A 285,737-nucleotide genomic window follows, 5' to 3' on the forward strand; every position below is an offset into this window, starting at 1 on the left:
GAAAGGTCCTGTCTGGGTAGCCAGTGGCCAGGTTCTGTGTCTTTTCTGCCGTCCATGTAGGGTGATACTGAGCCAGAGGGTGTTTTTTCTTTTTTTTTGGTGCATTGCTTTCTTAGTCTCTAAAACGAGGATAGTGAGACTATTACCCCCCCCATCCAGGATGAAGTGAAAGGCTGCATCTGTGCAGTGTAAACAAAGCCCTAATTTACATGTAAATGTGTGTGATATCGCTGTAGCAGCAGAGTTGTACCAGTGGAGCCCTCCTTATGTGCAGGCAGCTTATGTCAGCAGAATAGGGCTCTTTTTTCTCTCTTTTTTTTGAACAGAACTTTTCCGAGCACTGTCAGCTACATCAGCAAAAAACATTCAATACCAATATAACTGCATTCTCATCAGAGCACAGATCCCCATGACGGTTTAATTCCTAACTTCTTTTTAAGCACTTCTAAGGGCGTGCGCCTAAGACTTTTGGCTATATGGAAGAGACCCCAAACACTCCTCCCATTAGTACCCTGGCAAACGAGCTCAGAGCAGATGTGGCCTCATTTTATCAGTAGCTGCAGGGCGCTTTGAGAGATGGTTAAAGGCACTGAGCCTGGCAGAAGCTAGACTGGACTGTTATGGCTGACTTCAAGGAGGACCACAGCGGTTTCTGCTTCTTCTGACAATATTGTTGGTACCGCAGGAGTCTGCTCAGGATCCCCCCCTATTCACCTTTTCCCCTGTGAAGAACAGAACGAAAAGGCCCTGTAGGCCCCTGGCACTATTGATGGGGGAGCGGAAGAGACTGTTCCATACAGCGTCACTTTGGTGGCAGTGCTTGTTCCCCGTGTGAAGAGCCCCTGACTGCTGCAGCCCCTTGGTTGCAGCACATTTGAGAACCACAGGATGCTTGTCCTGTGCTGTGGCCTCCTCCCATGTAGCTGCTACCCTGGCTTCCTTGGCTCAGCTTCAACCCTCTTTGTCCCTTTAGCCCCCAGTTTCTGACTGTGAAGATATCGGCATTAATAATTCTGGTCAGCTGGGAACACCCTGAGCACTCGGTACAAGTCTGTAGGAAGTCTCTCTGCATGCAAAGAGTCACCGACCTTTGGCCATGAGTTGGCTGAAGGGAAATAAGCCGCAGCTCCTCACCCAGGCAGTTCGCACTGAAGAGCTGCCATAGGGGTTGTAGAGCAGCAGGGTGGGTGGCTGAGGCTGACAAGAACAGCGTGGTGGTCAGCTAGGTCAGTCGGCCTAGCAGAGAGCTTCATCAGCCGTGGAATTAGTGGCAGCAAGCATTGTGTGTTTATTGTGAGCTGGGATGAGGTATTTTGTCCTCTGAACAGAGAAAGAGGGTATATAAGGCTATAGTGTCCCCTTGAAAACACGTCTTTGTTGATGGTTTTCATTTTGTCCCTTTCTGATGCTGTTAAAAAGGTGGCACATGAGAAGAGAGCATCCTAAAGAGAAGGAGAGAGATAGCAAGTACACCTGCACGTGAGCAGTGACCAAACCTTAGCGTGGAGAAGGAATGAAGGAAGGAGCAGTTTGTCCCCCTTCAGGTACCAAGCACAGTTTTGCAGGTTTCTGTTCTCCTCCCTTCCCTATTTAGAAAAATCTGGATGAAGGGAGATAGACGAGCTGACAAAAGACATAGCTAAAGCCCAGAGAAGTTGCTGCGGGCCTGAGCGGTTGCTGTATCAGGCACGGCCGTAAGAGGGAAGTGTGTGCTCAGGCATTAGGCGCCTTTGCTGCGTGCTGGAGCAATCCCAGCTCGGCTGCAGGCAGGCAGCAGGGACCCTGCCCGGGTCCCACCTCCTGTGCAGGGCTCACAGCAAGGCCTGCGCTTCTGGAGGCCGCGGAGGCCAGCCACAGCCAGGTGTGCAGGTAGCCATGGTGGCGATGGACAGAGGGGAGCTGGGGTGGGGACGTGAATTGCTGTGTGCAGGTCCCTGTCACCTCTTGGAAACAGGGGAGGATGGGCTGTGCAACTCTGACCACGACCGGGAGAACTGGGGCCACCTTGTCCAGAGGAGCTGGGCAGCCAGGTGGGGAAATCTCACTCCAGCTGTGTCCTCACACACATGCATCAGAGCACTGGCTCTAACAGCTGGATCACTCAGGATTAGGGCATTCAGGCTTGAGGATGTTGATGCTGGGATGCTTTTAGGAGGGGTAGGGAAAGAGAAAGAGAGCCAAGTAAGCGGGGTGAGCTTGAGGGCTTTACGAAGAGGTGGATAGGTCCAAAAGGATATGGGCAGGACGTGGTTTTAGCAATCCCTTGGACCCTGGTGGCTGTCACCCTCACAAGACAGGCCACTCGTGACCATTTGCTAAGTGCTAGTTAAAGCTCACGGCTGCACAAGGCAGAAAAGGACACCGGTACTGTGTGAGACGGGAACTTCAGGCTCCGACAAGTCTGTGCCTGCTGGCTCTGGTGGGCCCTTTTAGCTGGAGCTGTCACGTATGTATGGCTGAGGGGTTTCTGCTCGCCACCTGGCCTGGGTGAGGGCTGGTCTGTGCACAGTAATCGTGCCCAACCTCTAACCATGCCGGCACCTTCTGGAAGAACTGGGGAACCCGCTGTGACAGTGGGAGCTCTGGAGAGGTCTCCAGGCTGTGTCTGGTGGTGTAAATGAGATCTGAGTTTGAGCCGTTTGATACGGAGTGATACCTGGCTGTTGCACGGCAGAGGGGTTAGGGACGCAGCTCCTACTATGCTCCTGCTGTGCTCCTGCTATGCTGCGAAATCAGTCGCTGCTGTTCTGTGCTTTTGCTATTTTTGATAGCCCTGCTATCAGCAAGGAGCTGAGCCACAGGGACCCACAGGGTGCTTTGAGGAGAAACAGAATTGAGATTGATTTCCTATAGTCGTCTGCCAAGAAATGTGAGCAGCAGGGCCCAGTGAGGAGCACCAACTGACCTGACCACCAGCTTCCCACGAGTTTGTACTGCAGAGGGGCACACAGTCCTGTTATAGATTTGTTTCTCAGGGACATTTTTTTCTTTAGAAGCAGAAACAGAGGAAACTGAATGAGACGAATCTCAATTTATTCCTTGTTCATGCCACAGAATCAAAGCAAAACACATCCAAGAATAAACTGCACGAGAGCTGTGGGCAGGTGCTGTGGCAAGGCTGGGGGAGACAAGGAGTGTGCATCTTTTGGCAGCTGGCTGGGCACGTGTTGACTCTTGCGCTTTTAAAGCCTCGTATTCCTGCACAGCAGCAGGGCCTGTAGCTCCTGTAGCAGGAGCAGGGGCTGCGAGTCTGGCTGGTATCTAAAGGCACAGGGGATACGAGGGAGAGAGAGCTGAAGGAATGCTTATTGCTCAGCACGTGCCTGTTGTGTGCGTCCTATGGGGGGAATGCTGCCCAGCAGGGGATGCGGTACGTCCGTGCCCCGTGTGTGGGGCGGCTGCGGGCCGGGGGCTGCTCTGCGTGTGGCTGCCCGTGCTGTGCAGCTGTGTGGGAACGGCTGCATGTAAGGACACAAGAGGTTACTTGGCAGTTCAGTGAGGCGAAGCATTGCCATGGTGACCACACTCTGCTCTCCTCTCCCTGCCAGATGCCAGGCTCCCAAGCACTGATGTCTGTGGGTTGTTCTGGGAGGCCCAGAGCACTCTCCCTCTATTGAGAATGAATGAGGACTGTGCTGCCCGCTCTCCAGACTGGGAGAGTGGTAAACACAGGGATGTCTCTTTTTTTCCTTTACATTTCATCAGGGGGCACTGTCTGGGTATGCCCTACTGGTTGGTGCAGTGCGGTGCAGTGCAAAGACCACCTACTGGTGGCTGGTGCAGTGCAAAGACAGGAGGGCTGGGGTTTGAATCGCTGTGATACTTCATTGTCCACGCAGTGTCCTTGCGAGCAGTGAGGCGAGCCAGCTGGCACTTCTTAGGCACTTGGTGTGCGTTTGCAGAGAGCTGGCTGTTGGAGGACCTTGCACCCACACTGCGAGAGGAGGTGCTCTAGGGAGCTCCACAGTGAACCACTTCAACCCTAGCACCACCAGGAGCTTGGAGCTCACCAGCGATAGGCACTGCAAGACTCTAAGGACAAGGCAACTGTGCACCAGAGCATACTGCCTCCGTGCACCGAGTGTATTCACATTTGCTATTAGTGCCCACACAGGTTGTGTTTGCTGTTCCTACTGAGTTGGATCAGATCGCGTTCTGTGCTGCAGCCCCTGGCAGAGAAAGTACAGCTGCATTTTCCAGGGACCAGAGGAGCTAAAATGCATTCCTCAGAGACCTTATTCCTTTCATCTTCAGAGACCTTACTCCTTTCATCTTCAGAAGGCTTAATTTTTTCATCAGCTCTCTAGGTTTAGTACTTGGTGGGCTGTGAGGCCATGTTAATCATCTCCCTCCTGTGCTCTCAGTTAAAGGTTTGGAGAGCTGGCTGCTTTGTGGTCTGTGGAGAAAAAAATGAGAAAGAAAGGCTTTGTAGCCTAAAACGTTTGGACATGCGTGGGCTGAGGAAGAACACTGATGCTTCTTGCACAGACCCATATGCAAAAGCTAGAAAGAACAAACCAAGTAGATGGTCACCCCAGTCCTGTAGGCCGAAGTGCCACAGGAGACCAGAGAGGTGCTGTAGACCAAAAGGTAAGGTCATCACGTCCCTTCTGCTGCACTGGAACATGGCAGACGTGCAGAACACAGCTAGAAGCTCCTCACTGGTGTGCCTGTTGTAGCATATTCCACTGGGTACCTGCCTTTTGCCTTTAAGGGTTTTTGTTTAAAGCACAGAAAAGCATGCTAGACACAGACAAACAGGTATTGTCATCTTGTCTCTTCTGGCAAAGGAAGAGAGAGCTACATTTCAGTGAAAGTAAAGCAATCTCTCTACTCAGCTGAGATTTGCTAATTTGCGCTGTCATGAGGTCTCATTGGAAACATATTTTTAAATGAAAAAGCAAGGAAATGATGCAAAATAGATTTGAGCATATTCCAGGAGATAGCTAAATTTTTCATAGTGAAAACCAATAATAGATCAGTCTGTGTGCTGTGAACATCTCATCACAAAAATACACTATGGGAGGCTTCTGCTATCTATTCTTGGCTGAGCACTGACCTTGGCTATTAGATCTTAATTAAGCAACTCTATGACTAATGTTTCTCTCCCTCTCTCCTGCTTTTCTGCTGCAGAAAATAATTTGCAATGATGTTGAATGCTGAGTACCTGCACACTTGCTCTCCAGATGGGACCCATGGTTTCTTCGTAGGCTCTAAGTCACCTGAAAAAAAAACAGCATTTCTTGTGTGATTTCCAGGGAAAGGAGGTATTAAAGATCTGTGGAGACAGGGATTGCAGCCTTCAGCATCGAGCAGCCTCTGCTGTTCCCTCAAAAGCACGCAGTGATCATTGCAGCTAAAGGGAAGGGGTGAGTAGGCCACAGGGATCAGAAAGAGCGTGCCATATCTTTGCTTCTGTATGCTTGCTCACCTGGGATCTTATTTTCCTTTAATTTCTCTCCTATCATTTAGTCCTAGGAGAAGGGAAGAACAGACAGTGGAGTAGACAATGGAAGTGATAAGACTGCAAGACTCGCCTTGCTGCATAAACCTGTGATGAGGAGGGAGATGCCTGCGGACTGATTCCCCTTTCAGCCCAGGTAAATGCTGAAGCATCAAAGCACTGTGCCAAACCCAGATCTCTCCTAAAGCACACGGACAGCACTGCGCCAGGAAGGGCTTAGAGGTCCTATCTCTACCCTTCTGTTTGACCTCCAGCAGCAGCCATCAAAAGCAGGAGCAGTCCCAGAAACCGTTGCAGGAGAGGTTCTGCTGTTCTCAAGTGTGGATAGGGTGTCAGGAGTGAAGAGTTCTCACTGCCAGCTAGTTGTGTGCTACCTATGGTTGGGATTCAGGCAGGGAACAGGTGACATGGTAGCATCTTGGCTACAGTGATGGAGGAAGTAGTGGGAAAATGACAGATCTTGTTGCCCTTGTAGCACTGCTTGGAGGGAAGAGCAAGGGGAAAAAATGGGTTGCGAGCAAGCATGTAGTAGCTCCTACAAACTGCCATCCCAGTGTGAGGAGCAAGAGATGCCAGTTTTTCACCAGCATTGGGATGAGGATTTGATAGAGCAATCAATATCAGCGCAAAGAGTAGAAGACAGGTCTCCTACATGGTGGAACAAAACCCTTGCTTTGCAAGGACCTGCAACATATTTTCAGCTCTCTGGACTGAAAAAATGGGTTATTTGCATGCAGCATTCAGCTGGATTTAGAATGGCTACAGCCTGTTTGCAGCAGTGGGGCTAAAATCTTCCTGACTACGTGTCACAGACATCTGATAATCAGCACTTTTGCAAAGTCAGGTTTCATCATAGCAATGAGAACAATCAGACAAACCACTTATTACAAGATTAGCGCTATTTGCTCGGAGTCTTTCCAGGTGCTGGATATATTTGACAAAGGTCAGATTAACATCTGACGTCATTCTTAGAGGAATGCTGCCTGAAAAGCCACAGGGAAAAAGTGTATATGAAAGTGTGCTGACTGCAGTGGCAAAAAGCTGTACCTAGGCTTGATCTCAGTCACTGCAACAAGGCAAAACAATGCCAGATCAGTTCTCTCTGTTCTAGAAAAGATGGGACATGCTATGCAACAACTGGGAGTGAGAAGGGTGTTAGATCTTGGTGCTTGTCCCATATTCAGCATATAATTGCTGCCTTTTCTTTGCCTACTTGGCTGTGAGCAATGGCATTTTTTTTCTTCTTTGGAAGAAACTATTTACAAATAATTTGTTGTTACCACCACTGCTCAGAGTTTCTTGACACTCAGGTTTACTTATGTTCAGCTCCATCCCGTGATTCCTAGCTCCACAATCTCAAGATGTGTCTAAGGAGCCATCCCCTTACAAACCAGCAAGTCTCTCCAAAATTTAAATTCTGTTTGAAAACAAAGCTAACTTCAAAGTTTCAGCAACAACCAACACCTTTGCCCGGACTGATTGTTTTTAAGCAAGAACAGTGCTTTGAAAGATGAGTCTTCTTTCCAGTCTGTGTGTTCTCCTCTGGCCTCCTCCATCATTTCAAAATCAATAGCTGTCTCTGATTGCCCCCCTCCCCTCCAGACCATGCTCTTTGCTACCTCATTTTGGTTTTAATTTGCCACAGCAAAATTGCAGTAATTTTTCCCCCATATTAATTAAGAAACCTATCCATTAAGGAGAAAGAAAACAAAAACAAAACCTTCTTATCTAAGCCCTTTGTGCGGAACAGAGACGGAAATGATTGGTGAGAAGATCAGCTCTAGAAAGCCAAGCCCTTTATTGATTCTTCTGGCCTTCCTCAGTAAATACAGAATGAGTTTTAAATTCACCTAGAAGGAAGCTAAAAGCTAGTGTAAAGCGCTGAATTCCCAACATCAAAGAAAAGTGAAGCAGTGTGTCTTCTGGTCTGACTCACTTTTTACTCTCTCTATAGTTTCAACAAAAATATTTGGAGAATGTTTCATTGTATCTTGCCTCACTTCTGTTTCTTTTTCATCACATTTTGTTGTAAATTAGCCTTGCTCTTAACTTTCCAGAGTGTAATGGTTCTGACCTATCTTTTGGAAGAGCTTTGAGATGTGTACGTGAAAGAGACAGGAAAAATCTGTATTGTGAGCAAATGTCCTCCTCCTTAGCTCACCCACCAGCACTGAGTACTTGAGTTAAGGAAAGAAACACCGGGTGATGGTGAAGGAGGGCTCAGCCTTTGGGCCATTCAGTTCATCGCACACTACTGCTAAGCTGTGTTCTTACAGGCAGAAAAAGGGAAAGAGAGTACCCAAAGAAATTCCCAGGTATTAGACAGGAGACGGTGCACTACACACGGGGATTTTGTGGGAGAGGGTGCTCAGCAGCAACATAAGAAAAGGCCAGAGGTGGAATAGAAATAAGATGGGAAATGCCTACCCAGGGTTAGAACTTTGACTATCCAGAGGACTTATCGTAAGCCTTTATTCTGAAGAGAGGGAAAGATACTGCACTTCTACAGACTTCATCCCCTCTCCCCTTCTCCCTGGAGCAGTGGAAGTGGTTGATGCTCTCCGTGATGCCTATCTGAGCACAAGCCCTGGCTGTGAACGAAAATCAGATCTGACTCCCTGCCATACTCCAGACACTTACCGTCCTGGGGAGATGGACGTTTAACTGATTAACCTGTTCAGTTTCTGTGCATAGGCAGGTCCTCCTAAGATGGGTCATACGCTTAAAATAGCAGGAACAGGATGGGGGTGATGCTATCGGGACTAAAATTATACCAATATTCCAGACTGTTCCTCTCCCCGCTGCGACCCCAAAAGCAAAACACCCTAGGATCCAGTGGATTTAAGTGGATCTGGTGGATCTTGTGGGTTACGATTCAGTGGTCCACTTGTTGTTGGCATCCTGTCTGTAACAGAAAAGCAGTGGAACCAAACTCTTGATAGTAATAGATGGTTATAAAAAGGCAGAGGGAATGTGTATAAGTTGTGATTGGAAACTCGAGCAGGACATAAAAATTCTTCATGTGAGCAGGGCAGCACTGGCACAGGCTACTGAAAGGAATGGCAGGCTCTGTCATGGGAGCTTTCGAAGTGTAGCACGGTTAGCCTGTCGGCAACAGCACTATTGCTAGCGGGAGGTTGGGCTCGACACCTGCAGAGGTGCCTCCAACCACTGCTCCTGTGGTCCCTTGGGTACAGGTATCGGAAGGTGATGCAAGGGAGCAGCCTGCATGAGCTAAGCTCTGACTTGCATGTGGCAGCTCTCATCTCACCTGGACTCTGTTAGAGTAAACGTGAACGTATTAGTACTCAGTGTTCAATTCTTTGTATGGGAAAATGGTTTTGTTCAGCTATTAGTGATTATCATCTGCTAAATATAAATAGCTGAGTTTTGTACCACGCTAAACTTGGGTCAACAGCACCTTGTGTCTCTTGTACCAGATCTGTAGCATCATGCTACAGATTGCTTTCAACTAAATTTGGTTATTAGGATGTGCAGAGGCATTGTCAGACATTTTCTACTAAAACCTGTCTTTGCACAGAGATGATACGAAGAAGACTTTTTACATAGGGGTCTTTTGAGGCCTCCAGTAACTTATTTTTCTGGATCATTAATTTCTGCGGTCTACATATACCTGTTAACCTTTTGAGGTAACACGTTCAGATGTGGGCAATTTTTACAATTTCATCAGAACTGAAGTATGCTTAAAGCACATGGAGTTATAGCTCAATTTTGCATCTTAATTAAGTGGGAATATGTCTTGTCACCAATGAGTTTGTTCTTTGCGTTTTATCTGTCCTGGCTGAGCTGTGATGCAGAGAATGGGAATGGGTTATGTGGGCAGATGGAGACAAATCCAAGCTTTTGTCTGAATTTTGGAAGACGCAAACCAGTTCCTACCCGGACCTGCAGGCATGGCAGTAAGAACAGCGAGGAAAAAAACGACGAGCTCTCAAAAAAAGCTGGGATCAGAATCTTCCAGGCAGCAGGCACAGCTCTAGGGACTGCTTTGCCAGTAAGTTACTGCCTGCTGGGCATGCAGAGGGCATGCAGTAAATCTGTCTTGGGCACTACTGCGCAGCCCAGTTTGTAACACTGAATTTCCCTAGCACAGTACTCTCGGGAGGACTGAAATGGTAAGTTTGTACAAGCAGTTTCCTCTTCTGCTTCCAGCATTCATCTCCCTGTCCATTAATTCTGATTTAACTCTGAATTTTATTTTTCCTTTACTCTACAGTACTAAAAAAAATAAATTAGCAACTGTTTAAATTCTGTCAGACAGTTTATCTATAGATCACACAACAGAGTACACAGGGTAAACAACATGTTTCATTTCCAGGTGGCCTTTGATTAAACACATCATTATCTTCTGGTAATCAGCTCATTACATAAATTTTCTTGCAGAGCTGGCCCAGATGACCTCTTCTTTCTCTCCCCTCTGCTGCACACAGCAGGGCATCCTAGAAGCCTGCTGCCAATGGCACCGATGCCATTTTGTGCGTGTGGCCCTTGGGCAGCACATCTCCTTTACAAGAATTAAGGGCTACAGAGAGTATCTCAGCATGTACCTATATGAAGAGAAGTAAATATTTGTAGTATCTATAGATACAAAAACTTGTGCTACGATAAGTGCTGCTGTATAATCACAAATACGAACAGATGAGGTGCAAATGCCACAAACTGATAACTGTGTAGACTAGGTCAGTGGTTTCCAGTCAGTCTGCCCTGAAAAATTTAAGAGCATCACTGGGTACAGCCTTATTACTCCCTTTCTTCCCAGGGCTGTTGTTACCTCTTGAAAACCGTGTTCTGGAGCACAGTTTACAGAGCTCACAGAAACGCTGTGGTTTGCTCATTTGTACTCCAGTCTTTGCTGCTAATATAGTTGCAGTATCAATGTTGTTGTTAGACTGGCAATTCAGGAAATTCTCCCTTCTTACACTTGTTACTCTTCATTCATGGGTGACTATTTTTTCGGGAGGGGGATAATTTCTGATAGGCCCCTCTCTGGGTCATGGATTCTTCATTTTCTGGGTGCCTGGTACAGAATTAGAGCAGGGTATGTCTCACTCCCAGTAGCATTAGATAACACGTTTGAGTGTAAATCAGTAATTCAGTAGATTCTCAGCTCAGCCACATTTAAACACAAGGGTTCAATGAACCGGATCCCTCCCATGAACAATTGCTATCACTGTTTTGCAGCGTTTACTTCTATTTCAAAATGCGGAGAATAAACAGTATGATTGCTTGTCCTTGAACCACAGAAACAACTGAATGCTGAAATAAATAAATGCTTGGCATTTGTCGTGTTTGTAGGGAACTGAAGACATGAAGAAATGGAAATAGGAATATACTTAAACCTCAGCCTGCAATGTGAAGCAACCAGTGCCACTTGGTTAATAACCGTTTGGTTCCATGAATCCTGTCTTCTCTAGTCTTTAGTGCTGAGGGAATAGGTAGATTTTAGCTTCGCTCTGAGTTAACAAGAGAAAGCCTGTCTTCTCATTGGTATTGAGACAAGTGTTCCTCTCCCTGTCCTCTTCTTCAGGTGCCACTAAAGGAGTTCTGCTGTTTCCTGAGACTTACCCAGACAGTCAACATTCCCTTCTGGTCATATTGTAACCTCTTCTCTGTACCAGTATGCACTTTCCCAGGGCTCAGCTGTCAATACAAGGCCTAAGATATAGAAAGGACACACTTCTGGCATAGAAAATGGAGGTGAGATACTAAACCCCACATCTAATTATATTTTAGTCATTAAATTACTGTAACTCATTGCAGTATTGCATGTAGAGGAATTAATTGCACAGATGCACAAATATTCACCTGCAATGAAATAAACAGATCAAGCACACACCAGGAGGCAAAGATACCATATACATATTAAATTGGACTTGGATACCACAGGCAACACCCCTCTGAAACTACCCAACAAGCCCCGAACAGCCCATAAGCAGAGTGGCCCTGCAGACAGAGATGCAGGGCTTCTCCACCAGAGCTGGCAGATGGCTGAGGCAATAAATAGATCCAAAAGAAGCCTGAAGGGGAACCGCACAAGGGATGCAGCAGCATTAACAATACATTGAAATAAGTAACAGGAAGGAAAGTAAAAGGAAAAAAAAAAGACAAACTGATAGAGATCTTTAATTTAAAAATTGAGTAAGTTTATTCATTGGGAAAGTGCAACAAAATACCCTGGGGATAGAGCATTCCACACCAACAATTAAAATTGCATTAAAAAGCAGATAGGAAGGTCTGAGTCTTAAAGAGAATGGGCACAAAAGCCAGTTCTTTCCTTTGTTTCAGTGTATTTATCTTTGGGTGACAGAGATAGCCAGTGATTAATTTCTTTTTTAGGTACTCAATTTACAACTTCATTGCTTCAGCTTGCAAGTCATTGTTCCTTAAAGATACTAGCTTGGGACTGCAGGACCATAGACCATAGACTGCAGGCACTTAGAGGGGGCACTTTTGTAAGAATGGGGATGTAGGGCTCAGTCACATATTAACTGTTGGGAGGAGACCTAACTGGAATTACCAGGTATTCTGAGTAAATATTGCCCCCAAGCATTTCCCTTTAAAATCTGAAATATGCAAGAAGTCCAGATTTACTCAAAACCAGTTTCTGCTGCAGCTGAGGGGTGCAAGCAGGCAAAAGGACAGCACAGAGCTACAGCAAGCTTACAGTATGTGTTGCTCAGGGGAGCTGCTAGTTTCTGATCACTGAACCAGTTTTTGCTGTATAGATAATTCTTTTGGAAGTGCTGCAGGTAGGTTTTACAGCAACCTACTCTCCCTCACCCTCATTAACGCACTTCAGTTGAGCTTTACTAGGCCAATGGGCTTCTTTAATGCATACCAATTGTACCTTTTGCTGGCACTTTCTGCCCAACGATTTCAAAATATTTTATGAGCATCACTGAACCGAACTTGAAATTCTGACATACACGTCAGAAAATTATAGAGAATACATGAAGGGAACGAAGTACAATGAACATCTGCAACAGAACTTCAGAGTTCATCTCCGGTGTCCCAGTCCTAAATGTATCCCTCTTTTCTGATTACGTTCTCTCCCTCCCTCCCCCGACCTATTTCTTACAGCAAGAAGGACAGCATTGATTCTGCAGATGTTCCTTAATGCCCATACAGATGGGTGACTACGATCATACTAGTTCCCAACTCCAGACAGAGGTTGCCCATTCAGTCCATGTCAACACGATCTCCTGGTCTCAGCTGTCAGTATTTGGTTTACGTCTCTTGGCTCTGCCATTCTCCTGATGGTGACCGTCTTCAGAGGGTGCTTGACCCTTTATGTCTGTTCCAGACTCCTCTGGAAATTTCTGACCCTCAGCCAGCACCTGCCGAATAGTCATGTTAATGCGGGAAGACTGCAAGTACTTGGCACAGACCTGCCAGTCCTCATCAGAGCTGTGCTCAATGACCGAGCCAGCAGGAAGGTCTGAAGAAAGCGCTTGGTCCAGGCACGAAGGCAAAGCTGTCCCTTCGGGGTTGGGAAGGACGCGGGGGACAGCATGGTGCAGCAGGCGGCTGAAGCCAGACATCACCATAATATCGCCACTGTGCATGAACATAGCTGTTGGGGCCTCCTCCCGCTTCAGGCCCCCAAGCAAAAATATGGAGGACTGCCCAAAACTGAAGACGGTACGATGATGGAGAGAGAAGAGAAAACAAATTGAGCTATAGAAAATTATATGGACAATAGGAAAATATTAGCACCACTTACATTTCTTCAGAAAACAAACAAAAACAAAACCCCAGATGGACTCCTCATCTTGACTTTGTATCGAGAACATGGAAAGCAAACCAAGAGGCCTCGTTAAAGTTATGCAAAGTGTGAACCTTAGTTCACAAACTGTGTGGCCTTGCCCAGTTTGAAGCTCTGCTGAGGTATTTCATGCTTGTTGATCAGTACCGAAATTGCTAGTCTGCCACTTCAAAACAGAACTGTCCCCTGTGAAAAGAGCTCTTCCACAGAGATGCCACGTGCATGCTATTCAAGCAGTCTTCAAGAAACCTATGCCATTGCGCTACAGCTTCCTAATATTCATGTCTTCAGAGAGTGAAGGTTATAAACCCAATTAGCAAACTACATCACACCAACTTCCTGTACCTACGTACAACCAGAGGGGGAAAAAAAAAAGCCACCAATCCTCCCACAACAGTCACAGTGCACTCACCTGAATGATAAAAGGGGCCGAGAATGGTCTAGTTCAGACTCATCCACATGAATTCCCAGTGAAGAATCAAAGTGATAGTAGTTCAAGATCCCCGCTTGGGCTTGGAAACCCTGGAACCCGCAGGCTGCAGCCACTTGTTCTGACAAGAATGCGAGGTCTGAGGGGAAAGGAGTGTGGTGATTTGCTGTGTACTTCTGGAAGAAGGAGAATGGGAAAAAACAAACAAACCCAAAACATCAGGACAGCACATGCAATTGAAAACAGACAGTGAATGCGATCTCCGAAGTCTGGCTGACAGTCATAGAGAAGAACATCATATCTGCCTAGAGAATGACTGCAATGTAAATAGAACTCCACAGCAAGTTTTCCTCTTATTGTTTAATTCTGGGCCTATGCTGAAATTGGCAGAGTTAATAGTCTTGGATTTTAATTGTGGAGTTAATCATTATTATTAAACAGGAAGTCAGTAAGAGTAGTACCAACATCCTGAGGAGCTATCACGGGTCACTTAGTCACCACCTAAAGCTTCTGATGGAGATTTCTTTATCTTGTCAAGAGAGCTCTGAAACAAACATCTTTTTTCCTTCTTTGAAGGATAAGACAAACAGGCATCAACTGCAAACCTACATTTTCCTCTCTCGAGTGATTTTGACTGAGAAGAATGGAAGAGAGTAACCAAGTTTTACTGAGGCCACACAGTAACTGGCTGCTCTAGAAAAAAAAAAAAGCTGCAATCTGCTTTGGTTAAGTATCTGCAATATACTGATAAACTGCATATATTCACTCTGCCATCTTTTCTCAGCCTTCATCTGACTCCATCTGCTGAGAAAGTTTATTTAGGTCTCCAAAATGTTGAGGAGCTCCAAAATAGCTGTTAGTTGGTGAGACTGTGCTATACTGCTTCAGATTATAGGTTGAAAGTCACATCTTAAGTAGTCTCTTCTGGCTCTCTCTTGCTCCTCCATCAAGGAGCAGCATTTCACAGAAGCACTCAAGGACACTCATACTCTAAGTAGTTAACAATGCTTCTGAGACTATTCCTTTTAGCAAGGTAAAAATGCTCACTTACCCTGAAATGGAGTCAGGGGTCTAAAGCAAAGTATACGCTACCATATTACCTTTGAAAGCAAAGATGGCAGCAATGGGCTTTTGCTGTTAAATCCTCCTTAGTGAACTCGTACGTATTAAAATGTTCTTAAAAGCATGGTTTGTTACAGCCTTTCCTCAAGCCTGTCTTGCAGGATCATGTGCATCTTACTAAATACTAAATTTTATTCCATAATAGCCTCTTCTGTCTGCCTGAGTACTTACATTGAAGAAGAGAAATGGAGAATTTAATTTTGATACCTTGGTATCCCAATTATAATGGTAACCGAGGGTCACCCAGCGCAACTTCTCCAGTAAGCTTCTGGGCTCACATTTACTGGAACCTTTCCTTCTGCAACGACAAAATAGAAAGAAATAGGATAAATGTTAATTTCTGAGGGGTTTTATGGCAGTTAAGCACACAGTAATGAGATTCATTCATCCACATGACAGCCTATTAGAACGATCATTGCTAAACTTTTATTTTCAGTGACACTGTTGTTTCTTTCTAAGACCCTGAAAATTCAGTTCATGCAATTAGTGCAAGCTGTAGGGCCTACTGCCAATTGCTGTCAGTTTGAAAACCTGTATTTACTCTGTGGTACCTAACAGGGGTTATCAGATGGAGACAACATAGTGAACTGGAGCAGATTAAGACGTCAGAATTAAACATGTATTATTTACGCACCTGCAAGTGAAAGAACAGAATCTGTAAAGATCTAAAGATGTAAACACAAGGAAAAAATATTCTGGTTACTAAATGGAAAACTACAAGAAAGGAAACTGCTTCATCTGACAGTGAAGTATATCAAGCTGTATAACATTCCCCTAAGCAGAGGTCCATTAGTTCTACTGCTTGGTACTTTTACAAGAAGTGCTTAGGATGAACTGACTCGGTAAGACTGCTTTCGCTATGACCATACACATCTTTGAATGTCAAGAAATCTAGATTACAGGTGTCTCCTATCCAGGCTGCCATGCAGGACAAAAAGCACAGTAGATGTTTTAGGAAGGAGCAGCATAATGCATGTCGAAACTGTTCTCAAGTGACAACCCTAATTCAGTGGTCCAGCAGTCTGAAACCTCACACAGGGACGGGCTTTTATTATGGCCTATGGAAAAGTCCTCAAAAAGTTACCCCAAAAGGTGTTACTCTAGTATATCAGGCAGACATAAAAGTATATCAGGCAGAAGCATGCTAGTGACAAATATGAAAAGGAAGGTACACATATATCTTCTAGTCCAGTTATGCCAGCAATTTCAGCTTCTTTTCTCATGCTAAGTCATATGTTATGGTAAAGAAAGGAAAGGGAATGTACTCAAAACATGATGATAAACAGTAGCACCAGATGGTTGGCTCTCATTTATAGCCTCATTAGTTCAGTAAGACATGCTCTCCTTTACAAAGCAGGATTCATAATATTTGTGCTGCCATGGTCAAGTCTTAGCCAAGTATCTGCATTTCATGTGCATTCCTACCTGGATACACAGCTTGTTTCTGCCCTTCACCTATACTGATCTTCAGTATTAATAGCTTAAAAGCTAAACCACGCAGGGCAGTTAAAGGCTAGTTTCTTTACTTGCAGTGATTTTTTCATAGCTCACTGAATACTGAAAGAAAGTAATCTTTCCAGTTTCCTTCTTTGTCATAAGGTAAGAGCAACTGCGATTACCATAATGCAGCAACGCAGTAACTGTCAAATACATGCTGCTTGGAACAATTTAGGGAGCTACTAACAGGTAACACAGCATTTAGAAAAGGGAGAGCCCACAACTCGTTCCTCTACATCTTTCAACCAACAAAGTTAATGTTCATAATTAAACATTTTTAGCACCTGCCTTTTGAAAGTGCCCTTCATCCTTTCGCTGCTGTGTTAGTGTTTGCACAACAGCAGGAACTCCAGCTCAATATGTCCTTATTCCCAGAATTTAGTGTTTTGCACGTGATTTCAGATGCGATTGCTAAGAAGGGGAAAGTCTGAGTGTTATGTATTTGGAAACGGTAAATTCCTAGAGCTGTAGCAGCAGGTGCTCCTACAAGAAGACACTGAGAGATTCTGGTGTAACTACTTCAGAAAGTGAGCAAGACTGAATAGCAGGGGGGGTTGTTCTGAAGCACCCTTTTTTCTTTATTCACTGGTAAATGATTGCATCTATAAAATCTCCCCCAGCCTTTTTCTTATACAGAGGAATATATATATATATATTTTATATATATTATAATATATAATATATATTATAATATATATATATTATATATATATTATATATATATTATATATATATTATATATATATTATATATAATATATATATATGTATCTCCTCTGTAGGGATGCTCTACCCATTTGATACTGCTAATCATCTTGAACGCTTCAAGAAAATACCTGAACTCCACTTTGTGGAGAGAGCATGGCATACATTTCTAGGAACTATGTGGACTCTCCCTACCCTGTGATTCCTGCATCCTGCAAACAGCAGATATGCTATGACCCAAGCAAGACACGCAAGGTATCTTCCTGATGGAAGATGAAAAAGTATTAAGAAGATGGAAAGATAAAAAGCATTAAAGCTGTGTCCAGGCTTGGAATTAGACCTCCTTTTAGTTAAGCACTCTGTTTCTCCCCTCTCTGAAAAGCTCTCACTCTTAATAACAGACAAGTTGGCTAGTTTGATCCGCTTTCCCCTAGGGTAAAGCAGAAATACAGCAGTTTGCACACTTGAAGACTAAGGCAAGTGCTTAATAAAACTGCCAGTGTTGCTGCCAGCCATCACTCTTCCAAACACTGTTTTCAACTGAATTAGATTCAGCTGCAAATTAACCTCTATTCTGATCATTCTCTGTGTTTGCAGGAGGTACTGCTGGGAAAGGCCTGTCAAGCTGCAACAGTACTCAACTTTTTTCAGCTGTAGGGCACAATTCATAATGTTTTCAAAGAACAATTTTTCATCCTTGATGGAACACAAATGTAAAAGTCAATATTTTAAAAACAAAAAAAAAAGGCATCTGAATTTTTGTAACTAATTCTGACTGAGCCTGGAAGAAACAAGTATGGTCATAACTTCTCTCCTAGGTGAAAATATTCACAAGTCCAAACCTCACTTGTGCAAATCCGTATCTTGTGGATGTTAAGAATGTATTTTAAAAAAATCTCAGCAGGTCAATTTCCCTAACAGGCTATAGTGGAAGATGAGAGCTGCAGGGGAAATCTGGCCACTCCATCACATGACACAACCTTCTTGAAAAATGAGCAATGAAATCAACAAGGTAATGATAAATAACCAATAACTAAAAGATCATGTACTGTAAGCAGCATCTAACTTGTTTTTATTTTTATAGATGATTAATTAAAAAAAAAAAGCTTTAAAACTTGGATTTTACTTTTCTACTTGACTTTAAAACTTCGACAAATTCTCTATTAGCCTCCAAATTGGGTAGAGGAAAGGCAGCTGCGTCTTCCACAGAACTCTGATAGCGCAGAAATCTTTGAGAGTAAACTAGATTGCCATTAAAGTGTTATGTTTCATCTCCATCTCAGATCGCATGAAAGAAAAATATCTGAAAGAACACCGTGGAAAATAAAACATGGAAACTAGCAGATTTGAGGAGTTCAAAAAGTACAAATACGGCCTTTCAGTTGCAGCACACTAGATCCAGCATCTGACTGGAAAGAGCTAGCATAGGCAGCATGTTTGGAAAAGATCTGTTTTGCCTCAGGAAAACTGAGGCCTAGAGGGACCTCGTGGTTCCACTCGTTGCTGAGCTTAGCAAGCTACTGAGCACCATGCCATCAGCCAGGGTCGCTATTTTCCCCTAGACATTTAACTGATAGATTTGGAATAATTTACTACTGGAAAATCCCACTATGAACATGAAAGAAGAGACTCAACAAGGATGGACATCAAGCCATGCAATAATCCATCTTTAGATTGGCATGTCTGACACAACCTGTATACTGCCAGCACGTACACAATTTTTTTGAGCCTCCCTTCCCTGGTCATTTTTCTTCAGCCTTCTCAGAGCTGAGCACTTCTGGCTCTGTTAGTTTTGAGCCAAGGTTATTCTGGACTCACCTCAGCTGCTCCTTGCTCTGCCCCCACAGATCAACGGTCTTCTCAGGAGCCATGTGCAGGTCCAGGTTGCAGACATTGGGTTTCTGGGTGTATAGCTTGAGACACTGTTTCACCCAGTGACGCTGGCAGCCGGGAAGGAAAGGGTTTCGTATGAAAATAAACCCTGACCATAAAGAAAGAGGGAGAGGGTAGGGAGAAAGTACAATTAGGCATATCCCTATTTTTTCTAAAACCATGGGAAGAAGAAGAGTGGGAGGTACTGAAAGAACACTTTAGATGTACAGCTCCTGAATTTGTAAGCTGATGAAATCTATTAACAGGTCTGAATAGTTAAGACCTGCTGTTTCTTCATTCCAAACAATTGGTGGCTATAAGGTAGAAGGCAGAGGGGCAGCCACAGCTGGTCTGAGTCAAAAATGGCAATAAAGGACATATCTGCATAAGGCATATTGACTACAGGTAGATAAAGGGTTGAGAACTTGGAAAGCCAGTTGCTTTGGAGTAAATTTGATATTGAATTGCTCCAGCAAAATTCTTCTCTTCAACTCTACAAAGTTAAAATAATTCTAGTTGAGTTTTTACAGACTTCAGACGAACCTTGTTGCTACCTCAGAACTCACTGTGTCTTCTTACTGCTCCTTCAGTGTCAGGAACTGCAGAGAGCAGTCTATGGACTGAACAAGTGCTTAGTAATGTAAACTGTTTCTTTCATTGGTTCATGCTTGCTTCCTAGCAAGTCTGGTTATATCAATCTTTACATTTTCATATGGTAATACTTAAATGGGATGAAAATCAAATTATAACCCAAACTGCCTGTTGCTGTAGTCTTTGTTGATACATTTTGCAGTCATTGTGAATTAACAAAATGAAGTAAACAGGTAGCTAGAGTGCACATTCGTTTAGCCAAGCATCTCAGGCAGACTTTAAGCAGCAGCCCAAATAAAAGTGTTAGCAGAGATGTAATGGATCGATTTGGTCCATATCTTAACAGACAATAGTCCTTGACATAAGATATACCATTGTGAGAAGAGGTAACAGGATTCTTCACCGGAATTTTCTCCCCAGCACCCCAGGGGTGTTTCCTTCCAGGCCAGGACTGACAGTATCGATGAGCGAGCGTGCTGAGGGGAAGATGCTATTAATCTGTATCGTACCTACTCTGAGAATCAAGGCACTCTTTCAAGACTGCCAATTCAGTAAGACTCACCAACACAAAATTCACATATAAAGAGAGAGAAGGGTTTAGGGGGAACAAAGGAAAAGGAGGTTTCAAGGTTTTGCCCTACTGTGTCTCTTTGAACTTCTCAGTCATATCAAGTTAAACAGACAAAAATAGATGAAAAAGGAAGAAGCAAATCTAGGAGTCTCAGTAGGCTGCAAACTTGCCTTGTGGCCTTTACGAAAGCAGTAATAAAAGCATGGAAAAAGCTTCCTGCCAGCGTATCTCACAGACCTCACAAGATTAAATTAACTGGTTAGAAAAGAACCTGCAGTGTATTAATAATACACTGTCATTCATTTCACTCCATTCCCTGCACCTTCAGTCTATGGGTAGCTTTCTTACAGGTCTGATTACAAGAATTTTCTTTGCCAGAAGCATTAAATTTACTTTCTGTTGGCCTCTGTGCAGAACAGAGTAATAACATTGCCCTTCCTGTCTACAGCTTTTGATGTGTGTTTCTCAGAGTACTTCACTACATACATGAATTACGCTGTGCTATGTATGTATTGTCTCCAGGTATTAATGAAGGAACTGAAGCCTGAAGGGCAACTACTTACACACGGAGCTGAGAACAAGAATCCAAGTTTTATGACTCTTGTATCAGAAAGTCCAAACATGTTCGTGTCTCTCCAAACCTTTCATTGCTTGTAAGAAATCAGATTAATCCAGATTTACAAAAGGGAGAGCAACTACAAAGCAGGAAACTACTACGCTTCTGATTTCAAAAAAGGCAAAGAAGCCTGAATTTCTAACAGTTGCTGACTTCTACTATAAAATTTTACACTTGTATTCAAGACTAAATAGTTCCTCAGAGGGCTAATTATGCTAGAAAGCAGAGTAAGCCACACATGGGAGGGAGATGAGTATGAACTACAGTTCTGTAGCAATCTTTCTGAGCTGACTAAAGAACAATTCAAGCTTTAAATGCAACATAAATGAACCTTTTGGCCTTGAAAGAGTTGGGCTGAGTAGAATAAGCAAAGGAGGAATTATTTGGCAATCTGTATACTAAAACAATCTGCCTTGGGAAAGCAGATACAATTCTCTTACTGCATCAAAACCTTGCAGCACACTAGGTATTATCATACACCTAGTGAACATGATCTCCAACCTCCATCTGGGTAAGACATGCAAGTGTCTAGCAACAAGAACAACCCCTCATAAAACCAATTTGTCTCGGAGGACAAATTGAGCATGAGTCAGTAGTGCACCCTTGCGGCAATTAAGGCTGATTGCACACTGGCCCGTATGACTAAAAGCTACCTGGAGCCAGATCCTTCTCCAAAGCACATAGCAAAATTATAAGAAGCAATAGTCACAAACCACAGCAAGGCAAATTCTGATTATATATACGGTGAAAAAAAACATCACAATGAGAATTGCTGAGCATCGGAACAGGTGCCCAGAAAGCCTAAGTACTCTCTGTCCTTGGAGATTTCCAAAACTCACCCAGAGCTCTCAGCAACCTGATCTAACTTTCAAACTGGTACTTCTTTTAAGCAGAGAAGTTGAACTAGAGACCTCTGGAGGTTCAGTCCAACCTAACATCTTTCTGTGACTACCAGGTGTCCTGAAAACCTAATATCCATTTCAGTTTTTGAAATAACCCGCCTAATTAAATTATTCTGTACCTTGAATAGGACAAGAGGTTCATATTCACTTATTGTACACCAGCTGAGACCACACTTCAGACCTGAAGTGACTGTATTTCAGTCGCTTATCTAATGTTCATGATATACATGGAAGAAAAATGGATGCTGCAGAAATACAAAATCTCTTTTGAAGGCTACAGGAAGCGGAATCCATTCATACAAGGGATGGCCTGGTTGGTAAGAGACCATGGAACAACTGGTCCTTCTGTTCTAAGCTCCGTATGTCACTACATCCCACCCTTTAACTGAGTCGTTTGTTCTCCTGCATTTAAAAAACCCACCACCACTGTTAAATTATGCTGAGGCAAACCAAAATATATTTTTTAGGCAGGGCAAGGAAAATAAGATGGAAGGTGCCTGAATGAGAAGCAATCAAGTTGCATTAGATTTTTCTTGAAATCAAGAGGTACCTACCTGGATAGCCACTGAGGCCGTAGGCTTTCCACCGGCTAACCGGCTGTAATCCTGCTCTGGAAGCATCTTGGTCACTGACTGAAGAAATACTGAGATGTGATCTGAACACCTGGCAAAAAGAAATGCATCTGTTAAAGGGAGGGGAAAAGAGAAAGGAAGAGAGACAAAACTCATCCAAAATAGGACCTGTATGAAAGGAAGAGTACTACCCTATTCCAGAACATCATACTCAGGGAATCTTGTGAAAATTCCATCTGTACCACAAAAGTATTGTCTGAATAATCATGACCACAACAAGGCAAACAGCTGCTAACAGGGCTGGTAAGCACTCAACGAAAGACTTAAAAGTTACCCACAGTTTTTACAAGACCTAGGAATTAAGAGAGATGTCCGTCATTCATAAGGAACAATTTATGAATAGGAACAAGTAAAACAATAGGAACAAGTAAAAAAAAATCTGCACTATTTGTCCATTTCCACAGTACAGCCTCAAGGCTGTAAAAAAAACATTCTGCCAATTATCAATCTCCATGAGAGAGTGCAATATTTACTACTCGTAACACTTCATACCTTCAGAGCATTTTCCAAGTACTGTTTTTTGTTCATAATTCCGTAGGGTGGATAGCTATCCTCATTGGTAATTTACAGGAGAAAAGATACAGTGATAAAATACGCAAAGTTGTCTGATGTGAAGGACTGCAGAAACCCTTTAAATGCTGAATACCACATTGTCACTTTTGTTTCCTACACAAGGGTCAGCAAGATGTATTTTCTCAATGTACTCTACTGGGTCACAATAATGTGTTTTAAGCTGCAGTAAGCCTGCACTGCTGCTGAAAGAAAGAAACTTATCCACCAACTTCTCATTGCCTTCTTCCCTTAGGACTGCAAAGTTTCTTAGGGAGGACAGGGTTGAGGCAGGCTGGTTTTGTTCCAGCTCAGTTCCCCAGTCCAGCTCTCAACACAGCTGTGCAGAAGTACAGGCTGGTGTAAGGAAAGAGCTGGGCAGGCATTGTAGGAATAAGCAGGCAGAGGCAGGCAAGATTTGGCTGACACCAATTTGAAGTGTATATGAAATTAAGGCAAGCACTCAGATTCTGCAGAGGTGAGCAAGGCATAAATTAGTCTCTCTGCAGGCTGACCGGTCTGTTTACAATCTTCTGAGCAATGGGTCAAAACTGCATACATAACATTTGTGAAAAGATGCAAAACTAGTGCTGGAGAGCAGTTTCTGGCAACGTGCTCAGTTTTTCCAATTTTTCAGCTATCTGCCAAAAGCAGCTCTGTGACTGCCAGCCTTGAAGAGCTTAATTCTGAGTCCTGTCTGTAGAACACCCCCAGGAGGGCAATTCCTTTGACTGCGCCTTTGCCACCTCCGTCTCCTCAAACTCTTTATACACTGGCTGCTGCCAGGGCTTCCCGAGAACAGGACCTGTTTCTGCGATGAGGAATTACATGTGCTGAATCAGTTAAATAGGCTTTGTAGCAGGGCAGCTGGGGTATGTCACACTTCACTGAAGAGCTCAATCACTTGAAGCACTTTTCTGAGAGAAAAGGAACAATAGTATCTGGGTCAATCTGGCTGGCCTGTAGCTCTTTTTTAAGGGAAAAGCCACATGTTTTTAACCTGGGGGAAAAGAGGAATAAAAGATGCTTTCACCAGTAAGCTATCAACTGATCTCAGAAGGTAGCCTGCACAAAAGAAAGACATGGAGAAGGGACAGATGCTTGTGGTGCTTTCAAGGACTATGAATTTCCCAGAAGGGTTGTAAGGCTGGAATCCTTTATTTGATAAAGGATTGCTGCAAGCTCAAGAAAGGCTGAAATGTTAACAACTCCCTTGTTTAATGCTAACGCCTTGAACAATTTCAAATAGGTCAGGTTTTGTGTCCAGTTAACAATATCAGAATTATTGTCTGAAAAGATAGAAAAATATATATTTTAAAAGAATGGTAAAAAGAAAAGACTAAGCATTTGAAATATGAAAATTAGGTCGAGTTTCGTTTTAACTATATTCTCTGTGCCCTGTAGTTGTATAGGTTCATAGAGAATCCATGTTTAACAGTACTTTAGAAAATATCCATTATCCTTCTGTGACGTGACAAAATGGAAGATGAGTTTAAAGGATCACTTCTTAGTAACTCAAGACATTTCAAAACTACTAACTATGATGAACACTACTTTCAGATGCACTCCTGACTGCTGCCCGAATTGACAGCTAAGCCAGATGTTTATGATGTGACAGGAAGAACGGAGAAGAAACTTTATTAGGGGAAGACAGCCAGAACTCTGGCCAACAGTTCCTCAGGTGGGAGAACCAAAGCCTGGCTTCCTATCCATCTCACCCAGCTATTTCAGGACCAAAACATCAACTGGCAGGCCCAGGAAATAGCATTAGCTCTAACATAAAAGCTTGCCTTTTTTCAGTCTGCATGATGCTTTGATTCCCTTAAATAACATGTGGTTCTATTACAGACTTTAGAGATGACTTATTGGGGCATAAAAAGTTAACAATAGCAGTAAATAAATATAAGCAAAACCAGAAAACCAGCAAATAGGATTTTTGTTACTGTGGCAGCTTTAGATATATGCCCATATACAAGAGCACCTGTCACGATCACCCATTCTTTGAAAAGGAATACCTGCTCAGGCACAGTCGTGTGATCACAGACTGACTTCGGTACCATCCCTACTCAGGGGATTCACTTCTCGCGAAGACCCATGATGCACACAGAAGTGAGGCAGCAGAGCCCGATGCCTGAAAGCAACGTGCTAAGGCTGGGCGAGGTGTCAGGTCTCCCACCTTCTGGCAAGTGCTGCTCTGTCACAGGTTGGGTCGTTCAGCTCACTGAAACGTTGGGGGCTACTCGGGTCCCCAACAGACACAGCGCTACCCACGGGCTCTGGGGGCTCCTCTGACGCCTCTACATCGTGTGGGCCCAGCTCCCTCACAAGGCGCTCGCCTCAGTTTGTGTAACACCTTTTAACATTATAGCAACCCGAAAGGAACTCAGTACTGGAGACCACGGTCTGCTGGCAAATAGCGGTACGGAATCTGAGATCTGATGCCCTACACAAAGGGAATAAGCTACAGCAGCGCTGACAAAGCCCCTCGCTACAACGCTAAGCGGGCCCAGCCGGCGGGATGAGCGCTGCCCGTGCGGGGGAGGCCAGCGGGGCCGTGCCGTGCCGTGCCGTGCCGTACCATCCGGTAGCCTCCCCTCCAGCAGAACACAGCTGAGAGGATCTCGGCGTTACCTGCCCTCCCGGCGCGGAGAAATCCACCACGCCGCGCAGGTCGGAGGCGTCGCGCTGCCGGTAGAAGCGAAAGAGCCGTCGGAAGGCGTCCTCCCCGCCCTCCCGGCCCAGCGCCGCCGCGGCCGCCCCGGCCGCCATTTTGGGCTCGGGGCCGCGGGCGGGCGGGGCGCGCTGCCGGGGCGGGCCGGGCCGGGCCCGGGGGCGGCCGCAGCACCACAAGATGGCGGCGGCCAGGGCGGTGCGGGCGGCGCGGCGCGCCCGGTGGGTCTTCGACATCTTCGTGGCCGATGTGCCCTGGACGGTGTCGAGCAGTGAGTGCGCCCCGCTGCCCCTTCCCTCCCCGCCCGTACCCGCGGTGGGGCAGGGTGGGGACTCTCTAGGGGTCGCGGGGGGATCGGGGCCCGTGTAACCGCGCTGCTTTCCCCCCGCAGAGGAGCTGAAGGAGTACTTCTCGCAGTTCGGGGCCGTGCAGAGGTGCCAGCTGCCCTTCGTGAGTAGCCGCGGCTGGGCCGGGACGGGCCCTCGGGCCGGGAGCGCTTTCGGGAGACCCCCGGGAGCCTCGCTGGGCTCCCAGCCCTCGAATTCCCTTCCTCCATGGCCGCTGGCTTTACTCTGTGGGCTGTAGGCTTCGTTCGAGTCTGATGTTTTTCATCCAAGTCTTAGAAAACGTATCCCTCGGAGTCTGCTGTTATTGCTGTTTCTCAATAATTAACATAAAAATGCCTCTTATTAATTGACCCAAAGAGGTTCTCTACTGCAGTTTCGCTTTATTTCTGTCAATAAACCCACGTGTTTCCTCTCTTGAGCCTAGCAGAGAGGTTTTTGCTTGTCCGTGGTGCTCACACACTGTCCGGAGAGAGGAACTAACCTGAAATCCTCCGGCACTCACACGTGCTCCTGAGCTGTTAGCTGTGCCTGCCTCTCTGCTGTTTGGGTTATCCAAATTAGAGCATGTAGATCATGGATTCCAGTGTCTGGTGCAGTTTCTTGGAGAGAGCAATAATAATAATAATAAAGGTATCCATAACAGCAGAAGAGGAATGCCTACAGATAATTTCTGAAGGAGCAGAGGTTCTTCTGCCTGTCTGTGAAGTAATCTGTTAAATGAAGCTAAGTGTGTAGTGAGCTTCTGTTAAATTAGATTTATTATCAGTTGAAGAATGGTTCGGAAGTGGAGAAAGCCAACAGTCCAGTTATTTCTGAAAACTGAGGTTCAGGGCACATGCAGGTGGTGTCTGCCATGCACATTTTCTCAGGTTTGGAACAGAATGTGTTGCTTCATTGCTGAGGTAGGTAAGGTAGCTTACCATAAACCTTCCTTCATTGTTGATTAAAGCCAGAAGTGCTGCACACCTGTATGTTTTGACATGGTGATTACTTTAAGAGCATTCATTAATCTGTAAAACTGCCAGTTACAGAAGTCTGCTTGTAGACACCCTGGTAAAGACTTCACTGAGATAATGAAACAGGGCAACGTGACCATAATACCCTGTGGGTAGAAGCTTCGCTGCTATTTGGAAGTGCTGGCAATCATGCCTGATGTTCAGTGAATTCAGTAGCTTGGGATAATAGGCACTTCAGTAGACCTGACCCTCCTGCACCGATCGCTGCTTTATTGACAACTGTCTCCTCAGACTGGCAAATTTTTCTTAAAAAAGAAAAAAAAACAAAACAAAACTTTTTTCTGTGCAGTTAGTGCTTGTCATCTGGAATTGCAGCCTGCTTTTCCAGTATTGAAAGCAGCTGCTTTATCTTGCTGAATAGCTTTCAAGTAGTTGAGCAGGCTTATTTTCAAATCAGGCAGCCATTCATATGTCAGTTCTGTTGTGACTGGCTTAATAGCAGGTAATGACAATTTGAAACAACCAGCTATGCATTATTCCAGTCTTCAACTATAACTTAAAATCTTAAATTTTTTTGATTGCTGGACTCAAATTGAGAAAAAGGGATGCAGAACAGCCTCTGCTAGGCCCCCGACATACTGTCTATGGAAATAAATGTCTTAAAGTATGAAACAAGCTTCTGAAACAGGTACACTAAATTTTCTGATAACTTCTGAATCCTTAAATCGAACATTAATAGAAAGTTTTTAACTGCCTATGTGAACACTTCCTATATTAACTTTTTTTCTTTAATTGGTAACTAGGACAAAGATACAGGCTTTCACAAACGTTATTGCTTGATTAAATTCTCATCTCCAGAAGATGTTCAGAATATACTTCAAAAGGACTCTCACGTACTTGAAGGTTCCAAGGTAATAGATGTCAATTCCTTTAATGAAATAACATAATGAGCTGGGTCTTGAATTCTTTTTTTGGATACAGTAATGTCAAAAAATTGCCATACAAATTCAAGTGAGATTAAATGTTTTGCCACTTAAGTATGCTTTTGGTGTGTTTTAAATAATTAATAGTTGTTTATTCCACCATCTCAGCTTGACTAATTAAGGTCATATATCCATAGACACCGTAGAGATCCCATATCCAGAGATCAAAGCTTTTTCCTATGCTAAGGTAAAGGAACATGAACGTGGTAAAACTGTTCAGAAACCGCTGTGCAACTTATTTGTAATAAAGCTTTCTGTAGGCAGACTCCAACATCTAATTCTTATGTTGGGGAACAGAAGGAAGATGACAGAATAAAGCTCAGCTTTAAACTTCAGTGAAAACAAATGACGGAGTGACAGCTAGAAATTCGCCTTTGGTATGGTCACTAAATAGGGGGGAATTACTGAAGGGATTTCCTTGTAGACTTGAATGTGCTTCATCTGACCTAGCTTCACTATATAGCACAACAAGCAGTCTGATCAGTTAATGTCTTTGAACACTCAATAAGAATCCAGCCACATTGTTCTGACAGCTAGTCTCCGGAAACTTTCAATGCAGAGACGTCAAGAGTAGAATAAACTTGCAGGATGCTGCAAGGCTGCCAGCAGTATGTTGACTGTGGTTATTTCAGGACATACTCCTAAGAGCTGACCTCTGAGTTAAACTGTGGTGCAGAAGGGAAGTAGAAATCAAGCAGTGGTTTGCTGAATTCAGTCTTGAAATGTGGCAAGCCAGACCCTAAGCTACTGTCTTAAATTGAGTTGAAAGTAACATAGTTGCATACAGCTAACATCCTATTAAATTAAGTACTATGACTAGCTGAGAGGAATAGTTAGTGTCATTTTCTCCATTTCTGGAAACCTGGAAACATTGCCACATTTTATTCTTGAAGTTGTAAAATAACCACCTTCATTTACCTGCCAGGGGCGTGCGTGTTGTAGAGTGTAATCTAAAAAAGAGCTAAGATGCTTCTTTACAGTGAAATGAAAACGAGAAGGCAATTAGGCTTCTTCATTTTCTAAGAAGGGCAAGCTTCCCCAGAAGGAAAATATATGATCACGTCTCCCATTTTCTGTGTTAGCTTCTGTTCCACTTCAAATTCCAAGCTTAGAAGAGGTTTTGCTGAGAAAAGTCACTGTTGTCTTGTGAATCTTTTTAACTTTCATGTCAGGAACTTAGTATTTGTGATTATAGCTCACACAAGAGGAGAGGTGTCTTCCATACAAATGTTTTAGAATATCAGAAACTTAAAAAAAATAATTAAATCTTCTTGCCTAATGTGAATAATTTCCATTGTTTTCAGCTCTCTGTCAAACTGCAGCAAGGTAGAAGATACAATCAGCAGAAGGAAGAAAAAGACTAAATGAGTGGTGGAAGGAGGCTTTATTTCACTAAACGTAAAGAAACTAAAATAAAGATTATGGAGAAACTATGAATGAGTATTTGATTTAAAACAGAATCCAGCTGTTTCCCCTCCTTGTTCAAATAAACTATAGAACCACACTAAAGAAACACTGAACCATAAGCTCTCTGGCATCCATTATAGCATGAGACAGTAATTATATACAGCAGGAGAGCTTTTTAACAGATGAAATAAAAGCTTCAGCTACATACAAAACCTAAAGCTGGAGGAAGGGGCTACGTTCTTACCCTGAGATGCTGGGCAACAGGGAATTGGTAAAGTCAGATCACTGGCTAGAGCACAGTTCCCCTGTGAAATGTTTCAAAGGGGTCTCCCTTCTTCTGCTCTCCATGGGTAGCTGTCCTATGTCAAAGAGCTAACGTGTACATGTATCTCCACCTGACACAAGAGTTCTGAAATGCTTTATATAACGCCATCCCCCTACACACCTCTGTGATATTAAAAATGCCTTTTGAAGGAAGTCCAAGCAAGTAGTCCATTTCTTTGCTACTCAAGGAACGGAGGCATTTATTCCTTCCTCCGCTTTTTGCTCTCGTGCTCATGTTCTTTAGGGCGGCTGCTATCAGAGGGCCGTTTAGAACCACCATGTTGTTTGGCTTCTTCCAGAAATTTGTCCAAACCAAATGGATCCTCCTCAAATTGAACTGGTCCATCTCTGCCTCTCCCTCTGGTGTTACGATCTGAGTTAGAGAACTCTTTGTCGGGAACAAACCTGGGGGGGGGAAAGAGATGATACTCAGTTGCTTTTAACTTCAGAACCCTAATTAAGAATATTTTGTATTGTTTTTCCCCTTACCTATTTGTCTTTATTCGAGCCTCTAGATCATCACCATACATATCCTTATCCACATTTTTACTTGGTCTGTAGATGTTTTGGGCCATATCTTTTCCACTTCTCCAAGGCTGGTCATAAACATTATAAATTTCATCCTCCCCTCCAGCAAAGCCACTGTCCATACCCTGTGAAGAAGAAAGATGTGCAGCTGTATAATACAAATAAGTACAAAACCAGCTAAATTAATTTTAACATGAAGATACAGGCATGCTGTCAGACAGATACAAAAAGATGCCTTTGTGTGATTTACTACTGATTTCCAGCGAGTTCAAGCACTTCATTAGGGTATGAGTAGTTTTGGCTCTGGGATTAAGATAAGACAACATGACACAATGATTACCAGCCTCAGTTAGGGCCACTTCTACTCTGTCAGAAAGCAACAGGAAGGATTGCAGGTCATTCATATTTCAGAATAATGGATCATGTCACTCTGCCCCGCAAGTACAGCTGTCTACAATGGCCAAGTACAACCACACAGAAATGCACGTTATTCAGAATTTCTGGAAAACACGATTTAAGCTGACTGATCCAAATCACACGAGTTTATGTAAACCATGAAAGTAGAAGAAATGCCTGCTTGTTCAATTTTGATTCGTCAGCTTCCCATTCTGCCTGCAAGTCTTTCATTGGAGACGTGAAAAAGAATGATTGACACACTGCAGGACTATTGAGGGACTTTTTAAAGCCTAATCTACTTTTTCATCTCTCAATAGTACAAAGTTCAGGGACAACAAATGTTGCTGTTCACTATTTATATCTTCAGAAGGGTTTTTTTTCACAGAAGCAGTAATGGGAATGGCAAGTATTTACTTGCTTCTCTTTCAGAGCACATTTCCCCTATTCAATCAGTGCATTTATACAAAAGAAAATGAAGTCGCTGCAACTTGAAGGCAAAACACATACACTTTCTCCCCACAAACCCAATCCACTTCAATCCAGTTATACATTTTGAATATCCCATTTTTGTGGCATCAGCTATGGATAAGGAAGATCAGTAGTTTGCTACCAGTTATGTAGAGGTGTCTTTCAGAGCTCATCCACACCATCCATAAAAACAAGGTCCCTTTAGGGCTCTAGCCATGCTCACTAGGGCAGGATGAACTGTTGGTGTGTTCTCACAGAAAAATATACAGCTGTGAAAAGGTATTTTTACCTTGGTCTGGTTGAACAGCCTCTGGTCATACTGGACCTCATTGGATGGCCTAGGGTTGGGTACGCCTAGGGCAATAACTTCACTGATATCTCTGTTTTCATTTCTCTGCAGCTTCGACCTGAATTTGAAATTTTAATCTTTATTAAATCAGATAAACCGTATTTGCTGATATAGTCAACTGCAAGCCAATTTTGTATTAGCTGCTAACAATTTGCCCCAGATACCATATGTTAGCCATTACTGTTCTTTACTAGGTAACATTTAAAATTTGTCTCCTAGAAAAGGAAGCATTTGCAAAGTTATGTTCAGCTGGGATTAACATTTAAATTTACTTTCCACTATCTGCAATTTATATCCAGCTGACTTGGTCTAAAATGTCGTATTTATTTTTTTCACAAAATGGTGTTCATTATATTCTAGAAAGGCTGTGCAATCTACTTTTAATATATTAGAGATTTTAAGCATACAGAAGCCATTTGTACTCAGAAATCTTACTGGCTGAGAGAAACAAGATACTTGAGCTTACATTCATAAATCTAAGCTCACTTCCCATTAACAGCTTCAAGGAACAAAGCCACTGATACTGTTTAGATCTCATAGAAAATACAGGATGTATCACTGTGACTCACCTTTTGTCAGGGGCTGCCCTGGAGAGATTTCTGTCATGCTGTCTCTCTTTGCGCCGGTCATGTCTTATTTCATCCCTTTCTCTAGCTTCTCCATCCTCTGAACAAATGCAAGATTGTTCATTATAGACAACTACTGAAGTCTGAATTAACTATGGCACAAGTATTGGCACAGTGATGAATTCAGTATTCATTTCCAAAAGAGAATTGACCCTTAGCACTGTTTAAAATGTTACATTTTAAATAAACACCACATGGAAAACTTTCTCATGCCACAAGCAGTTAACTGTCCTTGACAAGAGACCCAAAGTATAAAAAGATATATATATATATATATATAAATATTTAGTATAGTATAAAGTATAAAATGTATAAAAAAGTATAAAAATATTGTTCAAACACAAGCATCTAAGTGCCTGGAAGAACCTTCTGTGACTCGGTATCATTAGATCACTTGGATTGGAAGGAGTGTCTATTTCAACCTCCTGCCCAAAGTAGGATCAATGCTGAGATCAAACCAGGCTGCCATTAGGCACCCCCAAGCCATCTCTTCCCCAGGTAGAACAACAAAGCTTCATTCCTCTCAGCATCTTACTATGCAGATGCTCCAGCCACCTGACCATTTTGGCGACCCTCCACTGAACTCACTCCAGTTTATCAATGTCCATCTTGTACCATATTCCAGGTGCAGTCTAACCGACGATCAGTAAAGGGAAACTGTTCCTTTCCTTAACCTCATGGCTACATTCCTGCTGACGCAGCTTAGTATGCCCCTTGCAATATTGCTACTGCCAGGGCACGCTGCTGGCTTATGTTCAGCACTCCCGGGCGTTTTTCAGCAGAGCTGCTCTCCAGCCTGCCAGTCCCCCTGCCTGCACTGTTGGAAAGAGGTGAGTCCACCCCAGCTGCAGTATTTGGTACTGTATGACCATATCCTCCACCTTTTAGCAAAGTAAGAGAACTGTTCTGTAAATTCAACAGCTTGATCTTTGAAATGTAATTTAAATCAAGACATAAGATTTACCACAATGGTTATGATTTAGTTAGGTTATTAGATTTTGTGCCTAGTGGCCAACAAAACTATAGCTTTATAAGACCAATTATAATATGAGACAAAATATTATTTATCATCTTTGAAAACTTAAAGATGGTTTAGTTCTCATAGATGAAGTCAGAACAATTGTTTTCTGAAAAAAATATCAATTATAACAGTCCATGAAAGCCATTACGTGTACTGATCCAGTTGCAATTATGAATTTCTCAAAAGTCCTAAACCTGTACACACTCAACCTCACAGCAGTGTATTAAACTCAGATCCCACCAAAACAGACCCCCACTAAGTAACCAAATACACTGACTGTTGAAGGGAAGACATAAGAAGAGATGTCATGCTTATAGTTGACATGTAAGTATTATAAATTCTCAGGTTATTTCTGCAAACTCGCACTTCAGAAAGCGTTAAAAAAAACAACACCGCAGCATCTTCGTAACAAAGAAACGTACCTTTTTCAACATGGGTTTTGATCCCTGCTCTTCTCTCCCTTGCTTTCTGGGCCATTTCTCGGAGCTTTTCCTCATGTTTCTCCTTTTCTTTCTGAGCCATTTTCCTCTCCACCTGGGCACGCATCTCTACAGCCTCACGAGCCTGTACACATAAGACCCCTAGTTAAAATGACAGAAAGCTAGCAGCTGGGACGCAAGCAGATCATCTGTCCTAGAACTACACAGTAAACAGGGAAGGAACTGAGCTGCATAGTTAAAGTTCAAAGCCAGATAACCACAGCCCTTCAGGCTCAGAAACAACAGACACCACATCCAATAATTTAACCCACACTGAGCCACTGACTCTAAGATACTGGGGATAAAACCTTATGGAAGCCCAGAAGCAGGACAGACCAAAACGCTATAGCCTATTCCCAGTTGATCTTCTCAAGGAAATAAACATATAATGAAGGTTAAAACCACATGAAACAGAGCAGTTTCAACAACCACCTGACCTTTCTGTCAGCTATATAGAGAGCCTCAGCGAGCTTGGCAAAGTTTTCATTAATATGAACAGTCTGCAATCCTCTGCCATCTGCAGCCAGACGCTTGTCTAATGGAATTGTGTAACCCTAAAGTGGAAACAGATAGGCAGTTAATCACAGACATTGACATTTTTAATAGCAAACTATTAGATTCATTGTGTAAGAAAAAAAACAAAACACACAACACAGAACTTGGCCATTCATAAATAGGCTGCAATAAACCTCTTTTATACGTACTCCAGATTCATACCAGGCAACATTAAGCTTCCCTCCAATTCCACCCCATCTCAAATCTAGATCACATTTTCCATTCAAGGTGCATCTTCATAGAAATGAGAACGAGCTCTTGATTAATAAGCTCCACTTTTTCTTTTTGTTTAGAACTACAGATATTAGCTTTCTTAGTCTCTATACGGTTTTACTGTTTGTGCTTAAAACTTTCCCCAAACTGTTTTCATACCTATGAAGAGGTCAGCTGATTCAAAAATGAGAAAGTAAGGGGCAAGGCTGCTAGCAAAAGCAAAAGACACTAAATGCCAGCTTTGCCTTTAGAAGCTGAAAACTGGAAGTATTTATAGAAGATATTTTAAGATTCTTTAGAGAGCTCTACACATTTTTTGCTTTGGTATTAGCATCTGTAACCTAAAATTCGATCTACTAATTAGTGTCAGTCCCAGTTATACAGCTGTGTTTGGGTAGAAAAATAACATCAAAACATGCAGCCTTTCCTTCCTCCATTCAGAGAGGCCTCCTCACAACAACAGCTTGTTATGTTTGAGAACAATTAGACTGGTCATTGCAGGATATTATATAAATTCTCCTTTCTCTCTGAACAGAAACTTAGCTACTGAAAAAAAAAACGAAGGTATAGGACATACCTACTCAACAAGAAATAAAAATAGCTAAGCTAACCACTAATAAGGATAAATGAGTGCAAAAACACTAAAAGGGTAACTTTCCAGAGACTGACTATAGCACAAAAAAGAAACATGCTTGGTTCTCTAAGAATTACCTTTCCCTTTTTCAGTGTAGATCGCTTTAGTTTGTGAGCTCCAGAGACTTTGGTTTCAAGCTCCACATAGTGCACTATTATAGGGATTTTAACTAATGTCATTTTTTTCCTCTCAAAATGTATAATCTCAGCCATGAAGTAATATATTCCCTCTGCTCTGTACTGTTGTCAATTTAACAACTCTAATATGCCAGAGAGAGAAAAACTGAGCTGTACAACCGTATGTTCTCCACGCTGGAAGAAGCCACTTTATGTCACTCTAGGGATTTAAAACCAGTATTATTCAGGCTGTACATCATTCAGAGACGTCCCCCAGTAAGGTGCAGTATTAGAAAGGTGAGTTTATGACAACTTAATTACCTTTGCATTTTTCCAGTTTGAAATGCATGGAGGAATTTTCCACTCTTGTTGCTCTTTCACAGTCATCTGATAGAGGAGAGAAAGCAAAGTCATCTTTAGATTTATAGCAAAAGGACATACTGTTTTCTTTCTCAAAGGCAGCTATAAAACTATTGATGTGAGTTAGAGTACAAGCTTCAGGACACCGCTACAAGAAAACAACCCTTCTTAGCAGCAAGGAGATGTTCATTTCTGCACTGTACCTTTGATAACACTGAAGGAAGTTACAACATAGCTATTCAGCCACCCTCTTAAGCTGTCATCACACAGACCAGAACTTACAGCCAGCTTGTTAACGCTTGAAAATTTAATGGCAGTTCAACTTGTAAAAAACTGATGAACCACTACGCTCATCTCTCAGAGAGAAGATAATCCTTCGCAATACAAGAAAAGCCCTATTGTGTTGTTTATGAGTAGCATGAGTACACCAAGGCTAAAGTTTGTGTACTCATTCACACCACAGACAACCCCAGCAATAAAGACCTGCATAAAATCCGTGAGAAACCTACTCAAACTTTGACAAGTTACATAGGAAAAGAGGTACTTTCAGAACTGTCCAAATGAAAAAATAATCTTCGCTGGGCACCAACCTACCACTTAACATCATGTTAAAAGGACAAGGAAGAGAAGGTGCACAGAAATGAACTGGATCAAAGTAGAATTTGGGAATCCACCTAGAAGTTAAAAATTAGAACAGCTATGGTATTTCATACCTTTCTACTGGGAGAGTGCATTACAGGCGCTGGAGGAGAAGGTGGTCCACGTGGAATCTTCTTGTTAATTCTGAACAATTAACAAAAAAACTACTATCAGCATGTTGTATGGGAATATACTTCAGAATCTTGTATTTTTTATGAAGAAGTTTTGAATACTTACTTGAATCTTGGAGGCTCCATAGGATCCTTCTGCATTTCCACCATCCGAATAACTCTCTGTTTTGCTCCAGAGTTGAAGGCAACGCCTTGCTGTGACGGTGTGTACCTGGATAAAACAAAGCGCTTCAACTCTCTGCGGGCAGCCAGCCGGGTATTCCCTTCCCACCTCAGATTTTATTCAATTTACTGCTCTAGCTGCATTTTACTTTTATCCACACCAGTTAAAGACTCTTCCACTGTAAATGCCAGGAGCAGGTAACTGCACGGAGGATGTTGGACTATATGCAGGTAATCAACTACACTAGACAGAATGCATCTTCCCAGGGCCACATTCTCCTGTTTCAACCTAGATTCAGAAAGCCATTATAAGCAAGGACCAGCTTCCTAATAAATCCAAATTTATTTTTTTTTTTAAATACACAGGAAGAATCTTGTTATATCTTGTTTTAGCTTGTAATTCCCAGTAAGGAGTCTGTTTCCAGGGCAGCGTCATCCATAGTCCTCCCTGACAAATCTGTATTTTGTTGCTACAGCAATAAGCCTCCTTAAGTGCCACAACTCATGACATGTTGACATACTTTAGCACACTTCAAACTCTGTTATCATCAGCGGGCTAATTCAAAGTACACAAACTAGTTTTATCCTACTTACAGGAGAAAGGAATTTAAGAGGAATTTCTGTTCTCATAAATTATAGGAATATTCTGATTCTATATGTAACATCTTACACATGCACCAGCAATACATACCGGATGTACTGCGCAGGAGCTAATTTGTCAGCTGCTCGAACTGGCATGGCTGCTGCAATTTTCTGTGAGACTGATTTCTCCAAGGCTGCTCTTGTCTTCTCTGTTATCTGAAGGCAAAAATACCACAGTACGCATCTCATCAAATATGCAAGACATACAATGTACCTCCGATAACCAGGCACATCAGTGCCTACAATACCTCTCTAATTGTCTCCTCATCTGGTCTTTGCAGTTCAGGATCATCCACATTCATGACCTCTTTTGGGACAAGATCCGTGTATTTGCTGTAAATAATCTGAAAGACAACATATTTTATTAGTGCTGGAGAACACAAATAAATAGAAGTATTGCAAATGAATATTTCAGGCCTTGATTAAGTTTTAGGTATTAATTAAACTGTATACAACAATTAATTGTAATGCATTTATTGTATACAATTACACATTGCTCAATGACTTCCACGGAATAAGAATGTATTCTTCAGTCCAATTCACAGATGGGATATTGGCAAAAAAACCAACAGCAATCTGATGAAATACAATTACATAAATCACTTTCAGAACTGGAACTAGGCACAGTTTCCTGCTTCCCTTTCCTATGCTTCTCCTTCTTCAGGCTTCAAAACAAACAGAAAAGTCAAGTTTATATTTCTGTTCTCAAGGATTCCTTAAGATTTTCATACACATCTTTTTCAGTATCTAGAATTTTTCATTTCATTACATTTCCTATGTTCTTGGAAAAAAACGCTCAAGTAATCTTTTCTCAACACTTTCCCTTATACAGGCACTTCAGTCTTCATAGAACATGCAACTAGCTGTCACCAGGTTTTAAGTCCCAATTTAAAATGTACGGAAAGTATGTTATTAGATAATTACAGGGGGAAAAACTCTACTATACTGCACTGATGTTTCACATTTATCCAACAAATAACATCAGAAAGTCTTAATTCAAAAAGTTAAAAGTTATTATAGCTATTATTTCAAGTTTATTATAAAGTACATGTCCAACTATGAAATAGGCCTTTAGCCTCAGTATTAATTTGACACATGAGCCATTTACTGCTTCTCATCTTTCACTCCTAAAACTTTAATCCTTTACATTAGCAAAAACAATATCTCAGCATCTTAAGAGCTGAATGAAAGATAACTGCAGAGCAGCGGTCCTCTATTTAATTCTAAATCCAGATGTCTTGCTGAACAAAGAACCAGGTATGCTGAAATCATTCGGATTATCCCAAAAGACAAAATAGGAAAAAAAAAAATTTAAGAGGTTCCCTCAAAACTACAGCATACTGAGGTACAAATGAGTTACATGAACTAGTTAAACCCTAAAATAATGCATGCAAACGGAAAGCTGCAGTAATGTGGAAGAAATCAATAACATGCATGAAATTTGGCTGAAACCACCACATTTTTTGTCTTCATCAAAACCTGACACACTTGCACATCCTAACTGGAGTCCTTTTTCTGAGGTGATACAGACAGGCAAATGAAAGATGTTGTTGCACTGTGTTGTTTTTCTACACATTTACACCATTTTAACATTGAAATTCAGATGTTTTATTGATCCAGGATCAAGAGGAAACTGGGTCCGTTTGATATTGTAATATGCTCATTCCCTACCATTTTTCATGTAGGGAATTTAAAATGAAGCATTGGCCTGAAAAGCAGAATCTCCTAGCCGCAAGTGAAACACTCAATTTTTGGTACAGACAGACAATTCTTTTTCTGGATGAGGCAGCCTTAACAGGCGGCAATTAGAAATCTACATGCCATTGTACCATCAGAAAAAGAACAATCTTACCTAACTAGCTCATGGTAGGATTTAGTCATCAATCGCATTCAGAGTTCCCACAAGACACCTGACAGAGGCAAGTGTCTTGACAGAACGTTCTTCATTTAACACTGAAATCCTTCCTCTCAATACATTTTATTCTATATATCCAGAAGAGCTCTGTACAGTGCTCATCAATCTTACATATAAGTCAAGAAGCTACTATTAAGCTTTGCAGAATGAGTCCCTTCCTCTGATTCCTCCATATGAGGCACGTAACACCTCAGAAGTTGTTACAACTCTGTTTCAAAGCCTGACAAGCACACCACAGGAAAAAAACAGGCAACGAGCTCTCAAATCAAACTCTGTGAGGAAGGCGAATATGTTATGAGTAACGAGTACTTTTGAAATTATTTTAGTTCTATTCATGTTCTCTTAACCTGTCCCATTGCTGTGACAGGAGTTCCTTCAGCGGTGGAACTATTCCCTTATGAATGTTTCAACTGAATTCACTATCTTGAAAGAAAACCGTAGACAAGATTTGTGGTCCTTTTTTCTCTATTCATGTCTAAGCCACAGCCTTGGACCAAAAAGAAGAAATCTATCTCCTGCACAGAAAAATCACTCTTGCCAGGAAACAAGTAACGGACCTAATAATTCCATTCTTTAATTTCACTCTTTTTTCTGCCCTAATAAAAACGCAGTAAGCAATTACATGTCCTTTTTTTTTCCTATTAAGGAGACAGAGCATTAGTTTCACCATTGTATGTCAATTATTGATGCCCCAAGCCTTATTTTAGCCTGTCTTCCAGCCACATGAGTACAGGAAGTATTGGCAGAATTCACAGCAGCACAAGAGCTAGCCGTACAGCTAGTGCTGGAAGTCTTTCCTCTGGATAACCACATGGAACTGCATCCCTCGATCCATAAGGTCGTGCATCCAGATCTATCAACATTATGCCGTCTTTCACATCTAGCAGACTTTCTGCCAGCCCCAAACAGAAGGCTTGTCAGACTATCTCCATTATGTCAGCATTTTTCAAGGAAAACTCTCTGAAGCAACTATTTTTTAAATATCTAAGGGAACAGATGCAAGAGAGATGAACCAGTACTACAGCAGAAATTGCTGACAAGCCACCTAGATACAGGGCCTGATGATGGAACTGCTGCCTCTACAAGCAGGCAGAACACTAAATTCAACTTCAAAAAAATCCATAAACTGTAGCAAAAGCAAAGTCTGCTTCTTAACTCAGACCAAACAAGTAGCTCACAGAACAGTGTCACAAACTCCATCTCATTTCTCACAGGCTACTAAGTATCTGTTTCTCTTAACTCTAAGATTGAAGAAATGTTTAAATTATGACTGCTGCTCTCAGGATAGTAAAACTTTTCTATGTAATCCTACTGACACTGTGCTATCAAAACCTCTATCTTACAGAAAACATTTCACAGTATTCAACTCACTACTCACTGAAGAACTGCTCCCTATGGCATATTTACTAGTATCAGGTCTTCCAGTGAAATTGTTTCAAATACCTAATCTTCCTGCAGTTTTACTCTCCCTTAAGTCACAATATTTTGTCTTTAATCTCAGCATTTACATTCTGCTGGATGCAATTGGAATTAAACTGATCCAGAAGAAAGAGCTGAGAGAAGGAAGTCAGGAAACCCTAATTCCAGCCCAGCTGCTACCAGAGTTCAGTTTTGGAAGAGCTACTCATCTCTGCCATACTGCTCAGTATGGCCACAAAATGAGAAAATGCCTGCTTTTTATAGATTCCGTACAGATAACTTAATAAACGCTGATGCAGATCTTCATGAATCAAATAATGACAAACATTAATAGCTTAAATTTAACTTTGCTAGAACTTAGTTTCTTAACTGCTTTCCAAGCTCTTGCTTGAGATTCTTTAGCAGCAGAGAGCAATGCTGGAGCACACTACTGTGAAGAAATCTTATTCTTTAGAGCATTTTCCTAATTCTGAGCGAAATGAGGCACAGCCGAAGATCAGTCATTCTGTTCCGAAGTTTATCATCATTTCTAGTTCTTTTTCAAATATACTTAGATGCTGATGTTCAAATCCAAACAGGTTTACTATGTGAAAACTGAATCTGATCCTATAGGTGAAGATGTATTTTGACAAAGTCGTAAGAATTGGGGTTTAACAACACTTTTTTCTTTTTTTCCCTTCTTATTTGTCCTAAAGCTTCTCCCCAAAAAACCAGCATGGTTGTTACTTCTTGCGTACTCTTCTGCTCCAATTTTTTTCCATTTTGGGATAAGTCAAATGTCTATTTATTCTCAAGTATTTAGCATCACAGAATTCTATAAATGTATTTTAGTATTTTAGCATCCTCCTCTTGACAAATAATTCCAGACGCTAAGGTCTGATCAAAATACAATGAAAGTCCCCGCAATAACAACGTTACCACTGTATTGTTTACATTTTGTCAGACTACTTTCTATCCATATGACAGCATGGAGTCTAAATGATTTGAACTCATTTCTTTTTGAAAGGTGTTGCAGTCTTTTAAGATAAACAGGACTAGAATATACAAGATGTAACACTTTTGTTACTCAACTGAGATACAGTTAAAATACAAAATCCTACAGACATTAACTTCCTGCAATTTTGGCAACTGTACAGGTAACTCCTCCAGGTATACATCCCAATCTAGGCATTTGAAAAAAATATTACCTTGTCCTTTGATTGTCCTTGTCGAGCAATTGCATCGTATTTTATTTTTCCTTCCGCATCCACCTGAACAGCCAAAGCATTGGACATTTTCTTCTTTCGGCCCATATCCAACGGATATTGGGCCACATGAATTTCTGGGAAAGCACCGCCATCTCCAAAATCCTACACAAAAGAAAAAGTTGTGAACGACTGAAAGACAAAAACATAGCGTAACATTTGTACTGGCGGGAAAGGAACAAAGCAATGGATTGATTTTAACAAAATGAAACTGATAAATGCTCTAGCAGATTTACAATATTAGAGCAAAATTGCTCTTGTAAGAGAGCAATTGACTACAGAACTTACACTTGTTAAAAGAAAAGACATTAAAATGCATAGACATCTTGCAGAGAAGTATCTTGAATTATTTCTTGCACAGAGAAATAGCCTATATCACTGGCTGGAACATGCAGGCACTACAGTATGACAGACAGTACGTGATCAATTCACATGCAAGTTATTAATTAGAACTTCAGGAACTTATCTGCTGTAATAAAGCAACGGTGGAAGTAAGAAAAAAATAACCAGTAGAGATTTTCATCATAAAATTACTACTATTGTAATTTTACCTATCACACCATAATGAAGTGAAGAAATTAAAAAAGCTTTCCGTTCCTTTCAAGCCTGCAGCTCATGGCTGTACAATGGTACCGATGCCAGCTATCTCCTTATTTTCACATGCGAGTACATTGAAAACTGGGCAAGCACCCAAAAGCCCAGTATTCTTAACAGTTTATTTCTCCTCTTGTTCAACCTGTTGCTCTAAAAGCCTCTAAGGAACACAAGTAAAATAAAGACCTCTTCGAACAGACCACGCTGACTCAGTAACACTGAAGACACACATGGAATTGGTACTGTTGCTAGACCAACTTCAGGCTATGGCTTCAAAAGCAGTTCTTCAAAGGAAGCACTTGCTTAAAGCAGCACCAGTATCTCCCCACCCTCCGTTGTGATGGCATTGCCTTTTTTTTTTTCCAAGGGAAAGGAATAGTTGTCTTAGGTAGACTGATCCCCCTCCATATTCACCAGGGGACCAAATAATTAACACCACTGCAACAGACAGCGTGGACTGAGGCTGGAGCAAGCGGGCAGAAGGCTTCCTTCCAAAGCAGCACATGCTTGTGCTGGCTTCAAGTGCTCCCTGAAATACAGCTTCAGTTATTTAAAGCCTTCCGCTGGATGTCCCACATTCAACACGTAGTTACAGAATCAATGCTCGAGCACCAGCCAGAACAAAAGCCAGTCCTTCCTCAGATTTTTTTTTACATAACTGAATCTACTAAAAACGGATATTGTTTTTCAGTGGTGGCATTCTAGGATCACTGGATAAAGGCTGTATTTCATAAGCAACTACTACTGAAGAATTTGCATTTGTTTATGAGGCAGAAAGGGAAGTCCCTGACCCTCTTTTGAGATGTCTATCATTTTGTGGCCTGGTGATGCTGGAAACTGTTTGACCCGACTTCTTAAGAAGTTGTTTTTGCTAACACTTGAAAGAATAAGCATGAAAATTTTAACTTTAGTAATGAAAAGTGTAGGTGGGAACTGAAGTGAAAGGATAAATTTTAATACCCCACGCTTTATTAAACGCGGAAACCCCATAACAATATTTTAGTTCAGACAACCGCAGGAATTAGCGTTTGAAATCACCTTATCTACCACTAATGGATCCCCAAGGTGCTGCATTAATCTTTAAGACAATGGGACTAACTCAGAAATATGAGAGTAAGGCTGTTAAAAACTCATGCAATGACAGCATTTGGGAACAACGCAGGATCACACAAGAAATAGCAGGATCATACAAGAAATACTGTATCAAAACCTGGAGAGCGTGCCTTGTCCCAAGAGCAGTGGTTTCTGACTCATCACAGTAGGTCTCAGATGTTACGTCAAATACCATTTCAAAATCTGCAAGGTTTTGTGGCTCACAGTGGAAAAACTGCACCAAAACACTTTGGAATTGGAACTACACATCTGTATTTGCCGTTCTACCTTTTAACAATTCTGGTTGAGATCACATTGAACTGACAAGGATTATAGCTAAATACACCTAACACCATCCAAAAGCATTTTGCCAGTAACATACACAAACAATGCATATCTGTCAAATTTAGAAGTTTTCTCCCAGCTCTAACATGAATTTCTCCCTCCCTATCCCCCAGTAGCAGCTACCTTTTTTTTACCCTAAGAACACAATACACACAGAACCACACGGCATTCTGTTCTTGGCTACCTACCTGTTCACTTATTCCAGCTATAATCTGGGTGTGTATTAAACAAATAATGACGGAGGGATGATATGGATATCCTTTACAGAGCATCATTACATTCACAGGCCATAAACCAGAAGTACCACAGACCTATTTCCATAAAACAACCTCTGAAGAGAAGAAACCTTATAACATGCTGTTTGGCATCAAACTTTTAAAGTAGCTCGGTTAATTACAGCAACTTCCCCCAACCCAAGAATACATCCCTCAGGCTGGACGGGAATTCTGCATGTAGTAAGGCTGCGCACAGTTCTCTGCATTATGTTTGTGATGCTCAGAGTTTACTTCTCCTCTAGAAAAGATATTTCTTTTCTCATTAACACATACATACTGCTACAGTGCCTGTTTAAATATCTACCTCTAGTACGCGTGGTATCCATCCTTTCCGGTAACCATACGGGGGAGGTTCCCTTCGTGATGAGACTAGAGCAGTCTGCCTAGATCTCTGAGCTCTTGCTCTTTCTTCTAGTTCTAGCTGGTCTTGAGACAGCTGGGTTGGAGCTGGTAAAAAACTGCACACCCATAGACAGCCACCGGAAAAAAAAAAAGACACAAAGTTAATTCTCAGAATTTCCCACAGTCAAACTCAACCTACACTTGAGTCTACTACTAATTTAAATCTATTTAAATTATTAAATCTTCTCTACCATAGGTCTATGCAGACTTATTTAGAAACAATTTACGAAACTTATGCATCGCTCTCATAAACAAGAGAGGTTTTCTGAAATGGGGAAAAAGCAGCTTGTGCTTTCTCAGCATTCTGGAGGACTCCTATAAAATCCGATGTTAAATCCACCTGTATTCCACCTTGCTTCAACTGGTGTGTGACAACGGCCATTCTCTAACAAGAGTGTCACACACCTCTGCGTACTCTTTCCACCAGCATCGAACGAGAAAACAAAACAATCTAACCGACTCTCCCTCCCCTTCTCTCAAGGCAAATGCCCACAAACAGACCTGTCGACAGCCTCCCCCCAACCTTAGATACCTCCCGGCCAAAGTCGAGAAGCCAAAACCCTATTTCCCGACTTCCTATTTTCCAGCTCACGCAGACCCCGCAGCCCTTGTACGCGCTTTGTCAGGCAGCGCTCAGCTCCCCGCAGGTCGGCCTTTCAGCCCAGCGGAGCGGCGCTCCTGAGGCCTGTAGGCGAGGCAACAGCTTGCAACAAAGCCCCCAGCCCTCGGTAAGGAGAGCCGCGGGAGAGCCCCAGGGCTCCCGTCACCGCAGCCCCGGCGGCGGAGCTCCCCCTTCCCGCGGAGGAGACGAGCGGGGGCGAGACCCCAGCACCCCCCTCCCCAAATCCCCCCCCCCCCCCCTCCCCAGGCCCGCCTCAGCCCTCAGCGCCCCGCGGCCCGGCCCCTCAGCGGGCCCGGGGCCTGGGGGGGGGGGGGGGGGGGGCCGCGGCCCGGCAGAACACCCCCGGAGCGCGGCCCCTATCGCCGGCTGGAGCCTCCCACAGCGGCCGGGGAGCCGCGGGGAGGCCGGGGGGCGTCAGCCGGCGGCAGGGGCCCGGGGGAGGCCCGTGGGGGGCCCGCGGGACACACCTGGTGAGCGCCATCTTGCCGCCGCCGTCTTCTCCAGAGCCAGGCCGCGGTGAGCTGGGGGAGGGCGCCCGCCGCTGCGGCGCATGCGTCGGGAGCGCGAGGCTTCATGGGAGATGTAGTCCGGCCGCCCTGCCGGCGCCTGGCCGAGCCTCCAGGCCGGCGGGGCCCCCTGCAGCCCCCCGGGAGAGGCGGTGCCCGGAGAGTCCCCCGGGGGTCCCCGTGGGTCCCGGTGTGCGCCCGCCGCCTGCGTCCGGCAGCCTGGGCCCTCCCGCTGGGCTCCCTCAGGGGGAGGAGGTCTGGAGGAAGGTAAGGACGGTCCTGCCGGGGTCCTGTGCACGAGCTCTCCTCGTCCCCGCCGGGAATGGGTTGTGGTGACACGAACGCGACCGGCCTCTCGTGAGAGCTCTAGGCAAAGCTTCAGATACAAAGCTTTGAAGTAAATCGTTTATCAACAGTTGCCACGAGCGAAACTCCTCTGTCACCCCTCCTACCCTTTTCTGTCAGCTATTCCGCACTGGAATTGTCGTCGTACCTGGCCGTGTTGCCTCCTGGTTCAGGAGCTTGTTCTCGCCGTTGGAAGTTGGCACTGTCTCTGTCTGCAGCTGTTACACTAGCTGCAGTTGAAGAGCTATCTTTTTTCCCTCCTGCTTTTGCATTCCTGCTTCCTCCTTTGCTGTGAGCCGTTACTTAATGCTGTGTGGTAAATACACAACTCTGTGATCTAGTTTCCAACGTGCTCTGTAAGACAGATGCAATATAAAACTGTTGTTTAAAAGGTACAGCTGTCTGCGAGCAAGTTGCTCCCGCACCAGGGAGGTGCTCCATCCCTTTCCTCAGTCTCACTGCTTGTCCTTTCTCCATGCAGACAGCAGGCTGTTGGGGTTTGCGGATGTTTATACGTGTCTTGGCTATGAGCAACACCAGTTCTTTTTAATACTTAATTTTCTTCCCCTTGAACCTGTTTCTGTGATTTAATTTTGATGTGCAAATGGGCTAACTTAGAGTTTGTGAATACGTAAGGCTCTTAGCACTCTAGGTAGAGTGGACCATATGGTACGAAGGAGCTGTACAAGCTTATTCAAAACCATATGGCTTGGTAAACACATCTACATCTACATTTTAGGCACGTGCTGCTAATCCAGCTGTGAATAACTTCTTTTCCCTACCCTGCATTACCTATCATGTATCAAAACTAGCAAGTGCTTACATAAGTGGTTTAACTGGTCAAAAGTGTTTACTGAGATTTTTTTTGGAAAGTTCTGAACTCAAAAAATGTGGAGAGTTTACAAAGTGTGAATATTTTTCAACATTTTCAAAACGAAACATTCAGACTTTGCTTTAAAGCAATGTTCGTTGGCCAAGATTTGTCTGAATGTGCTTAATTTTTTTGCAAGTGGGTAAATTCTTAAAACCATAATGTTTAATGTTTAATTTCAGATCTAATACCTTTTATTCCATTTAAAACAGTGTGTGTTTGTTTCCCTTTTTCTTCTTGAAATGAGAAAACAATTTTTTTTTTATGTTAGGTTAGCCACCAAACCAAGAAAATGAATTATTCACATGGTTTGTCCCTGAACCTGACCTGGTACACCTTCCATTACTTCTTTCTTCTGCTTCTCTTGACACTTTGATTAAGGAAGTAGCACTGTGCAGCACACAAAGACGTGTGCTAAATGGGTGCTGAATTGGCTGGCGTATCAACAAGTGAGGGAATCATCAATGGGGGTCAACACTGAGTAAGGGTATTTCTGAGGAAGTTCAGACAAAGGGACACTGGGACTTCTGCTAGTCACCATTTTCATCAGCTGGCAATCAATATGAAATCATTATCCAGAAAATGTACAGCTCTCAGAAAGAACGGCAGAATGTTCAGTAATGCTGAGAAGAGAGTCAGACAGATTACTAGATTACTTGGTAAGTGGAATCCGTTTAAACAAAATGTGTTTTAATACCACATCATGCAAGCTTTTACATATGGAAGTATGAAATGGGGGGCTAAGTACAGACCGTGCTGTCCTGGAAAAAGTTAATCTGACAAGGATCTGGGAGGGTGAAGACAGAGCAGCAGCTTAACATGAATTTGTTGTGCTATAAAGTAACAAAAAGCCTAATGCAGTCCATGGATGTAAGTAGGGACATGGTGAACTCTAGAGGGGCTCTGTTATCCTGGTGTTCCAATTTTTAAAACAATATTGGAAGATTGAAGAGGGTTAGGAGACTACAAAGATAGGTAAGGCTAATGTTAACTGAAAGTGTATAAAAACGTAGACTTGTTCTGTGGTGAACTTTTAAGAGGTAAGTGTTAATTATTAAATTCAAATGGGGTGAACGCCATTTATCTGTCCTTATTTTCAGTTACTTTACAAGGAGAAATAACCTGAGTGAGCAAATTGAAACATTTAGTGTGTTTTACTCATTACAAAAAGATAGAGAGGAGATTTGGTCATCATATGTGTACACCTTTACAAGTTAGGGAAGCAAGATCTGAAAGTGTTCTCCAATCTCCTAGCGGAAAGTATAATAAGGACCGGTGACTGGAAGTTGAAAATAGAGAAATTCAAATGGGAAATTAGGCGGAAATATTTAATGACGAGAATGATTAACCGTTGGAAAACTGTGGAAAGTGCTTACTTCTCCATTCCTTGTTATTGCAGAGTCAAAGCTGAAAGTCTCTCGGGAGGAGATGCTGTCGTTATTACAAGATCTCCTTTAGGCAAGCCTGGGCTCTTGGGGCCCGTACATGAGTAGCCAGGTGAAACATAATACCCCACAACATATACAGCATCAGGCAAGAAAAGTTCATATTCTCTTCCAGTTTTGTGAACTGATCATCTCCATGCATCTTCTTGTGTCTGGGAGTTGTGGACCTTTCCTGAACCAGACTTGGTTCAAAGATGCCAGCTCTGGCAGTTTACGCTTTGATAAGACGAAACATTAGGCAGGGAATGGTTCTGAGATCCTTAACCCCATTTTTCCTAAGTGTATATCTGCCTTTAAGAAAGAAAGATGAGTTCGTTTCTGTTTTTAAAATGATCTTTTTTGCTTAATATGTCTGGACAGTCATGCTACCAGGTGTCTGTACACATTACTTTTCACACATACACCAAAATGATCTTCTGTATGGTGAGTAAGGAGTTCAGGCCCTGCGAGTACTTCATCCTTAGCGTGGCTGCCAGTGGGGACATCTTTAATTTGATTTGAATACCACAGCTGGTTTTGAGAACACTTCTTATAATGCATACTTCTGAGGAGTCTTTTGGGGTGGATTTAGGCTGTTAAATCCTCTGCACCTTTTTTTATCTACTTCAGCACTTTTCACATTTGCAAATGCAGAACTAAATGGCTCATGAAATATCTTGTAACAAATGAAGATGACAATACAAAGTAATGGAATAAGCTATGGCTAATATCAGATATCTGTATGCCTAACAGTCACTGCACATTGTGGGATAAAAATGATCAAAACAGACGACACTTCTTAACTCAAGGGATAAATTATGCCACAGGTAAGATGCTAAACAGTGGAAAAAGAAGAGATTTACCTAGATGGAAAGGTTCAGCCACATCAGCAACCCCTGCACTTCACGTTCCCTTAGGGGTTACAGGCAGCATTCAGAAGGAATAATTATAGCTAGGGGAAAAAGATCAGAAGGTCTATTAGATTAGTGCTTTTGTAAGAATTTTTAAGTTCTTCAAGCCACATCTGCGTTATCTGGAATGACTTAAAGGGAGAATGGCTTAAATTCTGTTATTCTTTCTAGTTAGTAGAGAAGTAAAATTTTGCAGATATGCAAAAATCATCTCGTACACTTCTGTAACACCTTGCTGTTTCCAAGGTGCTTTGTGAACTTTGTTTTGGAAGCATTCCCCTCCCAGCTGATGAACATCCTCTGTTGACAGAGGTTGTGGTGGCCCACTGAAAGTTCCCAACAGCTTGCGAGAGGAAGCGCAATATCCTTTAGCCACCAACTACTTTAGAAAACAAAGTGAAGGGAATATTTATTTATTTTTTTGCTAGCAGAAATTATGAGAGATGGAGGTAGAGTACAATTGTCTAAAGTGATACTGAACAACAGTGCCGAGCAAAGGCCGTGACTCTTGCAGGAAGGAACAAAACAACTAGTGGAAGTGGATTTTGAGGCTCACATAAAGTGCGGCTCTCTGAGCAGCACATCACTTTGTGTTATCCCATTCAGGCAATTTTCCTTAGTGATTGCATGTACTGACTGACCTGGGGCAACGGGCATTTTTTTCTCCAGAGATGTCTTATCCAAATATTGGCCGTGTACAGTATGATCTGTAAGAAGACCCTAATCTAAAGTTGGATGGCTCCTAGAGTCAGCTCTGGGCTTTCCATTGCTGATACAAAGGCAAAATCTGTCAATGTCTGTATAAAATTGGACCAAGAATGTGGGAATGTTTGGCCCAGTGGGAGAGCTGTGGGAGTACGCTGTGTTATGTTTTGCAGTCAGCCCTAGGTAAGTTTTCCATGTTGATTTGTGCAACTATCAAGCCTTATACAGAGGTGTTTGGAGTATTTCTTCTGGTGGCCTGAACCAATCAGAAAAGAATCGGAAAATATTTCAGAATTAGAGATGTCTAGCAGCAGAGATTCCGCTAGCCAGATCTTCAGCACGTATGAATTGGCACTGGTGCACCGACTCTTAGAGCTGAGCTAGTTTATAGGTGCAGAAGATGCATCTGCCTCAATATTTGTACTGGTACCCATCCACAGAAGGGCAGGACAGATCAGAAAAGTGAAGAAGGGCCTGCCAGGTCATGCTCTTCTCACTCTGCTGGTAGCAATTTCTCCCTATACCTTTTCACATCTTCTGGTTAAACTTGTTCTTTGGATACACAAAATCATAGGGTCCCCTGTTTTCTGGGGCTGCTTTGGTCTCTTCCTCTCAACCATACATTAGGAATGTCTGGTGTCAGTGAGACCTCCCAGATATCGTTCCATATTTTTCATCAAAGGAAATCTAAAAAAGAGGTGGTTTCTCAGTAGCGAAGGCTGGTTCTCTGTTCAAGTAGTTTGACTGCTTGGGACAGGGAGGCCTGAGGCTTTGGGTTTGTTTTAGTGCTTCATGAGATACGCACCTGGGATGCAAATGCCTTAAAAACGAAAAGGAAACGCTTCTCGTGTTTCGTCTTTCACAGCAAATTGGGGTAATCTGAGATTTAATTTATTCACCAGTTGAAAGAGAAGTGGAAATCAAGCCAGCATCTTTCTTTTGAGCCAAGCTCTTTCTTGTGCACCCCCGTGGAGGCTCACACAAAAGAGCTCTGATCACTCTAACTAGGTGCTTGTTCTAATTATAGAAAGATTTAGCTTTGCTTTCATAATTGCCCACTGCACTTGGGCACATGGCATTGTTATACTACAAAAGCCTCTTTTTTTTTTTTTTTTTTTTTTTTTTTTTTTTTTTTGTCCCCAGCAGGCCCAGCATCAGCCTGTTTAATGGAGCTGCAAGGAGCAGTATTACTCTGAAGCAACCTCACACAGTTTTTCCAGGAGAGGCCAACAAAGTCAGCTGCTGACCCGCTCCCTTGGCTGGGAACGTTGCCAGTGCCTGTGACCTAGCATTTAAAGCAGGGGGTTCAAAGGCTGGGCAGCCTGGGTTGAACCAGCAAGCTGTGATCAGGAATCAGGGATAGTGCTGGGCACACGGCCTCTGATTCAGATTTTTCTATGCAGTAGCATGGTAGCTTTAGATGGGTACTCCACTCTTAGGCCCAGTTTCAGCCTCAGCCATGGAGGTCGTGAATTTACGAACACCAAAATCTATAGCAGAACTTCCACAGGTTCAAGAAGACAGGAAGAGATCTTCCCGTATGTCTAAGCTTGTTTTATCCTCAGTGTGTTGGCGGGGTAATCACCCTGAGCTCTGCCCTTGGTGAGTTGTAGATGCTTTGTATCTTAAGAGAGAATGTTTACCAGTAAACATGTGTCAATAAACTGAGACCATTTGTTTCATAATCTGAGTATTCCTAAATCCCCTTTTTTCCCTGTCTCTGCCTTTTTGTGTGCAACTGTATCCATGCAAATATGAGTGGAAACACAGCATGGAGATTGTTTCCTGACGCTGTTTCAGTGTTTGCAGAATGCTGTTAGAAACAGTAACTCTCCAAGAATTATTGATTACCTGTTTGGTCTCCTTGCAGTTTTGGTTGCTGGCATGCTTTTAAAGTATTTTTGCTTGGATTAATTGTGGTAGCAGTATCCTTCTCAAACCCCATCCGAAATATTTCCAATTTGCCACCAGGGATTCCCAGGCATTACTGAATTGCAGGTTTTCTTAGCAGAAAGACACTGACTGGGAAACAACATAGTTTCCTTCTTCTTGCAATGGGAGAAAAGTTCTATCAGGGTGATGGAGCACTGGCACAGGTTGCCCAGGGTGGTTGTGGAGTCTCCTTCTCTGGAGATACTCAAACCTCACCTGGATGCCGTCCTGCACAACGTGCTCCAGGTGATCCTGCTCGGCAGGAGGGTGACTAGGTGATCTTCAGAGGTCTTCGGGTCTTCCAACCTTGGCCGTTCTGCGATTCAGAAATGCTGAGTTTCGCAGGGGTGACTACCAAGCTAGGTGTTGGTTTCAGGGAATACGAATGCTTTATCAGAAATAATGTGTATTTATGACAATTCAGCAACGTTTTGCGTTCTCTGCTCTGTGCCTCCTCTCCCAGGCACGGCAGAAGTGGCCGTGGTTTTGTTCACCTGTCTCTCAGGCCTTTTATCCCCACCTTTATTGCAGGAAGGCTGTGGTGGAGAGGCTTAAAAGACGTTTAGATGTAGCGCTTAGTGACGTGGGTTAGTGGAGGACTTGTTAGTGTTAGGTCAGAGGTTGGACTCGGTGATCTTGGAGGTCCCTTCCAACCTGGGTGATTCTGTGATTGTTGGTTTTGCATAGCGCCTCGAAAATAACGTTTATTATCAGTTCCATTTCTTCCAGCAAGGACCTAAAAGGGAAAGCTTCCTATTATCATTATTTCTCGGCTCCGCGACCACTCCCCTTGTCGCCCCCAGCCCTTCCATCCCCTATGCCCACAGCCCGCGCACGGGGCCGGGCCGCGGGCACTGTGATGGCGGCCCCGCCCGCAGACTACATTTCCCAGCGTGCCTCGCGGGGCAGGGCCGTACCACGCGCGGGGGCTGCTGCGGGGCTGCGGCGGGACGGTGAGTGCGGGTACCCCGCGGGGGGGGGCGGGGGCACAGCAGAGCGGGGTGTGGTTAATTAGTGCGGCTGTTAATGAGGGGGGGGCGGCCGCTGGGGTGCTCCCGGGTGTCACCGCGGGCTGCCCGCGTGCAGGGGGCTCCTTCGAGGTGCAGCTGGTTCCTGGCAGCTCTGCGTCTCTGTGGTGGTTGGAAGGGTTTCGTTTATTTTACCGTGCTTTTTGGCGCCGCAGCACGGGAGCGTGAACCTTGCGACGTGGGAGCTCTGCTGGTGGCGAGCTCGGGTGCTGTCCCCGTGCATTTGTCGCCCCAAGCGCTCCTCGTGCTCGTTGATGAGCACATATTTTATATATTAATATAATATATCTGATATATTAAAAAAAAAAAAAAGGCTCTGTTTGGGCCTTTCACCGTCCAGTGAATGAGATTTTACACAATCCTGCAAGGAGCAGAAATGCTTTAATTAAAACCCATGGGGGAAAATGTCTTTTGAAGGTGCTGAGGGATGCAAGAGATCCCCCAGGAAGGAGCCCCCAGCTTCCTAGCACGCCGTGAAGCAGGGGAGGAGGATGTTTAATTGGCCGCAGCTGGAGGTCCAGGTGTATTTTCTCTGCGTTTCCTCATAGTTCAGAGGAGTGCTGCTCAGCCAGCTTCCCCTTCCCACGTGAGAAAGAGCTGGGGTGCTGCAGGCAGCTTTGACCGGCGCTGACAGGCTGTGTTGTGGCTTTTCTGTCCGAGAGCTTGTAAGGAAATAAACAGAAATAATGAAGTTTAGGTAAGGTTCATGTACAGGGTGTCTTGTGTTATATTAGCCTGTTTTGCTGATTGTGTTCTTGTGAACTGTTTCTGAAAGGCTTGACCTATGTCACTGTATGTGTTTTTTTGGTTACAAGGCTTCCAAGAGAGAAGGCACAAGCCAAACTGACCCCACTACGGGGTCACAGTAAGAAGTAGGAAACTTTCTTGATCAAGTCTAGCTGTAGGAGAATGAGTGGACTCCATCTCGATGGGGTAAAAAGTCCACAGTCATGGATGCTCTGGAGAGCTTGCAGAGCAGTTGACCTGTGTTGCTTGATCCGTGGTGTAAACAGAAAGACTGGTTGATCATGTTTTCTGTCTAATACCTGCCTAAGGGAAAATCAAGAGAAATACAGCTAGCTGGTCATCTTTTTCAGGTTTGAATCCTCTAAAGTGACATAAAGAGTCACTAAATCTATGTCATATGTTTAATGAATTAGATGTTCACTCCAAGGAATGAGTACAAGTGCTCTAAAGTTGTTAGTGTGGTTAACACGTTTTTTTTTCACACCCTCATCTTCCAGGGAAGGGGTGAGCGAGGAGAGGAGTGACGCACCTCGGGCTTACGCCAGGCCTGCGAAACAGCCAGGACTGGGTGGTTGATATCCGCAGGCGTCTGTCCTGGCAGAGCAGTCCCTGCCTGGCGCCTGGATGGGATGGTGATGATGAGAAAGTGAGTCTTGTTCAGCCACCCCCATCAGGTCCCCTCCTCTGCCCTGTGTGTGGCTGTCTGCCACTGACCCCTGGAGCCCGTGGAGGGCTTCCAGGGATGCATCGTGTGTTCTCCCCAGTGCTCGGCAGTGCTGAGGAGCTTTTGCAACCAGTCTGACGGAGTTTCTCATCAGTTTTGGGCTCTCTGAGTGTTGAAAGAGCTTTCTTTAAACCCCGCTTTTTAAAAAAAAGTCTTCTAGTATCCCCTTATAATCTGCCTATACCTTCAAAACACGTGCAGTGAAGGGGCAGCCTGTTCCTGTGATCTGAATTGACTTCTGGTGAGCGCATGCTCCCTTCTCTCCGACCGCCTGTTGTTTCTCCTTGTAAAACCGTTGGTACCAAGAACAAATGTTGAGTTGGTGGTTATGCAAGGTCTAGTGCAGTGAGTTACTTCTGGATTTGCGGCCTATAGACACTGTTGATTTAGAAATAACGATGGAGTCAGAGCAGAATAGCTTGTGTTTGGTTGCTGCATGACCTCTTGGTTGGGAGCACTGCTAGCAATGCATAATTAGAAAAGGAGAGATTAAAACTTGAGCTGTAAGGTCCCTGTAGGGGGCTTTTCTACGTCATTCTCAGATGTTGCTTTTTTGTTTCTTGGCAGGGTTCATCAGTCATGGCACGAAGGGCCTTGAAACTTGCCTCACTGGCAGCAGCCACTTCTGGCATCTATCTGTATGGCAACAAGTTCCTGGATCCCAATGATTTTGGAGTGGTTCGTGTGGGCCGAGCCATTGCCACAGTAAGTGTCATACAAGTAAAGTACAGGAAGATTGCTAGGTGGGTAAGGGAATTGGAGTTCACAAAAACTTGGGATTCCATGCGGTCCCTCTCTCCTTGTCCATTTAGCAGTCGTCTCCAGGAGTCAGAAGGTCAGTAGGGAGCTCCTCAGGTTGTTGACACAGTGAGGAGAAAAGAGGTGAAAGCATAGAAGGAATAAAGCTGTCATTTGCTCATTTTGGGAAGAACCAAATAGAGATACTGGGCCGCAGAGAACTGTCTCTGTCTCTCTGGATTGGGTGGGGCCTTCAGAAGAAGGGCTCACTTTGGGCCCACATCTCCATCAGCCACTCTTCAAGGTCAGTTATGAGGGTGGGGTCTCCTGCTGCCTTTAAGAGTGATGTAGTTCAAACTGCCTTGTCTTGATTTGTAATTTGCATATGCAGTTCTTTACAATGGAGCATTTTGTTTAAAGGATGGAGGTGGTTGTATTGGTGTGCTACGGCAGCCATTGCCCTGAGGCCCTCGTTATAAGAAACTTGGGTAGAGAGGGGCAGGTGCTTTGAAGATCATTCTCGAAGTAAATGTAAGGTGAGGGTGGGAGATGATATGCTCCTGAGATTGCATTGGCTTCCAGATCCAGAAAATAAATCCTTGTGTCCTTAATAAAGGCGTCCTAATAAACCTTCCTAGCGTCACTGCTATTTCACCCTTGCATCACTGCTATTTCGTCCTTGTGTTGATCACAGCCTCAGAAAACCTGAGGACGGAGACTGCCAGCCAGGCTGTTGCCTTCTCCTGGGGGGCATTCACTGATGAACCCATGAGCAGCCAGGAACAAGGAGAGCAGAGGCTCAGGAGGGGATATCAGTCTACCTGCACCTCACTTGCATTATGCACCTGTCACTTCAGGCCACGATCTCCATCATTTACAGACCCCCAGTGCTAAGCCTCTGTCTGTCTGCATGTTCTATGACTTTTAAGCACTTAATTAATGAGTTTTACAGGCGGTTAGCTCCTGAGGGCAGATGCAATATGAAACAAGCTCTGCTGGTTGGCTCGCATGCCATGCCATTTATATGCGAAGGCTGCGCAATGAACTGTTGTGAAAAAAGAATGATTATTTTGAAAAGAGCGAGGGCAGAAATATGAACTTTAGTCTTTCCTTCTTAAAACAAGTGTTAAATTTTGTGCTCTGTCACTAACTCTAAGGCAGCACTGCGTGGTGGCAGGGAGCAGCCATCGCTCTTTTACTGCACGTGAACCTGGGCACAGAGAGGGAACAGATTATCGCAGCTTGAGACGAGTCTGTTATCCAGGGTGTTTGGGCTGCCCAGTCTGCCCATGAGTTCTGCCTGCTTGATCAGTGCTTCTTGATCTTACTTGAAATCGGTGTTCTTTGTGTCTGTTTCCTGTTTAAGGCAAAAAAGAGTGAGAAATGTGCAGCGATGAGGCTGTGCAGTTGGTCTGTGTTTTGAGTGATGGCGAGAGAGCATTTTCCCAATGAACAGGAAGTAGGGGAAAGAAGATTTTTGTCACAGAATGGCTGAGTACCTCTGGAGGTCACCTGGTCCAACCCCCTGCTCCAGCAGGACCACCCAGAGCAGGTTGTCCAGGCCCATCTCCAGCTGGCTTTTGAGGATCTCCAAGGAGGGAGACCCCGCAGCCTCTCTGGGCAGTCTGTGCCAGTGCTCTGTCACCCACACAGTACAGAAGTCCTTCCTCACGTTTAGACAGTGTTCCTGATATTCCTTTGCTTTAGATGCCAGCGAATCTAAAGATGTGCTTGACTTTTATGTCCCCTGCCTTCAGGGAAGTCATAAGTCATGGGCTGAAAAGCACTTTGCTGGCCCTGCTCTCGAATGCCTTCGAGGGTTCTGCACCCATGGCTACGAGCCAGAAGTGCTGCCAGTGCTCTGATGGCAGCATGTGCTTGTATCTCTGTGTCTGTGTATTTTTCAAACAAGAATTTTCCGTCTCTTTTTGAAATTTCTGTAGCTTTAATACATATGATTTCATATGGTCAGGTTGGTCCTGAGAGATCCTTTAGTCCTGCTGCACCGGTGATCTCTGCCTTCCCACCTTGAGGTCTGCTCCTAGCTGGAAAGGCAGGGGTCAGCCCTCATCTGAGCACTGGCAGCCCAAGCTGGTCTTATTCCTGGGCCATACACAGGCTGAAGCCAGTAGAGCAATTAGACATCTTCATTTCTAAGAAGCGTTCAGATTCTTGGGATTGCTTGTTCTGTAAATGAAAGCTGAGGTTCTGTAGCAAACTTCAGATACTGGTGGTGTCTACATGGACCTAACGTGTCTGTCCTTCAGTCTAGCCTTGGCCAGGCTTCTTAACTGGATGCTTGACTCTATCATGGGACCATATTCCGACAGAAGCAGGCTGTAATTGAAGGGCTGTAATTCTTAAGAACTGAGTTCAGCAGCATCAGGTGCAAAAATGTAAGATAAGTTACGGTGTGGAGGAAAAAAACAACAGCAAAACTTGAAAAAAGAACATATGGAGGTCAAGAAACCTGGGTTAGAACTTCAAGACTCCAGACAGTTTTCGCCTGAGTTAGATTAGAAAGATTTGAGTGCGCTTGTATTTTGAGCGTGTTGGTTCAGTTGTCCTTTGCAGACTTCCGAAGAAACTTGAAGTTCCCTAGCAGAAAATTTCTTTCCCGAGTCTCAGTTCAGGGAACTGGCTTTTGCTTACATATGGATAAATAACTATTCAGAGAGAACATTTTGCCACAGTCTGGTGAGATCTGAGGATAGCTTTAGGGGTGGTGGGGAGTGTGTAAGGAGTTGAGAGTTAATGGAATCAAAGTGGAAGCCCAAGTCGTTGGGACGCTTATCGCTGGATTGGGTACAGGATCTGTTAAAGAAGTAATCTGGCATTTGTAGGGGGAGGGACTGGTTGATCTCACAGGTGTTCTTATGTCTCTGAGATCCAGCCTCACGCTGTAACATAAATTATGGTGCTAGTCTTGTATAAGAACCAAGTCAGTAGACTGGATGGCATCACATTTCAGACACTGTGCGCGCTCTGGTAAAGAAACCTGGCGGAGCAGTTGTGTGTTTGCCATGTTTCCTTGAGGGGCTCCTGGTTGTTTTGGGTGCGTGGAAGGAATGTTCTGTGCTGTAGCTGGAATATATCTCAGACACTAGCAGGGATTTGGCAATGTCAGGGTTGCCTATCAGGATCATCATAATACTAATTTAGTGTTTAAGATTATGATGTAATTAGCAAATGCTAAATTAATTCCCTCTTCCTCTGTAATACAGGCCAATCTGTTAGCTGCTTCTCTTCAAGTTGGAGGTGATAATTACCCTCGTGGGCCAGAGATAAAATAAGAACCAACTCAAGCATTCATGCCAGGCTGATTTGAACGTCCCTCCGCTTCAAAGTTATTCTTTGAGGTTGGAAAGATGCTTTGAAAATTTTTTTCTTCCAAATGTGTGTCTGCATAGCGGTGTAGCTCCTGAGTTCATCATTAAGGGCAAGAGAGCCTGAAAAGCCAGAAGAAAAAAAATAACATTGTACTCAGTTTCCAATCTGGAAAACAGGAAATGTGAGAAACCTAAGCTCCAGATGCAACAAGTGTGTCTATTTTTAACTGATTCCTCGTTGATTTCCTTGTGGAAGCATCTCTGGTCTTGTGACTGTTTCCCTTGTGTCTGTTCCAGTAACTTTGTTTCAAACCAGACTCAATCCTATCTTCTCCCTGGCTCTCCTGATCCCTTGTCTATGCTTTGTGCTTCATCTGTGCCCTTCCTAGGCATGTTTGCAGTGAAAGGGGGGCTATTATCCCATCCTGTTGTTCCATTTGCTGGCTTTCTAACTGTGGAGAGAAACTTTAGGCAGAGGATGGAATTGTGAAATACCCAAGATCCATTTTCAGAAATCATTAGGACTCTTAGGAATCTAATTCCATTGTCTGTGGCTATATTTAGCTAATAAGCTTTAGATGGATCCCCATACTGTCCTTTTGTAATTGGGTATCTGACCCTTTTGCCCTCTCGTCCTTCATGAAGTTGAAGATCCCAAGTACTGCTGCTTGTGCCAATCAGTGAGCTTCTCTTCAGCCACCCTGTTCCCTGCTGAGCCGTATAACCAGACTGAATTCCGTGTGCACCGGTGTGGTTAGGCAGGCAGGAGGTGTAAAGATGAAGTGTGGGGTAACTGGTAGGGCACAAACAGGACTTCATGATCTGCCTTACTGGCAGCAGACCTTATTGTGGAAATGCCAGATGGCTGGCTGAGCACAGGAGCCACAGTTCAAGGTGCCCTACAGAGATTACAAAAATTCTTTGAGCTTCTCATATGGAAGATAGTATAGGAGTGCCAAGCACTGATTTTTTTTTTTTTTTTAGGAGGTGCATATCAATGAGATCAATGCATTGCTTTCTATAAATGGTCATTGAAATGTATTTTTTTGTTTAAATTCTTATGAGTCTGTTAGTGTAAACTCCACTGTAGAGTCTAGTCTTTGGAGCCTAAGCTACATACACTTCTCCATAACAGAATTTATTGTTTTGATCCAAGATATCTGCAGAGCATGCTCAACTTCTCTGGTTTAATTTGCAGACGGCAGTTATCACCTATGACTACCTCACCTCCCTTCGGAGCGTCCCATATGGATCACAGGAGTATGACTTCCTTAAATCACAGGTAGGTGATACCACTGAACTGTGTTCCTCGGAAACTCCACAAGGCAAAGATGTGTTGCTAAAGCCATTGCTGTAAAGCAAACTATCAAGCTGTCAGCTTAATAATTCAATATGCCTTCTAAATTGTTCATAAAAGCAGAGCCAAACTGCAGCATATTGAATAAAATCTGGCAAGACCTACACTGCCTGATGGAGAAGTTGCTTTGTCAAGAACAGGCATGTGCAACCAGTGCTCACTTATGCCCTTTAGAAATTCAAGTTCTTAGTGTATAAGGTAAGATGCATTCAGACCCTGTTACCAGATCCCTGCTGCCCAGACTGGTAGTGTGGAGGTCAGCTGCTGAGAGGGGTCTGGCAGTGGTTTCTTATCTTGCTTATCCAAGTAGGATAATGGCCATAACATGAAGGCTGAGAGATTGAAGTAAAAGGAGTGTGTTGGATGGAAAATCACAGGGGTGTGAATCAGGCTTGCAAATCGTTAAAGAAATTAGAAGTAATTGGGCAAACAAAGGTAGATCTCACTATAAGACCGTGTTCTGTTGTGTTTTCATGTGACTAATTAACATGAATAGAAAAAGCATTTCTAGTGAGAAGTAAGACAAGCACCTCTGCTGCTCCTCTCAGTCCTGTGCTGCACCTTTTGCTCTGTCCTGCAGCCCTACGATACCCTGAGCTGTGAGTGACACTGAGTTTTACTTGAGTGTACGTGGTGTAGCCAGTGTCCCTGCTAGTGCAGCTCAGGGGCTCTTTGGATTGGGAAATATAGGTTGTGCCGAATTAGACAAGTCTGTGTATATTTCTGAAATAAGACCTTTAGCCTTATTTTTCTTCTTAGTACTTGTTGCATTTGGGCAACTGGTGTGGCCGCAATGCATTGGGTAATGCTCTCCAGGGGCTCTCAGACTGGAGGGACTCTAAAGCTGGAAGCAGCGATGGGCCTGGCTTACGGTTGAGCAATAAGCTCCTTTTCATGCATTGTACCAAGCCTGTGTCAGCTGTGCTGATTCAGACCTTGTCCAGAGGTAGAAATCAATAGCGCTTGACTTTAGTATTCCTCTGGCAGAAAACCAACACCACCAGTGTGGTCTTAAAGTGTTTGGGACAGTTTGTAGAGGATGTTTCCTGGGCTTTTTCTTATCCTCTGCTTCTGTGTAAAGACACTGAACTGTTCTGCTGTAGCTCCTCATCCCAGGTGAGTGGTGCTGATGCCCTGGCATAAATAGGGATAAACACGTTGGGAGTCCAGAGCTCTGCTTTCCATGTCTCTGCCACTTGCTTTTGAAACCTGGTTTGCAGAAGCTTTGTGGCTTTCTTGAGCGACACCCAAGTTATGGAGTTACCAGTGCTGTGGACAGCTTGTTACTTGGCAGCAGCTCGTAGCAGCCCTTGCAAACTCCTGACCCTTCGCCATGTGCCTCCGTGGCTTCAATAACCTCTGTCATGCAGGCTTTGATGGTTTGTCAATTCGTGCCCCAGGCAGCCAGGACAGGCCCTGTTTGCTGGCACTGCACGGCGCTGTGCTCTCCCTGCTTGGCAGACAGGACCAGCTGAGTCAGCCTCTGCGTGTGGCACGGCCCCTGGCTCTGTGGCATGGCCAGCACTAGCCTCTGGCTGCATCAAGGAGAAAGAGCTTGGAGATAGAAAGAAGAAAGTAAGTTCAGGCATAGCATGATTTGACAAAGCTCTTCGGCTTTTGGAGACCTGTCCTGCTGTTGGTAGGTATTTTGGAAGGCCGCCACTGAGCCTGAAACTAGCAGTAGTCGTGGGTCCCTCAGCAACAGCGCTGCAGTGCTTGTGCTAGCACAGCATCAGCTTGGCAGCAGAGGATTTTTTGGGCCTAGAGCACTGCACGCCAAACCCTTTATCTCATCTCCAAGTGGATGGCAACCAAGTTTTTACCATCTTGCAGCTCTTTGAACAGCTTGTGGGAGCTGAGTTTGTTGGCGTTGGACCAGCTCAGAAGCGGGTGACTTTTAAGTTCTGTTGGAGTTGGTACTGAAGGTTAATCACTGGATGGGACCAAGAGGATGTGAATGACCCTCCCAAGTATGTGTTGTGTGTAAAGGATACTTATTCAGATGTTACTTGTACTTGCCTCTCTCCTGGATAGATCTTTGGTGCTTTCAGACATTCATTGTATTCGTTTGGCTTGCTGTTCCTTCAGTGAAGCCAGCTGCACCTCCTCTTCATATGCTGAGTTTGGACTTTGCTTTGAAATGTGTGTGTGAATTGTTTACTGATTTCCAGCTTCATTTTTGGTGCTGTTTGGAATGGGGATTCTGTGAGGCAGGACCTTGGTGTCCCTGGGGCTGTGGGTAGTGCCAGCAGGTCTGGGTGCAGCTGCTGGGCCTCTTCTTCTGGTGAGGGGGTCAGCGCAGCTGCATGCGTGTCTGAGACGGGCTTGCTTCTGGGAGTGAAGAAGGGCTCCCTTCTGTGTAGTTCCTCCTGGTACTCAGCATACTGATGGGTGCTACTCGAGTGCAAATGATAATGTTTAACTCTCTGTGGATTCCCAGCCAGCTTCCAAACCAGGGCTTCTAAATGAACCCACAGGCTCAGATGGGAGACGGGAAGCCTCAGAGGCAGCACCAGTCCCTGAGTCTGCTGGGGTGAAACAGGGACATAGTCATTAGGAAGCAATTAAATGCAAAGCAGATTAAAAAGGAAATGGGTTCCCTGGGGGCTTTTAGCCAGGTTCCCACATAGCTGCAAGGAAAACTCTTCAATCTTACTCTATTTTTCTGTTCCTCACACGCCACTTTGATGCTAATGTCCTCAGCTAGTCAGATCTCAGCACCTTTTATGGTCAGTAGATCAGGGAAGTATTTGCTGCTTTCCACAGGGCAGGAAGCAGTAGCTGGAACGTCACTGTGTGTCCCTGGGGCTGGTTTAATCACTTACGCATCTCTGTTTTTTCCATCAGCCAGGAGACATGAGGAACCACCTTCCTGAAGGCACTCGTAGCTCTTATTAAACAGCAATGAAGAGGAAAGAAGTCTTACCTTTTCCATTGCTGCCACCGCCTTAGCAGGGATAAACCAGTGCTTGCTTCAGCTCACCACTGGTGGCTGGACCTTACGTGTAACTTGGTTGTTCTCCTGAGACCTTTCCTGGGCTAGCTGCCCTTGTCCTGCTTGTGGTGGTATTGCCAACGTACTGATGCCAAGGCCAAGTGGTAGCCATGGTTAGCCCCAAGGCTCTGGACGTCTGTAGGTCTAGTGTCAGAAACATTTGGGGAGCTTTGAGCTTTCTTCAGTACTTGTCTCTTCCATGAAGTGGTTCTGACCATCTTTGTACACGTAAACTTGGTCATTTCTTCCTGTTCCTGCCTCTGCTTGTACTGAGGATCAGAGGAGGGCACAGAGCCATTTCCCAAGTGGGGCATTTCTTACCTATTGCTTTCTCAGCAGTGTTATTCTGTAGAGGGCTGCATTTCTCTGATATTCTTCTGCCTCCTTGAGTATTTGTCTCCCCAGTCTCGAGTCAGCCTACTCTGTGACATTTCCAGCGTGGCTCTCATCATAGCACCTGCATGTCTTGGTTGACACTGCCTATGTTTCTGGCATCAATTTCTGTTGATCCTGCTGTCAGTCAGGAGGTGTCTCACAACAAGCTGTTTGTTTCAGGGCTGGCATCAGTGGGTTCCGACGTTGTTGTCATTGTAGTAAGAGGAACGCAGTGGGTCAGTCATCTTGCAGATTTCTGCACTAGTGGCCACAGTTGAAAATCTTGTCATCTTCCTATGTACGACAGAAGGTACTGCTGCAAATGTTGATGTAGGTATTTTTTTTAACTGAGTGGAGATAGCAAGGAGAGAAAGGATCTCTGGTCCAGGTGTCTCTGGAGACAGTAAGAATCCATTCTTGAATTAACTTTGCCGGCAACAGAATTGCTTTGTCAGGGAAAAGCCATTTGGGGAGGTTAATTAACTTTCCTCCTTATGAGAGCAGAATGTGGATGTTCTCATTCAAACTCTTGGTTATTGGGCTGTCAGTAGCTGGGCAAATATTTGGAAGGTGTAATCTTGTGCCATCATTATACAGAATAGGATTTCTTGCTCCTTAAGAGTTGTTCCTGGCATATGTTGTGTTTATTTCTCAAAGTGAGGTGGGTATTATCAAAAAAGAGATGTTTCACAGTGAAGTTGCCTGACTGAAGGATCCTACTGCCCTGGAAAGAAAGAGTGAGCATATATGTGCATTTTCTTTGTTTTTTTTTTTTTCAAAAATAGCCTACAATTCCTGGATAGCTCAAACCAGTAAAACAGCCAGTGTCTGCAGCCCTCCCCCATGGTTCAGTAATGCTGTGTGCCTTAGTAGGAAGGGATATCTTAAAATAGTTTCTTCATGATGGAGCTGGAATGTGTCTGCAGAGAGAAATGCCTGGGCGGTCTCCATGGCGTTCCTTCAGCCCTCTCTGAGCAGGGACTGGGGGCTGTTCTGCACCACAGCCAGTGTGTGCAGTGGCGGTTCTCTTCGACTTGAATTTGTGGTGAACTGGGATAAGGAGCAAAAGAGCTTCCTTATGAGACATGGAATAGCCATTAGGTGGCAGTGACTTTCTGTCACCAAGCTAAATGGGAACCAGTAAGAGGTGAAGAGCTTCACAGCCCATCTACTGTCCCTGAGCTGATCACGTGAGGTTGCCGTATTATGTCCTCCCCAGGATATCTCTTCATCTAAAAGGCATGGTCGGTGCTAATGCAGTCTAAAAAAGCTACTAGCAGGGCCAGCTGTTGGCTTGATGACTCTCCATTTGAGCGCTGCTGTCTAGCAAACTTCCTGCCAACACACAAAGCATGAAAGCTTTGCACTGAAAACACATAACAAGCTGTAAAATAAATCTTACAATTATAAGACGCTTCCTTTTCCTCCTTCTGCTTTCTAGAGTGCTGTCAGCTGAATGTTATGGCCACAACATCTCTAGGTTTTAATTTAGTAGCATTGCAGGAAGGTCCATTTTTTGGGATGTGTGCCTACAAAGCAGGATGTTCTTCAGTCCTCTGCAGAGATTTATTCAGAGAAATAGGCCATTGTGACATTTTATAGGAGGAGGAAGGAGAGAGGTGAGGGGAAAATAGGCAGTGCCTCATCTACTGCACTTTTCTTGCTGGCTCTGCACCCTCATTCCTGAAATGCTTCTCTCCAGGAGCATGTGTGAGGTGTCAGGCATGCCACTGGTCTGCACAGAGGCTTGCCTTGAGGGGTCCTGCACGTTGCTGGCAGCTCCCCAGCAGAATGGAGCTGTGGGCCTTGGGAGCATTTTGCCTTCTCTCCTGCAGGTGGGGCTATCCCTTTGCATTTGAATCCCTGCATCCTTACAGCTTCTGAAGAGGTACGTAATAGCCAGAGGAACATCTGAAGAACATTTCAGCTGGTGCAGTGAGCAACCAACCCATCAGGGAGCTCTTGAAGGATGTAGGCTGCAAGGAGCTTGCACCATGAGGAGCACTATAAAAGGAGCAACTGGAAAGTGAAGAAATAATTTCATTTGATTTACTGTTTGGACTACACCTTAAGTCCTAATGTGAAGTGAACACTTAATGCAAAGTCAGAGACTTGGAAAGAGAGGCTCTGAAGAGCTCGTGGCTGAGGATTATTTATTTGCCTGGATTTTCACCCCAGATGTGAGTGTTGCAAATAGATAGACACATAAGATTTCTCAGAAAGTTGAAGAGGGAAGGAAGCAAAAAGAAAGCAGGATTGCATAGGTTGCTACTTTAAGGAACTTAAGACTGCTCCCATTGACTTTGGATCAGACCCTATGTAAGGATGTTTCCTTAACGAGGGACTGTGTAGCCTTGAACACAAGGTTGGTTTATATAACCTCAAAGAATCATAGAACAGCCCAGGTTGGAAGGGACCTCGGAAGAACATGGCCCAGCCCTTCATGGGAATTGACAGAAGCTGAAACAACTTGGTTGTTGGAAGCTGCCTGCTAAATCAATAGAGATGACCGGTAACCAGTGCTTGACCTATTTTAAAAATAAGAAGGCAGCCGTCTTGAGAATAGAAATAATATCATATGAGATTAGGAAAAGTAGATATCTAAACATTCAGTTGGGGATAGAGTACAGCAAAGTCAAAACAGGTAGAAAGACCCATGTTGCGTGCAGAGGATATCTCCTATATCAGGCCAGGTTGGGATTGCAGAGAAGAGCTGAAAACTGTAGATTTGCTCTGCTAAACCAGTGACCTTATCACGTTCTCCCCAAAGTGTATCTGATAAAAGAATGTGCTGGAGGGTAGCACACAATTATCTTACCTGTCAAGCCGGTGGCTTCATTTAGTCTGGTAAGTGCATGCGGAGAGAATTGCTGTGCTGGGTGGTGTCTTGCAAACACTTCCCTGAAGTTCTTGCAATGTTGAAGGCATCTTGGTGGGTTTCAGGCAAACCCTTTCACCTACATGAGGGCTACCCAGGTTGCATGCTTGAGGTCAAGGTATCCCTGAAGGCAACTCTCCTGTCTTCCTCCGTCTAGTGCTGTGGGGCCAGGCCAGACTCTGTCAGGCTGAGGAAGCCCTGTGGGCCTGGAAAAAGGGAGCTGTTTCTCTGAGTTGATCTAGAGACAAAACAAAATGTAGAATTCAATGCCAGGCTTGGAAGCTAATGCTTAATTTATTGACTATGGTGTTCAGGTGCCCTGCCTAGAAACCCACTGACGTGAACACGTCTGCATTTTAGTAGATCTGGACGGAGGTGTGTCCACATGTGGATGTGTGCCTGTGCGTTCAGCGTGTGAGCATTTCTGTTCAAGTAGCCACTTCCAAGACAGAGTCAAAGATGGCTTTGGAGGAGTGAATCCAAGATGGTAATCACATTCCCTGCTACCATAGTGAAGTGTACTTTTGGTCCCCATAGAATTGGTTTTGGGTTTTGCCCCTTCCTCCCTTTTTTTTTGTGTGTGTGTGTGAGAGAGAGAGCCCTGTCTGAGTGACTGCAAATTCTGCTGATGGTGCACCATCAGAACAGCTTGCTCTTCCCTCCTCTGCAGCAGCAGCATCTTGGCAGGTCTGACACCAGTAACAACTTGTTTTTGTCAGTGTACTGAGCTGATGTGACTTGGAAGGGGCCCACAGGGAGCAGATAAACATAGTGGCAAGGGTCATCTTCATACAGCCTCTGCTCTGTTCCTAGCTCCACTTCAACAATGAATCTGCGTGTGAGCCTGCACATACACACACATGCACGGTGCTTTATGAAATGCCTCCTGCCAAGCCTGGAGCCATTTACTGCCTTGCCAGCTTTGCTGAATTTAGAGGTAAATTCACTGAAAAGGTCACTAGCAGAATTGCTTTTCAAAAAAACCAGCTCCTAAAATGCCTTTACTGCCCCTGCAGTTTCTGTTGGAAAATATATTGGTTTTGAGTTGCCTGTGAACTCTGTATCTGTGCAGCCTGTTTGTTATCGTAGGGTTGCTCTGAACACAAGTTGTTTTTTTTCAGCATTGCTGAAGGGCAGCAGGCTTTGCACTCCTATTTGTTTATTGTAGGATTGTTGTGTGAAAAGAAGTAGGGGAGATAGGCTTTCTTCCCCGGAGCCCTTTCCTTTGTGTTCACAGTCAGGCATCACAGCTGGGCATTTCCAGAGCCCAGCAGGAGCTTTCTCATCTCTGCAGTGCCCTGGTAGTGCCTGTTCTCTATCTCTTCTTCTTTTACAGGACAGCTTCCCTACTTGTATTTCCTTCAGTAAGCTGAGGTTTTGCTGTGGTAATCTGAATGGGGAGTCATCCATTGCCAATACACAGAGCGGTGGTCCTTGACTGAGCAATGTCGTCGTAATGAAATGGTTGCTCCTGAGCGATGGGGAGTGAGCAGCAACAAGGCTGTTAGCTGGGGCCATATTTTCCTCACCCTGAGCTGGTGCTTGTGCTGGGCTGTTCACTTGAAGATGAGATATCTGCAACCTGCTGCGTGTGGAGGGCTCCCAGGAGCTGTACCAGCTCCCAGGAGCTGTACCAGCTCCTGCCTCCTGACTGGCAGGGCTTAGAACCACTGCAGCTTCCCTCCACCTTCACTGGCCCCAGAGGCCACGGGTTAGGGACTCTGTGTACCAGGAATGAGGGTGATGTTTGATTCTTTTAAACCTGTATTTTGATTTTGGGGTAGCAAGAGCTTGGTGGTGTGGCTCAGGACTGGGCAAAATGCAAGCAGCAGTAGCTTTACACCGGCACGTCTCCTGGTGTATTCCTATCTGAACACGTGCAGCTTCCTATGCTGTCCCTGCACAGACATACTCCACCCTCCCCCAGGGCTCTTACCAGCTGGGGCACAGACTTATTCCACCAAGCGTTGCGCTTACTGGTGACTCACATGGCAAAGGTTCACCACAAAATTGATTTTCAGAGAAAATCAAGAGCCAGGTCCTGGGTGGATTTATTGCCAACCCCAGGCAGGTCTTCCACGCTGCAGCTTTGCGCACTTGTGTCAATAGCAGCTGAGCCAGGAGATTTTCCCTTCCCAGTCCATTTCTGGAGTAAGGTTCCCAGCAATGGCTGAGCTTGATCTTCACCTGGAGAGATGAGCGCCTACGCATGTCTTAACTTCTTTCCTAGAAATCTCACTCCCAAAATAGTCAGACATCAGGTTCCGTAACGTGCTGAAATTTAATGAGCTTCCAGTCCAAGAAACTCCTTCATTTATGAGCAGCCTACAAAGGCTGTTAAATTTCATATTAGTATCGAAAGACTAATGCAAGCGTTTGGCTTTTATTTGAAGGATAGTAAACGTAAATAAAGTAACAACAAAAAGACGGTATGTCCTTTTGCAGAATCTTTGAATTGGTCGGACATATGCGCAGCTAATGAAGGAAGGTGGCTTAAAATATCTCAAAAAACATTTACTGCTTATAATTATTGGACATATGTGTAACTAATTAAAGAAATAATGTACAGATAAGACACAACCACCATCCCAGTAGCAGATGCCCCTCCTACCACCTGCATTGCTCAACAAATTTCATCTCAAGAAGGGAAATGAATTCTCAATTGCAACGTGCCTAGTAATTAACTGCACTGTAATTCCGACATGCAGTGCTGTCACCCACCATCGGGTGGGAGTGGAAAAAGGCACTGCATTTTGTTGATGGTTGAACATTTGTTTTCCTCATCATTTTGACACCGGAGGTAATTGCCATTCCTGAAATATTCTCTCGCTATCATTACAAAGCAACTGTTAGGGACAAATTAATTATGAAGAGTCTTGTTATGACAGATTAATAGGCCAACAGAGGAGATTTCTTTTCCTCCTTTCAGGCAATTGAATAGTAAAATCTAACAGCTCCCATATAACTGTTAGAAATATGTGCTTTTCTATAAACCAACACGTATTTTGCTGGAGATGCAAACCTAGGAATAGAGTGTAGAATGTGTTTCCAAACTTGCTTTTATTGAGCTTTTGCTTTCGCAGTATCACGTGCCAAAACAAGCATGAGACAAGGCCTTGCCGTATGGAGGGGAAGTCTTCATGGTTGCTTCATGGGTGAGCAGTGTCATGAAGGCTTGGAAGTGAGGAATGCTGGACGTGTGGGTTTAATGGATTTTAGTACAAGACATAAAACAGTCTAAGTAATGACTTTATGGCCACTAAGGGTTCCTGGTGTGAAGAACGTCAGATCTGATGTGCTTGTTGAGTTCCAAGTGGCTGATGATGTTCTGCCTGCCCGTGTCCCTCTGGAAGTTGCAGACTACCTGTCCCAAATTATTCTGAGGACTGTTGTGAGGTGTTCCCAAGGCAGCTGCCTTCCTGTGGTGGGAGTGACTGAGGCACTCTGCATCCCTGTGACTGAAGTGTTGTCCAAGCCCAAGAGAGCAGGAGTTAGAAATACCTGAATCGCTCATAAGTGCGTTTAGAAGCTCACTCAGCTATGTGTAGTCAGGACAACAATTTATGTAAACTTGGTTTTTGGGCTTTCAAAGAGGCAGTGAGATCTGTATCTCATCATTGGCCGACTACTGTGAGATGCCAGTGAATCCCAGGTACTGATGAGCACACGATTAAAAAGGAGCTTATTTTAGGATCTAGAACAGGCTTAATATGGACTTACAGCAGCCTCCTGGAGGAGGCCTGTTCATGTTCCCAGCTTTGCCTCGTCTCAAGTCTCACTCGAGTCATGAGGCAGCAGTGACCTGCCAAAGGATCTCTCTAGTCGGGACCAGCAACCCCTCTCTTGAGTTTATCAACTCCAGCCAAGTGTTTGTACGTCAGCACTTTCTCCCATCCCTGGAAAGGATCGAGTCCTCAGTGGCACAGCTCTCCTTCATGCCGTGATCTCCTTAATGAGGGAACACTGAGTTCCACTCTTTCTAGAGACAGAACCAAGACCGTATTTATCACATTTTCCATCCTTCCCTGCTTCCTGAAGTCAGCTTCGTGTTTCACTGTGACTTCATCCTCCTTCATGAGATCTCTGCATCTCAGTGAAGTATGTGAATATTTTAATCTTAAAGGTACTGGAAGTCATAGGTGGCAATGCTTGTGGGTTGCTAGCATCTGATTTCTTCTCATTGTTTTGCTTCACGTCCATCTTGTGCAGTGCTAATTCTCTGAGGTCTTTTTTGGCATGCAAATTTTGTCTTTGGGACTATCCACAGTGATTGTATTTTGCCAGCAAGGTCTAATTCTTCAGAAAGTCCGTGTAAGTATTATTTTTGTCAGGTTTTGTACTGATTACCTTTGTGATATATCTTTTGTCTTGAGTTTACCATTTACGTTCTAGGCAACATTAGAAATTGCCTATTTTTGACTGGTCTGTTGATGCCAATTTTCTCTTGCCTATTGTCTCCACTGCAGTGTCACTTTTTTTTTTTTTTTGGTCTGGTGTTAGTCTCTTATACCAGGTTCTTGTCCTTTTGACAAAGGAACATCAGCTTTTGCTATGTGAGATTCAGGCTGAAACCTCCTAGATGGTGTTTTGTTGGTGGTTTGTTTCTCAAATTGTGGCAGGCACTGCCAGATTTGTAGTTTTGTCCACAGAAGAGTTGTAATTGAGTAATGGTGGAATAGGCTTTTCTTACGCTGCCCCTTGGGGTACTTGCAGAGGTGATCTGTAGTAATCAGCACCTCATATTAAGAAAAGAACCATCCTAGATTTCCACTGGATAAAACCCATTTCTTGCTATTTGTAGGTGCGTCTCTGGGAGCGTGGGGGATAAGGGTATGGATATTCTTTCACAGGCAATTGGGCAGAAATCTATTTCAGAATGTCCTAGGCTGAACCACTCTTCCAGACTATGGACCAGTCACTGTAGCCTTGGATGGGTTAGGTAACCTGAAGTCTTTCTGCTCTTTTTCTTGTTGGCTGTGTGCCCATCTCCCCATGCACTGACAATATTTCTTGTTGTACCCAGTTCCTCGTAAGTAAAATAGTGGCTTACAGCGAGTCTGCAGGTGGGGGGATACTCTGTTTTCTTAAAATTAGAATGAAAGAAGACATTCAACAGCTTTACTGACTATTTTCCTCTTGTTTCTTTTAATATATTTGACATTTACAAATGCAGCATCCCTACCTTGTGGATGCTCATTCATCTCTTGGATGAGAGAGAAAACTCAACAGCTGGCAATGGAAAGGGCAAAATGTTGAATATGTAAGTGTATATAAAGATCTCAATTTTATTCCCTTCACATCCTAGGTGAGCCCCAGCCAAGTGCAGGGGAAACACATGCAGTGTGTTGTTCATTGTGATACCAACTGCAATAAAGGCAATTGTCTCTGGTACTGCTGGGGGTAATTCCTTCTGCCTATCGCGGGAGCAAAAGTATCTGCTCTGGATAATGACTTACCAGCATACAGGTTCACCTGGGCTGTTGTTTTGTTCATCTCAACATGATGCCATGTCAAATATTTGTTTCTTTTCTTATTCAAACTGCTATCTCATGCCATTTCTTTTAAGTGGTACCCTCAAAGCCAGTATGGGTTCTCGCTGTTGCTTGTGTTCCTAGCAGTCAGAAAGATTCAGTAGACCAAGTGCCACCTTCAGTGGCATCCACATAAGCCCATTTTTTTCCAAATCCTGCTCCCATTGGCACCTATGCAAACCTAGTGTTTCCAGTATGAAAGCAGAGGAGTGGCTGTGAGGAGGGGTCTGACCTTCTAATTGCAGTTTAGCAAGTCTATTGATTGTACAGGAATCAGAAGAGACATCAGCTCAGTCTCCCATAGTGGGGTCATTGCTGGGGTGCTAATAGGTACCAGCAGCCTTGCTGGGTGTGTAGCTCTGTGCTCTCAACTGGAGGAAAAAGCTGGAGTAATTTATGTATTTTTCGCTGAAGTCAGCAGCTCTGGCTGATACCCAGAGGGGAACAGATCTGCTGAGTAACAAAGGGACTTTTCTTTTTTTTTTTTCCTCTTCATCATAGGCCTTTTTAAATTAGGACCGCACTATACCACTGATAATGACTTAGTGCCACCACAGCCACTCTCCTCCTGTTGGACGTAGTACTATGACAGTCACTGTAGGTTTTTGGAATTGACAGCATAATCCCATGGTTGTTATCTTTCCTGACTTCCTAGTCAATCTAATTTAATCACTTCTAGGTATTTCATGTGTTGCTGTCTCTCTGCTCTTCAGGCACCCTGTTCCTCTGGGAAGAGGGCTGTTCTTTAAAGGTCAGAGCTTCTCAGATTAAAGAAGGGGAAAATAATCTGCCTCTGTCAATTTGGTAAGGCAATGTCTTATTGAGGTCTCTAGAGTGGCTGCAATGGAAATTCTTCTTTCTGTGCTCTGTGACCAAACTGCGAGTGCTGGTGCTCATCTGTGTGGCTGTGACTGAGGGAGCCTGTTTGCTGTGCTGTCCTGGCCGTTGGAGTGACCTGCCAGGAGAGAAGTTGCATATGTACAAGGGGGAGAAGCTGCTGTCGCGGGGCCTAATCGCCTGACGTTGACTGAGATACGTCCTGACTGGAGGTCAGCTGTGACGTGCAGCTGGTAGGGTGGGATTCGACTGTTGGGAAGAGAAAAATGTCAGCCCGGATTCTTTGGTGTTGACAAAGTGGATGTGACGATTTCTCCCCTCCAGCTGCAACGGCTGCCTGTGCGCTTCCTTCTTCCCTGCACACCCACACTGGGGAGAGCAGCCTGTGTGACGCTACCCTGTGTTGGCCCACTGCTGCCGAGCTAGGTGAGACTTTGCTGAGCTTTCTCCATCTTTCCTTCTGTGTTTGGAACATCCATCCTGACATACCTCGCCTGTCAGTGTGGTTCCTTTGGACTACGTGGCTTTTACAACTCCATTTTATTGCAAAATACGTTGTCGGGAATAAGGGAAGAAGCTGCCAGGTGCTCATCTTCATCTCTGCAGCTAGGCTCCTTCACTTTCCTTTGGAGGCTAGGAATATTCAGCTTGAACAGATTCCCTTGATACTGATTTTATCTCATCTTCCACCTCTTTGCTATACCTGGTAACACTCTGTATGCTTCCTTTCCCATTTACAGTGTCTGACCTCTTGAGTAGTTGGAAAATGTTACCAAGTTAATCTTCTTGGTATGATCTAGTTTTATTATTGAGGGCAAATCATGAAACTCTTTCTGATACCATTCTGGTTCAGCTATCTTGTAGGGGCTCCTGACGTACCCTGCCTTGTTTGTTTTGCTTGCTCTACTTGATCTGGGACTTCGGACTTATTTTAAGTGAAGAGACCACCTCTATACCCCTCTCCCCAGTGTGCAGACTCCCTGTGCGTGGCCATAACTGATTCAGTGGCAGCTAATCCCTACTTGTGGCCTTGATTGAGCTCTTTTTCCGACCCTCCCCATGGCCCAGGACCAGCACTCACTTTCCATGCTACTGTCTACCCAGTGTTTCCTTGCATGCCTATAGCTGTCTGGGGAGCGTTCTCCCTTTAGGTAATTTTTGCTGCACAAAATCATCTCTTGCTGTTAGGTTGTTAGTCTCTGGATTCTGTAGGGTGTGTTGTCAGCAGTTTCTGTTTAGGGAACACTTGTGAATATAACATAGCTCAGTTGATCTTGTTCCTTACAGCAACTGAAAATAGCAAATAAAGCAGGGCTTAATAGGACTGATGGCTGGGAGCCCCCTCACCATAGCTAAACACACAGACGTTTAAGATGGTGTCTTTACAACCCTCAGCTTGTTTTTACTGCCAACCCACATGATTTGATCCAAGCTGAGCTGAATTAATTTTGTTAGCAAGATTCTGAAAGATGCTGTGTCACATTTATTATCGTTTCACCTGCCTCTGTAACAGGAGCTGCAGGCACTGTGATCAATGGATTAAGACACGTGCAGCTTCTGCATATGTCTCTGTGCAGCCGTGGTGCTGAGCGAGTTCCTCTCCTCCATGGGTGCTTTGTAGTGAAGCACAGGGCAGGTCTCTGTATCCCAACCTGAACAGGACACTGAGAGCACTTCTGGGAACCTGCTGACTTTGTAGGTAGCTGAAACATCAGTCCAGGCTTCTAGATTTTTGTGTACGTAGGTCTGGGCTTTCCTTCTCATGTAGACCTGATCTTATCTTCATGTGTAGGTACCATTCATGTAAGCGTACCTACCGCAAAAGGGAGCCTGCGTGAAGGATCTGCTGCGTCACAGGTATTGTCTTCTGGAGAGGGCTTCTCTCAGGGTTGAAAACAGCTTCAAGAAAGAATGGACTTCATGTTGTGTCCTGGACGCAACTCAGCACTTTTCCTTTCCAACAGAGAAAGTGTACGCAACAAGACATTTCCATACCAGTGTGTGAGATCATCTGGGGGATGGGTGTAGGGGCAAGCCTGCATATGGCCTGTCAGCAAAGTCCTGGCGTGTGGCACAGTGCATGCACAGCCCCTGGAGTCCTCTGCCAGTCCAGGAGCCCAGACATGTGTCACGCATCCCTGATGGATGGATTGCAGATCTGGCAGAACCCTATGCTCAGCAAAAAGGGTTCATGAACATCAGTGGCATTGTCTTACCATTGTAAATAAGAGATACAGGCATTACGGTGTTAAGAGGGAGCTATGGGAGAGCTTCACTCGTACATGTGAGATACAAAAAGTCTGATTTAGCACATGGAACAGAAACTAGCCTTCATTTTGCATTGTTGCCCTCCAAGCTTCCTGGGAAATAGTTCAGGCTTTGGGGTATAAGTTTCCCATACTGCTCAGAGGCTTTAGAAATATTACTGTTGTAAATTTCTATTCCCTTCTTACCTTCCGAAGTTTAACTTTCATATCTGTAGTGAGGCGATACCTGCCCTGGTGTTACTTCAGTGTGTATTTACAGTAAATCATCAGCTTCTCTAACTGTGAAGGAGAGACCATCTGAAACAGACAGCCATAGATGCTAGAAGCAAAAAATGTCTCTAAGATAAACCTGACTGGTAAGAGAGAGTCTTTTGCACAGTTCTGCCTGTCTTTTTGTGTTGGGTGTGTCATGTAGGTAATCTAGCACTAAGAACAGAATTGGGAACTTGGATTTTTATTCCCAGTCCTGCCAGTGGTGTTCCTTGCGGGACCCAGTTGAATTATTTCATTCCTATGAGTTCATTTTTTTGGATCAAAGGAGAAGAAAGAGGGTTTGCCTTTGTGAAATGCTTTCAGAGGTGTATAAGAAGCTGGCAATTAAATGAGTTTTAAATAATATTACAGTAAAAAGTCCTAGACTATGAGCCTGTGTAGGGACTGCTGCCATGAGTGAGTGTTTGTTCACAGACAGTATCCTCTAGGAAGGAAAATGAGCCCTTTGTTTTCCCCTTTACTATAATTTTAGCAGACAAAAGATGGCATTGAATCTGCCCAGAATGAATGGTCACTTAAAGATTGCTCTGAAACTCGAGTGTCTTTTGGCCAAGGGTGCATATCAGTTCATGCTTCTGTTCAGTCTTTGAATGTATCTGAATCAGATCTGCTGAGTTTAATTTTAGCAGGTTTTCCTCCTGCTAACCTTTCTGAAGCCAGTGTGTCTCTGGACTGGTGAGCTGGATTTTGCTCACACACCACCTGTGTGCTGACAGCTGCTTTTACAGCTTGTGTCCAGTACAGCAATGGTCTCAGTTCCTTTACCTACCACAGGAAATATGCCAGCATCTCACATTATAATATGTGCTTTTATTTCCTCCTAGTGGGTAAGTTAGTGAGATTACCGGGGACCCTACTTCTGGTCTGTGCTGAAGAAAATCTTACCTACTTCTTGCAGCAGAGATCTAGTTTTCTGAATATTTTCTACTTGCAGGTCGCTAAGATTGTGTGTGAGGTATGGGCTTGCTGTCTGCAGCACCAAATTCATGTCCTTTTTGGCCCAGCCTTCGCAAACCAGAACCTTGTTCACTGGAGGTGATGTCTGGAGGCAGAAGGGGGTCAACTTGACTCTCAGTTTCCTGTATTCAGCAGTTGGATCTGGAACCATTAGTTGGTGAGCTTCGGCAGGTAATGCCATAGCCGTAGAAGTGCTACATCCCAGTTACTTCAGCTGTTATTTTTCCCTTGTCTCTGACCATCCCTTCTGTGTGCTCCTTGTTCTCCCTGCTAAGGAGACTTAGAAAGAATAGTTGCCTTGTATCACAGAGGTGTTTAGACGGAAACAGCTGCTCCCTTCTGATTTTTCTGCTGAACTGCCCCACAGATAACTAATTGCAGCTCAGTTGCTTCTATTAGCTATTTACCTAAAATTGAGCTGGCTAATGAAAATGTTTCTAATTAATACGAGGCAGATTAAAACTCATTACAGCAAGGTCGTCAGTAATGAGAGATAATCAGAGCACAAATGACCGAGCTTGGAGCAAAATGAAGATGGAGCTCAAGCAGCCGATCGGCGCTGGTTGCGCCTGCACCAGCCGGCGGAGTTCAGCAAGGTGACTGCTGGTGCTTGGCGCTGGGGTCGAGCAATGCTGCTTCCTCCTCCCAGCGCAGCCTGGCATGAGACTGGTGGAAGAGAAGGACCTCAGCTGAGTGTAAATGGTTCCCTAATCACGGGGTATCTCTAACTAGGGCTTTGTACTAGGCCTCCCTTAGTCACCAATACTTGAAATGGTTAAGAACCACCTTGAGATACTAGTGTGGGAGTAGGTGCAGTGTAGGTGGGAGGTCAGTGTCTCTGTGTGCTCGTGCATGGAAATTCAGAGTCCTGATGGTTCAAAAGGTGGGAGCTTGCATATCTGCTCAGTGGGAAGCACGCTGGCTTGGAAGGTTTGGAAAAGTCTTTCCTGATTTCCAGAGAGGATTCCCTTGAATCACGAAATGTGTCCATTTGCTTTAATTTCAGTTGCATTAGCGCTAGTGATGCAAGGCCCCAGCACCAACACCAGCTTTCAGCTGACACAGGTTCACTGTGTATATCCTTCCATTTGTGCAGAGTTCAGTGGCCATCCTGCTGGTTGTGTGACGGCCTGTTCTTGTATTCATGGCACCGAGAGGCTAGGAAATGGTCAATTAAGCCTAAGGGGTCATCTCTGTCCTTTATCCTTTGCAAGCTGTAACTCTCTTTTCTACTTCCTGGCTGTCCCACTGGCTACCTGCTGTCGTGCTAGAATTTCTGAAGGATTTGGATCTCTGCTAGGACTCTTTTGAGCTATGGTAGTCAAACTGAGAATTGGTGGATGCCTTTTTACCCAGGGTTTGCCCTAAGTGAAGCTAACTAAAAAGTACAGGACTAAAAGGGTGACAACATACCTGCTTAAGTGAGGACTTACGAAATGCCCCGGTATCCTGGGGTTAGACAGACACCCATAGGTTAACCATTATGAATGTTATATGCATCTTACACAAATAAAGAATTATTAGATTGTGGGGTACACTGCACCAGGAGTTACTCCGATTCCAAAGATGCGTGCTCGGCCTGCGATCAGCAGTGTGATCAGTCAGTAATACTGTAGGGAAGCGTTTGAATGGGAAATATCTGGTGTGCAGAAGAACAAGCTTTTGTAAAAAGTAGGCGGAAGAGGTAGTATATAAAGGAGGTAATGAGAATTCCATTCAGAGTTGTGTCTCAGTGCAGCATCCCTGCTGTCCGTCAGTTTGATTACCAGGCTGATAGTGTTAGTGAAGGCTATAGTAGTTTATATGAACTGTATGCTTATTCACATTTGTTGGAAGAGAAGGTAACAGCCCCTTGGACACAAGCATGCCTTTGCTGCAATGGGTTCTAGGTTTCCTATTGCGGTTTTTAAAGGACCCAAGTACCCTATTTGCTTCGCAAATAGCTGTATGCTCCCTAACCGTTTCCACAGACACTTGGCATGGCACTTGCTTTAAGTCTCTGAGTGTGTTAAGTGGGAGGGGACTTCTTTTTGATCTTCTCCAGTTTGCGCTGCCCTGGGTCGTTTAAAGCCATTCTATAGTTCTACCAGTCATGTGCACGTGGCCCTGTCACCGTCAGGTGTGGAAGAGAAAAGGATGCAGCTAGATTCCTTGCCTGTCTCCCGTGACATGTTTTCTCCATCCCCTGCTTAAGGAGTTTTGGGGATGCCCACTGGTGGTGATGCCATCTTCCCTTCCACTGTGTGAGACAGTGGAGTCCAAGGGACAGCCCGGCTCTTCCAGTGCAGTCTCCTGCTGCTGTAGACATCCCTGGGAGAGCTGTCTCATGCAGGAGAGCTCACAGGATACGTACCTGGGATGCTCCCACACACCCTGCACCACGAGATACCTCCCAGCATCCAAAAGGCTTAGTATAAAAGACCATAAGTGGTGCTTCTGCTGTGCCATGGGAAGAAAGCAAGGAGTCACAGACATAACCAGTGTCCTAAGTCCTTGCAGTGGCAGAGAATTTAGCAAATGCAGAAGATCCTTGGAAACCAGTTGAACCCCCAGCAGAAGAGGTGACCGATATAATTGGAATGTGGGAGATGAATGCACCAAATAGGTTCTTTAGAGATTTTAATGATGCTGGGAGCATCAGTGCACCCTGTTTGCATTCTGTCTCTCACTGTGGCCGATCAATAGGGTAATTTTTGTCTTGATGCCTTGAGCAAGAGTGTTTAAAGCCCTTTAGACATTTTATTACGTGTAATGTTCTTATGAGTCTGTAAAATGGGGGATAGCGATCCTGAGTTTTGTAAAGAGCTTTGTAAAAGCACTTTTAGAGATGAAAAGCTCCATATTAAATCAGGTATGGTTGTTTTTATCATAAATGTCTGAAGCCTTTCTGAATTCCATTAAGCTCTTGGCTTCTCTATCCTCTGACAGTGAGTGCCATTGGTTAATGCTGTACTGTGCAAAATGGGATGTAAAAAAAATAACTAAAAGGGTTGTTGCTTTGTGGAATGCCCTATTTGCTGGTTTTTGAGAGCTGGAAATAGGAATGGGAGATTTGATTTTTATTATTTCATGTAACTCCTTTCTTTCTTACGCATCAACTCTCTAATCAAAACAGCCCCCTAACATTTCAAATCTCTATGGGCTCTTTTCAGGGCCATGGTAATTTTTTCTTCTCCTTCTCTGTCCTCTTTGTTTTTTCTTCAATACCTCTTTTTGCAAGGGTATGTCCAGCATCCAAGGTGAGGTTTGCACTTTCAGTTTATACAATGGCATTTTGATATTTTAAACATTTTTCTCTTTCTCTTTCCTAATGCAGTTAAGCAGCTTGTTTGTTTTTTTTCCTGACCCCCACTGTGCGTTGAGCAGGTGCCTTCACTGAGCTGTCCACAGCAACATGATGCAAGTGTTCAGTGGTTACAGTAAATTTAGAGCCCATCAGTGTGTGCAGGCAGGATAAATTGCTCTTTCCAATATGTGTAACCTTGCAGCCATCTATGCTGAGGGTGATCTGCCAGTCTATTGATTGTTCACCAGTCTTTGGTAGGGATGTGGCAGGGCTTATTTTCCCATAGTGGTGAATAACTTCTGTTGCATCTCCTGGAAGTTTTGTCACTGCACTGTTTTCTCCTTCCTACCACTAGCAGGGAGATTAAACTTTGGTGCAGGAGGGGGTGGAACAGGATGCTCTGATGTTAGTTTTTAAGTAATGCAGGGCAACTCGTTTGTAGCAGAGAGCCCCTTCTGGGTACTACCTGTACCTGCTTCTTTTTCATCACGTTTCTTGGTGTTTCTCCTGCTAGTTCAGCCTCCCTGGAAGTAACAACATTGCAGGTGCTGATGTGGACAGGGCTTCTGCAGTATCACCTTGTCTAAAACTGCTCAGAGCAGGCTGGAATGAAGCTGTGGTAAAAACACCACTAAATGTTGCACCTTTGTCCTAACTAGAAAGTCTCCCACTGCTGCTTTCTGTAGTGCTGGGCTTGGTGTGGCAAGGAGGGAATTTTGAGCAGGGAATGGGATGAAATGAGCAAGTAGAAGAGTGTTCTTGCATCTTGTCCAATAATTACTTGATTTTCTTTTTTTTTTTTTGTGGAGGAATTTATTGAAAGCCACTTGAAAGTGCTGATAAATATCTTCCCTTTTACTTTCATTGACTGTTGCATTAACATGTTCAGAGTATTTTAGTGGACTGGTGAAAAATGATTTTTTCCTTCTAACCTCCCTGTTTTTTTTCTTTTTCCATTCATATCACATTTAGCTAGATGATTTTTGGTACTCTTTGTAATTATTGTCTCAACTAATTTAGTTGAGACAGAATAAAAGCTAATGGGGCTATAATTTCCCAGATTACTCTGGACTTTTCTTAAAAACAGGGCAACATTTGTTCCCCTTCCTAACACTTTTAATGTGCAATCCCCTTTTTGTTATGATTATTAACATTTCAGCTACCTTTTAAATTCATCTGTAATTTTTATATGATTGAAGTGTTCAAAGTATTTCCTGGAGGCATCTTATATGAAATACTGTCTTGGAATCATCGGTGGCGTGAGCGGGCATCTCCTGCCTTGTTCAGGTAGGGAACGGGTAGCATGTGAGTGGGCAGCCAGGTGGTGTGGAGCTGGTCCTGCTCACCTGTCCCAGGGTGCTGTCTGGTACAGAGGTAAGTGGAAGGAGCAGCTTTTCTAGACCTGTCTTCCACAAAACCCAGCCTGATGTCCTTTGTGAGGCATCTGTGTTTGTAGGGTTCCCGGAGGCAGCAGTCGTCATCAGGAATTTCTGGTGACTTGTTTGTTATGTCTTTGACTAATTGCATTTCAAATTTTCACTCTGCATTCCTAATCCTCATTTCACGTTTTGCCAGCTGTGAAGATGCCCCTCAGGGTTGGAATGACTTTTCTGAAGGATTTTTCATAGGAAGAATGGCTTCCGCCACTTACCTTACTGTCTTCAGTGGCCTTTCTGAGCCCTTTTATCACCAGATCTGTCAACAAGTAAGATACACTGGTGCAAACCTGAGTATTTTAACTGTGGTATTTCTTTTCTTCTAAATTAGTTCCTTTATTTTTTAAGGCCAGGTAAACGTCTGCCCATTTGTGACACCTGTGCATCTGATGCTCTGAAGAACAGCTCTTTGCCCAGGTCTCTGTGAGTAAAGACTTCTTCAAAAGCATCAAAATGACTTGAACAGAACAGATCTGTTTGTACATCAAGGGTAAATAAAAAAAAGTCCCTTTGCATGTCTGCTTGCAGAGTATGTGCTTCATCCCAGAGGTGCCTCCTCTCCACACCTGAGAATTATTGCTTTCATTATGGCCCACATGGAACCATTTTAATAATCAGTGTTAATTCCAGTCTACCCAGGGTTTAGGCAGACCCTATAGGTCAGATAGCCATGCTGTGAGGCAATGGGTAAACTTGTCCTGCTGAAATTTGAGGAAGGGGGAGAGAGAGAGAGGGATGCCCATGTGGACTGGGGAAAGAGCCATATACACACTCAGGCAGCATTTGTGATCTGAAGTGCTTCCTGAGGGAGGCTTATTCTTGGTAATCCTCTGTATGTGCAATGCTTCCTTTCTCTACAGGGTGCTCCTAGGCATGATGCGTAGAAGCAGGTCCATGTCTAACTAGCTGCTGTTCCCAGCTCTTTTCCCTGATAAGAAGAATCTTCAAAGTATTGCTTGTGTAACAAAGAGCAATATCTTAAGAGATTTCTTGGAGAAAAGCTCTGAGCCTTTCTGGGGGATTTCCATTTACCCAGTGTCTTAAAGGTAGGACAGTAACGTGAGTCAAGAGCATCAGACACTGTGGAAGGAATGTGATACTCTTACTTATGATTAGGAAAAGGTCATGTATCAGAGAAACAAGTGCCATGTCTGGACCATGACCTGGCTTGCAGAGATCCAGGCAATTAATAGATAATGTTAGGAACATTTTTCTGCTAAACATCCTGACCTGGTTGATAAGAGAAGACTTCGGAAGCTGGATTCACAGTCCCACTTCATTCTCAATTCTGCCTTTAATGCAGACTGCAGTTTTGTTAAATTCAGGGCTACAGGTAGACTTCCTTCTTCACAAACATGTCTGGCCATCTCTTTCTCTGACACTGGCAGGAGCTGGCATTCCCTGGTCCTGACAGCCATCCAGGGTGGCTGTCTCTCATCTCTCAGGAGTATTAGTCGGACCAATCATGAAAGCACTGTGGAGGATGCTATGCATAGGGTTTTTGATTTGTTTTGTTTCTAGAGCCCTCAGTAAGGATGCCCTCATCTCTGTTGTTGAGCACTGCTGTGTTCATAAGGCAAACCAAGTTCTCTGTAAGATGGATAAGTTCGGGAGGGCTGAAATTTCCTCTTCCGCTGCAGGCATGAAGTGACAGGCATGACCTTGTTTGTATCTGTGTGTATACAATGTACATTCAGCTACTTGACTTCTCCATCCTCTTGGCTGCTTTTGGTCATTTGCCAGCCCTTGGTGATCTGGATGGGGCAGGTGGGCACACTGGAGCCAGTGCCTCTAGCCCGAGCTGGCTGCCCTGGGGTCGCTGGTGCTCTGCCCTGAGCCACGCAGCAGCCTGGGGTCTCTTGATGGGCTCCTGCTGCATCTGGGGGGATCGCAAGCCCTGGCTGGCCCTCGCTCAGTGCTGGGGCTTTCTGAGTGTTATCTGCGAGGAGCTGGGCCTGGCTCCTGCCTGTGCCCTGGGCTGCAGCTGGCCCCACACCCTGGGGGGAGCTAGGCACTGCTCTGCTGTCGGCAGGGGGGTTCCTCCCCTGCTGGAGGCAGTGTGCAGAGGGCAATTATTGGAGCTGCATTAAAGCTGTTTCCCTGTAATGGGCTGAACTCCCTGTGCTGTGACAAACTACCCAGCTGCTCTGGCTCCCTCCCTCCCACTGCCTTTCTCTTTCATCCCATTACTCCCTCCCTGCTCTTCTTGCTTTCTCGTCTGCTTTCGCAGCTCCTTTTCCTTATTCCCTTTTGGCCTGCTTTTGCCTCTTTGCACACAGAGGAAAGCAGAAAAACAGCCAGGGCAGAGCCCTGCTTGTTACAGCAGGAGCTTTAAAGCAGGTATGTAAAATGCAGCACAATAATAGGGGAGGCTTCAGGGATGCTTGTGGAGGTTGTTTTCTACCTGTGCATCTGAGTATTTTGAGCAGGCCATGTGCTGGGATAAGCACGCTCTCCGAGTGCCAGTTCTGCCTGCCTGTGTGTGCCCACGTAGGAAAGTGCGGGGGGGCGTGTGTGTGTGCGTGCATCAAGCTGTCAAGTCTCTCAAACCGAGTGTGAGACTTTCACATTAGGCTTTCTCCTCACGCTCCCCCAGGCCTGTATTTTATGCGCTTGCAGCTCAGCACCCAGCCTGTCCCCTGACACGTTCCCACAAGCGAGACGTTCACCCTGTCCCGTGATGTGACACAGCACTGCTTGGCGTGGAGGGCAAAGGTAGCCACTAAATGGGGAACAGTTGTGTGTGTCTGTGTAAGGCTTTCGTTGGAGTCCTTCGCCACAGGATCTTGGTGTCTCCTGGGCAGATGAGGTCTGCAGACACAGGATTTGACCTTCAATGACACGTGACGTGGAACCCAGAGGAATGAGGAGCCTCCATTCAGATAGGTGCCAGGCATTGCCAGGAGATGGGTGCAGAGTAGTTGTTTTTTTTTGTCATTGATTTGCTTAGATTTTATTAATGTATCGGGCTTATCTGAAGTTTATTAAAGAATATTGAGTGTAGCTGTGTCCTTGGCAGGAGGCATTCCTAGTGAGAGCAATAAAGGCAGAATAAATCATTGTCACTAAAAGATGTGGTGGCTGGTCTGCTCTTGAGAGGCAGAATGAACTTCAGGAGCTGAAATCCAGACTGGGCAAGCGGTGGGTGGTAAGTTTTGTCATTTGGGTGGTTTTTGGCCAAAGTGAGCAAAACTGGCAAGTCTCCTAATTCTAAGTTTCTAAAACTACTGTCTCAGTGGACTTTAGCAATGTGAGCAGTAAGACTAAGATGTGGCTTGACTGGAGGGATGTAATTTCCCCTTGTGGTGTTTTGAAGTGAGCAGAGGAGGATGAAGGACTGCCCACATACTGCCCTTGCTCACTGCCAAAGAGACATCTGTAGCACTGGTGATTTAAATGATATTTTCAACACTCTTCTTCCAATTTTCTAGAAGTTCTTGGGATGGTATCTGGTTTTCTTCTCACTTTATTTTACTGCGCTCTCACTGAGAGTCTACTAAACATGGTTATGGTCCTGACAATCGCGTTTTGACAAGGGTTTGTAGCAGTGGATCACAGTGATGAACCAGTGCTGTCTATGGGTGGACATCTTGTTGTGCTCAAGGATGTAGCCCAAGGCAGAGCCAGAAACTAATTTTCTGTCACGGATCATGGTGCCTGTGCACCATGTGCGTGGTGCAGATACATGTGGAAGTCCCTTCTGCTCTGTAACAGGCAGCAAGGGGGCTTGGCTGATGTTCTGATCTCTCTCCGCAGGTGCACCTGCGTTCTGCTGAGCGCCTCCGGGAGCTGTGCTGCGCCAACCGAGGCACCTTCATCAAGGTGGGACAGCACCTGGGAGCGCTTGACTACCTGCTGCCCGAGGAGTACACCCGCACCCTAAAGGTGCTGCACAGCCAGGCCCCGCAGAGCACCAGGCAGGAGATCGAGCAAGTCATCCGCGAGGATCTGGGCAAAGAGGTAGGGGCTGTTCAGGACAAAGATGCATTAGCAGGGCTCTGGGAGGAAAGACTGCTCTCCCCTGGCTGCAGTAGACCAATTCCAGCTGGCACTGACAGCCCTTTACTTTCTCGAGCCCCTAATTAACCCCTGAAGAAAATAATAACATAAATCACTTTTGGTGCTTGCAGTCAGGTGGCACACTATCCAAGGAGTCTGTGTCACCGTTAACCCTCAGCAAGCTGCAGCACTGAGGTCAGAGGTGGGTGCCTGTGTTAGCTAGGTATAAAGGAAGTAGCCATGGCATTTAGAGAGGGCATTCTGCTGCTTGGAGTCTTGCTCCGTATGAAGGGAGGTCTCCTCACAACTCCCAGATTGAGGAGAGGAGTTTCAAGGAGCACAACTGACATGGTGAGAGGGAGGGAGGAGGCAACAGTGTGCAAAGGTGAGAGTGGAGAAGATGGGGGCGTGGTGGGGGGAGACAGGTGGCTGAAGAATGGAAGCAGCATGTACATGTGTAGCTGCTCATATACAGATGTTTGAGGCTGTTTTGGGCAGTCTGACTGTGTGTTGAGGAAGTATGGGGAGAACGTGAAGGGGTAAGTGAAGTATTTGCACCTAGTGGATATGTCATGGATGGATTTGGGTGGGGTGTGTCTGCCTATGTGTAGTTTTAAGGCCTAAGTATTGTGTACAGTTCATATTTCCCTGCAGTTTAATGGCAGGATTAATGTCAGCCCCTGACCTGCCTTCCCTTCGCCTGCATGTGAGCCAGCTCCTTCCTCTCTCAGCGCTGCATCCTTGTAGCATGGCCGGTACCAGCTGTGTTTCATAGCTCACTGGGTAGATGGAGCAGGGCAGGCTGTCTGCTCCCTGCAAACCCCTGCTGCTCCGTGGGGCTCCATCCGGCAATCTCACTTCTGCAGGAGCTGTGGAAAGCCACCCCGAGGTTAGCCCCTGTTAAATTACCAAGGCAGGCACCTCTGCCTGTCTGCGTGGTGTGTCTCAGAGGCTGAGCCTGGCGCTCAGAGGTGGGCCCCCTTCTTTCCTCTCAAGTGCATATTCAGCTGCCACTGATACGCCCTGGTTTCTTTCAGCATTTCGGGAGCTAGACGAGCCCTCCATGCCTCATTGATTCCCAGCGAGGCAGCTCGAATCCAGTCTCCACAGCAGCCTTCCCTCTTAGCATTCACATCACCCACATGGGCAGTGCTGGGCAATATTTAATTTTAAAGAGACAGAGGAAAAAAGATAGAAATGGGAAGAAGGAGAGAGGAAATGCTAATGAGGATGAGAGCAATGGTTACATAAAGACAGAAATTAAGAGAATGAAATGTATATGAGTAAAGTAGCAGGTAAAACTCAGCAGTATTAAAATCACAGGTAAATGCCCATGCCTATTAGTATGAAGGTAACAAATCAAAGTATTCAAAAACAGAAATGATTTGGGGAACCTAATGCACCAGTTTTCTTTCCTGAAGCCCGGAGGATTAATAGGGCTACATCAGGAACAAATTTAACTCCAGTGTAGCTACATCCTCCATACATTTTAAATACAGTATCCTTAGCTGAAATATAGATGGCAGAAGGGCAAGGTGGAGTGTCAGAGCAGTGGAGAGTGCAAGGAGGGATACTGAAACCTTTCCCCTTGGGGCCTATGTCAAACCTAGGAACTTGCAGATGAATCCAGAAAGAAGAGAAAATAACAATGAGGGAATCTTCCCATGGGGCCTAGGCCTAGCTAGCCCTGCTGCTCTCAAATTCAGTGGGAAGACCTGCAGTTCTCCCTAACAAGTACAAGAGTAGGCTCCTCAGATAAATCTCATGTGTATGCAAGAAGTAATTACATACAGTTCGGATCAGTGCAGAATAAATGGGGGAAATAACAATTGGAAAGGCAGATACACCTAGGGAGGAATGTGGCAAGCTGACAAATTAGGCAAGAGCTTGGAAAAAGGGTGTAAAAATTAAAAAAAAAAAAAAAAAAAAAAAAGGCAACAGACCAAACATTATCACATGTAGAAGGATTGCATCTCCAGTCAATTAGAAATAGCCTGTCTTCTGTTGTGACCTACTCCTGAGAATCTTATCAGAGGCTTGGATGATTGGAAAAAATGGGGTGGTTTTGTGGAAAAAGTGGTCTAAGTGCAGAGCACAGTGATGGGACTGATCTTTGAGCAAAGGCAGAGGGCTTGTGAGGTAGGCTGCAGCCATTCCACGTGTGTTGTCGCCGTGCAGACTTGCACAGCACCCTGCTGATAGCAGAGCTCCCACTCTGGGCCAGCAACGTGGGTGGAGACTGGGAGCTGCAGCAGGTAGCTCTGTTGGGTGAGCTAATGGACTGATTTTAAGTTGAGTTGCATGTGTGTGCAGATCTGAAACAGAAAGGGAAACATAATATATGATGGCTTGTGGGTTGCCCTGTCAATCCCCGTTTTAAGTCTAGGGGGGTTATGTGTACCTATCAGGGATTATTGGGATAAAAATAATTAGTAGCGACCAGATGCTGTCTCTCTCATCTCAGCCACAGTGGTTTGGCTAAGTGATGGTGTGAGGTGATCATTCCCTAGGGTATTGTTTAAAAAGAAGAGTGTCAGTGAGAGAGCAGGCTGCTCAGGACAACACAAGTAGTAACATTAGAAGAAACTGCACAAATAAATCTTTACAATGACTTTTGGAAATGCTTACCAGAAAGATCACAGAGTAAGAGTCTTTTGAGGAGACAGTGGAGATACCACAGGTTGAGCTTGCTCTGGATGGATTTCCTGGATGAGTTGGGAAAAGCTGTGTGTGTAAAAATAGGCAATGGGATATGAATGAAAGAATCTCTTTTACCTCTGCTTTCATCTTCCCTGCTTGAGGAGGATCCTGAAAGTAAAAATGTGTCATGTTGAAAACGAATGAGAAATGAGTATGTTCCCTGCCCCACAACTATAATTTTCTCTGCAGGGCTACTGATGACACATGGGAAGATAGCTGGTTCAGCTAAATTCTCTGATTCAGCAAGGTGCATGCAAGAGCAGAGCCAGGCAACTTCTGGTGAAATGTGGACACCAGACGTTTAAGGAGAGAGAGCGATAAGGGAGTGAAGGTGAATCTTTCAGAGTGGCAGCACCTTAAAAGTGCAAAATCCTTGAGCTTTAGAAACTGAGAAATGATGGAAGAACTGTTTGGCCAGCACTGGGATTAGAAGCACTTCCTCCCTCTGGCAGATATGCTGGAAGAGATGGACTTGTGGCTGTGGAATACAGGGATATTGGGGAGGTGATGACAGTTTGGTCCCAGAGCAAAAGTACAGGACCCAGGGCATCTCTGAGCTTGGCTAAGCCAGACAGCCCTTTTGTGTCTGTGAGAAAGGCTTCCTGTAGGTCTTTTACTGTGTGATTTCCATGGACATGGTGCTCAGAGGAGCTAACTGCTCATTGCTAAGACTGATCAAACTGTTGTGAGACTCTTCCATTCAAAAGTACACTTGTTGCTCTCTGCTCTGATCAAGGCCACCCCAGAGCATCCCTCCTCACAGGCCTCTGTGGCCGCAGAGTGTCTTCAGCGTTTTTACAACTCTGGTCTTCCAAATATCCATGGTGTCTTTCTTTTGTCTGGCTTTAGTACTGTCTTGTGCAGTCCCTACTGTGGCTCTGTGGAACTCATTTCTCTTCTGCTGTGCAATGAACAGTGAGTCTAGCTACTGTCACTGGTGTCACTGCATAATCCTTCTTACCCCAGCATACTCTTTTACCTCTTTATAGGCCCAACATACCTCCTGGTTTGCTGTCATCCATCTGGTCATAGCACATGTCCCAGTAGTAGCAAATCTCTTCCCACTCAGCACCGATGTAATGCCTATCCAATGTACAGCAAAATGGCTCTTTCCAGAGCCTATTGCTCGCCAGCTTCCAGACCATCTTCACACATCAGCATTTCGTAATCAGCTTTCTGACCTTTCCCCAAGACTCCTCATTCTTGCACTTCATGTGTTTATGTACTCTGTATTCCACCCAGGTTTTTAGTCATGTTGGAGGTGCTTTTTCTTGGTGGGAGCCATTTCTTCCCCTCCTTCCCCAACGTTATTCATACAGAAATCTCCCAGATCCTTTGGTTTTGCTCTTCTCTGACAGCTTCCCCTTGGGCTGGTCTTCTGCTCCCTGTTCCTATGTTTGGTCTGGGATTAAGCAGTTGGGAGTTAGGGCAAGGATAAAGTTAGCACCCCTCTGAGGCTAGTGTGATGCCACGTAGGGGCTTTCCCATGTTGGCAGGGTGCTGGTACTGTATGGCTGCCCAGGTGCTTTGGGCCCAGGCTGTGTCCTGGCCTGTGGGGTAAGGGTCTGGCCTTACCTGGCTGTGAGAATGAGGGTTTCTCCTTCCTCCTATCCCCTTGACTTATCCTCACATCTTCGGCCCCTCACTCACAGCTGCTGAAACTTTTTCAGAGCTGAGTGGAAACTGCTGAAGCTGGAGCAGTCTCATTTGCTATTAAGTCAGGGGTCTCAAGAAGTTTTGACCAGCTTTGTGTTTTTTTTTTTTTTTTTTTGACCCCAGGTATCCACATCTGCACACACACTTATACAACTTCTGGAGGGTTTGCTGTGCTCCAGGAAGACCAAGAGGCAAAACAGGCTCCCTGCAGAGAATATGCCAGTGATTGAATTTGTTGCTTCCAGTGCTCACTTAGTTCAAAGCTGGGAGAAAGCGCTGGGGAGAGCCCAGGGGTCAAGGCTTCACTGTGATGAAGCCAAATCATATAAGGGGTTTGAATAGATGGAAAGCCAGACGTTTAGAAGGATGTCAGTCCAGCCCTGCTTTGTGGGAGCACAGGTAATGGGAAGTAGTTTCTAATTGCTTGATTAGCCAGCACCTCCAAGGAGACCATCCTTTTCATCCACAGTTAGTTAATTGTGGCTTTTACCTGTTCAAGGACTATTTTGCCATTTGTAAGAAGCCTCCTGCAGCCGTGCAGTAATGGAGCTTGCTGGTCGAGCAGGGCAGGATACGCCAGCGGTTTGACTGTGATTTGTAACCAAAGCACGTGTGCTAGAGAAACCTCCTGTGCTGTAGTTGTTGAATCAGAATTTATTTTTACAGACAGTGGTGTATGGGGGACCCAGCCTTCAGTTAAAGGGCTTTGCTCTCCTTGGTTTCCTACCCTTGTACCTGGCAAGGCACCGCTGCTGTGCAGTAAGAAACAGATGTGTACTCTGAGAAGCCGTTGTACCTGCAGCAAAACCATGGCTAAGAGGGAGACTAACCTTTGTTCCTCTACCTTAAATTGCTCACAAGGTTCCCAAAGTGTTTTATAGGCTGGGTACGTAAGGTTTATTCACCCCCTGTTGAAATATACCCATATACACCTGGGAGCATGGTCACTACAATGATGCCCAGCAATGCTACACAGTCATTTGACAAGGAGGGGCAAAAATCCTATGCCTGTGTGAACCTACCAGGGAAAGGAGCTGGAATAAAACTGTAGCAAGGTACTAATGTCCTGGCTTTTGCCATGACAGCCTTAACCACTGCAAGAAACTTCCCTGCCCTTGAGCTGTTGCAGTCTGAGAAAGGACAGAGGGAATAGGAGAGACTTCTTATTTCACTCCTATTTCTGTAGGCACTCTTGGTACAACACGGCAGCCTTTGCTGTGCCAGCAAGAGGGGGGAGGACAGACTGATTCCTTTCTTTCTGGAACTGTTTATCAGCACTTTAAGCTCTGGCAAGACATATGCTTACTTCTGATTTGCAGAACTGTTGAAGCAGTGTGCAGCCCTGTGGAAGAGTAGCTCAGGCTTCAGTAGGCTGTTGGGTATTACACTGCATGTCCTACAGCATCCAAGTTGTTCCCAGGGGAACGTGAAACACTTTTTGTAGCTGGCTCCATATGCTGTCCTAGAGAAGATTCACTTACCCTACTGGAGGACAAGGTCTTCAGGTAATGATGCTGCAGATCCTGTCGTGACCCCAGGAAGCCTTGTTGCAGGCTGGCGGTGTTGTTGAACTGATGTAGGATGCCAGGAGATGTGCCTCCTTCCTCCAGAGTTGCAAAGGTGGGGTGTACTGCCTGAAAGTGCTGCTGCGTGGCCCAGTCAGTGCGCACACAGTCACTCTCATGGTTTCTCACAGAAGCATCTAGGTTGGAGGAGACCTCTAAGATCACCGAGTCCAACCTCTGACCTAACACTAACAAGTCCTCCACTAAACCATATCACTAAGCTCTAAATCTAAATGTCTTTTAAAGACCGCCAGGGTTGGTGACCCAACCACTTCCCTGGGCAGCCCCTTCCAATGCCTAACAACCCTTTCAGTAAAGAAGTTCTTCCTAATATCCAACCTAAACCTCCCCTGGCACAATTTTAGCCCATTCCCCCTCGTCCTGTCACCAGGCACGTGGGAGAACAGACCAACCCCCACCTCGCTACAGCCTCCTTTAAGGTACATGTAGAGTGCGATAAGTTCGCCCCTAAGCCTCCTCTTTTCCAGACTGAACAATCCCAGCTCCCTCAGCAGCTCCTCAGCGCTGAGTGTCTGATGCCAAATGACTCTGTTGAACAGGCTGTATGTCCCATGGTAAAACCTCGAAGTCTGGGCCTCCTGTAGCTTGTGACCCTGGTTCTTTCCCCATGTACCCCACTCCAGCAATGCTGTGCCTTGGGCCTGCTTTGAAGTTGGCCCTCCTGTACATCACCAACAGGCATGGGGAAACTAGGGTTAGGTCACCAAGAGCCTCTTCCGCCTGCTGTGGGCTTTAAGTCTAGCACAGGCAATCTTCTTTTCTCTGACGTTACCCACCCTCATTGCCCACCAGAGTGGAGACCAGGCTGTGATGGTCATGACTGTGAGGGTGCAAGCTGCTGTTGTAAGCACGGGGCTGGGGATTTGGCCCTTTTCCCACCCCTCTGCTGGTCTCTCTCAGTAGGCCCATCAGGGCTTCCAAGCAGTTGTCAATAAAAAACACATTTGTATTAAAATTATAATGAGGAATAAAAAGACTTTACTTTTTTTTCAATAACTCAGGATATAAAAAAGAGATTTTTATCAATTATGAAAAGGATTTTGGCCATAAAAAGGTAATTTAAAGAGTCTGAGATGGATGGCGAATAGCATTAATGTCATCCAGAACAAATGGGCCCACATTACTCAACTGGAAGGCAGGAGCTGCCGCTGCACTGCTCCTGCTGCTGCGACTGCCTCCACCGGGCCCCGTCTCCGGGTAAGAGGAGTCCCTTGTTTCTGTAGGGGCTCAGTGCAGCTGCCCCCACACCGGGCCTGTGCAGGTGGTAGCTGCCCAGAAGCAGTGCTCCAGTGCTAAGAGTGGACAGGGAAAGCAAACAGACGACTTGGTGTGGCTCAGGTGGGCTGCCTTGCTTTGTCCCTCGTGCCTCTGCTCGCTCTGTTTGCAGGCTCCAGAGTTATTGATCCTTAATGTCACACCAAGGGCAAGCTGGTGTCCTTATTCCCAGGGGAGCTTTGGGACAGAGTACTCCCTCCTACCACGTGTGAGATGGCTGTTTACTTCTCCCAGATGCTCTAAGCCCCATTGCCCATGAGGAGGAAGGTTGTGGTGGATAGATTAGAAGATAATCTTCTTTTCCTTCCTTTAAGCTAATGGTTTACAATACAAGAGGTTGGGCAGTGGTTTTTCTGAAGGAATTTTTTTTAATCTTCTGTGAGAAGTTGAAACATCCGAGACCAGAAGATGGAACGGGGAATGGCCTGGTAAGGAGTAATTCTGATTGGCATGCTTAGTGACGTTTTTTTCTTTAATTCACAGATTGTTTAGGTGCATGGGGATTAGTATATGATATACCTGCATGGAATTTGTTGGCTCACAGCGTCTTGTGTGCAGATGGTAGGCTCTCTTCAGTATAGTTTTGAGAGATTTGATGACACCTGAAGTGTTTCTCTGATGCAAGTCTTGTCTGCCAGCGCGCAGCACAGCTGTGTCGGGCTGTGTTCAGGGTCCATGCGTGTGGAGGTGGTGGATATGGTGCTCAGCAGTGCTCCTTCCACAGGCAGAAACCGTATCTCAACACATGGGTCACCCTTCCAGTAACAAACAGTCACTGGAAACCTCTATCTCTAACTGGGATTAGTAGCCCTTGGGTGGCCTTCTTGCATGTGAGGACTTTCTTTTTTTGAACTCAGAGTGTATCTCATTTGCTCAAAAACGTCTGTATGCTTTTAAGACCCGGCAGGATCTGGGCAGGGGCAGCAACCCTGAGCTGCCATGTGGGGGGACTGGCTTCTGTTTCAAAGCCTGCTGCTGGTACACTCAAAAATATTCCCACTTGGTGCTCAGATCTAGGCAGAGGCAGATCTAGGGTTTAGTATGCCTGATTTTTCTCTTAGGGAGCAGGGAATCTTGTTATCTGCCCGCCCACTGATCGTCTCATTTCCTACTTGATTCTGCCTCATTTGCATCTCCTGTTTTCTTTCAGAGTTTTATGTCTGCACAGTTATTTGGCTCTTGACCTATCAGGAACATCAAAACCTGGCACAGTGAGTCTGATGTCTTTTGGCAAAAGGTCATTTGAAGATAAAACAAAAGAGAGAAGATGAAGTAAGGAGTTACAGGGCCTCAACTTGGCCTATCTGCATTTTCCTAACACACAGAATAGACATAGCATTTTTTTTTTTTACACATTTTTGAGGTGTACATGCAATCTAATAAGTTCTGTTGTCTGGCACTTCTGGGATCAGTCTGAGTTCCTTATTTTTGGAAGGACACTGAGTTATAGAAAGGACTTCAAGCCTGCCTGCAGGTTTTCCTCCCTCTGAAAAAGCTGCTGTGAGTGAGAACGTGGGAAATCCTCTTCACTGGAAGCCTCACACAACATGTTTTGTGTTTTGAAAATTGAAGCAAGAATTGGGATCTCAGGGGTCTCAAAGGCCTTTCCACCATTAGCAAGCTAAGTGTTTCAGTTCCTAGTAAGCAGGCTAGCCTGAGAGAGAGGAAGTTGTCGAATGTTCTCTGTGGAAATCAAGTTATGTTTGTGACCATTATGCACATTTTGCACTTATTTTCTGTAAGCTTTGGTTTTACAGGACGCACGGTTCAGAGCCAAACCTGTGAAGCTGTCTGTGACAATTGAAGCAATAATCTCATGTGACCTACTGCTGGTGCCAAGAGAGCTTAGCTGAAGCAAACCGATGAGTTTTTCCCTTACACAGCTCACATAACCAATCCGTTTCAAATGGGCAAATTCTTGGAAGAGGCTTTTCAGCACCAACCCTTCCAAATTTCAAATGATTAGTAGAAAATATACATTAGCTGGCTCATTTCAGAAAATGGATGAAACTGAGGTAGTATCGGTTGTGAATGGAGAACAAAGCTAATTTTGCCAATCATCTTATTGGATGTAACTGATTGGTTCAGGTCTATTAGGCATTATTCCAATTTATCAAGAAAGGGTAGGAAGAGACTAGAGCAATTAAAATTACCAGGGCTTGTTAAGCGGGGTTATACTAAAGAAGTCTTTCTACAAAACTTATACTGCCCTGTCTTTTGTTGAACTGCTAGTATCTTTGCCCCTGCTGGCAAGGAAACATCTAAGCCCCTGAGGGGCTCCTGTGTACCATGCCACCTATCCCAGGCTGTGTTTGTCCCTTGGACCATAACCTAACCTCTTCCTCTTCTTTATTTTTTTTCTTTATATTTATTTATTTTGTTTGAAAAAGCTATGAGAATGGTTCTTAATAGCATATCCTGTCACTTATGCCCTTGCAATCACCAGGACCAGCTCAGGAATTACAGGTTGGCAGCACCAAGCTAACCATTTGAGATATGGGGTGGTTCTCAGTGGGTGAGCAGGGTGGAAGTGAAGGGTAGTGACCGTACTGGCTCTGTGAGTCTTCTCTCTCTGTTTGCTACACAGCCATAGCACACTGCTGATAGTGTGCTGGGCTGAGCGTCTCCAGTGACTTAGTGTCCTTTACCCGATGAAGAAAGAGGTGCAGCCCGATCAGTGGCTGGTTCTGGGCCACTCTCCCCTGGCACTGCTGACAGGGGGGCACATCTGGAGTGGATCTCAGTCCTCAGCCCTCCCTGGTGAGGTGCCTCCCTGGCTTATGATGAGGGGTTTTTTTGAGATGGGTAATGTAATTAGACCGAATCCACCAACTGCTTCACTTCAGCCACAGGAGCCCAATGATTGTGAGCTAGAAAACAGAGCTAGATAGCAGGAACTGTTTAGAGGCTCCCTGTCCTGTTCCTGTTCTAGGGGCTGGCTCTGTTGCTCTATCTGTTTTTGAGCTGCAACAGCTCTAGGGAGGGACGAAGGGCAATTGGATTCTGGCCTTAGAATAGTGGGTTGCTGAATTTCTCGGAAATGCTTATGAATTAATCAAAATTAACCCCCTACCTTTGTTTTCTTAGCCCACTTTTATCCTTGTAACAAGCTCTAGCAGTACACCCTGGGGGTGCCAGGCAAGAACTTTACTTTCAAGGTGGAAGACAAATGAGCTGTTTACCACTGCACCCCGGACTGGCAGCCTTTCCCTTTGCAACGCCTGTCACCCTGCAGTGGCAGCAGCAATGCTAGGCCTGTAAGTGCAGTTGATTTATGTTAACTGTTGAAACGATAATGTTTAATCTGTAAAGTGCTAATCTATTTTTTATGTTGATTATGAATAGGCCAGCTGTGCCTACTTTCCTATTCATAGAGTTTAGTGAACAAGCCCATTTCACAGGCTGGGTTTGGAGGGTGATTTACGTGAGAGCAGACATTGCTTTAAGAAGGGTAAATCAGCTGAGTTATGTCACTGAACCAGAGACCTGGCAGCCCAACAGGAAGATTTGGGGGCAAGGGAAGAAACATGGAAGGAAGTGAAGGAAGGCGGAGAGAATAAGCAAACTGTAGAAGGAGCAGGTAGATCAGAGTAGAGGCATGAGAAGTAGAGGAAATACAGTCAGGAGAGGAAAGGAGAGGTTGATATTCAGAAGGAAGTTTGACAAGGAGGAAGCAGGAAATATGTGGCTAGCTTAGCATAGGACTTTCCTCTCTCAATCAGTGCAGGGAGCTCTGGGCTGCTGTGATCATATGACTGATCATTAGGGGATGTATGGATGCCTTTCCCCAGCACAGTGCCAGTAATGCTGTTGGCAGAGAGTCTGTTGTGGATTTCATTTGGTGTGCAGTTGTTTCTCTTGATTGACTTCTCTGTGTCTCCATACGTTTTGTCTGAGAATAGCAAAGGATACAAACTCCTGGGTACCATCCAGATCTCCTTGTAAGTTATTCTACCTCTACTTCTTTTCAGTCCCAGCACCCTGTTCTCTGTGGTGTGGGCTGTACAGCTGGGTCTCTTTTTTCCATTGAGTGGTCTGCTGGGTGTGCAGATGTTTCTGTATCCTGTCAAGGCACAGTCGGTAGCAATAACTAGCTCACTAAAAGAGGGGAGATTTAGATTAGACATTGGGAAGATAGACATTAGGAAGAAATTCTTTGCTCTGAGGGTGGTGAGGCACTGGCACAGGCTGCCCAGAGCAGCTGTGGCTGCCCCATCCCTGGAGGAGCTCAAGGCCAGGCTGGATGGGGCTTTGGGCAACCTGCTCTGGTGGGAGGTGTCCCTGCCCATGGCAGGGGGGTTGGGACTGGGTGGTCTTTAAGGTCCCTCCCAACCCAAACTGTTCAATGATTCAATGATTCTGTGATTTATGAATTTTACATCTTCTGCAGGGATTTACTACCTTCTTAGCATCTTCCTTGTAATGTAGTGACCTCATTACATCCACTTCTTGATATGTGTTCCATTCAGGCAGAGATACCCATATCTGCTAGGCTATATGTACTTCCATGTCTACCTCACATCTATGCTCCTGCATCTGTTACCTGTATTACTCTGGGGTAATGCTGTGCTTCAATAAAACTTTATCACATTTGGATAAATTTCTGATAAATTTTGGCATCGATGTAATTATGGCCAAAGCCAGAGGAAAGGACATATCTAGGCAGAATCTGGCTGAGACTGGGCTTTGTGCTCTCCCTGCTTTCATTGTGCCATGCCTCTGTTCACCCTGGTGACAGGCTGCTGGGCAGTGCAATGCAGCTTCTGCTATTCCTGCCCTTTGTCCCAGGCCTAGAAACATTTTACCTCATCCCTTTCTGAAGAAACACACCTAAGTATTCCTTGTAGTACTCACAGGAGCACCCATCTCTCCTCCCTCTGCCTCTCTGTCTTTCAGGAGGTAAATAGGCCCGCCAGTGTAGCATGTACTCATGTGTAAGCAGTGCTGTCCTGGCAGGTATGTGTCCTGCAAAACAGCGCTCCGCTACCCATGCACACCCTACCCATGCACACACTGAAACACCCATCCTGGCCCTCTTCTTCACTTACCTCTCTATGGGAGGAGGATTTTGCCTACCATTCCCCACACGAGCTGTGCACACAAATGCACTGCCCCGTGCCACCTCCTTACTTCTTTAGGTACAGCTTTGCTTGCCAGTAAGGTGCTTGTAGCCCACCTCTCCTAACTGTATATCCCCAGAAATCCCCTTACCACTCTGCATGGTCACATAAACCTGGTCATAGACATTCCTCCTCCCCACCCCTTCTCTCTTGCACTTCTCAAAGCCCTGAGGCTTCAAAAACTGAATCAGAGGCATTTAAGATGAGGTACAGGTGATGTCTGTTCCCGAAGGTCCCTACGTATCCTCAGGCTCTGGCAGCTGGTTATTTCTCACAGGACTGCTGCTGTTGCTCAGGTTTACAGCTGACAGGGCCCTCGGGGCATCTCTGCAGTCCGCGGCAGAGCATCCCTCTGCCTGGCTGTGACTAAGCTGAGCCTGTTGTTGTGGGTCCGTTGACCCTTTCCTACTCTGGTTTCAGCCAGTGTGTGGCAGGGACGTGTTTATGCCAGGAGTCAAAATTCTCTTGGAAATTCATTTGCTTCTCGGTGCTTTCTTAAATCTCATTTCCTTGCTTAACGTGCCAACTAGCCCCATCTCTGTGGCGTTTCCTTCCAAATGTGCTGCTGGCATCTGTAGGGGTGACGTGTCATTTGGGAACGTCTGCAGGAGTTTGAGATGCTCTGTGTGCATTGGAGACCCGCATGTGTCTCGCTATGTGCGTGGCTCAGGCGGAAGGGGAACTTTGGGGTAGAAAGGAGGAGAACAGTGGAATTGTTGTCGCCTGTCATTTGTGAGCACTTGTACTTGGTGCTCCAGTCATGGGTGAGGAGTTCACTATGCCAGGCTCTATACAGGTGTGAGTAAAAATCAGTTTCTGCCCTAGAAAGCTTCCAGCTTTGTTAGAAAATAGAAGACAACAGATCAACGCACAGCATCAAAGTCAGGGACCATACGGGACTACTAGATAGGTTGAAAATAAGCCCTGAAGACATGAAGGTGAAGGAAAACAGGCAAGTTTGGTCAACAGAGCAGAGGAGTTAGTGGAAGGCTATAAACAGACTGTGGTGAGGCCAAAGGGGTGAGACAGAGCAGCAGTCTTTACCCTGCCTTGGAATAGGTGTGATCCTTGGAATAGGTACGGTCCAGGCCAGACTAGTGTGCATGTGTCAAATCCAGGGGCAAAAAGGTGTTTCAGTATCAAGGTGTGACAGGATGGGAACTGGGCTCATAGAACAAAACATTTTGGGGGCGTCGGAACATGCTTAAGGAACATGCAGGATTTAGACCCGGCTTGGAAATGAGATCGAGAGGAAGGTCAGTGTTGGTGAAAAGGCGAAGGGTGCAGGCGTGCTTGACAGGTTGGTTACACTGCCTGTTGTAGTGAGAAAGGAAACAGGAGGGTGGTTTGAGGCAGAACTTGGTGGAATGTTTCCAGAAAGCTGGGAGGGAGATAAGGAAGCTGCTCAGACGTGCTAACAGAGCTGTTAGGAAAGCAGAAGGCTGTTGCTGCTGTCTTCCTTAGGAGCTAGAGGGATGTTCCTGCTGCGTTAGCACTTTCAGCTCTATTGCTGGGGAGCTGAAGAAGAACTTAAAGGGAATGAAGTAAGCCTCAAAGCCTAGGGTTTTGGTAGAAAGGGGCCACCACTCCCTCTCCTGCACCATGGAGTAGGAGAATCCATTTGGGCAGACAGGATGCAGAAGGAGGTTTATTGGCAGTTCTCACTGCTCACTAGTGTAACAAGGATGGGGAGCTCCTTTATTATCAGGAGAAAAGAGAGTGAGGTCTTTCAATTAAAACAAAAAAAAAAAAAAAAGGAAGGTGGTGTGGAGAAGTGGTGTGCTCTTGAAGAGTTGTGATTCCAATCTGTCTCAAAAATTGACAGGTATGGCTCCATCCTCACAGACAGGAGAGGTGCAGGAGAAGTAATATTTCTCCAAAAAGACAGAGATAAAACAGTGGTTTTAATGAACACTGTTCAACTCAAGTGGAAGACAGCTCAAGATGAAAGAGCAGATTAAGAGAAAGGGAAGCGCTTGTATGTGCAAGGGGAGGGCGTGGAACGTGGGGCAGATTGGAGCATCTGCGTGCCCCATGGCTTGCACCGTTGGAGGGAGTAAGTGGCTCACACGTCACTGCTTGCTTTTTCGGCATGATGAAATGGAAGGAAGTGAACAGGAATTTATATTTGTATACGTGCCTCAGCTTTACTCTGTGTGTTTTGTGTAGACTAAGTTGCTTATATCATGCAAAACAGTGTGCAATGACACTATTTAGTGTGCGTTTTGAGAGACAGTTGTCTTCTACCTTCTGTTCCACAGAAGCACAGTTGCTGGTGGACTGTGGCTTGACTTTTGATCAGAAAGCACTGGCTGCTGTTGGAGGCAAGTCATAAAGTGGGTTTGGGAAATTGTTTAAGATAGCAGGAAGGCAACCAGCTGCACAAGAAGCTTATTCTGAGGTGGAAACAAGGGGGCTGCTGAAGAGGCCAGGTCATTGTGCTGATTAAATGCATCTGCCAAGAGGAAGTGGGCATTGTCCCAATAGTGACATCAGGGCGTTAGAGGGACCAGTAGTTTGTTATCATTCAGGGGGATCCTGAGGAAATGATTCGTTTCAGTGATGCAAAGTTCTTCCTAGCTTCTCTATAGGGAAGTGAAGTGGATTTGCAACTTAAAATTGTGATGCAGCTTCTTATATCAAAATCTGTACCTTTAGTAATGGACATCTTGGAACGAAAGAATTCATGGAACCTAATTCTGAGCATAGGATTACAGGTGTGGAGGAAAACTGTCTGCTGAAATGGAGTGGTTTGACCAGAAGTAATGTTCACACTCATGGATGGTTTAGAGGCTGGGTCAGAGGCATCCCAGTTTGACCATTTCTTCTCTCTGGTTTGCCGTATGTGCTTGTGATGCCAAAGGATGTTGTACGAAGACCTGTGGTAATGTCTGGATTCTTTGTTTTCTCACTATCCAGCAGGATATCCATCTTATGTCAGAAGTGTAATGTGCAGTCTCTCTGCTTTAAGAGTGTTTTGTAAAACCGGCACCTGGACGATGAACAGCACTGGCAACTGAGTGGAAACTCAGCATGGAAGAGGCTGTAGTGATGCTAATAGAAAACCTATACCCCTCCAACTGTTGATAGCATTTACCAGGATGCTGAGCTGAGTTAATCTTGGTATTCTGTCTCTCTGGAAGGTAGCAGGACACCCAAGAGCTTCATTGATGAAAAACATTTATCTCCTTGTGACAGTCAGAAGGATGTTCTTGAGACAGTGAGATTGTAGTCTGGCCATGACAATCCTTACAGTTTATGGGAATGAATTTTGTGATTTCCTTTGTTTAGAACTAAAGCAACTTTTGTTTTATATTTAATCTTACCCCCTCAGCAGCATAGGTTGTAAGGAATCCAACCAAGAACCAGGTGGCTTGATTTGTCACAGTCTGATCATACTGCTCATTGAATGTTTGAGGCTTCTGTCCTGCTTGTTCAACCTGGTGTGGGACATCTTTGTTTTCTGAATCCTCCAAGGGCAGCTAGCTGCATCTTACCAGTACTGAAGGATTGTTGGCTGACGTGGGAGGCGCAAGGCTGGGAAGGGCAGGGCCCACTGGAACCTGGGCCTGAACTGTGGGATGCTACCTGATGCTGACATGGGCTGCTGACAAAAACACTCTTCGGATAACTTTCTTGCAAGAGTGCATTTTCTCACCATCACATTCATGCTCTGGAATTCAGTCCAGGGGAAAAATAAAACTTGGAGAAGAATGAGGTTGCCATTTGATCTGGATTATCATGATGAGCAGTATTTAAAGGTATTCTGGCTAGTCTTCCAGGGCTTTGGATTATTTTTAGGAGCAATGGGTAAGTGGCTCCCCTTTCAGAGAGACAGGAGATGACGTTCACCTCTCAGGCTCTCAGGTGGGATCTCAGGAGATGTGTATCAGCTCTGTTTTCTCATTGCTGTTACTGCCTGTGGAGCTGTCACCACTGGGATTGGTTTCGATCCAGCATGAGTGATATTCGCAGACAGATCTAACTTGTCTTAAGGATCTGACTTAACTCGGGAAAATGAATGAAGGTACTGTGTGTGAGCCTGAGCACAGACTATTAAGCAGGAGTAATCAGGGATGGAATAAAAGGTGCTTTTCCTCAAAGTATGGCTCTCTAACAATTGAAGTTACTATGGCAAGTAGACTGGTACTGTTGCTGTACAGCTCAGTGGATGGATGAGATGAAAGCAAGGGTGTCTTAACATAGGCTTTCCTGCTGCTTTTCTAGTCACAAGAAACTACAGAACTAGGATGGTAGGTGAGCAGAACAGGGTACAGGCAAGATCCTAGGTATGGGGCAGTGGAAGAGTAGACATACTTTGGTTTCCAGATGAGGGTATAAAGGACTCTTCCTTTAGCAGAGTTCTTCTGTAGCATTGGTGGTTTTGTGACTGGGAAGCACTGTTGATAGGATCCCAGAGAAGATTCTCAGTGGTATATCTGCCAGTAGGCTGTAGAGTACCGAAGTGGTACAAGGTACAGAGAACAGGAAAAGATGAACTTCATATTCCAGCTTCATCTCAGCCCTTTCCCAGAAGACTGGTCGATGGACAGCCCTCAGTGGTTTTGTGATATTGCTGTGCAGTGTTAGCAGTAATTAACCAAGTTAGCAGTGGTTCGCATGCCAGGAGCAAACTCATACCATTGGCAGATGAAGTTACATGTCAGTGGCTCTTTGTGTGACAACTGTTGTATATGTATTAGGCAGACAGGTTTAAAAAAGATATTAAAGCTACAACTTTGGTCCTGAGAAATTGGTAAGAGCAGATTTATAGCCGAATGGACAGCCCTAATTCTGGTCATCTGGGCATGAGCTCTGCAACGGCGTGTGGCCCAGCATCACACAGGAGGATACCGGGGGAGCCAATGTTAGAGCTCAGCTCTTCTGAGCTTAATGTGCATCATGTCTCCCCTGGAGAAGGACCATGTTGCTTTCCCTCCTGTGCACTGAAAGTTGTAGGGATTTTCTGTAATAAGCCGTATGTTGTTTCAGTGCGTCAGAATACACGTCTCTGTTACCTGGATTCATTTGAATGCAGCGTATACCTCTATATACTTGGACACTTACATGTATATGTAATATGAACACCATGGAATCCACTCAGAAGAAACCAGTATTCTGCATATATCTACAATATCATTAAAAATACTGAGTTAATAAATACATATTCTTGACAGATGCATTTAGGAACCATCAATTAGGCTTGGCATTCATTAGGTGGGGAGAAGTCCAATCAGATTTCACTGACTCAACAAAGCCTCCTATAAATTCTGGGCTGTTTGTTCTGACGTTTGATAAATTATTCTTCATAATCCACTGTCTGCTGCGATAAATCTAATCTTTCTGTTTTTGCTGTCTTAATAATTCTTGGAGCAACACTGTGACATTTTGTTTTCATAGAGGGGATAGAGAGGCTGGAGCAATAGGAATAAAATGTCGTTTGCTGTCTGAGAAGTAGCTTGCTGTACTCCAAGGTAACATTTTCTCATACCTAGAGAATGGTCTTGCAGTCTTGCAGAGATCAGTGATTCCATGGTGCTATGGACAGTTACCTGTATGTTCTTGAAAAGGTGACCAGTCCACAGTGAGGTTCACATCCCTTGGATCTACATCCAGGGAAGGCGTTTTGAGAGCAATAGAGTCCTTGTGTCAATAAAAAGAATTCCAAAAGTTCTGGGAGCCATGAGTCTTAGAAATGTTATATCAGGCTTACAGCTGAGTAACTCTTCAGCTATTCTGCCACATGAATTAGAAGGGACCCTATCCTAGGCAGTGTTAAGATGGCAGCTACAGCCTCCAGAGCTTCCCTGGGAAACCTGCTCTGTTCCCAGAGTGGTATGTGTGGTTCTGTCTTCCAGCAAACTCACAGATCCCATTATCACAGTGCTCAATGATGTTTCATCTGGGAGGCTATGAGACGGCACGATCCTTGTGTAAATCTGAGAAGGTTCTTGCAGACTGGGCTCACTTATCTTAGCAAGTTGCCATCTGTAGAGCCATGATCAAGAGGGGAATGTTCAGTGTCATCTCTATCAGGAATGGAAAAAACAGATGAATCAATTCACCTTGTCAAAGGAAATCCAGCTTGGAGAATCACAGCACAAGGAGATGTGCAAAATTTGCCTACCGTAAGCCCTCTCTTGCTGTCATCTTCCTCCGTGGACCACTCTCCCAACTGTATGATCCCCTTTGTCTTGAAATGATTTATAGCCACTCCCCCACGTGCATCTTCCTGTGCTGCTGTCTGGCATCCAAATGCTAGGAGGCTGAAAGCTGCTCCTGGCCATCAAAACCCAATCCTGTTTGTTAAAGGAGCCCTGTTGTATCATGGCCTCTGAGGTAAGAAGTTCAAGTTAATCGTGTATCGCCTAGTCACCCCTTCAGAAATAGCAGGACTTCTCATAGATTGCTATCTCCAAATATAAAAAAATTGCAGGGCTCAGGAGCAATTACAACATGCTGTGATCATAAGAGGACATCTGCTGTGAAATTGTGGAGATTTTGAATGTTTCAGTTTGCATTGATTTTTGAGGATAAGAGAATAGCATCATCACCCTCGGGTCCCAGTTTGTCGATGGATTTGAGTGGATTTGATTGGGGAAGCTGAGGAGCACAGGGAAGTATCTACAGATGGCCTCTGGCTGAGATGGTTTCAGCTTCTGCTGCAGTTTTCTCCAGATGTGCTAGGCTCTGGCACAGTTCCCTGATATGGGCATATTTATGCTTAATACTGGCATATTTACAGTACTTTTGGTTCCAACAGCAACTTTATTATCCGAATGTTGCATGACAGGCATTTCATGAAGCTGCAGTGTTATCAGAGCTAGAGCTTACCCTGGCGAGCGAGCCACCTCCAGCTGTTGTTCCCCCGCACCCTTTGCGCTCCTAGAAACTCCACAGTCTGTCAGTAACTTTCCAGGCTGTCAAACAGCAGCTGAGCCCCGGGCTAGCAGCAGGTGAAACACCTCCTGCGTTTTCCATCCTGCTGTCATCGAGACTGGTCAGTGTGGTGGGAAGAGCTTCTGAAGAACATAACGATGGAGGTACTCGTACCAGGAGATGAAGCCACTGCTCTGTCTCTAAGCATAGCCAGTGCTGGCCAAGAGTCTGAGGCTGTAAAAGCATGGCAGGCATACAATTAAACTTTACGTGGTATGATCTCCCAGCTTCCTAATCTGATGGTTAGAGATTTCCTGGGCAAGGGACTGTATCTTGGTGTTTAATAATTTGTGCTGGATTTTCTACCCACCTGGACTTCTGGAATACTTCTGGAATTCATAACACCCTTGGCAATGAGTTCCATGGCTTACTTAAACAGTAGAGGGGAAAAATACTTATTTTTGCTGGTTTTAATCCTACTGTCAGCTTATCTTGCGTGCTAATTGACAATTTGCTGCTCCTGAGTTCTTCTACAAAGCAAATGAACATTCCCAATCCTGTTCTCTATGACTGAAGTGATTTTATAGAGCCCTGTGACATTCCCTCCCCATTGTCTCTCTTTCCACACTAAACAGTCCTTTAAAATCCTTGAAAAAAAGAAGTTGTTGAAGGCAGTTTTCAAATGCTTTGGTGAAGGACTCTCCCAGGGAAGTGCTGAGCATTTGAAAGTCTCCTGTACAGTGCTGTCACCCACCTGTACTGTACTGGCTCAGTACAAAAACACCCTGGACTCTGCTGGAAACCTCCTGGGTAGGATACATAAGTGCAAAAGATTTTTATTTAGATTTATTCTGGCTGCACCACATACAGGAGTCTGGAGCAGCATGCTGGAAGGGTTCAGCCTGCCAGCTGACCAGGGCTGAGCATTGAGGCACCTCCAATTAGAGAATCACAGAATCATTAACGCTGGAAAAGACCTCCAAGATCATCTGGTCCAACCGTCCCCCTACCATCACTATCACCCACTGAACCATGTCCCAAAGTACCACATCCAACCTTTTCTTAAACACCTCCCTGGGCACCCTGTTCCAATGATTAGAAAGTCTCAGCTTTTAGTTAAAAATAAAAAAGGGCATGAGTGATCCTGCATCTCACTGCATCCTGAATTTGTCCCGAGCAGACAGCTGACAGGTGACATCCATCTGCTGATACGTAGTGTTGGGCCAGGAAGAGGCTCCATGACTTAGGCTTCTGCTCCAGGGTACGTTGTTAGCAGCCTTTCTGGGGAGCGAAGGAAACACACCTCTCTGTGGAGCAGGCAGGTTGAAACCAAGCTGTAATATTAGATCATTTGCTACAGCACATGGATATAAAAAGGTTGGGATTCAGAGGCAATATATTTCAAAAGAAATTAGCTAGCAAGACATGCACATTTAATGTTTATGGTTTGAAGATTAAGACACCGAGCTGTAACTCAGGATATCTGGGTTAAATCCTAGCTCTGCCAAAGACTTCTCAGAACATGCTGGGCAGGTCCTGTAAGGCAATGCTTTCAGAAAGGACTTAGGAGCTTAAATCCAATTGACTTCCAGTAACTTCCTAAGTGTTTAAGGACGGGATGCACAAAAAATTCTGAGGCGTCCTGGTGCTCAGCATTGCAGCATCAGCTAGCGTGTGCCACAAAACTTGGGCAGAGCCGTGTGTGCGTTGGGAAGGCACTTCAGTACGCGAGGAGGCCTGTAGGTGACAACCTGGGACACCTGGAGTCTATGAGCTTGTACGGGGCCCTCAGTGGCTCTGTACCTCCTATAATGGCACTCTGGGCCTAATGACAGTCTCTAGGTGCAACCTCAGCACAAATACATACTAATAAGTGTCTAAGTATATAGATCCTGTAAGAGCTTTTATATCGGCTTCCTAAGGTATGAATACTAATACCAACAATCATGAAAAGATTTTGCATATTTTAAATTAAACAAGCTTCGTTCTTTAGAATTAAACAGTCAGGGCTGTGTTTCCAACCAGTAAAGTACAATGACACGTTCATTTGCTGGTTGAGCACGTGCCCGCTGGGCAGCTGGATGTACAGCAAGCTAATGAGGGAAAGCACCTGTGTGCAGGGGTGCTGCTCACCTCTGCAGCTGTAAGCCTGCAGCTGGCTGTCCCGCTCATTTCAAAGAGCAACCCTAAAGTTCCTTCTCTCTCTTTTAAACCTTTATTAAACCTGTCTGGAAACTGTGCTTGTTTAATCTCCTGCCAGGATTACAGATGGTAACAGCCAATTTGATAAGGCCCTTTGAGACCAGCTGTGGCCTGAAAGAAGCTTGAGAGTTCCTCAAGTACCCTGTCAGGTGGGCTCCAAGGCCGTCCCAGACCTTTGCTTGCTAATTATCCACCCTGGAAATGATGGATAGAGTTTTTGTTAAGGGTCCTTATTAACTGGGTACTTGTGAGTATCAAGAGCCTGCAGCCTGCTCCAGCAAGTCCATCACCTGCATGAAATGGGTGCAGTGCCTTTCCTAGGGAAGGAGCCCCATGCTCCGGCACGCAGTGTGGGAGCCTGGCTTGAGCCTGGCTCACCCCCTCTCTGCTTCCATGTCATGCAGCCTCTTACTCGCTTTTGCCTCTTTGGGACATGCAGCCTGCTTCAGAGGCGCTAGCTGCCTCCAGTGTGCTGCAAAAGGACAATTTCATAATGAATGAGGGCAATTTGCTAAGTGGGGTCCTGGAGCTCAGCCGTAATTGTGCTGCTGCTTTATCTCAGCCTCACACCTGCTCGTGTAATGGCCTGGCTGTGATCTGCTCCCTCCCCCATATGCACGCTCTACCCTTCTGCTCCTGGAGGAGCCATCAATTCTCTGACCCTGGTGCAGTCCTTCCCCTTGCTGCCCTGGCCTGGAGCCCACGGGGGCGCACAGATTTCCCCTTGAGCTGCAGCAGGGCCACTGGGCTGGCTCTAATGGACGTGACTGCTAACCTGGCTTTCCTCTTCTTGATAACAGGATTTTAAATGAAATCCTTCTGCCCAAAAAATTCCTCAAGACAGCTTTCTTCAAATGGTATTCTTCAGAAAACTTAGTCGCGTAATAATATTGTATATATTATTCCTGCCAGAGGGAATAAGTGCAGCTTCTTTTTTCCTGCATGCATTCAGTAGTAGTGAAAATGGTTGGATTGACAGCGTAGGCAATTAAAAGCTTTTGAAATCCAGAGCAGGTGGAATTCTATCTAATTTATATGCAGTCTTACAATAAACGTACCTTACGCGGGATTCAGGCCGATGAACTCCCAGTTCTGAGCTTTAACCTCTAGAGGATGTTACCATCTTAATGACAGGTGGACTAGTGATCTTGGCTGGTATTCTGTAAAGGGTACATCCCTTTAATATGAGGATGTAGGGTAGTGGAAGAGGGAAAGAAAACCCCAGCTTGACCTTATGTAGCAAATTCTCTGTTTGGATTTTTTTCTTTCCTTAGGGATCTCATAGCCCAGCATGCTTCTCCTGGCCGCCTTGAGTCTCTTCCCCTTAACAGTCTCTCTGTCTGATAGACAAACTTCACAGAAGGGTAGAAATCCCTCTGTCTTGAACACAAATCCCCTGAGCCATCTGTCGTCCTGTAGGTGCTTCTTTATACTAGTCTGAAACAAGAATCCCTAAATGTAGTGAAGTGAGAGAGAAAAGAAAGAAAGGGATGGGGAGGAGAGAAAAACCCTTTCTCTCTTGAGATGGGAATATCAATAGGTTTGAATTATGGACCTGCTGTAATTAAAAAACACGTAACTAGTTGGTTTTAAATGCAGTTGTTTTGCTTAATTGATTTTGCTGCTGGGACCAAATGGAATTAAATAAATAAATGAAGGCACCTTCCTAGTGAATTATTGGAGGCAGCTGAGTCTCTGTTGGAATCTAATTGCTGCAAACGCTCCAGTTTGTTGCTACCAATAGGGTTCTGTGGAAGGGGCTGGGAGAGAAGGGGTACGGTGGTGTGGGAGGGGGCTCATTCCCCGGCAGCTGCAGGAGGGAACAGGCTGCTCCTTGTGTAGTGTTTTTCCTCCTTGTCAGCAAAAAGAATATTCGTTTAACACTTTGCATCAAGACTTTGCTTAGAAAGTCTTTATTCATATTTAATTACTAGCTCGCTGCAGCTCCCATCTTTAATTACCTTTTAAAAAGCAGGTTATAAAAATGCACTGGCATTCTTTCTTTTTTGGTGCTGCATAAATTACAGGCTTCTCAGCTGCTCACCCGAGATCAGTCCAGCCCAAGGAGATGGTGGGGAAGGTTCCCTTTGCTGAGTCTTCTGGAAATCTTAGTGCTTGTCTGCACCTTGCTATACAGAGCAGGACAGAAACCCTCGACCAGCATTACATGAACTGGCTCTGTGCCAGAAGCAGCAACATAACCATGTTGACACCCCCTCTGGGCTTAAATGTGCTGAGGGGCCTGGCTAGTCAGCCAGAGTGATAGCACACTACGGTGGTGATAGTGTCCTCAGGGTGGCACTGAGGGGCTCTAGCAGAAGGCTGCATTATGCAGGGCAGACTGGCCTTCGCCTGTCTTCCTTTGCCTCAGCCACATCTGTCTAGGTTTTTGCTTCCTGAACATCCCCCTGGTGAATCTACTTCCTAATCTGCAGTTTTCTTTATAGTCTAGTCCTGACTTACACGCCCAGAGCTGCTGAAACTTTCCTCTCTGGCCCACAAAGTGCTTTGCTGGCCCCATCTGGTGCTTTTTCTGAGCTGAGAGTACTGATCAATTTCATTTGAGGCATGAGAAAGTCAGTCACATAAAACGTATTTTCAGGCCAAGTGACGGGTGTAAACTGCAATAGGTGTAAACTGCATTTTTTGAATCCAACAAGTCCAGCTCCTGGTTGTGTGCTGGCTTCACCATGTAAGCTGGCTGATGTTGCTGTAATCGATGGGAGCGTGCACTGTGATGTTTCAGGAGGGTGATGGTGGGCGGTATTAAATAGCTGCAAAAGAATGACACAAAAGGGACAACTGTAGGCCACTGCACCCAGTAATAGCCAAGGTTGCTGACCATAATCGCTCCAACCTGTTTTCAGGATAGCATGGAGGGGTACCTCAGATGCTGCCTGGCCACTCCATGTCCTAGGTGAAATGTGCTGCTGGGGCTCTGACACAAGTTTCCATAAACAGAGCATCTTCAAGGCACTTCCTTGGCGAGCTTCGCTGGGAAGCCAAGCAATGACAGGGATCAGGCAGGGGACACAGGCAGGATGAAAGGGCTGAGTCTGTCCAGCTTTGGTGCATACTTGTTACTGGCCTGTGGTCAGGGCTTTACGAAGGGATAGTTTCTGGCGCCCCAAGCTAATGCCTTTTTCTCTTCTCTTGGCAGATAAAAGAGCTCTTCATGAGTTTTGAGGACACACCCTTGGGAGCAGCATCACTAGCCCAGGTGCACAAGGCAGTGCTGCAAGATGGGAGAACGGTGGCAGTGAAAATCCAACACCCAAAGGTCCAAGCTCAGAGCTCCAAGGATATTTTGCTCATGGAGGTAAAGTTACCCCTTGACTTTGACTTAGAGAGCAGTTGCCATGCAAATGTTTGGGGTACATGTTCACCCAAAGCGTGAGCAGCTGTACCAACACCATCCTGTAGCTCTGAAACCTCCACAGAGGTAAGTGCTGTCTTACAGGAATAATACAGAAAGTTGGTGAAGATTGCTGTAAGGGCAATTGTGTGAATGGAGAGACTGAACAAGAGCTTAAGAGTGAAGGAGGGCAGAAGGAGAGACCGGTGAGCATGAATGACATCTGAATAAGTCCTTCTGAGATTTAAAAATCAGTCAGCCCCAGATGTCTCTCTACTGCCTGTGTGCCAATTAGCTGGTGGATTAAACTGGTCTCAGTTTCCCTAGCAGTCAGGTCTGTGTAACCAAGGAAAAGTGACCAGCATGTTTTTCAGTTACATTTCAGTATGGTCTCAACAGCGGCTGAGGTTGCTGGGATCAGTTCTGTTTCTTGATCAGCCCCTAAAGCTGACCTGATTCGTGCTGGAAACAAAAACATTGAAATATGGAGAGGGTCACGTAACAGGGGCAGACAAACAAATGAGGGATTCAGCTAGGAAATAGTTCCTCTCCTGAATGGTGGGTATCACTCATGTTCCCAGTGCGATGCTGTAGCTTCTCCCAAACTTCTGAAGTCCAGCCCATTGGAGGGAGGAACTGGGGAAAAGCTGTGGCATTGCACTGCATCCGAATAGTCAAAGATGCCAGTGGTATGGTAGGGAACAGGAAATGGAGATGGAGCTGAGGTGGAGGACAGGGGAAGGATTAGGTCTGTAAGTGATAATGCTAATGCTTTTAGCTCTCCTACTAAGCACACATACGCTGTATGTATAGCACCGCTATTCAGTAATATGCACACCTATTGGCAGACATTATGTCTGCCAGTCCTGCTTGGGGTGGGATAGCAGACACTGAGCAGTCAAGGATGAGCAAAGTATTGAAAGACTGTAAGATCAGGGCAATAAGAGGATCGTGCATGAATGAAACAGGACCCAGGTTCACCTTGAGATGTTTGTGCTTGTAACAGGGGATATCAGAGGAAAAATCTCCCCTCATTCTGTGATGCTCTGATTGGTGGTTATACCGTTAAGAGATATTCAGACAAATAATTTTACAATGATTCCTGCTTTTTGTGGTTTTAGACTAATCGTCCTGGGAAACTTTAAACTAAAAGTGTATTTCCTTTTGGCAATTCATCGTTGTCCTTGCTTTATAGACATCCTGTTTTGTCATACTGGAGATTTGTTGTGTGCACACAGTTATGCAAAAGTAGCTCACAACATGACACATACAGCCTTGTTTTTAAAGGGTCTCCTATGGACTCTTGGTTTACATGCATCATCATATCCTTGTATGGAACTATGTTTGTGTAGGCTTCACTTAAGGACAGATTATGTCCCCTGAGGTTCTGGTCCTTTAAGAATCAGACAGCCATTGCAGCTAGGTAGGAGGTTAATTGAAATACTTGTGGAGATAGTCTCCTTTAGAGATTGATGGGAAGGAATCTGAATGGGAAAACCTAGATGGAAAATTCCTAAATTCACTTGAGGTTTCATAATGTCAGTGCTGACTCTTTAAAAATCAGGACAACATCTGATAAATCCAGAGAGAGATCCCTCACTGCTCTTACATCAATACTTGTTTCAGAACAATATGTTAGACAGATGTCAGGAAAGTGACAGGCCAAATACTTTTTAAGTATGTCACTGCTGATGATCAAGTTGGCAAATTGATTTGAAAGAGCATTTAAAGAAAGCGAAAAACAATGTATGAATTTTCTCACATCAAGCACCAATAAAATAATCCTGCAGCCCCTATGAAGTTTATGTACATCTTCATGAAGATCGCTGGTTACATTTCGTTTGGGTGACATAAATTTGAAAGGATTTATGCTTCTAGATATAACAGTAGAAAAATCATTCAATAGTGTCTGGAACCTGGTGATTACATTTTAAAGGAACATTGAGCTTGGTACTGACATTTAGATAAGAGAAGTAGAGACAGAGGTGGAGAATAAATGTTTTTGCACAGCTGAACAGGGGCAGTGACAGTTCATGAATTTATTTTTTGTCATACATTTCAATGACAAGAGCTTTCTGTAGATGTGTTTTAATGTTCCTCCTGCAGTCCAGGAGTTCTCACCTCAGTGGTGGAGATCTAGAAAGGGAAACTGTCCAGGAACACACACCGATAAGTTGATTTTCATTTCCAGATGGGCATACAAGTAAGATAAGGACAGAAAAGTAGATTGTGCTTTAAGATTTATTCTTGTTTCATGACTCAAATAGTTAAAAAACCCAACAGATTATTTTTCTTAATATATGGTCCAAATTGTCAACTTCTGTAAATTTGTGACACTGGCAGAGAAACTTGCCCTTCATTTGAATAGAAAGCATGCTTGGCTGCTGTGCAGCCTTGTTTATGCCATCCAGTTGTATAATCTTGATTTACTTCGGGAAGAACTGCCTGTCACTTGCCCCTTTATTAAATGTTGCTGCAAACAAACATTTCCAGAAACTTTTTGGCTGGTCTTTTCAAAGCCACGTGCAACTGAATGCTTAATCTCCTTAAGAAGAAGAGAAAGCCAGTTGGTGGAGATACGGTACTTAGAAAACACCACCTTCAGTGTTGCTGAGGACGTCTGTTGCTGACACTGAGGGGCAAATGCCTCTCTGACCTCTGAGCAGAACTGCCCTTTAGAGATCTGTAGCCTACCACCTGTATCTGAACTCCACTGTCTTTTCTGAACTGCCTGGTGGGTTTTCTGTGTCATCAAAATTCTTGCTCAGAAGTGGAAGAAGTGGCATAGAGGTGAGAAGCATTAGTTTTAGATATTCCTCTTTTGCATTATCTGAGGGCTGTTCAAATGAAATCAAACAGTGTCTTGTAGAGTTAGAGGAGTTAGAGACTCAGGAAAGAGTCACTTTAGGGGTATTCCCTAGGCAAGATCTGGCCTTGTCCTCTCTTCTTCAGGGCTTTGCTCACTTATTTCTAGGTAGAGGGCAGATGGGCTCCTAGCACTGCCCTTTTGTGTCTGTTCCATCAGGCAATTTATGGGTGTGCCTGTGTGGAGGGGCAAGCCAAAATCTGTGTTGCAGAATCAAGGCATGACACCATATGTTGTACTATGTTGCTGCAGGAACCCTACAAGCACTTAGGGTGCAGGAAGGTGTTTTTTGGGGGGGGGTGGGGGAGGGGGGGGGTGTCTGTAAGTTACATGGAATGAATCTGTCAAAACAGCATCTGCTTTTTGTAGCTACCAGGGCAGCACTGTGTATAGCTGTGTGGCTTTGGAGCTGGCATGTGGCTGATTTTCTGTTTCATTGTTCTCAGGTTCTCCTCTTGGTTGTGAAGCAGATCTTTCCAGATTTTGAGTTCATGTGGCTGGTGGAAGAAGCAAAGAAGAATCTACCTTTGGAGCTGGATTTTCTCAATGAAGGCAGAAATGCTGAGAAGGTTGCTCATATGCTGAAGAACTTTGACTTCCTGAAGGTGAGGGAGTACATATTCTCATGCATGTACGTGCATTAATAGTCTCGCTTTATGCCTCTCATTCACCTCATTCATCACCTGGAAAAACTACAGATGGAGAGTGGAGTTCAGTCTCTTTGTGTTGTTCGTCCTAGGCTGTTCTGCTGATATGGACAGCAAAAACTAGAATGACGCTGATGATGTCAAGTAGTGTTGGGTGTACTGTGTGCATATCTCACGAGGAAGGTTTGCATGAATCTTTTCTCCTGCAGAAAAGCATGTTTTCACTCTGGAAGTGAGGATACATCCTGCATACACATCTATGGCTAATGCATTCATGTTACCTTGATACACAAACTCAGCTGCTCCCATACTGCGCTCTTCCTTGGTGATACACATATCCCACATCTCCAGCCCTGCACTGGCAGAGGTCACTGACAAATGTCTCAAGTACAACCAGATAAGCACTCATCCCCATCTCTGTAGACATATGCTCCCATCTTCAAACTTGCACATGAACATCTTCTGCTGACATACACGGGGCACAAGCTTCCGCTGTGTGTATTCTGTAACTACACAAGTACGATCAAGCCCATGTAATGCTGTGGCTGCAGTCACTGACATAACTGCATTTGCACATATATAAAGGCAGCGAAAGATGCACACTCTTTTGGACGCTCCCCTATACGCACGTTAGAATGAGGTTTTAACCTCCTGTTTGTTCAGAAGTCCCAAGTTGGAAGTGATGGATGCCTGAAATGAGGTGAGTTTTTGCTAGACTTTACAGGCCAATGCACCCATTTTCTCCTCATTTCCTTCATGCAAAGACTATAATTCCTTGTCACCTGACTCCAGGTTTGGGGCAGCCCTGTTGGAGCCCAGGGGCAGGAAGCGGCCTTTCCATTGGCACAGATAGCTGAAAGCCACCGAGGCTGCAGAGGGCCAAAGGCCAATGATTTTGCTGAGTGGGCGCTTATCAGAAGTGATGCACCTTGGTGAGCTGCAGCTCTGTTGCAGCTGTAACTAGGATACTGGGAAGTAAATCCCCATGGAGACGGCCAGTCGCCTTCTTGCTGGGTTAAGGAGCTATCATGATATCAATATGTGTAACAATAACAAATGGCTTGAGATGGCTAAATAATGGATCCTCCCGTCTGACCTGCCAATTCAGAGATGTGTTCATCACCCAAAGGCAACGGAAGAATTGGGCTCTGGTATCATTAATTTTCCTAAACACGAAGGAAAGCTGAGAAGTGGATTTTGTGCTGTGAACCTGGTTGAGCTTTTAAAGCCAGAGATAAATTGTTTCCATGCACTAACATTACAGCCAAACATCTGTGAGTAATTAAAAAAATCACTGAAGAATTCATCTGTGAGTGAGAGAGGCATTTCCAAGAGCATAGATGGTGCTTTGTAAGCCCTGTGACTTGCCCCTGTAAATCCTGAGACAAGAATGAGTGTCAACTGAAATGATCTAAGGCAGCAAGGATATGTGAGTCTGGGAAGCACACCACGGAAGCTAGAAGGGCTAGGGGACTGTTAGTTTTGGAGTTGGTTTGTTCCCTTACTAAACTCTGCAAAGAGTGGACTTCCAGATAAGCTGGGAAGGCTGCTGTATTGGGCTTATGTGGCAATGTTTTGGTAGCAGGGGAGCTGCTGGGGTGGCCTGGCCTCTGTGAGAAGAGCCCAGAAACTGCCCCGTGTTAGATAAGAGACAGTTCCAGCTGGCTCCAGGCACGCAGCAGCAGTTCCCCTGCGGCCTGTGGAGAGGCCCCTGGTGGAGCAGGCTGTCCCCCTGCAGCCCATGGGTCCCACATGGAGCAGATCTCCATGCTGCAGCCCGTGGAGGAGCCCCCGGTGGAGCAGGTGGATGTGGCCTGGAGGAGGCTGCGGCCCATGGAGAGGCTGGAAAAGGGGGAGCCAGCCTGAGTGAAGGCTTCTCTTATGCTGCGTCACTGCCTCCCTGTGTGACACAGGGCCTCTTACTTAGACCTCACTCAGCTTGGTTTACTGCAGATTGAATGAAAAGTGCTTTGACATTTTATGCTCGTTACTGTGTCACGTTGGCAATAAGATAGTTAAGGGTCTCCCAGGGTTTCTATGACAAGCTCCTTATTTGTGACACTTGATTTTTCTCCCAGTTTGATTGCAGATGGCCTAAGTACACAGGGTTTGTCAGCTCAAATGCGTCTGTGTTCCAAGGGGCACTGCTGAGATACAATTTATGACGATGGCTTATCATTTTTAGAGCTGCATAAGTGAGCTCTGTACATAGCAAACGAGATGCAGTTCCTGCCTAAAGGAGCCAAGTGGATGATTCAGGAAGTTGCAATAGGTGCTATACAGGCCACTTGTAGGAGCTGCAGAGCAGATAAGAAAGCTATCAAACAGTAATGGGAGAGGGAAGTGGTGAAAATTTTGTAAAGTGGGGCCCGGAGTGTTGCACAAGCAATTTTTCTGCTGCCATTGTATTGGTGTGTTGTCCTTGCACATACTGCTGCTGGCCTGGGGAAGAGGCCTGCAGTGACAATAGTTGCATTTACCTCCCTTGTGTACAGGAAAGAAACAAGGCCTCCCTTCAATCTCTTCCTTTTTCACTCCTTTCCTGGGTTGTGTGTGATATGTTCTCCTTCCTTCCCCAGCCTGTTGTTTGACTTAACCCATCTTCTCTCTTTTCAGGTCCCCAGGATCTACTGGGAGCTCTCAACAAGGCGTGTCCTTCTCATGGAGTTCATGGAAGGGGGGCAGGTGAACGACAGGGCGTACATGGAGAGGAATGGCATTGATGTCAATGAGGTAGCTTCTCAGCCGTTTCTGAACCGGGCATGGTGGGCAATGCAAACCTGATGTTGGACACAAACGCTGACAGAACGGGAAGGGGCAGAAAAGGGAGCACATACAGATATGAACAGAGCAATTAATCTGAAAAATCTTGTTTCTTGTGCTCTTGGGAAAGTATATAATCCCTTTTGGGGAACACTGTCCTGTAGGATTGCACAGCTAGAGATATCTTCAAGGAGACAGATTGCAAGTGATAACCATGCTCTTACATTAAATACACCGATGGCTTGTTCCAAGACGGCAGTTCCTGTTATCCTAAAGGAACAGCTTCAGCCTCTGATCTTTTTTTGTCCCTTGTCTTCCCCTCTCTTTTTTCTGCATTACCTTTCTCTGGGGCAAATGCATGGGATGTAGCCTTTGTAACCCAATAGCTGTGTCTCCTTATAAAGGAGATGTAAATTACAGGCCTTAGGTGATCCTTGTTGCTGGAGTGCTGAAATCTCAGCCATGGTGGTTTGCATAATATTCTGCCGTGTGTTGTTTTGGTCTGCTTTCCAAAATCTCCCTCTTTCTTCTGGATGCAACTGGGTACATTTCTCTTTGCTTCTTGGCCCTATAGTGCTGTGAAGTTTTGCTGCCCTTCATTAAATAGCTGCCAGATTTCATTCCTGGAGAACCTACATTTCCCCGATGAGTGAAATAATTTGTATGTGTGGCATGATGTCGGGAGAGTGCTGGGGATTCTTTGTTGCTAAGAGATTCTTGAGGAAAAGAAGGCATTACTTCCAAGAAGGTCTGAGAATATGCCTGGGGAAAGGGTTTTCAGCCATTCAACAGTGTAAAGCCACCCCTCTCAGTCCGTGAGTGCTGATTGAGGCAGTGCTCTTGTGTTTCCCCTTGTGCCCTATTGATGAGCCTCAAAGCTTCACTTGGTTGATTGGCTGTCAAAGAGGTACAGCATAAAATCAATTGTACTTAATCCGTCCATACACTTAATTCTGAAATCTGAACGCTTCCTCCCTCTCTGCTCTTCTTCCTCTCTGCTCCCTTTCTATCTATGGCAAAATTCATGTGGCATTGGTTAAGACATACCAAAGACCTTTCAGGGAATGGGAAATGTGAGTTTGGTATGCCCCACAAGGAGAGAATGTTATGTGTATCTTCTCAGCTGCCTCCCTAAGTCAGCCTGAGGTCAGCCAAATTACAGGACTGAGGACTGAGCAACCTGCCTTTTTCTCTGCATAGATCACCTCTTCCTCTAGTCTTACACCCAGCAGAAGCCGATGAGACATTTTCTAGTAACTTCTACAGGCAAAAAGACAGGCACCTTGTCACGTGTTTCTCTGCTGAAATACAGGAAAGGAAGTTCAAAGGTTAAAGTAGGTTTTAAGACTCTTTTTCCATTCTAATTGTGATGAACAAGCCAAGGTCAATGGGCAATAGTGAATGACCTTCTCTTCCCAGCAAGATGTCTGGTCCATTTTCATTAAAGGGACTTCTTAAATGACTCACCTGTAGACAATGCAGTCTCTAGTCTTCCACATCTCCATCAGGAAGAATTTGGAACATTTGGGTCACTAGTATTTCTCCTCCCTCCCAGCAAGGGCATCAGAGAGATGTTTGTCAGCTGTTCAGAGGTAGACACAATTCTTTCTCTGTGTCTATTTTGTGCTGATGATCTTTCTTTGTATCTACCAAGGTAAGTGCCTCAATGATGCATCTGGTCTGCAAAGAGCACCATTGTGTGACTCATGAGAACATGATAGCTCATGTACTTTGTTATCAAGAGATTTAAAAAGTCTGGTCCATGGCAGAACACCCAGTCAGCTCCATTCACCCAGACAGAACAACTGGTCAAAAGTGAGTTGTTTCTTTGAGTGAACATGTCTTACATAAGTCCTTTTCTTCTGCTGTATGGGCAGAGGTCAAATCTAGCCCACAGCACTCAGATACAAAACTGAATATTTCTCAATATTCAGTCTTGAAACTGTCAGAAAGGCTTGTTCTGATGCATTAGCAGGAGGACTCTTGAACAATGTTCAGATTTTGAGCAGGGCTTCCTCAAAGTTCTTGGGCAGCAGATCTATTCTGATAGAAGAGACTTAGGATGAAAATTTAGCTCTTATTTTTGTTCATCCACCCCTTTTGAAAGGTTGTTTTGTGACATCTTGGCACAATAGGTTCCATGCAGCAAGGAAACCACATATTTTGCTGGTCTCTAAATGATGTCTAAAATGTAATTAAAAAAAAAAAGTCAACCAACTCTTACTACAGCAAGGTATAAGCCTCAGAAGTTTTGGCAATCTGTCAGGTATATGATGTTACTCAGCTCAGTGGTAAGACTCGACATTTCTGCAGTTTCAGTACCTGTGCTGAGCTGTTCTTTGTCCTTTTTCTCTCTCTGCCCCCCCAAATTAATGATTAGCTTTTACTGATTGCCAATAAAGTAGTCAAAGGAGGGGATACCAAGACCCTCAGAAGCATGCGATGGGGAATAAGGGTCTGTTGTTATGGCCACAGCGAGATGGTAGGAGCCACGCACACCCCAGACCACTTCTCTGGTGAGGTGCAGCAGATGGTGACAAATACAACCTGGGTCCATTATCAGCTGCTGCTGTTGATGCCATGGGTAAGGAGCTTCATGGCATGGTGGCAAAGTGAACAAAAGGCAGTAGGCACTGAAAGGAGCATGAGGAGGGGGTGGCAACAAAGGTTTCAAAAGTATGATGTGACTTAGGCAGCAGTTCTGGCTTTTAAGAGATGCATTAGCTCCCTATAAATCCCCTCAATCTATCTATCTATCAACTCCGCTATCATCTTACTCCATTTTGTTTTACTGGGCAGAGGAAGACGAGTCTTCACTAAGCAGGATTTCTCTTGTGTGACAACGCACCCTTGAAAAGCAAGCTGAGCCTCTCTCCTCTAAATGGAAAGGATCCCTGAGGTGAAAGCTCGCTTCAAACCAGGTTACTGACATTTACTTAATACCGTCTGTAGCAGGATTATCATTAAAGCTGCCCAAAAGCACATTAATCTCTCTGGATCCGTCCAAGCGCTGGACTGTAATGGCATTTAATCAGAGAAGGCTTTGATTTCTAAAGACAAGTGCAAACACTGAAATATCTGCCTGTGGAACAGTTACTGATTCATGTGTAAGTGTAGCCGAGGATGAGAATGCAGCTAGGATATTGACAATGGGAGGGAAGCCTGGAGAAGGGAGTTATGAGGGAACGAGCTGGTGTGAATTTTGAGGGAAGACCAGGGTTAAGAAAGGGGCCACTTGGAAACTGGGTTGTTCCTGTTTCAAGACACAACAGCAGTTACATTCTTGCTTGGGAAGACACATTTGGAGATGCTGGGTAGAGCAGAGAAGGGAGGAAAAATATAGACTGAGGGGCTCTCAAGTTGTTTGTAGCATACAAAGGAGGAAAGGAAGGCTGCTTAGAGCAAGGACTTCTAAGGAAGACCTCAGATGGCACACACGCCCCCTTTGCACCTATTCTGATTTTAACTGATCCATTTAGAGAGACCATGTCCATATACAAATCTTGACATTCTCTATGGTCTGCTGCATAGGTCCTCCTTGTCCTTCCTTGTAGGTGCTCTGACTATGTCCACAGAGGCTGCTGGATCAGCGGGCTATGGGAGCTGTGGAGCTTAGAGATGTGCTTGTGCTACATGCTGTATTGCCTCCAAGTAACCAGCCAGTACTGGCAGGCAAGTGGAGAGCTCTCCATGATTGCCGTGGTTTGTGTTTGAGTCAGGAAAGGAAATGGTGCTGTGTGCTTCAGCTCACTGAGTGCCTGGTCATGGGCCGTGGATGATTCAGAAGTCAGTGAAATGTTTTGTCCAGCTGAGAAGTGAAAGCAAACAGCTAAGATACTTAAGATGAGCTACTGTGTGCAATTATTGCCATCTGTCACTTCATCCTATTGTGGCTTTTTGCTTCCTTCTGCTACTAAATGGAATCCTCACTGCAATGATATCTCTTAGCTCAATAAAGAGCTCAGCTACCTTCTGATGGTTGACAGCTTTGCAACCTGAAATATGCTTTCAGTGTGGGATTTACCATTCTGCCAAGAGCCAGGAGCCGCTGACTTGGGGCTGCTAAAATTTAAATGGGATTTCCCAGGGTGGAATCCTTTTGTCAGTGCAAGTATGGAAACCTCTCATGTCTCAAGTATTTGTGCTTATAAAACTCAAGTGTTAGACGAAATGGAGCATGGAGTTCCTGGGGAAAATGGTTATTCTTGCTCTTGGCACCTGCTGATTTAGTCTGGGGAGAGGTTTCCTTACAGATTCTCCTACATTTCTTCTTGCCTGAAGCTTAATGACAGTTCACAAGGCACTGGTAAACAAGGATGGTGACCTCCAGCATTTCCAGCTTCTGAACTATGCAAAGACACCACATAAAGAGTTAAATAACACACAAACCCTTCTCTTACTGAAAGTCAGTCTCAAGCGTAAGTGTGAATCAATTGCTCAAGAGTCTCAGCAAGATGCTTTACGTTAAATCCAAGGAAATACAACAACATATAAAGCCAAGGGAAAATGATCCCCCTGTCCATTTCAGGTCTGACAGAGATGCAAATAACAATTAAATGAACAACAACTGGTCTTCTCTGTAGAAACTTACTAAGCTAGCCCCTCAGTTCCCTGGCTAGTTAAGTCAGAATATTTCTTCCCATTTAAATGCAGTAGAATGAGCAGGAAAATAATTTCCTCAGTTCCCAAGAGAGAGTATGGGGCATGCTAGGAGTACACTCTGGAAGCCCTAAAAGCTACTCCCAAATCCTAATGACATCTTATGTGTCCAGATATCACTTTGCTGTGTTGCTAGATCAGTAGATAGCAATAGTGCTACGTTACAGAGCACTGTGTTTTGATCCTCACAACTGCATCATAGAGGACAAAGTGTGAAATTGGATCTCTTGTGTGTGACCATCCTAATTTTCTATGGACAAGAGCCATTTCAGAGCAGAGACATACAGCAGGCTTCAGATTGTGGCTCTTCTCAGTCCACACCCTTTGCTAATTTGACACCAGTTTAATTGGGCAGGATTGTACTAGCAGGATTAAGCAAACCCTTAGACGATGGCCATAATAACAACTGCAGAAGAAAGCAAAAACCCAATACACTCTTCAATCCAATTAACCTTCGATTAAGGTTCCAAAATCAATGCTATTCTTTTGGCCTGAGGAGCTAATATTGAGCCCTGAGAAATGAGCTGCACAACGACCTTTACTTTTAATGAGATCAATAGAAGTTAGTGTCGCCATGTCTTAAAATAATTGGCAAATATTACAGCCAAATTAAGGCTGGAGACTAGTATCTGCTCCTGATCTAAAGAGACAGTCACAAATGGAGGTGGGACAAGAAAAGATAGTGCCCTATCAGGCAGTTTCATCTGGGTCTTATTAGAGGCAGGCAATGAGATCAGCTCTACAATGACCATGCACAGGATTTTTTTCTTTGCCCTTCTTCTTTGTGTCAGTTGGAGGCATGTAGCCAGGACTGCTGCAGATTACTCAGGAGGCCAGGAAAGTATCAGTCACTCTTCCTGGATAACTCTGGGCAGTTTTTTACATTGCAGCTACCAGTGAACATGGTATATCTGCCATCTGGTTGCTAAAGGAGTATTCATAGGCTCAAATTTGCACTCACTCATTTCTTTCTTGCTAACTAGGCATATCGGCCTGGTGTTTGTAAGGGTTTTTATTTGTGATGGGCTTTCCAGTGTTTTGTTAATATCAGGTGGTTCTGTCAGCTGGGCATGCTGTCTTGTTAAGAGGTGGGTTGTATATACAAAAAGAAACACATCACTGCTGTTACCTGTGCTATGGCTTGGGGTCCTCTGAATTAGATGACAAAAATGCAGTAGGCGTACTTGATACACTGGATATGAGTCAGATAAATAGAAAGGGTGGGGATTGGTAGGGAAGTTGCAAAGTAGGTGAGAGACTGATAGAGACAATGGTAATGAGAGAAATTATCACAGTGGAGTTTTTCGAGGTTTGCTCTTCAAACCGATCTTAATAATTTCAGTAATGACCTTGACACAAACAGAACTTTGTGGAAGAGGTTATGAATGGCACCAGTTTGGGGTGTTTTGTCATTGTAGAGGAGGGTTAAAGTAGCAATAGCACCTGGTGGCCTTGAGGACTGGAGTGATAGAAAGGCATAAAAATGAGAAATACCAAGTGAAAAGCCATACGCTTAAAAGCTAATGAGAAGAGTTTCTTAAATATGCTGGGAGTTTATCAGAGGGAAGTGAATGGAGTCGAATCCTGCTGGACGCTGGTCACTAGTGGTGTCCCCCAGGGCTCAGTATCGGGGCCAGTTCTCTTCAATATCTTTATCAATGATCTGGACAAGGGGATCAAGTGCACCCTCGGTAAGTTTGCAGACAGCACCAAGTCAGGTGTGAGTAACCTCCTACCTGCTCAAAGGTAGGAGGGCTCTGCAGAGGGATCTGGATATGGGACAGCCTGACCGATGGGCTGAGGCTACCTGTAGGAGGTTAAACAAGGCTCAGTGCCGGGTCCTGCACTCAGGACACAACAACCCCATGCAGCACTACAGGCTGGGGGAAGAGGGGCTGGAAAGCTGCCGGGTGGAACAGGACTGGGGGATACTGGTTGATAGGCAGCTGAATATGAGCCAGCAGTGTGCTCAGGTGGCCAAGAAGGCCAACAGCATCCTGGCTTGTATCAGAAGCAGTGTGGCCAGAAGGACTGGGGAAGTGATTGTCCCCCTGTACTCGGCCCTGGTGTGGCCGCACCTTGAGTACTGTGTTCAGCTTTGGGCTCCTCATTACTAGAAGGACATCGAGGTGCTCGAGCGAGTCCAGAGAAGTGCAACGAAGCTGGTGAAGGGTCTAGAAGACAGGTCTTACGGGGAGCAGCTGAGGGAACTGGGGTTGTTTAGCCTAGAGAAAAGGAGGCTCAGAGGAGACCTTACCATGCTGTACAGTTACCTTAAAGGAGGCTATAGCAAGCATTTTTATATCCTGTAAGCATTTTTTTCAATATTAAAATATTGGGTTGAAAATGTGTAGTTTGCCTTAGACAGTGTCATGGTCATGTCATATCATGTGGCAATGGCAGGTTGCTATTTGTGTTGGCTGGTGAGGACACGGGCTTTCTTGGTGGCCATAGTCATCACGTTCTGCTGCAGCACAGACAGACAAATTGAACTTCTTTTTGGCAATAACACACCTTCTGGCAATAGGCAAGGATGTGCCTCTGGCCAAAGCCCGAGTCTGGTGTCAATCTGACATACCAAGCTCAAATCTGCTTGCTGACTGGCATGTTTTTTTTAATTTTTTCTTATAATGCCTAAATTATCCTATTCTTGATTATACCTGCTTCTACCTAGTTATATTTCTTGTAGCACATTCAGTGCTACAAGTGCCTCTTTCCTTGGTATTCAAACCTTTTAAAATTGATAGACTGTCTCTTCTCTGGTATTCTTTAGCCAACTCCAGAACCTTCAGCTCTTTTAATCTTTTTTCCTAAGTAAATTCCTCCTGCATCCTGCTCATTTATTTGCTTTTTCTAAACTCACTCCGTGTTGTCTGCATCTCTCTTAATGAGGTGTCTTGAAGTGAATGCAGGATTCCAAGGATGATCATTATTATTTTTTTTACCATGCGCAGCAGAACAGTGCTGGGAGACCCTGGTAATCATAAGGACCTTGTGTTGGATGATAAACAGGGAAAGGAATGATGACCTCACCGTGTCATAACAAAATGCCTGTGTGTTTACTTTGGTCTTTGCTTCTGTAAATCATTGCAACCTTTTGTCTAATTTGCTATGCACCTTCACCCCAAGGTCTTACACAGCCTGAACGCATGCTGAATTCCTCTCTTCCCCTGAGTAGAGGTTTTCACATGTTTGTTTTCTCATTTCACCTAACTGCATTCTTCCAGAGTGAATTCTTTGTAAGTTATTTGTCCAGTGGTATTTTCAGTAAGGATGCACTGAAGGCCAGTAGTGATGGGGCACTGTACTGGATAAAGCAAAACAGGGGTCAGCATCTATGGGAAGTTTGGTGGCATAGATGACAGGTTCTTCCAATTGCTTTTCCACAAGAGTTTTAAAAACCTTATTCCCACGAATATTCAAAAAGCACACTGTGTTGTTGGCTGATGATTAATGTGGAAAATCATGCACTGCTGTTAGTCTTCCCTGACCAGGGGAGCCTGTATACACTCCAAGCACCAAGACAAACTGGTCCCCTAGGGCTCCCTTTCTGTGAATCTCTCTTGAAACTGCTTAAAGGGTGTCAATAGAAGATGAGTGCTTCAGAGTTTAGGGGAGTTCACTCCAGGCAAATTACTGGGAATCATTGCCGGTAGTCACTGAGGTCTCAGAGAGAGAAACTCAAAAAGCAAGCACACGTGGAACAACAGACCTACAGTTATCCATGCACGATCAAACACTTATTGACATATACTTTTTCTGATACCAAGAAATCATATTTTTGCTAATATACAGGCACAGAACTGTACCAAACATATGTACCAAACCTGCTCCCCAGGTTGTAGATGCATAGGTCTTTTGCATAGCCTTGTATCTCATCCAGAGAGCAAGCTGTGTCAGTGGAGGTACTTGTCACTGCTCACTGCTGTGTGTAATGATGATGCGAGTGCCTAGGAAAAAGATGAAAACTTGAAGAAGGAATATATTTACCTTTATTTTTAGTTTTCCTTTTCCTGTCCTGGTCCCCTTTCTCTGGCCCCTTTGAGATGTAGAGCTAGAAAGCTGGGAAACTGAGAAAAACAGAATTCAATTTTTACATTACTTTTTCTTTTTTTTCCCTCTGAACGATTAGTGAAAGTCTTTTTGTACTAAGTTTAAGAATCCTATAATAATAGCCACGTTTCAGTACTTCAGCAGGTGCACGTTAGATAACTGTGTACAGAAAATGAAGTTATGTAAGTAAAAAAACTTAAAGCATTGGACATATGACACATCTGTACCAAAGGTCCTATATATAGTATATGTGTCTTTGAAGACTCATGGAGCTATATTGCAATTAATGTATGTAAAGGTGTCATGGTTATTTCTTAACTTTTTGCTCTAGAAACATGAATTCCTTTTGTCTGAATTATAATGATGGGTCACCATTTTTATTTTATACTCTAATTTCTAGAAATATAGCCTTCCTTTTTGTTTAGAACTCAACAGCATTGATGCTTTCTATCTTAATTTCTCTTCAATTTTAGAGGTATGTCAGCAGACAAAAATACGCTAAAATACTTCAGTGTGCAGCTCCATCTCTTACTCTAAGTAAATTTATTTTTTTCAAAGGTAAAGACTGTTTTATTTTATCGTAAATCCCTGTGACATATTTTCTGTATGCTAACTAAATTGTACAGAATGCTTTCCTCTCTCTTAAAGAAGCTGTAAAGTTTAGTTTCAGAGCATTAGCTACTGGAAATATTCAAGGCTGTACTCTGGTGAAATAAATATAAGTATGGCAGAGAAGGGAGACGGGATGGGGAAGTAAAGGTTGTCTTGTACCCATGACCCAGCCCGTGGGTCTGAGCAGGGCTGTGACCCCTCTAAGGTGACCCATGGTAAGGTGGGAAGATGAATCCCAAGCTTCTGTTCTGTTGTGTCTTGGGCTGTAAAAGGCTATGACCACAGATAGTAACCTGTCTGCTGTTGGTGGCTGAAGAGAGGACACCTGCCCTGCACCTGCAGCAGTCATGATGTCCAAGTCCACTTCTCCTGGTGTGCAGGTCCCTGGGAGTCTGCATGAGTGAATGATTAGCTCAGGACAGACTGTCTGGCACATCCTTGGACTGCAAGGTTCTACTTACCCTTTCTAGGATGTCAGAACACCTGGTACTTCGGACTTACCAAATTTTACAGCTAAAGCACCTGCATGGGTGATTTGGCATGGGGGCTGCATCCCCATGATTCAGTAGTCGCTCCAGGTCCCACCTGAGGGAAGGAGGGTTGTCCTACCTGGTTCTACAGCTGTCCCTGTTGGTGTGCTGCAGGCAGGGTTCCCATGCTTCCTCCTCACTTGTGGTTACTTGGGCATTGCTCATCAGGATGCTGTTCTACACTTGGCTGCTCTGCTTCCAGCTGCTCCCCTGGGCTCTTGGTGGCTCAGCCAGGCCTGGAGCTCCGCATGCCCTGTCCTGATGCAGTAGCGTGGCATTGTTCTGTGGCTTCCTAAACAGCCACTGCGCTCCTCTCAGAGGTGGCTGCATTTCATACGTGGGTAAAGCAAGCCCTTTCCTTGCTGTCAGGTTTTCTGCAGGACAAGCTGTCGTTAGTATAACCATTACCTCTTCCGCCACCTCCGCTTGTGGGGACAGCTGCCTGTTTGCTGCTTACATCGTGTGTCTGCTTGAAATCATTTGTAACGATTGACTTTTAATTGTCTTTTAATTGCTTGTTCAGCACTCTGCTGTGGAGCACTGTGCCACTTTCTGATGGCAGGGAGGACCAGCAGTGGGATGTCAGGGTGAGAGGTTGCTGTGCTGGTGTGGTGAGGGATTGATCTGAGGTCCTGGGGATGTTCACTAGCTCCTAGGAGATTTTAACTGTAATAACATCTCTGGGTGATGAGAAGCAGTGGCATGGAGGGACACGGCAATGACAGGATGATTTAAACAGCTTTTCTGTGCTGCTTCATCTTCATAGACATCGTAAATCTGATTAGTGTGGGACTGAGGAAAGAAAGGGGGAAAGTAGGAGACAGTGTGGTGGAGGGAGGGCAGAGGGAGCCTGCGTTCATTCCGGTAAGCAGACAGACAGGCTGATCCTCTCCCACCTCTTCTCCACTGGGCCCTGCTGTCATCCATTGAAGGAAACACCTGAGTCTTCATACAAGTGGCATTCCACCCACCCCAGCAGCTTCTTCAATACCTTCCCTGTCAAGGACTGTCTGCCACTATCTGCTGTCTCATTTTCCTCCTCCTTACCAGAAACCCTATTTTTCCCCACAGGACCAGAAACCTCATTCCTACCCATTCCTAACCCACATTCCTACCACATTCCTACCCTTTTTCATGCTAGATAAATATTCTCAAATAACGCCTAACCCTGCAAACATCTTCGTGATACCCCCTGCGTGGATCCTTCCCTGTGCAGCAGACACCAGCAGCCGTACCGTGCATTTGTCAGCATGAGGGGTCCCCGAGCTCTGTGTGGGCACGTTGGCATGTGCCAGCCCCTTGCTCCCCGCAGTGCTGGCACACAGGGGCTGCCTCCCCTCCCTGGCACGCACCCTGCTGGGGGTGGCAGTGTGTGACCAGCTCCTCTCTCCTTACAGATCTCTCGCAACCTGGGGAAACTCTACAGTGAAATGATCTTCGTGAATGGCTTTGTCCACTGTGACCCGCATCCAGGCAATGTGCTGGTGAAGAAGTGCCCAGCCTCTGGCAAGGCCCACATCATCCTCCTGGACCATGGGCTCTACCAGGTACGTAACTGGGGGGGGCTTCCAAGGCCCTGCGAGCTGCCCGTGGGTGTCAGGCTGGAAGAGCGTACCCAGCTGCAGCCTTGCTCCTCGACGCCCATATGAATATGTTTTTCCTATTACTCCCATAACCCTCCAAGGAAATTTCCTGACTCTGAAGTGGGGGATAGGGCATGGCTGGGGGGCACAAGGCTTTCCTCCTTGTTCCCTGCCCTCTGTGAACTTCTGAGGGCTGTGTCTCCCTCCCCAGGTGCTGAGCGAGTCGTTCCGCATGGACTACTGCCGCCTTTGGCAGGCCCTTATCAAGGCCGATATGAAGAGGGTGCAGAAGTACAGCCGGCGGCTTGGGGCGGGGGATTTGTACCCGCTCTTTGCCTGCATGCTCACCGCCAGGTCCTGGGAGTCTGTCAACAGGGGCATTGACCGGTCGCCAGTCTCAGCCAGCGAGGTAGGACCTGTGTGCCCTCCCCTACTGCCTGTCCTCCTTCTTCTCAGGTACCTTCCCTGTTCTAACCACTTGTATTGCTGATACCAGAGTGATACTGGGCAGCCCCTGGCAGCTCCATAGCAAATTCTGCATTGACAGCTGAGCTAGAATAAGCCAGGAATCCTTCTATACCATGTGTTATAGTGGCTAAACTTAATGTCCCAGTTTTACTTGTCATGGGCTGCTTAAATTTTGTATAATATTTTAATGGCTAAGTGTTCACCAGTTCTGGCAGGAGAAACATTTGTAGATCAGCCTTTTCTTAAAATGAAAAGAAGTGTTTAATGCAGCTGTGCAGGGAACCAGCGAGGAGGATAGGGTGAGGTAGAGGAGACATAAAGGCCTAGTGGGAAGATATGAGAAGGATAATGCATTATCACTATTCATGTAAATGACTATCAGCACTGATACAAACTCCTAAAAACCCTCGGAAATTACCTCCCAATCAGAAACCCTATTAACTTGGAGTCAAGGTTGCTTAACTGCAGATTCTGTCAACTCAATCACTACAAATCTAGGAAATTGCCACTTACATTCTCCCTGCTTTCCTATCCACACATGCTGGGATCCTTCTCACGCCTGCTAGCACTCCTGACACGCACACATTGCCTTAAGAATAGTAGCAGCCCCTGCCAGCTGTGCTTTTTTTAGAGGTGAGCCTATAGTGATGTGATTTCAGGAAATGGACCAGAATCTGTAGGGAGAAACATGTTGTATCCTATGGTTTGTTCTTATCTGCACACATTTGTAGTAGATAGAATGAAATTAATTTAACTAGCATTAAAATATCGTTCTGTGAAATCCTCTCCTGGAAATTCCTTGGGGTTGGTGTTTCGTTTTGATGGATGGGGTTGAATTTGCTGTACTGGCTTGCCATTACCCACAGCAATGAGTAGGTCAGATACCTTGGGTAATGGAACCCCCCCAGTAATTTGATCACTTCCTACCTGAGTTAATCTTCCGCATATCAGAAATAATATAATGACTGTTTACCAGATCTGTGCTTGATCTGCTGAGTTCTGGAGTTGGTAGCTCCAGAAGAAAATTCAGACACCACATTGAATCTACACAGAGCTGGCTCCAGTGCTATAAGGCCAGTGTTGAATCTGAGCTAATAAGTGATGTTTGTCCTAAGCTGGCTTGTGTAAGTTATGCAGAGATGTGACTGTGGCTGCACGGTGCACTGTGTGGGCTAATGAACTTTGTCAGAGCCGAATTGCTTGTATGGAGCCAACTCTGTTGTCTTGGCCTATATGACACAATTAATGCTGAAACTGGATAATCCTGCAGCAGATAATGGGGAGCTGAGCAGATTTACTGTGACATTAGGAAATGAGCTGCTGTTTGCCCTTAGTTTAGAGGTGAATTGGAAAGATCGTATCAGCAGAAAGAGCCAAGTGCCCCTGTAGGCAGGTGCCATCAGCATAGAGCTCGGGTGGATGTGCTTGAGGATGGATTGACAGCAGAGTGGTCTGAGAGACAAGTAAACCCTCCTGATACAACATCTTAGCTGTCGTGTGCTATGTCCAGTCTGGGGCACTGCCTCCTGAGAAAGGTTTGATGAAAGTGGGAAGAGGCCAGTGGGAAGCTGATGGTCAAGCAGGTGCAACTCATGAGCTAAGTCTGAGCAAGCTAGGGCAGAAAAAGTCCAGAGAAGTGCAGGTTGAGGGAAGATGTAAGTGTGATTTTCAAATCTGGTAAAGACAGATTGCAAACAGGACAAGAAATAATGGGTTTAAAGTTCAGCTAAGGAGATTTTGGTAATAACACGAGTAAAGCAGGATCTAATGACAAGGCTAGAGAGACGCTGGTGTGGATGGTCTGGGGAGGATGCGGGTCACATCACTGAAGGGTTTTAAGAGCAGGCTAGGCAAACTTGTGAGGGTTGCCATAGGTGTAGTTGTTCCTGCCTTGAGCCAAGGCCAGGCAGCTGACCGCCCAGGGTGGCTGCTAGCCTTATCTCATCAGCTTTTATGTTTGTGTTTTGTTGCATCCTGCAGCAGCCTCTGCGATTGCAGCCAAGGGGCTTTTCTCAGTTCCTGTGGCATAGCTCATTTCTTCCTCCGTGCACAGGCTTCACCCTTCACAGAAAATGACAGTTCTGATGACAGATCTTGTGGTTCCTTTGTGATGTGTACAAACAGCTGGAGCTAAAAATAAAAAGAAAAGGAATAGAAAAGAAAACCTATGCGTGGAAAATAAAGTAGCCTCTGCAGTGATGCTGGCAAGGATGAGAGATAAGAATATCAGGAAGGAATTTTCTGCCAACAAATACTGGAACAAAACATTTAACATTTAGGAGAGCTAGGCATCTTCTTGCTAAGATTTGTGTGTGAGATTGGTGATGGAGGCAGGACAGAAAGATTTATGTGTCGACACCAAAGCAACCATGATGCTGTGTAAGCTGGATACACCTCTGACCATCACGGCCTGCACACGAGATTTGTGTGGGTCTTTTCCTCTGTAATAAGTCTGAAGTTCACAAAGGGTGGGTGTCACATCCCGTATCGTGAAATATAGACCTGCCATCCCTCATTCCACAGAAGAGAAGGTTTTAGAGCTGTCCTTTCCCCCACAAAGGAGCCTCACTCTCTGTAAGAAGTCATTTACTTCCCTTTGCATGTGTCCTGCTGGTTTCTGGAGGCTGCAGGTGTCCCAGGGACTTTTTTTTTTTTTTGATTTCTTGATACGGGTCTAGATGGACCTATAGTCTGACACAGATGACAGTTCTGTGGTCTTTTGGGTTAGCATGAAGGTCTGCATAATGCTTTCACGCCTCCACTGAGCTGTGTTGAGGACAGGGGACTAAGCTAAGCTTTGGAAAGAGCTCCATCAGTATATCATGAAGCCATCAGTTGCACGGGACAGCAAAATGCACATGGTGAGGAGCAGCCTGGTTGTCCTTGCAGCATGCCCGACTTCCCAAGCAGTCCTGTGGTACTTGCAGCGCTGCCAGCATTGGGTCTGCTGAGGTGACACTCAGTCAGAAAGCTGCAAGGGCAGTAATGAAACATTGGTGTGGTCTGCCTGGGCCAAGAACTGAGATAGCAACAAACGCCCTGCTCTCCTGAGAGGCTGTTAATGCTGCCAGTAAGGTGAAGGGGCCTTACCTCACTGAAGGGCAGGTGGAATGTAGCAAGAGTGATCTGTGCCTATGTAATGAGTGCTTGGGACAGCCAGCTGCCTGCTGCAAAACAGCAGGAAGAGCTCTTCAGCACCTGGCCGAGAGTCATGGTCTGGCAAAACGCTGTCTCCTCCTGCCAAATCTCAGCTGCGTCTGGACAGGGGTTTCCCGTGCACTCTCAGCTTCTCTCTCCTTTCTTTCTGACATGACCTGGCTGACTGCAGGATGTGGAGATCCGGTCCAATGCTGCTGCTTACCTACCCCAGATCACCCAGCTCCTCAACAACGTCCCCCGCCAGATGCTGCTGCTGCTGAAGACCAACGACCTGCTAAGGGGGATTGAGTCAGCCCTGCACACACGGGCCAGTGCCAGCTCCTTCCTCAACATGTCTCGCTGCTGCATCAGAGCTGTTTCCACGTGAGTTTCCTCTCCAGGCACCGGGGTCCAGACATGGAGCAGCCTCCAGATATGGAGGGCTGGCTGCTCCCTAGGGGCCGGGAGCCAGCAGGCCAAGGACCAGTCCTGAGCAAGGCAAGCAGGACAGACCCTGTGATGCTGGCCGGGTTCAACCAAAAGTCTGTATCATAATGCAACATCACGGGGATAAGGCAGGTCCAGGGGCAAACAAGGAAGGTGACCTACAGAGCAGGCCTAGTAGTTGCCAGACAGATCCTTAGGGACAGGACAGGGCTGAGGTTAAGCCAGGAGGTTCACACCTAGCTTAGGGGCCCTCAGAGCAGGGCGTGAGCTGGAGACCAGTACTCCTCCAGTACTAGGCACGCACTGAAAACCTTCAGCTTAAATAATGCTCCTGGGCCTATAAGCAGAGAGTGTGGAGGAGGCCCCAGGCTAGCCAGAGCCATGAAGGCATATTAGGGCCCTCCACTCAGGGCCCTGACAAGGCCTGACTTGGATCTTGACCTCTTACCCTTAGCAATGGACCCCTCCCACTCATTAGAGCATCTGCTGAGGTCTGACCCCTGCTCAGTTATACACCTTAGCCTCTTTCTGTGCTGTTCCTGCTCCCATCAGCCTCTCCACAGGGCAGCTGTGTCACCCTGCAGCTGGGGACAGGGATGGGGGTGCAGCCGTAGGATAAGGTTTTAGGGTTTGGCCCTGTAATCCAGAAGAGGGGACAGGGCCCATTACAGACATCAACACTGGGAAGTATTTGTGGGTAGGAAAGATCAGCAAGTTCACTGCTGCCTGCTTCTGCAAGGTGTTGGGGCTGACTGTGAAGATCAGGCTGGTGTTTAGAACCCAAGAACAGGAATCAGGCAGCTGATTTCCACCCGTGAGTCAATTCACTTCCCCTACCTCACATTCCTCCTCCTTGCAGAAGAAATAACGTATTTGTCTGAATGATGAGGGAAATGCAAGGCCCAGTTACCCTTTGCTTCTAGTGAAAGGTGGAGAATTATTTTTCGGAATCAGTGTGTCAGGATTGTTGGACTCCTGTGAATGTACTACCAGGAAAGGCTACAGGGGTGTGCACCTGCGCCTGTGAGCTGAAGTGAAGCTGGGCACAGAAGCAGATTTTGCCGTAGCCCAGGCTCACTACATGCATCGGGAAGGGAACTGGGCTCGCACAGGGGCAGGCTGTCTCTTCTGCCAGATTTGTGCCAGAAAGGGAGTCCCCAGCTCCTCAGGAGCATCTACTTGGATAAACCCCCTACTCCAGGGGGTGATTCTCCAGGGGCGGGAGTCACCTCCCCTGGGGAGTGTTGGTTGTACTGGAGCTGCAGGACAGGCTGCCTTCCTGTCGGGCTGCGTCCTGCCGGAGCTAACACGGCTGTTTCTCTCGTTCTAGGTATCAGAGGAGCAAGAGTCACTCACTTTACAGGAGGGTCCAGATCTCACTCACAGAAGGACTGAGCCTGTGGCAGATCAACTTGTATGAACTCTTCCTGTGGCTGAAGGGGTCCCGGCTGGGGAACTGGGTCCTTTGTCTCCTGAGCTGGATGCACCATTCCACATACTGACAAGAGCTGGTGGGAGAGGCCTGCCTGTTCCCTCTCTCACTTCTGCTCTCCACGGCACATTTGCCTTTCTGACTGTTTCTGTCTATCCTGTGGGCTATTTTTGGGTCTTGTTCCTTGTTACATGCTGCACTGTTCTTGCATGTTACAGCATTAGCTTTCTCTGTGGCAGCAAGAGGTGGATTAGGTACCAGGGCTCTGCTGATTTGTGGGTTAGGAAAGGGAGGTGTGGGATACTGTGTGTCAAGAAGGGCATGGTACTTTCTCTCCCCGTTTGAACAGGGGAAATTCCACACAGATTCCAGTGAAACTGCCTTGGAAGCAAAAGCCTTTCCTAGGCTCTTTCTTAAACAATCCTAAAAAATTTAAGAGAATCACAGCCCTGCCTAGAATACCCCAAAACATTTGTCTGACCCTCAGAGAAAGCTGGTACATCCCTTAAAAAATCCGATAGGGTTTATGTTAGTTATTGCAGAGTCTCCCTGCAAGTGCCTGTGTGTTTCTGGACTTTCCCAGTCCCATTTCTTTGCAGTTGAAGTGGGGGAAGGGGACAGTGGTCCTGCTTCTTTTCTGGGATTCAGGGAAGGCAGGAAGGATGACGACTCAGGGCTCTGAAACTGCCGGTAATGTATGTGTACTGTACAGCGCTGCCACACAGCAAAATAAATGTGTTGCATCAAAGACATTTGTGGGAGGGATGCTGGCTGTACACTCAGGGTGATGTTGTGGCCTCTGACCTCTGTCCTGTTCCCGTTTCTCCATGGAGTGAGTGATGGCAGGCAGTGCTTGTTAACTCCCTGCAAGTCAGATGAAATGCCATCTGGCTCTGTCCTCTGCTCAAGAGGTTTGTTCCACAGCTGGGTCCTCTGGTGCTGTGTCAGATGTGTTGGGATGGGATGGGGTGTCGTTCTCCTGGGAGGGCACACCACTCCTTGCCGCCCAGATCCCTGCTGAGCCTGCCTCCTCCCTGGCTGCAGGAGCGCGCTGCAGCACATCTATGAGGCGTCATCAACCCCGTGTTGCACATCGAGCATTTTGCCTCGTCCCTGCCCGTGACATTTCACTGGTCCTGCCTCAGATGGAAACCTGCCACTTGCTCAGTGGTGCAAGTGACAGGTCTGATGGGTCTGACTCTGCAGCTATGGGATGGCTACTAAGAAGCCTTGCCCAGAGGCCTCTCTTATGCCAGATGTATTTGGGATCCTGGGAGACATCCCTGCTGCTTTTGAGGATTCCCACAGGCAGCAAGGTGGAGGTGACTGCTGAGATCATTTCAGCTTTTTTATAAATGGTCTTGGTGAAAAGTGGCTTACATGCAGGGCACAAAGGATGGGGTGGGAACACCCCTTCACTACCCGCAAGCTTGCTCAGCAGAGGTGTGTTACGCAGGCACCAGGCCGTGCCTGAGTGTAAGCCACAAGAAGAGCGTGTGCTGTCTCCATTTGCATGCAGTTTCCCAGTTTGCACGGGTGTGACACCTCACCTTGCAGTGTGCGCACTTGGGTGTGAGGGGAATCAGGGGGCAGAAGTGGGGGTGAGTGTGTGTGTCAGTCCTCAATGGCTCTTTTTGGCCTTGTGGGAGAGGGAAGGGATGTAATGCACAAAAGGTACCCGACTGCATGAGTGCTTGGGCATGAGGAGGGAGTGACTGGAGAAGGCAGCGACTGCCTGCGTGCCCCTGCACAGGCAGCTGGCTTGGGACTGTCAAAAAGTAGTGTGTGATTGGCGGAGTTATTGATGGGGAATTACTGAACGTGGGGTTTTGGTCTCCTATGCAGTCAATTGCCTGACCCTGCTGTTAACTCTCTGATCCCTTCCCATGAGAGGGACAGAGGCAGGAGTGATGTGCTGCCTCATCTTTGCTGAGAGCAAAAAAACAAACCTAGGTAAGACCAAATGTCCTTACAAAGCTTGTCCCCAGCCTGTGCAGTGACAGATCAGTGATTCCCCCTACTTGTGGGTTGTGCAACGGTGCCAGGGAATGGACTGGAGGTAACTGCAATGGTGAGACTCCTGAGTCAACAAGGAGTCACAGGGTTAGTGGTCCTGCAGCCTGTATGTGAGTAATCTTTGCTTATGTGAGCAGTCCTGCTGAATCAGTGCCTCTCTTGGGTAATTACAGCTGGTAGGCCGACCACTGCGGGTGGGCCTGTCTTCTTCTCTTCGGAGGTAGAGCTCTGCTTGAAAAATTGCTCAGGTGCACTCAGTGAAGTCTGGGAGACCCTCGAGTGACGGCGACCCACTGTGCAGCCCCTTCTTGTAGCTGCCCCCACAAATATCTTTGCTTACCCGCATCTGGGTATACTGACCAGAGCACTGGTCGGGCCTCTCAAACATCTGTAGGAAAGCTCATCCCTTAGCGGGACCCTGGTCATGTCCCTCATTTCCAGAGGATCCCATGGCATGGAGAGGCTCCCCACAGCTGACGTTTGCACCGACTGCTGAGCCCACAGCCTGCTCTCAGCCAAGCCCAGTTTTTCACCTCACCACACATTCCACCAGCCATGCAACTGCTAACGATGCCGCTTTGAGGGTGCAAACTCTAAAAGTGGATGGGAACCAGCAGCTCCTCAAACTCATTTTTGGGAGCAGTCAGAGAGCAGGGTGTATTTGAAAGGGCTTTGTCTATTGACATTATTCTCTGCCGGGAGGCTGCGTGCTGCAGTATTAGCAGTGGGGCTCCTCAGTCAGTTTCGCTCAGCTCTCACCATTCCCACAGTCAATCAATGAGGGTTTGCCTGAGGAAAGAACAAGCAAACACCCCGCGTTTGACCCTTTAACATTCCTGCCTTGTCTTTTCGCTGAAAGCTCGCAAAGGTGAATGTGTTAAAAAGGTTTTGAAAAGACACCTCCTCATCCCAATTGTGGTTGTCAAACACAGGTAACCTGGATCAGCTCCGTGCACTTGGCCTTTCCTTGCAGCCTGAATTTATTGGTGTTCTCACCACCAGCAAATGCAGGCTCTGCTGCTCTGCTCGCAGGCGGCGTGGGGGCTGCTCTCTGGCTGGGTTCGGCTGTGAATGAACTTCAGAGTGCTCCCTGCTTGGTGCAGGCTCTAAGCACGTGTCTTGAAGCAGACTCCTGAACCCACAAACTCCGTCTCAGGACTGACGAGGGGTGTGGTTGAGCTGAGAGACACCAAACTGATGGGCAACTTTCAGCTCCCGTGATGTGAAATTCTACGATGTCGTCTGGTACTGTCTCCCTTCCTAACGCTCTCGGTGTGCTCCGAAGTGCTGAGGCAGCAGCAGCCATTTCAGCTGGTATTTAAACATGCATCATTGGGTTGGCTGGAGGTGGAAAGGGGGTAGTCAGGGTAAATGGTGTTACCATGTAAAACTGTGCAGGAGTTTAGGGTAGGAAGTGAACAGGCTTTTCCCATACCCAGCTGAAGAAAAAACTCATTAAGAGCATTAACTCATAAAAGAGCATTAGTCCAGGCTAACCAGCACAGCCTTTACCTAACACATCCAACGAACTTTAATGATGACAGGTAGGTGGCATACAGATTTGCAGATCAAGGCTGCAGGGTGCCCTCTGCCATCTCACAGGGACGTGTGAACCCAGTGCAGTCGCAGTGCACAGGCTTTCCAAATGAATCACTGCTTGCATCCCGTAGCAAATAAACCGAGACCAGCACGCAGCCTGGCCAGCACCAAAGTCACTCCCCTTCCAAACGACTCCCCTGGGGTCACTGGGGCTGCTGCCTAATGCATCTCTAGGCAGAGCTCTTGCCCCCTGCCACTCTTCTCTCCATGTCCTCCCCCTGCCATGTGTGATGCGAGCCGCCACAGCCATTCCACGCTCACTGCCTCGAGCTGTGCTACGTGCAGTCAGCCTGCCAGGCCCAAAGGCTTTCTGCTCCTGATCGCCAGTCCTTGGGCACTGCCAGATGGATGGGGCGATGCCCATCCTGCCCCTGCCGCCTGCAGGAGGAACCAGCCTCGGCTGTTTTGCCATGGCAGGGCGGTGGCCAGGCTGTTAATAGCAGTGGTGGCAGCCCTGCCAGGCAGCAGGCAGCTCTTAGAAGGGCAGTGTGAGGATCCCTGTGATGATGTGTGCTCCCAGCAGTTTTATTTTCCTAGCGAGGGTTGGGGGTTTGGGGCTGGGAGGGGAGGAGGGTTGAGGAAAGGAAAGAACAGAAGTACAGAAGTGCTCCCCCCTCCCTATTTTGTGAGTAAATACCAAAAAACAGCATGACTGTAAACTCATTTGTGATCTTTAAAAGCTTCTGGATTACCCTGTCTGCCTTTTGTTTTGCAGGTCACCCAGACACTGGCAGGCGCACTGAAGGGTTCCCCCTCACTCCCACAGCCCCACGTGCCACTGTGGCGCGGCATGATGCTGGGTGAAGCGCAGCCCTTTGCAGGCATCTCAGAGCCTTTTTTTGGCTCCGTCTCCGTGGAGCTTTCATGTGGCTGTTTCTCTCCCTCCCCCAGATGGGACTCATGGGCTTTTCTAAGCTTTTTGTTCCAGCTGGTCAGCCAGCAGCTGTCTCTTGCTGGGGATGATGGGCTGGCACTTGCGAAGCCCCCAGTTGGGAAGGGATGCTGGGCCTGCCTCGGCTCCCCGTGGTGCGGGGCTGAGTTGGCCTGGCACGGCAGGGCAGCCTTCTTGTCTGTCTGGCTCCTGCTGGCGTGGGGCTGGCCCTCCATCAGCCCCACCAAGGTGCCTGGGGGCCGGGGTCATCCTCGGTGCTCCAGGAGTTGCTCAAAATCTGCCCAGGACTGTAAAAGAGCTGGACAGTGGGAGAGTGGCATTAGTAATTCATAAATTACCCTCCTGAGAAAAATCATCCTTCCCAAGTGTCGTAGGGGTGACAACAAAGCCTCCTGACTTCTTACTCTGGGAAGTGTCACTAGGACCTTTCTGCTGAGAAGAAAACCTACCAGCAAAGTCACGGCCCTGCCGAAAAGGAGCAAGGAAGGGTTGTGGTGGACCCCACACAAACATGAGCTCACAGTGTGCTCTCACTGGGGCTGATGAAAGCTACATCAGGAGTGTGGCTGGTGAGGCTGCTTGTCCTCCTCTGCTTGGTGCTGGTGAGTCCTCACCTGAACCAGCACCTTCTTTTGGGTCTTTCAGGTCGAGAGGGATGCTGATAAGCTGGGCTGCATCTGATGGAGGGCTAGTGGCATGGCGAGGACCTACCACCCATAGCCTGCAAGGGAGATGGGCTTGTTTAGGCTGGCAAAGAAGCAGCGAAGGGATGATCTGATAACGGCCAGCAATTCTGGTAGGGAGTTAGAGAGACAATAGAGCCAAACAAGGGCTGATGGCCACAAGTTATGGCTTGGACAGTTAGATGGGACACAGGGAAGAACTTCCCCACACAGGGTTTATCTTTGCTCTGAAGCGATGCCCAGGCCAATGCTTGCCAGCTATTTCACTTGCAGACCAGGGCTGTGAGCTTGGGTGTCCTGGCCAAAAGCCAGGCTGGGTAGCCCACCTCGCAGCGTGAATCAGTCAGGAACTTCTCAGTTCCTTCCTGGGTAAAACCCACGTGTTGTGGTGCTTTCATGTGCAGGGGCTGCGTGCTGCTCTCTGGGATCCTGCTGTGGGCCCTTTCGTTCACACCAGGGCCGCCTCAGGCTTTAAAGCAGGAGTAAATTCTGCTTGCATACAGATGAAGGCTGCTTGAGCGAGCTAGAGAGCTGTGAAGTGACCTTTGTGTAACGGGAATTGGGGCCTATGGAGAAAGCATTAGGTATTTCTCTGGCTGAGGGCATTTGGTCTTGTTCTGTCAGGAGCTGCACCCAGCCGAGAGGCCTTCCCTTCCTGGCCTTGGATCCTTGGGAGGCTGCAGCCAGTTCTCCGAGGGGTAGCGATCCAAGGCTCTGTCATCTTCAGGGATCACTGCAGTGTGTTTGCCCTCGGCTAAGCTTGAAGGAGCCCTGCAAGCTGCAGCTCAGGCAGGAGATGATTGTGCACTTATCTGTGCTGCTTCCACTGAACCTGTGACACACTCGGCAGCACCAGCCTCCTGCAGGAGCCTGAGTGCAGCTCAAGGTGACGTTTTCAAAGGAGAACAGCCTTTCTGGGTTGGCTTGTGTGACCTGGAGAGCTTCCATCTGTTTTCAGTCCTCCATGGCACTTCAGATCAGTGACAGTATCAGACCACTGGCTGTGGTCTTTGCACAGCTTCCATCTCGACCCAGCTTGCTGTAACCCAGGTATTTTGATTTTTGGTGTTCTGGTGAAAACTGCTCATTCAGCCTGCACAAGCAATATGGAGTAAGGAGAAGCTTTGGATTTTTTTTTTTTTAATTTATTTTATTCTATTAATTCTCATTTGATTCAGATTCTTTGCTGAGGCTACTTTCCTTCACTCTGATAAATATAAGCATAAATAATGCTCACAACCCCCCCCTTCCTATAACCAGAACACTGCAAAGAAGGGAACAAGAATTAGGTCTAACCTCGCAGGACGTGTCTGCATGCACCAGGTCAGCTGCCGGCAGTTTACAGCCCTGCAGTCGCAGGCTCAGAGTGGATATAAGCAAGCAAGCAAATGCCTTTCCAGGGTGGCTGTCCCTGGGGGCTGTCGGCTGTGGTGCTTGGCCACAGGAACCTGCTGTCCTCTCAGCTGACGGCCTAATAGTGCCTCTGACTTTAATAAACCAAAGACAGAAGAGATTACTAAATGGTAGCTAATAAACAAAGTGACATGCATGAAGTCTGGTGATATAATATTGCTCTTAAAGAAAGTATGATAAATAGTAATCACGGTCATTGTTATTACTGTCTTGTCCTTCAGCAGGCTTAAACTATCCATCATGCTGATAAGGCTGAAAGGAACACCCGGCAATATAAGATGCATATATCATGTGGCTGGCTGCCTGCGCTGCGCCTGGTCTGCACTGGGACTGCATTTGCTCCTCTCCAACATGGGGCCAACAGATAAATTTGAGCAGAAGTGAAGCAGGGAGAGCCAGCCGACATAGCCACCATTTGCAGAAGATCAGCACTGAAACAGCAGCTCTGCAACAGAAAGCACGGAGGCCTGAGCAATGAGGTGGCATGGGCTGGGGATTGATTTTGGTGTAGCAACACACCTAAACCACGAGTGTGAGCTGGACCAGCAGAGGGAGGAAAGCAGATTGATTTATGTGGTGTGGGCAGTCAGCTAAGTGTTGTAGCACTGCTAACTGCAGGCAGGCCGAACAGTCAGTTTTATGGGAGAAGAGTTTAGCACTGGGTAAATTGTAGATGACTTTCCAGTGGCATGTCCAGAGAATAAGAGTCACTAAAGATGAGGACAGGACGGACAGCTGAATGTGCAGTGCCAGGCGCTGGCAGGCGCCTGCGCCCTGCCGTTTGCCCTTCAGCCCTGTTCCTGCCAGGCCCAGTGACTCAGGCAGGGTGGGCCTGGTGGGCTCGCTGAGCCTCACTGTCCACCTCTGCCCGCCCTCACGGCAGCAGGCTCCGCAGGCCGGCTGCCCTCTGGGACACACAGTGTGTCCCCCTGGCAGCAACCAAGGCAGCTTCGTGGCCTTGGTGCTGGATTAGGGCCGACGGCCTCCCCCGGCCTCCCGCTGCAGTGCTCGCCTGGGACGAGTGGCCCCGTCCGTCGGCGCCGCGCAGAGGTGAGCATGGCTGCGATTACGAATGCGCTTCTTGTTTGTCTTTTCTGTGCCGAAATCCTGTCAGCGAGGAGAAGCGATAATAACATGCTATTAAGTTCTTTCTGGATAATGTAATTCAGGAGTCAGGAGGCAGTTTGGTCATTTATGCCTTTGAAAAGCTCAGAATAATTTTCAGTGTCATTATCTTCCCTTTTAAAGAGCCCGTCTCAAACATCAATACACAGAGCCCCTCTCCTCACTGCCTCATGCTCGCTTTTGTGGTTTTCTCCCACCTTTTGTTCTTGTTGTCTCTTAAGTTTTCAGGGATTTTGTTTTTGTTTCCAGTCAGCCATACGCCATGAAACACATACCACACCCAACTTTCCTGTTATATATATATATTTTTAAGCTTTTTCTTTGCTAGAGGGTTTGGAAGCTCATTCCATTTTTATTTCGCAGCTCCGGGCAGGGGTTGGTGAGTGGCTGCTGCCTGGCCCCGAGATGCCGCTGAGCCCCGGGCAGCCATGTGCGTACCCAGCATGCTGGGCATGGCCTCAGCAGATGAGAGACGTGGAGTGTGGTGCATCCTTACGTGATTTCCTCATGTTTTTGTCAAGTGTGTGCTTCAGTGTAAGCAGTTAACAGGCATTTTTGCCCTGAAATAGCCCCCAGGATAGGGAGCACAGCGGCTCCTTCACAGATGCAACTTCAACACCAGCTTACGCTGCGGGCATGAAAACAGACAGCTGTCTCCTAGTGAATGCAGGAAAAATTACTACCCAGAACTGGGGCAGGAGAACAATCCAGCTCCTCTCCTGCATGCACAGGGTGCCAATGAAAAGGAGAATTTTATTCATTAAGTTAATTGGCAACAATCCGTGAAATGCCAGCCTTGATCTTAAGTTTGTTTCTAGTTTTGGAAAGCATCCTGGCCCTTCTGTTTTTAGAAGAAGAAGGTATATGACTCCTTCCGTTTTTGGTGCACTGGCACTGCTGTTGTTTCAGTGTGAATAGGAGGGCTAATGCCTTTCCATAGGCTGCCTTCTGCCTTCAGAAGGGAAATGGGGTCTCCCAAGCAGATATAGAAGATCTGCGGGGAGCAGGAGGGAGTCACATCCGTCATTAATTCTAGTTCATATTGTTCAGCAGCTTCTGAAGGAACTGGCTGGCACTCACATGCCAGCAAAATCAGTGCTGTAGTACGGATATGACCTGGCACGAGCTTATTTGCAGAGGGTGTGGGAAGTCTCGCACAGGGAGCGGGAGCATCAGCAGCACAGCGTGGCCTCATCAAGGAGCTGGCCTGGCATTGTTAGCATGGGGCATGCAGTCTCCTTTGGACAGGTGCGAAGAGGAATGAGGACGCCCTCTCCTTCTTGAGGGATAAATAGGCCTCTTAAACACTTACGGCGCTCCCAGACTTTAACGCACGGTTCAGTGCTAGCCAGTAATGCCGGGAAGGGAAACCACATGAGAACAAACATTGCAACGAATGCAGCTGGTCCCAGATAGCTGTGTGCTCTGACTGCCCAAAGGCCATGGGAGCAGGGACCCAGTGCTGGCCCAGCCATGACAGCCGTGCCTGCCTCCATCACCTGCCAGCTCCCTGCTTCCCATGCCAATGCAAGTGCCCTCATGAGCGTGGGGGCCATGAAATGGTTCCTGTGGCCTGTGGTATCCATGTGGCTTCTCCCAGAAGGGAGTTCTGGTGCTTGGTGTTTTAGCTCACACTGCGACCTCTCCCACAGTGGGGACTCTCACAGAGTCCTTCTCTCCTCTATCCACCCACCCACTGCCACTAAAGCTAAAGGACTTTCATTATCTCTGGGATCTCTATGCCTTCTCTTTAAGACTTGGTTAAAATTGGAGAAGTATTTGAATAAACACCTGTCAGTAGGGATAGAGCAGAGGGTCAGAGAGCCATGCCTTCCTCTCGGGGCAGCTTCATGGGATTAAACAAACCCTGACTAACAAGGGAGGAATAAAATAAAGAAGAGAAAGAAAAGATAGTGAAAAGCAGAGGAAACTGGAGTTCTTAAATGTCATGTTACAGTGGCCTGATCATCAGGGCCTGCTCTCCATTCACTCCGCAAACAGCCTGCCCAGTGTGGCCCGCTCCCAGCAGGCAAGATGTCTCCTGGCGGCTAATTCATTCCTAAGTTCTTCTTCCAGCCATCTGCTGGGAGGCTGTTGGAGCTGCTCGCATGAGCACGCGTATATGTGCTCACATTTACGTGGCAGCGGGAGCACCGAGCTGCAGCCCGTGCTGGTGTCGCTCACAGTGCACTGCCTTCTCCACGGTCTGCCAACCCTGCAGCCAGAGACACCTTCCAGCCTGAGAGCCACAGGACTGCGTCAGACCCTTGGGTGGCAGCCAGCTGTTTGGTTGATGGATTATCCACTCTGAACAGGAGACGGTAATCTGCAGAGGAGCGGACCCAGAGACAGTGGCAGAGTTAATCTTTACGAGTGTGGACAGCAGTCAGAGTGGGATAAGGTGGACAAATCTAAGAGAGAACAATGTGGTTTGGAGGGCAAGTGGAAGCAAAAGGGAAAGTAAAAGCACAGACAAAGAAGTAAAGTTGCTTGGCTAGGAGGGTCAGAACAGGACTGGTGTACTACAGCAGGATGGGACTCAGCCTCCACCAGCATCCTCCTTTTGTCACTGATTTCTACGTTCAATGGAAATGAGCTGCCCAGGATGTCTCCACAGTGGGACAGCACAGCCTCTGCACAGAAAGCCAAGCCACATGGTTACACCACGGAGAACACAGACCTCTCTCCCCATCGCCTGTACTGGGAAGGCAATGAGAAGTGCTCAGGCGGGTATTTTATGCCTTTCAGGTTCAAACGTATTCTGCTTGAGTGTATACTTAGAAGCAGGAGAATTTAACTTATGAAGGCAGCTCTGTGTTACTACTGTATTCACATAAAGATGGTTTTGAACTCCACACTACATTACTCCAGGGAAGCCATTCTGGGCTTCACACCAAGCGAACTGCATGTTGGACAGAGGGTGCTGACACTTTCCTGTACATCTTCAGCTGGGTCAATGAGTATATTAGCCACTATTACCCAATCTGAACGGGTTTGTGTTATCTCTAGGCTCCTGCCAGCCTACGCAGTATCTCTCTTTCCACAGAAGTGCTTTGAAATCCATGGATTAAAAGCATTACAAGTGCTGAGTATTAATGCCTCAGTTGAAAATGTATAGCCAGTGTCAAGAGACAGGATGTGCTTATATTGTTAAGGCATGTGCCAGTTGACGATCCCACTACACATAGTCTTTCAAGTTATTTTCCTTATGTTTGGCCGTGGAAGGATGTGATGTGGCACTGGGGTTTTAGACAGAAGCCCTAAAAGAGAAAGAGCCGTGTAAAGCACCTCTGTTCTGCTTTGGTCTTTTATTAATATATTTCAAGGGGAAATCCACACCTGTCCTGGACTGAGGTCTCCAGCAGAGCCCTTGCAGTCTCTTTAACATGTCTGCTCCAGGGTTGTGTAAATGGAGAAAATGTTTAGAATATTCCCAGGTACGAATCTTCTAGTTCTCCTTTGCTGGAAGGACAGGCTACAATGCCCTGAGTATCTGTCATTGCACAGCTGTGGTGATGTCTGAATGGTAAAAAGTCATTAAAATATTAATATGATTTATAATTAAAAGCCACCATTTCTAACATGGAAATGGACTCCTCATGGCCAGGTAAGACCAAATGCTCCATCTACTTTCCAGCTACTGAAAGTAGTGCATCCTGGCTGGTCCAGGGAAAGGTGGAAAAGCCTCATAAATGGAAAAAACTTAAAACTTGCCAACTGGAGAAGTTTCCTCCTACTCCATACTTCTCTTTATAGTAGGTCTAAACTTTTAACAAGAAAGCTTACATTTCTTATGTTAATACACAAAAACACATACTTACATATAATGCAGTTGTGTTGCTTTTCAGTGATTACCGAGCACTTTGAAATCTTTATGACAAGTGCAAGGCATTGACTAAGAATTGGCTATGTCTATCTGGGCCCTGCCACTTCTTATGACACAGCAGTGGCAAAGACTGAGTCAGAGTGGTCACCAGCATGTCCTGTCCAAGCCCTCCTGGTCAAATGAGTCACTGGGCTCAGTCACATCACCAGATCGTCTTGGGCACTTGGTTCTGTGGGCTGGAGTTGAGTCACCAAGACCACATGAGGCATCTCAGTTCCTGAGATCAGTTCAGTCACTCCAGTAAAGTGCAGGTAAACTCAAAAGATGGCCTTTACAAATACAATAACTTATGCTCCATCTTAAACGTTTAATCAGAGCAATTAGTGTTTGTTTCCTTCTACCCAAACTGATGCTGCCTGTGACTGTTGCCTCAGCACACTGCAGTATGAGGTCGTGTCATAAAGTAAGCTGGGCTTGGAGAACCTCTCCTGCCACCTTCCGCACCTTGCCTTGCTTTACTTATGGCTGTAAAAAGGACTGTTGTGAAGCTGGAGACAAGGCATTGCTTGGCACTGTGGAAGGAGGAGGAATAGCTTGATGAGAGGAGCTGGTGGCTGTCAGGGCTTTTGGAGAAGGTGTCAAGAATGAGGAGGGCAGCAAGGGAATTCTTGGCTGAAGAATTTGGAAGAGGTAAAGTGGAGGGCCTTGAGGTGGAGACAAATGGACAGGAGCTGAATGTGGAGGACTCCACGTTTCAGTCACCATCCCTGGAGGTCTTTGAGAAATGTGTAGATGTGGAACTTAGCGACATGGTTTAGTGGTGGACCTGTCAGTACTAGGTTAAAGGTTGGACTAGGTGATCTTAGAGGTATTTTCCAACCTGAATGTTTCTATGATTCTATGACTCTTCCATGGCGTGAAGTCTCAGAGTTTTGTTGTGGGGTGGAGAGGGGCTGGCTTGTCCTATTGACCAGTACTGCCTGCATGGACCTGCAGTGCTGAAGGAACGTGTAGGCTGCCAAGGGACAAGGTCTGATGGGGATGTCTGCATCCCAGGCTGAAAGAAGACAAGAAAACGCTTGAGTGATTCAGAGAGTGCCCTTGGAGGTATGCCACACACCCGCCCTGCAGGGAGCCTCCTTAGAGTGATGGGATGTTCCCTATCCTGGTCTTCTCCTGAGGCTACCAACAGGGAGGACCTCTGGGAGAAGCGTGGCAGTGCCTGACCTGCGTTTCTGCCTTGGGAGGAATGCAGCCCATGCTTACCTTGTATGCATTGTTGTAAATATATTTTGTGCAGTTTTCCTCTGCTGATGAGATTGCCTAACGGTATCCATTGCTTGAGGGGGTGTTTTTTTAATAGGTAGACTATAACAGAAAAACAGTGTCCTGTTTTTAAACACCTGTTGAGAGATCTTAAAACCCCAAACCCCAGCACTCTCTGGGGTGCAGCGTGACTCGGTGGTGTCTTTGGTGACGTTGCTGATGACTAAAGTTTCTTTCCCAAGCAGGAAAGAGCTTAACCCCTAATTTACAGCAAGGGCTGGTACATTAATACCAGCAGTATTTCTCTCTTGCTGCTGTCCGGGTGTGGTGCGGGTTTGTGAGGAGTGTGTGTGCCTCTTCCTGCGAGGCAAGCAGGAGGAGATTCAGAAGGCATGCCAGAAGCTGCCCCACCACTACAGGTGGGACAAAACACAAGGCCAGCTCCTAATAGCCAGGAGCTCGTTAAGGATTCTAATCAGGCAGAAATATTTTCCCGTTAGCTCGTTATGAACTGTAATGAGGTTGCAGCTCTGGGTCGTGGCTGCTTTTTCTCTTGCTGGAGGTAAGGAGTGTGCCTGCTGAGGGCTTCAGGAGCTCCGTTGGTACAACGTGGGTGGTGCGGAGACAGGAGGGAAGAAGGGGTTAGGGGGCAGAGCCAGGAGCAGTGGGGCTGCCCCAAGGAGGCGGTTGTTTTGCCTGGCGACCCAGAGGAAGGCAATTGTTTCTTTGCCTCTCTGTCTGGCAAAAAGTCAAGGGAAGTGTGGCCAGGGAAAGCCCTGCTCCTGGAGGTGGTGGCAGCTTTTGAGTGTATGATAGCGTATCTCGCCTTGGGCTTGCAGGTCTGATAATCAGTACGTGACGGGAGCTTCGTCCTGCCTTGGGCGTGGGTTGTGGCTCGGCACGGTGTGTGATGGCAGCTGAGGACGGGTGGGAGGAAGCGTGAGCAGTGGTTTGGCTTTTGGGGGGTGCCGTGTTCTGCAGTGATCTCCACCTCCCCGTTCTCTTCCTCATGCCACATCACTGAGGGGAGTTTTGGCTCTGTGCACCAGCCACTGCTCAGACCCAAAGCACTGCGGCCCGCTGGCCCACCGGCACCTCTCCTTCCCTCTCCCAGGACTCTGAAGGGGTTTGGCCATGTGAGGAGCAGCTTGCAGTAGAAAAGTCTCTGGGAGACTCAAAACATAAACCATGTTGTAATAAGCAGGAATTGGCATTTGTGCTGAGTCTAATGCTAGGTCTTACTGACTGACACAACACTACTGAGCCCACTGACCCTGAGAGGCTTCTCTTAATATGGAGCCTTGTGGCAGGCTGTATTTATTGCTGAGATAACCCATGCTCTTGATAAGCCTCCCATGTCAGCTGCTGAATAACCTCACGGATGCCTTTGGATCTGCAAAGCCATCTATTTGCTGAGACAAATGTCCTCCTTTCCTCCCATCAGTGGCAAAGGTCGTCATCAAGGTGGAAGCAGAGAGCCTTCGTGAAGTGACAGAAATTTGTGGCAAGGCTGCTTTGGGAAGAAGATGTCATTCTGTAAATTCACCACCTGCTTTGCTATCAAGAAGCTAAATAATAGCTTTTGCTCATGCAGACCCATCATAGAAGTCTTGGCTTTTATAGGTTCTGCCGAAAACCCTTGTTGTGTGCTTCATCCCCTGGGCTCCTCTGTGCCTGATGCTCTGTGGCCACTGGGCTGGAGATGCTGCAACGCATCGGGCAGATGTTTCTCTTGGCTGCAAGGGCCCACTAGAAGCTTGAGGAATAAACTGTGTCAGAGGGACCATATCCAAGACAGATACGCAAAGGTTAGGAGGCTGCTATCCAAGAAGAGTTTGCAAACAGAAAGGAACTATTGAGGATGAGCTAGAAAAGCACCCTTGGGCTCTATTGCTGCCTCTCCCGTACTGCAGAGTCAGGAAATGAGTCTGAGAAGCATCTGCTGGGTGCAGTTAACGTATAGTGGTGCATCTTCTGGGCTGTATAACCCTCCAAGTAGCCTTTGTTGAAGGATGGATAGTTATAGCTATGGACAGAAAGGATTGAAGGCACAATCTCTACTATTTTTCTGTCTTTCTTCCGAGTCCACAATACGTAAGACAAAAACCACTCGGAGTTAAAATAATGCTGTTGTGATGTGGTGGCTAGGTACCAGCTAGCAGCAAATGCTTTCAAGGAAAAAGGCACTTGCAGTCTGTTTGTGTCGGGGCATTAAATTAAATTAACTTGGACAGAAGAATGTTAAGTACAAAAACTGAAATGAACAAGTAATTAGCATCTGAGGTTGCAGGAAACAATTCATCTAGCAGTCCCACAGTGAGCTTGCTGGGTTTAAGGTTCTTGGGCATGTTCTAAGTATTTTTTGCTTCTGACAGTCTTCCAACTGCTATCTCTATGCTACATTGCTTCACACCTGGATTGACCTGCCTTTGTAATGTGTCCTTGACATCCAGTCAAGGTGGTTTGAAACAGAAATGCTTCTCTTAAAATGTTAGTGGGAAACTCGAGGCCCTCTTTCTAGTGCTAATAACAGTAATTTTGTATCCTCCACTAAAGTGTCCCTGCTCTTGTGCTCCCAAGTGACCCTTTCCAGAGTCCCTGGATGTGGCTGGCTTTGTTAGGAAGCCTCATTTGCAATACTGAGTGAGTGTGTTGGAGCTGAGAAGGGGCACCAACAGGACTGGTGTCCAGTCCAGGTCTGGTGAAGTGCCTGAAGACGAAGAACCAAAGCAGTCTTCCTGGTGACACTTGTGCCACTTGCCCTTATTCTATATTTTCCTGTGAACGATGCTGTTTCTCCACCTGAGGATGAGGAGGTAGAGAACTTGGTGCAGAGACTGTGGAAGCCTTCTCTGCATTACAGGATCTACCAGGCAACTTGCAGGTGCTCCCAAATTCCCTTCTTCCTGGTCTGGAGGGCACCCAAGAAGTCACATGGCCGCGTCGTGCTGCAATGGCTGCGCAGCACAGCTCTTCCAGCAGGCAGCCTGTGCAGGCTGTGGAAAGGAGTGTGATGAGTAATTACGTGCTGTGTTACAACACAGCTACACAGGGAGGTTTGAATGGCTCTTTCCAGCTATTGCCTGATTGCCGCTGTGTTAACGGGAGCAAGGATCCTCTGTCTCTTGGCGTTCGAACTCCCTTCCCCCAAGTACACGCTACAGCATCTGTGGCAGAGACTTCAGCTTTGAGCTAATTTTACTGCTATTTTCGTGATCTTCTGCCTTCGCTGTGGTCTCTATCCTTCCTTTCCAAATCTGTGTCATGCCTGCTGTCCATCCATCTATTGCAGCCCCTTGCCTGCTGCTCGAGATGTTGGCACTAAGGCATTAGAGAGGCGGGAGCATTGCTTGGCAAACAGTTTTTATAGCAGCAGATTGACAAGAGAAAGCCATAGGAAAGGCGCATTGGCTCAGTTTCATTAATGCACTTGGCTTTAGGAAAGATGAGACATTTCTTGGAGCAAATGGCCCAAATCAGGCTGCAGAGACACTTCAGATGCACGGAGATCTTCAGGCTTTTAACTTTGGAACAGCTCTACTGCAGTCTTTTTTTTTTCTTTCTTTTTTCTTTCTGGTGTACTTGAGGATGGTCCCCAAAAGCGACTTGAAGGCTGAGGTTGTGCTTTAGACAATACTCATCTCCCACCAATATACTCAATGTTTCCTTCTACTTCTGTATCAGCTGGGAAAAGGGAGGCAGAAAATGTAGTAGTAAGTTGGTAAGATAGCCTGGCTTGTTTGCTACATTAAAATCCTGTTTCCTGAAGCATTAACGTGACCATTTCCAGCACAAATCACCTGCAGGTAGCGCATGCCCAATTAATACCCTTTGAGTGGCTGCTCATCTCGGTGTCCTCAGCCATCAGCTGAGCCACGCAGCCAGCCTCTGCCTCGGATATATGTCCCATGGGGTGAGTAACTGGAACTGATCTGCTTATCTAGGCTCCAGACCAGGAAGGAAAGTTAGGATTAATGCATGATCAGCCTAGAGCCTGGAGTTGGGCACTGGGTCGGGAACACGGGGCAGGAAAGAACTGGTGTATTATTGAAACTGGTAAACCCGCCTTATCACAAGTCTATGGTAGCAAATTTGGGGTGGGATTTTTTTTTTTTCTGGAGGGCTAACTGAGAATGCACAACCTTGGGGAGGGCCAAGATGCATACGGTGTGGAAGTAAACACCTATTTTTGTTACAAAAAGGTTGAGCAGTTCATCCCGGCCTTCTAGTCTCCTGGCAACTGTGAAGAACAGACCATACTGGGACCACTATTTTAATCAACCGAATTGCAGGTCCTTTCTCTCCTCCCCCAGCAATCAGCCTCCTGCGAGATCGAAAACCCTTCTGAGCACGTCATCTCCAGGACTTGGAAACTCTGCTTTGCTAAGCTGCAGTTACAGGTTGCTCAGGTCCGTGCAGGGCTCTTGCTTCGTATTTCTTGCCTGAAAACAAGGCATTACTTTGTTGTTGTTGCTATATTAAAATGAATGTGTTGTATTCACTTCACAAAAAAAAGTCCACTTTGATATTACCTCAAAATAGGAATACTTTACACTTCCAGCTTGTTTCCTTGTCTGCCTCTCTGCCCGTGATGTTCAGAAGTTCTGTCTACCTTCTGCTCCTGTCCATTCTCTAGAAGTGCTTTCTTGCCTAGGCAGATATGCAGAACAATAAACATTTTGTGTACAAAGCATATGATGATTAAAAAACGTCTGCTCTGATCATGAGAAACTTCACCTATTTTCAGCCTTATAGCCGAAGTATCTTCTAACACTTCAACTTGCTCAGCAATCAGGGCAATTAGCTGAATTCTCACCTGCTCAAACTTCTGGACTTCTGCGGCTATCCGGGCTGCCTTTCCAGCACAGGCAATGAGAGAGATCAGCCCTGGAGCTGAGTAGCAGAACATTGCACTACGGGCAGTTCTGGTGTCCAGGACGATAACGTGAACAAGCTCAGGACTGCGTGGCTACACCGACAGGCTGGTGTAAGGGCTGGGGTGAACGTGCTTCAGTTCACTCTAATTAAACTGCTGCGCTCAGTGCAAAGGAACCAGGGAGTCTGTTTGCCCCTTGCTCTCTTTCACTGTCTCTGTCTGTTGACCCTAAAAGATGAAAATAACTCTATTTTCTACTTTTCTCCTTGGAACTGGTATGCCTTGTGTACGCAGTACTGGGTATACAAAACCTATTGCCCTACCTCGCTGCCCTGTGGCAGCGGTATGGCACAGCACACAGGGAGGCACAAACCTGAAAACAGGAGGCTGTTTCTGTCCCCCTCCTTTTTTTTCTTTTTTTTTCTTTTTCCTTGTTACGCTTTTTCCCGCTTTGTTCAAAGGCTTGACCTCAGGTCTGTCCTTATCAGGCGGGTGACCTGAACCGCACACTCCCTTTCAGCTCTCCTCGTTCAGGGTCGCTGCTGGAAAGCCTCTGCTCTCAGGCATGAAAGCAGGCTTCTGCTTCCACAGCTGATACTGCAGCACCCCTTGACCCCAGAAAACCTGCTTGAGAAATGCGTAGGGCCAGGCACCGAGAAGATCAGTTGCCGGAGGATCAGGGTTGCCTGAGAAAGCTCTCCTGCCCTCTGCAAGCGTACGCTGGAGCACCGGGCAGGATCCTCAGCTCTGCTCTGAACCCTGATGGAGGCAATTTGGTAGGAGGGGGGGAGGCTGATGCAATTCTTTCTTTTTTCCCCACTCTGGTCTAGTGCCTGGAGCCCAGCAAAGGCCTTCTTGTCAGAGCAGCGTGTGGTCCTCCCAGGAGCACTAAATAAAACACCAGGTGCTGTTTAATGGCTCCTCAATTCCCGTTGTTGCTACAGGAATTGCAGTTTCTTTTTTCATTTGTATCTTTGCCCTCCCTACCCTTTTTCTTTTTAAAAAATCCACTGAGTGATTAGATTTGCAAATGAACGGGCAAGGAAGTGACAACAAAAGGGAGCTGGAGCTGAGGAGCGCAGGTATAATTACTGTAATTAACTCAAGCAGCAGGGGCACAGCCAGCGCTGGGAGCATCACTCAGAGATGCCGTGGGCGAGAGATGGGAGAGGAAGGATGGCCAGCCGCAGAGAAAGGCCTCGGCCTCACGGGTGCCTGTGATGGTAACAAAGGCTTAGTCCTGCCCATCCCTGAAGCACCACCACACAAACATGCTGCAGTGACCCCATCTCCCCAGACAAGGTGCAGTGGGACCTCGTTCTGTGCCGTAAGAAAATGGCTCTGTGCTCTTCTTGGGCAGCCCCTAAGGGCTGTTTCCCCTCTGTTTCCCCTTGATCCCCAGGAGCAAAGGACACCCTGTGTGCTGCAGGATTAGCCCTTGCTTGGGAGACAAAGCCTTTTCCCACGGAGGAAAACGCTGCAGCAGCCAAGGCCTCACAGGAGGAGCTGGGATAACTGGCCCAGCATCTCTCAGAAGCTCTTTAGCATGAAAATACATTACTCCTGGGCTTTGCTAGGTGCTGGCCTGGGACTTTATGGTTCATCTAAGAAATGGCATTAATTGTCTTCATCACTGACAGGCTGAACAGGGAGCACAACCATGGGAGGACACATCTATAGAGTGGAAGCACGTGTTTCATGCTCTCCTGATCACTGCAACGCCAGATGTTTTACGGTCACTTAAGAAGGAAGGGGTATGTGCTTGTCTGTCCTACTTCTGCTAGCTGCAGTCAGTCCTGTGGTCACTTTTTCTCCTCGTGGTAGCATGCACGTCCACAACCCAGGCGCTGCTCAGCTGGGAGCACGGCAGGACATGGTGGTCCCAGCAGGATCTCCCTTCCCATTTCCACGGGAGTGCTCTGTGCTTCAACATGACAGCGTGCACAACAGGTTGTGCTACAGCTCTAGATCTTCAGACAAGGATTTATCCTATTCCCTGCCTCATAAAGAGACTGGTAAAGGGGACGTGATTTCAAATACAGTGTGATGACATTGATCCTATACTTGGAGTCTGTGACTGATACCAGTTTTAGGGTTCTGTAATTGTTTTAGCCATGAACTTTGCTTACAGGGGAGATACTTAAGATTTAACATGTGAGAAGTTTGCAGACCGGAGACCCTGGCATGCAAATGCTTTTCCTAGCTGGGGCTACTGAGCGAGGAAGGCACATGCAGGGAGCTGCAGGGCTCTGTAGCCACCCCTTGGAAGAGTTATGCAGGCTTGTTAGGAGAGGCCTGTGTTCCTGCTCCTGAAAGATTAATGTCCCAAGCGCTGTTTGACATAGAGTTGAGAGCACCTAAATGTGTGTATGGTATATATGGTATATTTAGAAACTGCTATGATTACAGCCCATAGATTTGCTGAAGCTGCGTAGCTGGTGTGTGTTTTGCTGCTCTGTAAGAACTTCAAAACTCACCCTTTTCATTGTGAAAAGTATCTGATACAAGGGAGGGGGAATGGAGAGGTCTGTGAACAGCTTCTGCTAAAACTTGCTACTACTGATCAAAAAAGCTATAGGAAACAGGATTGGGAGGGGCTTTGAGAGATCATCGAGTCCATCTCCTTCCCCCAGGCATGTTCAGCTGCACCTCCTTTGCCCTTGAAAATATTCGACCAAGTTCTGAGCATCTATTCCAGTGCCTCCCTAATTCTAAACAGATTAACCCAAATCTTCCACGCTGAAGTTTAACTTATTGCCTCTCTTACTCACCATGGGCATGGAAAACAGATTATTCTTTTCCTTGCAGAAGCTTTTCAGATATTTGAAAACTGTCAGCGTGTCCTCCCCCAGACATCTCTTCTTTATCTAAACATCCTCTCTCTGTTCTGTAGCTCTTGTTGGCCAGGGTTCCTAAACTTGTGACCATCCCCCTTCTCCTCTCCTGGCCTCTCTCCAGCTGGCCTCTGTCTCAGAGTCAGACACCCAGCACTGGACATAATCCTCCCTGGAAAAACCCACATCACAGGTCTGTCAGACTAACCTTCTTAGCATCCCAATCCGATACTTGCCATCCTGCGGATGTGAGATGCTTTTTTGTCTCCTTTTCAGCTTGTGACGTACAGTAACTTCCAAACCCCTTTTTGCAAAATTGCCATCTAGCCGCCCAATCCTTCTTCTGTGTTTTTGAAGTTGATTATTCCTGCTTAAGTCTAATTACACGAGGATGTCCTGGTTGAATTTCATCTTGTGTTCTCAGATCATTTGTCCAATTTGCTGTGATTGTTTCGTATTCTATTTCTGTCCTCCAGCATGTTTAATCCCTCCCAGCTTGATGTCATCTGCAGATTTAACAAGCATACTCTTTATTCTGTTATCCAAGTCATTAATGGAAACACTGCCTAGTGCTGGACCCACCAGCTAACAACTGTAGAATCCACTCAATACATCTTTCATCTGGCACTGAAATAATGATAACTATTTTCAAGAAATGGTTTTCTAGCCAAATGTTATTATGACCCCACTAGGTTCATCTAGACAATCTTTTCTTGAGTATCGTGAGTCAGATGTCAAAATGTCAAAAGCTTCACTAGAGTCGAGACACAGCACCTGCTACCTCCCAAGCCTTGTTCCTGTATAGGAAAAGGGAACTAGATCAGAGTAACACTTGCGAATCCTTATTGGCTGTTATGCGTCTTCATGAGAATAATTTCTGCCTTAGGCTCAGGTTCCTGTCCCGTTGAACGGGTACGGCTCAGCACTTTAAACCAATAACCTCTCAGCAGCAGCATGTACACTGATAAAATCGGTATAAGCTTCATGCTTGGAGGTAGTTACTTACTAATAACATTATTTATACTGAAGGGAAGGATGAGTCCCAGGAAGCCCTGGTGACCTGATCAGTCACACACAAAGGCAGCTGAATCTACAAACTGACCCCGGCAATCTCATCCCTAGGTCCAGGTCCAAAAATGAGCAAGGATACATGCCCTGGTGCATGTGGGCAGCACCATCCCGCAGCAGCAGCTTTCTTCAGAGATGCAGCCACCAGGTCGGGCTGGTTGTGGACACCAAACATCCTCAGGCTGAGGAGGCTCTGGCCAGCTGCTGCAGGTATTGGGCTGCCTAACATGCCATGTAGGGGTGGTGCTTGAAAAAAGGGTCCCACAGGTGGAAAAAAGCTGAAAGACTGATTCCCCTCTGCCCCCCAGTAAGTGCAGTTGGGTATTTTTAGCAAGCAAACATGCCACAAGGCAGAAATTGCTAAATATAGAAAGTCTAAACTTTTTTTTTTCTTCTTCTTCAGATCTTATCAATGAGAGCTCTGCCTCACATACTTAGAAAAGAAATGAAGCAATTCAACAGCAATGCATTTTTTTTTGTGGTTTGCGGAAAACTTTTAGTTCTGTGCCATTAATTCCCAGCTGTATTCCAACATCACCCTCCCTAGGTAACATTAGCAAGACTGAAGGGGCTCTCTCATTTTAAAGTTAAGATTTTTAGTTTCTCAGCTCTGCCAAGGAAAAACTCACCTGTCACTGTACCACGTTGAGAGTGGGTGAGATCTGAATGGAAAATTCAGAAGAAAGGGAAGAAAAAAATCATAACAACCAACATGTAGAATACTCTCTTACATGTCCTGGGTTTTGTCCCATTCCTGCCTATCCCTTATCCATTTTCTTACCTGGTGCCGTGATGCTGAAGCCAAACTCCAGGTACATGTGTAGGATCAAGAGGCTCAGACTGGAGCTTTTCAGGGCAAAGACTCACTAATTAGATGCTTGAAAAACTCATAGCACACTTTTAGAAATAATTGGAAAAATAAAGGCTGATGCAAATTTGAAATAAAATGGTGTGACTCATCAAAATGTCATCAAATTACAACCAAAAATGTTATCCTGTTGCTTCTTAAATTAACTTTAAGCCCAGTAAATATGCTGTGAGGCACGAGTCCTACTGGAGCATATAATAGTGCCAGCAGAATTGGGATGAATATTTGCTGTTACAATAGATCAGCTAGCCACAACAGATCTAGTTTTCTGGTGGCTTATACTCTTAGAAATTGAGAGTAGTTGCAAAGTAGAGCACAGGTGCTCTGGTCTAAGGAGATGTCTGGCCATGGGCACCAAAGATCTGCTTCCTTACAGCTTACATTTTTTCCCCCCCTATGTTTCTGACATTGACATGGTGCTTGCTTTTGCCAGAGCCCTTAAGGCAAGGCTGGGGGATGGTATTTGAAAGGCACAATGTATTGCCCTTTTTGGAGCTACCTGAATGTGGAAGGAATATCTAGAGGTGTTTTTAGCAGAACAGGATTTCCTGTCTCCCTAGGGAGGTAGGAGCTGGGTGCAGGTGTAAGCGATCGAGCTTTATTTCCCTTCTGTACTGGAAACATCCCCCCTGGCTGGGCACAGCCCCAGCAGGAGGCAACAGATTAACTGGGAAATGTGGGAAGCAGCAGAGCCCCTCTCTTCCTGCTCTGGGGTGCAGCACCCCGGCCACACACAACTTCTTGGGTCACAAATCTGCAGAGCTGCAGCAGATTCTTGGTTCAAGGCGAGATGGTGCAGGAGAGCGCCCGCTGCCCGGGGAGCTGTGTGCTGAGCTCACGTCCTCCGCAGGGGGCAGCCCACCCCTACGGCTGTGGGGGCTCAGTGGTTATAGGGCATGGAGAGCCAAAGGCTTCTTCAAAGAAAATGATTGCTGGGCACCTGGGTTTGCACTTGTCTCAGCAGGGCTCAGCTTGCTGCCTCGGCTTGCTACCACCTCAGAGGGGACAGCTCCAGGGAACGGGCTCAAAGAGAATCAGAGGGAGAGCAGGTATCAGCATGGACTAGCATCTGGGGCACCACCATGCTCAAACTGTAATGGTTTTGCTCAACGACTGGCTGAAAAACTGCTTTTCAGAGAGTTGGAATTGGAACTTGGTTATGACACTTATTGATAACAGCACTCCCTGTTGGGGTTCTCTGCTGGATTAAGGGTAGAAGTCACATTTCAGCATGTTTCTTCATAGAAATGTGGCTTCTCTATCTGTTTTCCTGTTTTCATGAAGCTTGTGAAAATATAATACCAGATGGAGATGTAGCCATGTTAGAGATGTAGCTGAAATTTGCCCACAAATTTAAAAGCCGTGGTGAGGTGGGAGAAGCAGGAGGGATGGCAGGCTGCTGTAGCTGCAAGCAATATACCTATGTGAGCCGGGCTTCCCCAGGAAGTCTCGGTGCATTTAGCAAAGTCCCAAGCAAGCTCTTCCTTGCTCTTGCTGTCAGTCCCCAGAGGGTGCCTGCAGCTTGCCTGCTTGGGATGCCCTGGGGATGGCGTCCTCTCCCTCTCCTCCTGGCAGCCCTTGCAGGGACTCCTCTCTCCACCCACCCCCATGGTCTGCACGCACCCCGTGCCCCATCCATCATGTCCTCTTCCCTGCCCTGCATCACTTTCTTCTCTCCTTCCAACAGCCCCTTGTTCTTCTTCCCCTCTCTACCTCCTTTTGTCCCTCGTCCCTCCTCCCTCCCCTCTCACAAAAGCCTCCTCGGGGAGCAGCGGAGAGGGTTCAGCCTGCAGGGCCTCCTGGCTGCAGGAGCACTGGTGGCCTCGTGCACGGCAAAGTGCCTTTTTGGCATGCAGAGCCGTGAGCAGCCTGCCTCTCCCCCTTCTCCTCCTCAGGCTCTGTGCCAGTGGGCAAGCGTTTGCGAAGCAAAATTACAGAGCTCTCCGGGTAATGATCTGCCCGTTCCCGTACAGCAGGTGGCTGGAGGCTGAATCCACACGGCTGCCTCGCAGCCCCGCTCCCAGGCACGTCAGGAGGAGGTGGCTCTTCCTCCCTTCCAGCTGCTGCCAGCCAGAGACGCCGGCAGTCACCCTCCCAACAGGAGGACACCGTGGGCGTGATCCTCTGCAGTGGGCTCTCATCAGAAGGCCCCAAATCAAATCCCAGCTCTGTGCATGGGCAGAGAGGAGAAGGCCAGACCAGCTATTCCAGGAAAGCTCAATATGTGAGGGCTGGCATTTGGATGCCCAGAAGACCCCAGGCACAACATCAGTCGTGGCCCCGAGAGAAGCGCAGCTTTCTCTCAGAGACAATGTGCGTGTACAGGAGGAAGGGGCAGTGGAGGCCTGTTGGCAGAGCACGGGATGCAGCTGTGTTACTTCAACCTGGAGATTGCTTTTTCTCCCACCCACATACATTTTGCACCCACATACTATGGCCTGGCTCTCTCCTGCCTTGTGATATTTGAAGTTGCCAGAGTAAGGGGTCGTTCTAGGTGAGGAAAACAGAAGTCATTTCACACCACTGGTGGGGACAACAAAGGTGTCTGGCTCCAGGCAAAGAAGGGCATAACACCCATGAGCATGTAAGATCCACTATTTTTTGGCTGCTGGGGATAAACTCTGAGAATTAGGAAGATGAAACTGTTTATCTTTTACACTGTTGTAAAGGATGGATGGTGTATGCTGTTTGGGATAAGAACTCAGCCTGGATCTCTGTACCCTCTTTATACTGAGACATTTCATACGGAGACTCTGAGACTCTCTCCTCCCAGAAGGAATCCCGACAGGAACTCCTTATCCACATTTATCTTGCAAAATAAATATTTAATAAACAAAGCCAAATACCGTTAAAGGGCATTCTGAGACATTAACTTATTCCCTTAAGCAGTAGAACAAACAAAGCAACTTCATTAGCAGTAGTATATAATGTAGTGCCCGAGTATCTCCCGTTGGGTGGGAGAGCAGGGCTTGCACAGGTAAACCTGAGCATCCGGGGACTGGAGAGGACCACATTTTGTTCTCAAGGATGGAGGCTCTCCTGCGGCACAGAGGTGAGGCTTTCCTCGAGGGTGACATCAGCCTGGCCCCTTCAGAAAACCCATGTGGCCACAGCAGAGCTGGGAGCCCCGGGCTGATAGCCCTACAGCATCTCCAAAGGGCAGGCAGTGTACCTGGAGGAAATACCTGACTGCTGCGGTCATGGTGTCGTTGCCTTTGGGTCTCCGTGTTAATTCTTACTCTTTTTGGCTTCTGCATGAAAACAAAACCCAATGAGCAATCATTTAATAACGGCGGAGGGAGGAAGATAGGGTGAAATGGGGGAAAATGAAACTGGATTGGAGTGAAAGAGGAAGAAAGGGGAAAAAATGAACACATGGAACAAATGAGTCTAGGGAAAAGAAATCTGAGTTATACTCCCTTCCTAGTTTCCTTTTCAAAGTTTTGCTCTTTTTGATGCAGCGTGGGTCCTGTAAGAAATAATGTATGATAGAGCTCATCTTTATATGATAGTGCATGAAATATTTTAAAATTTGCTATAATCTGATAAAACGTTATATGCATAGTAATATTTTGCCTGCCTCTTGCGTCTCCTGCCTGGTGATCTTAAAGCACATTGAAAACTTTCCATTCACCAAGTTTCTCAAAGTCGTTGTAGGGCAGGCTTACCTCTGGGTTGCAGGTACCAAAATTTGACCTACAAGTTCATATGGCTGAGCTATGAAAGTGACCCAGCAGCGCTGGCTAACGTGAGCCTGTCCATCCAGGCGGTCAGTCGCCTGTGTGGTTGTACGGGAGGAGCCCACGGCAGGATCCACGGAAGGGCTGAGGAGGAGGCGGCTTGCGGTGCTCCCTGCTAGCAGACGCTGCTACTCCGCATTCGCACTGGCACCCTGTGGGAGAGCTTCACCCGTTGGCACCGGCTGACCCCAGCACAGACCCAGCCGTGTGAGCAGGCCCCGGAGGGAGCTGTTAGGCGCTGAGGACACGGCCCCTTTGGGCTCTGAAGTCTGCGGCCGTGCTCAGAGCAGGTCCCTCATCGCTGGGCCCCCCGAACTGGCGCAGGCTCCTGCAGCCCTTCTCAGTCCATTTGCTGCTGTCATCTCTGCGTCGCTCAGCCCAGAAGCGCACGCTGCCAGGGAGCAGGGTGGCTGTGTGCGCTGCCTTGCTGGCGACACCAAGGCGAGGGGGCTTGGCTGGTGCTCATTTTGCTCTTACCACTGTCATCTGCGGAGAAATAACGCAGCACCGGTAGAGAGAGATCTGTTTCCCTCGATACGTGATGTACTTCTGGCAGATGACAATCTGGTATTTGACACAAGAAGAGGTGAAGCTAGGGATGGGTAATTCAGCCCCATTGGACCTCTCCTCTCTCTCTCTCTCTCTTTTTCGAGAGCGGTGGCTTCTCTGCCTCTCTTTGCTGCTGGACAGCCCTGCCACAGCCTGTTAAGTCAGCCACGTCTCGCAGCGCTGCCCTGGCCTTCACCGCGCTCCCTTGTGCCGGCGGAGTTTGTGTGCGTGCTGTAAAGGGACGGAGGGTCCAGGGGCTGGATGCCTAACCTAGGATGCTCCTACCTAGCTGGGCCAGCAGTGGTGGCCTGGGGGAGCCCAAAGAGTGGGCTATTTGCAGCCCTGTTCCCAGGTCACCTCGTCTCAGAGGTTGCTGCTTAAGCTCCCCTTGCCTCTTGGCTGCCCTGCTCCCCTCGTTGGTAGTCTGCCTGCAGAGAGCAGCAGTGTGGGGCTCGCTGCGAGGTCACTCCTGTGGTCCCAGATCTGGTGGCCTTCCAGCTCCCCAGGGAGCTTCTGCTGCTGACTGGGGGCTTGGGTCATTTCTGTGAATAAAGAGAAAGGCAGGGTTGGATTTTGATCTCAGATACAAATGCAGTGAGCCAGAACTATTGATCTTTGGTAAATTGGGGCTGGCTCAGGTCCTCTGGGCCATCAAAACAATGCAATTTCACCAATTCCAAGTTCTCCTCAACTAAAGATATCCCCACCCTCTGGGAGGATGCACGGTATCGAGGTCAGTCTGGCTTGGAAATGGGTGCCCGGTCCAGATCCCAGATCCCAGATCCTGGCCCTTTCCTCCCACTGCTCTGCCCCACACTCTCCTGAAAGAGATTCTTCCCAGTGTCCTGCACGTGTGCCAGTGCGTACGGAAGAGAAGATGCTGCCAGAGTTCACAGCGAGTGCCACAGGGATCTAGAATAAATACTGCCATGTAATAGATTTTTATCCACTGCCTTGCCGTAATCCCCATCTGAATCCCTTCCAAATTGCAGTCAGGCAGCTGTTTGTACAAGTCAAACATTGATTCAGCTGCTCTCGAAAGGGATTCGGGGAGCGCAGGCTGGAGGGAGCGCTAGCCAGGGAGCTGGAATAATGGGATTTATTTGTTACATGCTGAAGGGTTAAACTGTTTTCACAGCGCCCCGTGCCAGAGTATCTCCGCTTTCCACACACAAGCAGGAGGTATTCACAGAAGGGATAATTGCTTAAGCAGCGAGCCTGGCACCTTGAGGAGCTCTCGTGTCCCTGCTCGCAGGGATGTGGAGGGCAGGATCGCAGCCACCTGCAGCAGGGCCATGAATGTGGCCATCTTACAGGGGTCTGCGGGCTGGAGACTGCGTGTGTGCTCCTCTTGGGTCACAGCAAGAGGCATTTCCTCAGCATCCCTGGTAGGGTGCATGGGGTTTGTGTTCTGGGTTGTATCTGGAGCTTAAAACAGTCCCCGTGGAGGCCCTTGGCTAGGATTGCTCTTACTTCTGGTGCTGTTGGGTTATGGGGCATGATCTGGTGCCTGGGACACAGGGCTTGGCCTGGGTGTCTTTAGCACATCTCAGAGCACCTGTGTGAAGGGGAGGAGTCCAGGAAAAGTCCTGGAGTCCTAGGCAGTGGTTACTAGTAACTCTCTGATCATGTTATCTGGCTTTCTGGTAGGTTTAGATTAGACATGAGGAAGAAATTCTTCACTCAGAGGGTGGTGAGGCACTGGCACAGGCTGCCCAGAGCAGCTGTGGCTGCCCCATCCCTGGAGGAGCTCAAGGCCAGGCTGGATGGGGCCTTGGGCAACCTGCTCTGGTGGGAGGTGTCCCTGCCCATGGCAGGGGGTTGGAACCAGGTGGTCTTTAAGGTCCCTTCCAACCCAAACCACTCTGTGATTTTAGGGCCTGCAAAGACTTTCTCAGGGACAGAGCTTCTGACCCCTCACTGTTTTATTTCTACTTCATTTCCTGTCTCCCCACCGGGCTTTGGCATCATGCTTTTCTCTTTGCCCAGCAGTTCCCTGTCATTGGCAAGGTCAAAACACCTGGTTTTGGGCAGCTCACAGATGGGTACATTTGCTCTGGTACAGACCAGCTCCTCGCACCAGCCTCTCAGCTGCCACAATGGTGGAGGGTCATAGTGAATGCAGAGCAGGCAAGACCAGGACGGTTTTGCTCCACCAGCTGCTGCTGTATCACTTGACATCCCTCCAGCAGCGGTGACTTCAGCAGGGCTCAGCTCACAGAGTGCTTCCATACCCATGCCATGAGCACAAGGGGGGAAAACAGCATAGCCAGCTGCAGGTTGAATAGGCATATCCCCCTTCCTTAGACCAGGGTGGGCTGGAAAGAAATACCATAGTGGATTATAGGTCAATGGGGCACAGATCAGTTCTTGCCCCGTGCTTTGTACAGTACTGAGCCCAGAATTTACTGATTAGTAAGAAATTTTACAAATCCTCTTTCTCTTCTGCTTGCTCCAGATGGCCATGCCTGCCACTTACAAGGGTCCTGCTGGTACTGGATTAGCTATGCAGCATCTCCAGGAGGTAAGAGCTCAGTGGAGGTGTTCTCCTCCACGCATTGTTCCATACAGGATTCATGAGCACAAAGCACTTGGGGCCCATACTGTATGGTCCCAGGCACCAGGCACTCGGCCTAGGCACTGCCACCTCGGGTCGACAGCCGCTGCTATTGCCCAGGGCAGAGCAGAACAAACAAGGTAGAGGGAAGCAGAAGCAAAGGATGCAAATTCCCTGAATGAAAGATTGCTGAACACTGTTTTAGATGGGGATGGGGTGGGGGGTAGATAACTGGCAATGATGGTCAGCTGGGTAGGGGAAAGAGATTTCTCTGGCTGCTGATCACCAACAGACAAATCAGGTTTAGTCTAACCAGAGCTAGATCTGAGCAGAAACTCAATCCACCTGACCCTACTAGGAGTGTTGAGCTATCAGAGAAATTGCTGAAGAGTTTCTGTGTGGGGTTTTTAGGCTCATTTCCACACCTGCACCAAACAAACAGGATTGTGGTGCCAGTAAGAGTGGTTAGGGGCTTGGGCAGCCTTGGTAAGGGAGCCAGGGGCATGCTAGCAGCCTTTGGCTCCTACTTGGCTTCAGCTTCACAGATCAAGTCAAAATTCATTGAAGGAGAGAAAACAAAATAAATCATTTGATCCGGGGAGAATCTGCTGCAACCAGACCGGCCACAGATTCAGGGTCATCTCAGGATGGGAGGGAGAGGAGCGCGGCTGTCCACTCTCCAGGAGAGCAAGAGCAAGAGGCTTAAGGCTCCTCAGCACTAGAGAAAGTAACTGAGTGCCCTGGAGCTCGCAGCCCTGCTTGAAAATGATGGAGGCTGACAGATCTGGGATTAATCTAAAGGTTTCAGCTCTCTGAGCACCGAGTGGAAATTCGCCTGGAAACCACAGCACAGGAGCTCGGCGTGACGAAAGCACTAACTGGAGCGGGGGGAGGCGGAGGCGTGCGTGGGTCAGATAGCTTGTCCCGCCTGATTATGCACAAAGGCTGGAGCCCTCGTCTTCTGCTTTCCCAGCGATGTGTCTGGGCGAGGAGGGAAGGCATTCAATGCTAATAAGAGCATCAGAAAATAGGCCACTTTTTTTTGGACACTAGGCCTAAATGCATAGTCTGTTGTGGGTGCAGCTTTGCATTGCTAATTGGATGTAGATGCAAAGCTGTACCCGCAACGAGCAGCTCTCCTGGTTGCACCTGGGCACGCTCCTGGAGCAGCTGGGTGTTTGGGTGGGTCAGGCGGCCTGCACAAATACTACAAGCCTAAGTCAAGGACTACAGTTTTACCTGTGCAGGTATTTGTAGGTGCTGGGCTGCTTGTGTAGGATGGGAAGGGAGAGTGGGAACTGGCTAAGAGCTGGAGCCAGGGTGTGCGGACCTGGACTTCTGTTCAGCTGATCCAGCTGCATAAGGTAAAGCCTACTTCCCCCGGTGTCTACAGCTTTCCTGTGAGGCTAGGTTGCTGACTTAGCTCAGTCTTGAATGTGGAAGACCAGAGCACTCTTTTTGTCTGATTCAGGATCCACTAAAACTGCTGCTACAGCACACAGGTTTGTGGGCGCACACATGCTACATACTACATCCAGGAACAGCCTGCAAAGATGGATGTTATAGGTGGGCACACATATGCTCCCCTGCCCTCAGACACCAGTAGCCTACAGCTGAGGTTGCTGAAAGTCTTTTCTCAGAGCAAGAAAACCACAAATTCCCATACATCCTGCACTACGCAAGTCCTCGAGTATTAGCACAGCTGTCACAATGCTCAGCCATGTCTGCACGTTCATGCCTTTGTATCTGATTTCGATACAACAGTGCCATCACCCCTGCTGCTCACCTCAAAGGACTGAACGCATCACAGTGCACGCTTAACTCCTCTAGTCTGCTCTATAAATGACCCACGGTGAGCAGGCATGTGTAATATATACCTGCGTACACTTCTGCTAAGTGCTGTGGGTGGATTTGCTGATCTGGTTGTTTTGTAGTCACTGGACTACATCTTCAGGAGTAGATATAAACTTGTGCTGCAAAATGGGGTTGCCAGTTTATTCTCGGTTGGGGTCTGTTTTTCTGGAAAGCGTAGGCATTTTGAGTGTGCAATCAAACTGGCATTTTATCTGGGTTTCTGCATGGTATAATTGTAATTTCCAGATGATAATTGTTATTAAATTATTAAATAATGTAGCAGTGGAAGGTTAGTTTAAGGTTGTGGTGTGATTTTTACTTCTTTGATGTGATAGTCAAACTGAAATCAGCGTGGCGATATGTCCCAGTGCACAAACTGGGTACGTAGCAGAGATGATCACAGGCATGGTTTCAGACAAACCAGCCAAATCTGAACGCATGTCCTCTTCTAAGAAAGCAGTTCAGGAGAAATAATTTTCAGCTTCCTGATCCACACACCCAGTCATTATCACAGACATTATGATGGTCTCTCCCTGCTCGTGTTTTAGAAAAGCTCAAAGGCTGAATTGCAAGACAGTCGTTGCTAATTCAGAATAAGTGGGCGACACTGGAGCTGCTGTCTGTTTGCCCATCTAATATATGAATAGCAATCGATTTGGACTTTTTCTCTAAATGTGATGTGATACTGAGTATGAGATCATTGCCAAATCTCCTTGAGGAATTAAACTTGGTTTAGCAAGGGGGCCAAGGCAGCTTTGTCACCCTGTTTACGGGTGAAGCCTAGAGTCCCCTCCAGCCTGGAGAATTGTTTCCCCATGGATATCTTCCTCTGTATTTAGCTTCATAAACTAAAGCACCTTGTAGCAAACAAGGGAAATTAGTGCTCCAGTTCTGATTCCTGTACTACATGGATTTCCAATAAATTTACGCTAATATTCATCTTAGGTTTATGTTACGGCCTTCTTTTTGTTCTTTTCCGTTTTGTTCTTTTCCATAGTTTCACCCTCATATTATCTCTTCTCCAGATGTATTGTCTGCCAATATTTGAAGATGATTGCCTCTTTAATTCTGCTGTTGTATGGTTATTTTGTATGATGTATGGTTAGTTACTGGTAATCTTATTAATTGCTATCACAAACATCTAGTAGCATAGGTACACCAACTGTGTTTTACAGCTATTTTAAGCTTGTTTTATTTTAATTTGTAAATCAGCTCCTTCAGTCCCATTGTCATTGATTGCTCTTTCCTGAAGTCTCTTCTAATCTGTTAATCTCATTCTGGGACCGAGGTGTGAGGAGAAGCCCTTTGCATGATCAAATTGACAGCAAGCCTGCTCCTTTGAGATCTGAGGAGGGAAAGCACTGCATAAGTGGCACATACTGTTGGGAACATCAGAGGAGTAACTCTGCGAAGCAGCACTGCGCTTTGTGTTTATTCTCCCTCGGTGATGTCCGCATTAAAGCACTTGGATTGAAAGTGATGACAAAGTTGTTCTCTGCTGCAAGCTGAGCCTGAAGGCAGGAGGCCAGTGTGTGATGGAAAGCTCTGAGCTTCTCAGAACGATACTTTGCCTTCGCTTTCTCACAGCACACAGTTTTGAGGAGGGAATTCTTTGGCTTGATGTTTAAGTATCAGAGACAGAGTCAGTGATGCTGGGAAGAATTCAGGTGTAGGAGGGAGGTAAATGAGCTTGGATGAATCAATAGCAAAGTTAAATCTTTGATCAAAACATGAAGTGACATGCCTGCCTCCTCCCTCCCTACCGCTGTCTGTGCCAGGCTTGGATGAAGCTCGGGGAACTGGGGAGTTAATAACAAACCATTTTTCTGTATCAACTGACTTTGCATCTCTACACCATCTAAACATAAGGACATACATTGTGCCAGTCCCTAGGATGATGTAATATGACAAGTGAAGAGACAAAAGATGTCCAAACCTCATGTAAGAGCCCCTGTACGATTTCTGGTTTTCTTTTCCAGTGTGTGTGGAGTGAGCTGTTCTGCACATAGGCATCCCAGCCAGAGAACAGCAGAGCTGGGGTTTGGCTGGGTCCCGTTTTCTTCTGTGCTTGCTGCATGTTAGGGAGGAAAAAGGCTGGGCTGCCAAGATCTGAGTGTTGGTGCTTTCCTTCAGCCTGGTGCTTCTGTTTCAGTACTGGCCTTTCTTGCTCAGCCTCTCCTGTGTGTCCTGCTGTCAGTGGTTAGAGCCCATCGCTGCTTCCCTGCCCTCCTGCCAAGCCTGAATTTCCAGAGCAGGACTTCTGGTGCTGCCTTTTCCAGATGGAGCTGGAGATACCACCAATGTGTTGGTTCTTTCCCATCCGGTCCCTGCCAGGGTGACAAAGGCAGCACTTGGAGCAAACATTGGCTCCTGCAATACGTGAAGCTCTGAAAAACGGGCTCTTCTGAGCAATTCATCCTTCCTGGAGGATGCAGACTCTGCAAGGCCTGCAAGAGAAGGAGAACTCTCGGGGCTGGGCAGCCACTGGCCATGGTTCTTGGCACCATGAGAAAAGCAGTAATGTGCTTTGGAAGCAAATCGGGACATCACCTCAGGCCCTTGGCTGGCTGGCTGCTTGCTGGCATGAGGTCACTGTTGAATTTTGGTTTTCCACATGGATTTCAGAGCTGCTATAATGCCCTAGCCTCTGAGTTTTGGCATTGTGCTATTAATGCCATGATTTTCCTTCATCAAGGTGGCAGAAGGTTGCTTGTGACATTGCAATGGAATGAAAACAGAAGAAAGTGGGTGTAGTTTAGCCTGGCGTACCTGACTTTTGAAAGTAGGCTTTGATTCCTGCAAGGCCCCAGTTCCAGTGGGAGCTCCCCTGGACTTATGTGCATCCCTGAGGCAAAGTCTCAAAATAACAGCACTTTACACAGATCTGGGCAAGGGACTTCCAGTTGTGGAAACACCTCGGTGTTTGTGGTCAAAAGCTGATGACTATAACTGCCAGTGAACACAGGCCTAGTTTGGATCTTAAATCTAACACACTACTCTGCAGAAGTTTGAATCTAGCTTTATTTTTGGCCACAGGACACCTAACCTGCAGGACGCCTTTGAGCCCACACTATAGCCCCAATGCTCCTTGCTGCAGGAGTACCCTGAGTGAAGAAGTTGTTTTCATGGTCCTGCTGGTAACTCGGTGCCCTGTTCTGCCACCACCATTGCTCCTGTCTGGGCATTGCTGGTGTGAGCCCGTACTGGAGGGTTTTGTTGACTGAATGGAGGTGAGATAAAATACTCTGTCCCTGGCTGTGTCAGTGCACGAGAGCACCCATCTGTCAGTGGGTGTTTAGTCAATAAATCACCTGCATTTACTCCCTGGATGAGTCTGTAAGGCTAGAATTGCAAACAGCAGGCTGTGTCAGTGATGGAGAGTCACCAACAAATATGGACACCATGGGAGTACCATGCCAAAGTTTCTCCTTGAGTTCTAGTAATACCCAAGCCAACATGCGGAAAGGTGCTAAGCTGGGAGGAGAATCTGTCAGAGTTGTGTTTGGCACAGCTGGTGTCTGATGTAGGGAATGTGCTTGAGTTTGGCTGTGCTAAGTTTCTTCAGAGATTGACATGTTTGGCAAGTCTGAGTTTGCATCTGTGTTTGGAAAGCTCAGTAAAGGTTGCAGTGGTGCAAAATGCAGGAACCACTGCTTGCCAGCCTGTCTTCTCAGGAGCCTTTGAAATTAAAGACAATGAACCAAGCATCATATGAAAAGGGATAATACTTAGGACTTCTAATCTTCATAGTACTTCACAAATAATACCCAAATAAATCTCCCCATGTTGGTAGACTCCATGCTTGTCTCTGCTGTCAAACGGGTATTTTCCCTCTAAGCATGCCTTGGTTGCCCTGTTTGTCTCGTGGGGGCAATAAGACACCGTCTATTACCTGGACAAGCTAGAAAAGTGGGCCCATGTGAACCTAATGAGGCTCAGCAAGGCCAAGTGCAAGGTGCTGCTCCTGGGGTGGGGCAATCCCAGACATGAGCACGGACTGGGTGAAGAACCTGTTGAGAGCAGACCTGTGGAGAGAGACTTGGGGGTTCTGGTGTACAAAATGCTTGCCGTGAGCCAGCAGTGCGCACCTGCAGCCCAGAAGGCCACCTGCGTCCTGGGCTGCATCAAAAGTGGCCAGCAGGGGAGGGAGGTGATTGTCCCTCTCTGCTCTGCCCTTGTGAGGCCCCACTTGGAGTGCTGCATCCAGGTCTGGGGCCCCCAGCACAAGAAGGACATGGGGCTGTTGGAGCAGGCCCAGAGGAGGGCCGTGAAGACAATCAGGGGGCTGGAGCACCTCTTCTGTGAAGAAAGGATGAGAGAGCTGGGGATATTCAGGCTCGAGAAGAGGGGGCTCCGGGGTGACCTTATTGCAGCTTTTCAGTACTTAAAGGGGGCTTATAAAAAAGATGGAGGACAACTTTTTGCTCAGGCAGATAGTGATAGCACAAGGGGGAATGGTTTTAAAATAAAAGAGAGGAGATTTAGATTAGATATTAGGAAGAAATTCTTCCCTCAAAGGGTGCTGAGGCACTGGCACAGGCTGCCCAGAGAAGCTGTGGATGCCCCATCCCTGGAGGTGTTCAAGGCCAGGCTGGATGAGGCCCTGGACAACCTGATCTAGTGGGTGGCATCCCTGCCCATGGCAGGGGGTGTTGTAACAAGGTGATCTTTAAGGTGTCTTCCAACCCGAGCCATTCTATGGTTCTGTGATTCGATTGGTATGAAGGGCTGTGAGAGCCCTGTATTAGATGCTTAGCATTATTGTTTAACATGTTAGAGTCTTCTGGCAATAGGCAGGGTTGAAAATTAAAAGGATAAGTATGACAATAAATGAGAAAAATTAAAACCTAGCCAACATTTTCAATTAATTAGCTCATGATATCTGCTATGAAGGAAAAACAGCCTTTTAGAAAGGCCATCCACTTCTCCTTGAATAGAGTTTCTTTCTGATGTGTTGTAATACAGGCATACCCAGGATGAAATGAGAGCCTTCTTTGGCTGCTTTCTCATCTTGGGCCTTTCTGGACAAATCTGTTGTCATATGTGTTAATTTCTATAGTAAAATCTGCAAGTATGATCCTTTTGTGATCATTACAACCTAACCAATTTGATTCTCTCTACTTAACTGATGCACATTGTTTTTCCTATTCACTCGGTAGGGAAACTGAGGCACAAAACAGATAAATGAGGCACCCAGCACAACACACTGAGCCATTGTCATTGTTCTGATTGCTTCTGTGGACCCTCCACCATCCAAGTCACCAGAAAAATCGACATAACTTTATACTCCAGGCCAGTTTTGAGTTAGCTATCAAAGATTTGAGCAAGAATTTAGCAGAACACTGAAATGCATTAGGCATCTGTCTGGATAGTGGAAATATTTGCAGTCACAATATACTAAAAATGTGTCAGCTAGCTCTTGTTTGGTGGTAAGAAAGAATTTCCTGATAGGCAACTTGTTATATAGTTATTCTTTACTGGTGGTGAAAACTTCTTCTGAAGCATCTGGTACTTACAAACATGGAAGATACGAGCAAGATGAACTAATGGACTCATTAGATATGAAGATTCATGTGTTTATCTTTAATGAAGAAGGTGCTGCCTATACAATGGACCTCTCCAACATATAATATGTTGCCATGATTTTGGTCACTCTATGTTACAGTCTTTGAAGGCTACACTCCTGTATTAAAGATGAGAATGCTGGTTTCTGGTCCATTTTATAGCTTTGTGTGCCTTCCTGAGCCAGGGTTGCAGCCTCACAATGGTGTAAGTATATCAGGCCTTCCCTTGGGGCAGCAGGATGGGTTATATAACCCTGAAAGTCTCCCTTCCAGACCGATCTTCCACGATTGAAATGCACATGCACCTTGGAGGAATATCTGGCCTGCAGCTCCACTGCACTCTCTCCACCAACCCTTCCCTCAGTGCCTCCTTCCTAGATGCAAATCCTTTACCCATTCTCTCCTCTCTTCTGCAGCTCTCTGCTTCTCCTTAAGCAGCTGCAATACCATTGCTGTGGGAATAACCGTCACCGGTTCCCCAGGAGGCAGCGTAGCCGTGTCCCTGGCCTCACGGTGGGACACCAGAAGGAAGATGCTCCAGAAGCAGTGTCAGCTTTTTTCTGCCGCTGAGCTGTGCTGTGGCTCCCCTTCCCCAGCTGCTGCTGGCAAGGCAGCAATTATGCTCTCATCGATCCCTCCTCTCCTGGAATCGCCCTGCGTGCACCGGCACGGTGTCACAATCAATAGCCCAGCCCTCGTGCAGAGACAGTGAGGGGGCCAAAGAGGCAATTTGCTCACTGGACAGGTTACGATGAAATAATATTGTGTCAGGAGGTGAAGCGGCAGAGCTCCTGGCACTAAAGATTTCCCTCTGTGGCCACAGGGAAAGGCAGGGCTGGATGAGATTTAGAGTCAGGCTCGATAGCTGCTGCTTAGATCCTGCTGGTGATAAGGTGTAACTGAAATACTGTGAGGAAAAGATTGTTCAAGAAACAAAAAGTGATGTGGACCTTTAAACCCATCACTTCAAAATTGTTATGGCTCTGTAAGCAGAGGGGGAGAGAAAATGCCTTTGTTTTTTGACCTCTAGCCAATAGGCATTAGATATGTACAGGGTTCATAGCAGACAAAACTCGTGGCTTCCAACAGCCAGACTCAGTCAATTAGTTTATTAGTAAACAGCAAATATTGCATTCAAAGGAGGCACTTGCCTTGACAGTCACTGCTGTCATCCTGTGTTAGACACGTATTGCAAAGTAGGTAATCAAAGGTACCACTTAGATTTTCTGCCAATTTCTGACAGACAAGCCAAAGGGAGTTTCAAGAGTTCTCTGAAATGCTTTTATTTTGTTTTGAGTAGCCCCTTGACTTTGTATCCCAAATGAAATGAGTAAATAGCTTTATGCCTGTTACTCTATGATGCAAAGCTCATGCTTGTACGTGATAGCCATCTTTCCCATGTAAAGTATGTTGCAGTCTTCAGCTTTGTTTAGTGTAAGCAGAGAGGGCACTGTACATACAGCTTAGCTCAAGGGCAGTGGTGCTCTCAGCACTTATTTGCACCCACTGCTCTCTTCCCAACACATTTGAAATACTTAGAAATACATACAACCACTTAGAAACCTAATACTGATCTCTAACATGGAATCTATGTTAATATGTTTATATAGAATTAACACGGGGTCCTGTATCATAAAATCTCCAGTCAAAGGTGGGCTCACAGGATGAGAAGACTTGGTGGTTAGACCAAAGAAACTGCCTGAAGATTGTTGCTGCTCCCAGCTATGTCTTGCCCACACTTTGAGACTCAGGCATATCATTTAGACCCAACTTTTCAAATCTGTCCAGTTATTTGAAGAGCCTTATTAGTGATAACCCAGGTGTAGATCACCTGCAGATCAACCTCTGAACAGCAGGATCTGTCAAGGCTCCACACATCTGCCCATCAGCTCCAAGAGGCCTGCAGTCAGGCATCTCGCAGTTATAATGGAGGCTTTCTGCTTTCAGCACCTCTCAGTTCCCACCTCTGTGAAATGGAGGCAGTGCTGCAAGTGCGAAGTCTCTGATTCTGGCCTTGAGTCCGGAACAGCCTGTTCACACTGCATGGCAGCAGGGAAACCTTGGGTGACTTGGTACTCCTAAGGAAACGTGGACCTTAGGAGTCATCACAGTCTATACACCCCAGGAAAGCCTGGCCTCCCCTGACACTGCAGAGGGAGAGGGTGAAGTGTCAGCCACCCTCTCTGCTCTGCACAGCTCCCACCTCCGCCAGTCTGATGGTGCTTATTTGTTGCTGCTGAGAGTAAAACCCAGCCATGTGCAAGCATGATATCTGCTCGGTGGGCTGCCCCCGCTTGGCACTGATCACTGTGCAGCGTGGCACTGCTTGCGGACCCAACGCAGCTTGTCCTGGGGGCTTTGTAGTAATGCTGGCCACAGTGGGTCCCAGCACAACGAGGGACAGGGGAGGACGTGCTTCACACCAGTGGGCTCAGAGCTGCTGCATCCGAGCCTAAAGCAGAGCCTCCAGGTGGCTGAGTAGGGATGTGAGCAGGTACCCAGGGCCGTGCCTCATACGTTACCTCCTTGTCCCTAAGGGTTAGGAGGTGTCGGGCAGAGCGGGCTGGCAGCCGATGGGTGTCCAGCCTGAGAATTTGGATGAGGTCTCTCTCCTTCTGTGGGTTAGCTCCTGCCACACAGAAGGATTTAATGCGTTTAACAAGACTTTTGAAGATTTCTTGATTATTGTCCTTCACAGTGCAAATGGATCTGACTCAAATCCCTAAATGCCAGCACTTCTGGGGTACTGATTTAGCTCTAGATATGACAACAAAGTCTTCCCCCCCTCCAAAATAGTACGGCTCTATTAAGCCATGGCACAGCCCTGCTTTGGGGCAAGGGGCAAAAGGAGAGGGCTTCTGTTAAAGGTGGGAGAGCTCTGCCCCAGGCATGGGGCAGCATCAGCCCTGGGATGCACAGGGCATCCATGGGGAGCAGGTCTCCCACAAGTGAACTGAAGATCCCACGCCTGTTATCTGTATCTGTGTAGTGATGAGGGCTTTCCACTAGAGAGAGACATGAGTACACACAGAAAACCTGTTTGCTATTTGTATCACACAGTCCACCTGGCCAACATGGTGCAAAAGGGGATGGCTGGAGCCAAACACAAAATGAGCTTTTTCCACTCCAATATTTTTATTTATCTTTTCTGACTGAAACTTGTCTTCAAGGCTTTTGGGTTTTGACAAAGAAAATCCTCATTTTTCTTCATTCTTGCTTTATTTTTTTTAACTGTTTTTAGTTCTTTCATTAGAGGCCAAAATATTTTCAAATACTGGACATTCTTAAGTAAAATTCAAGAAGCTTGTCAAAAATATTTTATCAGAAATATATTTCCAGAGAAATTTTTAAGCTGGTTGCTGTTTATCTGACAGGGAAACTGATATTACCCAGCCAAAACTGGCAATGCTCATGGACCTTTTTGTTTCTGTAGACAAAAACCCAATTCAGTGACCTCTAAAATATGAACTTCTGTGGGAGGACCATGGCAACTACTGAAGAGCAAAAGAGCACCTTTATGGAGCAGAAGAAAAGAATAACTTTCTTAGATGAAAATCCCAGGGAGATAGAAATATGGCTAAGGACAGTGGTGTTAATAATACTGTATGTCATGCCTTAATCCTTGCAGGCAGCCAGGCCTGTGCTTTGCACACAGGAGGGAGCTGGTCCTCTCGGCTGTTTCTTCCCAGAGACGTGGTGCAGCCAGCAGAACCAAACCTTCATAGCACCGTGCTGGAACAGTGCCCATTTGGAGGTAAGAGCACTGTTGAGTGAGATGCCTTTAGCACATGATATATATATGTATATATAGGGTAGGTTTTCCTTTAGGGTCATTTACAGCTGTCAGTGAGGAGGGTGTGTAGCACCTAACACTGCTTTGCCAGGGATTTCTGGTGAGTATGTAACTCAGAGTGACAGGGCTGTGAGTCACACAATTTGTTCTATTTTGGGTCCTGTTTTGAATGCTTTCCCCTGTGGTATATGGGTGGTTGAAGGAAACACACACATGCAAACTCCACATACTGCAAATAGAAAGTCTGCATTTAAAGGCCTCCTATTGCTTACTCACAGACCCTGCCAAGTTTCAATTTGCTTGTCTTAGTAAACACACCCTCCTGTGGTGTTGCTCACCAGGAACAGATGGTCCCTTGGGGGACAGATGGCCTGGAGCTGGGAATTTCCAGGGGCTTTTGATGGGAGATGGGATCCCATCCTTTACCTCACAGGCCCATTCTAAAGGCTCAGTGGGAGCATTCTCCTTTGGTACTTTTCTAATCCCATGAAAAATCCCTTTTCATTGCCATCAGGTGTAGGCAGGTAGATCCTCATCCTAACCCATGCTGAAGCAGTGGGTTCCAACATACAGGTAGTGTCTTTCCTTCTGTGGGACGTAGGAGAAATCAGGGGAATGAATAGAGAAATTTCTAAAAACAGAAAGACTTGAAGACCATGAAATAGGGGCCTTTTTCTGTGGTACCTCCAAAATGGCTTCTTGCCCCCAAAGATGCTTCCTGCACTACCCAAGGTAAGACCACAGCAGATCTCCATCATGACTGGAGGCAGGAGTGTAAATCTATGACTTTAAGAGTTTGTTGTGAGTTCATGTGGATCTGAAAAACTCTCTTTTATTTATTTATTTATTTATTTTAAATCTGCTCTTAAGTTACATTCTCAACTTTGCTCCATCTTATCATTTTGGGGGATCAGAGATGCAGGACTGAACTGATCCCTTCAATCATCGGCAGCCATTCCTGGAAATGAATCCTTTTCTCTGAGATTGTTTCCTGGATACTTTCCGTAGAAAGTCTGATATCTCACAGAGATGTCTTCTCCTTTTCTGTTTATCTGCACTGGAACTATTAGGATCACAGTAGCTGCTGGATTCAAAAAAGCAGAGGTAGCAAGCCTGGTTGTATCGTGCCTAGTGCACCCCCCTCTCCTCCTGCACCATAGTTTCCTATAGCCTTTTTTCAAGGCTTATGGACTAGACCCAACAAGGTTGTTATGCTCCCAGTTCCTATTTGTTCTTAATTTTCCTGTTGAAAGCTAGTCCTAAAGGTCTCAGAAACGGTAATCCTTTGTTATACCAAGTTTTTGTTTGCTCCAGCTTGAAGCACAGCTTTCCCATGGGGAGATAATACCACACGTAAGGGACTCACAGTGGAGAGGTAATATAGTTGGGAATTTTTACCTCTCAGTCATATTTTATTGTAGATCACTTTCTCCCTTTGTAATCCCCCTTCGGGCCTCCTAATAAACCTTTCTCTCCACTTGTTTATGGACTCTCATTCTGCTTCAAAAATCTGGTAAATGCAGAAGCATTTAGACAGAAAATGTAGACTAAAAGCTGCTCTAAACCAATGTTTCTTCCCTTTTCTTTGTAAGCCCAGTGCACATTAAATGAAACTTATATGTTTCTTGAAGCTGCCTGTGTTATTATTGGAACTGATGCACATTCACTCCAACCAATCTATTTTTATTTGAACCACTTACGCTGCATGAAACCAAGCATAATAACTACAGTCAATATAGATATATTTGTTTTTATTTAAGCTCCTAAGTGTGCTAAAAGCAATAAATGCTTTTCCCCCTGAAAACCAATATATACGTATAATAGATGGAAAATGTATATATCAGTCAAAACAGGAGTGACCAGTGGCCCACAGTGCTGCTCCTAAAATCCATCCTGCACCACCATTACAGGTGGCTGCAGGGGATGTGGGCGGCAGGAGCTGTGTGCCTGCTTGCGTCTGACCTCTGTGGTCACAGCCAGTCATAGCCAGTTTAGGCCAGTTGGTTCCAGTCAGCCAAATCTGATTCCAGCCAGTCACGGCCAGTTCCAGTCAGTCACGACCGGCTCCACCCAGTCAAGGCCAGTTCCAGCCAGTCAAGGCCAGTTCCAGCCAGTCATGACCAGTCAGTTCCAGACAGCCAAATCTGATTCCAGCCAATCAAGGCCAGTTTCAGCCAGTCACGGCCAGTTCCAGTCAGTTAAGGTCAGTTCCAGTCAGTTGTGACCGGCTCCATCCAGTCAGGGGCCCTTCCAGCCAGTCACGGCTGGTTCTGGCCAGCTCTGCATGGCCCCACCATGGGACATAGCGAGCCCTTGGGAGTGTGTGGGGCCTCTAAGCCAGGCAGGGCAGGTTATGGCTCCTCAGCGAAAGTGTATTTAAGATAGTAGACGACAAGCTAAGGGAACAATGATGCCAGAGCAGGGAGAGGAGGCAGAAGAAAAGCCCAAACCTGCTCTGGTGCCACAGGAAGAGGAGAGCAGCTGTGGGGGCAGCAGCCTGAGAGAGGCCAGGAGGTGCGACTTGGAGGGGTCAGGGGGAGGGATGGAGTGTGAGGTGTGGGAAGGGGGCCAGAGGTTTGGCACAGGCAAGAACTGTTTTACCTACGTGTTAGTTTGCTTCTTTCAATACCAGAATCAGTAATTAGAACATTGTTAACTGCCAGTAAATTAAATTGATTGCAAATCCCCCCAGATCAGTAAACTGGTCTCGCTTACAACACCACTATGCCTTTATCAGTGTTATAAATTAACTACTCTGGGGATGGGCTTTCACCCAGGGACATTGGAAGCAGGCTTCATGCAGGTAACAGTCATCCTTCTTCTGCTGTGATGGGATCTGCTCTTTTGCTTTTGTTTCTCAGGCAGCTTGTCAGTTTTCATCATGAAGATGTTAATAAGTAGAAGGAAAGCTTCAGGAGTGATCAAAATGGCTGATCAAGGTTGGAAGAGCAGCTCAAGGTAAAACCCAAAGGGGTCTGTATCTGTCCTGGTTGCTTTTGAAATGCAAGGTTACATCTTCTAGCCTGACCACAGACACCATCAATTAATACTTGCACAAAGTACAAACACCTGCTTCTGCTTTTTGTATCATTTATCCACAAACATATAGTATGTCAAAGGTAAGAAATGCTATCATCTGATATCACTGCCATATATATCCATGTTCTGCAGCTGCTCCTAGAGCTCAAAGACCATCACCTATGTTTCCTTATACTTGCCTGTCTTTACCGTTAGAGTAACAGCTTTGTTACGCCTACTCTTCCACAAAGAGGATTCAAACCCTCTAGTTTGGTTACCCTGTTTCTATGCCCCTAGGCAGCATCAGTGCTCATTACCAGGCTCTCATTAAACACACTGAGTTGTGAATGGCATGTTTCCAACTGTGGCCTTTGTTAGGCTATTAAATCGTTGTAGAAAGAAAGCTTTTGGGGCATTTCAGTTGGCCAACAGCTGCAGCATGTCTGTATCCTGAATGCCACATGTTGTTCATTTGTTAATGTGACTTTTGTATTACCTGGAACTGCTTTCCTTATGTCCAGTGGCCTAATCCAGGCAGGTGTGTACAGACAGTTCATGCTAGTTGGTCATGGCATCAACTGATGCACCAATAGTTTTCATTCAATGCAGTTTCTAGCTCTTTAGCATGTACCAATCTTTCAGAGACAGATGTGCATATTCAGCTACTGGATGAAAAAGCAAGTTCAGTGTTGCTGAGTGAACCTGCAGATAGCATTTATGAGCTATATTACTGTAAGCACTAAATTTACATTTTGACTCATTCACGTGTGCTTTAGAAAACAGCATGCAGTGGACTGTCGCTCCTTGCAGTTTGGGTTCCTGGAGTGGGTGACTTGCGCCACATTCTGGCTTACAGAAAGTTCCTTGTTAGCTTTGAAAAGTGAAAGACACTCATATGCATGCTAGATGGGTTAGTGCATAATTAGTGTTCAGTAGTAATCAAAGATCTAGAAAGCATCAACAGTAACGTAGCTTTGGTTTGGATGAAGTCTTTTGTTTAGAGAGGAGGTTTGTTTGGATAGCAGTACCTATGCTGGCCTTGCACTTCATCATTGACCCTTTGTGTAGCTGTTAAGCAGTATGAGTGCAAGTATATCTCCTTGTGGCGAGCTGTTTTATTGTCTGCCTTTAACCATCTCCTTTGTTTAGTTTGAGGCAAAATTGTTTTCTGTTGGGGCTGATGCTATCGTATGTGGACACTTGGAGTGTGGAATTTGCCACCAGCAGAGGTAGGCACCTGGGTATCTGACTTGACCATCATGGTGCTGAGCAATCCAGAGACATTGTTCTCTTCCCTTCCCCTGAAAAGCCTAATTTCTGGTCTGTTACCCACCTTAGTACAGAGTGAACCTTTATGTCTAACCTAGTGGCTCTGATGAGGGTTTACATCCTTACTTTGTCTCCACAAGAAATGTGGGCAGCATGTGCCAAGGTAAGCCCAGCTGTTCTCATGAATTCCATCAGAATGAATGGCTGGTTCGGGAGTCAGCTGATATACTGATGTCTTGTCCTGTTCCCGGTGTGCCACAACCCTCACAAACACTAGTGCACTGTGGTAATCTCCTTGTCCGTATTAGAAAAAGCCAAGGGCTGAATGGACCTTGCTGCTCATTTTGGAGAGGGTTTCCCTGGCCATGGAGGAAATTGGATGGTCTCTCCCACACAGCTCCTGGTCTGTAGAGAAGGTTTTCAGTAGCAGAGGTGAGCACACTGCCCAGCTTTGGTCCTGGAATCAAAATGCCTCTTGTGCCTCTGCTGTTTGCTGCCAAAGTGTGCCAATGTGTGTGGGAGTCTCTGAGGGCAGTTCTCTGATGTCTAGTGTATAGGGCATAGAACTACCAAAAGCAGTGACTGTCTGTGCTGCTTGGTCTGGGGCAGTCCAGTAGCAGGGCACTGCAACCTGGCTCAGAAGCCCTCCCAGCCAGCTGGACACACGGACCTGTGCTCAGCACCAGCGTGGACACAGAGTTCTCTGGCTGCGCACGGTGTTGTAGTAATGGCACACCTTAGTCTCTCTCTGCCTCAGATGTCTCAGCTTTACAATGAATTAGATACTAAAATAAGTGGTATAAGATGGATGGACAATATGGCAATAACAGCAACCTCCAGGGGATGTTTGGAGGCTAAATTCATGTCTGGAAAATGTGCTATTAGGACCTAAAGATGGAAGAGCATTATTGCTATTATTGATATTGCAATAACGTCTTTGAGGCCTCATTTTGGGACCTGACTGCCACTGCGCTAAGCTCTCTGTATACCCATAAGAGAAAGATAGTCCCTGCCCCAAACACCTTTCAAAAGAACAAAATGACAATTTCTGTAGCATGTGGCGATTAACCAGAAAATGGGAGAGAGGACAAGGTAAAAGTGAGAAATCTGGCATAATAGTCTGCAGTCGTGACACACCCACTCCTTTGCCATTGCCATGTGTTAAAATCCTGCAGCGGTTCATCATATTACCAAGCAATTAGCTCCCTCTTACAGACCAGATATTCTTCCTCCCTTCTGCCTCTCTTGGAAGGAAGAAGCTATACCCAGCATGCCACTGCACCTGTGCTGAACCCCGGAAAGACTGGGAGGAACTCAGACCGTTAATGTTGGTACACAGGGCTGATTGATCCAGGAACATCTCTTCAGGCACACTCCAGACCCCAGTACCTGCCAGTTAATCCATTTAGCAGTGTGTTTCCATGTTTGCTGAGGTATTCAAAGGGGCTTTATGAAAAAGAGGAGTTCTCCGTAATGAATGGAAACAAACAAGATAAAAAGATAGAGATAAGCAAAGAGACAGGATTCCAATCCTAACCTCCATTTAAACTGAGTGGCTGTCAATACTAATAACGTAAAGGCAGCAGTGAAGTGTGGCTGACACACGCCAGGTAGAGAATGCTCAGAGACATCTGAAAATCCCATCAGAAACTGCAATGGCAAACGTAATCAGTACATCTGGAATTGTCTAATTCATTGGTTTTATATTTTCTTTAGAAGCTGGCAGGAATCCTCTGCACATAGCTTGTGCAGACACAACTGTGTCCTTTTACAGTCCTCTTACCTCTTCTGGGTACTCTGTGAATGCAGGTGGGGGGTGATGCTAATGCGAGGTGTTCCTGCCCACAGGATCACCGGGTGTTGCTGCTGCGTGACACACTTCCTCAGTGAGCTCAGGGGTCAGCAGCGGTTGAAATTGCAGACCCAGCATGTCAGTCCTGTATGCTACAAGAATTCGACTTTGGTCTGTCTAAACGTGACGTGATGCAGGTCAGGGGGGAGAGGCGCTGTCGGAGCAGTGTGGAGGCCGGTGGCTGCAGTAGCTGGACGTGGTGTCGGCTGGGACAGCAGAGGTGTGTGGGGAGGCACAAGAGAGGCGTGTGAGGCTGTTAGTCCGCTGAGGGTAGCTGAAGTGACAGGGGGTTAGCTACACCTTTGTAGGACTGTGCCCAAATATTGCTACAGCACAGTAAGGAACAGAAAACCAGTGGGTGAGGGGGCAGATCGGAGAAGTCAGAGGTTACAAAGGAAATGCAGGAGCCCAAATTGCAGCTCAATATATCCTCAAGTGCACATTTAGCAGGCAGTGGTTGATGACAACACGGGGATTTGGGGGCTTCACAGTAAATATCCAAAGCCATTTGCACAGTAGATTAGTGCGTGACCCAGGAAATCAATAGGCAAAAAGTGCATTTTTTGCTGAAGCTTGCAAACAGGTACAACATCACAGTAAATGGATGCAGAATGAGCAGTAACCACCTGTGGCTGACGCTGAAAACTGATTGTTTCACACAAGAGATGCACTTTGAGCTACGCTGACGTGTCTGTATAAATACATCCAGTGGAGTTGTGGGAGAGATACGGTGTGTTCAGCTACATTTTTCTGACACAGCTTTGGCAATGGAGAGGGAGCCTCCACTGGAATATTTGGCAGGATTTGAAGCAGTAGTGGTGGCAATACCTTGTGAGCTCAGGGTGGAGGGCAGGCTGCTTCCAGTATCAGACAGGGTGCTGGCCTCATGCAGGGGGAGTGAAAAAACAGCTGTAAGGAGACGTAATTTGATTTAATGAACTCATCCACAGAAGTACAGGGCCAATATGACTGCTAAAATACAAACACTACAGGGAAATCCATTACCAGTGACTAAACTAAAAGCTGAGGTGGGAGCGAACCACAGACCCAGCTGTGACAGAGCAGCGGTCCCTGGCCACCAAGCCATGAGCACAGCACAGAGCACTCAAGTGAGTGGACATTGCTAAGCCAGAAACTCCTGACTCGTTCTGGAAAACGTATTCTGCTTCCAGTCATATCTACCAGCTGAGGGCCAATGTTGGCACCACTGTTGTCACCTCCAGAGCTGGTGAGGAAAAGAGGAGGCAACGCCGCAACACCAAACCAGGTAGACAAGCAGCGTAGATGGGTGGCACAGGTTGCACCCAGGTGGCACAGGCTGCAGGTGAATGGAGGAGAGAAGACGGCTGTGACAACAGCTGAAATAGGATAAAAGGGCTGAGGAGGTCAGCTAAACAAATGCAGAGCATTGCTTCATTTCTTAAATGCAGCTCAGCTGCAGAAAGGTTCCCCTTGAGTAAATAGGGGCTGCTGCTGTAGCCTGGAATCACAAGCAAGGAGGATTGATGAACAAGAATAGATTTGGTATAAAATAGTTTTAGAAGCTGAAGAGTCCTGGATGAGCAAGGCTGGAAAGAAAGAGACTGGAATAAGGCAGAGAAAAGGCAAGGGTTTGCTGGCAAGGAAGCACAGACTAGCTTTCCAGGTAACTTCTAAATGTGGTGATCCGTTGCCACGCTGGTATTGCAAGATCAAGTGAACTGCAGATTTTGCTTCCCTGGGGAAAGGGCTAGAGCTGGAATAACTCAGCAGCCCTGTGCTGGTGCATTTGTTTTCATTTCGAACAATGATGATAATATGTCCTTCCTCTTGCTGCCCTTTTTTCTCAAATGTTTAGAGTTGGTGTTTCTGTTATAACTGGGTCAGGGAACCTAAGTAGGTCACGGTTACTCTCTAAACGTGGCAAATCTTGAAGCAAAGCTGGTGAGGGAAGACCTGACATTGTGTAAACAAAAGGCAGGAAAACTTGGCTTAGGGGGAGGGATGATCCCAGGGTGAAGCAGGGAGGGCCTGAAGATGCCCACAGGATGTAGGCAGGGGTTGGGGCTGAGGGAGTGAGAGGGCTGGGGAATGGGCTAGAGCTGAGGGGAAGAGAGGGGCAGAGAAAGGGATCACAGCTGTGGGCATGAGGAAAGCAGGGAAGGGTGTTAGGACTAAAGACTTACACGGAGGGTGGTTAAGGCAGAGGGGTGGGAGAGCAGAGATGTGTAGGTAGGAGCAGCTGGGAATGGGGTTGTATGGGGGAAAATGGTGGGGAAAAAGACTGAGATGTTGAAGTGAGAGCATGTGCTGGGGACTGGGATGAGAGTATGGCCTGAAAGAGAGGGATGGAGGAAAGGAGTGTAAAGGGATTAGTTGAGGGATGGGAAGCAAGACTAAGCTGAGAGAGCAGGGACCAAGTTTAATGAGAGGGTGAAAAATGGGAGACCAGGGAGTGTGAGAGGGAGGTGGAATTCATGTACTGGGAAGCTGCTGATTCCAGCAAGGCTATGGTGAAACCCTCATTGTGTGCCTTCCCTCCTCTCCCCGGGAAGGGAGGCACGTTGAAGGGAAAAGTCACAAAAGGAAAAGGTGTCCTAAGTCTGCCCCTGCTTTATAGTTGTCCTTCATTTTGTGTGGGATTTGTTCACTTTGGTGTTCAAGTTCTGACTTCCATCCAAAGTTTGCTGCTCATCTTCTGGAGTCATGAAAATATCTTTTCCCTCAAAACTGAAGAATAATAACGCTGCAGCAATAGGAAGAGCTATTAACGCTAAAAGGAGAAACCCTCAGGATTTGAAAATTAATCATTTTTCATGTGCCTAATTTTGGGCCTCTGTCATGCAGCATCTTGCACATTTGGGGTTGGCAGGTTGAAAACGATGCGTGCTCCCTGTGCTGCCCTGCAGGACACCTCAGGCTAATGTTCCATGGAAATGAGGAGACTTGGTTCCCCCATCTGCAGCATCTCCCTCTGTTATCAAAGTGCAAATGTGGCATGGGTGCAAAATCAATGCAGGCTGAACGTACTGCGTGGGGCGTTCTGGGTGTGTTCCACGTGCTGGGAAATACTTCTTTCTGGACCCAGCAGGATGCTGCGTTTCATCGTATTTGGTGGTCTCCTGGGCAGCGTACGCCTGCACTCAGCCTGGCTCCCCCAGCTCCTCTCTTGATAACGTTTGTGCTGTCCCATTATGGCATGCATGCAGTTGCTCAGAGGACAGTTAGGGTAGCAGCCTGCAGGGAGGGATGTCCAGCTTTACTGCTATTGTCTGTAAGGTCCTCTGGGGTAGCGTCTGCAGTGGGATAGCCTGAGCTGTCATTTATGGCTTGAGCACAGAGATCTGCTGCACCTGAGCCCTTATCCCACAGCCCTGACTGCTGTGCTTCCGCTAGCAATACTGAGAGTGTTTTCATTTTCTTCTGTGGGGAGTATTAGTCCTGACTTAGCTGCTGATCAAATCATAGCCGCTTTAGCCTTTTCTGTTTGTTTTGCATAGCTGTTACATGCAGTTCTATAGAATTTTACCTCTTAAGGCTAAGAGCAGTGGATTTGGATGAGAGGGAAGAAGGACAAAAAGGAAATACTTGTTGAGGGGAGTGTCTGTTCATTAACGATACCAACCTGGTAAGCCTTTCTTTCCCTTCTGATTAGTACAGATGTTGCTGTGAAGGGGATATGTGGCTTTGATTCTAGCAGCAAAATGCACTGATCACCTGTGGGCCATTGGCAGTTCTTGTCTGCAAGATCTATAAAGTTACCTCTGTATAGACGCTGGAAACAGATGCAATCAGTTGGAGTCAGTATGAAGATAGTTACACAGAACTGGTGGGACACAGTGCTGTAATATTAATAATGATTCTATGCACGGTCTAGTCTGACATTATCCTCATGTACCAGTATATACATCCTCCAAGAACAGGGCAAGAAAAGCTTTAGGATTATTTACTTTTTAAATGTTCTTTTCAAGTGGAATCTGCGTGAATTCAGGAGCAAGATGGGGCATGTACTTCTCACTCAAGTAAAACAGTTTTGTCTGCAATATTCAGATGGATAGAGAACAAAGTCAGATTCTTATTACAGAATGCTGCAGATGTCTCGGACGGAGATGGTCTTCAGGACAAATAAAGCCTTTAGGACAATTCTAGCTTGACTGTATTTCCAAAACTATAATTTGATGACATACTCTAGTGACCAGGTTAAGAGCATTAGGTGAGAGTTTTCAAAAGTGCAAAACAAAATATTTTCCCCACTTACTTTAGAGCAGTAAGTGCATTGTTCAAGGGGGAAAATTTTCCTCAATAATTTAATATACTAGGAAAATGGAACTAACTGTTTAAATACCTTTTGGGGTATGTGCTTCTAGCCATTTGATCTTTTTCTTCATCCCAGATATTTCTACTGAACATGAATGCTTACATTGATTTAAAAAAAAATAAACAGACAACAACAACAAAAAACAGTAAAAGAATTTTTGAGTGGTGGTGGAGTCTATCTGGAGTAAAAATATTGTGGTTAGAGATTTTTCCAAATACTTCGTTGTCTGAAATGCCATGAAATCGTGTAGAAAGTGGGATGTTGAAGTGAAGCTGGGAATTAATGCCCCGTCTTTGTATTTTTTTTTGATACAAATTTTGTGAAGTTGGTAGAAATTTCAAGAACTGTGATGACAGCATTTGATTTATTATTACCCCTACTATTATTATTATTGTCAGTGTTAAGCTTTGCCTGTCTGCTTTCTTCTGTGCAGACGTTAAGAACAAGGGCCACTCTGGGACTTCACAGCCGAGTTCAGACAGCAGCACAGTGGTGTAGTTACATGCATTAGACATGAGGAAGATTCACCACTGTGATGAGGCAGACGCCTGGGATTTGTGATGGGCAGGACCAGTGAAATCTTTCAGGGTACTGATACCTGTCAAACAGGACCAACAGTCAGTGAAGTACAGAATAGTGCTGTGCTTTCTGGGTGGAGATCTGTAGCAGTTCTCAGAGTTGGTCTTGTTTCTCTTTCTTTCCTCTGTGTTTTGGTCTCCTCGCTCCCATTCATCTTGTTTGTTCCAAAATCAAACACAGAGTTCAGACCCAGCTGGGCTGAGTCTCCACCTGGATAAATCTGTTCCTTCTTCTCCCAGCTCCCCGACATTTCCTTTACCTGCTCATCTTGGTGCCTTCACAGCCTCCCACCCAATCCCACTTCCACAGCTGCTCAGCATGCACTGCTGCCCGGACAGCCTGTTGCCTCCCAAAGGAGGCTTTATGCGGTGGGTATAGTGCCCCCTACATTTCCCCTCCAGTTCTGGAGAGACAGTGGGAATGCGTTCTGTGTCACTCCTATCTTCGGGAAGAGTCAAAGGAGAAGGTCTCAAAGAACTACAGGCAAGTCACCCTCACCTAGATCCCTGTGATGGTGACAGAGCAGCTAATCCTGCAAACTATTTCCAAGCTTACAAACCGCAAGAAAATGATCAAGAGTAGTTGGCTGGTTTGGCAGATGAGGAGAGAGCAGTGGACGTTGTCTGCCTGGACATCAATAAGGCTTTTGACACTGTCTCCCATACGATCCTCAGAGCCACTGTTGAAGCATGGGCTGGATGAGCAGGCAGGGAGGTGGACTGAAAACTGGCTGACCAGCTGGGCCCAGAGTGGGTGATCAGTGGCACGAAGACTAGTTGAAGGCCAGTAACTAGCAGTGTGCGCTCGGGTCAGCATGTGGTCTAGTCCTGTTTAACATATTATTTAATTTAAAGCTGGATGGTGGAGCAGAATTTACCCTCAGCAAGTTTGCAGGTGATACAAAACTGGGAGGAGTGGCTGCCATGGCAGAAGGTCGTGCTACCCCCCGGTGGGACCTCAGCAGGCTGGAGAAAGGGGCTGACAGGAGCCTTGAGAAGCTCAGAAAGAGGAGGGGCGAAGTCCTGCCCCTGGGGAGGAACCACCCCAGGCACCAGTACGTGCTGGGGTCTGAATGGCTGGAAAAAGGCCCTGCGGCCCAGGTGGACACCAAATTGAACATGAGCCCACAATGTGCCTTTTCCACAAAGAAGGTTAATGGTATCCTGGGCTGTAGTAGGAGTGTTGCCAGCAGGCTGAAGGTAGTGATCCTTCTTCCCCTCTACTCAGCACTGGTGAGGCCACACCTGGAGCGCTGCATCAGGTTCTGGGCTCCCAAGTACAAGGGACATGGGGCTACTGGGGAGAGTCCAGCAAAGGTCCATGAAAACGACTAAGGGACTGAAACACCTCTCCTGTGAGGAAAGGATGAGAAGTCTGGGACTGTTTTAGCCTGGAGAAGAGAATGCTTGGGGCGATCTAGTCGATGTGCACAAATGCATGAAGGGAGGATGCAAAGTGACTAGAGCCAGGCTCTTTGCAGTTGTGTCCAGTGACAGGACAAGAGCCAACGGGCACAAAGTGAAACACAAGAGGAACCATCTGCATGTACAGAAACACTATTTTACTGTGTGGGTTACTGAGCACTGACACAGGTTGTCCAGAGAAGTTTAGGAGTCTCCCTTCTTGGAGATATTCAAAATCTTCTTGGACATAGTCGCCTGCTCTAGGTGGTCCTGCTTGAGCAGGTGAGTTGAACAAGATGACTTCTAGATGTCCCTTCCTGCCTCAGCTATTCTGTGATTCTGTGGAAAAAGCCACAATGAGCCAGGGCAGGTGAGGCCAAATGAGGCTTCAAAGAGCAGGTCAGAGGGAGACAGTGCGCATCACAACCTAGCAATGATAATACTGTTTGCTATCAGGAAGCCAGGATAGCTGTGCCACTGAGGTATCACCAGCTGAGATGATGGCTTCCTTTTGAAAGACTTAGGTAGAAAGTTTTTTAGGGAGAGAGATGAAGAAAACATGTTAAACTCAAGGAAGGGGATAAGTCTGATCATATGGAGCAGCAGGAAGCATCTGCAAAGGAAAGAGAAGGAAGGTTAAATGAGGGTGCTTAGCAGGAGTTGGTATAGAGAGTAAGAAGAAAGGAAGGTGCAGGCATGTAATTATTAAACTGCAACCCTGACAATCTGTAGCACTACTAGAATTTTAAACCTACTAATATGCCTTATGTTAAATTGTAAGGACAACTCTATGGTTGCAATTTGTTACTTCTGAGCATTAGACACTGTGTTGATGCCAGGTCTTCTCCTGGACTAGTACTATGCACAACAGGAGAAGCCTACGCAAATGTCTTTGTCTTACACGAGATATTGAAAAGGCAATTTGTAATTCTGCAGGTAGATTCTGTGTTGCTTTCCTGTTTCCTTGATCTCTATTTACCTGTTTCTTTGAAATTCATCCAATTCTTCCTACAGATAAACCGAACACGAGAAGTTCAGTTCATCTCCCTTAGCACACATTCCTGCAGAGTGCCTTATAATACGCTCAGAGTTTGATCTCCACTATGCCAGCAGGGCAGTAAGATTTTGTGTTCCAGGCCTTGACCTGCAGCTCTGGAGATCTGCATTTAATTTTCAGCTCTGCCACTTACTTCCCAAGTGACCTTGTGCAAGTCATTTATTCTCTCAGCATTTAATTATCACCCTTTTGCAGATGAGAAGTTGACACTTCTCTGCCTTCCGGAGAGTAATGTGAGGATAAATTTATCAACCTTCATGTTCTGCTGTGAACAATGGGAGTTCGCTGAGGCAAAGCAAAGTCCAGCAGGGGAGATGAGACAACAGAGGGAAACAAAGCAAGGATGAAGCCCTTTTTAGCTAGTTAGAGATCTATCCTCTATGAACAGCCTATGATGTCTTGCAGGATTTTACATCAATCCCGAGTGTACGATGCCATGACTGTACCATCCGATCCTTCCATAGAGTGCGGTGACAAAACTGGAGGTGGGGATCACGAGATTACTTGTGCTCTTTTAGTAAGTAGTCATCAGATGGCTCATTCGCTTATGTCACGTCTTTATGTAGCCTGAGCCTTTTCATTTCTGTACTTAGTCTGAGTCAAGCATGGAAAATGGTCATTTACTGAAATTGTGTTGTGAATAGGAGAAAATGGTGCAAAGCAGTGACATGCTCTCTTGGAAGGAGGATGCTCCATGTCAGTCTGTGTTGTCATTGTACTTCATTGCCCTAGGGCAGCCGAGCATTTGTACTGTCACTGCCGAAGGGCTTGAGCTGTGTGGGACACCTCCCGCATTTCCTGGGGAGTTAGCTTTCATTCATACAGGTGACAGTGGTGGGCCTGGAACGCATGAACAAGCACCTTGACCTGGGGATGGAGATATTAGAAAGTAGGTGCAATTTAGAGGAGCAGGACTTACTGCTGAGGTGTTGGAGTCAACTGCTTATGCATCTGCTGGACCACTGTGTTCAGTCACTAGCAGTATCCATCTTTCAGTCACTAAGTGCACACCACAGACACTTAACAGTTCAAGTAGTGCCTCCCTTGAATGGCTTCCAAGATCCACAGAGGACTAGCTACCCTTTCTTCCTTCATATCTACTCCTCCAAGTAAGAGGTTTAACTATGTTAATGGCAGAGCTTTTGCTTTTCTTGTGTTCAGAAGGGTGGACTTCAAGTACCTTTTTCATCTTGCTCCTTCACAAGCAGGTGAGCAACCTTCTGTGTAGCTAGTGCAGGAGATGAAGTTTGAAGAAATTTGGGATGCCAGGTTGCATATGGCAGCTTGCTTCTTTTTAGGTAAGGATGAGGGCAATTACTTGCCCCCAGTATGGCAAGATAAAGTTAGATCGGGGCTGTCTGCCCGTCACTTTGTTGCCCACAGCTTTTATTAAAGCTAAATGGGCCTACAGGTTTGCAGCATGTTGGAATGACACATTACTGACTGTGTGGATGAAAAACATTTATAAAGAAGCAGACTGCATTATTATTATTATTATTTTTCAAGTAGTGAAAAGCTACCTTTCCCACTGCTGCTTAGTATTAGATTAAAAAATAAAATCCTTGGTAATTGATTCAACTTCGGAATGATGTTCTCCTGCTTTTTGGCTTCCAGGAAATGTGCGTAGTCTGTCTGGACATGTGCATTCTTAGATCTTTTGGAAGCCTTCTGATTGTGTGAGCCTCAGGGTTTTATAAGCTAGCAGGGTCCAGGATGTAGAAAGTGAAGTGAAAAAAGTAATAGAGATACTGGCGCCCCGATGTTTGAGTATTTCAGTGACTAACTGTAATCTAAGTCAGTTTCAATTAGGTACCTGTATATTCTTAAACTTGGGGATCTGCTTTGGGGAAGCAAGTTTGTTCTTTATTATTCTTATTTTTTCTGTCCCACTGACATTTTAAAATCTCAGGGATTAAGGACTCTATTCCTGCGTCCTTGACCTGACCAGGCCCTGATCCCCAATTGCCTTCCCGGTATTTCTTAAGCTGGGGATGCATTCCAAGAAAATCAAGCAGCCTGTGAGAAGTAGATGCTGTCTTTACTTCATCTTCATTCTGGCTTCTCTGGAGTAATCCTGGAGGGGTATAAAACATGTTTCCCGTTAGGAGAAAACATGCTGTAAAGAAAGGAGTCTAAGTAAATATACAATAAAGAGATGAATAAAAGTGTCTGAGAGAGACAATTCATGGCTCTGTTAGGATCACAAGGAGATTCTGTTTTGGGTTTCTATAGGCCATTTCTGCAGTTCAGGGAATGATTGTTGTGCTAAACTTTACCTTTAAACCCCATGCCGAAATCAAACAGCCAGCACGTTCTCAGCCTATTCAGCACCTCTGTTAAATAAGGGAGCATAAAGAGGTGTGCTGTGGCTATTAGAGGTTTGGCACACACATGGTGTTGCTGTCACTGGGAAAGGTTTTTATAAAATGTGCTATGGAGCAAATACGGTGCTGCTGCTAACAGTGAAACAGCCCCAGCAAAATGCCTTTGGAGCCCACGTGAGCTGTGTAAGGTAGGAAAATGCACCGAGACCTTCTGTCAAAATATTTCAGAGTGGGGGGTGAAGAAAACGTTCCTCCTCTCGCAGTGCAAACCAGGTTGCATGGGTGGGTGCAGCTGATGCTCAGGCACACGCAGCAGAACTTGGCAACAGGAAGTGAAGTCACATGCTTAGCAGAAAATTCAAGGGCACGCTCGGGAGACAGAATGTAATTACTCAGTTTGGATTTTAGCCATGACACTGAGTTAACCCTCAGAGTAAGTATGATTTTATTTCTCTTCCATCCTGAGAGCTCCTAAGATTAGAGGGAGACACGGAGGATCCTGTATTTAATTTTCTTGATAAGCTTTCTCTGTGACCTGTATTCTTGCCATATCTGAACCTTAAAACATGAACAAATTTAGTTCCTCACCTCTGTGAGGCTGGGAAATACTTTCCCAGCTGCCTTTTCATGCCTGCAAGTGGTCCCTGAGAGAAGTGCAGGGCTGGGGAGGTTTGGTTTGTTCCTTGCACTGGGGATTACAGTTTTAGTTGCTGTCCTTTTCCACAAGGAAAGGACATAAATATCCAGGTTAGGAAACAATTGGTAATTTAATGAGCCTCGGAAGACTTGAGGGGAGAAAGGGCAGTTCCCCTCACTGACATCCTTGTTCTTTGTCATCTCTTTTGAGATCAGGCAGAATGAGGGGCCTATCACTGTATATTTCATGAACAAAATATCAGGTTTGTTCTTGTGTAGGGTATGGGATGCTATGCAGCTGGCTTGTCCCCTCTTCCTCCTGGCTGACATTAGGATTCTCTGCTCAGGTAGGTTTTCCTGTTATGTGAGCCGTACCTGTGGGGCACACATAGGAGGTGAAAGAAAACAGGCTTTCTAGGTGTTGCTTTTTGAAAGAGATGAGATGGTTTTCCCCCATTTTGCAGGCTATTTCCTGCAGAACAGCTGCACAGTTTCTCTGGAGCCTGCTGCTGGCCCAAGTGCCTGTGATCATAGAAATAGCTGGTTAGGAGGTGACCCAGAACAAAAAGAAAAGGCAGGTAAGGTGGGGACACCAATTCCTTCTCTGTTCCTCCCCTCCAAATAAAAGAAAATAATATATATGTATATTCAAGCCAGAGTACAAAGCTATAGATCATTCCTTTACTTTTCAGGTGAATGGACAATGGTTAGGAACGTAAGTAAGGACATCAGGGTGCATAATGCTATTTGAAATGTTCCACAGCAGGCTTCCATACCCAGAAAGAGTTAGACCCATGGCAGTACGTAACTACTTCTGTCATGGAAGTGGAAGGAGTGATGTGCATACTCTGAGGTCAGGTGAGATCACAGGGCAGTCTTGACCCTGAGCTGCCCCTAGCACCAGGGAATGGCTGTGCCAGTGAGTGCCATTAAGCAGGGACACACCATCTGAAACAGAACCAAGGCTCGTAGCTCGGGTTTGCCTGTTGAAGCAATCCAGTGACGCTGCAGTTATTTGCGGGAGCTCTGTGGTGCAGCCCGGGCAGCGTATGGTGTGGAGTGTGCGGCCCGCAGGACCTTAGGGCCGCGCCGCAGCAGTGAGACCAGAACCACCCTGAGGAGCGGGCACTGCATTTGGCACCCTGGCGAGAGGTGCCGTCTGCCAGGGCACAGGCGGGTGCCTTGGAGCCCCTGGGTGCTTTTAGGAACGCTGGGCGTGCCACGTGCTTGCCAGACATTCGCCTGTTTGCAGAGCTGGAAAAAAATTAGTAAATTCGAAGCTCTTCATGAGAGCACTCGGCAAAACGGCAAGTTGAAATCTGCACTTGGGCAGCAATTTTCCTGCAAGGGTCTTTAAGCACTATATGAATATTAATTAAGCCAGCTGCAAAACCAAATCATGCTTGTATAATCGAGGTAGGTTTTGTTTTTATCCTTTTCTAGTTGGGGAAACTGAGGCAGATGAAATGTGTTTTGCCTCAGCCTGTTCAGCCAGCCAATATCAGATCTAGGAAATAAAGATTATGACCCTTATGCTTTCGCTAATAGAAATCCATACAGCTCCTACAGCTCTGCTCCTTTTGATTTTAAGAGATGTATTTCCTTCTCTAAACTACCATTCACTTAACTGATCTAGATTGGCAAGCTTACGGCAAAGGATTTTCCAGCTAGCCCAATTACAGCAATTCTCACCTCCTGCCCTTCTGTATCCTGAGGTCTGCTAGTGTTTTGAAAGGGATAAGAGGCAGTCACTAGCCTTATTTCAGTTGCGCATCAGTACCTGTGTGGTGCTGGGTTTGTTTTTCTTAGTCCTGGAAATTTTAATTTGCAACAACAACTTGCACCCTTAATGCTTAGAAATACATAAATGTTTGCGCTGCTTTGCACTCAATTGTCAGGCATGTCCCATGCTGTTTTGTTGTTTCCCCGGACAGGTGGAGATGGAGCAGTTAGGCACTGACGGCTTCTGTCTGGTGAGCTGGCTCTTGATTGACTGATTAGCTTCTTTGTATGGCAGGCGCTTCTCAGCTCCTTCATTAAAGATGCATCATACCCCCTTGCAAGGGTTTTTTTTTTTTTTTCTATTTTATTTTTCCCCTTAGAGACGGAGAGAAAGAGGGACAGAGGAGGAGTAATTGTGAATGTTTTACGGTAGGGAAACTTAGTATTGGAGGTCTTTAGAGATGGAGCGCAGCCAGGTTTCTGCCTCCAAAACTACCAGAGAACCCCCAACATGCAAAACTGGTGCATGTGTCTGTAAGCAACTTCAGAAAGAAAATGTTAGAAAAAAAAAAATAAAAATAAAAAAAAAAACTGAGTCCATTTCCAGTAATAACTCTCATGTCTCTCAGGATTTTTCCCGTATATCATGCTATTAATTTTTGCCTGAGGAAGCTTTCTTTAGTATTAAATAGTTAACCTTTGGAAAATGCTCGGGAAGGAGCTGGAGAGGTACTCTTCATTTTACAATCAGATAAAATGAGGCACGGAGAAGGAAACTGGCCTACAGACATGATAGCAGGTGTCTGGACTGTCAAGTTCCAGCTCTCGGTTGTTTAAGCGTGACACGAAACCATGCTTTTCTTCCCAAGGTGGGAGACAAGACCCAGGAGATGATCCCATTTCTCTGTCATTGCTGTTATCTGATGTAGCTTCTTTCCACGTTGCTGTTGATAATGCTCTGAAAGTCCCATATCTAATAGGTTGTCTGCCTGGAGAAGTGATACCAGTGTGTGTAAGTCTAAACTTAAATTGATATGCTAGTATAACTTCATTGTTTTGTTATAAGAGAACTTCTTTCAGATCATCTTGCATCATTCTGAAAGGAGTTTAAGCTAAGGAAAACAAAATAGCAACTCCTATTCTGCAGCAAGCATTTGCACAGGGAGTTGTAACACTTGTTTGTTAAACAAGATTTGTGAAATTATACTGATAAGCCCAGTGAAACTGTTTCAGACAAAATCTAGAATGATTTACTTGTAATGAAACACTTCATGCATTATCCTTGCAGATGATGTGATCTGCAGTGGTGGTTGCTAGTACCACAAGTAGATTTAGCTGTAGTCCTAGGATTGTGCCTGGCAAAATGGGACAGGATGATCAATGTCTTCTGTCCGCAGGTCAGTATGCTAAGTCGGCTGTGGTTTGGAGAAGAGTAGCAGAAAACAGAAGTGTAGTTGGATTGGGGAAACCTAGTGTCTTCTCTTATAAATTTGTCCATGCATAGAGTGATCATAAGCTGTGCTTCATATGATCGCTGTGACTCCTTGCACGGAGTTGAGCACAGTATGTTCAAGGCACTGCAGTTCGGCTGCAACTGACACATGCCATGTTCAGGCTGTAATAGTTCAGACTTAACCCCTGGGGCCTCTCGCTGAGATGGTGACAGGCTAGGCAGAACTTTGTTAATTAGAACCTGTTGGAAACCTTTTCTTTTCTTTTTTTTTTTTTTTTTTCAGATGGTAATATGAGATATAGCAGCTGCAGACCCAGTGGGTCTTTGGGCTGTTTCTTCCCTTCAGCTAAAGGATCGGTTCCCATAGAAGGATTCTGACTCACACTTGCAATAGGCCAATGTAGAGAGGCACTGCCTTATCATTTAACCAGGTACCCCCATTGTTTTATTGCATTTCACATCCCTGATCCGAAGAGCATAAAGGTTCAGTGTCTCCAGCATGAAGTCTAGGGATCCAAACAGCATTTTGCCTAGCAGGAATATGCTTATTATAGAAATGTAGTGGTAATTCTGTATTAAGCCTGCATAAGGATTCACATAGCTTTCTGCATGGTGGGGATCAGGTCTATGCAGGCATTTAGACAACAACATATGGAGCTGTGTTGGGATCTATATGTGGTATAAATCTGAGATCTGCAAATCTGAAGTTGTGTATTAAAATCGTAGGATAAATCCTGTCACTTCAGAGCTCTCCATAGTGAGGACCTGCTCTCCACTCAGAGCTGGACATTAGGCATAGGTACATCCTGGGATGTAGCATGATATCTGGTTTAGTATATGTGTGGAGAGCTGAGAGAAAGCAGTAATTCAACAGAGCTTGACATTGGCTTCTTTTTAATTGTAAGATAAGTTTATTGGCTTCTAAGAATGTTTTATTCAGTCATCTTCAGTCAGGGGAGTATTGATAGCGATGGAGTATTATGGAGCTGTATTTGTGGTGGTGTGAGAGGTGCGCTGTAGGAGGGCTGTGGAGGCTACTCTATTTTTGGGATACAAAATTGCAGTGCAAGTAGGAATGGATGGCACCTTGCTGTGAAATAATCTAATTTATACCCATTTCTTTACAGTATTGCCCTTTGAATGGCCAGTGACATGGCAGCCTGGTCTAAAGGCTGCTGCCCAACTCCTCCCCTGCTCATCCATGTTCAATGCAGACTTTCAGCTCTGTTAGGAATCGTTTGCATGCAGCAGATCTTGTTCTCTGTGAGTTGCATTGGTGCAGTGCCAGTCAGCTTGGGGAGGAAAGGCAAACCTGCTAACAGGAGCTTTCGCTTGTTTATTGTGTATTTTTATCTCCCCTTCAATCTCTTTTTTTTAATTTAAATATTTGATGTCAGTTCATTTATTTTTATGACAAATGATTTTTTTCATTCCAGAAACAGAAAGTGCTAGAGATGCCAGCATCACGGGGGCATCTGTTCTCTACTTTTAATTAGTCCTTTCTCCCCACTCACTTCCAGCCCATATAAAGAGCTGTGTGACTTTTTTTTTTTTTTTAAAGTACCTGTGTCATCCATTACAATGTACCTATCTGGGTGCTGTGCCAAAGACAGACCATCTGCAGGGTCTTAAGCACTGGTAAGGAATCAGTAGAAGCCTTTTGCATGCAGTTTGTTCCAAAGGGTCAAAGTCCGTGTTGTAAGGTGTGTCCTCAAGGAAGATTCTTGTTTTTTTTCCCTCTTAAGTGCCAAATATCCATGATGCAGATTGATTATGAACCTGTTACTTCTGTTGCTATATTTAACCTCCAGCCCTGTGCTATCTGTCATTGGCCCCTGTGAAATACCATAAATATCATGTACCCTCCCGTTGCCTTTTCTTCCTAGCAAGAAGACCCGATGTTGTGCCACCTTTACCTGCAGTGCCTTCACACAGGGTCATGTCTCAGACTTAAAGGGGATCTAGGAGTACCTTCAGGATTGACCAAGTTGTTTAGTTGAGATGTGATGGACTGTGTCTATCCTGGATGCCTTTATGCTTGCTACTCCAAGTTGGGGGCTGACTTGGTTGATGGAACAAAGGAAGGAATCCCTTGGGACCTGATGTCAGTAGCCCCAGGCAGCTTTCGATAGGAGCCTTATGCTGTTTTCAAGGAAAAGAAGAATGAAAAACCTGCATCAGGAAAAGGAAGCATGAAAGTTGGACCATTAAACCATGCAGGGTATCATGAGTTTAATTTGAGCAGGGAAATATATAGATGTAATGTCCCTCAGTTCATGCCAATAGGGAAATTTATGAGGCTCTGAAAGGGCATCAGAAGAGGCGGTAGTGAATGTTATGAATTGCATGGGAGAGTTTAAGTGAGGCAGCGATAGCACCAACAAATAGATCATGGGGAATAATCCTGCTCTGACTGGGAGGGGGATGGATAAACCATCACCTTAGCTGATCTTTCTCACCTGTAACTCTCATATGGATATGACACTTTGAAGTGCTGAGAAGCCTCAATATCCACTGAAGTCTGTGATAACTAAAGGCATGGATCATTCTGCAGCCAGCGGTATTGCTTCTGAAAGTCTGAAGCATCCCTCTCTGTTCTTCCCTGCCTCAGACATAGCCCACTTTTCTGCGTGTTCCAGCACTCCATGTGTCTTGCTTGCCTCCCTCTCTGCTTTGCAGATGCTACATTAAATCTACCCGTGGACACTTAGAAGATGCTATGGAAATGTATTGCTTGCCTTCAGCAATAGCAACGGCCGGCTGGTCGCATTGCTCCCCCAGCCCATCAGCCCTAGCACTGCGGTGCTTGTGTTTGCTGGACTGTTCCTTCTCAGTGTACGGAGGTGAACACATGTTCTGTATTAATCTTCATTTCAATGAAGTTGTTTTAGTTCATGCTTTATTGCAGCGCTTTGTAATAATGCATCTGTAATGGCAGCCCTTGGGGCAGCAGTTGCATGTGGCAGGCTGAGTGCCTGAACTGCTCCTGAGAATGACTCCAATCATACAGAATGAGGCACTCCCTGGTGCACCATCTGAATTTATAATACCAATTTATATAGTGCCCTAAAGCAAGCTTTGTATTTGGTCTGGGACACAGGGGCCAGGCTAGAGGAGGGAAACTGCTCTCCATTTTGTGCTGTCCCTTTTTCAAATATATACATTTGTCTAGCTTTCCAACCTGCCTATCTTAAAGCCTAGGCTGAGCCCTGGAAAGGCAAGAATATACTCTGCCTCACGGCGGTGGGAGCAGAATTGGTAAGTGGCCAAAACAGGGCTGCTGCCTCACGGCCTCAGTCAGAGCCTTTCAGTGGGTGCTGAGGGGCGATGTGTAAAGAGATGGGCCTACAAACAGCGCAGAACAGAATCCTGCTCTGGCACTGTTGGTTCACTGCCTTCATGCTTTTGTGGTTGGGATTCAGTGCTAGCTTAATCTCCTTTGAGAAAACAGGTGTTGGGACCCAAGCCACTTAGGATTCAGTTTCAAAACTTGGTTAGGGTTGGATTTTCAAAGATAGGTACCCAGTAGGATTTTCAGAAAGCACTTAAATACCATGGATATCTAATTTGTATTAACTTTGAAAAAGGAGCATATAGTACTTTAAAGGTCAAAATCAATGCTTTAAACTTGCCATGGAGACATGCTACACCTATCATTAAACACGGGCTAAAAGGGTTTTGTCAAAAATACTGTTCGCTAAGTGGAAAGAAGGTAGGTTTTGTACTCTTTGGCTCCTTGGAGGATTTAGCTAATGCTAGAAAATTCCCACCCCCCAGTGTTTTATAGCAGCAGGGAGAGAATTCTTTCCCTCACCCTACTTTTATTGGAGTCTTGTTTGGGGTTTGTAATCTCATTTTAAATCTTCTAGTTATAGACTCACACAAAAATCAACAAGTTTATTGTCATCTGAGTCAGATAGCCTGCGTTGTCCTGCACCGACGTCCTTACTCCACCTGTGTTTCTTGGCTGGGGAGGGTTTCTGTCATGTGTGGGTAAGCAGCCAGCCACTGATAAGTGTTTGAAGTGAGATTGTTAGGGGCTGATCCTGAAGAATGAACACAAGACAAGATACAACCCCCCCAGTCTGACTGTTTCCTACATTGTTTGGAGTATTATCTAGTGCTTACAGCAGGAAACGTCCCTATCTTGTACCACTGATAGTCAGCAATCAAGGGCTCTACTTCAGTGTTGCTGAAGGGGTCAACAGCAATGTGGAAATAATACTTAATCTTGGCTGGGGAGTCGCTGGAGCTCTTCAAGGAGTAGCTTTTAGTACTCAGCCATACTCCTTGCAACATTTCCTGTTCTTACCCAAACCTGCTGATGGGCAAGCAGGTATGGCGTGGTATTTGTTGCTAGGGAATCACACTGATGTCATTGGATCGTTATTACAGCTCCATCTGAGGATTCAGGAACAGAAAGAGGACTCAGTTCAAGTGGAGGGGGTAATAAACACCAAGGAGCTGCTGGGACCTAAAGCAGAGGGGGCCAGTGACATCTCAGAAACTGGAGGGATCACACTGAGTTAGAAGATTCAGCAAGTAAGAAAGGTTGGAGTTCAAAACTGGTGGAAATAGTCATTGGACGGTTTATGGGTTACCTCTGAACCATGCCTTTGGTCTTTGTTTTTCTGGATGCTGCCTGCTGGACAGCACAGAGCAGGGTTGGTTAATTCCACTCTATTTTTGCATGAGGGCCTGTAAGGCTGTAGAAATGGTTGTCTTGAGCCAGCCCTGAGTTAGGGTCATGGTGGAATTGTTGACAACATGAAAGATGGGAATGGAGGTTTTTCTGTTGAGAGCATGTGATGGGGGAGTATCTGTCTTAAAATGAGGCATGGATACAATAGCTGGTGGTAGAGGTTATAAAGTCAGTGTAACAACCATCAGATTTTATACTGCTGCCTGAAAATGTACAGCTTTTCTTTTTCTTTGCAAACTCGTGTGCAGGTATCATCTGTTGTTGTTATGCTTACATATTCCTAAGTGTAAACACACATACAGAAGACACCCCTCCACAATGACACCTAAAGATAGCAGAAGATGATGTGTAAGACTTTGAAAAGGACTTCACCTTTTTTCTCTAAAATATGTTTATTGATGTAACAAAATACGCTTCCTTTCCCTATACATCTTGCTCTGATTGTGCTCCTTTGGTATTTGCACACTTGCGAGCCCTAAGCCCTCTTTCACATTCCTCCTCCTGCAAGAATGCTCTCATCTGAGTGTGTTCATCCTTACATGTATGAGTACGTGCATCATTTTCTTGGCACATTCTCTCCCCTTCATAGAAGGCCACACACATGTACCTGTATACTTTCTGTCCTCTGCACAGTGCGCTGAACAAAGCAGCGCTCAGCAAGTAACTCCATGCAGTCTATTCCTATGCAGGAAACTTTTTTATAGCTATTAAATAAATGCAACACAACGTGCATTTAGGAGAAAGAGGAAAAGGGCTGTGAATCAAGAATAAAGAGATGCCTCCTGCAAGTGGCCAGAATAATTCTGGAGGTTGGATCACCTGCCGGAGTGAAAAATGACGTTTACAGGAGGAGAGCTTAGACCTAACCCTCTGAAATGATGGTAAAGTGAGTTCTGACCAGATGCTGTCATTATTACCCTTTTCCCATCTGTTTTTGCTTATTATTGTAATGAGTTTTGCTTTCTCAAGTAGGATAAGGTCACAAGTGAGATAAGATCAGCTTTGTTTGGCACGACCAAGATGTGATCGTGGTTTGGACTGCAGCTTCTAAATTCTCCTTGGGTATTAACTTCTGGGCAAAAAGACACTGAAAGTGCTAATGTGGCCAAAAAAAAAAAAAAGCCAGAGATAAATTGTATTCTTGCCTTATTGCACAGATTTCTCTGCCACTCTTTCAATGGCCTCACTTCCATTAACAGTACCACACAAATGCTTGAAATCAATGATTTGGTGAATGCCATTGAGAGAACCAAAGGAAAAAATGCAGGAGGTGATACTCAGTGGGACAAGATTGCAGTGCGGCCTCCTTCCCATCTACTGCTGCCCTACTCGGGGCATTTGTTTATGTGGGATCATCCAGTCTTGATGTTGCAACACTTGCAGGTCCTGGCATGGCAGGTAATGCCTCTAACACCAGCATGTTCTGCAGGGCCTTTTCCAGGCTTTGGTCCCTTTCTCATCACCCTTGCGGAGTGGGCGGGGGGGGAATCAGGAACCGACGACGATGGCATACGCACAGGTTGAGGTGTAGGTAGCTCCGGTGAGCCAACTGCTTCCTCTAGCAAGATGCCAGAGGAAGCAGTGGCGTGTGGGTACGACAGCCACTGTCCTGAGTTAGCCAGCCCCCAGATCTCGGAGCAGTGTACCTTGAAGAGGAACTGTCTGACTGTGCAACTCGTTGAAACAAGCACATGGGATTGGTGAAAAGTTTGCAGATTTATTCTAAAGGAAGCAAGCAAGAGAAGATGAATGACACGTCTGTGCTTGTGTATGCTTGCCTTTGCCTCTTCTCTCCAGCGGTGGGAGCAGAGAGCACAGTGCCTGTGTCGGGAGGGGGTGCCCAGGTGTGTAAATCTGCTGCTGTTGGTCTCTGGGGGGCTCTGGAAAGGGGTCTTGCTGCCGTTGTAACGGAGAGACCAGAAACAAGTTGATGCACCTACTGGTGAGCTAATGGAGAGGGCATGCAGGTGCGTGAGCTTGTCATACATCTGGAAGTCATCACAGTGCCAGTGGTACGTGCTGGGGAGAGGAGCAGCTTTAGAGGGGGCTGCTGCAAACCTCACTGGCGTGATGGTTTGTTTTGCTTTGCTTTCCTCTCAGTACAGCTTGTTTGCAAACTGCAGGGCTAAGCTAGAGATGTGAAAGAAGGAATTAGAGGAATTAGAAAAATCCACTCCCCTATTGAGCAATTAGAGTATTGCTTGCTGGACAAAGAACTTCTCCTTGTACTGTGCTGTTTTCTACTGCCTCTGCTTTGCTCTACATGTCAGCAAAGTGTCTTGCAGCCCTGACGAAACTTCCCCGCTCTCCTAATATTTTCCCAGTACTCTCTACCTATTTATAAAATGATTTCTGCTATTTTAGTACCTCACTGTAACAATTCTTCAGAAGTAGAGGTCTGTGTGTCCGAGTTACGCCCAGTAAGATTTTTTTCAAAGCAGACGGTACCTTCCTTGGTTCCTACAGAGCACCCTGAATAGCTCCTCAGATGTAGCCTCCTATCCCCCTTTTGGACTTGTAAGCGCTTTATACGTTGGGATCCCTAGATTTTCTAGTTGAAAAAATCACGTGCGGATGAAAACGAGTTTGCTGTGCCAAAATCTTCCCAGGCTCACTTTACCTTTCTTGACGAAGCAGGCTATAAACTACCGTTGCTAGTTTCTTTTTCTCTCCAGGTACGTGCTGTTTGCTGCCTGCCAAACTGAAGAGATTTAGCTCGGAACTGGAAGTGGGGACTGTGCTGTTGTCATTGATTTTACAAGGAAGATGCTCTGGTGATAGGCAGCCAGATCAAAATCCAGTGCGAGGACGTGCACGGTCTTAGAAGACCTTGGAGAGTGAAGGGCCAGAGGTGGTGTGGTTTCAGATGGCTACCTCATCAAATTATTACTTTGATAAACTGCAAGCTGCGAAATGCTAGTTCTGGCAATCTATCAGCAGGATAAGAGAGGGACTAGCAGCCAGGTTTTATTGCCAGGTGCCCGTTTAAATCTGGAGTTAACTATTGAAGTAAATAAAGTAATACCTGATTTTCTTCACAGTAATTGAGACCGGGATCTAATCCCGTGCCCTGAGGAGGGATTGGTAGTTCTCACCACTGCTCTGTTGTCCATATAAAACAGGAAGCTGAACAATAACCTGTGCTTGCACAGACATAAAGGGATAAATTCTTGCTCTAGGGACTCCGATTTTGAGTCTGGAAGATGCCTCTCTGCTGGGCTGTTGTCACCTCGTTGAAATAGGTCTCTGTTATCCTCCCTCTGCATGCGTCTGAATGTGTTAGGAGGTGTGGAACAGTGTGTTTTCCAGAGCAACTTCCCAGGGGGCTCCTAATACTACCTGAAACTATTATTTAGTGTTTCTGTGAGGCTATTACACACCCCAGACACAGCTGCATTTTGATAGTGGGCAAGGCGATCAATACCTTTGTATAAAATAATTATTTACCAGCTGCTGTGAGTGAGCTCTCTCCTATGCAAAACGTAGAAAAGGACAAAAACCTTTGCGTACATGACCAGAAAGGGAAGGAAAGGCAATCAGCTTTCCAATCTATTGGAGGGCAAATGCAGTTCCCCTCGTCTGGCGTTGCGGGGTGAGCATCGCCCCCGCATCTTCCAAAATCAGAGGCTCGGGAGAGTGGGGCACGGGGTTGGGTTCTTGGCTTGGGGTTTCGTGTGCCCTGTGCGTGCCTGCTGCTGTTCTCGGAGATGGGCTTTCAGCAGGGTAACACGCTCAGAAACTTCGCGGAAGACGCTCTGAACGAGGCCGTTTGCCGTGCGAAGCGCTGAGGGTGCCACAACGCCCAGTTACAGCGCCTGGGCTGCCGCTCTCCCGGTACAACGCGGGCCCCAGCGCAGCCGGGGGGCGTCGGCGCCGTCCCCTCCGCTCCCCGGGGGTTACGGGTGGGTACGGGGCTGCCAGGCGGGCGAGGCCGGGGCCGGGCTGGACGCGGCGGGCAGGGCACAAACCGATGGCTGGGAACTCGGGGGGGTCCCGGAGGGCAGCGGCCGGGCTGGGGCGGGCCGCAGGGAGCCGGGACCGGGGGGAAGCTCACACCCCCCGGCTCGCTGTCCCGGGGAGGCGGCCCCCTGACCCCGTCCCCGTCCCGGGGGGGGAAGCGCCGGAGCGGCCGAGGAGCCGGGGCAGGTGGCGGCTGCCCGGAGCGGGGCTGAACCGGGACCGTAGCGGGTCCGTGCGGGGCCCCGTGCCCGCGGTCTCTTTAAAAGCCGGGGCCGGGCGGGGCCGGGCCGGGCTGGGGGCGGCGGCGGCGTGCGCGGGGCTCGGGCTGCTCCGGCACCGCGGCGCGCTCAGCCCTGCGCAGCTCCGCCCGCGGCTCGCACGGCTCGGCTCGGCTCGGCTCGGCTCGCCACGGCCAGCCCAGCCTCCCCGGGACCCCCCGAGCCTCCTCGGCTGGGGCCACGCTGGAGCCCCCCGCCCCGCAGCGGAGGCGAGCCGCGAGTTGGCTGCGGAGGTGAGCGGGGTGGCGGGCGGGGGGCGGCACGGCTCGGCTCGGCTTGGCACGGCGGGGGCTCCCGCCCCGGAGGCGCTGGGCTCCGGAGCCCCGCGGGTGGGCTCGTGCTGCCCCCCGCGAGGCAGCTGCCCGGCTCCCCTCGGTCCCTCCCGGGCGCTGTCCGGCCCCGGCGGCTCCTGCCCGACTTTTTGGGAACCGCGCTGCCCGCGGCGGGGCTCCTCCGAGCGGAGAGCGGGGGGCCCCGCGGAAAAGAAGAAGACACCGCGCTGAATTACGGCCGGGAGACGCTTAGAGAGAGCCTCCCGTTTGGCTAAAGCTTAAGGATTTCTTCCTGAAAAAATTATTAATGAGGAACGAAGAGAGGCTGAAGATGAAAGTTTTTTTTTTTATATATATATATATCTTTTTTCCTCTTCCAAGTCTTCGGATCTATTACAGTAGCGCCTTTCCTCCCCGCCTTCCATTTGTTTGTATTAATGATTTAGTAGCCGTCTTGCCTGAAAACTTCCACCGTGAGCGACTGCTGTGGGTTTTCAGGCAGTGAGTGACCTTAAAGGTTGGTTCAATGCTTTCTTCGTGCAAGATGTATGTGAAATACCCACCTCTTTTTGCCTTTTTTTTTTGTCTTCTGTCAAACAAAAAAAAAATCACCTGCTTTATAATTTAAAAGAGAACATCATTCAGTCAGGGAGTGATGTAATTCTCCTACCTAAGGGCACTGACTCCGGTGCTTTGCAGGTGACTTGTCTTTTGCTTACTCTTTAAATTCATTTTATTTGCAGTCCTTTGTAGCTAGGAAGTAACATATTTAGCCAGGGCTCCATGAGGATGCATTTTGTTAAAATTCAAATCTCTCTCTTTCAAAAAAAAATAATTCCTGATTTCTCCCCCCCCTCAAAGAAAACAATAAAGAAGATTAGGCATGAGATCAGCGGCAGAAAAACCAAAGCATCGGGGAGGCAGAACCCAGGCTAAACCCATCAAATTGTTTATAAAAAGGACACTTCCAGCCTTTCGCTTTCCCAAGCTCTTTCCACCTTTCCATGGTTGAACCGTTCAACGCTTCGTTGAAATAGTTTTAAGAAATTATTTTTGTTTTTTTTTCTAAATATTAATTGTTCCTCCGGTATTTTTGCCTGCACGCAATTGTTCTGTGGTAAGCACGCAGCCCTCCCAAAGAGGCGAGTATTGACATGACCGCTCACCAGCATCGGCTTATTGCGTGTTTCGAGGGGCTGCTTTTTGAGGGGGGCCAACTCTTCGCTAGGCTGGCGAAAAGTCTCAGGGAGATGTTGAGTAGGTGGGGGGAAAAATGATCACAAAAGGTTTTGTTTGCCAGGCTGATAGAGCCGGTTATTAAGCGTAGCGTGAACCAGAAGGGTGTTACGGCTGTCATTGGTTTAAGTTAAAATGGTCATCGGTATTAAGTTGGGTGAGTTTACCTACGGGTGAGTGGGGCTCTGGGGGGAGGAGGTCGCCGAGATTATTGCTTTTGGTTTTGGGACTGGGCACGCTTCTATCAGCTGAACGAACTAGACTATTGTGTAGAGCTCATTTTCCATTTCTCTATCGGTTTCTTTTTCGGTCTTCGGCAGTTTCCTAAACAATTGTCTGTCTCTAACAAAGTGTCTGGTTTTTGGGAGTGGGGAGGTGCAATTGGGGATGTTTGAAGTTTGGGGATGATGGGAGCAACAGGGCTGTATGTATTTATTAAAAAAAGAGAAAAAGGAAAAAAAGGAAAAATAAAAGAAAAAAAGTTAGGAGGTAAGGCTTCTCTTTCTGGAGCATTCGGGCACCTTCCGGTGGGGTATGTCTGTGGGCTTTTAATTATTTATTTCACTTTTGTCCTTTAAAAAATGAAGTAGAGCGAAACCAAAATGAAAACGAAATAGAATGAGAGCAAGCGTAGAAAAATAAATAAATAAAGGAAGGGAAGGGCTGAAAGCCCAGTACTTGATTTCATCATCCCGGTGGTGATGGCTTCTCGATAGAAGCGATATCTGCCGATATCACCCCTGTTCCATGGCTGTAGCCTGGCCTCATTTTACGCTGCCTTTCCACTGAACATGTTGACGTGCTGCTGCTTATATAAGGGGAAGAACAAATTCAAGCGGATTAGTGCTTGGGATTTTGAGATCGGCTACCCAGATCGCGTTGTGGGTTTTTTTCCTTTCCTTGGGGGAGCTGATGGGGGAAGGCTGGAGAAAGATGGGAGGGGGTGAAATCGGGATGTGCGGTTGGGGGAAGATGGGGGTGATGCGGGGAGCAGCTTATTTGCATAATGTCTGCGTTGCGTCCCTTTTTCTTTCCTTTTTATAAAACCCATTATCTCTAAAAACACATTATTCTTTAGCCCGGTCTAAAAAAAAAAATAGTGGGAGGGGTTATGATAGCGAGGGGGTTTGGTATGGGAGTCATTAGACCCACTGCTGCAAAACCAAGATACAGAAATCCATCTGCACCAACATTTCGGGGGGAGGGAGGGCGTAGAGAGGGGGAAGGGATGGATTGTCTATCTTGGATTAGCGAAGTGGAGCTTTGTATTCTTCGTTTTCCTCCCCATTTTCTGCCGTTCCCCCCCCACCCCCCCCATCCGCACACCCGCTTTCCTCCTCCCAGCCCCCACCCCCCTGAAGGTTTCTCGTCCCTTGACGAGAAAATTCTGTGTTACATCCTGATGGCTCTGCGGCTTTTTTTTTTAGTGCATCGCAACGGTGGCACGATGACCTTTGCTTCATGCCACGCAGATTCGGGCTCCCGATAGGACTGCGAGCGCAGCTCGGGCACACGTGCACACGCTCGCAGACCCGTAGTCACGTACCTAGGACAGGCCGTGATTTAATCCCGGTTTTTGCGTGCCCGTCTTTGTGTGTGCGTGCGTGCGGCTGATAAACGTTGGCAGAGGGTCGGGAACGCAGTAAATGCCAAAGGCACGTCCATCCATTTCGCCAGCCCATCTCGCCGCGCTCTCTTCCAGCACATCGTGAGATTTTTGTGCCGGGGAGGGGTGTGCCCTGCGTGGGCGGTGGGGACCCGGGGCTTGGAGGGAGCATGGATGTACTGGGGAGGGAGGAGTGGGGGGCGACGGGCCTGACGATGCTAATAACATTATTTTGGTCAAATGAACGTCTGGTGATAATGATTCAGTGTAACCATCCGTGAAATACATGCTTGCGACACACTGGAATAAAGGTTACTCCAGGGAGCTCCGGCGGAGCCAGGCATGCTCGGGGGAGCGAGCCGTCCCCTTGATGGGGGAAACAAAATTCATAGGCACCCCAGGCCCCCTCCCTTCCCAGCGCCTCCTCACGTGTCCGAGCTGGAGGGCATCGCGATGGAGAGAGGGGGCGGGCTGCGCTGGAGCCAGGACCTAACAAAGCCTCCCCGCCTCGCCCTGCCATGCCATCCTGCCTTGCCCTCTCTCAGCTCGTCCGTGCGGCTGATCCAGACGATAGGGGAATATCGCCATTTCCAGGCAGTCCCTGCTGGAGGCTGGTGAACGGAGAGAGGCGGGGGAAAGCTCCCTGTGGTTCTGTGGTAGGGTGTGCAGGAGGGACGCGGCTCTTTGGGTCTGGGTGGAGCAGGGAGAAGAGGGGGGGAAAGGAAAGAAAGATGAATCCCTTCTTTCCTTCCTCCCTTCTTTCCTCCCTCCCTTCCTTCCCCCAGCTAGAGCCAGGGGAAGAGCCCAGCCAGCCTCAGCTGGTGGCCGTGGGCGGCTGGCACGCAGGGGTGGGGATGGCAGCGGTGAGTGAGGCTTTTCCTGGGTGTCAGGCGGTCAGGGCCCCCTTGGGGCTCGCAGACCTGCTCAGCACCTTCCTCCTCCGGGCACGGAGGCCTTCCCAGCTTGGTCGTGGGCTGCTTGCACGCCGGGCGGAGGGAAGCCGGGGAGGAAGACTCCTGTGGCTCTGCCAGCCGCTGCTTCTCCTCTCCTGCGTGTGGTTGCGCCTGCTCCCAGGTCTCCATGCTTCTGGATCTTTCCACTTCACGGAGCGATAGCAAAAGCCTAACAAATAGATCTGTCCAGGGCTATTGTGGTTTGCCGGCCGCTGCTCTCCTCTCTGCCTGACCTTGAGGCGCGGTGGTGAGCTGCGGTCAGGAAGACGGGGCAGGGACGCGTCCAGTACTGCTGCCGTTGTGGCTGATGCCCGGAGAGATACCTGGCTCCCCCACTCCCCTGCCGTGTGCTCACCACAGCGATCTCACCTTAGCTGCCTGGCTTCCCCAGAAGCTGCTTTTGATTTCCCTTCCCTATCCCCAGCCCCTTCAGAAACAAAACGATGCTGTGGTGCCTGTGTTTGTGAGCAGGGCGGCTCCTGCAGCGGCCAGCTGAGCACCATGCAGCCCGAGTCTGCCTCCCCGTCGCCCTGTAGGCTGAAGGTGGGCCCTGGTCTTACGGTTCCTCCATTTCCCCAGTGACTAAGGTGCCAGCATGCTCTCATGGCATAGTTGGTCTCTATTTATTTGACACAGGAGTAGAGAAAATTGGGAGGAAGTATTATAGAAGGTAAACCTTAAAGACTTCAAAGTCTGGCTGTGGTGCTCTGTCCGCGCTCAAGCTTACATAGCCAGCAGAGCAGGGTGAACTGCGCTTAGTGGAGGGACTAGCTCTGCACCCAAGAAGTGAGAGAGGAGCTCAGTTCCAGCAGAGCGTTCAGGGGGTGAGCGATGGTGCAGGGGTAATCGATGGTAGTGATAACCTAAGTCCCTGCGCAAAATGGAAGTGAGCTGGCAACCTCTCTCCCCCACTTCTCCCCCTTTTCAAGCCAGTTACCAAGCCGTCAGGCAATTCTTAGTCTCTTTGTGTTAGGATTGGATTCAGACTATCACCTTAGAGGACACCTTCAAACTGCATGTGATCTGGCTCTAGTCTAGAGTGTTCCTGGGAAGGAAGACTTCATTCAGTCCCTTGCTTGGTGTAGCAGCAGTGGTATTTCAGCAGATCTACTGAATTTCTTGCTTTTCTCTTCTACAGCTTCGTCCAAGGCTCCAGAGTTTACCTGTCTTGAGAGAAGCAGAGTGCGCTTTACCTCCCTGATCAGTTTTCCTTTGCCCTCTCCTCTCTTGTAACAGGCTCTGGGTGTTCAGGGGAAGGTGTGAACGCTGGCTGAACTGTGATGTGCTGTGTCAAGGATAAGGACACACGGTGGCCAAGAACAAAATGCTACAGCCAGGAACTTTGTGATGACCAAAAATCAGGAAAAGAGAGGACTTCTGACAGTGATTCAAGAGGCACAGTGTTTAAATTAAAAACAAAAAGCATCTAACTTTGTCTGCCCCTGCTCCCACCAGCATGATAAGGAGACAGGCTTTATTTTGGGACTATTGCCAACGCAGCTGGAGCCAGAAATTACCCCAATTTTGGTTAAGCTTTGAAAAATTCTACCAGTTCTCTTCTCCCCCTCATCCTCCTCTTCTAGTTAATAGCAGTCTGTCAATCTAGCATAGTCAGCTCTTAATTCATACAGCAAGTGCTGAGGAGAATATTTTGCATTTTGGAAGCCAAGATGATAGTGGGATTGTTGGTTGCTTGAAACCAGCACTCTACAGCGTCTTGGTCAGGTGATTTGCTTTCTCCTTCCTTTGGTTTATCCTCACACCGTCATAGACCGAGACAATTCACATGTGTAAAGGACTTTGAGCATGAGAGATGATGTTTTGACCTCTCAGCACCAATCCAGGCAGCCAAAACAAGACATGTCTGTAGAAAGGCAGCACGGGAGAAGTTTGTTCTTCCTTTCTCCTTGTTGTGGGCAGTGGATGGCATCTTTAGTGCTCCATATTTGTACTGGCTTTTATTGTTTTGGCAAGGAAAAGCCGTAACTTTGGGCTTGGCTAGCCTGACTATGGTTTTACTGAGGTCTGTGAGGGATGAAACGCTGTGTCCCTGTAGCGCTGTGCTCGAGAAGCTGGGCGGTTGGACTCCTGGTGGAGATATGCCAGTGGTGTTGGAAGATCTTGAGTTTCTTAAGAGAAGGTGGGGATGCAATGTCTTGCTTTGCCATTCAGAGAAAAAGGCTCTCTCTGAGCACTGCGGGCAGCTGCTGGGAAATGCACACTGTGCAGCCAGCTTGGCAGAGCCCTCTGTCTGGGCTCAAGCGTGCAGCCTCTCGGGACTCTGGGCTGCTGCAGGCATCGCTGCGTGGCTTTGCAGAGGGTGGTGGAGGAGTGCCCACAGCCATCAGGAGCTCGGGCCTGGCTGAAACGTAGCCCCTTGCTACAGGGGTTAGCCCTTCATCTGCCTCGGTTCCCAAAGCTCAGAGCTTTCCCCTTGTCTCTCACAGCCCTGTGCCCAAATATTCCCCCAGGTGTGCTCCCCTGCATATTTCTTGTCTGCCAGCAGCGGGAGCGAGCCGGGGTGATGGGAAGGGGGCGTCAGGGATGAGGGGCCTCTGTCAGCATACCTGGCGTCTCTCAGTGGCGTGCTTAGCTCCTGTCTTCTCCGGATTCCTTTCCTTTGCCCTTGATGGTGAGGGACAGCTTATTTCGAACGCGATCTGCCTGTGTCATTCCTGGCCCTGCCGCTTGTCATCCATCACATCACGGGAACTAATTAACACTAGTAGCTTTGGATCCTGGGAATGACAGTGCTGGGATAGTAGACCCTTTCAAACATCCTGATGTCTCCTTTTCTAACTAGGGCAGCCCAGCCCAGGAGTTCGTGGACTTCGTTGTCTCTCCCCTGCTGTGCCAACCCTGTAGTGAGGGTGCCGGTGCGCTCAGCAGGGAGGGTGCCCAAGGCCTAGGGCCTGCCTCGTAATGCCCTTGACAGTGCTGCAGCATCCCCTGCATCCAAGTACCTCCCAGCAGCCGGATGAGAGCCAAGGAATGGGCTAGAATAATAATTGGTGAGGTTGGGAGGAGGCAATGGGGGGGAAGGCATGATGTAAGCCTTTTGAAGCTGCCGGTAGCCTCTCGGCTGCCTTTGGGTACACATAGCTGCGTGTAGTCCCAGACTTTGTGAGCTTGACCCTGGGAGCACCCCCTGCTCATGGCGAAGCACGCTGTCCGGTTACCGCTGCAGCGCTCCTTCTGCTGCCGTGTTGAGGTGGGGAAGTCACCAGGGGAATCAGTGTGCTGCTCCGCTGGGGATGGCAGGATTAAAGGGGAGGCGTTGGTCATGCTGCGAGGCTACACAGAGAGCACTTGCTACCCTTCTGCCTCTACTTTCTGCAGCGTGATCTTGTCTTTCCTGCTGTTGTGAACCACCTCGAAGGAGGGAAGGATTCCCCTAGGGATGGGGATGCAAAGGAAGGTAACAAAGCAAAAGGATGATGTTTGCTGGCAGCTGAGTGACGATGAGGAGAGGAAGAACTCTCCAGTGGGGTAACTGTTTGATGGGACTGGCTGCATCTGCAGAGCAGGGAGGTGCTGGCTTCATTTCAGTTTGCTGTTACAGCCTTTTTTTTTTTTTTTTTTCCCAATAATGTGTTAATTAAACATTGATTTCAGGGGAAAAAGGAATCTGCTTGAACTGCAGAAACTAAATGGAGTGAGGAGGAATGGGATCTGGAGAGGGATGTGTGGAAGGCCCTTCTGTCAGCTGTCTTCGTGACCAATCATGGAGGGAAGCAAGGAAGGGGCTGCAGAAAAGCCTGTTCACCTGAAGTTTAGGGCCCTTCACTTGTGCCAAGGGGGAATCTACAACTACGCAATTTTCAGTTGGTGTGTGCTAGTAAGTTGCCAGGTAGTCAGTTGTATTTTCTTAACAAAATACTTCATTTCTTTTAAAACGCAAAAGGGAAGAGAAATCTTCGAGGCAAGTTAGCGTTCAAGAGGCTTTCTGATCAGTTTGATGCCTTCGTGATTTTCTGCTCTTGTAGTTACTGTTGCATCTCTAAGTTAATTGAGCTGTGGTGCAAGTTAAAGCACCGGTCATACTGGTGTGCTTGCTCTCCTAACTTCTTGATAACTAGTAGCTCAACTGATCTTCATTTACTTCATGTAGATAAGTCAGTTGCTGAACTCAGGTATAAAATTATGGCATGCTCACTTAACATTTTCTCTTCTGATCATCAGAGCACTGGAAGGTGAGACAAGATTATATCACTCTCCTTTACTTGGCAGAACTCTCTTCTGTTCACTAGACTGGAAGAGCCAGTGGGAGGCCATGCTGCCCTCCTTTCCTTTTTCCATGTGCTAGGGAGCCACAGGGAAGATGAGTCCTTGTTTTAGTTTGAGATCTTATCTGGAATAAAGCTCTCTGCTGATGTGAGCAATATTGTATTATATGTATGGCATTAAACAGTTTGACTTGAATTATTTTGACCACTGTGTTTTCTGTCTTCTCTGCTTCTGGGAATAATGGGAAGGGGGAAATAACCAGTCTGATCTTTCTGAGCATTGCAGAAGTCTGAGTTAAAGTGATATGGCAAAGATCTTGATCCGTTTGTGCAATAATCAAAGTGGAATCGTTGTCCGGAGAAGGAACTCATCCTGGCTGCTGAATTTCTTTCTGCACCATCCCTCAGTATCAGATGACAGGAGGTTCTGGTGCAGCGTCGGGGCATGTTTGAAAAGGAACAGATTTAAGCCCCAGAGGAACTATTATTCAGGAAGAGTTTTGACCTGTTGATGACTGGTGAAACCCATAGAATTGTGGAGGTTGGAAGGGACCTCTGGAGATGATCTTGTCCAACCCCTCTGCTCAAGCAGGCCCACGTGGAGCAGGTGACCATGTCCAGATGGCTTTTATATATCTCCAAGGAGGGAGACTACACAACCACTCTTAGCAACTTGTTCCAGTGCTTGGTTGTCCTCACAGCAAAGGAGTGTTTCCTTATGTTCAGACGGAATGTCCTGTGTTCAGTTTGTGCCCATCGGCTCTCATCCTGTCACTGGGCACCACTGCAAAGAGCCTGGCTCCATTCTCTTTGCACCCTTTTTTCACGTATTTGTACTCATTACTGAGTTCTGCCCCATGAGCCTTCTCTTCTCCAGGCTGAACAGTCCCAACTCTTTCAGCCTGTTCCTCATAGGAGTGGAGCTCCGGTCCCTTAATCGTCTCTGTGGCCATTCACTCACTCACCCCAGTAGCTCCACGTCTTCCTTGTACCGGGGAGCCCAGAACTGGATGCAGCGCTCCAGGTGTGGCCTCACCAGTGCTGAGGAGAGGGGAAGGATCCTCTACCTTGATCTGTAACACTCCTCCTCATGCAGCCCAGGATACCATCAGCCTTCTTTGCTGCAAGGGCACACTGTTGGATCCTGTTTAACTTGGTCTCCACCAGTACCCTGAGGCCCTTTTCTGGGAAAAAAGGCAGGTGGGGCCCAGCCTGTACTGGTGCATGACCCATGGATAGCACTATAGTAGTAGGAGGTGTCCGCAGAGCAGTAAGGATGGTCCTGCAATTAAGGTATTAACTGAAGAAGTTTGGTGTTCTCTCCCTGAATGTGTCAAACCAGCTTTTCACACTAGTCCCACCTTTCAAAATTCAAAACTGTCATTTGTAAAGTATTATGAGTTTCTTGAAAGGAAAGTTTCATGTATCTGAGACAGATTCCAGTTTCTGTAACCCTTCTATTATTATAGTGGATTGCACCCTGAAATCTTTTTGTACACCATGAAGAGAAGAAATTTTAAACTATCAATAGTTTTGCCTGCATTTTGGATGGAAATGGGGAATGCAGGAATTCTGTGGTGGGACTGGGGTAAACCTTCTTAAGGGACTCCATATGCCTGATACTGTGTTGAAGTCCTGGAATCAAAATCTGCTGGCTTGTCTGGTTAGCTCATGCAGTACTTAGAGGATGTGATAGAATATAATTCCAGGTAAATGCATTTAAAATACCTGCGACATCTCTAGAAGCCTAAAGGGCTTTATGGGAAAAAGCAAGGAAACAAATTGATCCCCATGTAATTTCATACAAGTCATTAATCAAATACATACTTGACAGTGTATCTAACAACACTGGACCAAAATGCATAATTTTGTTGAGCTGGGTCTTAAAGATTTAGCTCCTATAATTAGATGCTTTTTCTCTTCTTTTTTTTTTTTTTAAATATGTCCTTTGTCCTCCTTGTTGGTTGATGTGACCCAGTTAATGAGCTGCTAGCAGCTCTGTTTGGTTCCAGCTTGGGTCAGAGTGATGTGGTGCTTGGGATATTGCAGTCCTTTTTTGGCAGTGGATTATAATTTTATTGAATGAATTTATATTATAAAGCTTCAGTGAGCTGCTGGTTTCTTACTAAGACCATGGGGTATCACGTAGAGATGCAGAGTGAAAAGGAAGTGACAAATTGATAGGCTTGTGATAAGACAGTAACTCTTAACGTTTGTGTGAGCACAGTAGTTCTTGCATGCTCTCTTTTTAGCCTGTGTGTAACACGAGGCAGGAAGTTGATCTTCCTGGCACAGCGTAGGTCACACACCTATTAAACTGATAAACTGGAAAGCAGTCTGAATTCAGTAAGAAGAAATTCACTGAAGACAAATGAAAAGTGCTGCACTTGGGAAGGTGAAATCAAATGCCTACATGCAAAATGGGGAATAACAAGCCAGGCAGCAGTACTGCAGAAAAGGATCTGGGAGGCACTACAGTGAGTCAGAGACTGAATGTGAGTCAACAGTGTGGTGACATTGCAAAAAAGTAAATCTCATTTTAGGGTATATTTAACAGGAACGTCACGTGTAGCACACAGGCGGTAGTTTTTCTACTCCAGCAGCCACAGCAGAGCACTGTGTCCAGCATGAGCAGCAAAGCCAGGAACGGTGGAAGGAGATGAAGAGAGGGCAGCCAGCTCAGCGAGCGTCACCTGCAGGATGAGGCTCCACGAGCTGAGCTCCTTTAGTCTGGAGAGAAGATTGACGAGGGACATGAAAAGTCTTCCGATATTTAAAAGCTTGTTCTAAGAAGACAGTGATTAATTGTTCTCTGTGTCCACTGGGGATGGGACAAGAAGTAATCAGCTTAATTTGTTGCAAGGAAGATGTGGAGATAGATGCTAGGAAAAGCTTTGTGACTGTTTGGATAGTTAAGCATGAAAACAGATTCCTGAGAGAGGTTGCGGTGCTCCCATCGCAGGAAGTTTTAAGAGCAGATGAGATGGAGAGCCACCAGATTTTAACTAGTTTGTTTTGTTAGAATTTTGACCTGTTCAGGGAGGGAGTGGGCTACCTGAGCCCCCCAGCGTCCGGTCCCTATACATCTTGGGCTACCTCAAAAGCAGGCTTCTCCCCTTGCTGGCAGTTGTGGTGGGAGAGTGGGGAGGCAGGGCCAGGGTGAAACACTTCCTCTGCAATGCCCCTGTAGCACCTTCCATGTCCCTGGCACAACCCGGTTTTACAGTGCGTGTCCCAGAAAGGCTTGAGCAAGCTTGTGGGTTTTGACAGGGCCACATACTTGTCCAGCACTGTAAGTCTTTCTGTTCCTGCGGGTGAGAAGCAGAGGGCTTGCCCAGCTTTCTCTGTCCTCCTAACTAAGAGGTTCTTATCCTAGTTGCTTATTAATTTAGACTGGGAAGATTTGGATAAACGATTTGGAGATGAAAAGGAAGACTTCCACCTCTGCTTTTTCCTGTTAAAATCTACTGCAAGTTTGTATAGTTTGTTGCAGTTACTGCAAGATGATTTTTCTGTGCTCTTCCATTAAATAGTGGACAAGGGCACGGGGTTTTCATCTGTACAACAATTTCTTCTTCCAGTTACCTAAAGCAGAGTAGTGTGGACTAGGCATTGCAGGGAGGTGTGTTAGCACCCCATGGGTTAGAGAAAAGGGAGCCTAATGCCTGATCCCATAAATACTTCGACTTCAGTACTTTGTGAAAGGGGCTCGTGGTACTTCCAGAGAAGAGGCACTTACTCAGGGAGTGGGGATCCACTTCTCTGAGGGGCTCAGCAAAACTCTTTCAGTGGCTACTGGAAAGTAACCAAGGCATATTATGTGATATTTTACTTACATTTCTTCCGAATCTTAGATTTACATGAACAGGCAGTCTGTAGCCAGTTGGGCCAGGGGTGAATTTCTGAGCAGATCCAGTACAGAGATCCAGTTCCTCTGACAAACCCCAAAGAAGGAAATTTCTTCCTTTTGTTTTAACAGAACATCTGTGAATACATGCGTGTTGAACTTGTGTGAAGCCCAAACAGTGTTGGGCTTGACCACTGTATGCGTGTGCAGTTTACAATATAACCATTTTTTGCCTTCTTACATAAACTCATAACTGCAGGCTGCTGCCATTCTTCGAGTGGAGGATGAAGATATTATCCTCTACTTCTTGGCACTAGGAGTGAGTCAGGGTTGACACACAACAGTAGGAGGCAACAGTTTGTGTGTAGGAAGTTTGTTCTGTCCAGGGAAAAATCTGTCTAAGGGTTGCATGCAGGGCATTGGTCCTGCTGCACCGCAAGGCTGGTATCGTCCTCTGGAGCCGAGTTCTCACACGCTCACCATTTGAAGCATATGCGGAGCTCAGCGGATTCAGGCCTGAAGGGACAACTGGTGAAATGGTCAAAGTTAGGCTGTGGTGTAATTATTTGTTTACGAGGCCCCAAATAGTACCAAGTAATAATTTTTTTATGAACGCTGCTGTGAAGTCAGGAGGGAAACATTCCAACCCAAGGAGGTAGGGAGATATAACCTAATTATTGTTGTTATTCCTGCCTATTGTGGTAGCACCTACACAGTCCTGCATCAAACACAGGGCAAAAAATGCTCCCTGCCCCAAAGAGCTAGCACACTAATAATGAGACAAGAGACAACAGATGGACACAGATAACTGGGGGAGTACAGAAAAACAAAGATTGGTCAGCAGGATGGGTGGTATGATAGCATGTTGACAGCTTAGCTGTTGTCAAGTTTTCTGTAGGCATGTGGCAAAGGATTACAATAATAATTCAAGCTGGGGCCGTTGCTTCGGAGTTTTTGTGTGTGCATCTTCCATCTGTTTTATTTACACAGCTTACTTTTCACTTGATGAGGTTTTTCTGTCCCCAAACTTTCCACCATCCACCTGATGTATGTAGGGAGACAGGCTGGCCCATTAGTGAAGTGACCCCTGCAGGTTTTAAGGGAAACAGGAGGTTTTTTGTTACAGAGAGAGAATGAGACAATAAGCGTGAGTTTGATGCTTAGTGTTTAAAAGGATACTGGGGAAAAAATGAAGGGTCTCAGCAGAATGAATGTGCAAAGTAAGTGGCATAAAGCAAGAAGCTTGTTGGCCGGAATGGTGTCCTACCAAGGTGATGCAAAACCTAACTAATACCAGTGCTAGGAAACAATGCTGTCTGTATAGGTTATGTCTTTGGTGCTGTATATGGGCGAGTACAAGACTGCCCGAAGGGTGGAGAGCTGGGAATTGGCTGCCGAATGAGCAGCCGTTCCAGCTGTAAGGCTGTACCATGCTGCTGGGGAACTTGGCAGGCTTGGCTGCAGGAGCTCCGCCTGGGCTGGTGGCTGCATTTGCGCACATCTTGCTTGGACAGTACCTCCGGAGGGCCACAAAATGCAGGGTAGGCACTGGGTGACTTTGAGGTGCTCTTCTCTCTGAATTTAAATTAAACTGTGTGACTTCGTGTGGTGCTGTGATGTCCTTTGTCATTTAGTGTGTGATGTGGTACCATTGCACAGTATGCCAACGTGAAGCGTGTTACAAACATGCCTGCTGTTAACCCATATGTTGCAAACCCCCACCTCCTTCTACTTTGGCCTGCCATGCCATTTATTGTTCTTCAGCAGCCATGAAGTGGCCGTGGGACACTAGATGTAGCTGCATGTTTTATGGTATGCAGTGACAAACTGTTAAAATGCTCCAAAACTTGAAGCCTCAAACTTCCAATGAAGTCATATTTAAACCTTCTTATCAACTCTTAGGGCCAGGTTGGATGGGGCTTTGAGCTACCTGGTCTAGTGGAGGCGTGGTTGGAATTAGGTGGTCTTTTGGGTCCCTTCCAACCCAAAGCATTCTATGATTCTGTGATTATTTAACTTTTTGTGGGTGAATTATTTTCCAGGAACCCTTCAATATAGACAAATTGCAGAGTTATGGGACCATAAGTGTTAGAATACATTTATGGGGCAAGCAATTATGGACAAGGGAGTTGTCTATCTTGGGGTTTATCCCTGGCTCTCCTGTGTACCTTTGGAAACAAGTGATAAAAAGTTCCGTCTTTTTTGGCTCTTAAAACCCCATCAGCTTACTGTGCACACTCCTGGCCTTCCCCATGCAGGGAAGACATTGACAGAATGGAGCAAGTCCAGCAAAGGACCCCTGAGTTACATTAGTAACTGGCTGCCCTTGGGTTGTTGTACTGCCGACCCCCAGCCTGTGAGTGCAGCGCTCCAGTCATTTTTCCACGTGCTTTGCCATACACTCATACAGTTCCAACTCTCTAAATTGTTTACAATGATCCTATTGGAAACTGTTTCAAAAGCTGTTTCTTCACTAAGCCAAGCTTCTCATCACGTAAGGCAATCAGGCTGAGATTTCCCTTGGTAAATCCATGCTGACTGTTCCCACTTGCCTTCTGGTCATTCATGTGTTTGGAAATGGGTTCCAGGAGGATTTGCTGCATAATCTTCCCAGGAACTGATGTTAGGCTGACCAGTCTGTAATTCTTTGAATCCTTCTTGCCCTTCTTGAAGAGAGGTACAACATTTACCCTTGTTCAGTCATCAGGAGCCTCCTTCAATCACCGTGACCTTTAAAACATGACAGGGTGACATCAGCTGTTGCTGCATCCCTCAGTGAGGTTGGGACATCTTGTCTGTCCCAAGGACTTAGGTAAGTAAGCCCTGCTTGCTTAGGTGATCTGTAATTCAGTCTTCCTCTGCTGTGGGTAGTACTTCTGGCCCCTGGATACTTCCAATGGGCATGTGAAACAGGAAGGCTGAGAACAGTCTTCACAAGTGAAGACTAAGACAAAGAAGGCATTGAGGGCCTAAATATTTTCCATACCCTTTACCACTGGTCCCCTGTCCCATTCAGCTTTAGGCCCACAGTTTGCTTAGTCGTTCTCTTGCTACCAGTGTGCATTCTGAAGCACTTCTTACCACCGTTCACATTTTGTGAATTATCATGCAATTTCAAGCTTTCCTAATTTTCATCCTGATGTGCCGAGGAAGTTTCAGTATCCTCCTGGAGAGCCCACCCCCACTTTCACTTTCCATTTGCTTCCTTGAGAGAAGAGCTGGGCGATCACCAACCACATGAAGTTTAACAAAAGCAAGCGCCGGGTCCTGCACCTGGGACGGGGCAACCCTGGCTGTACGTACAGACTGGCCGATGAGACGCTGGAGAGCAGCCCCGCAGAGAGGGATCTGGGGGTTGTGGTTGACAGCAAGTTGAATATGAGCCAGCAGTGTGCCCTGGCAGCCAGGAGGGCCAGCCGTATCCTGGGATGCATCAAGCACGGCATTGCTAGTCGGTCGAGGGAAGTGATTGTCTGGCTCTACTCTGCGCTGGTGCGGCCTCACCTTGAGTACTGTGTGCAGTTCTGGGCACCACAGCACAAAAAGGACGTAAAACTGTTGGAGAGTGTCCAGAGGAGGGCGACGAAGATGGTGAAGGGCCTAGAGGGGAAGACGTACGAGGAGCGGCTGAGGTCACTGCGCCTGTTCAGCCTGGAGAAGAGGAGGCTGAGGGGGGACCTCATCGCAGTCTACAACTTCCTCGCGAGGGGGAGTGGAGAGGCAGGTGACCTATTCTCCGTAATCACCAGTGACAGGACCCGTGGGAACGGTGTGAAGCTGAGGCAGGGGAAGTTTAGGCTGGACATCAGGAAGAGGTTCTTCACCGAGAGGATGGTTGCACACTGGAACAGGCGCCCCAGGGAAGTAGTCACTGCACCAAGCCTGTCTGAATTTAAGAAGAGATTGGACTGTGCACTTAGTCACATGGTCTAAACTTTTGGGCAGACCTGTGCGGTGCCAGGAGTTGGACTTGATGATCCTTATAGGTCCCTTCCAACTCGGGATATTCTATAATTCTGTGATTCTTTTATGTTTGAGCTCCATCAGGAACTTCCCGTTCAGCCACCTGCTTCTTTCCACACCTGCTTGGCTTCCTGCACATCAAATTCAACTGTGCTTGTGCTTTGAGGATGTTGTTCTTGAAGATCAACCAGGTCTCCTGGGCCCCTTTGCTAGATTATCCCATGTAAGTGCTCAGTGAATGATTTCTTAAAGCTCTCCAGTGATTCTTCTGTCACCGTAATTGTGCTGAGAAAATGGTTCTGTTTGTAAACTGATTTATATGTCATTTCAGATTTGGTTGTTCTTTGTAATTTTTGTCTCTCCCCATGTTAAACACATTATACCTCTTTTCTCTATTTCCATATAAGTCTTTTCTGTCTGCTTTATAGCCTTGTTTTGCCGGACTCTGCCCAGATGTTTGCATGAACTTAAATGCAGTTTTTTTTTTTTTTCCCTGTCGAAGCCTCCATTCTTTATACTGTGAGAGGTAAGCAATCAAATGGAAGGGGCAGGAGGCAAACTTTTTTCAGTCTGCAATTGAGTTGTTTCGTGACAAGAGCAAATCGCTATCTCTATTTCTTATCTCTAAAATGGGTCTCAAATTCAATAGAAAGAGTTTAAATTCTTTTTGTTGAAGATCATAGACAACAGACTGATTTATTTAATCACATTTAGTACGCTCTTCATCTTAGGATTGGTTTGAGATTCTGTCCCAAACTGTTCTCTACATTAATGGTTGTCAAATTTATCAGCAGCAGATGCTGCCAGCCTTCAAAATTCTGTGCTGTGCACATGTGCCTTTATCCTTAGACTTTTAATAACATTGCTGCTGAAAATCCACCGGAAATGTTGCAGTGGACAACCTATAGATTGATTGCTAAGACCCTGATGACCACCACGTATGTAGAAGCTGAACTAATCAAGTTGCATATTGCACGTAATAGTTTTGCCAGCAGTACATCGAGAGTCCATGCCATCACTCAAGAGAGTAAAGATGCGTCTTCTTTGTTTAAAAAAGATAAAAATGACTCTAATGATTAAAATAACATGCATCTATCAATATTCTAGTCCTCCAGAGTCTTTGGAGAAAAATCCAACTTTATATTGTAACTGTATGGAGAGGAGACTAGTTTAAGCAACTATTATCTATTTAATTATTTTACCGTATTCCCTAGTCGGACATGAGAATTGTATTGTCCTTGGTGCTGTCCAAATGTGGAACAAAAGGTTTTCATTCTGATTTGTGTCTCTGAAGCAGCACAGTATGTGATACCAAATTCCCGCGTGCCTTCTCAGTTCAGAAGTATGTTGTAAGAGCCAGGGAGTTTCAGGTAGAGAAGTTTATGGATCGGATAATTACTTGTAACTTCAGACAAGTCTGTTCTGGGTTGAGTATGGTTGGAGAGGGGTATGCTGGGTGCTGTGGAGAGGTGATACGAGAGCGGTATGCAAAGGTAGCATCTGGACATGCAGGTAATGGTATAATATTGGCCAAACCCCTTCTTTTATCCATCTGTGTGGGGCTTTCTCTTGTACTCCTACTGTGCTAGGCAGTTGTTGGTGAATAGTAAGAGTGTGTGGTGTGCCCCTGTATGTGTCTGTAAGGTCTGGCTTTGTAGTAGCCTTGCAGAGAAGGAAGGGAAGGCAGGTGAGGGAGGCTTTGCTTTACATCTCTGCTGAAGTCAACCACAGTACTTATTCTAATGCCGTTGGTGTTGTGTCTAATCTCAAACGTGAGCAGACATAGGGCTTGGTAAATTGATGACCTCACTGTCTTCCCATCTTTCTCTCCCAATAACTAGATGGCTAAGAGGCTCAGACAGTGATAAAGCTGAAAAACTCAAGCTCACCTAAATAAAGCTTACATTTTAGGTGGCTTAGTATGATTAATTTCTTTCCTGAAGTCCTGGCTTCAAATGCTGGTGAAACCATAAGTGAAAAAGGCATCTGAAGGTCCTCAGTTACTCCCTGCTTGGTGTTTGTGGCAGAAGTAGCCCAGAAAATTTGATGTATGGCCAGTGTAGGAGAATGAAGGGAATCGTGAGGAAGCATTACAGGAGAAGAAGGGTTGCAGGCTGCTTGGCACACGACTCTCCTGTACTTTCCCCAAATCCAAGCAGGCATGCGCTCAGATGCTTGCAGAGTTTGCACGTTAGTGCACTGTGGTTGTGCACGCTCCCTGGACGCTCTGCCCCTGTGCCAGGATGGCACTTAGTGGCTCCTGCTGTGATAATGTCTGCTGACTTCTGCCTGTGCCCGGCACAAGTGAAGCCCTTTGTGGAGCTGAGGCTCATGCTGGCTGTGACAGTGTTTTCATAAGGCTCAAACTTCTATTCTCCACCTCGTTCCTTTGAACTCTGCCCACCGCTCCGTGAATACTAACACCAGCCTATAAATTATCCAGCAGGGCTCTGGCACTTTAGCAGCCTGTGTTTTCAGTGGCGTGCATGCATAATCGATCCAGGAGGCTGCCTCTGCTTTTAACTCGGGCGTTTGCAGAGACCTTAGACTTTCAGAGTTTTCAATCACAGCTGCCTGCATGCTCGCTCACCCCTCTGCCTGCTTTCTCCTCTGCCACCCACACACCCACCTTTGCATTCGTCTGGGTAGCACACGTGGGGGCGATGCTCTGAGCAACCTTCCCGTACGGTCTGGAAGCAACAGGTCGCTGCCAGCAGCTGTCACATGGAGGATGATGCACCAAACTTTGAAAGGCTCCATCCTGCCTCACTTCTTTGGGGTTGTGTGTGTGTCTTTGCTGTTCAGCCTGCTGAGCAGTTGCTATGCTCCTCTCATTTTCCAGGTGAAGATCTTAGTACCATAAATGCTGCCTCTCTGACTCATTGCTCTTAGCTTCTTTAAGTAGCTTGAAAGTTGCTTTATGCAGTTGCTTGCTGACTGCGTAGAGTTCAAACTCAGAAGATGTAAATGGTCGCTGGGGATAGCTGGTTTGACTTCTCTTGCCTTGAAACTTCTTGCTGTTTTCTTGCTTAACTCCGTCCACGGCCAAAATGTCTCCGATGATTCTTCTCTTCTCTTAAGTTTCTAGGGATAAGTTGCCCCAAAACAGTCAGCCCAAACCTTTGTCTTAACTTCAAATGGATTCGGCCTTGATTATCAAGGCTTTGCTCGTCTCTTCTAATCAGTTCTTGGTAAGCCACCCTCTTAACGCTGATACATCATAATGTACCCCTGTGAAAAGGTTTGATGATTGCTTCCTGGAGGAGCAGTCAGTTCCCAGTGAAGGTCTGTGCTATTTGAGGGGAGGAGGAGACGGCATGGGTTTGTGTTCGTGTCATTGAGGACTGGCGGTGCTCGGACTCAAAGGAGCAAATGGGGAAAATTAAAGGAGTCTAACAAATGATTTAACTGTAGAGGTCCTGGAGACATGGTTGGGGCTAAGAGCACAGGTGGTAGTCTGGTAACAAAATAAGCCAGAGAAAGTAGCTGGAGAATAGGAAAGAAATGGGAAGTTTTGAGAGCAAGAGAGAAAACATGAAGAAAATTACCAAGCTTTGGCTGAGGGAAAAGGATGTAGGGAAGTAGGAGAAGTAGGGGGGAAGAAGGAGGTAGGGAGAAGTACTAGAGAAAAAGCTTCTGAGTGAAGAGAATGACTAAGAGAGCAAAAATCAGCTTTCTGATGGATGAAGCATACATCAAACAGAGCTTTGTGCATGCATATGTACCCTACTGACAGGTGCACATGAGGCTGGTCACCTTGGTACAGGAAGGCAGAGAGAGCCAGGAGGCAGCACTGGAGGAGGTGACCAGAAGGAGCACAGGGGTAAGGAGACAAACTCTGGGACAGGAGAGAATGCCAGGCAGTGGGTTGGAGCTGGGGAAGCGTGGGGAAGCGTGGAAGGGAAACATTAAGTGACAAGACTCGTTTTGAGGAGGAACAAAATCCCAGAAGAAACACAATGCTTTAAATGTTTTTATTCTTTGATGAGAAAACATTCAGCATGCCTTCCCCCCAGGTGTGTGACTGGAGAGGTAGGTTGCAGAGTGAATCATAGAGATCTCGTGTTTCTAGGGTAGGGTGTGCGAAAAAGCAGATCGCCCGCTTTACTGAAAGGAGAAAAAAGAGACCACTGCCAATATTGACACTGTCTGCTGAATGTTGAATATGTTTTTGTGCCTGATGGGAAATGTGTGTTTATTTGAGGCAGAGGATTTTCTCTGTGTGTGTGTTGTTTAAGGAGTACCCAGCAGCTTCATTTTACTTAGCTGAAAAAAGCAGTGCTATCCTTGGGCTTGCTTGCTAATATTTGAGTTTCTGCAGTTACATTTCCATATGTATTTTTCTTTTCCTATTTGTGTGGGTCTAATCCAGCTCAACTAACAGGGGAGCTGACTGCTTTTAAGAGAAACAGTAAAACTGACTTGACACAAAATGCTGTCAAATGCATGGACCAAGGATTTAGGTGAAAGGCATTTTCCCTTCTAATCCTTCAGTTCTGTTAATCTTAGGTGTCTCTTGTAACAATACCAAATAAAAAGAATTCAAATAGAATCATGATTTTTATTTTAATTGGTAGTATCCTTTAATGGAATATAATTTGCCACTCACAATGTAGTTTGGGATCCAAGAAAATAGCAAGAAAGCTATGTGGGTTTTTGTTGTTAGTTTTAAATATGCCTGAAATCACAGGGTAAGATCTGCTAAAATTTAGAAACTTGCACTTGTTTTTAAAAGCCTGCTAGCGAAGAACCCCATGATGCCAATTTTTTATTCAATTATTATCAACTGCCTTGATCCCGCTCAGTTGTGGCTTTCTATGTATTTATGTATTTATTTATTTATTTAAATATCAAAATCTGGATCCTTGGTTTGAGGAAACAGCATTCTTAAATTGTAGGACAAGCTAATCATTTGTAGTGAGGAGAAGGACATGGATCAGCTGCATAGAGGGCTGCAGGAAATGAAGAATTTGGAAAGGCCTCTTGGGAAATGGGAGGAGAGCGCAGGTTTTGTGTGACATAAAGGGGTGATGTTCCTTCTCTCAGTTCGTCCTGTCTCTACAAATGTTCGTCTGACCAAGTTCCTAGAAAGGACTCGGCGTGCAGCTTGTGCCTGGAAGGACAAAGCATGGATGTGTGGTGAGGGCAAAGGGTCTCTTGGGGAGCTGGTGTTGCCACAGCTGGCAACGTCTCCTGACTCTGACAAGGAGGCAGGAGCTTGCTTGTTGGAAGCTGGTACAGCAGTGGGGAAAAGTAAAGCCCAGCAACTCTGCTGAGGACAACAGGGAAGCACAGAATTGGAGTGACTTGAAAGTAGTGTATATGATCTAATTTCTTAATCTCTGCAACACATCATTAGGTTTAAAATATAAGATCTACTTAATACTGCGATCCCTTCTCTCTCTCTGTCTTTTGATGAGAGGGGAGAGGAAGTTGAGCATGCAAAGCAACACTTCACATGCAGATTGAGACCTTGGAGACACCAGTGAGCAGTATATGTTCAAGAAGTGTTCTTGAAGCAAAGCTATGGGGAGACTTGAGAGCCTACTGCCTTCTTCAGCTGAGAGAGCTTTGCCACATCTGGCGGGATTTTCCTGAGCTGAGTAGTTGGTGAGGCTCCCCATCGTCAAGCTGGTAACTCAGATCTGTGCTGGTAGTGATAATCAGCGCTCTTACCATCCTCCTCTGATTTAGCGGGATGGTTCGTTTTCATACCCTTCCTATTTCTTTCTTACCATCTTCCCTTTATTTCTGTGTGAATAGGAGCAATGAGAAGCGACGTGGGCAGGAAGGGTCTCTCTTCTGGAGGTGGAAGGCATTCACCGTATTCTGACAAGGAGGGCTCATGTGGAGTTTTTGGTTGACACATCAAGCTTAAAAAATTAGCAACTGACCATCCCAGAGGAGGGGGAACAAGGCATGCCTCTTTGCTGGCAATGTAGCTGCTTTTGCATTGGTAATGGCTAGATAAGGTGGGCTTCAGCTGACCGTGTCTCCTCTTTCTTTGAGAGTGCGGGGAGGCACTTCAGGTTTGTTGGAGCTCTCTCTTCTTGTGTGTCTGCTGTTGTCATATGTGGCGATGAATCATACACATGCAAGAGGTACGAAGTGGAGTTTCATGTTATGTTGTTCTCTGGTGTCCATGTTCCTCCCTTATGCCAAACGCTTCCTCCTGCTGCGGGCCGAGCTGCCTGCAGCACGTTTCGCTGTTCCTCTGAGGCTCGAGTGACGGTTGGCTTCTTGGCACTGGCCCAAGACAGGGACATTTTGCTTCACTGGGGACCATGGTGCAACACTTACGGGGAATAATGAAGTCAGACTGTGTGAGAAGCAAATACGTGCTCCTCCCTGCAGTTCCTGTGTGATGTGTCATCTGAAGAAGTATATGGAGAAGCCGGCGGAACCATTGTAGCAGAAGCCATGCTGGAGAGTGCCACCCTTGAAAACAGAAAGAAGCTGCTTCCCTGCCGTCTACTGAGTTTTTTTCCTGTTCCTGTGCCACGCTTGCAGTCTTACATGTTCAAAGATTTAAGAAATTTTCCCAGCTGGTCTTTTTCCTTTGGGCATAGAGCCAGAGGGCTCATCTGATGAGTGCACAGTGTCACCCCAGGAGAGCTGGGTTAAGATTGAACCCCGGTCCCAGGCACAGCACATTTGATAAGCTGTGCTTTCCCCTCAGGGACTTTTTTCCCCTTCTCAGTAAATAGCTCTCGCAGATCGGTGTGTCCACTCAGGAGAAGCAAATGGCTTGAAGTCAAACACGTTGGCATGGACAGAGACAGAAGTGTTTTGGGATGGAGCCAAACAGTGAAATAGAAAGGCTTCAGGGTTGTACCTGCCATCAGTTAAGTGCCTGGGAGCTGTGGTTCAGCACAGCTTGCTTTTGAATTGTAGGCCTTGGTTTTCGTGTGGTGCCGTGGCTAATTTATTCATGTTGTTATGGCCGTGTTGTGTCTCACCTTGCCCCATCTGCCTTCACTAGGTATTCCTCATTTCCAAGCCTCCTTAATCGCTCTGAGGCCTGCCTTCTTCCTCAGGCTGACCTGCCATCTCAGAGTTTAGGTACAACACACAGAGGGTGGAGTGGTGATGGTGAAATTGGGCAGCATGAGCTAGCCCAGAGTTTCCTTCAGCTGAGCCTCTGTTTTGTCAGTCCTCCTGCTGCTTGCTTCTTCCTTGACAGTCCTCTGTGGTGTCATCTCCTTTACTCCCTGTGTGGCAAAGGTTAATGTTAATGCTGTCTGTGAGGGAAGAAGTCCCAGCCGACACAGGAAAAGAATCATTTGATAAAAAAGTAATCATTGATCAGTGGCTCCAATTCATCAAAGGTCACTTGTCGATCCATCTCTCATTGTGGGTCAGGCTCTCTCTTTTAATGACCTCACTCCCCGGTAAGTTTCTCTGTTATTTGGGGGAAGCAGTGTTAGGAAGTGCTGCCTCTTCTAGGAATGTCACTCTTGACATATGATGCCAGGGAAAAAAGCCTTGCAGTAATCTCAGCTGTCCTTGCCTTAAAGTGCTCCCAGTCCTGCTTGCTTTGTGCATTTGCTATCTCAAGAAATCCAAAAGTCGAAGATATTGTAGAGGTTAAATGACCTCTTAGTGCTGGGGAAGTCTCTCCAGGCCAGAACTGAAGTAGAGGGTTCTCCAGGGGTGCTGAACAGGGGAAATGCGAAGGAAGGTGTGGGAAGTTGTAATTGTTCTTTGTACCCTAATTTAGTTTGCAAGAAGGAAGGACAAATATGAGAGAAGGCTCCAAATACCATCAAATATTGTTAAAAGTGTCTGGCAGGCATTCCTCTTCCTTCTGGCCCTCTATTATGAGCTGTAGGAGGGCACAGAATGAGATGTAAAGTTGTCACATTTTTGAGTGGATACAGAGAAATTGAAGAGCAGCATGTAATCCACTCCCTGCAAGGGACAGCATTCACCAGCACTTTTCATGTGCTAGCCACTTGGAAACCTCCAGAGATGTAAAAATCCTGTGGGTCCAATGAGCTGTGGTGCCTGTAGGACGATACGTTCACAGCGTTCTCTGCAAATCCCTTCCAGATGCCGGTTGCCAAAGGCTGCTGCACCTGGATGGGATCGTTCCCGCTTGCCGCATCTCTCACTTGTATCCTGTTCCCATACAGTGCAAAAAGAGATAATCTGATCTTTTGCATAGAGTCTTTTTATAGGCGTACTAAAAGTGGCATTAAAAATATAGGACTTAATATATCCTTTGCCGCAAGTGTTGCTACATGTAATATTCATATCGCTCTAGAGCCTGTGCGCAGGTACGGTGGGTGGCTTGGAAGCGCTGTAGCCTGCAGTGCACGTCTGGGACAGGCTGATGGAAAGAACAAGAGGAGCCCAGGCCAGAAGGGCCGTGGCATGAATTGACGGCAGTGGAACGACATTCCACCGAGATGACATTTCATGACATGATGTTGTAAAGCTAAGAGAGTTAACCGGGTTTTATGTCTTTGTCTACAATCACAGTATCTGAAGCAGGAGACAGAGGGTTGGTTTGAACCAGAAGAGGAGGCTTCTGGACTGGAGATAGAAAGTGTGAGTTTCTGTGGCAGTTTGCATCCGCTGTGGTGTAGGCATCCTTGGGGTGCTTCCGGGGCTGCATGTCTCAGTTGAATGCAGAGGAGGTGCACAGATCTTTGGGAAATGCCCAGGTTAAACTTCAGGAAAAAAGAGCAGCCCATATTTCCGTTTTCAGGGCTCATTCACTTGTGTCTTTTATTGTAAAGCATCTCCTGCATTAAGCATCTGATAAAATAATAAGTAAATGGATAAAAAGGAATTTCTAGCTTTACTGAGGCCAACGAAAATTGTTTCTCACTTCAACAGAGCTGAATATTAGTTTATTTCCCCTAGTTCTTTGGATAACAGGGCCTTTGGATAACATTAATCACCCTTATTGTGTCTGAGAAGAGGAGCAGTAATTGAGGGAGTATCTATCATCTGCTGCAACCGTAACTTCTGGCCTTTTCAGTTGTGTTGCTGGAGTAATGAACATCTCTACTTTCTTTCTTTGCATCCGTTGCTTTGCTCTTAGAGGCTGATATTTAGCTCCTGAAGCATCTCTCTCTGAATATCATATACCTCACTGAACTTTCGAACACATCTTGTGCAATAAATGTATCGACGCCCTCCGCAGGAAGGTACAGTTTGTACACGGTTGTATTTCACCACGTGACATGAGTAAGTGGGGGTCACTGATTTTTTCCTTTTTGTCTCTTGGAGGAGCACATGTGTGTGGCACCTCTCTGATATTCCACAGGGACCGAGCTTTCAAGCGTCTGGTAGCGTGTGAAAGGTGCCTATGTGTGTGGCTGTTTGGGGTCTCTTCAAACAGACGTGCAGAGTTACAGGAAGGCTATAAAATCTCTCTGGGGATTTCATTGTGAGCTGCTGGAGCGATTAATGAATAGCAGCAGGGAGCTATGTGGGTGTTTGCTCCAAGGCTGTCTCTGATTAGACAGGACAGGGACTTGCACTTTTTCACACAGAAGAAAAATGAAACTGTAGTAGTTTTCTGGGGGATTTTTTTTTTCTTTTTTGGAGTGAACATGCTGTCTTACAGAAGAGGAGCGCTGCTTCTCACTGGTGTGTGGGTGTCAGCTGGAGCCCGTACAACTGAGCTGCTCAGCGCTGTAGTTCAACCCAGACTACACAGGTAAAGAAAGATTTTGGAGAGGGAGTTTCTGCTCTGGTCCCTCTCAGGTTCCATTATTTTCAGTGGTTGTTGATGGCCTTGTAAGTCTCAAGTGACAGAGCAGAGTGGAGCAGTTAAGTGAGTTATGAATGGCCATCAATTAATGTTGGAAATAACATACCAAGAGCCGGTCCCTGTTAAACCCAGCTAAAAGCAAAACCTGTTTTTAGTCTTTGAATTGACAGGGACTTGTCCTGCTTTGCTTAGGTTTCATTTAAGGTTGTGGAGGGACTAGGGTGGCTGGATACATGGTGGAAAACAACTGGGCTGTAAGGTGGCAGAGAGGCAGGCCTGGGAGTGGAAAAGGAGCTTGATTCTTCTTCTGACAATTGAGAGAGAGGAGGAGGAAAGAAATAATGGATAATACAGTGCAGGGAGTACAGAAACGTGGATGTAAAGTAGTTTGTGGTGCGTGTGTGACACAAGTGAACATGTACTCTGCTTCTTGATGGGCTTTTTACTGGTTCCAGCTCTGGGTTTCTGTGTCTCCTCCCGCAGCAGTGGTTTGTGTTCTTCCTCACAGCACTGAGGTGCGGCCTTAGCAGTGCCACCAGCTCTCCACACAAAAACACACGGTTCTGCAGTGATACCTTGGCAGGCCAGGGAAAGAGGAAAAAACTGCAACCTTTTTGTCCTTTAAGTTGAAAGATGTGATGGATAGTTTGTGGCTACACAAGGCAGGCAAAGCAAGCGAGGAGTAGGATCCACTCCTCCAGCCTTGGGCACTTTGAGGAAGAGCTTATGACACACAGCTTAAACAAAACTTAAACAAAAAAGCACTTAAACAAAAAAAGCCTCCAAACCAATCACAGAGCAGCTTTCAAATGCCATGGCCTCGATTGTGGCCCATGGTCATGGAAGCGTCAGCCTTAGTAGCTTTGTCCATTCCCTGTCTGTAAAACAGAACTAGTGTCGTTTTAGCCCCTTTCCTGGTGTTGAGGAGTTAAATTTTGTGCCACACAGTCGATTGCTTTGAATTAACATATGGGGCATCAGTTGGTCTGATGGTCACCATCCATATGGTGGTAACGCTGTTATTTATGATGAATACAAGGTACCCTTACATGGCTTAAGCATTTCTTGTTAGGAGCTGAATTAAATGGGCTTATTTGCTGCTGACCAACAACATAGACCCATAGAGCCCTCAACTGATGGATGCTGCTTTGGTAAGTCACAGTGCCTTAATTGTGTGTCTGTGTTCCTAATGTATTACCCAAACCTCAGTCGTAGTGCTCCATCCAGCACTGGCTCTTCTCCAGTGTTTTTCCTAGCTTATAGTAAGAGATTTTTGCATCAGAGAAAGACTCAGAACAAACAAGCTGTGATTGACCTTTTAAACCAAACAAGCTTGCATGTTTCCAATATGAAGAGACAGCAGACAAGCCTATGGCTCGAGGCAGAAGATGGAGAAGAAAGGCAGGGATAAATATCAGAGGAGTAGGAACAAAGAACATGGCCTTACTATGCAGAGCTGAGAAAAAAACAAACTTCTATTTGCTTTGTTAATATGTCTGACATGTTGCAAGACACTTTGTAGTGGGAGTCTCTGCTCTGTGGAGAGGAGAGGAGGAATGTGGCTGTCTGTATTTATAGACCATAAATGTTTGTTTTGTGTAGGTTTCATATACCCTGTCTCATCTGAAGATTCCCAAAGTTCGTCTAAAACTTCTGTTCAGCCACGTAGACAACTTGTGCGCATGTAAAGTCTACTGTAGGTAGGCTTTGGGTAAATTTGCCCTCTTTGAAGATCCCTGGGCAAGGAAGGTTTGCATTTCATCTGGGGGTTCAAAAGGAAGATGCACTGAGTTAATGTCGTGTGTGTGCTCTGGCCCCTGCCCATCCTCATTACTTTTCCTGATTTGTCAACACTGCGGACTGCATCTCTTTGAGGGGATTTTCTAGAGGAAACAAAATGTTCGCTGTATTAGTGTTTTTAAGGGATTTAATGTATTTTGTACCTGGAGTTGGGCAGCAGGGCTGTCTGGTTGAAGAGTGTGCCAGCTGAACTTGCAGAGGGCACTTGGTGAGGTGGAGTATAATTGCAGGAGGTGAAACATAGGTGGGACAGGGGTTGTGTCTTCCATATTCCTGTGGAAGGGCTTCTAAGAGTCGTAGTTATGATGCATTGAAAGCTGTCTGAAAGGCTGCAACTACGCAGTCTATATTCATGCTGTCTTAGGATAAGTGCTTTTTGCTCCTTATCCTGGTGTTAAACTATATTTACTATAGTTAGTTTGCAGCTTTGACTTCTAGTGGTGTGTTCTTTCATTTTATATAGGGACTTGAGCAGCCGCATCTCCAGATCATTTTAAATGGTAACAAAGAAATGCAAAAACCAAGTGCTCTGAAGGTGTCCCTAGGCTCTTACCAAATACAGATCAGATGTTTTGGAGTTTGTTTCACCTTTGTATGAGCCCTAGGTCAGGCTGTGTTTCCCGCCCAGGAAAAAAATTGAGATCTGCATCAGCTGTCAGATTCAGAGTGCTGCGTGAATGGGAGTAGGATTTCAGGTTTTCTGTTGATGCTTGTATCATTTTTACCTTGCCTTGTGATCCATGGATTTTAAGGTCAGAGGTGGCCATTAGAAGAATGATCTACTCCAATTGCTTGTGGAATAGGGGCTGCTGTATGAACGACAGCGTATTCTCATATACAGTGAAACTTTTTTGGAGGCTTTAACTGTTCTTGGGAACAGTGCACTGGGGACATTTTTTCTCCTCCGCCATCTCTTGGCTTTGTCTTAAATCCTGTCTAATATTTATTGGCTGTCTAGGGCTCGGCCTGTGCCTTCTCATGTTTTTTACAATGTATACCTTGATCAGGCAGGAACACAGGACTGCAGAGGACCTCCTGAATCCCAGGACAAGCAGTTGTAAATCATCTGAAGAAAATAAAACCACTTAGTTTTGTGATGTCTGATCCTTTCCTGGATGGATGGCTATTCCAGAATTTCAGTCCGCTGATTGTTAGAAATGCTATTTTAATTCCACCAGTTAAGTGGAAGTTATAACTTATAAGCAGTTAGTTAGCTAGCTAGTTAGTTAGCAGGAAGTTATAAGCAATTACTTATAACCAGTTTATATACCTTTGTTTTGGTGACAGTATTGCTCTTCAGCTTAAATCTCTCTTCTTCCCTGTCCCCGAAGTATTTATAGACAGAATTCATCTCTGCTCTTGACCTTTGTCTTGCCAGGGTAAAAGTGCCATGTTGCCTTAATCTCTTCTTATGAAATAGGCTCTGGGCTCTCCGGAACATCCTTGGAGGTATTCTTGAAACTTAGTCTGTCTTCCTCCTTCATGAGCACAGGTGATCGGAATGTCAGAACACAGCACAGAGCCTTTGGCTTTTAACTCTCTGCACGAAGTTATTTGCTAATGTGGTGTTTACAGAGCAGAAGGATCTGGTTTGAACGGCACGGACAACGGCTGTTGGTCCTTCGGGCAACATGGACCCAACTTCAGCTCCAGAGGTACTGGTGGGATTCCCTTAGGCACATAGGTTGAGGGTAAGATGTAATTGGGCAGGTAGCCAGCATACCACTACTTCCTAGTAGTGCATCTGTGCTAGGCATCTACCTAGAGTCACTGCACAGCCATGTTGATTTATGAGGGCAAATAATCAGTTAGACAATACACTTGATACCTTTAGCATAATTAAAAGTAACTCTTTTCTTCATAGCATGAGGATCTGAACACGTAATTTTTTTGAGATATTGTGTGTAATACTTTACATAGGAACCTAAAGATGCCTCAGATATGGATAAATGGGGAATGATTACATGAATATACACTTCTAATGTAAGATTAGATATCCATATAAACTATTTGAATCTGGTGTTGACAGTCCCATTGTGTGTGCATACCACCCTATAAGGTGGTAATATAGATGAGAATTTAGGTACTTAAAGCTAGGAAATTCAGAGGTTCTTTTCCCGAAACACTACTAAACTCTCTTCTTGGTGTGGTGTGTTTAAGCTGTAATTATAATATCATCTACAAGAAAACACAAAAGCTTGCATGTGTATTTGGGGCTAAATCATGGTTATAGTGGGAACTGGATGTTCATAGCCTCTGAATTTTACACAATTAAATACTCAACATAATAAATAGGCTTGCACTGCACATGGCACATTTTTAAGAGACAAGCCAGGAAAACATTATTATTTGTAGGATGCAGTCATTACATTTCCTAGTATCATGTTCAATGGTTTCTTTGTGTGAGTGTGAAGTTTCGAATGAACAGATGCCAGGACACTATATGTGTCTCATCCCTCAGCAAATACAAGTGTTGCATATTGTCTTCCATCCTTAAGAGATGGAGAGGGGGCTTTACAATAGTGGGTGCTTCAGTCGAGCAGACAAAGGTATATAACGAGATCAAGTGGTTAGAAGCTGAAATAGACAACTTTGGGCTAGAAATAAGGTGCACATCTTTAACAACTATGATAATTAGGCCCTGAAAAAATGTTCTAGGAGTTGTTATGAAGTCTCCATTAATAGAAATCTTTAAGTCAGGATTGGATTTTTTTCCTGCTTCAAACAGAAATTAATTCAGAGAAGTTCTCAGGCCAGATGACCCCAGGGATGTTCTCTGACTTCGTAATTTGTGAATCCTCCATGAGTCATATTCCAAGCTTGGTTATACAAAAAAGATGATCTTTGTGGTCGAGAGAAACAGAAAAGACAGGTTTGATGTGTGTTTCCTCCACACAGTCCCTGTGTGACACTGGGAGTCACAAAAATTGTCCATGGCTCTCATTCCAATCTGTCAGGTAGATGTAATATATTTTTCTTCATATGGGTATAAGGAATGGAGATGCTTCTGTCCAAAGAGAATTGGGATCTATAGTGCTGTGTGTCTCTGGGTCATGCTGGGTGGTTTTCTTTCTGCCCTTAGATGTGTGCAGGTAGGACTCAGAGACTCTCAGCTCTCTGTTGTTGAACAGTAAGGGATCATCTGCCAGAATGTGGTGGGGCAGAGGTAAATTGGATCGGTGCATCTGACTACCTGCTTGTCTGCATGTGTGTGTGGAGGCCAAGTGAGAGGGTGACCCTGGCAGACAGAGCCGCTCTTTGATGCTTCCTTCATCTGCATCAGCCTGTGTTCGGCATTGCCAGCCTGACTGCAAACAGGAACATGGAGGTAAATGAAAAAACCTTTCTGTTTCCGGATGTTTTTTATCTAGATGATTCAGGTTCCTCAATGCCGGCTCTTTGCCAGTCCATTGTATTTGGGGGTATAATGGAAGCAGAGGACTGAAGTGGAGGGAATGGCGGAGCTTGTAGGGTGATAAATGAACCTGAAAGTTACCCATAATTTCGTTGCCCTGTGTTTGAGGTCATCTTCACTTCTGCACTCACTCGGGGAAGATGACATAGACATTAAAAGTCAGCATGGCCCCTTAAAATTTGTGTAGAATTCAGACTCAGCAAGTCCTGTGCCACAAGCAGTGAAAAACTTCTGCCCCAATATGGAAGGGCAGGGCTGGTTTACCCTTCTGCCACATCACTGTTGTTCGATTCCCCCTTGCTCCTTTTCCCACCTTCGGCATGCATAAGGCAAGTTCTTAGTCCCTTCTGGCCCTGGGGTTACCCTTGCCAGCACCCTACACAGCCCGCTCAGCCTGCCACCGTGCGCCAGCAGCTTTTCAGGAGCTAATTGGATAAAGCCTACTCTAGAGCCCATTGAACTTGCCTGTAACGGTGCTTAATTAAAGTGCAGAAAGTTTGAAGAGATAGCAAGTTAAGGCTTAATGCAATAACGAAATGGCACTATTCCGCCATCTGCTTCCTTCAAGACGTTAATTGCTTCCTCATATTTGTTTGTTTTAATTAGGAAAGAACCTTGATTAAAATGGAACAAGGAGGGGTGATGGTAAAGGAATGAAAGGCTGGGAGGAGAGGAAGAGAGAGAGTGCAGGAGAGGGAGAAAGGAGTGGAAGATGAAGGTTTGACCATGCTGCTGAGTGCTGAGCAGCAGCTCTAGAGTAACCAGCTGGGAATAAATATTTTGGCAGTCATGGATACAGCTTGGACAAGCAACATGCAGAGCACTGTGTCACTGAGAAACTCAGTGCTTAAAGAAGTATTTATCATGGAGCAGTCATTTTGTTGTTACCGCTTCTTACCCACTTCTGCAGAATCGTCTCTGATTGCACGCGCTGACTGCAGCGCTTTGTGCTTTTTCAGTCTTGAATATTAACCCGAATGGAAGAAAATGTAACCAGACTATCCCCATGCTCACGTCTTCTTCCTCTCCCTTGAACTACCATCTATCTGCATTAAGTTCATCTTGGAAAGACTTCAATTTCTTATGAGCAGCTCCAGATAAAAGCATTTTCTAATGATTGATAACCGTGTCTGCTTGAAGAATAATGTCAGCAATTTTCTGAATAGATGACCGATAAAAAAAAAAACTAAAAAAATAATTAAAAAACACACTTCCCAATGTTGCTAAGTAGTGGCTTTGGCTGAAACTTCAGGAATAGGAGCTTAGAAATTTTTAATTGGATTCATCCACCTTACCTTTGTCTCTTCTTTTTCTGTTTCTTTTTCTCCGTGTCTTTTTTCCTTCCGTTTCCCCTTTTTAACCCTCTTGAGAATGAAGCCTGATTTCCCAAGCAAGTATAAAAGTAATTAAAGTCAAACACAGCTCTTAAAAAAGGGAAGCGACTAATTTCTTTTCTGGGCCATGGTATTGTGGACAGAGCTTGATAACTGAAAAGCACCAACAGAGGAGCACAGAATGGGGATATTGGAGTCACTGAAATAACAATATGTTTAATAGAATGATGAGTAAAAATGCTTGTTTACACAAGGCTGGGACTGATCCAAATCACAGGCCTCATGTTATGCTGTTTTCTCTCCTTGATCACCTTGAATGGATTGGTGAACATTTTCTTTGATAAGTGTGGAAACCGTACATGGAGGTCCATGCAGGCTTACATCGCAGGTCCATCACCAAAGCTTAGCTCCCACCAGCTGTAGCACTGGCTACTTTGCTTTTACTGCTCTTGCAATTGTATGGATGGATGACCGGTCAGTAGGACCAGTCATTTTGTAGCAGAGAAGTATATATATTAATAATTATTATACAATATGTATGGACAAATCTTTTGTGGCTGGGAGGTTTAGGATGAAGACAGGAACGGGGCTTTTCACTTGTCAATCTCTGATTCAAAATCAAATGCTTTCATTTTGTCCTTTAAAAGTAGTGGAATTGTTTCTTTGGGGCATGGTGGGAGACTCATGCTGGATCAATTCTAATCACATTGCTTAATGTGTTACGCACCTGAATAGAAGAGCCAAAGGAGAAGCCAGGTTAGTATGGACTGCAGATTAGATTCAGTGGTACACTGTGATACCTTGGGTTTTCTTTGAACATCTCCTGGTCCTAACTGAATTGAGTTCCTTTCTGCATTATAAAACTCATCAAAATCCCAGCCAGTATGACACAATTACTAGCTCCGTGCAACTAAATTCATCCCACCTAGAGGAAGTATGGAGAAAATTCACCAGACATGCAGTGATGTCTCCATGAAGAGACATGGAAGGGCTGGGAGTCCGGCTTGTGAAAGGAGGGCTGTGGCAGGGAGCAGTCCACAGCGGTCCGGAGAAGGGGGAGCTGGGTTATAGCCAGGACTGAACAGGAGAGGAGAGGCTTTACTAAGAGCGTGTGTGCATGTGCCTAAGTGGTGTAAGTGGGATGTAAAATGGTGGAGTGGGAGGGAGACTCCTGCTGTGGCAGTGGGCAGTATGGGCTGTCACTAAGGGAAGAATCTGCTGAGGAGGAAAGGAGGGAGCGTATGACGTTCCCTTGTAATGCAGTTACTGCTATACAGACAGGCTGATTTCCAGGTGCGTGGTCTTGTGCTTTGGGAGTGAAAGTACCAAAGGAGTGGGGTGGCTGAGAGGCATCAGTGACTAGTTGGTGACTGGAAAAACCTTCAACAGCAGAGGTTTCTCAGGCCAGTGTTAAGCAGGAAATGGTGAGTTTATTGGGAATGAGTATCTTGGGAGAAGAAGATGGCCCCATGGGATTTGGGATTCTTAGCTTTTACGGTTGTGAACATTAAGGGAAGTTTGTTCTTGAAGTCTGTGAAATCAATTGAATCTGCATGGTTTTTTTTCTTTTTTTTTTTTTTCTTTTCCTATAGGAGTGCTGCTTAAAACATTTTTCTGACTTTATTGCTATTTCCTACCTTAATAGCAAATCCTCTGCTGAACACCACTCTTGCCTCCTTCCTCTGCTCAGTCATGCACTCTTGCCTCTGTGGTGCTATTACCTCAGACTTTATTTTCCTATCATGAAACTGCCTCCAGTTCTGTGGTTTAAAATCAACTAGTTGTGTAGTGAATGGCAGGTGTAGTGTGGTACATGTGTGATCTTAATCTCTCCCACTAGTTGGAAAAAGCTATAGGGAATGGATATTTTAGGAGATACACTTTCAATGCCTCTAATTGTGCTGCCCTGGATGAGCACTGTTTGTCATGTGAAGCTGTATAGGATTCTCTTGGGAGACATCTGACAGAAAGCCAACAGCGTGCTGTAGTCCAAGACAACAGACTGCCTCGGTGCTGCACGGTAACTATACACCTTTTATCGACATGTATTTTTTAGCAGGTGACTACTTCTGGCCTGAATTTGCAAGGTAATTGGAAGACAGTAGTAGACTGATGGGTTTTCCTAACCCTATCCTCTTTTCATTTAATTTTATAGGAAATCCTATGTTTGGGATTCTTTAAAACCAGTTTACGATGATGCAGGTCTCCCTGTGAACTGTGGAGGCAGTTCTACTTTACACAGTACTACACGTTTCACATATCTGAAAGCAGCTTTTCTTTCTTTCTCTCCCTCTCTCTCAGCAATGTTTTTGATTAAACATAGCTAAAACCTTGTATTTTCTCATAAGGCTAACATCTGTATACAGGCATACAATTTGTAGCATTTTTCCTTTATTTAGGTCTTAATTAAATACATAGAGTACACAGAGATTTTTTTGGTGTTAGATTCATGTCTTTTTAAATTGCCTTTATTTTTGACTTTTAAAAGCTGCAGAAAAGTGGAGGAACAAGCAGAAGTGTATAAAGCAAGCTTAAATAGCAGGACTTAGCTGAACCTCAGTGCTGGGCAGTGCTGTGTATAAGAACCCTGCTGGACTTGCACCTTTCACTTCCTTGGAGCCTTTCAGATGGTTTAGATTAGCAGTGATGAAAAATGGAGTTAAACCAACCCATTTTTCCACCCAGATGGTCAATCACCTGTCTTTGTAGCTGGAGAGATGTGTTCTCCTGTAAGCAGGCTTTGGGGAAAAACGAGGGATTGCAGAGCTGCCTGAGCAGCGCACCCAGCGTGGGCCATGATTCCTGTTGAAAACACCGCGGCCAACGTACAGATTCCCTTGATTTGTATTTAAATGGGGAAGGTGAGGCTTCCCGTGCTGTATCACAGGCAGGAGGTATCGTATGGCCGGGCAGGCAGTCCCCAAGGAGGAGCAGACCACACCAGCTCTGTACCAGAGAGCTGGGGAACCTGGTGGACTGGGAAGGGCCGGGTGGCTGCAGTGGGCCAGGAATGGGGGCGGCTGGAGGCTTCCCCCAGCCCACTGCAGCCGTGCCTTTCTCCCCGCCTGCTGAGCAAACCCACGCCTCCTCCTCAGGGCTGTGCCACCAGGAGTAGCAAAGGAAAATCTGCTGCGTGTGATGGATGCATCTTCCCTTGCTGCGCTTGAAAGGGGACTATTAAAGTCGTGAAGGAAAATTGGGTGCTCTTCTGTTAGCTTGTCTTTCGAGTGGGTGGAGCACTTAACAGTCACTAATTAAACTTTCCAATGTAGTCCTAGCTGTATCTCCTGAAAGAGCACTTTGCCTGAGGCCTCGCAAGCAGGCGATGAGAGTTTTTCTTCTGACTCAAGCGTGTGCCCGGACTGCTAGGACATGAATCCCATTGCATGAGGAACTACTAAGCAGCAAAATATTGGCAGCCGATAGCTAGGTACCGCAGATAAAATAAGTTAAATTAATGTGTGATGAAGTTACACGGGGGAGAAGTTTGGCCTAGAATCTGGCAACTGGCAGGTTGCAGGAACCATCTGTTGCCTGTGGTACCAAGTAATCATTTTCCATAGTTACTTCTAAATCTCAGTTACTCGATGCAATTTGGAAACAGAAGTTGTGCCAGGTTATTACGAGCACTTCAGGTATCTTCCTTTTAAGTGTTGATTAGAGAAGCTTTTCCCTCCGTTGCTCCTGGGCTTATTTTTGTACTTGTGACAGGTGTGGGGTGGGAAACTGGAGTGCTCAGGCTACCCAGGAATGAGTGCTCTTGCTGTTTTCTTCTCCCACGTTTTAGCTATGTCCTGGGCAGGGTGGCTCCTAAGGTGTAGAGATGATCTTTATCGTTTGTTCTTCCACTGCTTGCTGTACTCGGTGGGCAGGAGAAGAATCATGGCCCGTCCTGGTGAGGGGGTTTGTGGTGTTTCATTTAGAAACTAGGGCTAATCCCCCAGCGTTTCTCATCGGCTACCAATCTGCTACCAGCTAGCAAAAGCTTTCAGAGCAATTTACGTGGAAAGAGGAGATAAAAATCAGTGCCACCACTTCACCACCAATCTGCAGAGCTGCGCAGAGCTTCCCAGCCAGACGCTGAGCCCAGCACCGGGCTTGGAGTGATGGGGAAAAAGTGGGCGCTGCTAGCAAGAGCTGCTCTTAATGTTTTTGTCAAAATAATGGCTTTTCAGACTGTGAAAACAATGTTAGCAGAAAGGATGTATTATTCAGAATGTGCAGATTATTGTTGAAAGGGGGGAAAACACATTTAAAATTGATTTGAAATGAAAAGTTATGCAATTGCTAGGAATGAAGCTATTTATATAGTAGTCTCAGTTTTCCCACTTTTCCTATTCTGTGCTCCTTTCCCAGAAGAAATAAAAGAAATAGCAAATAATGACTGGAAGTTACTATAACGAAAGCCAGTTAAATAGGAATATTTCCTTTTTTAATTAAAACCTGAAAATTCAATGAAAATGCCTTAACATGATACTTTTTTTTTTGTTCTTTTCACTAGTGTCTTTCACAGCAAACAATTGTCCCTTGTCAGCTGTATTGCTAACAGTATGGGAATATTTAGTACATCAACACACCACGTAACAGAGATGTTTTCGGGCCCTTGATCACATCTGTACCTTCAGAGAGTCCGTCCTGGCCATTTGCAGAAATCAAGTCTTTTCCCCATCCTCCCTCTCTTGCTTCCTCTCTTTTTTTTCCCCTATTTTTAAAATATGTGAGTTTGGATCCTGACTCAAGCAGGTCGAGCTGGGATTTTGAATTCGCAGCCCAGTCACTCAGAATGTCAATTGTCTTCCAGGGCACTGCACTGTGAGTCCCAAGGCTGGAAGCTCTTTAAAAGACCGTCTGATTTTTAAAGGAACATTTGTGGGAGAATAAATATCTTTTAGGTCTTTCTGAATCTACCAAGTGTGATTGATTTATCGATATGCAACAAGTAAAGCTTATCTAAAGCACGTCTTCTCCACTGGTGTTATAACACTTCATTAGAAAATGTGAAATAATTTCTAATGAAGTGGTGATTTCCATACCACTGTTGTTAGCTCCCCCCTGCCTTGGCTCACCTGAAATATTAAGCTGGCTGCAGCAGCTTTTGCATTCTGGGTCTGTGGCCCAGGCTCTCTGCTGCCTAGTTTGGGGTTTTTGGCAATGACTTGCACAACAGAGGCAGAGAACAGAGCTGTGCTGGTGCAGTGTCCCCGGTCTGTGTCTCAGGTGGTGAAGGGCCAGTCCCTGTTAAGCTAATTCCTCATGCTTTTATGCAGGTCCATTTGAAAAAGTATCAGGCACTGGTGCTCCCCCTGCACCTTCCTGCAGGTGTTCCCAAGTGCTTCTGGCAGCCGGGGCTGTGCTCTCTGGCTCCTTATTTTACCCAGCATCTGCCTCTTTGCCATCCCATGCTCACAGCGGTTCCTCTTCTGCTACATGTGCTCATTCTCTTTCCCCGTCTTTTTGACTAGTGGTGTTCTGCGTGCTCTGGGAAGTGTCACTACCTCGTTGTGAGATGGTTCCACTGAAATAGGTGAATCCTTTATACCTGAATTTTGTAAAAATCATTTTGTTTTACACAGCTTAACGTTCATTTTTAGGCTTCATGTTGGTAAGTCTCTGAGGAAAAGGGCCATCTCGAGAGAAAATTCCCAGAAATACAGCCTGAGAAGACATACATGAATTAGGAAACAACAGCAAACCCCATCCTGTATGTAACTCCTCCTGCTCTCAGGACTCCTGGGGTCACAGAGCTCTTAAGCCTCAATCTATCTCACCGGCAGCCTTCCTCCCAGAAGAGGCAGTGCCATCAGCACTGCCTTCCTGCCTTGAGGGCCCCCGGGGCCGGGCTTTGGCCTTTCCCAGAGCTGCTCTTGGCCCTTGCTTGTGAGGCCACTGCAGCGGCAGGGCAGCGGGCAGGTTCTTGCAGCCCGGCTGGCCCAGCTCAGTGTGGGGCTGCGTGGCACACCCTGGCAGGGCACCATGTCGTGCTGCAAGGACAGGACAGGTTGAAATGATTTCTCACAAATGCAGTGTGCCTACCGCATTTCTTACCCATCCCCACGTTGCTGGTTAGTTCAGAAACTGGCCTCTATCATGCAAAGCTATAAGCCATTTCCTTGATGATTTGGAAAGCTTTCAATATCCTGAGCCGCTTCAAGGACTGGCCTTTTCCAGCCAAGACACCAATGCTTAAAGATTTTTGCAAGCAGTCTATCCTGGCAAAGATCTCCACTTCATTCCCTAGCACGCTACAACTGAGAACCTGTCTGTGCGTAACTCCTCATCACGTCTCCCTGATGACCCTTAGGTAGAAGGACGGAGGGGGATATGGGGGGAGCAAATTTAGGCAATAATTGTATATATCAGAAGACAAAAAAAACAGAGAATGGAAGAATGCACAGATTTCACACGGCAGAGGATTCCCAGCCTGGTGTTGTGTATATACGCACAAAAGGAAACATGTTTGTGGAGCTAGTGGTAAAGGATGGATGTGGTTAGGAAGGCAGACACCTCATCTCACAGTGGCTGTAGACTTGTAGAGGGTTTACGAGCTCACCGAAGTCTTTGCTCCCTCAGAGCACCAGTCACTGCAGGATCTGTGTAAACGTGAGTCCCTCACACTTCAATTCCAGCATTTAACTTGGCTCCCTGAAAGCCATTCCTGTTTGTCTGTAAACAGAGCCTCAGTTACTTAAGGTGCTGAGCAATTGGACCGAATGTCCCCTGGGCTGTTCGCAGCCCCTCACACCTCCTTGCTAGGTTTGTGTCTTAGTGTTTGCTTTCCAGGAAGCTGAGGAGAAAGTTCTGTGTGAGATTATGAAGTCGCAATAAAATAGAGTGCTACATGTTACGTAATGGGAAAAGGCTCTGTAAATCTTTAGATGTCCGTGGGCCTTTTATTTCCTTCCCAAGTGGATGCTGCTTATTTTCCCTTGAGCCACCAGTCAATAGGGGATGGATGACCAAATGAATTACTGGACATGTTAATGACAGGGAGCTCTGGCCAGGTGCAATGTCCCCGTCTATGCATGATATGTTTCAGTAAAAATAGACAAACCAAACCGATAGCATCGGTCTTCACTTTCAGTCATAACCTAGTGTGATGCTTAAAATCATGCAAACGTCTCTGACTTAGTGGAAATCAGGTTCAAGAGTGTAAAAGTGTGGTGAACAAAGTGGGAATTCACTGTGCTTTGTAAATGTTTGAAAGATTTAATTTAACTTTTTGTTCTAATTCTAGCCTTTTGGATAGTCCTTGTGAGTTTTTTTTTTTTTTTTGAACTAGTGCACACTAGCTGGAGTGTAGAGGCACTTTAACAGAAAATCACAATTATTAACGTGTATTCAGTGCCTAGGAGCTCTACTCTTGACTGTGTTGTGCTAGGTTCTGTCACAGTATAGGAGCTGCTCTTGCTTATGAAGGACTTACAAAACGCATGTGTGAGGAAGAAGCAGATGGATAGACAGACAGACAGGAAGAACAAGGTGTTATTTATTGGTATGCCAGCCATTAGTTTTCTTTTGTTGTTGCTTTGTATTTTCTGTACTTTTTCTCTACTTTTTCCTAATGCCAAGTAGCTGGTAAAACAGTGTGACGGGCTGCTTTCCTCTTCTGGCTGCTAAGGTGGGAGACCCGCACACTCCAGCTGTGTCCTCTGAGGGGTGCCTGATGCAAGCCTCCCTCTGTGGTATCACATCTGTTTTGGGGGAAAAACAAAACCGTTTTGGACTGTTAGTCTCAGGAAGGTCTTCTTGGGAGAGGCCTTTCTTTCAGGCATTGATGACACACTCAAACGCCAGTTTTCAGCACCGGGGAGCACATTTTCAAGAGTTGGTTTTTATTCAAACGGGAATACGATGTGTGTGTCGGATACAGAATCTGGAAGAAGTTTTGCCGCTTATCAGTAGCGCCAGCACTGCAAGTTCACAGAGTCCCCTGCTGCGATGTGTGCAGCTCCCTTCTGTGCCCTTGGTCTATTAGGAGCTGGAGGAATAAACAGTGCTGCAGATCCATCCAGGCTTCGTGGTGGCAGAAAGGAGAGGACATGGGGGACGGAGGCAGACCAGCTATTGGAGGAGTGAAATAAATGGTAACGATTCGGAGCTCTCCAGTTGTTGGATTTAAAAGTCTTCAGAAAAGTGGGTACTCTTCGTTCTGTTTTAAAGATGGTGGAATTGAGGGAAGGCCAGTGTTCCCAGCACAGCTGCCCTGGGAATTACAATAAAAGCTGGTAGGTTTGCAGAAATCACTCTCCTAGTTAGTACCAGCTCGGAGATGGGGAGTCTGGCTTCTCCTGCGTGGCAGTACAGAGCAATAACTGCTCAGCTGCTGCCAACGCTTCCTTTTAGCTAGTCCTTGTTAGTGGAGAGTTTGTGGTAATGGGAGTAATTAACACACTGGGAGTCATTTCTGTGTCCTGGAAGGGAACAGAAAGCCATCAGAGCAGCCCCAGACATGATTGCTCTGCAGGGTTATTTTCTCTCTCTCTTTCTTTCCTTCCATTGTGCTTGGGTTTTGATTTTTCTTCTTTGTGTTAAGAAAGCTGGAGAGCTGAAATGGTCTGTAAATTGCATTCCTGCTGAGCTTGGGCTAGGTAGGCTAGTTAAAGGTCAGTCTCGTGGACTACACGGACTCCTCTCATGGGGTGGGGAGAGTGTTTAAGAAGGGAGTCGCGCTGTCCCTTGTGGCTTCTTTAACCCTTCTTCTTCTGGTGTGGCTTCGGAGAGCTCTGCTTCTGGACGGACTTTAGGAGGCCCAGGAGGCGAGACCCTTGGAGGGTGGCTGTTACAAAATATTGACTCTTCCAGCGGCCAGGTGGCTGTGAAGTGTGAGGCTGTGCTGCCGGGGTCCTGTGCCTGCTGCTGAAATGAGCACATTACAAGCTGGCTCATATCTCTTCTGAGGCCACTGGTGGCATTCCAGCGGCGTGTCTTGCGAGAGACGAGGGCATGGGAGCTCAGCTCCCCAGTGCATGATTACCCAGTTGGGTATTACACATGCCCAGATAATAGTGTTTCTGGAGGTGAGCTCCAGGAGGGGACTTGTAGCAAACCCTTGCCTTCCTGACTGAGAGCAGGGGACAGGGTGTTGTGCTTTAACCCGGCAGGCAGCTCAGTACCACGCAGCTCGCTCTCCCCAGGTGGGCTGCGGGACAGAACCAGAAAGGTAAAAGTGCGAGAACTCGTGGGCTGAGATAAGGACAGCTCACCAGGTAAAGCAAAACCACACGTGCAAGCAAAGCAAAGCAAGGAATCCGTTCACTGCTTCCCGCCGGCAGGCAGGTGCTCAGCCGCTCCCAGGACAGCGGGGCTCATCGTGCGTGGTGGTTTCCTGGGAAGCCAAACGCCATCACCACCAATGTCCCTTCCTCCTCCTTTCCTCCCAGCTCTTATTACTCAGCATAGTGCCACATGGCATGGGGACACCCCTCTGGTCAGCCTGGGCCAGCTGTCCCGGCTGTGTTCCCTCCTGCTCCTGGGGCACCCCCGGCCTCCCCGCTGGCAGGGCAGCACCAGGAACAGGGAAGTCCTTGACCCAATGTAAGTGCTGCTCTGCAACATTTAACATATTGGTGTGTTATTGATGCTTTGTTCTTCAAAGTTCCAAAACACCCCCTTGTACAGGCCGTTACAAAGAAAATTAACTCTATCCAGCCGAAACCATGATGCCGGGAGAAGCAGGGCAATGGGCTTAACCTGCTTGATTGCAAACCAGGTGTCTGGGTACTGGGAAATGAACCGGCCAACCACCACCAGATCTCAAGTGACAGGGTGTGCACGTGCGTGTATGTTTCTTAGTCTGCTGGAGGGGAATGGAGACAAAGAGAGTCTAGCTTTTGAGTCTAGTATTTTTTTTTTCCTTTTAAGAGGACACTTTTGGATTGCAACCCTAGACCTCCCCTCCTCCTCCTGAATGGTAGCATCTCCTGTTCTTGCATTTTGCTTTGATACGAGTTTTTTGCTACGGTCTCCTAGGGAGCTCTGCACTGAATTCAGATAAAGAGAATCGAGCGAATCCATATTCACTTTCCAGCAAGGAAAAGCTAAGCCTGCACATTATACCAGTGGTGGAAAAAAACTATGATCATAAGAGTAGGCATCTTCTCTTTGGGCGTGTGGTGGAGCAAAGGCATGTACAATTCCCACAGGGATGTTGGAGACTGGCATGAATACTGTATCCCTAGAAACTATCCAAAAGAGGTCCCCAGGTGGTCTGTGTCACCCCCAGTCCCCACTTAGAAGATGCTGGCCTTCATCCTCACGTGTTTCTCAACATCCAAGATAAAGGCCTAAAGCTCCCCCGTTTCCTCTTCCACTTCCCTCCAGCAGCGTCATGTAAGTGCTGCCTCCTGTGAAGTTCTGCCAACTTCAGCAGGAGCTGGGTGTGCTCAGCTGTCTACAAGACAAAGCCCCCATTTTCAACTGTGCTTGCAGCCACTTCCCTGAGGAGAGCCCACCTTGCCTTATCCCTGACCCCTGCTAGCAGCGCAGTGCCACCAAGCCCTGCCCTGGGTGTAGCTGTCCTTGTCTATCTCCAGCCCAGTTTATTCATCACAGCTCCGCTGGCACCACTCCGGAGTCCTCTCGAGCCCAGTAAGGGCTGAGCCGGAGTCCAGATTTATAGCTGAGATGCAGATGCTGCTAGAGGAATTAAAAACTAAATTAATCTGCGTGGTTTTCTCTGGTATTTTGAATTTCAGAGCCTCCCTGTCCCCTCTCAATTCTCCGTAAACATCTCACCATGAGTCCTGGCTGAAGAAGCTATGAGATTGGGAGGATTTTTCTGTGTTCCCAACCCCCGTTTTTTTCCCCCAGTGATGGTAGTAACTCACGATGTCTCCATCTGCATTTTTCATTGGAAGATTTTTTTCTTTTTTTTCCCCCTTCCTTCTTTTTCAGTCACAACTCGGCTGAGGATGGAGCAGGCAGAAAGATTTCTTCGTATGAAGAAATCTCTCTGTGGAGCCCCACACTCAAGGCCTTAGCCAAAAGGATCCTGTTCCTCACCAGAGAACTGGATGAGTGAAGACAGGCTGAATAAATACTATTAATTCCCCATTTCTCTGCCTCTGGCAAGCCTGGCTTTTAATATCAATTATTGATTGTGAATCTCACTGGCTCCTCTCAAGCAGCATATGTCACAGAGCCGTAATGATCTGGTAGCTGTGCCTTGAGCCGCCTGTGGGAGTGCCGATGGAAGCAGAGCCAACGCTGGGCCCTTCTTACCCCTTCTTAGAGCTCCTCTGCTTCAGTGGAGGCCAGGCAGAAGAGCAAAGCATTCTGTTTTCTGCTTTCCTAGCGAAGGCAAGGACAAAGATGATTTTACATCGGGTATAAATTTGTGGATCTTAGGTCACTAATGTATGTTTTTTCACTCCACACGAAGCATGGCATAATGAGCGGTTTTGGCTGAGGAAGGGGGTGGCACCAGGGGACAGTAAGTGTCTCTGATCGGTGTCAGTGGGGTTTTGTCCAGAATCCTTAAGTGGAGTGACAGGATGCACGCAGGCTCACTCCGGGCTGCTGTGCTAGGGGTTTGCGAGGGAAGCCAGCCTGTCCCTGGCTTCATCCAACTCCATTATTCTTTCTGCACTAGAAATTGCTGAAAATTACGCTTTCACAACCAAAAAATCCATCCCCAAGCAATTAGAAGGCAGGGAGGGAGCTGGCGAAGGAGGGAGGGCAGGGAGCAGCAAACCCATCTCCTGCAACCTTTCCGCACGGCCGGGTAGATAGGCGGCATGCCCAGCTTCCCTCTCCATTTCCCAAGCAGGTGCGTCTTGAGACGTTTGCGAAGATGTTAACCCCACATCCAGAGAGTGCCAGTCAGTAATTATGGAAATTAGTTGGCAATTAGATAATGTCACTCACTCTCCGCGTACAGCTGCTAAGCAGTTGAGAGGCACTCCGATGCGGGCGAGACCCCCTCCCCGGGCTGCTGAGCGCGTGGCTCCCACCCCCTGGCGTTGGTCGGCTGCCCTCGAGCTTGGGAAGGGGCCCGGAGGTTGGCAGCCTGCTGGGGAAGTGGTGCAGCCCCAGCAGCAGCCCCGTCAGTGGGAAGTTGGAATAGGGCAGGCGGGTGTGTTTCCTACAGCGGGTCCCGCGTGTGCGAGGTGCTGAGCCGTCTGTTGGGCGTGCGGGCTGCTCGATGGCTCAGCTCTCGGGGGAAGCGCAGGCTGCTGGCGTGCAGTGGAGGTGACTTGGTGGCTACCTCATTCCTTCAGGGCACCAAGTGCCTAAAATGCTCTGCAAAGACCTCGCCTAGTGGTCTGTTGAAGGGCTGATCGCATCAGCCTAGCTCTCGTTTCGTGCTGCTAGCTCACATTAAGCCTAAAATATAACCCAGCACATACTTGTTATGTTGCTTTTCCATCTGAGCAATAAGTGGAGCTGGAACAGGGGCGTTGCTGCTTCGTGCCTGGAAGAGGCGGTGACCATCATGAAGTCTTTTTCTGTCAGATGTGTTCACACTGTGACAAAGTTTGAGATTTCTCAGAGATAATATATATAAGAAAATACTATGGGATTCTATAGTTATTGTCCCAAATTGCAATGCATTGCTATGGTAGCAGCGTGCTGCATGAGGCGGCTAGGGTAGTATTTATGCTAAAAATAAAACGGTAAGAGCAGAAAATTATTTGTTCTCGGTGTGTCTTGGAGGATCATTGTGGGGAATGGGTAAGGCACAGGTATGTTGTGTCAGGATTTGCTCTCTCAAGGTTCAGATTCGTGTCCTGGCCAGTGCTAAAATGAGCGCTGGGGTTCCTTGCAGGCCTGCTGCCGTGTGGTGAGGAGGAGCACGGCTCTGCAGGAGCCCCAGATGGCCCCGGCCTGCTCGCAGCTGGGTGTGGGCAGCCTTCCCAAAGCCTGCGCTGTAATGTCCAGAAGGCAGTGAAGCACCCCCAATTACTCCTGTATTTCATGATTTTTGTGTCATCTTCATCTACCGAAAGAGCGCTGGCTCTGTCTTCTTTCAAAACAGATAGAGAGGGATTGCCCCGGATTCCCTCAGTCAACAGTTCTGTCCCTTTTTAACCATTTCTGCCTGATTTAAGTGTCCCTTGTTGACTGTGGCTTTGTCGGCACCTGATGAACACGTCTCAGTGTTACAGAGATCTGTACCGCAGAGGCAGCCCTGCTCCCTTTCCTGCTCCTTGGAAATACCCCAAGGATTGAAGCATCCCGTGGGGACTGAGATTTCTTTGCATCTGTAAAACAGCCTGGGGTTGGGAGGCATAGGTGGGATTCTGTACAGGCATTTGGGCTGTACTGGGGCATTCGTATCTCATCTGTGACTGCCAGGGGAGCGTTCACATGATGCTAGGATGTGCACCGTGTTCCACTGGTTCTCAAAGAGTTAGTCCTTTAAAACAGGGAGAGCCGGGTGGCCAGGCTGGGGGCTACGCCTGGTGCAGGTGCTGCTACCCGCCCTGCCCAGGGGAATCGGGAGCTGCTGTGAGGGCCCCTGGGGGTGGCGGGTGCCGCGCTGGGCTGAGCACAGAGCCGGCTGACGGAGCACTGGGTTCTGCTGCGGTGCTGGTAACTGTTCTGGGGAGCCGGGAGCTGCCGGGAGCACATCGCTGGCTAATTTACACACGTTATTATATTCCTATTCCCATCTCATCAATAATTCCGGGCTTGGGTCATCACTTTCTCTCTTCCCTCCCTCTCACTCTATTCTCCTTCTCCATAAATCATGGGCTAAAAATTTTAGTGGACTCACTGGGGAGCACAGAGGAGAAAGGTGAATGGACAAGAGCCACATGCTTTTTCCTCCAGTTGATTTTTACAGCCCCCCACAAAAAACATGAATTGAGCCAACACTGTAATTATTGGGATGACAGATGATTTTAGCATTTGGATCTGTTTTTTCTTTTTCTCCCTTTTACACCTCTCCTAACACCTCCTTTTTCCTCTTTCTATTCTCCTGAGCCAAGCTGTTAACAATTAAAAGGAATTATCTTCCCTCTGGTTTTGACTTGATTTTATTTGTGTTTATAGCAGTTTAGCTAACAAGCTCCACTCAGGCAGCTGCAGGGAACAGGCCTGGTTTCCACTGGGCACTGAAAGCTCACATTACTCTCTAGCTTGCAGGTTTTCTTTTAATTGATACGTTTTGTTTTGTAAGTGACTTGCTTTTTGTGCTGGCTAAATTTGCCAGATTGGCAGCCCTGGAGACATACGGCTTCTGCAGGTCCCTGGGGCAGGTAAGGTAGAGGCCGTGACTGGGCGAGCTGTCCCCTCCTTTGCTTGGTGATTCCCCTCCAGCTTAAGCTCTGCCCTTACCAGACAGAGTTTTTAATGCACTGCCCGTTTCTGCAGTGTCTGGGGGTCACCTCCTTTGGAGCGAGGTGGGTGGCAGGGTTGAAAGGCATCTGCTAGGAGCAACAGCCCCAGCCACGCTCATCATTCACAGTGCAAAACACCTGTCCCAAGCAAAATGCTGTCTCACAATATCTCACAATATCTGTGACCCAGTTTGTGAAATCCGTGCTTGTGCTGTCTTCTGCGAGGTTGAAGGCCGTGATTCTCATCACCTTCTTTCCCGCTTTGTATCTGTGCTAGTGTTAGCAGTTCCCAGAGCTTTTCTCATGCCCAGCCTGTGAACAAGCACCTTTGTTAATGGAAAACTTTTTTTAAAGCAGGATTTTCAAAGAATGAGCCCTAGCTTTGTGCTGTCATTAGTTGTCATCTTAAAACATCCTCCTACCCTAGGCATACAGTCACCCACATGCAAATAGGCAGAAGTGAATTATATCCCAGTGCTAACAGGTGTAGCTCCTGCTCGCTGAAGGCAGCTGGAATTGCTTGCTGTTAGCTAGGGGTGAATTTGGCCTTTTTGCCAAACCATTAGACCAGGGTAAGTGGTTAAGTGCTTAGACAGTTCTTATCATCTAAGCTACAAGTTTCCTATCATCTAAGCTGCAGGTTGCCATATATAATTTGCATAGCACATGTTTCCAGGTTGCAAAGGTCCCTGTTAGAGCCTCTGAAGTGTGCAAGACATGTAAAGTAAAAGCAGCTATTGCATGACAGCCTGACAGCGGGGTTGTCTTCTCTAACGCTTGCTTGGTGTGCTAGGAAGCATAATGAAAGCAATGGAAGGGGAAGTTTGGTTAATATCTTCCTTGCCGTGCATCAGCTCTCAGACTCTAAAGGACTGTGGTCTTTGCCCTAAGCATTTCCACTGAGAGGTAATTGTTAATGAGGAAGCTTCAGCAACGTTTCTCTCAGTAAAGTCACTGAGATTGCCTTCATCCGAGGGGGTAAAATCCTTTGGTGTATTTTTTCATTGCCCAGTGTTGTGGTTTGTGCAGATCCCTTGGTGAGTTCTCTATCTGGTCCTCTTAGTTTTGATGATGTAGATGTCCCTGGTGCTTTGAAGGACAGTATAGCCAACTGCAGGCCTGAACAAGTGGCCAGAATATCAAGAAATGTAAATGAGTTACTGGACAGGACCTTAATAAGCTTCATGGTAAAAGTATGGCTAGTAGTGGGATCAACCTTTTCTTTTTTTTTCTTCCTTTGACCCCACAGGTCCTGCAAGCTCTCTGAGTGCCAAGCAGTGAATTATGGGCTGGATTGCCACCAGTTCACCATGAAGATTGGCTTCACTTTTGCCCTCCCAAGGATCACGTACTTTATGAATTCACTTTCTCTTCCACCTCACTGCCACCTCCGTCAGTATTGTCATCCCTTCTAGGAAACCAGAATCTGAGGCTTGGGCTTTATCCCGGCCTTTCCTCCCTCCCAGGAACAACCAGTGTCACCTTTGTGTTCTACCAAAACAAACCACCGTGGGTTCTTTTGCCCTTCATGAAAGTACACCGGCTGGAGAAGTACCTTCATATACCCTGTACTTCTGAGATAAAGGCCTCTGGATCCTAAAGGATAATTGAGATCTTTGCTTGGAGAGGAGACACTTCTTCTCAGTCACGTGCCCTTGCTATCTCTCTTTCCACCTGCTCTCCCTCCCTCTGTCAATCTGTGCTCTCCTTCTCTTCCCGTTGGATTTAACAGATTCAGTGTTGACTGCTGGGGTTCTCCTCACAGTAGTGTGGCTTTTGTTTTTCTCCTAGTGAAGAGCAGATTCTTGAAACGATGGGCTTCACCCTCCACTCCATCTACTTCACTTTGAAGGTGAGTTTGCTGCTGGGCTCCTTGCTGGGTCTCTGTTTGGGTCTGGAGTTCATGGGCGTCCCCAACCAGTGGGCCCGCTACCTCCGCTGGGATGCCAGCACTAGGAGTGAACTCAGCTTCCAGTTCAAGACCAACGTCTCCGCTGGGCTGCTTCTCTACTTTGATGACGGTGGTGTCTGTGACTTCCTCTGTCTGTCCCTTGTCGATGGGCGCATCCAGCTGCAGTTCAGTGTGGACTGTGCAGAGACTACAGTTATCACAGACAAGCAGGTCAACGACAGCAACTGGCACTTCCTGATGGTCAGCCGCAATCACCTTCGGACAGTGCTAGTGCTGGACGGTGAAGCCAAGCCAGGTGAGGTGCGTCCCCAGCGCCAGTATATGAATATCGTCAGCGACCTTTTTGTGGGTGGAGTCCCACTGGACATCCGTCCTGCTGCCTTGACCCTTGATGGCGTTCTGAGTGAGCCTCCGTTTCAAGGATTTATCCTGGATCTGAAATACGGCAACTCTGAGCCGCAGCTCCTGGGCAGTCAAGGGGTCCGACTGGAAATGGAAGGGCTCTGCGCAGAAAACCCCTGTGAAAATGGTGGCACTTGCTTTCTTCTGGATGGCGAGCCACACTGTGACTGCTCAGCCACTGGGTATGCTGGCAAACTGTGTTCTGAAGGTAAGAAAATACATTTGTGCTTCCCATTGGTCTTTGTGCAATCCAAAGAGTTAATTTGTCACTCAGCAAGGCTGTGGCTGAGCTCTTATCCCTGCTGGTGGCTATCAGAGGAATTAAAGTTCCACCGTTCTTTTTCCAGCAGGAAATAATGAAATGGGAGTAGACGGAGGGCATGAGCAATTGCAAAAAGTGCCTTTTTGAAAGGATGCTGCATTTGTAGCATGGGCAGATTTTCATCAGCAACTTATTAATAAGGGTAGAAAATGTGAATCGGTGAACACAGAAGTACCCTAAGTTGATGCTGATAAAAGCATAGGTAAGAAATGATCTTAGCTATCTGGGTTAATTCCACAATTTGGTGGCCCTAATGGAGTGTTGGTAAATTGAGTGAAGTGTTGGTAAAAATGAGCAATGTGTGTATGGCTAACGTAACTGCTTGACAGGACACTGCAAAAGTTAGGCCACCTATCGTGTAAGCTGTTGCTCTCTGTGGAAGCCCCATGCTCCCTTTCAATTATTTGCGTACTAATTGCTGAATGGTACCTTGATTGTTTTAGCATCCTTGATTAAATTGCTTTGAGACATCCTTAATGATCTCTTTTAATATTGTAAGAGGAAGAGGGATTTGTAGCCATTGTTTCATACTACTTTTTAAAATTTCAGTCCAGAAGGCTTAAGTAATGCAAACTGCATAATGAAGTGTATTTCAGGGTTTTTTCCTCGGTGTTTAGCAGTGCCATGGTAATTAACTCTGTACGTGCAAGAGACTTAAGTAAGTCGACTGGAAATCACAGTGTGAATTCAAGAATCTTATCACAGCATTTTTTGACATTTGGGTTTAAACACAACAGTTTGAGCTTAAGCCAGAGATGAAACTGGGTAAGAAGAGTCCAATCTGAAGGGAAAAAAAAAAAACACTGAAATTTTGTCAAAATGGAAATACTTGCATTAATATCTTACATATCATAATTACCATTCCCTTACTTATTTTGGGAATGGAAGTGAATTAACTGGAATTTAGTAAGTGGAATGTGAGAGGTGCTGAAAGTAATGTCTACATACTGCTGATAGGTAAGCATAAAGGCAGTCAGTACCCCTACAGAAATACTGTGGTGGAGAAGCAAGCATGTTTCTACAGGAAGAGAGAGTTTGGAAAGTAAACATGACATCTATATTTGCATTAATTTTAAGGTGCTATTAACGATAGAAGAAAATTTGCCTTTATATACAAATATAATAATAATATACATTATCATCGTACATAAGTCATCATTCTTGACCAAAATAGCCATCTTAGAGACAAGACTAATATGCCGTCTGGGATAACATCGGCTGTATGTGCTATAGAGATCTACACTCTGATGGAGAAATACCTCCCTAATGCCAGTTTCCAGCATTTTTCAGGTACAGTAATAGAATTTGATGCATTTATTAATTATAAATAACAGTTTAAAGTACTGAAGTGCAACAATAAAATCGCTTTCAGAATGACTGGTGAGGGACTGTCTACAGTGATTTTCCCTCCCATTTTTCTCCAAGTTTTCCAAGCTAGACTTGTATTTTTATACTCCAAAGCTGTTTTTTTCCCCATTTTTTTGGTCAGCACCCATCTGGTCCATATCAGTAATGAGCCAGAACTGTTTCCTGTGCTTGAACCATGAAGCATGTGGAGCTGGTGAGACTGCTGGTTGTGACTGAGCACTTGAATAGCTGGGCTGTAGGGCCTGATCCTCATATGCTTACAGAGCAAAGACACCTCTTGTCTAAATGCAAGTTTTGGGGGATGGAAGATTGCAAGAGCCACAGAGGCACGTGGAGCCTGAATTATAAAGATATAAGCCTCTTTATGCTGCTGGGATGATGGATCAAGATTTCACAGGTCAAGACATCAACAGCGTATGGTTTTCATCAAATGTCTGGAGAAAATACTGTGAGTGAGGCTTCTGCATACACACCTGTGGGGGCAATCTCAAGGCTCTGCTGGTGGGATTTCTGTATTTCCTGGGTGGGTGGAGCAAGATGAAATCCATCTTCTAATGAAACCAGGGATATTTCTGCTGTAGAGATCACGGATCAAGCAGTGCTATTGTTACCTTTTGAAGCCATGCGTCACCATTGCTGTTTGTTTCCTCTAGTGATTCATCAGTTTTCAGCCCAACCTTCTATTAAGAGTGAGCAAAGAAGTTTGTCACGATGTACCTTTTTAAATAAACATTTTTAACTCACTGTTAGCTGTGCTCTGTTTGCTCACACATACGATGCTGTGCAGAGAACTTTTCCAGTGGAACAAATGTAGATTTCCACAAACAATTACCACTTTGTCCAGTCCTGCTTTTTCTTGTATTACTTCATGGTGTCTATTTGGTTTATGTTAATATTTTATAATCAGCCTTGTTTTCTGCCCCCTTTATTCTGCAACAGTGATGATTTCTGTGTGTTAAATGCTGTCGCCCAAAAATGTTACAGTGTCTGTGTAGACTGTGAGAAGGGGAAAAATAGAAGAAAAGCTGTTCAGTAAGTGGAAACAAGCAGACAAAGAAAAGTGGCAAGGAAACTAAAAATGAACCAGATGAAGTAAAGCTACCTTTTTGTTTGAGATTGACAAACTTAGCAAACTTCAAAGATGTTGCCTTGCAATTGCCTGAATGTGGCAGGACCTCCATTGATTAACAGTAGGATGTGGTAGGAACAGCAGGACTGGATGCAGGCTCTTCCTGCCTGTGGCTTGATTGGCCATTAAGCATCTTGTATTTTCTTTGTTTGCTTTGTTCCAAGAGATAGAAATGTTTGTTTGTCACTGAAACTATTGCCTTTTATTTTATTTCCTTATCCTGCCTCTGGATGTTTGCAGGAATTCTGTTCAACATGGTATTTTGTTCTCAGTCGCGTTTTCAGAAGAGACATGCTCTTTCAACTGCACATCAACTCCCTTTTTGGGGATGATCTTCAACTCCATTACAGTATTTACTAGTCTGCAGTCTGTGTGTGTATTTTCATTTGGTCTTTCTCTGGCTCTTTTACTGGGAACTGATGGGATCCAATCAATAACAACTGTTTGAACGGCTAAATGCAGTATGTACCTTTTTCATAATGACTTCTCTTGACAGGGTCTAGGCCATTACTTGGCTATTGACTGATACCTATGTCTGCAGATGGTAAAACCACAGCACAATCATCTATTCTGTGGCCAAAGAAATAAAAAATAAATAGAGAGTGGAACCTCCTGATCACGTACTGTGACGGAACGAAGCTCCATTTGCAGCATTAGGGGTTATTGTGATGCAAAGTGAAGTTACAGTGAACCTCAGCAGAAAGCAACCATTCCACACTGAGACAAAACTGTAAATTCTGCCCAGAACATGCCCCAGTGTGCAGAATGCTTTTTAGCTCTTGTTATGCATGCGGAGTTGCCAGGATTGTGTATGTCTTGGTAGCTACATGCCCAGATGGGTAGCTGAGCTGATCATTGCTGGTCACTGAGAATTACGATTTGTGTGCCTGAGTTTATACCATGGGTGTGCAAATGTGTGCACACTTTGGAAGATCCGGCCGTTTTGAATAAAATGTGATACTATTTTTACTGCACTTGGAGTAAACCGGTTCATTGAATCTGACAGCTCTGTAGGGTACAAAGGATGGCTGATTTGAGTAGCAATTAATTTGTATGTTTCTGGGCAGTAGTGGCATTAGACATGAAAGCTGAAGTCAGAGACACCTTCCCCTCTAATAAACCTCATCAGTCTCTGTGAGATCAGGCGGCTGCCAAGACAATGCGGTTCCTGTAGAATTTGAGCAGCACAGATAGATACATTCACGTCAGTGAAAAAAAAAGAAAACAACCCAGAACACACAAATCAAGAATGTTCTCATTCCCTACGCAAATTTTGCCCACAGTGCTGCTGCAGCAGCCAGCTGCGCGTGCTCACATCTCCCGTTCAGGACCACGCCGCCTTGCTTAGTCTGCGAGAAATTCTCTCTTCCTCCGCCATCAAGGTGCGGAGGGTGAGTCCACTGATGCAGACAGTGAGTGCAGCATCCTACGTACAGCAGTGGCTTGGCCCACGACCTCGCCTCTCTCCTAGGCCCCTTCTGGACTTTGTGGTGAAGGTGAACAGAAGATGTGCTTAGACGTGACATTAACTCTGCTTGTAGTTGCAGAACCAAGACGTTGATGTGATCACCGACTTCACAAAGCACCATGCTGAAGCCTTTGTGTTGCCTGCAGGGGCTGTTTCTAAACGAAGCCTGAATAGGGGCCTGATTGCACCTCTTCCCTTGATTACAGAGCAAGATTTCCTGGGGATGCTGCCTGCTGAATGACAGAGGAGCCCGTTGCTCTGTAATTATCACACTTCTAACTGCAGCGGGAACAGATTTTTCTATAGCCCCTCAGCTTCGTTTAAAGAGACAAGTTACTGCAGGATTTATCCTCCACCTGCCCCTTTGGAGCAGCCAGTTTTGGCTGCATCTAAAAGGACGGCCGAGCCTTCCTTGTAATCACCGTATCTCCCCGCCTGCCACCCCAAACTCTGTAACGCTAAGGGCTAATTTGGTGCTTTGCCATGAGCCTGATGGGTGCACTTAATTTGCATATGCATTTACATACATTTTGTAATCAGAAACAAATGAACATGACCATAATATTTGCTTCCACTTGCATATTCCTTGATAGATGAATATAAATTGGTTGTCGGTGGATTCACCAGCAATAAACAGCTGCAGACCCTCCATTTGGTCTTGTGCTCTGCACTTCCAGGACAGCAGGCAGCTCTGGGGGGTCCAGATCTTCACTTACCAGTGCAGAGCTCCAGGACTGATGGTCTCCAAGGGCTGTGGAGTAAATGTTGCAAGAGGCAAAGCTGTTCTTTTATGACACTTCGTATGCCCCAGCTCTGGCCATTGAGCAGAACGCCAATAAGAGCCCTGCTCCTGACATAGCTCTGCAGCAGCAAGTTTATTTTTTCCCAGCTCTTTCTCTTGCTCATTCTTCTTGGATTAAGTTCATTTGGTTCTATTTAAAACAGTATTTTTTTTTCCAGTCTGGTTGTAATTTTTTGATGCAACGCCAGATGGGCACCAGAGAAAGATGATGTGTTAAGATATTAATTAATGTTTGCAAAGTGCTTTGAAACTCCAAAGTGCAGTTTAAGCGTTGTTTGTTACTCGTAATAATGAACACCAAAACTGAGCAGAAGCCACAGAGTTTCGGTTGGGATCCAACACACCCCTTCACAGAAATGGCCCAGGTCCCACCTCCCCCGCCGAGTGGGGACTGTGGCAGCTCCAGGCCTGGCCGGGTTTGCTTCCTCCCTCCCCTGCTTTTGGTGCAGGGGCGCCGCAGGGAGATGGCAGGCCCCTGTAGGAGGCGTGCCGCTGGTTCGGTCTCGCTGCAATACATGCTGACAGCTATATTCTTCTTGTTTCATTCTTCTGTATTATAGATGACCATGAGGCTACGGTCCTTTTCTGCTTGATTGCAGATCAGCTGCAGCCCTCAGGCAGCAGACAAGTTGTAGCCCTCAGTCAGGCTAAGCCTGGGCATTGCCCTTACTGAAAGGAGGCAAACTGCAGTTGGTGCAGAATCAGACCGCCGCTTGGTGGGAGCTGGTGAAGGGTGAGAGCAGTTTGTAGGCGAGGAGGAGGTGGGACTGGGGTAAAAACAGGATGAAAATGTTACTTTATGAAAAGTAAGCCGTAGCTCACAGAGGCTGTTTCCAGCAGCTATTTGGTCCTGGTGTTACCTGCCGCACAGTGTAAGAGAACAGTTCTAGGCTGGCTCTGAGAGGAGATCTGAACGGGCTCAGTGAACTTCTGGAAGACTGAATCTGGCTGGAGTTTAGACACCAGCTCCCTCTGTCAGCCTGCAGACCAGGCTGGTGGCTCCTGCTCCTTCCCAACCTGTGCACAGCTATGACCTAAACTGAATTTTGGGGTGTTAGTAAGAAACTAAAAGAAATAAAAAGAACTCATAATAATTATGAAAGTGAGTGGAGCCAAAAATTTCCCTTTCCAACTTAGGGAAAGGAAGGGTGGAGAAGATTACTTGATTTCAGGAGGAAGGTTTATTTTCCTTTGTTTTTCCCTGGGAAAAAAAAAAGGAAAAAAAGGAAGCGTTGGCCTAGTATTACTGTCCAGGCTTCTGCTGAGCTAGGCAGCCTGTCACAGAGGTCAATCAGCAGTAAATACAGCCCCAAGCAAGACAGCACATGCTCTAGCCTTGTTTTCATCTGTACTCCAGGATGGAGGGGTGCAGGTCATTTGCCACAGGGTAATTTTTGTTAAGTTCTGGTGGAAAATGGGGGAACTAATCCTCCTGGAAACCTTGAGGATGCTGGCAACCACATGAGAAAGCTGCAGGGGAAGAAGCGGAGGAGGACGTCCGTCCAGCAAGCTCTCGCACTGCCGACAGAAGATGGGCCTCGGCACTGAGCACTCCCTGGCCTGGGAGGAGGTGGTGATCCACGTGACGAAATGGTAGAGCAGCCACCTGTCCTGGCTGGCTTCTGATCTCACTTCACCTCTTGTTCCTTTGCTGACCCACTTTGAACTCGATGGATAGCAAAGCTTCTTTCTGCACCTCTAGAAAACAAGGCAACTGCCATGTTATTGCTGTCCAGAGACAGCAAGGTGGTTTTGGGGTGTATGCGTGTGTCTCTCCCACAGTCCTTCATTGCAGACAAGCTTACTGCCCTTGTAAACCCGCCCTGCAGAGCAAAGCATTTCCCCTCGCTCTACCTGTGAATGGGTCCAGGAGCTGACAGCTGGGTGCAGAGCAGTCCAAGGGCTGAGGCAGGTAGGTGTGAGACACAGGGAGGGCTCTGAGTGTCACAGACTACTTGAATACATTTTGTATTTGAGTGCATTTGTTCTGAAATGGGGCTGGGACCTGTGTACCCTGGTTTCTTACTTTATGTTGCTGATGGCATTGCTGGTAGTGCTGTTTTAGGTGGCCAGACCCTGTCTACACATGCAGTTGCTCACCCTGTTATCCTGAAAGGAGGCCAGGGTGCAATGTGTAAAGGAAGTGGATTGGTGCAGCAGCACTTTTATCTTTGGCAGGAAAGGCTGGTGTGGTCATTAAGGCATTAGTTGAGCACCTGAGACTAATTTCCAGTTCTGCCACAGGCTTCCAGTATCCCCAGGATGATTTGCTGGCAGACTGAAGGACTCAGGATTGAATTGCCTGAGCTTACTTCAGGGGGGGTATGTACCGGGTTACCCTCTGTGCTTCATTTCCCATATCTGAAGTATGTAGCCAGTGGGTCTTCCTATCTTAGGTATTAAGGACCTCACACCATGCTGTATGACAAAGATAGAGCCATATAAATAGCAGGACAGGTAAATTATGATAATTCATGAGTACCCAGTACAATGACTTGGTTTGACTGACGGTTTTCTGACTTGGCTTGCAGTTAAAAATTAAGGTAGCTTTCCTTGCTGAGTAAACCGTGTCTGAGGAGTGTTCCTCTTCCTTCCTTTTGACTGAAGTCCCCCAGTTTCCTGCAGCTTTGTGCACTGTCATGCTATGTGCGCTTGGAGCCTTCCCAGGCCAGGCTGCAGCTGCACCGCTGAAGACAGAGCCCCAGCAGCAGCGTAGGCTGTTGGGTGACACCGAGCAGATGCCGCACTGCAGGGTGCTGATAGGAGTGATGGGAGAAGGAGAGCTTACGACTTTTTTCATTTGTGTCCCATGTGCTCCAGTGGCTCTCCCCAGATGCCCTCTGTCGTGATCCCCAGGCACTGACGAGATGCTTTTCCTTGTGCAGTGCCCCACCTCTGCCTACCTGTCTGCCTTGGTGCTATCCCTACTACAGCTGCTGCTTCCAGCCTGGCCCCTTTTGCTCTCCATGCTCAACTCAACTCGACCTTGGGCTGTCAGGGAAAGCAGGGAGGGTATAAAAGGCCACTAGAGCAGAATTGCAGAGTTTGCTCTCCTTCTGTTCTTGCATAAATCATTGCATAAAAAGCAGGACAACAGAGTAGAACAACTCTGGGTAGTTTCTGAGTGCTTTAATTAGCGCAAAGCTGGCAAGTGTTTTGTGTTTCTTAGGCACTGGAAAGGAAAGTAAAATCTTCTTGCTGTATTTCTCTTCCTGTAAGCTCTCGCCATTGCAAGTCTAACTGCTTATGAGATGTAGCCAGTGTATTTGTAGCTGATCGGCAGTTTGCTATGTAGGCCAAGGAGGGAAGGTATGCCTTGTTATCAGGATTTACTCTTCAGGTGTGATCTCCCTCTTCTTGCTCATGGAATCCAACCAGTAAAGTAACCTGAGTGAAATGATGGGCTGGGTTGGCTCTGAGTATTTGGCAGAGACTTGTATCAGAACGGAAGAAACAGTTCGCTGGTGGATGCAGAAATTGTAGGTTAAAACCTGACTTCAATCTCTAAAGCTGCTGGCATGCCCCAGAGCTTACTTGGCTGCTGCTTATTCAGAAGCCTTTCTCAGACTGCAAAGTCCCATGGGTGGATTTTCATTTCTTCTCAGTTTGTTGCCTTAGTACTCGAGAAAAATGACACTCTCTGAGTTTTCCAAACCTCTGGTGTGTCTCTGCACATGTGTTTGATTTTCTGGTCTTTCCTGCTGCTTCCATCCTGCCAGCTCAGCTTTCAGGGCCAGAGTGCCTCTCAGTACCTTTCTCCTCAAGGCAATATAGGAGAAATCCGAGGAGCTCGAGGCAGGTTTGTCCGCTGAGGGTGCTCAGAAACCGCAGCTGAAGCAGAGATGGCTAGCAGAGATGAGAGCAGCTTGTGTTGTGATCTGTGAATTTCATAGCTCAGTGGTGTTTGCAGCTAAATTCCTTAAGCTCCTTTCTGTATGTGGCTGAAAATATATTGCTTATATTCCCCCAAGATTTTTTTATATGGGGAAGAAGCCTGTTCTATCATTTCTTAATAAATTGCTCTTAAAAACAAGACAAAACCAGCACCAACAAAAAGGTGAGCCTGGTGAAGAGGAAAGGAGAGAAAACTGAGAGATTAAATTGCTTGTCTAGGACCACCTGAAAGACAAAGCTTGGAAAGTAGCCAGAATTTCTGTGTTTTGTCTTCTGTCTTTTGCCCTTCCCTCTGTGGCTCCTGCTAGAGCTGCCTTGGGACTCGCGGCTGTAGGAAGGGGTTTGCTGCACAAAGGGACCGCCCTGCACGATTCTGGACAGACCTTTGGTGGAGCTGGGGATCTGTGCAGGTTCCTGTTATTCAGATAGTTTTGACTTTAAGGAAAATAACAGCAGATCAGTGAACATGAAAAAAAAAAGTGGAAAAAAAAAAAAGATACAGATTGGATATGTTGCCATCAGGAAGCAGTAGCCTTGCTACATCTGTCATAGAGGTATATTTATTTTAGTGTCAAAGATGAGGCGTGACTAATGGGAGCGTGTCCAGCTTAAAATTTGCTAGCTCTGGTACTGGCGGCTGTGTGAAGGTAGCATGGAAGGTAGTCATGTGGCGATAGCGGTATGGCTGTAAGTTTATTACTGAGTAGAAGAAGAAAGTTTTCCGAGAAAAATATTCGATGTTGCAGAAAATGGCGAAATCCGCTTTTCAGAGTTCCTCTAGCGGGCACTGCACTGTTGGAGAGCTGTTTTTTTTCTTTTTTTTAATAATTAAAAATAGAACAACAAACATTAGGACTTTGAAGATCAAATTGTAATTTAGGTTACTGGTTTAGTTGTTTCCTCCTAAACTCTTTATTTTCTTTTGTTACTTCAGCTGAGATGCTCAGCTGCACCTCAGCTGCAGCAATGAACACATCTACAGCAAACCCCAAGACCTGCTGGGCTTAAACAAATATTGAGCATACACACCTATGCACTTTACTTCACATCTTGCAGTTAAATCTATAGGTAAGGCAGTCTGGTTTTGGACTGCCCTTATCCTGTGGCATGTTCTACTGAAAGACATGTGAAGCAACATTTAGACCAGCTAAGGCACATCAGAATAAGACAGCTTGGAAATGTTTTTCCTCAACAGAAATAGTGTTTTCATTCAAGTCAAAATATTTAGAAAAATACTCATTTTGATGATAGCAGAAAAAGAGATTCATTTTTATTTCATAGAATTTTTGGATTCTGACTTTGTATAAAATATAATCTGTATCAATTGTCCATATATTTCTACCTTATTTTATAAGTTAATAGCATCATTGTCCCTAGTGAGCACACTAATGATATATTGCTAAAAATTGGAAGTGTTTTAAGGAAGAAACATGTGCTCCTACACCAACTAAAAAGCTCTAATGAAACCCCGTGGACCGAATCCTATTCTGCTACAGCTGTGGGAACTGTTAGTCCCAGAAGTGGAGGCAGAAGGAAAGAACCTAGCACAGGTTAGACTTGACCAGAGAGGAGAACAGATTTCCAGCTCTCAGTGAGAGGAGCCTGGAGCACAGGTAGGGTGGTGATGAGTCACATCGATGCCCTTTGAAACCTCCCAGGAGGGAAGAGTGGTGTGAATCCATGTTGTCATTTAAGGTGACAGATCTGTAGATACTGCTGGTTGTTAAGAACTCCACTAAATGAAGGGCCTGAGGAATGATCTTGGGTGGACAGGACTTGGGTGAGTTATTCCCCATACGACAGCTCAGATGTCCCAGTATAACTGAATAGTGCAGCCTCTCAATAGGGACAGTGAAGGCAGCAAGGCTGCCTATATTAAGGAAGAGCTACAACTGCTGATTAGAGAATTTGGGATTGTTAGCAGTTTGGTCTTTAGCTTTTTAGTGTGTTGAACTGAACCCAAGCAGTTTGCAATGTAGCTGGGCCTGATGACTGGGCAGTGGACATTTCCAGAGAGGAGCATAACAGATTTCTCTCCATTCAAGAATTTTTTTTTTTTTTTGAATTGCAGCCACCCCAAGCTGAGATTTGGGCTGGATGAGCAAGGCTCTGCCTTCAAAGATCTCTTGGGAATTGCACTTGTATGGCACGACAGCCATTCTTGAGCTCTGGGATGTTTTTCCCTGTCATTGCCACTGCCAGTGTGGAGGCTCCCAGTTTGCCTGAGGCAAAAGATATCTAAACCAAAGTACTCAGTAACAGATCCTCTATCTCGGGAGAACAATTGGCTGTGATTTCAGACCTCATTTGTCAATGGTGTTTAATTATAGGCCTGCTACCACTTACAGTGGAGGTCACTGCTCTGTTGTAGGTCTGTTTAATGTTCCCTCTGGCCTTAAACATCTATGAATCTATATTCCACTATTTGGGGATATTTGTAACAGTCTTTACTAGTTTTCCTCCAGAGCTGAAGTTGCTTAAGTTTCTTCTTGTTTACTTGACAAAACGTTGCTGTGGAAAGCAGGCTAAAATAATTTAAGCTACTTTTCAGGTCTGGGAATGAGACAAAATGTGAGTTTCATCTGTTCTATTTTCTAGGCATACGCCTGCCCAGTTGTTTTCTCCTTGTGAAGGATTGACTCTGCTGCAGAATGTGTGTACATCAACTATTTGAACTTGCAGATACAGTGTCATTAACGAGCAGTTATGTGAAAAATACATCAAATGTATAGACCATTGTACAGATTTTTTTTTATACGCTTAATAGTGTTCACCTTAAAATTAACCTCATACACTACGTACTCGTTAGCCAGGCAAAACCTTCATTCATACCGCTGAAGGATGTGCTGAAATAAGAACTAAACCCAAATCTACTTAGATTTGTTGGTCTTCTTTTAAAAAATGCTACTTTTAATTCCCAGTTTGAAAAGTGACCCAGGCACCTTGGAGCTCTGAGACTGACTTGGGCTTCTAAATAGTAATTTTGATCATTTAACCTTCATATAACATTTATTTCCATCCTTTTTCACCTCTAGAGGTTTGGCCTAAACAATTTTTCTGCTTGAGATTCTTTCCTTGCCTGTGTGCCTTTAATAATTTTAATGAAAGGACACCAACTAAAATCAAGACCATTCAAATTTTTCCTTTTAAAAACTAAGTGAAAAAGAAAAATTAATTGCAAAAATCCTGCTTTGATGTGGTGCTAAGGTTGTGAATTTCAGAATTAAATGATAGTACCTGCTACAATCAAAATGCCACATGGCATCCATTCAAATGTGCTTCAGGCATCCTGCACTTGAATTGTGTGCAAGGCAGGAAAATAAAAGAGCTAAAATGCTGTCAGGTTAATAATAAATTGTGCATACATGTGGCACATTTCATCAGAGTATTCCTAAGCATCTCACAACTCCTGATAAATCAGTCAGCCTTCACATCGCTCTACCACACAGCGAAATGCATGTTATCTCCATTTTACTGATGGCAAAACTGAGAGGCAAACAGAATGTGATTTATTGAAGGGTATCGTGTCAGAAGCTGCCTGAGGTGGGATTGGAATCCAGAATGCTAAATCCTAAGTATTAAACAATATAGTAGTTTATCTAGTTTCTTCCAAGTGTGCTAGAAAAGCCACAGAATACTGTGGTTTACATTGAATGTGAAGCTAAAAATGGAGCTTTGGATTTTAGGGATTCGTGTAAAATTTCAATTGATTGAAATTTCAAAGAAAGATCTCTTTTTATTCTGTCTGGTGGAATGGATTGTTCATATCCAATAAGCTCTGCCCTTTGTGGCTGTTGTCATACAACTGTCAGCTGAAACCATCTTGAACCAGCTTGTTCCTTACCCCTTGCTAGGGTGTTGCACTATTTAGGCTATGTCTGGCTATGCTTTATGCTTTCGTCTATTTAGTATAGGTTTATAGTTGCTAATGAGGAACAGGAGATTTAAAGCAGTTTCAACTGTTTTTGTCCATCTGTGGTTTATGGGCTCCTGAATAAAAATGTCAAAACTGGAAAGAGAAAAGCCAGTTTCTTTAAATGTTTCCAGCAGAGAGATGTTTATGATTTCACCAAAACAAAACAATACAAAAACAACAAAATGAAACACTAATTCCAAGTCTTGGAATGTTTTACCAAACATCACCTTGGATGGAAGGTGGCAGAAGGAAGTATAATGGGGTGATTTCTCTTTTGCTTTCCCTCTGCATTTCTACCAACTGGCCAAGGTGATGCTCTCATGTAACCATCTCTTTCTGCCCAGTGTTCATAATCAGTACAGACTGGGTTTTACTGGAAGCTTTACTCCACAGTGCAGTAACTCCAATGAACCACTGCAGGCAGAACTCTTTATGTGCTGGGTTTCCAGCTGAACTAGATCTGACTTTCTAGACGGTTATTCATAGGTGACGAAAACAGAAGAGTTTTTGTTTGGGCTTTTGTTTGGTTTGGTTGCTTTGAGAGAAGGTTGTGTGGACAAAGAATTCCTGAAGAGACCTGGGCTTTTTTTCTTGGTTCTCTCTGAGCAGCCTAATAAGAACATTTTAGAAGGGTTCCTTCTTCAATGTGTTTCTTGCCCAAATGTGTCTTCTTTAGATGCTCAAAGTGGTTCCAGTATGTCCCGTTTCTGACACTAACCTTGAAAACAAATTTGCCTGACAAACACCAGCTACCCAAATGAGCAAAAAGTCCTGTACAGAATGAAGGTGATGGCAGATGGGGCATGATGCCCTTTCGCTCATTGCGAAAACTGTAACATACCAGAAAGACTTGAGCAGAGGCTCCTGAGCCCAAATGTGCTCTCTTAATTTCTGTGTAGTACTGACATGCTGCATTTAACTATACTGTCCTCTGACAGGTAGCCTCTTTTACAACAAGGGGTACAGGAGTGTGAGTAGGACTCCTCTGCTCAGGGTTAACTAATATTCTGACCTGGTATTTGTTACAGAAGCTGTTTAAATTTATATTAGTAGAAGCTGTAAGCATTACTTATAGGTTGTTTTAGTACAGTGCACAACAGAAATTTACTGGTTGGTGCTGGGAAGAAGCACATCACTGGAATTCCTTCAGGCCTATAATAAAGCTCATCAGCAGAACTAGGCCAGAAGTAAACAGATCTAAACTAACAGGCAATGCCAAGATCAGGAGTGACATTTGTTGGTAGTGCTGTCAAAGTGGATCCCAAGTTAGTCAAAGAAAAAAGTGAGTGGCCAGTCCAGACGGAGATGTATTGCTAGAGATATTAGCTCCATTATAGGCAGTTGGAAAGTGGTCCACAGATCTGTGACTATATGGATCTTTTCCTTAAATCTTTTTGTCAGTCTTTCATGAGTCAAACCACACCTAAACACTGACACTTGAGGTGTTCCTTCCCCAGAGCAGAAGTATGATGAGTTGATTTTTGTAGCTGCTTATGACTCTGCTGCTTTCCCACAAGCCTAATTGTCCCATCCTGACTTGACCCTGCCTCTGTCAGGCTCCTCACTCTGTTGGGATAGGATGGAAGCAGAGAGTGCCCTGACTTTGGCACTGTGCCTCTATCCTCTTGACCCCAACCCTGGTAGATGGGGGAGGCTGATTTCAGGAAGGGTAGGTGGAGTGAGAGAGTTGACAGATGATGTGAGGAGAAAGCAGAACTGTCAAGATGATCACGGTTGGCAGGGGAAGAGCCTCCCGGTTGTGACTGGCCAGGCCAGCTTTCGCATGCTGGCACTGGGAGGCAAAGCAGTCTCGCTGAGGCAAAGCTACAGGAGGACGGGGCGTGGGCTCTGCAACTGGAGAAAAAGAAAGCAAGTCAGCAAGGGAGAGCCTGATTTCTGTGTGTTTGAGGTGGGAAGTGCCCAAGCATGGAAAACTGGTCAGCCTTTAAGGCACCTGGTTGTAAGGTAAAGCAGCACATTTGCATCCTACTATTTGTCATCATCTAAGTGAAGCATCTGTATCACTTGGCATTATACTCAAGATCTGTTCCCTGAGTAAGATCTGTTTCCTGAGTATCTGCTGGCAGGGCTCTAGAAATCCCTCCTTTTGATGGATTCCCATGCTGGAATTGGTCATTTGATACTAGAGGAGAGATGCTCCTCACACCTTCCTAGCCATCAAAGTTGTCCAAAGGACCTTGCCAGGTATAAGAAAAATACAGCAATGCAGGCATCTCTTTTTTTCTACAACAGTCTTTTGATTTTTTCATCCCTCTGCTCTTGGAGTTAGCCTTGGGGATGGAAGTCTTGTAGGTCTTCAGATGTCACTATGGATCCTCTTGGGTCCACACATTCCACTTGTATGAAATTAGACTTGTAGAAGCTCTGAGCCTCCTTTTCCTTTCCTCAGATGGCCTGAAGGTGCTGTGACCTTCATTCATTTCCCTCTGGGCCCTAGGACAGAGAGCTAGAAACTGGAGCATGTCTAACACACTTAAGCTAAACTCATTTCTAGGAAAATCTTCATCTCTCTTTGTTACGTTCTAGACCATTTGTTGTAAATTGACCCTGTCTGTCTGAGCTGACTCCTACAGCTCTCCTACTGATTCCTCTGGGATTCAGAGCCTGCCAGGTTTAGGTGCCCTGTATTTTCCAGGGTTAGTCGTTGTAAGGAATGGACTCACCAGGCATCTCTGCTTGTGTGGGAATCTCATAAAGAAACAGATGCCTGATTGTCATTTTCCACAAGAATGTGTAAATTGCAAGACATGAGGTAAAAGCTCCATCTGCTGGAACAGTCTTTGAAGGCCCTGTTGGAGATAAGCTCCAGCCACCTTCTGGCAAATGTGGTGGCTTCATCCAGGGCCTCCTGTGGCAGAGAAGAAAGCAAAGACCAGTATGGAAAAGATAGCAAGCAGAAAACTGCCAGAGCTGATGTTACTCATTTGCTGAGGTAGCAACACCATGGCTGTCTTAATCATCATTGATACTGGAGGCAGGCCCTGTATTTTGAAGGTGATTGCCAAGGTCCTGCCTCGAACCTTCTCAGGAATGGCCCAAAGTTGGCCAGTGTCCAGCAAACCAATCATAATCTGTATTTCATGAGATGGAGCACTGCTGAGTGATCTGGAGTCTGTAAGAAATGAGTCTGCACTGCATTTGGGGTGAAGGAAAATGTCTTCCCCCATTGGTAAGAGAAAGACTGTGAAGAGTAAGATCTAGTGACAAAGCAGTACTAATGCTCGCTACCAAAGGAGTGATCATATCCTTGTCATCTGGTGAAGTAGTATCATGAAGAGCAGGGTTTATTAATGTGCTCAGAAGTTGTTTGTAAGAGGGTCTGGACATCAAGACATCAAGGATAGCTTAGAGGATGACAAGTGGCCCAACTGAAATTGCTGTAGTAACAAATTAGGCCTCTTTGACTATACTGAAGCTATACAGCATCAGCTGAGGAACACAGTGCAAAATGAGTGAAGAAGAGATACCAATTCATCCTGTGGGACTGAATATAGTCGTTGCTTTTGGAAACATGCTTTTTTATATAAGAGAGTCGCACATTTCCTGAAGGAGATCCTGTAGGCCATAGAATTGTAATGAACAGTCAAAAGCAAATGGGACTTTGAAGAACTACTGAAAGATACCACATTTTTAACAGTGAGACATGTTCAGAAATTATTAAAGAGAGGATTGGCCAAGGTGGTCTTTCAGATAGCACTGGATATCCCAAACACTATGGCTTATGGCTACTATGTCAGCAAGGTGCTTCCATGGAACATTAGACATTAGATGTTTAAAGAGGTTTAGTCCAAGCTTGAATATTTTCACTTTGAGACTACAGCTGTAATGCAGGGCAGGACTGTGACTTTGTAGCTGTGATACAGGACAGGACTACATGTTCTGAAATACCAGAAGGCCTAACTGATGCTTTCTAGGGTTTTGCATTCTGCCATCGAATTGCAGTGAATACAAGTCTCAGATCAACAGATCTTACTCTCTTAGCAACCTGAGTATCACACCAAGAAGTTTAGTGAGATATTGGAGAATAACACTCTTCTTCTTCCCTAATAATACAGCCCACTCACATTATACACCTGTAAATTTGTAGTGGTGATTAGGAGCACTTTCAGAGTTCAGTGAATAAATCTTTGGAGACCGCCTCATCCTCTTTTGCAAAACATGGTATGGCTGTAGCATTCTGTCCAGTTTAATCTTTTATATCCTTTTCCCTGTTCTTTTTAAGGGTGTCACTCATAAGGAAGCTTGCCCCAAACAGAAGTGGGCGTTGATTCCTCTGAGAGTCATACAAGAAATTATGTAGGAGTGAAGAAGCAGCTTTTGCTCATGCTACATTACACTAATTAATAAGGGAGGTTGTTGCCCTCTTCTAGGTTGAAGAAATGTAGCAGATAGATATATATATTATCTTTTGTCTGTAATTTAGGATAGTAAAGTGGACCTTTACCACTGACATCTCCAAGCTCAAGACAGGCTCACAGTTCTTGCATATCATCACCTGGGCTGTAGGATGTACCTTGGTGTGGTACTGTTGGTCTCTGTGTTCCTAACACAAGGCCTGTTTTTTTTTTTTTTTTTCTTCTTCGTTTCTTTTTTCTGACTCTTCAGGCTATTTTGGGGGTGTTCATCAAGCACTTAGCATGTAGAGAAGCAGAAGAGCCTTCTATTTCCCCCAGTAGACAGAAGCTACAACTAAGCTTTCACTCATAACAAGCAACTAAGTTCGTGGATATTATGACTGATAGGCAATATCATTCTCCTCTCAGATAGTTTCTTTTTCTGTAGACATTGACGAGTGGGGATTAAACTGTATTGCATGGGTAATAAGCAGTCCGTGCCTCAAATGTTGGTGTGCAGAACTGGTAGTATTTGTTAGGCTTCACCTCTAGCCTTCTGTAGTTTTACTGAGGTCAATATATTCTGTCTAGGCACCAAAAAGCAAGAGGATCACACATTTCCACCTCAGTTTTGTATGGTTAATCCTGGAGAATAAGGATGTTCCTTATTGTCCTCCCCACAGTGACAATGGTCATGACCATTCCAGGGCAACATTACTGTAAGGCACGGATATCCTCTTGAGTTATTTGTAGTGATGAGTAATGTGCTCGCAGAAGGAGATGAAGCTACCTTAATGTCCTTGAGTAGAAAGCTGTCAGGTTTGTTTGTATAGTTTTTCTGCTTGCTTCACAGAATTCTGTTGTGGCATGACTAACAGGCAATATGTACATATAATGTTACGTTATATAAACAGCCAGGGAGATGTACTCAATTATTCTCCCACTGGGAAATCATCAGGCTCTGGATATAGTGGTATCAACACAAAATAACCCTGTTCCTCTACTACTCCAAGCTGGCAAGTTTCCTTAGCAGAATTTTGATATTGAGCAACTGGTGGTTGCTGAAAAAGTCCTTATAAATGTTCTTGTATATGTGCTATTAATACAGATCTTCCATGACAGACTTGTTTACCATAAGGGAAAATACCATGTGCTTCAACTGCTGCTCCATATACTGCCTGTGCCCAAGTTCCTTGCCAGATATTTATTAGCTTCATTTTATGACAGTGTAGTTTTGTATTACTTCCCCATTAATTGCTGTTACTTCCCATATATGCTGGCTAATATCCCAGACTAGGTGGGATATGAAGGCTATGATTTTCCTGGTCAATTTCTCCCAGGTTACCTGTGTAGATACCCAGCTATCCCTGACACTTGTTCCATCTTACGTAGATGTATACCAGAATGACCTGCAGGTAATGTTCCTAGTTGAGTAGCTGCTGTTCATGACAGATGGGAGGTGGGCAACTGAAGGAGACTACTGGTTTGCTTCTTACAGATTCAGGAGATTGTCATACAAACCAGGAAGTTCTCATCCAGGAGGAGTAACTCCTCACAGTACGAGTGCTAATGACCATCATTGAAATCCAAAGATGATTGTGTCTCTGCTCCCTAAAGGTTATTGTTTTGTCTCAGGTCTGTGTATCCCTAATGAAGAAAGTTTTTGTTAGCTCTTTATTATGGGACTGATAACTCATCTTGCAGTGAATGAGGCTCTGTAAGATATGGTCAGAATAGGTTGAACATTTTTCACTGGTTCATGCTGTTGTATGGGCCTTGAATTGTCTGGGAAATAGGAGAGGGCCGTGGCTCTCCATGACCTCATCTCAGATGTGGAGGTACAAACGCCCCAGGACAGCCTGATGTATACTGCTGGTCATAACACCTTATTTTTCCATGCTTTTGGTCCATTAAGACTTAGAGCTGGACCCCGGCTTGCAAGGAATCAGTTCATGTGGGAGAGGTACTAGTGTTTAGTCATGCCACAAGCATACAGTGGAAATTTTCCTTTTCTGCTCTGATATTATGACACAGCTTAGCTGCAAAGATACTGCACTTAGAAAGAAGGGACGAAATTGTGTTCTTTTTGCGCTTAAGACCCCAGCAAGATATCAATTAGTATCAATGTTTGGCAGTGTGTTTGGCAGTCTCCTTGGTGTGGGGCTCTGCTTTCTCAGTTTATGCAGTGCTCAACATGTTAGTGCACTGTTGGAAGTCAGTAATTATGATGGTGGCTTTCCTGTATTCAGATATCAGCCAGGATATGAATTGAGGGCTGCACTCATCTCCTTTCACTTAGGTCATGGAAGGACTGCTAGCTGGGAATAACTTTGAATCTCTATCAACATACAGTGGATTTGAATTAGTGGCTTGGAAGTGAAAAGCTTCATACTGCTCAGCAGTGTCTTTTATATAGCAGACCTGAGAAAAATGAACATGGAAGCTATTTATTACATACACTCCTTCTTTTCACAGATTTAAGAAAGAGTAGAAATTCTAGAACATTTTTTCAATATGAAAAAGACGTCGAAGTCTTTCCCCTACATCTTTTCTAGCTGTTTTCTGTTGTTGTGGATAGGGACGTATGTGTATTATGTTAACAATAGTCAAAATTATTTTGTGCTGTATATTAAAAAAAAAAAAAAAAAGGAGAAAAAGAAGAACATCTTCTGCATGCAAGTGCTAGTAATTGTAGGGGCTTGATCCTAGTCCATTCAATGAAGAGAGACATCTGCTCAATTCAGTGGGTATGAGGTCCTGCCCTGACCTGTGATTATACACTTGGGTCTGCATCTGCGTGGATCCCACTACAAGCTGGAGGTCTACATTTAGACGTTTATACAAGAAAATTTAGCATTTTGAGAGATGCAGAATGCAGCTGTTTCTCATCATTATGTTTCACATTTACTTAAGTCAGCAGTTACTCTTTTCTAAGCAGCAAATTTCAACAATAAACAAAGCAAATGCTTCCAATAGAACCTCTTGATGACTTCTATTTAATTTAAATATATATATTGTGGCAGCAAATACAGCAATAACATGGAAAATAAAACCCACTAACATATACTCTAAGAATGATATGTACGTGTAGGAGGAAGAGGAAAAGAAGATGCATTTCTTCTGATTACTCACACTGTATTTAGGGTGATTATTGGAGGAGCATGCACTATATATTTTTATGTGTAATAAATAGAGTTCTCACTTTACAGGCACACTGGAATTCCATCCTAATTAGAATTGGAATGAATGCATCAATAATTAGTTGATACTTACTTATACCAAACCCAGAGGCATGCTAAGCACATTATGGATACCAACTAAATTTCAGGATCATGGTCTTTACTTTCAAATCACTAGGCAATTCAGGAAGAAGAGTGTTTAAAGCAGGAGGCTGAGCAGTTCCTTGGCCAGAGAGATCTACTGAAGCACGAATGTTAGCACCTGATGGCACCAGGTGGCTGAGTAGCACCATGGCAATCTTTTCTGAGGACTCCTTCCCTTAGAGCTGTTCCGCACTGGGGAGCGGGTCGGGGTGAGAGTGAGATGGGGCAAGGATTTTCCAGACCTCAGGAAGAAAGGCCTGACAAAAATGGAATAATAAAATAGTGGTTTTAATAAAATAGAATAAAAAGAAGAATATAGATAACAAGTAAATCCTATATCCTAGCAAATGCAGGGAACCCTGCTTTTATGTGGCATCATATGGTCTACAGATGGATTTTCCTTCTCCCTCCCATTCTGTGGTGCCTTTTATTTTGCGTAACAAACAAAATCGTCTATCTTCTCCTGACAGGTTGGGATTTTATCTCTGTCATATCATTCACCAGTGTGCAGCACAGAGCAGCACAAGGCACACCAGCAGATTCCCTTACTGCAAATACTCATGCTTTAAAGTATGTTAGCATATTTAAAGTATATTAACATTTCAAATATGTTAGCATAACTGACTTTTAAAGCCATAAGTACAAGGCCCAACAGAGCAGATGTGGACTGGTCAAGATCGCCAGCCACTTGAATATAGCGTCTTCTGCAAGGCTCCCAATAAAACATAGAGTTACGTATTCATCCGGGCTGAGTCTTGTAACAAATCTAGATTTAATTCAGTATTAGTTATAATCAATACTGAAAAAGCAAGATGGAGTTTTATTTCCAGTGTGAGCTGGATTCAGTGGTATAATGACAACAATGATACCTAGGCCTTAGGAAAAGGGCCCCCTCTTCCTGATCCTCCACCCTTGCTGACTAGGCTAGGCACAGCCTTCTGTGGCTCCAGCTCTGCTGCTTCAGATTGCTTTGGGGGGAATATTAGCATCCTCTAATAACTCCGTCAGACTTATCGAGGGATTTGTTTTATAAATTCCAAGACTGGGTACAGCAAATAGATTATAGCTTGGACCACTTCATAGGCTTAACAAACCTTTTCTGCGCTTACTTATTGCTTTTTTTTTTCCCCAATTCTTCCAGTGTATCTTTGTTGTTCTTGGTGTTACTACTTATTGAATGTCCTCAATGCTGTATATGTCACAGGGGATATTCCCAAAGTTCATTTCTGTCCATCGTTTTTTGGATTATAAGAGAGGAAAAGAGATGGCACAATTTGTGATGGATTTGGGAGTAGTAAATGCGTTTGGTAGCTGTCATGGTGATAGTCTGAGAACAAGACAAAGCTGAAAATATTTGGCATGTGTGCAGGGTCTTGCTCAGCAGGACAGAAGGTGCCCTCTTTCTGTGGCATACGTGGGTAATGCCTTGGTTTCCAGTCTCTGTGCCCGTCTTGCAGGTGATGCAGACAAGGGTGAAACACCGTGGGCCCAATTTAAGTGCTTTGAGCAGATGGCAGAGTGCCTGCAGTGAAGCTACATTTAGCTTCTTGTGTCGGTTCTTGGTTTGGCTGGTTCACTTCAGTCTAACTGCTCAAAAAATAGGTTATTTTTGTGGTGTTCAGCATGGGGTAGTTTGCTGTTGCACACCATCAGCAGCAAGTTCCTTGTCATCTTTATGTCCTGATAACCTCCTAACGTTACTGCTTTTGCTAGATCTTAGAAGAGGTAGCTAGGTTGGTAAATCCAGGGAAGGCCTTCCCTGTGGGGAGGGCATTTAGTACAGGGAGCTTCATCCAATTCACATCCGTTCCTGCTGCTCAAGTCAATTAAAATAGGAAGGTCATAGGAGAGAAACTGGCCCCTGTATCCCTAAGGTCTGTTGTGTGAGTCACGTCCAGCTTACAAGAACATCTCTATGATGTGCTGCAGCCACTAAAGTGTCACACTGGTTGATTTAGTATATGTTAAACTCCAGATTGGAGAGAAAATTAGGCTTATAATGGGAAGCTACTTTCAACTGTAGTTAGAACATGAAGACGCTCATGAGGAACTGTCCATAAAAATGTCACTATCTTGCAAGTAAGTTTTGAAAGACTTTGTGAAGTCTAAGGCTCTCCTACTTTGAAGGGATTTCTGAATGATGGTAGGAGTATGCAGCCATAAGTATCTGCATGAAAGCAGGTACAGAAATGTCTAGGTAAGGCTACAGAAATGTGATAAAACAGGTAGAAGTATAAATATTGTGTAATTTTAGAGGGTCTTAGTTTCTAGTTTCATCCAAGCTGGAACTTGTTGAGAGGGAAAGAGAAATCATCTTCCTCTTCTTACCACTGAAGATGATCTATTAAAATGCAAAAAAAGCCTCTTTCTTTGTAACCCTGTGACTGCTCATAATATATGAATGGTTTAGAAGTAGTGGTTCCAAACATTGTAGCTTAAGGCAGGGAAGTCATTTAGTCTTTTTTTTTTCTTTTTTTTTTTTTCTTTCTTTTTTTTTTTTCTGAAAGGCCACTTAGGTGGAAAAAGCTTTGGCACTTCTAGTATGTAATATGATGAACCATATGGTGGCTTTTGCTGTTTGCACGGAACATTTAATGGTGACAAATTGTAGTCTGTGAAGAAGATTTCATGTGCACTTCATGGGCACACGCTATCAGAGTATTCATGTTTTTCTGACATGATTTGTTTGTCCTCTGATATCTAGTCCTTTTTCTCAGGAGCTATTGATTTTTCTTGGTGCCAGTGTTGCAAGTGAATTTTAGGGCAGAAGACTACTCTTTGTAGGGCTCAGCGTGCAGTACTGGTAAACAGAAAGGTAAGAGGGGTTGTGGATCTGCACCAGTCCCTAGTGAGGAGCAAAGGTCTTCAGAGAAGTGGAGTGCTCTTAGGCTGATTTGTCTGAAAACCCAGACCGTATTTCTTATTCATAAACTTGTCAGCCTGTGTTTCTGACAAGAAGGACTGCCTGGCTCTCACTGGGTTTTTGGCCCAATCGAATATGCCTCTCAGGGACGGACAGGCTTCTGATGGATTTAGATCTGTGCTAAAAATGACTAGATGAACGTACTGTCCAGTACAACTGAGCCCAGGGTAAAACTCAAAATTGGTCCTACTGTAGATAAGTTAGGTGTCTTTCACTGCAGGCACAGAATGGCAGCCATATGCAGAGGGTCTTGATGGACTGACACTGCAGTTTAGAAAAGAAGTGACTAAAACTGGGGATGAGGTAGATCGTAATAATAAGTACGCTGCAGTGGTGTTGAATGCCGAATGATTATCCATAATCTTTTAGAAAGCAACAGGTACGGGATGCCCAAGGTGATATATTCAGCTGTAGGTTTTAAATGAACAGATGAAAATGGTTTCACACCACATCAATTCTAGTTCTGGAAGAGGCCAGACAAATTCAAAGAGGGAAAAGTCCATTAAGGACTATTAAACATTTTGATCTTGATGCAGTCTCTCATTGCTGGAAGCTGCAAGTAAGGTTACTGCGAATTTTCCCAGTTCCTTTCACTCCTCCCTGAGTACAGGTGCTTGGCTGCTGTCAGAGGCTCAGCCTTGCTGTGATGTTTGCCCTGCTCCATTACTGAAGCTCTTAGCTCCTGATGCCTGGCAGCTGCTACTGATGGGATTGCATGGGGAGACTGTTTTTTAAATTAGAATAATAAAATTGTAAGAAATGGGATTGGAAGCGGTCTCAAGGGCCAACTAGTCTTTTAAAGACAAGATCAGGTGTACCTGAAAAATTAATGAGAAATAATTCTATAGTCTTTTCTTAATAGTCTCCAGTGCTGGTACCTAACTCCCAGTAGCCAAACTATTCCAGGGCCTCACTACCCTATTGCTACCATGTTTTTCTAATGTTAAACCTAAACTTCACTTGCTGCACCGTAAATTTCTTCTCATTCTGTCTATGGTGAGTTTAGAGTGCAGAGTATTTTCGTCTGCTTCCTCCTGCCCTTCAGAAATTTTACAGTTACGTATCTTTGTGTGCAACACAGGACTGTGGGCACAGGTGGCTGAACAGAGATGTATGGAGGTGCTGTGCAAAATAACAGTGAGAAAATCCTCTTTTTCCTTTCGTGTCCAGGCCTCTAGGATGAAACACCAGAAGCTTCATCCTGGAGTGATCAGGCAACGTAGCTAGGCAGTTTAAGTGAAGATCAACAGATTGTTTGGGCGGCACTGAGTATCTAATTTCTGGTTGGATTGCCTTGAGGAGAAAGCTTGGCCCCTTGAAATTAGGATTTTTTAATTTTATTTATTTTTTAGTAGGCGTAGAAGCTACTTACAGTTTTTATGCTTTAGAGGGTGACATACTCGGGCACATGTCAGCCAACCTCACATCTGACCCTGTGGAGTGCTCATGGCATTCGTAATGGTGAAAGTATGCAGAGTGTGCAGAACAGCATGGAGGCATCAAACCAATGTTGATCATTCAGATAAGATTTGAAATCCAATCCCTCCACCTAATTAAAATCAAAAGTGGTTTAAAATCGTATGGTACTTTTAGTAAAATCAGCCAAGTTAGAGTAAGGTTTCATGCTGCCTTTTTAGTAGTTCTTGTTGTTCTAACTCTGACAGGCTAAACTGCTGGCGTTCCTATAAGCTGTTAAACATCTGTCTCTTTCACTTCAGAGCTGACTGCACTTCAGTATTGGATGAATGATTCTTATATTCACAGCTAATAAGTGCTTTGGGATCCCAAGTATTCACTCTTTACACAGTACCACAAATGTATGCAATTCTGTGCAACATATGAAGTGAGTACTATTCCCAAGAGACTGAAGCCTAAGAGATCCCATAGGACAAAGGACACAGAGAAATGTAATTGATTGTAATGAACTTGTTTGTGTATGTGTCACCACTTGTCTCTACTGAATAAAATCAGAAGTGTTCAACACTCCATTAACACAAATTACAGGGTCCTGTTCTTCTGGAGTGAGACAATAAGGTCCACACCTGCTAGTACTGTGAAGTTCTTTGTGATCCCAGCATGCTGCTCAGTAACAGACATTATAGGCTCAAGTGGTCTTGGATTTGTCTCAGTATCATAAATGTTCAACAAAATAAATAGAATTGGTTACATTTATCTGTGTTGCAATTCTGTCAGAATCGGTGGAAAGATATCAGGGATGGAGCCTACTGAAATCATGACACTATCACAGTAACTGTCAACTCTTTTATAAATTTAATGGAGCCAAGATTTTAATTTCATTAGCCATACATGTAACAGTATACAAGGTGCCTATCCCCTGTGGGAGCACAGGCGCTACAAGGATGGTGGTCTTGAAATTGGTCTCATTACAGAGAGCATCTTCACCCAAGCAAAGTGTTGTTTGAAGCTCATTATACAAGGCAGGTGTTATTTCTGTCTCCCAGCTGGCTTTGAACCAGTTTCCTGAAGAAAAAGACAAGGAATCTGGATGGTTTTGCACCAACAATGGTGCCCAACAGTTTGATACAGGAAGTGAAGGAAGACCATATATTTACCTTTAAAAGACCAGATTAGGATGACATGAGACTACTCAACAAATCAGCATCTGTAATTTGCACTTTGTTTGATGAAGTGTCAAATTAATGAAGACTTCGCTTATTGCAGTTTGAGGGTTTTCCACCTCAGCCAAAATGCAGTTCTTCATCCAATTATTAAAATGTTGCATCAGAGCTCAGTTAGGAGGAAATCACCTGGTTCTGAGTCACCAGCATCTCTTCCTACCACACCACAGTAGTCCAGACTGGCCCATCACATATCTTTTGAGTATTTTCAAAGGCTGCCGTAAATGCATCCATCTGTAGTCTCTGAACTGCTTTCATATATATCAGTAAGTCAAAGTAAGTGACTGAGAGTTCCCAACAAACTATACTTCTGCCAATGAAATTGTACCCGTATCTATTGTATTTGCAGCACAGTGAGTGCCAAAGCTGCTTCAGAAAGGCTTTTTCAGGTGCCCGCAACTGAGTTAACTTCAGAAAAAGGTCATTTTCCTGTCTAAAGGCAGGATCTCCTTTTATCTGGGAGTTGGTATCCTGTAACAAAAAGATACCTCTGATTTTAAAACTTTTGCCTTCCTTCGCTGCCCAGTTTCTGCTGGTTTCCTAGTGCCCTCCACACACTGGTATTCAGAGACAGGGTAACTGGAGAGCACTGGAGGGGGATGCCCAGGGCTTGAGGGACTGACACTACAAGACAGAGCCGTTCTTTTCTAGGCTATTGTTTCCAGTTGGCCTAGGGTGCTCCTGTCTGATGGCTGTTTTATGACAAGAGGATTCAGTCAGTAGCTATCAGTTTGGCTGACAGAAGACAGGTGTCAACAGCCCATCAAAGGGGGGACAAGACTGAGTAGACTACAGGGATGGGAACTAAAACAGGTCTCTTCAGGTCAAGGTGATGTATATCGATAGGGCTTGTGTGCACAGACAGCTTGTGTGCTGTTCCTGTCCTCCAGGTAGAGAGAACAGTGCACCTCGTGGCGCTTTCCATTATTGCTAAACTTCTTCTTAAAAAATGTTAGAATAAAAAAAAAAAAAACTTCAGATGTTTCTGTTAGAGACACTGGAGAGATGTGATCTATAATAATATTTGCTTTGTTCCTCACAATCGCCTTCATCCTCCTCCTTCCCCCTCCACCCCCCCAGCTGGCTGGGGCTGCACCAGACAAAGGCAGCAACCCCGCTGATCCCTCTTTCAACCTAGCTATTAGCATCAAAGAACAAAAGCAAACAGCACCGGCTTGTGGCTCAGCCATTTACAAAGGCGCAATAAACGGACTCTTGTGTATAGGGTAAAGCAAACCCTGCCTTGTGTTTTGTTAAGAGGCAGGACTTTCCGCGTTTGAAGTGCTCTGAGATGGGGAAAGTGGGGAAACCTTCCTCTACGTGGCAGTAAGTGCCATGGTCACTGGGACCAGAGTTAGCCATGAGTTCTGTGTGCTCCCTGTTTCATCAGGGAATGCTGTACCTCTTCAGTGCCTATGTAGGTAGGAGATCCCTGTCATGGAAGTAGGGTAGGGCTGATGGAAGACGAAGAAAGGGGGGACATCTTTTAAACAGTCATTTTAAAAACGAACCAGAAAAAGCATGAAGAGAATTTGAGAGAACGCCTCAGATGGCAGGAACTCCAGTAGACTCAAGTTAGCTCCCTGATCTGGTCACTGTGGCCATTTGCCATCTCTGTTCTTGAGCCTCTTTTCTAATTGCAGAGGCACCAGTTGTGCATGAGCTACAGCATCAGAGTGCACTTGATTAAGGGTTCCTTTTGCAGTATATGCAACCACATTTTTAACTGCACGCTAGAGGTGAGTGGCACCCTGTACCACAGAGGTGTTATGGGGTTTCCTGTGAGGACTGGCACGGCAATTTCAATTGTAAGCCACAGTGGTATTTATTGTAGGGTCTTTTGCGAGGGCTGACTGGCTGCATGCAATTTTTGTCTTAACAAAGAAAGCAGTGCTTTCTTGTGTGTGTTTTAAACTAAAACCCAAGTAGTTTCACCATTTGAAAATCAGCATTTGCTAGCAGGTACCACATGGGGGGGTGTCTGCAATACAAGAAATGGAGTGTATAGTATAGGAGGGAAGTGGCACTGATGACTTTGGCTACCAAACAGGTAAATACTGCAGAAGTTCACAGAAATGTGAACAGTGTCTTTTCTGATGCAACCAGTGCATACAGAAATTGTGTTGGGTGAAGACATTCCAAAAAGACAGAGGGAAAGGAAAGCTAAGAGTAAAACTGGTCGGGCTCAGGGATGCCTGCTCCTAGGGACATCTGAACAAAACGTATGGGTAAACAAATGGAAAGCCCCTTGCTGGCTGCCCCCTTACTTGCCAATGAAAAACTATGTTTTGGAGATGCTCTGTAGCTTTTAACACTTAATTGTTCCCCTTTTTAACAACTTCATGACCTGTTTAATTCACGCACAGTTAAATAAGTATTATTTAACGCAGTAGATCAGTTACAGCCTACTGCCTGCCTCTCCTCTTATTTGCTTAATGTGTTTATCCTTTGCTCACTGTTGGTTCCCTCTTTTCTCTGCCCTTTCTGTCTGGTGACCCCTTTATTCCCCAGACAGACCACTGATTCCCTTCTGGAGCACAGACACCCTGCTGTACCTCGGGCTGTGGCCCTGCCTGCTCCCATGGGCAGCGAGGCTGAGAGGGTGCAGGGGTCTGGAGCTTTGTACCTGTTTGGAACAGGCAGTGGGGGAACTGCTGGATTATCAGTAGCACATGTGGTGACTTACACTGCTCCCTCCTTCCTCTTTTACTTCTGACATGTGTGATCATCTTCTCTGACTGTGACTCTAACTTCCCCGCAAACACCTCAATTCAAGTTCTGTTGTGGACTCGTTTCTTTGGCATCGTGTTCTCATTCTGCAGTGGTGGTGAAGGGTCTGCTCTTTCCTTCTGCCCCTGCTCTCACTTTCTATCATCAGTGCGTGTGTTGCTGCCTGACACTTGTTTTTCTTTCCTGCCTAAAAATAATTACTCCGAGGCAAACTTTCAGTGCTAGGTGTCCTTCCAGGTTCACATGCAAAGACACCAGATCTTAGATACCATTATGTGCTGAAAAAGGAAAGGCAACAAATAACACTCATCAGATCTGACATACATATTTAGTGGAAGCTACGGAAATTAAATGAGTTGGTGCAGCAGTCCCTCCCCTGTTTGTGCATTGTTTTATTTGGGTTATTACTTCCTTAGCGAAGGATGGCTTGATATATGTGTGATGTACCACAGGGACTTTTCCTCAAATGATTCTGGAACCATTACAAAGTGATGAACAAAATGCAACAGAAAGTGAAAAACAGAAAGCAACATCCACAGGAATCAGTCACTCACCGCTGAAATGCAAGTGTCTTGGGAAGACAAGTGGCACTGGTTTCACGGGAACATAGCTGGTTTGGATGGAAAGGGAGAGTGGTGATGGAAAGGGGAGGGGATACTCAGGGAAGGAGAATACGTTCTTAACCTCGGTGTGTAGCCGAAGCACCCAGCATGTCATGCTCCTGGACTCATGGCAGAAATGCTCTGGGACCTGTAGTAACCTGAGGGGATAATGTATTGCTTTGAAGCCTTACCTGAAGGACGGTACCTGCAGCAGCATAGCTCATGAGCAAGGTACAGGAAGATTGCTACATTGGGACTTGGCCCCACTGTTTCCACAAGCAAGTTCATGTTCCTCTTTGGAGGACTGCCTGGCAAGGAAGGTATCGATCTAGTCTAACCCCATGAGATTTCAGAGGTTCCTCCCTCATGGTGTTATGATAAATGGGGCTATTCAGAACAAGACTAAACTTGCGATGCTAAAAAGATGTGAGAGGCATGTTTTAAAAGCACATTCCCTGGGGCTGATGAACTCTGCCCAAAACATATACTACATTCAAAGATACGCCTTTTCTGTGACTTTTCACTTACATAGCCTTGCTCCTCTGTTTTTTAAAGGACTAATTTATTCTGGGATTTATGTGATTGATTCCTAAAGAAGTCTTGTGTCATGGCTGAAAAAATACTGATTGAAATTTGGTCTGATTTCCACATCTTGTGAAAAGACAACACGTGGGACGTGCCAACCTGTGGCACTCCTTCTCCCCCGCCCCCTCTGCTGTCTGCAATGAAGGATGTTTTGTTTTTTTTTTTTTTTTTTTTTTTGAGAATGATGGGCAGGAGGAATGATAAGGAGTGGGCTTTCCTCTAAGGGCTTTCGGGACTGAGTGTCTTGCACCTGATCATAAATTCACATGGCCCCTTGTAAAAGGGGAGCAGGTTCTTTTCTTTTTTTCTGAAAACTTGCTTGAATTTATGTGCTGTAGTAACCTGCAGGTAGGTTTTGGTTCTTTCTCTTGCATTTGTGTGTGAAAAAAAGTAGAATATTTTAACCAATATTCTTACAGGAACTGATGTGGCTTGGATCTATCTGATTCCAGGAACTCTCTCCGGACAGATATGATGGTGGATTTACTTCTACATGCACAGTGGAGAGGGAGACAAAGCCTCCTCCCTTGCATGGCTGGGTGCTTGGCTGCAGATGGGTGGCCTTCAAACAAACCTAATTACTTCTGGTTTTGCATGAAATTGATTTCCATGCAAGGATGCTGAGTTTCTGTGTGAATCTCTAATGGCTTTTCTCTCTTCTCTCTCTCTCTCTCTCTTTTCCTTCTCTCCCTTCTGCTTGCCATGAAAACACCTCGACAGATGTCAATCATATTCCAGGTAAGTGTTACCTTTGCTGAGCTGAAGGGCTGCTCTGTAAGGAGTGGTGGTGGGCAGGTACCAGGGGCAGAAATCACAACCTGCCTCCCGAGAGTGTTCAGCACAAATCCTCATAATGGACATCACAGGGTCTGGATTGCAAGGTCTTTGATAAAAGGGGAATTTCATAGTAGCAAAGGTCACAAACTTTTCAGAGATTAAGATGTGATGGTCAGTTAAAGGGATGTTTTCTGAATGAAAATTGCATTTAAAATGGTTGCTTGTATTGCTAATAAGCTGGCATTGAACATTGCAGAATATACAGCTTATTTCTTACACGGCTATTTGTAGACATACAGATCTAGTTTTGTCATTTTCCTAATCCCAGTGTAGTCCACTTCATTTGCTAGTCCCACTGATAACCTCCTCAGGTTCATTTCCACTAACAAAGGGTTTTATTGTTCTTGTTTTATGTTAGGTTTTAAAAACAAACAAACAGTGAGTATGTTTCTGGCTGAATGTGAATGTATGATCTTATTTAGGTCTCAAGACTTTCATGCCCCACAGTACAGAAAAGATTCATTCAAAATTAAAAAAAAAAAAAAAAAAAAGGAATGTGTTTCATGTGCATCGTTTATTTGGGGAGTCCTTCCTGGCGGAAGCGTTTTACCACAGAGAACTCCAAGCCTCCCTCCCCGAGTTGCTTTCTCATTGCTGAAAGGATCTGATTCCCCCAGCTTCAGCTACAAGGGTTAATCGGACTAGACCACCTTACTCTGCCATCCACATCCTATTGCCACTGAAGCTTAAGAAACCAATTTTTACCTCACGCTCAGGCAGCTCTCCACCTGGTTTATCATTATGTGAAATGGAAATGAGGGCCCAGGGAAGCAGCTGGCATTGCCATGGCTGGGGGTGGGATGATGGGCGAGTCGAGGCTTTTTTCTTCTCAGCTTTGTGCATAACTTTGGCTAAACCCGACCTGGACCTGGAATGGGTTCTCCATTCAATTTGCTTCTTTTCTACAGTTGGACAATCAGGTTTTGTGAAATACTTCAGAGAAATGCAGTGAGGGCCAGCGGCTCGGGTAATTTCCTTGCATATTTAGCCCTTTTGGCTGCTCTCATCAGTCCCCTTTTTGTTCTGCTGAGATCCCTTGCATTCTGTCTGCATCTCAGCTGGCAGTAATGGGGATGAAAGTGGCCAAATGGCAAACATTGCTTGGCATGTCTTGGAAAGAAAGCCTCTGTACACCATAACCTGCAGGGCTGAACATGTACCTTCTCTACTCCAGGCTGAGGTGTCCAGGAGTTCCCGTCTCCTGTCACCAGGCAGGATCTGACAGGGCATGCATTAAGGGCTCGGGGTCACAGGTCTCTCCACCAGCTCCTGAAGCTGTTGGTGTCTGTGGCAGAGGAGGATGGTTGAACTGGGAAGGTATGGCCTTGCTATGCTCAGCCAATACATGGATATTTTATTTCTGTGATATGCCATGAACAAGTATTGCCTCACACAGCAGTGAACAGCTCTTCTGCCCCACTGCCACCTTATTCTTCTTATTTATATGCCTGGACGTGCATTTTTGTTCTCCCTATCGCTCACATACATATGTTTTTGTTCTCAGGACTGCTTGGGTACTTTCTCACGTGGATTTCTAGTCATACTCGGATGCTCTTTTCCACGTGCTGTCACAGGCATCTCTGCATGTTTTCATTCTGACAGTTACCCTCCCCTCATTACGGGGCTCTGCACCTGATTGCTCCTAGACACCCAACCCCTCTGCTCAGCCCCCCGGGGAGCACACTGGCGCTGCTGTGGGCCTGGGCTGCGACGTGGACCACGGGGGGGTTTGGGTGCGTGCCTCCCCTCTGCCCAGCTGAGCCGAGGTTCTCTCCCTGTCCAGCCATCCAGACACCCGCGTGGTGAGAACAGAGCCCCAGGCCCCTGCCAAGATGGTTGCTTTAACTGTTCACTGTTTGCAAGATAAATTAAGTATTTTATGAGCTACTGGTAGCTATTTCCCCACAGGCAGCAGAAGGGTAGTAAGGAGGCTATCGATTAACTGAATATTTTTTCTTGTCAAATAGAGTGGTTAGAACTAATTCCCCGTAAGAGAAGGTAGCTGGGAATGGGCTGGGGCTGGACCAAGACATGGGGCTCTGCTGGGTGCAGTTCCTGCAAGGTGCAGAGATGTTGGTCTTGTTCAAAGTAAATGGAAATGCATAGTGTGAGCCTTCCTCGGCCGCGAGGTCTCTGCTTGTGAAGAAGGGGCACTCTGGCAGCTGGGCCTGGTGTGTTACACTACTTTCCAGAGCCAGCTGAAGATCCCGTCTGGTTTATTTCACAAATGAAAGGAGTTGGTCAGTTAGCCCAGTTGCCCTATAGGTGTTTTGTCCCAGTCACAAAATAACACCGCATTGTAAGGAACAAAATTGAGTGTTTAGAGCAGGGCCCTGGATCTGGGAGCGTTGCTATCTGTGCTGAGTTGAATCACTGACTCGCTGTGTTGTTTAGGGGAGAAATAACTTCTTTCAGTACTTCAGTTTTCCCTCTGGGGTTATAGCTACAGCCTTATCTCATCTTCACAACAGGCTTAGAGATCTTAGGCTGAATGTTATGGAAGTTAAGTGTCTTTTTACAGAGGTTAAGAGCCTTAGCTGGGGAACAGTGTGCAGCATGGCCAGAACGGATGCCTCCGTCACCTCTGCACAATACCTGCCCCTTTCTTTGCACCTTCTGCTCTTTGCCAGGGGTCTAGGTGCTGAAAGGCAAATTGTTGGGGAAAGACCAGTTGATCAAGCAGCTAGTGACGTGCTCCCATCTTATTTATTTATTTATTTATTTTTCGGTGGAAGAATATATGAAGGAGAAAGGACTAAATATGGGTCCTTAATATTATGGTGACTGGCACTGATACCTGGTGGGTGTCAAACCCGAAGGAGTGCTTTACCTGTCCATGCCACGTTTATCCCCTTTTTGGGAGAGATCTTCAGATATTCCGGAGGAGAAGGCTCAGAGATGAAGTTCTGGTCATTTTACTGTCATGATTTTACTGCTGACTAGAGCTTGCATGTAAATGAATGGGCACAACCCTGTAGAAATGACCTAGTTAGCTGGGGCCCTGAGGAAAAATCAGTCCCTGTTTGCCTGAGCAAGTCTTCCATAAGGATACAGAGGTTCTTGAAGGCACAAGCATACAAGCACTTTTTTTTCGTTCAGGTCTTCTTATCTTTCAGCCTCTATCTTTTAATACTCCTTTCCGTTCTTCATTTGAGGGCTGATATTTTAGTCCATCTTCCTAACTCCATGTCATAGGGTCATTTAAGCAGTACCTGTATGCTGTGTTCTGCGTTCTTGAAGCTGAATTATGCGTTTTGGGCATGAGTGTGTGTGAATTGTGTTGCTGCCTGTTTGAAGTTTCCTATTTGCAGAAGCTACTAGGTAAGAGTACAACTGATAGTTGTACCACCCATGCCGTATCTTCAAGGTATCTTCACATAGGTGGTTGAAACCTCTGTGTATATACAGTTTTCATAGGTGCCACAGTTGTTCTCATTCTTGCATGCCCTTTGTACAGGCACTGTCTACAAATGGGATTCTTCTCACTGAAAAGTTAATGCTTTTCAGCTCCGTGCACACCCATTTACAAGAACATGGCAGTAGTGATGGCTGGGTTCAGAGCAAGAATTCCAGGCCCAGAAACCTCCTTTTTATGCAAGTAGATGCTTTGGAACAAGTTTAAGAAACAAAATTAGCATTGGTCTTTCACTGATATACCTTTGTGATTTCTGGTTGTCACTGCTTTAAGGACTTTCTGACCTGATGACATTGTGCCTGGTGTTTTACAGTCATGGATGGACCTATTTTCTTTGGTCATGTCCAGTTTTTATTTTTCTTATTCCACTTAAATATTTTTCCTCCACAGTATCCTGTGATAACAAGTCCTGTTTTTAATTATGCAACTGTGGAAAGTACTTTATTTCACTTGTTTTTACAGGTGTTAGTTGAAAATACCATTCAGTGACTCCTTCTCCTAGTGTTCTGACAAATAAGAAAAAAAAATTCCCTGTTCACTTCCTCTGTATTATTTAGGATTTTAATTCTATCATGTATATTGTCAGACATTTCTGTTCCAAGCTGAGGAGTCCTATTCCATGTCTAACCCTTTCCCACTTGTGCACCTACTTGGTCAGGTGCTCTGTTTTCCACTGATACACATCTTCTTATCTGCCAGGCATAAAATGCATTCACCCCCAGCTCTTGCCATCTGCACACGTTCTCTTGTGCATGCAGTCATCTTTGCAAACACTTGCATGTGTATTTTTGTGCTTCAAACACCATCCTCCTCCTAACCCTCCCCATGTGAACATTGCACTAGGCATGTGCCATGTACAAAGTCTGAGTGCTGTTTCTGCCATGGGAGAAAGGAGATTGTATGGTTTGATCTCTCTCTGCCCATAGATGTTGGGATAAAATACTTTCTCTTTGGCTCCCATCCCACGCTATTTTTCCTTTGATCACCCAGACTAGGTGCCACTCACCCTGACTTACTGCCCCCGATAATGACAAAACCTCTCCTGGAATCACATAGCAGAGGAAGCAAAGGGGGTGGAAAAGAGGAGCTAGCACAGCTGTTGTGTATAATTGGATTGGAAGTGGGCCTCCGGCTACAATAACAGAACTGCACTCCCGGCTGGCCTCACTGCTGGGGCCTGCGAGGAGCCCCTTGGCTGTTGAGCACGGCGTGGATGAATCAAACAAAACTGACCGCTCCCTAGCCTGTGCTACTGCTTTGCCCAGGTATAAAAAATGGGTGCCACGAATGCCAGCAGCCAAGAAATCA

At 45.9% G+C, this 285,737-nt stretch overlaps 5 protein-coding genes across 9 annotated transcripts in view; 3 read left to right on the top strand and 2 right to left on the bottom strand.

The window, feature by feature from the left end:
• Window positions 1–11,606: 11,606 nt before the first annotated feature.
• ALKBH1 (alkB homolog 1, histone H2A dioxygenase) lies at window positions 11,607–25,534 on the bottom strand. The gene is made up of 6 exons (XM_035539270.1): window positions 25,368–25,534; window positions 22,110–22,218; window positions 18,822–18,984; window positions 15,010–15,100; window positions 13,663–13,856; window positions 11,607–13,117 (listed from the first exon to the last, which is right to left on the bottom strand). The coding sequence occupies exons 1-6, from the start codon at window positions 25,503–25,505 to the stop codon at window positions 12,694–12,696; spliced, it is 1,119 nt and encodes a 372-aa protein (XP_035395163.1). The 5' UTR covers window positions 25,506–25,534; the 3' UTR covers window positions 11,607–12,693.
• A 14-nt stretch (window positions 25,535–25,548) lies between these two features.
• On the top strand, window positions 25,549–29,126 carry SLIRP (SRA stem-loop interacting RNA binding protein). The gene is made up of 4 exons (XM_035539276.2): window positions 25,549–25,678; window positions 25,799–25,857; window positions 27,514–27,621; window positions 28,998–29,126. The coding sequence occupies exons 1-4, from the start codon at window positions 25,588–25,590 to the stop codon at window positions 29,055–29,057; spliced, it is 318 nt and encodes a 105-aa protein (XP_035395169.1). The 5' UTR covers window positions 25,549–25,587; the 3' UTR covers window positions 29,058–29,126.
• SNW1 (SNW domain containing 1) lies at window positions 29,063–45,263 on the bottom strand. The gene is made up of 14 exons (XM_035539271.2): window positions 45,119–45,263; window positions 43,932–44,085; window positions 41,265–41,426; window positions 36,992–37,087; window positions 36,793–36,899; window positions 36,046–36,150; window positions 35,883–35,952; window positions 35,131–35,196; window positions 33,729–33,845; window positions 33,235–33,376; window positions 31,735–31,831; window positions 31,106–31,223; window positions 29,914–30,077; window positions 29,063–29,829 (listed from the first exon to the last, which is right to left on the bottom strand). The coding sequence occupies exons 1-14, from the start codon at window positions 45,130–45,132 to the stop codon at window positions 29,625–29,627; spliced, it is 1,617 nt and encodes a 538-aa protein (XP_035395164.1). The 5' UTR covers window positions 45,133–45,263; the 3' UTR covers window positions 29,063–29,624.
• On the top strand, window positions 45,207–132,821 carry ADCK1 (aarF domain containing kinase 1). 5 transcript variants are annotated; one of them, XM_035539275.2, is made up of 12 exons: window positions 45,324–45,424; window positions 53,618–53,766; window positions 54,412–54,549; window positions 59,110–59,193; window positions 83,860–84,063; window positions 108,681–108,839; window positions 112,188–112,346; window positions 115,005–115,121; window positions 126,403–126,552; window positions 126,800–126,997; window positions 130,385–130,578; window positions 131,972–132,821. In XM_035539275.2, the coding sequence occupies exons 3-12, from the start codon at window positions 54,424–54,426 to the stop codon at window positions 132,141–132,143; spliced, it is 1,563 nt and encodes a 520-aa protein (XP_035395168.1). In that variant the 5' UTR covers window positions 45,324–45,424; window positions 53,618–53,766; window positions 54,412–54,423; the 3' UTR covers window positions 132,144–132,821. The 5 variants fall into 5 exon arrangements, with proteins under 5 accessions (XP_035395166.1, XP_035395168.1, XP_050566691.1 ...); XM_050710733.1 differs by lacking the exon at window positions 45,324–45,424 and adding an exon at window positions 52,272–52,298; XM_035539274.2 differs by lacking the exon at window positions 45,324–45,424 and adding an exon at window positions 52,512–53,070.
• A 68,521-nt stretch (window positions 132,822–201,342) lies between these two features.
• NRXN3 (neurexin 3) overlaps window positions 201,343–285,737 on the top strand; it is a 981,410-nt gene continuing 897,015 nt past the window's right edge. The window contains exons 1-3 of the mRNA XM_035539906.2: window positions 201,343–201,379; window positions 249,057–250,329; window positions 280,898–280,915. Of these exons, the coding sequence (XP_035395799.1) occupies window positions 249,621–250,329; window positions 280,898–280,915 (727 nt within the window). The 5' untranslated portion in view covers window positions 201,343–201,379; window positions 249,057–249,620. The remainder of the gene's footprint in view (window positions 201,380–249,056; window positions 250,330–280,897; window positions 280,916–285,737) is intronic.

Source organism: Cygnus atratus, chromosome 5, assembly GCF_013377495.2.
Source record: "Cygnus atratus isolate AKBS03 ecotype Queensland, Australia chromosome 5, CAtr_DNAZoo_HiC_assembly, whole genome shotgun sequence".
NCBI lineage: Eukaryota > Metazoa > Chordata > Aves > Anseriformes > Anatidae > Cygnus > Cygnus atratus.

What these genes read in the sequence shown, in the direction of transcription:
- ALKBH1 (XM_035539270.1), bottom strand. Translation starts at nt 25,505, where the DNA reads ATGGCGGCCGGGGCGGCCGCGGCGGCGCTGGGCCGGGAGGGCGGGGAG. An exon ending in CAGAGCAAGGAGCAGCTGAG is followed by an intron (nt 15,101 to 18,821) that starts GTGAGTCCAGAA and finishes TTGTCGTTGCAG; the next exon opens with AAGGAAAGGTTCCAGTAAAT. An exon ending in ATTATAATTGGGATACCAAG is followed by an intron (nt 13,857 to 15,009) that starts GTATCAAAATTA and finishes TCCTTCTTCCAG; the next exon opens with AAGTACACAGCAAATCACCA.
- SLIRP (XM_035539276.2), top strand. Translation starts at nt 25,588, where the DNA reads ATGGCGGCGGCCAGGGCGGTGCGGGCGGCGCGGCGCGCCCGGTGGGTC. An exon ending in AGAGGTGCCAGCTGCCCTTC is followed by an intron (nt 25,858 to 27,513) that starts GTGAGTAGCCGC and finishes ATTGGTAACTAG; the next exon opens with GACAAAGATACAGGCTTTCA. An exon ending in ACGTACTTGAAGGTTCCAAG is followed by an intron (nt 27,622 to 28,997) that starts GTAATAGATGTC and finishes CATTGTTTTCAG; the next exon opens with CTCTCTGTCAAACTGCAGCA.
- SNW1 (XM_035539271.2), bottom strand. An exon ending in AAGGACAATCAAAGGACAAG is followed by an intron (nt 37,088 to 41,264) that starts GTAATATTTTTT and finishes GTTGTCTTTCAG; the next exon opens with ATTATTTACAGCAAATACAC. An exon ending in ATGGAGCCTCCAAGATTCAA is followed by an intron (nt 35,953 to 36,045) that starts GTAAGTATTCAA and finishes TTAATTGTTCAG; the next exon opens with AATTAACAAGAAGATTCCAC.
- ADCK1 (XM_035539273.2), top strand. Translation starts at nt 54,424, where the DNA reads ATGGCACGAAGGGCCTTGAAACTTGCCTCACTGGCAGCAGCCACTTCT. An exon ending in ATGACTTCCTTAAATCACAG is followed by an intron (nt 59,194 to 83,859) that starts GTAGGTGATACC and finishes CTCTCTCCGCAG; the next exon opens with GTGCACCTGCGTTCTGCTGA. An exon ending in TGCATCAGAGCTGTTTCCAC is followed by an intron (nt 130,579 to 131,971) that starts GTGAGTTTCCTC and finishes CTCTCGTTCTAG; the next exon opens with GTATCAGAGGAGCAAGAGTC.